General features: G+C 45.2%; 1 protein-coding gene across 1 annotated transcript; it reads right to left on the bottom strand.

Annotated features, from left to right (window-relative positions):
• Nucleotides 1–110,075: 110,075 nt before the first annotated feature.
• Nucleotides 110,076–230,206, bottom strand: CLCF1 (cardiotrophin like cytokine factor 1). Its single transcript, XM_077250838.1, has 3 exons — nucleotides 230,094–230,206; nucleotides 226,851–227,014; nucleotides 110,076–111,492 (listed from the first exon to the last, which is right to left on the bottom strand). The coding sequence occupies exons 1-3, from the start codon at nucleotides 230,107–230,109 to the stop codon at nucleotides 111,001–111,003; spliced, it is 672 nt and encodes a 223-aa protein (XP_077106953.1). The 5' UTR covers nucleotides 230,110–230,206; the 3' UTR covers nucleotides 110,076–111,000.
• Between the last annotated feature and the right edge of the window lie 58,152 nt (nucleotides 230,207–288,358).

The following is a 288,358-nucleotide window of genomic DNA, read 5'->3' as shown; positions in this document are numbered from 1 at the left end:
ACCAGCAGGCGTGGGGAACCCCACCATAACATCCTTAAGGGCTTCAGAAAGACCCTTTCTGAAAATTGCTGCCAGGGCACACTCATTCCACTGAGTAAGCACAGACGACTTTCTGAACTTCTGGCAATATACCTCCGCTTCATCCTGACCCTGACACAAAGCCAGCAAAATTTTCTCTGCCTGATCCACAGAATTCGGTTCATCATAAAGCAAACCCAGCGCCAGAAAAAACGCATCTACATTACACAATGCAGGATCTCCTGGCGCCAGGGCGAATGCCCAGTCTTGAGGGTCGCCACGCAACAAAGAAATAATGATTTTTACTTGCTGAATAGGGTCACCAGAAGAGCGGGGTTTCAGAGCAAGAAACAGTTTACAATTGTTTTTGAAATTCTGAAATTTAGATCTATCCCCAGAAAACAAATCAGGAATTGGAATTCTAGGCTCCAACATAGGATTCTGAAGTACATAATCTTGAATGTTTTGTACCCTTGCAGCGAGTTGATCTACACTAGAGGACAGACCTTGAATGTCCATATCCACACCTAAGTTCTGAACCACCCAGAGTTTAAGGGGAAAAGAAAGGCAAAACACACTGCAAAGAGAAAAAAAAAAATGGTCTCAGAACTTCTCTTTTCCCTCTATTGAGATGCATTAACACTTTGTGGGCCAGCTGTACTATATGGACCTGGTGGTTAGGTGCACCGGGAATGACCTGATAGTTAAACACGGAATCAGGACGAGCTCTGGGGAAATGGGAACTCTGCTGACCGCAAATCCTACTCCTATCAACACAACTAGAAATAGCCGTGGAGCGTGCCTGACTCTGCCTAGACGCCTTTTCACAGCCTAAGAGCTAACTACCCCTAAAGAAAGGAAACAAAGCCTCACTTGCCTCAGAGAAATTTCCCCAAAGGTAAAAGCAGCCCCCCACAAGTATTGACTGTGAGATAAGAGGAAATCACAAACACAGGATGAAATAGCTTTTAGCAAAGAGAGGCCAGACTAACTAAACAGATTGAGGATAGAAAAGGGATCTTTGCGGTCAACACAAAAAGCTACAAAAACCACGCAGAGTGTGCAAAAAATACCCCCGCACCGACTCACGATGCGGTGGTGCCACTCTGCACCCCCAGAGCTTCCAGCTAGCCAGGTAGTTTCATGATGGCAAGCTGGACTAGGACTTAGCAAGAAAACCATATGAAACAATTGAACAAGCAGGAACTTAGCTTGTGCTGAAGTAGACAGGTCCTCAGAAAGATCCAGGAGAGAACTGAACCAGTACTAGAACATTGACAGCTGGCAAGGAATAACGATCTGAGTGGAGTTAAATAGAGAATCCAGCCTAGCCCTAAGCGAGGGCAGCTGGAGAAGGAATCTTAGAACCAGCAGCTCCACTCACAGCCACCAGAGGGAGTCCACGGACAGAACTCACCGAAGTATCATTCATGACCACAGGAGGGAGTTCGAGAACGGAATTCACAACAGGTATCCAGAGAAATTGGACCGCAAAAGTTGTTGTGCAATTTGTCCTGAGTACGCTGATATCCCATGTGTGTGGGGGACCCATCTTCTGGGTGCATGGCAGAGCTCGGAAGGGAAGGAGCGCTGTTTTGGAATGCCGACTTTGATGGAATGGTCTGCGGGTGTCACATTGCGTTTGCAGAGCTCCTGACGTACCTAAACAGTTGAAACCCACCACAAGTGACCCCATATTGGAAACTAGACCCTCAAAGGAACTTATCTAGATGTGTTGTGGCTACTTTGAACCCCCAAGTGCTTCACTAAAATGTATAATGCAGAGCCGTGAAAATAAAAAATCTTTTTTTTCCACAAAAATGATTTTTAGCCCCCAAATCAAATTTTTATTTTCACAAGGGTAACAGGAGAAATTGGACTGCAAAAGTTGTCCAATTAGTCCTGAGTATGCTAATACCCCATATGTGGGGGTAAACCACCGTTTGGGTGAACAGCAGAGCTCGGGAGGGAAGGAGCACCGTTTTACTTTTCAATGCAGAATTGGTTAGAATTGAGATCGAGCACCATGTCACGTTTGGAGCGCCCCTGATGTGCCTAAACAGTGGAAATGCCCCAATTCTAACTCCAACCCTAACCCCAACACACCCCTAACCCTAATGCCAACCCTAACCATAACCATAACCCTAACCACACCCCTAACCTGAACACACCCTTAACCCTAATCCCAACCCTAACCACACCCCTAACTCCATCACACACCAACCTCAGCACACCCCTAACCCTTATCCCAACCATAACTATAACCCTAACCACACCCCTAACCCTGACACACCCCTAACCCTAACCCAACCCTATTCTCATCCGTAAACGTAATCCAAACCCTTACCCCAACTCTAGCCCCAACCCTAACTCTAACTTTAGCCCCAACCCTAACCCTAACTTTAGCCCCAATCCTAACCCTAACTTTAGCCCCAACCCTAACCCTAACTTCAGCCCCAACCCTAACTTTAGCCCCAACCTTAACCCTAACCCTAATGGGAAAATGAAAATAAAAATAAAAAAATTATTTTATTATTTTTCCTTAACTAAGGGGGTGATAAAGGGGGGTTTGATTTACTATTTATAGTAGGTTTTTATAGCAGATATTTATGATTGGCTGCTGTTAAACACTAAAAGATGCTTTTAATTGCAAAAAATAGTTTTGCATCACCACATTTTGATAGCTATAATTTATCCATATTTTGACCCACAGAGTCATGTGAGGTCTTGTTTTTTGCGGGACGAGTTGACATTTTTATTGGTACCATTTTCAGGCAAATGACATTTTTTGATCGCTTTTTCTTCCAATTTTTGGGAGGCAGAATGAACAAAAACCAGCAGTTCCTGCATTTGTTTTTGGGGGAAGGGGGCGCGTTTATACTGTGGTAAAATTGATAAGGCAGTTTTATTCTTCGGGTCAGTACGATTACAGCAATACCTCATTTATATTTTTTTTATGTTTTTGCGCTTTTACACAATAAAAACTATTTTATATAAAAAATAATTGCTTTTGCATCACTTTATTCCAAGAGCTATAACTTTTTTATTTTTCTGCTGATGGAGCTGTATTGCAGCTTGTTTTTTACGGGACAAGATGACCATTTTTGCACTTTTTGTTCGGTGATATGATGATAAAGCATTGTTTTTTGCCTCGCTTTTTATTTTATTTTTTTACAGTGTTCACTGAAGGGGTTAACTAGTGGGATAGTTTTATTGAGCAGGGTGTTATGGACGCGGTGATACCAAATATGTGTACTTTTATTGTTTTTTTTTTACTTACATAAATAAATGGATTTATTGGAAAAATATATATATATTTTTTTTCTTTGTTTGGGGATTTAAAAAAAACATTTTTATACATTCTAATTTTTTTTTTTTTTAACTTTATAACATTGTCCCGGGTTGGGATATCACTATATAAAGACAATTTGCATAGCACTGTGTCAGATCAGCAATCTGACAGGCAGTGTAGGAGACTTGCCGCCGCCTGCTCTCAGCAGGCGCTGACAAGCCACCTCACTGAAGGACCCAGAAGGACCTCCGCGGCCATTTTGCATACGGAGTCTCCACAGCTCCACGGCTCTCTCGGACTTCAACAATGGGGTGTTGCCAATAGCGACGACGACATCTTCTCTGTCTTTCTCTTCTTCTTTCTGCTTCACAAGCCACAGCAAAGGCAAAAGCCAATTTCAGTGACAAATCAAGATTAAAATTGAAGCTATCCACGCTAAAATTCATCTTGAAGCTGTACATTTTGGATGTATCCTTCCCGTCTTTTAACCAGCTGTTTCACAACCCTAGGACCAGACGTGTCAGTCACCTGCCACTAAATTAACAATCCGTATTTATTTGCTGAGATTGTGTAGTGTGGCTGGATCACACAATTAGCACAGACGATTTAGATGCGATTTAGATGCTGAAATGTGGACTGGTGGCTGGACCACACAATTAGCACAAAGGACTTATATGCTGAAGTGGTGACTGGTCGCTGTACCACAGAATCAGCAGCACTATGGATTAATACAGGGGCGGTCACAAACAGCTTGGGGCCCATGTGCAGGAAATGTGTCTGGGCCCCCCTCCGTTTAAGGTGACAAAGCTAAGGACTATGCTATACATAAGTGAGTACACTTTATACTAAGGGACTTTGTTACACATAATAATCGATAATTACGTCCTCCTCCACCTCCCCGTTCTTAAATCCATTATAAATCCCCTGCATCCCATTATTGCCCCCTTACCCACCCCCATGATTGCTTTCTTCACCACCTCCATTATTGCTTTCTCCCCACCACCCCATTATTGCCCATTCCACACCTCCATCATTGCCTCCTCCCCACAACCCCTATCATTGCCCTCTCCGTCAACCCAATAATTGCCTTTGGCCCCATCACCCCCATCATTGCCCTCTCCTCCACCTACACACACACAGACACACACAGCACCATTCACCTCTCTGCACACACACACCTTACCTCACCTCTGTGCACGGTATCCTGAAGCCACACCATCACCGGCAGCTTCCTGTCTCGCACAGCCATGGAGCTGAATGAAGATGTCATTCAGCCGCTGCTGTGTGACAGGAAGAGCGGGCAGAAAGCAGGATGGATCCATTCCCTGCAGCTCCGCTCCACTGCCTTTTTCTCTTGCAGGCAGCGGAGCTGCAGGGATTGCTACCCGCCTGCTGCACATGAGGGCAATCATTGCCCTCATTTTTAGCCGCCCTGCAGTCAGGGCTGGTTTTAGGCAAAGTGGGGCCCTAGGCAAAGTTTAAAATGGGGCCCCAAATGCTAACATATTGCACATCACACAGAAGCATTTTGGTTATATTTACATGCACTGAGTTCAGGCCATTAAATGAGTGTGATCGACAATACTGAAATCATTCAACGCTTGTTTCCCGTCCTCTTTCCACCATCTGAGAAAGAATGATGGGAACAGAATGATCACTAATAGATCACTAACAGATCACCATACAGTATCATGTTATCAGCAGCACATCTGCAGTTTACACTGGTGATGTGCTGCTGAGAACAATGATTTCTGTTCTGGCATAAACAATCCAATCACTCGATGAATATGCAACATTTTGATTGTTTAGTATAATACACCCCATAGTCCTCCACATAGTATAATGTGCACCACAGTCCTCCATATTGTAAAATGCACACCCCATAGTCCTCCATATAATATAATATGCCCCATAGTCCTCCATATAGTATAATATACTCCCCAGTCTTCCATATAGTATTATACACTTCCCATAGTCCTCCACATAGTATAATACACTTTTCATAGTACTCCATATAGTATAATCCACCGCCATAGTCATCCATGTAGTACAATTCACTTCCCATAGTATAATGCACCACATAGTTCTTCATATAGTATAATGTATTCCCCATTGTCCTCGATATAGTATAATGCAGCCCACATATAGTATAATGCAGCCACCCCACAGAGTATAATGCAACCACCCCACAGAGCATAATGTAACCCCCCATAGAATATAATGCAGCCCCCCTCATATAGTATAATGTAGCCCCCTCATAGAGTATGATGCAATCAACCTTCATAGAATATAAATATAATACAGCCCCCATAGAATATAATGTAGCCCCGAATAGAATATAATACATCCCACCTCTCCATAGTATATAATGTAGCCCCCATGGAATATAATGCAGCCCCCCATAGTATATAACACAGCCTCCCCCATAGAATATAATGTACCCCCATAGTATATAACACAGCCTCCCCATAGAATATAATGTATAATGTACCCCCATATTATATACAGCCACATAGTATATAACACAGCCTCCCCCATAGAATATAATATACCCCCCATAGTATATAACACAGCCACATAGTATATAACACAGCCTCCCCCATAGAATATAATATACCCCAATAGTATATAAGACAGCTTCCCCCATAGAATATAATATACCCCCAATAGTATATAGCCCTCATAGTATATAGCACAGCCCGCATAGTATATAGCACAGCCCGCAGAGAATATAACACAGCCTCATAGTATATAGCACAACCCGCATTGTATATAACACAGCCCACATATTATAAAGCACAGCCTGCATAGTATATAACACAGCCCGCATAGTATATAGCACAGCCCACATAGTATACAGCACAGCCCACGTAGTATACAGCACAGACCTCATAGTATATAGCATAGCCCTCATAGTATATAGCACAGCCCGCATAGTATACAACACAGCCCGCGTAGTATACAGCACAGCCCTCATAGTATACAGCACGGCCCGTGTAGTATACAGCACAGCCCGCATAGTATACAGCACAGCCCTCATAGTATACAGCACGGCCCGTGTAGTATACAGCACAGCCCGCGTAGTATACAGCACAGCCCTCATAGTATACAGCACGGCCCGTGTAGTATATAGCACAGAAACTGGTTATAAATTAATAAATAAAATACACTGGCGCTATAACAGAAGTAAAAGCCACACAAGTGCTGCCGGTATATCAGACAGATACTGTGCTGTCATGAATCCCCAATGGCTAGGGATAGCACAGGACAAGCAAAGTAAAACAAAATATCGGACGAACTCTAGGGTGATGGAACCTGGGCTGACCGCTGCCCTACGCCTGACAAACGCAACTAGAGATAGCCAGGGAGCGTGCCTACGTTGGTTCTAGACGCCACGCACCAGCCTAAGAGCTAACTAGTACTGCAGAGAAAACAAGACCTCACTTGCCTCCAGAGGAATTAACCCCAAAGGTATAGTTGCCCCCCACATGTATTGACGGTGAAATGAGAGGAAGGCACACACATAGAGATGATGTATATAGCATTAGCAAATAGAGGCCCGCTAAAAACTAGAAAGCAGAATGATACAAAAGGGGACTGAGCGGTCAGCAAAAAACCCTAATCAAAAAAACCATCCTGAGATTACAAGAACCCATGTGCCAACTCATGGCACATGGGGAGAACCTCAGTCCACTAGAGCAACCAGCTAGCATAGAGACATTCTAAGCAAGCTGGACCAAAAACCAAACAACTGAAAATCAGCACTTAGCTTATCCTGAAAGATCTGGGAGCAGGTAGGCAGGAACCGAACAGAGCACATCTGAACACATTGATAGCCGGCAAGGGAAATGACAGAAAGGCCAGGTAAAATAGGAAACACCCAGCCTCTGATGGACAGGTGGAAACCAAAGGCCGCAACCCACCAAAGTCACCCAGTACCAGCAGTAACCACCAGAGGGAGCCCACCAACAGAATCCACAACAGTACCCCCCCCTTGAGGAGGGGTCACCGAACCCTCACGAGAACCCCCAGGGCGATCAGGGTGAGCTCTATGGAAGGCGCGGACCAAATCAGTCGCGTGAACATCGGAGGCGACCACCCAGGAATTATCCTCCTGACCATAACCCTTCCACTTAACCAAATACTGGAGTTTGCGTCTGGAAACACGAGAATCCAAGATCTTTTCAACAACATACTCCAATTCTCCCTCCACCAGCACCGGAGCAGGAGGCTCGACCGAAGGAACAACGGGTACCTCATACCTCCGCAACAACGACCGATGGAACACATTATGAATAGCAAACGATGCTGGGAGATCCAAACGAAAAGATACAGGGTTAAGAATCTCCGAGATCCTATAAGGACCGATGAACCGAGGCTTGAACTTAGGAGAAGAGACCTTCATAGGGACAAAACGAGAAGACAACCACACCAAGTCCCCAACAAGAAGTCGGGGACCCACGCGGCGACGGCGATTAGCAAACTGCTGAGTCTTCTCCTGAGATAACTTCAAATTGTCCACCACCTGATTCCAAATCTGATGTAGCCTGTCCACCACCACGTCTACTCCAGGACAATCCGAAGATTCCCCCTGACCAGAGGAAAAACGAGGATGAAACCCCGAATTACAAAAAAAAGGAGAGACCAACGTGGCAGAACTAGCCCGATTATTAAGAGCAAATTCGGCCAGTGGCAAAAAAGCAACCCAGTCATCCTGATCAGCAGAAACAAAACACCTCAAATAAGTTTCCAAGGTCTGATTAGTTCGCTCCGTCTGGCCATTCGTCTGAGGATGGAATGCAGACGAGAAAGACAAATCAATGCCCATTTTGGCACAAAACGTCCGCCAAAATCTAGACACAAACTGGGATCCCCTGTCAGAAACGATATTCTCCGGAATCCCATGCAAACGAACCACGTTCTGAAAAAACAAAGGAACCAACTCAGAGGAGGAGGGTAACTTAGGCAAGGGCACCAAATGAACCATCTTAGAAAAGCGGTCACACACAACCCAGATAACGGACATTTTCTGTGAAACCGGGAGATCAGAAATAAAATCCATGGAAATGTGCGTCCAAGGCCTCTTCGGGATGGGCAAAGATAACAACAACCCACTAGCCCGTGAACAGCAAGGCTTAGCTCGAGCACACACTTCACAAGACTGCACAAAGGTACGCACATCCCTAGACAAGGAAGGCCACCAAAAAGACCTGGCCACCAAATCTCTTGTACCAAATATTCCAGGATGACCAGCCAACACAGAAGAATGGACCTCGGAGATGACTCTACTGGTCCAATCATCCGGAACAAACAGTCTTTCTGGTGGACATCGATCCGGTTTATCCACCTGAAACTCCTGCAATGCACGTCGCAAGTCTGGGGATACGGCGGACAATATTACCCCATCCCTAAGGATACCAGCAGGCCCAGTGTCTCCAGGAGAATCAGGCACAAAACTCCTGGAAAGAGCATCTGCCTTCACATTCTTTGAACCTGGCAGGTATGAAACCACGAAATTGAAACGAGAAAAAAATAATGACCAACGAGCCTGTCTAGGATTCAAATGCCTGGCAGACTCAAGGTAAATGAGATTCTTGTGATCAGTCAAGACCACCACGCGATGTTTAGCACCCTCAAGCCAATGACGCCACTCCTCAATTGCCCACTTCATGGCCAAAAGCTCCCGATTACCCACATCATAATTGCGCTCGGCGGGCGAGAATTTTCTAGAGAAGAAAGCACATGGCTTCGTCACCGAGCCATTAGAACTTCTCTGTGACAAAACCGCCCCCGCTCCAATGTCGGAAGCATCAACCTCCACCTGAAAAGGAAGTGACACATCTGGTTGACACAACACAGGAGCAGAAGAAAACCGGCGCTTAAGTTCCCGAAAGGCCTCCACGGCCGCAGGAGACCAATCAGCAACATCAGCACCCTTTTTAGTCAAATCAGTCAAAGGTTTAACAATACTGGAAAAATTAGCAATGAACCGACGATAAAAATTAGCAAACCCCAAGAACTTCTGAAGGCTCTTAACAGATGTAGGTTGTGTCCAGTCACAAATAGCCTGAACCTTAACGGGATCCATCTCAATAGTAGAAGGAGAAAAAATGTACCCCAAAAAAGAAATCTTCTGAACTCCGAAGAGACACTTTGAGCCCTTCACAAACAGAGAATTGGCCCGCAAAACCTGAAACACCTTCCTGACCTGTAGAACATGAGACTCCCAGTCATCAGAAAACACCAAAATATCATCCAAATACACAATCATAAACTTATCCAGATATTCACGGAAAATATTGTGCATAAAGGACTGAAAGACTGACGGAGCATTGGAGAGTCCAAAAGGCATTACCAAATACTCAAAATGGCCCTCAGGCGTATTAAATGCGGTTTTCCACTCATCACCCTGTTTTATCCGCACCAGATTATACGCACCACGAAGATCTATTTTAGTGAACCACCTAGCCCCAGTGGCGTAGGAAGGGGGGTGCGGGGGGGGCGGGCCGCCCCGGGCGGCACAATGCGGGGGGGCGGCACAATGCGGGGGTGAGTCAGTGGCGTATCTAGGGGGGGAGCAGCCGGCAGGGGGGCGCAGTCGGGCTGCCTAAAGCGGCGGTCCGCAGTGTCTCCCCCGGCGGCTGCATTCTGTCACCCCCCGCGCTGGGAGTCAGCTGTTCTCTGTGCCGACTGTCAAGCTGACAGCCGGCACAGAGAAGCTGCAGCGTGCCGGCTCCCAGTGTTCAATTGTACTCGTATCTGTGATGCGAGTACAATTGAAGCTCTGACTGCCGGGTCAGAGCGATGCCAGCAGTGTGATCAGGTCATGTGATCACGCTGCTGACGTCACTCACCTGCGCGGCAGAGCAGGAGATGCAGAGCGGTGGTAAGTGCTCCAGTGGAGCTGAAGACACCGAAAGTGCAGGGGGGGAATTTACTGTGTGGGGAAGGGGGGCATATATTGTGGGGGGGATTTACTGTGAGTGGAGGCTGGAGCTGAAGACACCGAAGGTGCAGGGGGGGATTTACTGTGAGTGGGGATGGGGGAAAATATTGTGGGGGGGATTTACTGTGAGTGGGGATGGGGGCATTTATTGTGGGGGGGATTTACTGTGAGTGGAGCTGAAGACACCGAAGGTGCAGGGGGGGATTTACTGTGAGTGGGCATGGGGGAAAATATTGTGGGGGGGATTTAATGTGAGTGGGCATGGGGGAAAATATTGTGGGGGGGATTTAATGTGAGTGGGGATGGGGGGCATATATTCTGGGGGGGATTTACTGTGAGTGGGGATGGGGGGGATTTCATGTGAGTGGGGATAGTGGGATATATTATTGGATTGGGGATATTTAATATGAGTGGAGATGGGGGGATTTATTGTGGGGGGAGATTTAATGTGAGTGGAGATGGGGTATTTATTGTGTGTGGGGGGAGATTTGTCATGGGGATGGGGGGATTTAATGTGTGGGGGAGATCTGAGGACACAAAATGAGCAAAGGGGGAGATGTGGGGGCATATATGAGGAAACAGTATGGGGGATGGGTGCAGACAGCTTGGGGTCAAACAGGGGAATGTATGCGGACACAGTATGAGTAGCGATGTGAAAAACGTATGTGGACAGAGTACGGGGAGTGAGGGTGTTGGGATGTGTGCATGCATAGCATGGGGGACAGTGTAAGGGCACAGCCAGGAGGGGATAGTATACAAAGGAGGGGGAGTGTGATGAGAGAGTACAGTATAAATACTGGGCCCTATAGGGGGGACACAGTGTGAGAGGTCAGTGTGAAGAGGGGTCCGGTATAGAAAGGGGAGGTCAGTGTGAAGAGCAAGTACCATAAGACACAGTGTGGGGGTCATATTTTATGCAGACAATATAGTGCGGGGAAATTTTTTATTCAGGAGCATTATAATGACACTTGTATCTTTAAGGGCGTCATGTGGAGACTTTCTGCAAAAGAATGGAGAAGATGGAAGTCTGCAGAGATGGCTGTGGATGAGAAAACTCATCATGGGATCTGGACAAGATGAAGAAAAGAAGAACGGCTCCAGAGGCGACGTCATCTATAAGGTACCTGGATGTAAATGTTATTTGTGATACTGACTAACTCTCATGTTTTTATTTATGTTAGGAGCATTAAAGGGGATGTCCAGGTTTGTAATGAGTCTGCAGTCATTCTTTGTGACTGCAGACTTCTGACTTCTCACAGTGCACCCTGCACACTGTCAGGATTCTCTGGTGCTGGCGATTTACATACATGCGGTCACGTGCTGACTAGACATGTGTGGCCTCACTCTATGAAAATGAACTGAGCGAGGCCAGGCACGTCTAGTCGGAATGTGGTCGGAAGTATACAAATCGCATGCTTGTGCTGACATGACTGTCCACCGGCCAGGGAGAATCCTAAAAGTGTGCAATGCATTAGTTGTGAGAATTCAGAAGCTGCGATGTCAGGATTCAGCTCTGCAGGTTCCAGTCGTCGACACATGGACACGTCACTCATATGCGATTTTCATACTCATGGTCCTGTAACAACGAGCTTCTCTTCTGCTTCTCTCAGTTTTTCACTGAACATTGGGAGCTTAAGGGAGAGGAGCTCGTCGGTACATGACTAAGTGTGAAAATCGCATACGTTCTAGGGGGGGGGGGGCGCCAAACTCGGGAACAGCCCCGGGCGGCAAAAGCTCTAGCTACGCCCCTGCCTAGCCCCCTTAATGCGAGCAAACAAATCAGTAAATAATGGCAATGGATACTGGTATTTGACTGTAATCTTATTCAGAAGGCGATAATCTATACAAGGCCTCAGGGAACCATCTTTTTTTGCCACGAAAAAAAACCCTGCTCCCAGAGGGGACGAAGATGGACGAATATGTCCCTTTTCCAAGGACTCCTTAATATAATTCCGCATAGCAGTATGCTCTGGCAGTGACAGATTAAATAAACGACCCTTAGGGAACTTACTGCCAGGAATCAATTCTATAGCACAGTCACACTCTCTATGAGGAGGGAGCGAATTGAGCTTAGGCTCCTCAAAAACATCCTTATAATCTGACAAAAACGCAGGGATCTCCGAAGGAGTCGATGAAGCGATTGAAATCGGAGGTGCATCATCATGAACCCCCTGACATCCCCAGCTTAGCACAGACATTGTTTTCCAGTCCAGGACAGGATTATGAGTTTGTAACCATGGCAGACCAAGCACTAGTACATCATGTAAATTATACAGTACAAGGAAGCGAATCACCTCCTGATGAACGGGAGTCATGCGCATGGTCACTTGTGTCCAATACTGCGGTTTATTCATAGCCAATGGTGTAGAATCAATTTCCTTCAGAGGAATAGGAACTTCCAGAGGCTCTAGACTAAAACCGCAGCGTTTAGCAAATGACCAATCCATAAGACTCAGGGCAGCGCCTGAATCCACATAGGCATCGACGGAAATGGAAGACAGTGAAAAAATCAGAGTCACAGACAAAATGAACTTAGACTGCAGAGTATCAATGGCAAAAGATTTATCAACCCTTTTTGTGCGTTTAGAGCATGCTGATATAACATGAGCTGAATCACCACAATAAAAACACAAACCATTTTTCCGCCTATAATTTTGCCGTTCACTTCTGGACTGAATTCTATCACATTGCATAGTCTCAGGTGCCTGTTCAGAAGACACCGCCAACTGGTGCACGGGTTTGCGCTCCCGTAAACTCCGATCAATCTGAATGGCCATAGCCATAGACTCATTCAGACCTGTAGGCGCAGGGAACCCCACCATAATATCCTTAATGGCCTCAGAAAGACCATTTCTGAAGTTTGCAGCCAGGGCGCACTCATTCCACTGAGTAAGCACCGACCATTTCCGAAATTTCTGACAATATATTTCCGCTTCATCATGCCCCTGAGAGAGGGCTAATAAAGCCTTTTCAGCCTGAATCTCTAAGTTAGGTTCCTCATAGAGCAATCCCAATGCCAGAAAAAACGCATCCACACTGAGCAACGCAGGATCCCCTGGTGCCAATGCAAATGCCCAATTCTGAGGGTCGCCCCGTAGGAACGATATAACAATCTTGACCTGTTGAGCAGGGTCTCCAGAGGAGCGAGATTTCAAAGAGAGAAACAATTTACAATTGTTCCTGAAATTCAGGAAGGTAGATCTATCTCCAGAAAAAAACTCTGGAATAGGAATTCTAGGTTCAGACATGGGAGTGTGAACAACGAAATCCTGTATGTTTTGAACCTTTGCCGCGAGATTACTCAGGCTGGAAGCCAAACTCTGGACATCCATGATAAACAGCTAAGATCAGAGCCATTCAAGGGTTAAGAGGAGGTAAGAAGCAGCTAGACAGCAATTAAGGGCTAGGCAGCAAAACTCTGAAGGAAAAAAATAAATAAATAAATAAATAAATTTTCCTTGAACACTTCTTTTCCTCCTGCTTCAGCCCAAACAATTAACACTCATTGGCCGGCTATACTGTCATGAATCCCCAATGGCTAGGGATAGCACAGGACAAGCAAAGTAAAACAAAATATCGGACGAGCTCATATAGTATAATGTAGCCCCCTCAAAGAGTATGATGCAATCAACCTTCATAGAATATAAATATAATACAGCCCCCATAGAATATAATGTAGCCCCGAATAGAATATAATACATCCCACCTCTCCATAGTATATAATGTAGCCCCCATGGAATATAATGCAGCCCCCCATAGTATATAACACAGCCTCCCCCATAGAATATAATGTACCCCCATAGTATATAACACAGCCTCCCCATAGAATATAATGTATAATGTACCCCCATATTATATACAGCCACATAGTATACACTCACCGGCCACTTTATTAGGTACACCTGTCCAACTTCTTGTTAACACTTAATTTCTAATCAGCCAATCACATGGCGGCAACTCAGTGCATTTAGGCATGTAGACATGGTCAAGACAATCTCCTGCAGTTCAAACCGAGCATCAGTATGGGGAAGAAAGGTGATTTGAGTGCCTTTGAACGTGGCATGGTTGTTGGTGCCAGAAGGGCTGGTCTGAGTATTTCAGAAACTGCTGATCTACTGGGATTTTCACGCACAACCATCTCTAGGGTTTACAGAGAATGGTCCGAAAAAGAAAAAAAATCCAGTGAGCGGCAGTTCTGTGGGCGGAAATGCCTTGTTGATGCCAGAGGTCAGAGGAGAATGGGCAGACTGGTTCGAGCTGATAGAAAGGCATCAGTGACTCAAATCGCCACCCGTTACAACCAAGGTAGGCCTAAGGGCATCTCTGAACGCACAGTGCGTCGAACTTTGAGGCAGATGGGCTACAGCAGCAGAAGACCACACCGGGTACCACTCCTTTCAGCTAAGAACAGGAAACTGAGGCTACAATTTGTACAAGCTCATCGAAATTGGACAGTAGAAGATTGGAAAAACGTTGCTTGGTCTGATGAGTCTCGATTTCTGCTGCGACATTCGGATGGTAGGGTCAGAATTTGGCGTAAACAACATGAAAGCATGGATCCATCCTGCCTTGTATAGAGCATCTTTGGGATGTGCAGCCGACAAATCTGCGGCAACTGTGTGATGCCATCATGTCAATATGGACCAAAATCTCTGAGGAATGCTTCCAGCACCTTGTTGAATCTATGCCACGAAGAATTGAGGCAGTTCTGAAGGCAAAAGGGGGTCCAACCCGTTACTAGCATGGTGTACCTAATAAAGTGGCCGGTGAGTGTATAACACAGCCTCCCCCATAGAATATAATATACCCCCCATAGTATATAACACAGCCACATAGTATATAACACAGCCTCCCCCATAGAATATAATATACCCCAATAGTATATAAGACAGCTTCCCCCCATAGAATATAATATACCCCCAATAGTATATAGCCCTCATAGTATATAGCACAGCCCGCATAGTATATAGCACAGCCCGCAGAGAATATAACACAGCCTCATAGTATATAGCACAACCCGCATTGTATATAACACAGCCCACATATTATAAAGCACAGCCTGCATAGTATATAACACAGCCCGCATAGTATATAGCACAGCCCACATAGTATACAGCACAGCCCACGTAGTATACAGCACAGACCTCATAGTATATAGCATAGCCCTCATAGTATATAGCACAGCCCGCATAGTATACAACACAGCCCGTGTAGTATACAGCACAGCCCTCATAGTATACAGCACGGCCCGTGTAGTATACAGCACAGCCCGCATAGTATACAGCACAGCCCTCATAGTATACAGCACGGCCCGTGTAGTATACAGCACAGCCCGCGTAGTATACAGCACAGCCCTCATAGTATACAGCACGGCCCGTGTAGTATATAGCACAGAAACTGGTTATAAATTAATAAATAAAATACACTGGCGCTATAACAGAAGTAAAAGCCACACAAGTGCTGCCGGTATATCAGACAGATACTGTGCTGTCATGAATCCCCAATGGCTAGGGATAGCACAGGACAAGCAAAGTAAAACAAAATATCGGACGAGCTCTAGGGTGATGGAACCTGGGCTGACCGCTGCCCTACGCCTGACAAACGCAACTAGAGATAGCCAGGGAGCGTGCCTACGTTGGTTCTAGACGCCACGCACCAGCCTAAGAGCTAACTAGTACTGCAGAGAAAACAAGACCTCACTTGCCTCCAGAAGAATTAACCCCAAAGGTATAGTTGCCCCCCACATGTATTGACGGTGAAATGAGAGGAAGGCACACGCATAGAGATGATGTATATAGCATTAGCAAATAGAGGCCCGCTAAAAACTAGAAAGCAGAATGATACAAAAGGGGACTGAGCGGTCAGCAAAAAACCCTAATCAAAAAAAACATCCTGAGATTACAAGAACCCATGTGCCAACTCATGGCACATGGGGAGAACCTCAGTCCACTAGAGCAACCAGCTAGCATAGAGACATTCTAAGCAAGCTGGACCAAAAACCAAACAACTGAAAATCAGCACTTAGCTTATCCTGAAAGATCTGGGAGCAGGTAGGCAGGAACCGAACAGAGCACATCTGAACACATTGATAGCCGGCAAGGGAAATGACAGAAAGGCCAGGTAAAATAGGAAACACCCAGCCTCTGATGGACAGGTGGAAACCAAAGGCCGCAACCCACCAAAGTCACCCAGTACCAGCAGTAACCACCAGAGGGAGCCCACCAACAGAATCCACAACACTGTGCCCAATCTGTCAATAGAACAAAGAACAATTAAACAGTGTGAAATACCGCGCTACAAGTGTCCAAGACCAAACCTAGAACAAATCCGTAGTTGTTTAATATATAAAACCATAACAGAACTTCCCGTCCACGCAGGTTGCAAACACCACCTACTACACAGTGTTATTATTGTGCAGCGCCCCAGAGTCCTGGTCGTTGCAGTACTGACGCTCCGCCACTAAGGGGAGTGATGGTACGTCTGATGGCACTAAAGGAGTTCACCTGACCAGGTATCACAGTCACACATTACACTTCACACTCTGGCCTCCAGGGGGAGCAAAGGGTTCTATGTATTAGGCCACTCCTCACAATCTGGTAAAACTGGGGGTTAGATAGGAAGTTAGGCAGAAGCTGACTGGGTTTGATCCAGGCAACATCCTGTGGCAGAGGGTGTTGCGGGGAAGATTCAGGGGGGTCCCTGTCAGGGGTGGGATCCTGACAGTGGCCTAGCGAAAAGAACAGAACGTTACGGAGCCGCGCCTGCACCCATTGCGGTGGCATCCTAAGAAATGACACGAAGCGAGGTTTATTGTGGAGAAGTGAGAAACAAGATCGCAGCACAAAGGAGAATAGAACCAGTAGGAGTCGTGCCTTAAGATCGTGGCAACATCCTACAGTGGCGCGTAGCCGATGGCCGGAACGCCGAGGAAGTATTGGGCTCCAAGCATTACTTCAAACAGCGGCAGGACAGTTAATTATAGGTTGGCTGTCTCACCTAAATCACCTAAGCAGACATAGGAGGCAATTGTGGGAGAGGGGCGTCTCTAGGGTCCCAGAATAACTCTAGGCCTACCCGTCATACGGGTGCGTCCTAGCCAAATCATCTGGGGGAAGGAGAAGAACATCAGAACAGAAACGAGAGGTGTGAGAAAGAACATCAGAAACAGACACAACAGTTGTGAGGACTATCCCGTGGTGCTCAGCAGGGAGGTACTACAACACACAGGCGCTAGAAGGTAGGCACTGATTTCCACCTGCAAAGGAAAATCTGTATGTGCCTTCGGACCGGCCGGTCTCAGCCAGCCCTGTTAGCAGTGCTCTGGAAAGCGGATCCTGAAGCCTTCAGTAAAGAGGTAAAGAGACTGCAACCCTGTGTCCTCGTTATTCATCGCACCTTGCACCACGCACCATCATCACATCTTTCATTGGACGCCCCTTAGCAGGGTCACGGACCAGGTCTAGCCACCGTGACAACCCCAGGACCGAGACAGAGAGGCCCGGTACCGAGTACCCCGAAGCCCTGCGTCTGGGGGCGCTCCAACTTGGCGTCACGAACAGGATCTACTTAAGCCTGAAGAATCAGGTCATGTGTGCCTTGGAACTGTGATTGAATTGTCACTTGAACTGTGACGAGAAGCGCCGAGGAAGAAGAAGGGCGTGCCATGGGAGGAGACTAGCAAAGCGGCGCCAAAAGTGGCGACCGCCCCCTCCAACTATTGCTGCAAGATGATGACCTGCCCCGAAGTGGAGGCGAACCGCCCCCTAGATTGCAAAGGTGGGAACCAAGACAAGAAGGAGCCCCACCTCGGAGAAATGGCGGAGCCAGGTGCATGTGCAGCTACCGACCTCGAGACCGCGAAGGTGACCAGCGAGTACCTGAACGACGACGGAGTGATCCCGGATTATCCCCACCGGCCAGAAGCGGGTCCGAACTCACCACAGCTAAAGGACCTGAACTTCTCGGAGCCGCAGGAGGGGGAGCTGAGTCAACCTATCCCGGACATGGAGCCAGCCGATGCGAAGCAATGGAAGTCGGAGTTGTGCCAGGAGGACGCCTTGGAAGAGCCGCGGTCCGAGCCGCAGCCGATTCCAGTGTTCTCGTCAGTGGAACAGATCGGCATCGGTGGAACCACATCAGACGCAGGTATGGAAAGCGCCCCTGCTCTCCCGACCGATCCTGCTCCCATGACTGCTCCCTGTCCCGACAATGACCGATTCTTCTCCCCCGAGCTGGTAGTGATAACTCCCGATACTATGGAGAAGCTGGTGCCTCCGTTACCAACAACTATGGGAGAACCGCTAGATGTGAGCTCGGAGGGGGTGATCTTCCAATGGGATACCCCGAGGATTGGGCCAGACGGGGCCAGGCAGGAGGGCCTCAACATTGCTGTGCTCACCTGGGAACAGTATAAACAATGCTTAATTCTGCACTGGAAGAACCGAAAAGAGACTGAACAAAGTGACCCACCGAAAGTACAAAACCCAAAGACTGCACGCGGTAAGAAGGACTTGGTAAAACGGGGGACTGTACTAGCCTTTCACCTGAAACGGGGTTGGGGCTCTATACAAGAACCGGGACTGCTGACTGAAATCTTCTTTACCAGCTACAATGTGAAGACCCCGTTCCGCAATAGATGTGACAATCAGCTACTATGTAGAGGGGACCAGTTGACCTACACTCACCACTGGAGTGCGCAGGGGTGGTGCGCTCAAGACGTCCAACGATGCGAGCCGGCAGTAGCGCCACCTACTGTCCCAACTACGACTAACCCTGATTTGACAAATTCTACCACTATCACTACAGTGTGCATTATCGCCGCTACTGAACTTGCAACCAAAGCTGACATTCGAATCCAGACGCCGGGCGACCTGACCGCACCTGGGAGACCAACCAATGACACCGACCCCGCATCAGCTGAGAACAAAGAACTGCAGCCCTACTGGTCAGGAGGTGTTTGCCACCAGCTGCTTTGGTGTAACTTACTGTAAGAATAGACCTCGGAGCTATGAGGATGTAAATAGTTCTTTGTTTGTCTTCTACTGTTTTGCTGCTTTAATCCCGACCAGGGTTATTCTTAAAGGGATCCCTTTGTTTACCTGGGATCTCTATTGTTTTTGCTTTTTGTTTTTGTTTTTGTTCGTCATTGTTTACAAAGACTGCCGAATCATGGACGGTGAATGGTTCACAAACTGTGTTGTAAATAGTTTGCACCTTCTTAAAGATGCCCCCTACTGGTTTTACAAAAAGGAGAGCTTTTTGAAGAGACTGTTCTTGAATACAGCGCAGAAGTTCTTGCCTTTAAACGGACTTGCAGATAGAGAGTCTGCACTACCTCAAAGAGACTTGAGTCCCTCTTAAAGGGAATGTTCACGTGTTGCACTTAAGTATAATGTTGCCTTAAGAAAAAGTTGGATTGTAATAATGTTTACATGGAAGTAGTATGTAGTTAGTTAGATAGCAATAGGAATTGTTTAATTATGTTACTAGAGATTGAGGACAGGGAAGAGTTGAAAGCCGAATTTCAATAAAGTGAACAAGTAGGGGTTAGTGAGTCCTCCAGGAAACCATAGAGAGATGGTTGATTGATCTTGTATTGTGAATAAAAATTGAGCTAATAGAAAAAAAGAGGCAGTAGGCCCGGACGAGTAGCCAGGCGGTCCTGCATGTTCAAAGTAAAAGTGTTATATTTAGAAAATAAAGACAAAGTTAATTTATATCTTAGAGTTTTATAGTAGGCCTTTAGTGGGTTCAGCTTATACGCCCTTAAAGGAAAAGTTAAAATATTGTTCAAAAATTTGCACTTAGTAGATAGAATACCCGGCTGGGTAATGATGGTTATTTATAGTTGAGTTAGTCACAAGTGTTATTTATAACCTTGAGTAAAAATGTAAATATGTTTCTGTTTGTAACGTTGGCGGGGACTAGTGGAGCTACGTGCAGCGCCAGAGACGTCCCTTCCGGGGGCGTCCCTGGATGCACGAGGAAAAAAATGGCCGATGCTGACAAGCAGCGTGTGACGTCACTGGCCTATGGAGCCTTGGCAGGGCCAATTCTAACAGTTAGTATCAGCTAGAAGAGTGTAACCCATATATTAAAACATAACTTTTACTCATAATATTAAAATAGGACAAACAATTCAAAACACATAAGTGCTCTCGCCGAAATCCGTGCAGAAGATAAAAAACTGGTTGAGTCTCACCAATTGCAGACTGGGGGTACCCACATAGATGAATGGGGGTCCCAGGGAGGGTCCAGATGAAGTAGAGCAATATGTAAAGGGGATGGGGACCTAAATGCTACTCCCCTGTCGTGCCCCGGCAGTGACTCCTGTCCTTACAAGGACAGGCCCAGATGAGCCCTACACTGGACACCCCCCACCAGATGTGTTGTAATAAGCGCCTCCCAACGCGTTTCTTCCCCGATCATGGAGATTCATCAGGGGAGTTCCAGAAGTCCATGAGCTAAATTCTGCTCAAGTAGACAAAGATGAGGATATCAGCAGTGGCTGTATATCATATGGTGATGAGGATATTTCTGTGTGGCTGTCTGCCACAACCGGTGAGTGAACCAGACATGGCACCCGCTGCCTGTTTATAAAGATAAGGGGCACCACCCCCCAGGACGCTAAGATGAAACGCCCTCCCTGTGTCATACCCTGATATCGTACAACTCACTGTGCCTCGCTGCGCTCCACGGTTTTGGAACGCACGCCGGCTCCTACAGATGACTGGTATCCGGCCGCCGCTTTAACATAGCGTGCCAATTCTAACCAACGCATTTCAGAGTGTAACGCACTCCTTCGTCAGGGTTACCGCCCATTGTTCAGTGCTTCCTCGAGGCAGTGCGGGGAATGATGGGAGAGGGAGCATCAGCTGACGCTCTCTCCTCCATCATTGCTTTGAACTGTATCGGCAGATGCCGGTATAGTTTAATGTGGCGAGGGAGTCTGTTCTGGCGGCAGGTGGGCCCCCTGCCTTACAGGGGTCCCATAGGGGCTGTGTGATGTGCCGCTAGCTAGGGCCCCTGGGGGAGCGGGGGCCCTAGGCAGCCGCCTGCCTGCAGGGACCCCCCTGAGCCTCCAGGCCCCAGTATAGCCGCACCGGTTGAACCAGCGGTATGTCTGCCCATGGATTTATACGATGAAGTGGGAGCACCCCCAGGTAACGGGTTGCTGCAGTGATGTTGCCTTCCCTTCAGGGAGAGTGATGTCATGCTTGCAGGCAAAGGGAATCCTATCTATCTGGTAAGGCACTCGCATTCAACACAGTCTGAATCTAGGCCAGGAGGGGGAGCTCAGGACACGGATTCCGGGGAGCTCCCTTACACTTTATGTATCCAGGTCTGGAGGAGGAGCCAGTCAGTCTCAGGGAGTCTGAGAGACACAGTGGAGAGAGACAGTTGGTCTTCAGTAGCTGAAGCATGTCTGGAGCAGACGTGGGGGCCGAGCAGCCACGAGGGAGCTGTTACCCCTGAAAAGAGAAGCAGAAGGAGAGTTGAATTGTGGAGGAGCTTAGAGGAAAGAAACATAGATGAGGAAAGGGCACAGGAGGGGAACAGTGGACGGACACCCTCAGAGTCAGAGCGCAGAAGCCGGGTACCAGGAGCCCAAGGTCGTGTTCTTCTCCAGGACGCGTGACAGAACCGGAGGGCAAAGCACTATATGTAAATTGCCCGTAACAAGTCTGAGGTGAAGCAGTGACCGTGAGAGCTGGGTCATCTAAGATATCCTATAAACAGGCTCAAACTGCCGATCGTACAGACAACTGTCTTAGGACAGGAGAGAGGGGACTTGCACTGAGCTTCAAGCAGCAGGGACCTAATTAACTAAACGGCGCTAGCAGGAAAGGCTTACTGACCTCACCTGGTAAAGGGATCTCTTATTGCCTCCAAGCCGGCCGGACCACAGCTACCCTGCACTTGGTACCCTGGACTGATGACTACTACTACCATCAGTAAACCAGGTAAAGACTTGAAAACCTGGGTCTTCGTTCCTTGTGTATTTATCGGCTTACACCATCTGGCCATACACCTGGGAAGCCCTGGGGACCCTGCTTCACCTGTGAGAAGCGTTACCATCTTGCTGCAACAACATCACCCCAGAGGCCCCCTTTAAGCAGCATCGGTCCCTACTGACCGAGCACCACAGGTGGCATCATGAACATGGACATTACAAATCCCCTTAAAAACCTTTCCCTTTAATTGGGCACCCAGGGCCACGGACCGGGTTGCAGCCACCTTGACATCCCCTTTAAGACCGGACCCGGTACCGAGTACCCCGCTGCCCTGATGGGGCGCTCCAAAGCTTGGCGTCATGAACAGGATGGACGGAACCTGAGATTCGGGTCATGGGCTCCTAAGAGACTGTGCCTAACTGTGTGACTTGTGAGCTGCGAATTGCCACTAAAACTGTCACCATTACAGCGTCATGAGGAGCGCAGGAGAAGAAAAGTACGCCATCGGGATTAGCTGTGGCTAATGGCTGCCCACTGCAAATACTTTTGCACCCTGAGGACATGCCCATCAGCCAGCGAGATCCACCTCCTGATCCTGAATGGCAGTAAAGGAGGAAGAAGCTCCGCCCCCGAGAGCAGGAACGGGACCGAGACACCGAGAGGAAGATAGCGAGTGGCCAGGACCTGGAGTGTGGGGCGGAACCGAGGACTCCCCCAGCTACCAGAATGGAAGCCACAGTGAGCCGTCACCAGAGGTCCTGGAGTTCCTGAAGGCGGAGGTGGAAGAGCTCAGCGACCAACTCCTGCGGATGCAACTGAACACTGTGACTGGGTGGAAGTAGGCCTTCATCGTGATCCTTACCGGATGTCTGTCGGCAGCCTCGTCTGTTATGACCCCAATGGCGAGGGTCTCAGAGGAACGTGGAAGTCTGCAGAATACAAAAATCCAGCTCATAGGGCAGTGGTAACTGGGTTGACCATATATCTACTCCTAACGCCAACACTAGAAGTAGCCGGGGATCATACCTACGTTGATTCTAGATGACACGCGCCAGCCGGAGAATCTAGCTACCCCTAGTAGAGGAAAACAAAGACCTTTCTTGCCTCCAGAGAAGGGGACCCCAAAGCTGGATAGAAGCCCCCCACAAATAATGACGGTGAGGTAAGAGGAAATGACAAACACAGAAATGAACCAGGTTTAGCACAGAGAGGCCCGCTTACTGATAGCAGAATAAAGAAAGGTAACTTATATGGTCAACAAAAACCCTATCAAAATCCACACTGGAAATTCAAGAACCCCCGAACCGTCTAACGGTCCGGGGGGAGAACACCAGCCCCCTAGAGCTTCCAGCAAAGGTCAGGATATAGATTTGGAACAAGCTGGACAAAAATACAAAACCAAAACAAATAGCAAAAAGCAAAAGGCAGACTTAGCTGATATAACTGGAACCAGGATCAGTAGACAAGAGCACAGCAGACTAGCTCTGATAACTACGTTGCCAGGCATTGAACTGAAGGTCCAGGGAGCTTATATAGCAACACCCCTAATTAACGACCCAGGTGCGGATAAAAGGAATGACAGAAAAACCAGAGTCAAAAAACTAGTAACCACTAGAGGGAGCAAAAAGCAAATTCACAACAGTACCCCCCCCTTAGTGAGGGGTCACTGAACCCTCACCACGACCACCAGGGCGATCAGGATGAGCGGCATGAAAGGCACGAACTAAATCGGCCGCATGAACATCAGAGGCGACCACCCAGGAATTATCCTCCTGACCATAGCCCTTCCACTTGACCAGGTACTGAAGCCTCCGCCTGGAGAGGCGAGAATCCAAGATCTTCTCCACCACGTACTCCAACTCGCCCTCAACCAACACCGGAGCAGGAGGCTCAGCAGAAGGAACTACAGGCACAATGTACCGCCGCAACAAGGACCTATGAAATACATTGTGAATAGCAAACGACACAGGAAGATCCAGACGAAAAGATACAGGATTAAGGATTTCCAATATCTTGTAAGGCCCAATAAAACGAGGTTTAAATTTGGGAGAGGAGACCTTCATAGGAACAAAGCGGGAAGAAAGCCATACCAAATCCCCAACGCGTAGTCGGGGACCCACACCGCGGCGGCGGTTGGCAAAGCGCTGAGCCTTCTCCTGTGACAACTTCAAGTTGTCCACCACATGATTCCAGATCTGCTGCAACCTATCCACCACAGAATCCACCCCAGGACAGTCAGAAGGCTCCAAATGACCCGAAGAAAAGCGAGGATGGAAACCAGAGTTGCAGAAAAAAGGCGAAACCAAGGTGGCGGAACTAGCCCGATTATTAAGGGCAAACTCAGCCAACGGCAAGAATGTCACCCAATCGTCCTGATCAGCAGAGACAAAACACCTCAAATAAGCCTCCAAAGTCTGATTGGTTCGCTCCGTCTGTCCATTAGTCTGAGGATGGAAAGCAGACGAAAACGACAAATCAATGCCCATCCTACTACAAAAGGATCGCCAGAATCTGGAAACGAACTGGGATCCTCTGTCTGACACAATATTCTCAGGGATGCCGTGCAAACGAACCACGTTCTGGAAAAACACAGGAACCAGATCGGAAGAGGAAGGCAGCTTAGGCAAAGGAACCAAATGGACCATCTTGGAGAAGCGATCACATATCACCCAGATAACGGACATGCCCTGAGATAGCGGAAGATCAGAAATGAAATCCATGGAGATATGTGTCCAAGGTCTCTTCGGGACAGGCAAGGGCAAGAGCAAACCGCTGGCACGAGAACAGCAAGGCTTAGCTCGAGCACAAGTCCCACAGGACTGCACAAATGACCGCACATCCCTTGACAAGGAAGGCCACCAAAAGGACCTGGCCACCAGATCTCTGGTGCCAAAAATTCCCGGGTGACCTGCCAACACCGAGGAATGAACCTCGGAAATGACTCTGCTGGTCCACTTATCCGGGACAAACAGTCTGTCAGGTGGACAAGACTCAGGCCTATCAGCCTGAAATCTCTGCAACACACGTCGCAGATCCGGAGAAATAGCTGACAAGATAACTCCATCTTTAAGAATACCAACAGGATCAGCGACTCCAGGAGCATCAGGCACAAAGCTCCTAGAAAGAGCATCGGCCTTCACATTCTTTGAACCTGGTAAATACGAGACAACAAAATCAAAGCGGGAGAAAAACAATGACCAGCGGGCCTGTCTCGGATTAAGGCGTTTAGCAGACTCGAGATACATCAGATTTTTGTGATCAGTCAAGACCACCACACGATGCTTAGCACCCTCGAGCCAATGACGCCACTCCTCAAATGCCCATTTCATGGCCAACAACTCCCGATTGCCCACATCATAATTTCGCTCGGCAGGCGAAAACTTCCTAGAGAAAAAGGCACAAGGTTTCATAACAGAGCAACCAGGGCCTCTCTGCGACAAAACGGCCCCTGCCCCAATCTCCGAAGCATCCACCTCAACCTGAAAGGGAAGTGAGACGTCAGGCTGGCACAAAACAGGCGCCGAAGTAAACCGGCGTTTCAACTCCTGGAAAGCCTCCACGGCAGCAGGAGCCCAGTTAGCTACATCGGAGCCCTTCTTGGTCATATCCGTCAAAGGTTTCACAATGCTAGAAAAATTAGCGATAAAACGACGGTAGAAGTTAGCGAAGCCCAAGAACTTCTGAAGACTCTTAACTGACGAGGGCTGAGTCCAATCAAGAATAGCTCGGACCTTGACTGGGTCCATCTCCACAGCAGAAGGGGAAAAAATGAACCCCAAAAAGGGAACCTTCTGCACACCAAAGAGACACTTTGAGCCCTTGACAAACAAAGAATTTTCACGCAAAATTTTAAAGACCAACCTGACCTGCTCCACATGCGAATCCCAATTATCAGAAAAAACCAAAATATCATCCAGATAAACAATCAAAAATTTATCCAGATACTTCCGGAAAATGTCATGCATAAAGGACTGAAAAACTGAAGGCGCATTGGAGAGCCCAAAAGGCATCACCAAGTACTCAAAATGACCTTCGGGCGTATTGAATGCGGTTTTCCATTCATCACCTTGCTTAATGCGCACAAGGTTGTACGCACCACGAAGGTCTATCTTGGTGAACCACTTGGCACCTTTAATCCGGGCAAACAAGTCAGACAACAGCGGTAAAGGATACTGAAATTTGACAGTGATCTTATTTAAAAGCCGATAATCAATACAAGGTCTCAAAGATCCGTCCTTTTTTGCCACAAAAAAGAATCCCGCACCAAGAGGGGAAGAAGACGGACGAATATGTCCTTTCTCCAGAGACTCCTTGATATATGAACGCATAGCGGTATGTTCAGGTACCGACAGATTAAACAGTCTTCCCTTAGGAAATTTACTGCCTGGGATCAAATCTATAGCACAGTCACAGTCCCTATGAGGAGGCAGTGCACTGGACTCAGACTCACTGAAGACATCCTGATAATCAGACAAATACTCCGGAACTTCCGAAGGCGTAGAAGAAGCAATAGACACAGGCAGGGAATCCCCATGAATACCACGACAGCCCCAACTTGAGACCGACATAGCCTTCCAGTCCAGGACTGGATTATGGGTCTGTAACCATGGCAGCCCTAAAACAACCAAATCATGCATTTTATGTAAAACCAGGAAACGTATCACCTCGCGGTGTTCAGGAGTCATGCACATGGTAACCTGTGTCCAATACTGCGGTTTATTTGCTGCCAATGGTGTAGCATCAATACCCCTAAGAGGAATAGGATTTTCTAATGGTTCAAGAGTAAAACCACAGCGCTTAGCAAATGAGAGATCCATGAGACTCAGGGCAGCACCTGAATCTACAAACGCCATGACAGGATAAGATGACAGTGAGCAAATCAAAGTTACAGACAGAATAAATTTAGGTTGCAAATTACCAACGGTGACAGGACTAACAACCTTAGCTATACGTTTAGAGCATGCTGAGATAACATGTGTAGAATCACCACAGTAGTAGCACAAGCCATTCCGGCGTCTATGAATTTTCCGCTCATTTCTAGTCAGGATTCTATCACATTGCATTAAATCAGGTGTCTGTTCAGACAACACCATGAGGGAATTTGCGGTTTTTCTACCACATTGCACCGAATTAGGTGTCTGTTCAGACAACACCATGAGGGAATTTGCGGTTTTGCGCTCCCGCAACCGCCGGTCAATTTGAATAGCCAGTGCCATAGTATCATTCAGACCTGTGGGAATGGGAAAACCCACCATAACATTCTTAATGGCTTCAGAAAGGCCATTTCTAAAATTAGCGGCCAGTGCACACTCGTTCCAATGTGTCAGCACGGACCATTTCCGAAATTTTTGGCAATACACTTCAGCCTCGTCCTGCCCCTGAGACATAGCCAGCAAGGCCTTTTCTGCCTGAATCTCAAGATTGGGTTCCTCATAAAGTAAACCGAGCGCCAGAAAAAACGCATCAAGATCAGCCAATGCCGGATCTCCTGGCGCCAGCGAAAAAGCCCAATCCTGAGGGTCGCCCCGTAAGAACGAAATAACAATTTTTACTTGCTGAGCAGAATCTCCAGATGAACAGGGTCTCAGGGACAAAAACAATTTACAATTATTCACGAAATTCCTAAACTTAAACCTGTCTCCGGAAAACAGTTCAGGAATCGGTATTTTAGGTTCTGACCTAGGATTTCTGATAACATAGTCTTGTATGCCCTGCACACGAGTAGCCAGCTGGTCCACACTTGTAATCAAGGTCTGGACATTCATGTCTGCAGCAAGCATAGCCACTCTGAGGTAAAGGGGAAGAAGAAAAAAAAAAAAAAAAACTCAGAATCTTCTTTCTTATAATCCCTCTTCTGCAATGCATTAAACATTTAATACGGGCCTGGCAAACTGTTATGACCCCAATGGCGAGGGTCTCAGAGGAACGTGGAAGTCTGCAGAATACAAAAATCCAGCTCATAGGGCAGTGGTAACTGGGTTGACCATATATCTACTCCTAACGCCAACACTAGAAGTAGCCGGGGATCATACCTACGTTGATTCTAGATGACACGCGCCAGCCGGAGAATCTAGCTACCCCTAGTAGAGGAAAACAAAGACCTTTCTTGCCTCCAGAGAAGGGGACCCCAAAGCTGGATAGAAGCCCCCCACAAATAATGACGGTGAGGTAAGAGGAAATGACAAACACAGAAATGAACCAGGTTTAGCACAGAGAGGCCCGCTTACTGATAGCAGAATAAAGAAAGGTAACTTATATGGTCAACAAAAACCCTATCAAAATCCACACTGGAAATTCAAGAACCCCCGAACCGTCTAACGGTCCGGGGGGAGAACACCAGCCCCCTAGAGCTTCCAGCAAAGGTCAGGATATAGATTTGGAACAAGCTGGACAAAAATACAAAACCAAAACAAATAGCAAAAAGCAAAAGGCAGACTTAGCTGATATAACTGGAACCAGGATCAGTAGACAAGAGCACAGCAGACTAGCTCTGATAACTACGTTGCCAGGCATTGAACTGAAGGTCCAGGGAGCTTATATAGCAACACCCCTAATTAACGACCCAGGTGCGGATAAAAGGAATGACAGAAAAACCAGAGTCAAAAAACTAGTAACCACTAGAGGGAGCAAAAAGCAAATTCACAACACTCGTCTGTTCCAGAGTGGGAAAGAAGATCCGGCGCTCCGGAAGAGAAGGTAAGGGGCATGACCCTGACCCCGTGAGCGGAAGGCCCGACAGCTAGGCCCGATACACCACCACCGCGGTACAACCCCAATCAGGCCGTCAGCCCCGCAGCAATCCCTGGCCTAGATGACACCCTGCTGGGCCCCTTACCGACCCCGCCAACGCTGAGGCCTGGAGGAGCAGACCAGCAACTGTATGGGGATTGAGAGGACAGCAGCCTGGGTAAGATGGCAGCCCCACTTATCTCAACCTGTGGGCCCCAGATTAGCTCCCCGGAATCCATGATATTCGTAGAGGAACCTGAGGAGGAGGACATGATTGCGCTGCAAAGCGAAATCCCTATGATAACCTGGAAAGAGCATTGCAGACGTCGGGAGGAACAGGAGAGACAGCAATTCCTGGCCCAGCAAGCATAAGAGATAGTAAAGAGCTAAATAACTGTTGCTGAGAGTTTAAAATGATTGTTATAATTGTTGAAGTTTGAAAGTTTGTTTAACCTGACCAGATTTCCATTTAAAGGGATCATTTGTTTAAAGACATTGCGGCCATGGGCAGTTAATGGTCCATAAACTCTTTTGTATATAGTTGGCACCCTCAAGGTGCACCCTGGTTCTACCCACATTGCCAGCATGGGTAGGGCCTTGCTTGCTTGTTTATAGACCTGAAGAAAAACCCGCATGACGCCGCAGAACCTCGGGTCTGGATATACGCCTTGTAGCCCACCCAAGACCCACGTTGGGGGATCATGATGGGTCCCTCGCTTGTTGCTGTTTTACTGATTGACTTGAATATTAATTGCACCCTTAAAGGGAATGTTGACTTGTTTCACTTTATTGAAGTGATAATGTTTGTTAGTATTCAAGATAGTATTGTATGCAGAAAATACTAGTGAGAGATAGTGACTAAAAATAAAGCTAATGATCAGCTTTGCACTTTGAATAAAGAGAAATATAGATAGTATATCCATAGGGGTAGTTGCTGTTCCATAGTATAATATAGCAAAAGTTCTATATTTTTGAAGAAATGTATACCATGTAAATATGTTTAGTAACGTTAAAGAAATTAATTCCTCCCAAATAGGGAAGCCACAGTTACTATTAATTTGTTTTATAACTGTTATTAAGCATTCAAAAATGTACTGCATGTCTTTTAATGCCTGTTTGTTTATGTTTTCCTTTCCCAGTCTGGGAGTACTGGAGTTAATAGGGGGGAGAACAGCACCCCCAGGTAACCAGTTGCTGCAGTGATGTTGCCTTCCCTTCGGGAAGGGTGATGTCACGCTTGGAGGCAAAGGGGATCCTATCTATCAGGTAAGGCACTCGCATTCAAAACAATCTACTACTGACCGAACACCACAGGTGGCGTCACAAACATAGACATTACAAATCCTCTTAAAGACCTTTCCCTTTAATTGGGTGCCCAGGGCCATGGACCGGGTCGCAGCCACCTTGACATCCTCTTTAAGACCAGACTCTGTACCGAGTACCCCGCTGCCCTGGTGGGGCGCTTCAGGTGACTGGTCACTGCACCAGAAAATCAGCAGCACTATGGATTTATATGAAGAAATGGCGACTTGTGGCTGCACCACAAAATTAGCGCTCCAGATTTATATGCTGGAAGGTCGATTTGACACAGGATCCCATTTATCTGAGCTAGCTGCGAATACACTGCCTAGCTAACTATCTGACTACTTGCAGCATCACTGCGCTGTTACACTTACAAAATGGTGCCGAAGCCACATGTCCGCTTTTTATATGGAGAGGGACATGTGACTTCGACAGCCAATGACACAAGCCCTTGGGTCTGGACGTTGTGGATAGTTTGTGAGCCCTGATTGGCTGCTGGAATCTCCACACAATAGTTAATTAAAAAAAATAGAAAGACAGTCAGCCGCTCCTCTGGAATCTCCCCACCCCCTGCCTTCATCAAATACGTCCCCACTACTCATACAGCACCACTATCCTAGCCAAAGATCTAACAAAAGCATTAGTGGAAACTCAACCATTTACCGAACTTTGGCTGAATTTCACCGATTTTGAGGAAAATGCTCAGGAATCCGAACGCGAATCTTAATGTGCAAGGTCTGTGCTGAATTTGAGGTAGGCAAACCTTTTCCGAACAAATTCGCTCATCTCTTCTTAGATTACAATTGTTATGTCTTGGTCAAAGTGGAGAGTGGATGAGGATGCTATGTGCTCTGAATATTGTTAAAGCGGTTGAGTAGTGCCTATCATTTCTATACCAAGCAATAATAGACACTTTTGCACATTAGCAGCTAGTGGCATAGTTACAGAGACCATTGCCAGATACTTTCTAGGTATCATTCTATTAATTAGAATAGGATGCAATACATGCCAGACATTAGATGGTTGCCTCAACAACTGTTCCAGCATGCAGGAGTGTCTCTTATTGCCGAACAAGGAATTATTAGTGCTGCACAACCACTTTTTGATATTTTTCCAGAAGAGAGCATTGTCCAAAGCAAGGAACCCCTGCCACCCCCTACTACTGGTCCTCAATGATTCCTAAACTAAAAAAAAAAAAAGAAAACCTTTATGTTACTCAGTTTGGAGTGCCTGATTCAATTACATTTCTAAAATTCATGGGCACTCTTGGAATTTGAAGATAATTAGGATTTATCCTGCAGGCCTGGCTGGTCTAAATTAAAGACCATACTGTCTGGGTCTAAGGTTAATGAGTAAAATGCAAAATCTTAGTATTGGAGAACATCAGTGATTACATGTTTGTAAAATGCAGGTTGGAAGTTTAAGACTATTGCTTACTCAGTGTTGAACAGAATGACAGCATGGAAGAGATCTTAGTAGAACCAGATGTCAGCTCAGGGAAGTTGACCTCAAGGATCCAAAAATGGTCCAGTGCCTCAGCTCACGAAGAACATCTTGTCCTCTATAAATTACAGTACAGCACACTTTCTGGTTAATTGCAGATTTCCACACTCATTTGCTCTTATTTAAAGCACTGCTTGAAATGTGTCTTCTTTCACCTGCATGCCAACGTATTTTGCAGGTATATCAGTAGATCAGGTTGTCGGACCACATGACTTACTGTTTTGGATTATCCCCAACTACATGTACCTAGAAGTATCAGGAACTACTTAGTACAGTGCAATGAACTTACCATTCATTGTGCAGAGGTCTGTTTTGTTTCATTTAACAAGAGGAGATAAAATGAAATTAAAAAAACCAAAAAAGACAAGTTATGTCCTGTGTGACTGCACATCACTTGACAGCTCACCATCTTACATTATGAAACTAATTGTCTGGATAAAATGGTTCTGTAAAAACCTTTTTATAGCTTACTTATCCATAGAAGAGATCATCAATATCAGATGGTTAGGGGTCAGACATGCCACATACCCACTAATCAGCTGTTAGGCTACGTTCACATTAGCGGCGGGCGCCGCAGCGGCGGGCGCCGCAGCGGCGCCGCATGCGTCATGCGCCCCTATATTTAACATGGGGGCGCATGGACATGCGTCGCACTTGCGTTTTGCGCCGCATGCGTCGCTGCGGCGCCCGCGTCCGGCCGCAGAGGACGCAGCAAGTTGCATTTTTGCTGCGTCCAACTTTCGGCCAAAAAGGACGCATGCGGCGCAAAACGCAGCGTTTTAGCGTGCGTTTTGCCGCGTTTTTGTTTGCGTTGTGCGCTGCGGCGCCGACGCTGTGGCGCACAACGCAAATGTGAACGTAGCCTTAGCTGTTCCCCCATGGGCTGTATAGAGCAGTACAACACAACTCTGTACTTTGTACAGAGAGTGATCTTGGGTGCTCCAGCTTAGCTCATGTTGAAGTAAATGCCCACAATGTTGCTACCAAAGTCCAAGTTTAGTAGCTTTTGAATTGGAAAACAAACACCAGAACTTATTATGTAGTTTATCCTCTTTGTATTCTGCAATTCCGTCTACACTTGAGAGGCCTTACCATATTGGTTAGTATCAATAAACTTAGATTCTTGTGTTCTACTCATCCATCCTTTGAAGTCTACACTTCACCATATTTTAGCTGACATCAGTGACTGTGCCCTGGTGTGTAAACGGAGGAGCCTTTGCTCATAACTGACAGCCTAAACTATGGCTGACATCATGTTCAGATGAGTTCAACAAGAAATCCTTTGCCATGTCCCACCATTGGCATGATACTATAGATAAGGATGTTACACACCTGTGCCAGCTTCCTTTAATCCTGGTAATCAGATGCACACCTGTAAAGGAAGGGGTGATGGAACCACTGTGTCATGGTCTGAGGAGAGCCTGGAGGGGCATAACTAAGTGAACACCTGACTCTTCGCTAGAGCCCCTGATGGTCGAGTTAGACTTGGCTCCAGATGGACACCAGGTGCTACTCTAGGACAGGCGTCAGACAGATGGCAGCTGACCCCCAAAGGCATAGAGCTGGAGTGTGTTACGTCATTGCCACTGCCGCTCCCCTCACCCTGTCATACTCACGTGTCCTCGGCATCCCGGTGCTCTTCCACCAGTCAGTTCACCTGACCAGGTATCACAGTCACACACTACACTTCACACTCTACTCCACCAGGGGGAGCAAAGGTTCTATGTACTAGGCCACTCCTCACAGATGGGTAAAAACTGGTGGGTTGGGTAGGAAGTTAGTCAGAAAGCTACCTGGGTTTGACCCAGAGAAGACCTGTCAGACAGACAGGGGGAGAAGGAGGAACATCTGAGCTGCAGACAGAGGGTCTCTGTCAGGGGTGGGATCCTGACAGAGGCCAAGCACGAGATAGAACGTTACGGAACTGCGCCTGCACTTCATTGCGGCAGCATCCTAAGAAAGGACATGAAGTGAAGTATATTGTGGAGAGTGAGAAACGAGATCACAGCACAAGGAGATAACACCGGGAGGAGTCCTGCCTTAAGACCGGCCACATCCTTCCGAGGCGCGTAGCTGGTGGCCGGAACACTGAGGGAGTAATAGGCTCTACGCATTACTTCAGAGACCGGCAGGATAGTTAATTCCAAGTTGGCTGCCCGACCTTAATACCTATGAAGACAATGGAGGCAAATTGTGGGAGAGGGGTGACTCTAGCTCCAGGCCTACCCCGTCATACGGGTTGTCCTATCCATATCATCTGGGGGACAGAGAGAGAGAGAGAACATCAGAAACATCCACGAAAGTTGTGAGGACTATCCGTGGTACTCAGCAGGGAGGTACTACAACATACAGGTGCTAGTAGGAAGGCTACTGATTTCCACCTGCAAAGGGAACTCTGGATGTGCCTTCGGACCGACCGGATTCAGCCAGCCCTGTGAACAGTACTCTGGACTGTGGATGCTGAATGTTGTGAATTCTGCTTTTGGGTTCCCTCCGGTGGTAGTAGGTGGTAATGCAGTTGTCCCTGGGTTGCAGTCCTGGTCAGGTGTGTCTGCTGATTGCAGTTCTGACTGGGGTATTTAGGTGTGCAGGATTCATTAGTCCTTGCCAGTTGTCAATTGTTGTTGGGAGGTGTAGGACCTCTGCCTGGTTCCTCCTGCCTTTCTGCCAAATCAGCAAAGATAAGTGTCTGGGTTTTTTTTCCTGTGGCACACATGCGGTGTGCTTCACAATTCAGTGCTATTCTTTGTGTTTTCTTGTCCAGCTTAGATTGTGTCAGTATTTTCTCAGTCTTGTTGGATTCTCTGGAGTGGCAGATATACATTCCATGTCTTTAGTTAGATTGTGGAACTTTTTGTATTATCTGCTGTGGATATTTTTGGAAGGGTTTTAATACTGACCGCCTAGTAATCTGTCCTATCCTTTCCTATTTTGCTAGAGTGGCCTCTTTTGCTAAATCCTGTTTTCTACCTGCGTGTGTCTATTCTTCTCCTACTCACAGTCATTATTCGTGGGGGGCTGCCTATCCTTTGGGGGTCTGCTCTGAGGCAAGGTAGCATTCCTATTTCCATCTTTAGGGGTATTTAGTCCTTCGGCTGTGTCGAGGTGTCTAGGGTATGTTAGGCACACCCCACGGCTACTTCTAGTTGCGGTGTTAGTTCAGGATTTGCGGTCAGTACAGGTTCCACAGACTCCAGAGAAAGTTTCATGCTGCTCCAAGGTCACCAGATCATAACAGCTGAAATCTTCAGTAAAAGGTAAAGAGACTGCAACCTTTGTGTCCTCATTATTCATTGCGCCTTATGACATCCACCATCACCACCTATACATCTGGGAAGCCCTGGGGATATACTTCACCTGTGGGAAGGTACACCATCTAGCTGCCATTCCATCACCCCAGCGGACCCCTAGCAGCGTCGGTCACCCTGACCGAATACCACAGGTGGCGTCACGAACACCGTACAAACCACTACACCTTTAATTGGGCGCCCCTTAGAAGGGCCATGGACCGGGTCAGGCCACCGTGACATCCCTAGAACCGAGAGAGACAGACCTGGTACCGAGTATCCCGCTGCCTTTCGCCTGGGGGCGATCCAACTTGGCGTCATGAACAGGATCTACTTAAGCCCGAGAATCGGGTCATGTGTTCCTAAGAACTGTGTCAGAATTGTATTGGAACTGTGATTTGCTTAAGGACTGTGTATTGCCATTTGCCGCCAAAATTCCCACCAAAACCGCCTCCATTACAGCGCCACGAGGAGCGCAGGAGAAGAAGAAGGGCGGAAACTACCGAAGCGGCGCCAGAAGTAACGACCGCCCCCTCGGACTACTGTTGCAAGATGACGACGTGCCCCGAAGCAGAGGAGAACCGCCCCCTGATTTTCAACAGCGGGAACGAGAGGAAGAAGGAGCTCCACCCCGAGAAATTGGAGGAGCAGTGTGCATGTGCAGCCGTCGACCTCGAGGCAGTGAACGACGACGGAGTGATCCAGGACTGTACCCGCCGACCGGAGGTGGACTTGAACCTGCCGCAGCTGGAGAATCCGGACTCCTTGGATCCGCCGGTGGAGGAGCCGAGTCCCCCACTCTGGGACGTGGAGCTGAAAGCAGCGAGGAAATGGATGTCGGAACTATGCCAGAAGACCGCATGGGAAGAACCGCGGTCTGAGCCGCAGCTGATTCCAGCGTCCTCATCAATGGAACAGATCAGCATCAGTGGAACCACATCAGACGCAGGTATGGAAAGCGCCCCTGCTCTACCGACCGATCCTGCTCCCGTGACCGCTCCCCGTCCCGGCAGTAACCGATCCACCGCCTCTGAGATCGTTGTAGTAGCCCCTGACACCATGGAGAAGATAGTGCCTCTGTTACCGACAACTATGGGAGAACCACTAGACGTGAGCTCTGAGGGGGTGATCTTCAGATGGGACGCTCCAAAGACTAGACCGGACGGGTCCAAACAAGAAGGTACCTATATTGCTGCGCTCACCTGGGAGCAGTATAAACAGTGCCTAATTTCGCACTAGAAAAACAGAAAAGAGACAGAACAAAATGACCCACCTAGAGTACAAAAGCCAAAGACCGAATGTGGTAATAAGAACCCGGTGAAACAAGGAACCGTACTAGCCTTTCACCCGAAAAGGGGTTGGGGCTTAATACAGGAGCCGGGACTACCGTCTGAGGTCTTTGTTGCCAGCTATGACGTAGAAGTTCAATTCCGCAACGGTCATCGGAACCGCATCTTACGCCGAGGGGACCAGGTGACCTACAATCGCCATCGGGGTGCACAAGGTTGGTGCGCATGGAACGTTAAGCGATGTGAACCTACTGTAGCGCCACCTGCCGTCCTGACTGCGACTAACTCTGAACTGACAAATCCTAACACTACCACCACTGTGTGCATTATTGCCGCTACTGAACTGGCTACCAAAACTAACATTCGAATCCAGACTCCTAGTGACTTGACCGTACCTGAGAGATGAACCAATGACATGGACACCGCATCAGCCGAGAACAAGGGGCCAAAGCTTTCCCGGTCAGGAAGTGTTCATTACCGACTGATGCCTTGCAGCTTACTATGAGAATAAACCTCGGAGAACTGAAAACTGTAAATAGTTAACTGTTTGTTTTTCTGTTTTGCTGCTTTAAACCCGTTTAGGGTCATTTCTCTTAAAGGGATCCCTTTTTTGACCCGGGTTCCCTATTGTTTCTAAGTTTTGCACAAGTTTTCTACGTTTATCAAAGGACTGCCAAATCAGGGACGGTGAATGGTTCACAAACTGTCGCTGTACATAGTTTGCACCTTCTTAAGGGTGCTCTCTACTGGTTTTACAAAGAAGAGCTTTTTGAAGAGACTGTTCCTGATTACAGCGTGAAAGCTCTTGCTTTAAACTGACTTGTTGATTGTTTGCACTACCTCAGAAGAGACTTAGTTTCCTCTTAAAGGGAATGTTAGTTGTTGCACTTCGCCTAAAAGTGATAATGTTGCCTTAAATAGTTAGATAGTAATAATGTTCTTACATAGTGATAGTATGTAGTTAGAAGTAGAAATGTTAATGATGTTCTTTGAATAAAATCGAAGTTAAAGTAATTATTAGAATTGATGAGAGGAAGCTAAAGAAAGATGCAGTAGGCCCGTAGGGGTAGACACATAGTCCTGTATACGTGAAAGTGAAAGAGAAATAAAGAGAATGTGGATTTGCACTTTTGAATTTTATGGTATACCTTTAGTGGGTACATGCCCTTAAAGGAAAAGTACTGTTTTCGTAGATAGTATACCCGTATGGGTAATAACGGTTATTCATAGTTAGTTAATTAATAGGTGTTATTTAAAATCATAAGCACAATGTAAATATGTTCTTGTTTGTAATGTTCAAGTGTTCTCACCTCCCATAAAGGGAAGCATTGTTATACTTACTTGTTTACAGCATTCCAAAAATTTTGTATGTCTTTTGCTAACATGTATCGTTGTTCTTCTTTTCCCAGCCCGCGAGTGCTGGATTTAACGTGGGGGGAGTGCAGCGCCCTAGAGTCCTGGTCGTTGCAGTAATGTCGCTCTTCCACCAGGGGGAGTGATGTTACATCTGATTGTACTAAGGGAGTTCACCTGACCAGGTATCACAGTCACACACTACAGTTCACACTCTAGTCCACCAGGGGGAGCAAAAGTTCTATGTTCTAGGCCACTCCTCACAGATGGGTAAAACTGGTGGGTTGGATAGGAAGTTAGTCAGAAAGCTACCTGGGTTTGACCCAGAGAAGACCTGTCAGGCAGACAGGGGGAGAAGGAGGAACATCTGAGCTGCAGACAGAGGGTCTCTGTCAGGGGTGGGATCCTGACAGAGGCCAAGCACGAGATAGAACGTTACGGAACTGCGCCTGCACTTCATTGCGGCAGCATCCTAAGAAAGTACACGAAGCAAAGTATATTGTGGAGAGTGAGAAACGAGATCACAGCACAAGGAGATAACACTGGGAGGAGTCCTGCCTTAAGACCGGCAACATCCTTCCGAGGCACGTAGCCGGTTCCCGGAACACCGAGGGAGTAATAGGCTCTACGCATTATTTCAGAGACCGGCAGGACAGTTAATTCCAAGTTGGCTGCCCGACCTTAATACCTATGAAGACAACGGAGGCAAATTGTGGGAGAGGGGCGTCTCTAGGGTCCCTATAAAATAGCTCCAGGCCTACCCCGTCATATGGGTAGTCCTATCCATATCATCTGGGGGACAGAGAGAGAACATCAGAAACATCCACAAAAGTTGTGAGGACTATCCGTGGTGCTCAGCAGGGAGGTACTACAACACACAGGCGCTAGTAGGAAGGCTACTGATTTCCACCTGCAAAGGGAACTCTGGATGTGCCTTCGGACCAACCGGATTCAGCCAGCCCTGTGAACGGTACTCTGGACTGTGGACGCTGAAGTCTTCAGTAAAAGGTAAAGAGACTGCAACCTTTGTGTCCTCGTTATTCATTGCGCCTTATGACATCCACCATCACCACCTACACATCTGGGAAGCCCTGGGGAAATACTTCACCTGTGGGAAGGTACACCATCTAGCTGCCATTCCATCACTCCAGCGGACCCCTAGCAGCGTCGGTCACCCTGACCGAATACCACAGGTGGCGTCACGAACACCATAAAAACCACTACACCTTTAATTGGGCACCCCTTAGAAGGGCCACGGACCGGGTCGGGCCACCGTTGCATCCCTAGAACCGAGAGAGACAGACCCGGTACCGAGAATCCCGCTGCCCTTCGCCTGGGAGTGATCCATCTCCACTGCTGCAGCGTCTTCCTCTCAGCATCGCTCCCAGTTCCTGCTGCTCGTCGGGTGCGCACGCACGCTAGGCTCAGCGCTGCACTCGCACATTTCTGAACTCCGTTCTGGTACCGCCTTCCTGTCCTCTCTATTACCTTGGAGGACTCCTAAACTGGAAGTGCTGCACAGCGCCGCTTTATTACCCTGCCTCTTCCTTTCCCCTGTGCATGATGCTCATTTGTTATTACAAGTGGTCTTGGCCGCATGCCTTTCTGTGTACTTTGTTTCCTGACTTGATTCTGCAGCGCCCCAGAGTCCTGGTTGTTGCAGTAATGTCGTTCTTCCACCAGGGGGAGTGATGTTACGTCTGAAGGCAATAAAGGAGATCTCTTTACCAGGTATCACAAACCACACAACACACTTCACACTCCAGCCCACCAGGGGGAGCTACGCTCCTATCTATTAGGGCACTCCTCACAATTAGGTAAAACTGGTGGTCTGGATAGGAAGTTAGATAGAAGCTGACTGGGCTTCACCCAGGCAGCACCCTGTCAGGCAGCCAGAGGGGAAGGAGGAACATCAAAGAGCTGCAGACAGAGGGGTCCCTGACAGGGGTGGGATCCTGTCAGAGGCCTAGAAAGAAGGCCATGGAGCTGCGCCTGCCCCACGTGCGGCAGCATCCTAAGAAAGGACACGAAAGAGAATTGTATTGCGGAGGGTTGAGAAACGAAGTCATAGCACAAGGAGAGGAAACCAGAAGGAGTTCTGCCCTGTAAAAGGCTGCCCCCTTCTGAGGAGCAAGAATCCGGTAGCCAGAATACCGTGGGAGTAATTGTCTCCAAGCCTTGCTCCAGAGACCGGCAGGACAGGTAATTCCACGTTATACAAGCAGGTGCAGGCAGGTATGGCTGGTATATAGGTAAGCATGGCAGGTGCAGGCAGGTACGGCTGGTATACAGGTGGGCACTGGCAAGTGCAGCAAGCTACAGCTGGTATATAGGCAGGTACAGCTATCATACAGGCAGGTTCTGGCAGGTGTAGGCAAGTACAGCTGGTATATAGATGGGCACAGCAGGTGCAGGCAGGTACAGTTTGTATACAGGCAGGCACAGGTAGATACAGGCAGACACTGGCAGGTACAGGCAGGTACTGGAAGATGAACTAAAACAGGGACCTGAGATCTAGCAAGCATGCAAACAGGCAGAGTATACACGTTGCTAAGGCACCTCCCAACAGGCAGAGGTGCATAAAATAGTAAGTATCTCTCAGCCATTGACTGGGGACACTTTAGGATGGTGGGAACTGTCCTTTTAAGAGACTGAGAGCATGCATGTGCTTGACCTAAGCACAGTACCCGGGGGCAGCAGCAGGAAAAGGAAGAGGGAGTGTGGGACAGGGGCCATGGTAGTGAGTAAGTTGGCATCGCAACTGGAGAAGAGGAGGATTGGAAGTGTGCGTGGACACCAGCGCTACACTCATGCTTTTCATGTTAGGTTATAGGTTGAACATGATGAACTTGTATTGTCTTTCAACCTTAAAACTATGAAAGTTCTCTGCCTGGTTCAATTGCATTAGTCTTCTTGAGAATCTCCTTATTGTCTAGTCGGTCACCTGAAAAATCCAGCTATGTAATGCAACTGTAATTCTCTTCCCTCTCCTCTCCAGCTGCACAATCCCCACTCCACAAACCTGCACATCCTAGCAGAAATCCCAAACACCTCAAACTATACTCACTCTTTGAATCCCTTCACCCTCTTACACACATAAGCTCCTTAACCCCTTCCTGACATGCGCCGTACTAGTACTGCTCTGAGGGAGGTGCGTACTAGTACGGTGCACCGATCACGCGGCCTCACGCTGAATGCTGTAGCGATTGGGTGCGGGTGTCAGTTGTATGTGCTAGCTGACACCCCACAGCAATGCCCTAGATCGGTGCTAGCACTGATCACAGGCATTTGAACCCTCTGATGCCGCTGTCAGTAGTGAGGAGTAGTGGAGCGCCTCCATGGGGCCATGGGGTACTCGGTACCAGGTCCTTCGGTTCACAGGGGGGATGTCACGATGGCTGACCCGGTCCGTGGCCCTGGGATGTCCATGTAAAAGGGAAAGGTCTTTAAAGGGGGAATGTTCGTGACGCCACCTGTGGTATTCGGTCAGGGTGACCGACGCTGCTTTAAGGGGTCCGCTGGGGTGATGTTATGGCAGCTAGATGGTATATCTTCCCACAGGTGAAGGGCTTCCCAGTGTGTAGATGGTGAATGAAGAATGGCGCAGTGAAGAACGAGGACACAAGGTTGCAGTCTCTTTACCTTTTGTGAAGACTTCAGCATCCACAGTCCAGGGCACCAGATCACAGGGCTGGCAGAGTCCGGCCGGTTTGGAGGCAAGTCTAGAGCCCCCTTGTCCAGGTGGAAATCAGTAGCCTTGCTCTAGCGCTGCAGTGTTGTAGTCCCTTACTGCTAAGCTTCTCATAAGGTCCTCACTGATGTTGTAGATGTTATGTCTCTCTCTCTCTCTGTCCCCCGGATAGGACAAACCCGTATGACCAGTGACTTGAGGCGGTTTATAGGGACTCTATCATGTCCCAGCCTCTAAGGGGTGCCACCTTGCCTCCTGGGTGTAGGGCGGACAGGTAACGTGAAATTAGCTGTCCTGACGGTCTCTGGAGCAAGGCATAAAGGATCGTTGCTCCCTCGGTATTCCGGCTACCGGGATCCTGCGCCTCAGAAGGAGGCTGATCCCCTCCTGGTGTCCACTCCTTTGCTACGACTTCTTCCACCCTCTCTGCAATACAGTTCTCCTTCAGTGTCTCTTTCTAGAAGCTGCAGCTCTCAGGGCATGCACAACTCCATGTCCTTCTTCCTCGATCTCTGACAGGATCCCACCCCTGTCAGGGACCAACTACCTGAGCGAAGCTCAGCCAGCAACTAACTTTCCCTACAGGTCACCAGTTTTACCAAAGTGTGGGGAGTGACCTAATAAATAGGAGCAGAGCTCCCCCTAGTGGCCTGGAGTGTGAAATGTGTTGCATGTTTGTGATACCTGGATGCAGCTGTCCTTCTTTGCCTCCAAACATAACATCACTCTCCCCTAGAGGAGAATGACATTACTGCAACGACCAGGACCCTGGGGCGCTGCAACAGCGGCACAGAGAAGCATCGCACAGGGAGTGGGCTCCCTGCACGCCTTCATCAGGCCAAGTCGATGTGATCGCGTTGGCCTGATGGTCTCCATGGAGACCCCTGACACCAAGATTGGCGTGGGGTCCTTCCGGGTCATGCCTCCTTCCCTGCCTGTCAGATCTCTGATCTGATATCTGACATTATATAGTGATGTCCCATACTGGGACATTTAAAAAAAGTTAAAAAAATATATATTATAATGTGCAAAAATAATTTTTTTAAAATTCCTAAATAAAGAAAAAAAATACATATTTTTCCAATAAATACATTTATTTATGTAATAAAAAAAAACAAACAATAAAAGTACACATATTTGGTATCGCTGCGTCTGTAACGACACACTCTATAAAACTTTACAACTAGTCAACCCCTTCAGTGAACACCATAAAAATAAAAAAAACGAGGCAAAAAATGCTTTATTATCATACCGCCGAACAAAAAGTGCAATAAAACGTGATAAAAAAGACAGATGTAAATCGAAATCATACCACTGAAAATGACATCGTGTCCAGCTCAAAACAAGCCTTACACAGCTCCATCAGCAGAAAAATAAAAAAAGATATAGGTCTCAGAATATGCAAAAATATTTTTTCTATAAAATAGTTTTTATTGTGTAAAAACGCCAAAACATAAAAAAATATAAATGAGGTATCGCTGTAATCGTACTGATCCAAAGAATAAAGCTGTCTTACCAATTTTACTACACGTGGAATGGTATAAAAACAAAAAGCAATTCCTGAATTGCTGTTTTTTTGTTAATTCTGTTCCCCGAAAATCAGAATAGAAAGCGATCAAAAAAATGTCATGTCCCTGAAAATAGTACCAATAAAAATGTCAGCTTGTCCGACAAAAACCAAGCCATAACATGACTCTGATGGCCGAATTATGAAAAAATTATAGTTCTCAAAATATGATGATGCAAAAACTAGTTTTCGCAATAAAAAGCGTCTTTTAGTGTGTGACAGCTGCCAAACATAAAAACCCAATATAAATTTGTATCGCTGTAATCGCACCGACCCAAAGAATAAAGTTGCCTGATCACTTATACCACACAAGGAATGGTGTAGAAAATAAATAAAACCAATTCTTAACCCTCTGTTGATTTTTTTCATTCTGCCTCCCAAAGATCGCAGTAAAGCTCGGCACTAGTGATGAGCGAATATACTCGTTACTCAAGATTTCTCGAGCATGCTCGGGGGTCCTCCGAGTATTTTTTAGTGCTCGGAGTTTTAGTTTTTCTTGCCGCAGCTGAATGATTTACATCTGTTAGGCCGGCCTCACACTCAGCGTATGTAAATACGGTCCGTTTTTTACGGCCGTAATACGCAGAAAAGTCCCCAAAATAGTGATCCGTATGTCATCCGTAGGCAGGGTGTGTCAGCGTATTTTGCGCATGGCATCCTCCGTATGTAATCCGTATGGCGTCCGTACTGCGATATTTTCTCGCAGGCTTGCAAAACCGACATCTAATGGATTTATGTGCTCAAATGTTCGTTAAAACATATATACAGTATATACACTCACCGGCCACTTTATTAGGTACACCATGCTAGTAACGGGTTGGACCCCCTTTTGCCTTCAGAACTGCCTCAATTCTTCGTGGCATAGATTCAACAAGGTGCTGGAAGCATTCCTCAGAGATTTTGGTCCATATTGACATGATGGCATCACACAGTTGCCGAAAATTTGTCGGCTGCACATCCCAAAGATGCTCCATACAAGGCAGGATGGATCCATGCTTTCATGTTGTTTACGCCAAATTCTGACCCTACCATCCGAATGTCGCAGCAGAAATCGAGACTCATCAGACCAAGCAACGTTTTTCCAATCTTCTACTGTCCAATTTCGATGAGCTTGTACAAATTGTAGCCTCAGTTTCCTGTTCTTAGCTGAAAGGAGTGGTACCCGGTGTGGTCTTCTGCTGCTGTAGCCCATCTGCCTCAAAGTTCGACACACTGTGCGTTCAGAGATGCTCTTAGGCCTACCTTGGTTGTAACGGGTGGCGATTTGAGTCACTGTTGCCTTTCTATCAGCTCGAACCAGTCTGCCCATTCTCCTCTGACCTCTGGCATCAACAAGGCATTTCCGCCCACAGAACTGCCGCTCACTGGATTTTTTTTCTTTTTCGGACCATTCTCTGTAAACCCTAGAGATGGTTGTGCGTGAAAATCCCAGTAGATCAGCAGTTTCTGAAATACTCAGACCAGCCCTTCTGGCACCAACAACCATGCCACGTTCAAAGGCACTCAAATCACCTTTCTTCCCCATACTGATGCTCGGTTTGAACTGCAGGAGATTGTCTTGACCATGTCTACATGCCTAAATGCACTGAGTTGCCGCCATGTGATTGGCTGATTAGAAATTAAGTGTTAACAAGAAGTTGGACAGGTGTACCTAATAAAGTGGCCAGTGAGTGTATATATATATATATATATATATATATATATATATATATATATATATATATGTCATTGAGACACATATATATATATATTCTGTATTTATATTTAATTCAGCGCGATATATGTGAAAAGCCGGTAATTCCACTGCCAGCTTTTCATTTCTCCTTCACAAACCCGACATGTTATGAGACATGGTTTACATACAGTAAACCATCTCATATCCCTTTTTTTTTGCATATTCCACACTACTAATGTTAGTAGTGTGTATGTGCAAAATTTGGGCGCTGTAGCTGCTAAAATAAAGGGTTAAATGGCGGAAAAAATTGGCGTGGGCTCCAGCGCAATTTTCTCCGCCAGAGTGGTAAAGCCAGTGACTGAGGGCAGATATTAATAGCCTAGAGAGGGTCCATGGTTATTGCCCCCCCCTGGCTACAAACATCTGCCCCCAGCCACCCCAGAAAAGGCACATCTGGAAGATGCGCCTATTCTGGCACTTGGCCTCTCTCTTCCCACTCCCGTGTAGCGGTGGGATATGGGGTAATGAAGGGTTAATGTCACCTTGCTATTGTAAGGTGACATTAAGCCAGGTTAATAATGGAGAGGCGTCAATTATGACACCTATCCATTATTAATCCAATTGTATGAAAGGGTTAAAAAAATACACACATTATTAAAAAGTATTTTAATTAAATAAACACACAGGTTGTTTTAATATTTTATTGCTCTCTCAATCCACCTGAAGACCCTCGCTCTGAAAAATAATAAACCAACAATATACATACCTTCAGATGATCTGTCACGTCCCACGAAGTAAATCCATCTGAAGAGGTTAAATCATTTTACAGCCAGGAGCTGTGCTAAAGCACTCGCTCGTGCCTGTAAACCCCCGGGTACTGAAAGGAAAGCAGGATGATCTGTACTTACCTTGAGTTGCGGTGATGCGCCCTCTGCTGGATGTCCTCATGAACTGGAGCCTTGGAAAAGTTCCCACTTTGATGTACTTATGATGGCTAACAGATGTAAATCATTCAGCTGCGGCAAGAAAAACTAAAACTCCGAGCACTAAAAAATACTCGGAGGACCCCCGAGCATGCTCGAGAAGTCTGGAGTAACGAGTATATTCGCTCATCACTACTCGGCACACATTTATTCTGCGCTCTGCACTGAGCGTTTACACCGTGTTTTTGTGTAAATCTCTGAAATACTTGATTCAGACAGAACCCCCAGCGGAAGATTCCCTATAATGAGGCAGATGGAGGCACTGTGGGTGCCATAGGACCTATGATCCGGCGGTGTCCGTCTTTTTAGAATTGCATAAAAGTGCCGTCGGCCACAGTTTTGTGCACTTCTGAAAAGGACACCGCTGAACAGAGGACAGACAGAGTCCAGAGTAAATCTGCTGCCTCATTATAGTGAATGGATCCCTCAGGGGTTTCATCTGTCACGTGACTCAGAAATTTAGATGGAAACCCCAAAGAGCTCAGCTTAGAGCGACGGTAAATGTGATCCCTAATGTTATGTAAAGTGTTCCCAATAAAAGCTTCAACTCAATCCACAAAAAAAGAAAGTCCCCACTCAGGTACGTCATCTGTTAATGGAAATATGGAAGGCTTCCACCTTACTGGTATCACAAAGGCTCTGGAAAAGCTAAATGGCTTCATGCTCCCCAAAAGAAATTCAGCAAATTCTGCGCTCCCAAATCCAAATGCCCCCCCTCCCTTCTGAGCCCCAGTGTGCCTAAACAACATTTAGTGCTCACATGTTTGGCATTTCTGTAGTGATGAGAGCCCGCCTAACTTACAGGTGTGTGTCTCTAGAAACATGAACTGGGCATAATGTACTGGTGACTGCAACATACTGGTCACTACAGCGTACTGGAAACTACAGCGGCAGTTTGCAATTTTCACTCAGCAACTTCCGCTGCTGCTTGCTTCTGGAAAACACCCATGGAGTCAAAATCTTCACTACATCTGTATATAAATTCCCTAAGGGTATGTGCACATGCTGCGGAATGGTGTGCGGATTTTTCCACACTGATTTTGATAAATTCGCAGGGCAAAAGCACTGCTTTTATCCTGTGGATTTATTGCAGATTTACAGCGGATTACCGCGGTTTTTGTGCGGATTCCACTGCGGTTTTACACCTGCGGTTTTCTATTATGGAGCAGGTGTAAAACCGCTGAGGATTCCGCACAAAGAATTGACATGCTGCGGAATGTAAACCGCTGCGTTTCCACACGTTTTTTTTCCGCAGCATGTGCACTGCGGATTGCGGTTCCCATAGGTTTACATTGTACTGTAAACGCATGGGAAACCGCTGCGGACCCGTAGCTGCGGAAACTCTGCGGATCCGCAGCAAAATCCACAGCATGTGCACATGGCCTAAAAGGGTTATAATTTCCAAAATGTGGTCACTTGAGGGGGGTTTCCACTGTTTAGGCACATCAGGGGCTCTCCAAATGGTACATGGCATCCACTAATTATTCCAGTAAATTTTACATTCAAAAAGTCAAATGGCGCTCCTTCCCTTTAAAGCTCTGCCGTGCACCCAAACAGTAGTATTTCCCCATATATAGGGTATCAATGTACTCAGGAGTAATTGCACAACAAATTGTATGGAGCAATTTCACCTGTTATCCTTAGGCCGGGGTCACACTAGAGAGGAATACGGACGTATGAGAGGCGCAAAAAAGACACATTGTACACTGACCAATGTTTCTCTACTGGGCAGCTCCTATTATTTCTCGTCTGTATTTTACAGTCTGAGAAAATCGCAGCATGCTGCGTTTGTCAGCGTATTGCACAAAATTTCCACCATTGAAAGTCTATGGGTGCGAGAAAAATACGGATTACACACGGACCATGCATGTGACTTGCGAGAAATGCGCACCAGTGTTCTATAGAAAAGCTGGCAATTCAGTGTGGCGTACAGTAAAATCACACTGACAGGTTAGAATAGAATAGCTAAAATAAATGTCTACACATAGTATAGGTATATATATATATATATATATATATATATATATATTTACAGTATATATATATATATATATATATATATATACACTGTATATGTAAGTGAGACACACGTATATGTAAGTGAGACACACATATATATATATTTATATTTAATACAGAGCTAGATAGCAGAAAAGCCGGTAATTCAATTGCTGGCTTTTGCTATCTCCTTATCAAACCCGACAGGATATGAGACATGGTTTACATACAGTAAACCATTTCATACCCATTATATTTTTACATATTTCTCACTAATAATGTTAGTAGTGTGTGTGCAACATTTGGGAGCTCTAGATGTTAAAATAAAGGGTTAAATCTTGGAAAAAACTGGCATGGGCTCCCGCGCAATTTTCTCCGCCAGAGTGGGAAAGCCAGTGACTGAGTGCAGATATTAATAGCCTAGAGAAGAACCATGGTTATTGGCCCCCCTGGCTAAAAACATCTGCCCCCAGCCACCCCAGAAAAGGGTGGGAATTTTTCAGAATATTTTCCCACGCTAGAGTTCATATGAGGTTATGCCAGCAGGGGGCGCAGCACCGCAAGTCTAGGTAGCTGAGGGCAGCTAGATGGCAGATATTAATAGCCTAGAGAGGGACCATGGTTATTGCCCCCCCTGGCTAAAAACATCTGCCCCCAGCCACCCCAGAAAAGGGTGGGAATTTTTCAGAATATTTTCCCACGCTAGAGTTCATATGAGGTTATGCCAGCAGGGGGCGCAGCACCGCAAGTCTAGGTAGCTACGTTCCCCTGCATTCCATTCATTCCCCAGTTTTTACAGCCAGGGGCAGCTGCATTAGCAGGCTCCTGGTTGTAAAATTATTTAACCCCCTTCAGATGGATTTATATCGTGGGACATGACTGTACGGCAGACAGGTATGAGATATTGTTGTTTTTTTATTTTAACTTTTTTTAATGACAAGGGTCGTCATTTGGATTGAGAGTATAATAAAGCTATTACAACACCATGTGTATTGTGTATTTATTTCTTCATTAAAATACTTTTTTCCTAATGTGTGTTTTTTAACCCTTTTTTAATATTGGATTAATAATGGATAGGTGTCTTATTGACACCTCTCCATTATTAACCAGGCTTAATGTCATCTTACATTAACCCTTTATTACCCCATATCCCACAGCTACTCGGAAGTGGAAAGAGAGAGGCTAAGTGCCAAAATAGGCATCTTACAGATGCTCCTTTTCTGGGGTGGATGGGGGCAGGTGTTTTTAGCCGGGGGGGCCAATAACTATGGTCCCTCTCTAGGCTATTAATATCTGCGGTCAGTCACTGGCTTTCCCACTCTGGTGGAGAAAATTGCGCGGGAGCCCACACCAGTTTTTTCTGTGATTTAATCCTTTATTTTAACACCTAGAGCTCCCAAAGTTTGCACACACACACTACTAACATTATTAGTGAGGAATATGTAAAAATATAAGGGATATGAAATAGTTTACTGTATGTAAACCATGTCTCATATCCTGTCGGATTTGATAAAGAGATAGCAAAAGCCGGCAATTGAATTACCGACTTTTCTGCTATCTAGCTCTGTATTAAATATAAATATATGTATATATATATATATATATATATATATATATATATATATATATACAGTCTATCTATACACTGTACATATGTTTTCACGAATATTTGAGCCCATGGATCCATTCTATGTCCATTTTGCAAGCCGGCGAGATTTTCGTACGGATGCCGTATGGATGTCATACGGATGACACAAGGATAATTTTTTGAGAAAATATCGCATCCTTGCGTTGAATCACTGTTCAGGAACTTTTCTGCATTTCTCGGCCGTAAAAAAAAGGACCTTATTTTCCTAGGCTAGGTGTGACACCAGCCTTATGAAGATGCAAAATATGGAGCTAAAAAAGATTTATTTTGGAAAAATTTGATTTTTTTTTATTTCCAGGGCTCTACGTTATAAACTTCTGTGAAGCACCTATGGGTTCAAGGTGCTCAATATACATCTAGATAAATTCCCTAAGGGGGTATATGTTATGAACTGGTGGCCTAGGAGCAGCATGGATGAGCTCTGGAGTAGGTAGCCTCTATACTGACCGCAGACCCTGAACTTAACACATCAACTAGAAGTAGCCGTGGAATGTTCCTGTCACTCCCTAGACACCTCGTCACGGCCGGAGGACTAATTACACCTAAAGAAAGAAACAGGAATACTATCTTGCCTCAGAGAAAATTCCCAAAGGAAAGGCAGCCCCCCACAAATATTGACTGTGAGAGGAGAGGGAAATTACAAACGCAGACTGAAAACAGAATTTAGCAAAGGAGGCCAAGCTACCTAGAAAGAAAAGACAGGAAAGAGTACTGTGCGGTCAGTATAAAAAAATACTACAAAATCCACCACAGAGAATACAAAAATCTCCACACCTAATTAAAGGCATGGAGGGTAACTCTGTGACTCCAGAGCTTCCAACTTGGCTGAGTAAATCTTAACACAGACAAAGCTGGACAAGAAAAAACATAGCAATTCACAGAACTATTAAGTCCACCGCATGTGGACTGCAAAAACAGAGCCAGGACTTATCTTTGATGATTTGGACAATCCAGAAGGAGAAACCAAGCAGAGATGTGGATCCCTAGAAAACAATGGACAACTGGCACTCACTAAAGGAAGGAGCCAGACTAAATAGCCCCATCCAAAGTGGAAGCAGCTGATGACTGTTGTGAAGGACAAACAGCAGCACTACCACTTATAACCACCGGAGGGAGCCTGAGAGCAGAACCCACAACAGAATTCACAACAGGTATAGTTGTCACTTCAGGACTGGCGTATAGCAAATGTGGTGCCAATATTCAAAAAGGGGACAAAAACTGAACTCGGAAACTATAGGCCAGTAAGCTTAACCTCTACTGTGGGTAAAATCCTGGAGGGTATTCTAAGAGATGCTATGCTGGAGTATCTGAAGAGGAATAACCTCATGACCCAATATCAGCATGGGTTTACTAGGGACCGTTCCTGTCAGACTAATCTGATCAATTTCTATGAAGAGGTAAGTTTCGGACTGGACCAAGGGAACCCAGTGGACGTAGTGTATATGGACTTTTCAAAAGCTTTTGATACGGTGCCACACAAAAGGTTGATACATAGAATGAGAATAATGGGGATAGGGGAAAATATGTGTAAGTGGGTAAGGAGCTGGCTCAGGGATTGTAAACAAAGGGTGGTTATTAATGGAGCACACTCGGACTGGGTTGCGGTTAGCAGTGGGGTACCACAGGGGTCAGTATTGGGCCCTCTTCTTTTCAACATATTTATTAATGACCTTGTAGAGGGCATACAGAGCAGAATTTCAATATTTGCAGATGACACTAAACTCTGCAGGGTAATCTATACAGAGGAGGACAATTTTATATTACAGGATGATCTATGTAAACTAGAAGCTTGGGCTGATAAATGGCAAATGAGCTTTAATGGGGATAAATGTAAGGTCATGCACTTGGGTAGAAGTAATAAGATGTATAACTATGTGCTTAATTCTAAAACTCTGGGCACAACCGTCAATGAAAAAGACCTGGGAGTATGGGTGGATGACAAACTCATATTTAGTGGCCAGTGTCAGGCAGCTGCTACAAAGGCAAATAAAATAATGGGATGCATTAAAAGAGGCATAGATGCTCATGAGGAGAACATAATTTTACCTCTTTACAAGTCACTACTTCGACCACACTTAGAATACTGTGTACAGTTCTGGTCTCCGGTGTATAAGAAAGACATAGCTGAACTAGAGTGGGTGCAGAGAAGAGCGACCAAGGTTGTTAGAGGACTGGGGGGTCTGCAATACCAAGATAGATTATTACACTTGGGGCTATTTAGTTTGGAAAAACGAAGGCTAAGGGGTGATCTTATTTTAATGTATACATATATGAGGAGACAGTACAGAGACCTTTCTAATGACCTTTTTTCTCATAGACCTGAGATGGGCACAAGGGGGCATCCTCTACGTCTGGAGGAAAGAAGGTTTAAGCATAATAACAGGCGCGGGTTCTTTACTGTAAGAGCAGTGAGACTATGGAACTCTCTGCCGAATGATGTTGTAATGAGTGATTCATTATTTAAATTTAAGAGGGGACTGGATGCCTTTCTTGAAAAGTATAATGTTACAGGTTATATACTGTACACAAGTTTCCTTGATAGGGCGTTGATCCAGGGAACTAGTCTGATTGCCGTATGTGGAGTCGGGAAGGATTTTTTTCCCCAATGTGGAGCTTACTCTTTGCCACATAGATTTTTTTTTTTTTTTTTGCCTTCCTCTGGATCAACATGTTAGGGCATGTTAGGTTAGGCTATGGGTTGAACTAGATGGACTTAAAGTCTTCCTTCAACCTTAATAACTATGTTACTATGTTACTTTTTTTTGCCTTTCTCTGGATCAACATGTTAGGGCATGTTAGGTTAGGCTATGGGTTGAACTAGATGGACTTAAAGTCTTCTTTCAACCTTAAAAAACTATGTTACTATGTAAAAAAAACTATGTTATTTCTACCCTATCCCTCAAAACTACTGGAACAACATGTCCATTTTGAACTGTCCTCCCACCTCTCCTCCTACTCCTTCCTTGACTGCCTACAATCTGACTGCACCATTCTACTGAAACTGCCCTGACAAAAGTCACCAATGAACAACTAACTGCCAATTCCAAGCAACTCTACTCTGTTCTCTTCCTCCTTGACTTGTCATCTGCCTTCAACACAGTGGACCAATCCCTCTTACTACAGATTCCCTAATCTCTTGGCATCACAGACTTGGCCCTATTTTGGATATCCTCATACCTAACAGACAGGACATTTAGCGTTTCCCAGTCACACACCACCTCCTTACCTCGTCCCCTATCTGTCAGTGTCTCCCAAGGTTCAGTTCTAGAACCCCTCCTCTTCTCCATCTACACTTTCGGCCTGGGACAGCTCATTGAGTCCCACGGCTTTCAGTGATGACACGCAAATCTACCTCTCTGGACCCGATATCATCTCCTTACTAACCAGAATCCCACAATGTCTATCCACTATTTCATCTTCATTCTCTGCTAGATTTCTTAAATGTAACATGGATAAAACAGAATTCATCATCTTTCCCCTGTCTCACTCAACCCCCCAACAGACCTATCCATCAAAACCAATGGCTGCCCACTCTCCCCAGTCCTGCAAGCTTGCTGTCTCGGGGTAACCCTTAACTCTGATCTCTCCTTCAAACCACATATCCAAGCCCTTTTCACTTCCTGTCGACTCCAACTCAAAAATATCTCCAGGACATTCTTCAACCAAGAATCTGCAAAAGCACTAGTGCATGCCCTCATCATCTCCCGCCTCAACTACTGCAACCTCCTGCATTGTGGCCTTCCCTCTAACACTCTTATACCCTTCCAATATATCCTAAACTCTTTTGCCCGACTAATCCACCTGTCTCCTCGCTATTCCCTGGCCTTTCCACACTGTCAATCGATTCACTGGCTTCCCATTGTCCAGAGACTCAAGTTCAAAACCCTAACATTGGCATACAAAGCCATCCACATCATGTCTGCTCCATACATGTGTGACCTAATCTGCCTAGTGTGTGCATGCCATGTCACATTGGAAAAGACCCTGAGATTCCAGAATAAAAGAAACCAGGCAGCGCAACATCAGTAATGGCACCGCTAGTCTCTTCATTCACCAGTGGTTTTCAGTGAGAGCAGTCGCAACCCCAGACCTACTGTCTCCCTCCCCATAATCCTGTTGCATATAAGCCCGCAAGGGGGCAAGGTCCTCTTCCATCTGTATCAGTCTGTCATTGTTAGGGTACGTTCACACAGGACTTTTTTGCTGCTTTTTTTTATGCTAATTTAGGTGCGTTATTTTGGTGCGTTTTTGGTGTGTTTTTTGGGTACGTTCACACAGGACTTTTTTGCTGCAGATTTTTGCTGCTTTTTTTATGCCAATTTTCAGCTGCTAGGACACCTCACAATGGCTCTTCACACCTCACAATGGCTCTTCACACCTTACTACCAGGAACTCCCTCACAATAGATCACAATCAGGACACCTCACAATGGCTCTTCACACCTCACAATGGCTCACAATGGCTCTTCACACCTCACTAACCACACCCCTAAGCTCTTGGCTGTGAGATCCCTTCCTGCTGGCCATGATTTTCTGCACAAAAAACGCAGCAAATAATGCTACATGCGTTTTTTCAGCGTTTTTGCAGCGTTTTTTTCATCACCCATTTAAGTCAATGGGTGAAAAAACGCTGCAAAAACGCAGCAAAAACGCTGAAAGAAGTGACATGCCCTATGTCCAAAAAAAGCAGCAAAGCAGAAAATACTGATCAAACAAAAAACCAACGTGTGTGCATGAGATTTCTGAAATCTCATAGGCTTTAGGGTATGTGCACACGTTGCGGATTTCTTGCAGAAATTTCCTGAAGAAAACCGGAAATTTTCTGCAAGAAATCCGCATTTTTTTTTTGCGTTTTTTTTCCGTTTTTTTCGCGTTTTTTTAGCATTCTGCAAGCGTAATTAGCTTGCAGAATGCTAAAGTTTTCCAAGCGATCTGTAGCATCGCTTGGAAAACTGACTGACAGGTTGGTCACACTTGTCAAACATAGTGTTTGACAAGTGTGACCAACTTTTTACTATAGATGCAGCTTATGCAGCATCTATAGTAAAAGATAGAATGTTTAAAAATAATAAAAAAAATAAAAAAATGCTTATACTCACCCAGACATCTCATCAGCGGCGTCCGTTCGTCTTCCTATAGCTGGTCTGTGCGCACAGGACCTTCCGTGACGTCACGGTCACGTGAGCGGTCACATGACCGCTCACGACCAATCACAGGACAGTGACGTCATCGGCAAGGTCCTTCGCCGCACATCAGCTACAGGAACCGAAGCGACAGCGTGCAGTGGAGGCGGGAAGACATCGAGGGTGAGTATATCGCTATTTTTTATTTTAATTCTTATTTTTTGACCACTTATATGGTGCCCAGTCCGTGGAGGAGAGTCTCCTCTCCTCCACCCTGGGTACCAACCGCACATAATCTGCTTACTTCCCGCATGGTGGGCACAGCCCCGTGCGGGAAGTAAGCAGATCAATGGACCCCTAGGTGTGCGGAATCCCCTGCAATTCCGCATTTTAATGAACATGTTGCTTTTTTTTCCGCGATGCGATTTTTTCGCGGAAAAAAAGGCTACATTTGCACAAAAAATGCGGAATACACTTAAAATAATGGGAGGCATATGTAAGCGTTTTTTTCGCGTTTTTATCACGTTTTTATAGCGATAAAACGCGAAAAAAACGCGAAAAATACTTAACGTGTGCACATGGCCTTACTGGTACTGTAAAAAGCAGCTGAAAATTAGCATAAAAAAAAGCAGCAAAAAAGTCCTGTGTGAACGTACCCTTAGTTTGTTTACTGTAAGGGATACAGTATTTGTATTTTGATGTAACCGGTAGTGAGCCCGCATCAAAGCCGGGACATGTCAGCTGTTTTGGACAGCTGACATGTGCCCGCAATAGCGGCAGGTGGAATCGCAATTCACCCGCCACTATTAACTAGTTAAATGCCGCTGTAAAAGGCTGACAGCGGCATTTAACTAGCGCTTCTGGCCGTAGGGTCAGAAATGCGTGCATCGCTGACCCCCGTCATGTGATCGGGGGTAAATGATGCGTCGGCATGACAACTATGGGTCTATTGAAGACCTCTATGGTTGTTGATGCCGGCTTACTGTGAGCGCCACCCTGTGGTCGGCGCTCATAGCAATGCAGCAATTCTACTACATAGGAGCGATCTGAGCTTCGCTCCTATGTAGCAGAGCCAATCAGGCTAGGCCAGCTTCTAGCCTCCCATGGAGGCTATTGAAGCATGGCAAAAGTAAAAAAAAAATGTTTTAAAAAATCTGAAAAAAAAATAAGAAAAATATAAAAGTTTAAATCACCCCCCTTTCTCCCCATTCACAATAAAACAAAATAAAAAAAGGATTAACCTGAACGACGTAGCGAGAAAAAAATTTGAAACACCAGAATTAAGTTTTTTGGGTCTCGGCGACATTGCATTAAAATGAAATAACAGGCGATCAAAAGATCTTATCTGCACAAAATAGGTATCATTAAAAACGATAGCTCGGCTCGCTAAAAATAAGCCCTCCCCCAATCCGAGATCATGAAAAATGGAGACGCTACGGGTATCGGAAAATTGCAAAAAATTTTTTTTTTTAGCAATGTTTGGAATCTTTTTTCACCACTTAGATAAAAGAGAACCTAGACATGTTTGGTGTCCATGAACTCATAATGACTTGGAGAATCATAATGACTGGTCAGTTTTAGCATTTAGTGAACCTAGCAAAAAATCCAATCAGAAAACCAGTGTGGCATTGCACTTTTTTGGCAATTTGACCTCACTTGGAATTTTTTTCCCATTTTCTAGTACATGACATGCTAAAACCAATGATGTCGTTCAAAAGTACAACTCGTCTCGCAAAAAATAAGCCCTCACATGGCCATATTGACAGAAAAATAAAAAAAGTTATGGCTCTGGGAAGGAGGGGAGCGAAAAACGAAAATGAAAAAACAAAAATACCCAGGGTCATGAAGGGGTTAATGGTGCTATATAAATAAATAATAATAGTAATAATAATAATAATAATAATAATAATAAACTGTATATACCCCAGATATGGATTGCGGCATGAGACAAAACGATGGACAGGTATGGTATATTGTTGGTTTACTATTTTATTGGTATTACAGGAGATCAAGGGTGTTGCATGGATTAGCTGGATAATAAAGATGGCAAACTGTGTTTAGTTTTATTTTTCATTAAAATACTTTATTCTGGCTGTGTTTTTATTTAACCTATAACAACTACAGGATTAGTAATGGATAGGTGTCTTATTGACACCACTCCATTACTAAGCCGGGCTTGATGTCTCCTTACAATATAAAGGTGACATCAACCCCACAACTATTACCTCACTTGCCACTGCTACAGGGAAAGTGGGAAGAGCAAGTCTAAGTGCCGGAATTGGTGCATCTTAGAGATGTGCCTTTTCTGGGGCGGCTGAGTGCTGATGTTTTTAACCATGGGGGGTGTGAGGCAGTGACCCCTGTTACAGCTAGGGGGCGCTGTTTGTGCTCTCTGGATTGTGCATGGAAGCGTAGTGAGGCCATGAGGGCATACTGCAGACACAGGTGTGGCTGTAATTAGAATAGTGAAGCAGTGACTGATTAAAAGCCCTGTAGTAGAGGGGGACGTGTGTCAGTGTTGGTTTGGAAGGAGACAGAGAAGTTGTCTTCAGAGCTCTTTGTGTGTGGAGCAACACAGGAGCAAAAGGAACTGACACCCTGCATCCCGGGCTGTCTTGTGTTGCCAGGCTAGCTTGATGTGCACGGCATGAGTAGAGACTTGGTATTTGTGGGTGGTTGCCCCAGGGAACCTGGACAAAAGGAAGTCTGGCCTGTGTAGGGACTGCAAAGGTATAGCCGGTTACTGTGTATTTCTGATGGACTATGTGAAGAAGCTGTGTACTGTATATTTTCCTTTGGCCTGGATGAAGTAGCCATTTACTATGTATTGCTAAAAGACTGTGTGAAGTAACGCAATAAAGAAATGTTTTGTTTGAACTTGCTTGGGTCAGTGGGTCAGTGCCGTTTCACTGCGTATGGTCCTACCGCTGCATCTGCACTGTAGATAGTTATGCAAGTCTGCTTGTGAAATGGAGGAGTTTTTGGAGCAGGTTGCGCTCAATCAGCAAAGGCTTCAGCAAGAGATGCTGCAGTTTCAGCATTCGCAGCAAGAAGTTCTGCAGCAGCAAGAGCTGAAGTGGCAGCAACAGCAAAAGGTGCTACAGTGGAAGCTAGCAGAGCTTCAGCATCTTAAAATGGAGATCACTAAAGTGAGGGGTGAACAGCAGAGTCTGGAAGAGACCCCAATGGTAATCATTGGATGTACCAGTGGTCCTATGTAGAGACTCGGTCTGCCAGGTTTCAAGCAAATGACTTATTGCAATTGGTGGAGGAGTGACTCTAGCCTGAGTTCTGTTCTCCATATGAGATGATGGAAAGAATCGTGGCTGACCGGATGGCGAGGGCTCTGCCAGCCGCCATGCAGCGTTGGGTCAGGCTGAGGGACCTAGGCCACCTGGAACTGCTGATAAAATTGATTGAGTGGTATAAATCCACTCAGGACGTGGCACCAGAGCCCGGGCATGGAGCTAGTAACTGTTCGGTGACATCTAAGCCCATGGACTGTGGGAACACTGGTCAGGAGTCTATGTGTGCCGTGCCTGTCTGAATTACCACTACGGGCACAGCCAGCAGCGAACCAGAATTGTGCCAGGTACTTGTGAATGGGTGCCGAACAGAGGCTCTCCTGGACACGGGGAGTAAAGTGACTCTGGTCCATCGGTGCCTTGTTGCCGGGGACAACCCCAAAGGACCAAAAGTAGAGGTGATGGGTACCCACGGGGAAATCCGGGAGTACCCGACCGTGGAGGCTAATTTTTCCACACTATATGGGGACATTAAGCATGTGGTGGGAGAGGCAAAGACCCTTCCATATGGGGCTGTGTTTGGGAGAGATTTGCCCCTGTTTTGGTCCCTGTGGGAGATGTGGTTCAACCCTCCCAAGGAAAGTGTTGCACCAGGTGCAGAGCCCAAAGATATTGAGATACCGGCCATAGGGGTCGCCAACCTAGGGACAGAGTGTAATCCCGATAGGCTCCCCCTAGAGGTAATGGCAGGAGAAACTAAAGATGTTGTTTCGGGCGTAGAACCCAAATATCCTAAGATGTATGCCACAGGGGTCGCCAATTTAGGGTTAGAGAGTAATCCGATAGGCTCCCTCTAGAGGTTGTGGCAGTAGAGGTTGTGGGGACCCTATTGAACCCTGAGCTGGAGGTGTTCCCTGGTAAGGGGACAGCTCGGATCCAGGGTCCCACACGGAGACGCAGATATAAAAGATGCAGGTATGAGAAGAGCCGGGAGTGTATCCAGGAGTGTATGGTCGCGGAGGCGACTGGGGACATGCGCATGAGGAACCCTCTGGCACCGGTCAAGGATGGGTCCGGGGGTCAGGGTAAAATAGATAGAGTGCTTGCTAGACAGCAGTGTTGGGAGGCTCAGGTTCGGGTGCGGCGTAGTACAGATATATGCTCGGAGTTGCCAGCGCTGTCCACGGCGTTTCAGCGTGATATAGTCACTGAGGCACAGGTAAGGGTACAGAGGAAACGGTAGCAGGGGTCCGAAAGCAGATAGTTAGGTGACAGGATGACCCGTGGGGTTAGTGTGCCCAAAATAAACAAGGTTGAGACCACCCAAAACTGGGCCAAATCTGCAGATAATCAGAAAAGAGGGCTTGGCTTCTGTAATGGAGAACGAGGGGGGTGGTCCCATAATGAAGTGTGGAGGAGAAATGCAAAGGAGAGGGACTCATGCGCCGATTGATAGTTCCAGTCCCTACTTTGGTTTCTTAGTATAGTGTTGGATAGTGGGGATGTCACAGGGGCATACTGATGCCGAGTCTCGTGCCCTTATGGGGTAACAAATGTTCAACCCCACAGGTATAAACAGGGGGGGATATGTGAGGCAGTGACCCCTGTTACAGCTAGGGGGCGCTATTTGTGCTCTCCGGAAAGTGCATAGAAGTGTAATGAGGCCATGAGGGTGTACTGCAGACACAGGTGTGGCTGTAATTAGAATAGTGAAGCAGTGACTGATTAAAAGCCCTGTAAAAATCAAACAAATAACCCCAGAATGGAAGGATGCTTAAAGGTGATAAATAAATATGAAACCACTAGTTATAGTAACATATAGCATCCATACCAATAATTAGTAAGCACCTGTTCTACGCTAAATAGATAGAATCATATGGAAACTGAAGCGTAAATTGAACAAGAAATATAGAAACTGAAGCGTATATTAAAAGCCCTGTAGTAGAGGGGGGGTGTGTCAGTGTAGGTTTGGAAGCAGACAGAGAAGTGGTCTGCAGAGCTCTTTGTGTGTGGAGCAACACAGGGGCAAAAGTAACTGACACCCTGCGCCCTGGCTGTTGCCAGGCTGCAATCCAGAGGATAGCGTGATGTGCACGGCGTGAGTAGAGACTTGGTATCGGCAGGCGTTCGCCTCAGGGAAACTGGACAAAGGGAAGTCTGGCCTGTGTAGGGACTGCAAAGGTAAAGCCAGTTACTAAGTATTTCTTATGGACTATGTGAAGCAGTGTACTGTATATTTTCCTTTGGCCTGGATGAAGAAGTTATTTACTATGTGTTGCTAAGAGACTGTGTGAAGTAACGCAATAAAGAAACGTTTTGTTTGAACTTGCTTGGGTCACTGCCATTTCACTGCATATGGTCCTACCGCTGCATCACAGGGGGGACAATATCCATGGCCCCTTCCTAGGCTATTAATATCAGCCCACAGCTGTCTGCACAGCCTTTGCTGTTATTAATTATGGGGAACCCCACGTAATTTTTTTGGGGTTCCCCCATTTTAATATCCAGTAAAGGCTAAGTATACAGCTGTGAACTGATATTAATAGTCTGGGAAGTTCCATATGTATTACCCCCTTCCCAGGCTAAAAACATCTTCCCCTAGTCGCTGGCTTTCCCTCTGCTGGTTGCAAAAATTGCACAGGAGCCAATGCCATTATTTTCCGTAAAATAATCTTTTATTAGTTAGATACATGTCTAGTAATTTGCACACACAATGTACTAATTGTATTTGTCACTGACATCTATATATCTACCTATTCTATATGTATTTACTGTATGTAATCCATCTCTTCTATCCTGTCGGCTCCTGCAGTGATTTTACAGATGCCGTCAGATGAATTACCGGCTTTTCTTCTATCTTTCTGTTCAATATAAATACATATATATATAAGTGTGTGTTACTGACATATATATAAGTCTGCAAGGACAGGGTTCTCTCCCCTCTGTACCAGTCTGTCATTGTAAATTTGTTTACTGTAAACGATATCTATAACTCTGTATGTAACCCCTTCCTCATGTACAGCACCACAGAATTAATGGTGCTAAATAAATAATAATAATAATATATATGTATTCTATGTGTATATATCTATTCTAACCTGTCAGTGTGATTTTACAGTACCCGCATATGAATTGCCAGCTTTTCAAAGGACACATGGTCCGAGTGCTGTGCGATTTTATTTTTTATTTTTTTTCTAGCACCCATTGACTTCTATTGTGGGATACGATCCAATTTCTGATTATAATCGCAGCATGGTGTGATTTTTTTTCCAGTACGATCATGATATAATACAAGCTGGAAAAAAAAAATCGCAGATGAAGACACGATCATAGAATAACATTGGTCCGAATTCAATGCGATTTTTTTTATTTTTATCTGATTGCATGCATCCGATTTCATCGCAAGTGGGCATAAGCCCTTTCAGTGAAGAAATCAATAGCCTGGTTTTTATGAAATCATCATCAGAGGTTTTAGTCTCCGTGCATTGGGGTGGGACTGTGGGTAGGGTCTTTGGCTCTGCCATGGCTCCTCTGGTGTCTTTCTGCTTTCTTATTTTAATTATGCGCCAGCTCCTTCAGAGCCGCTGGTGGCATTGCGCAGATTGATTTCTCGATGGGCTTTAATAAAATGGTGCCAGTAAGTGATCTTCTTCTATGAGTCTTCGGGAAAATGATGGCCGTGGCAGCGCATGAACAGATCTCGGCTCGTCAAAAAACTGTAAAAAGCTGCCTAAAATCTGCATCCAACATGCATCAAATAAAGGGAAGAGGCATAAAAAATACAGCAAAAATGCAATAATCAGAGAAGATTGTTACTGTGTCATGTGGTGTGAACATCTGCAGAAAAGGAAAAAACAGCAGAAAAATTGCAGCATTGATGCTGCTTGTGAACACAAAGTCAGAGTTACATTTTTAATTAGATAAGAGGGTATCCTATTCATATACAGTAGGTGGTCTTTTGGATATGTTTCCTAAACCTTTTTAATCAAAACCTATACCTTTTTAATTTTAATTGTAAAATTATTATTTTATTTTACCAGTCCTTTATTATTATTATTATTATTATTATTATTATTATATGCCTGACAATAATCTTCAGTTTCTGACCTTTACTGATCTTTGCTGTATACAGTCTTCCCAAGCTATCTCAGGCCGGTTTCACACGTCAGTGGCTCCGGTACGTGTGGTGACAGTTTTCTCACGTACCAGAGACACTGACTCACGTAGACACATTAAAATCAATGTGTCTCTGCACATGTCAGCGTGTTTTCACGGACCGTGTGTCCGTTTGAAAAACACGGAGACATGTCAGTGTTCGTGGGAAAGTCAATGGGTCCATGTAAAACATGTACCGCACACGTATGCTGTCCGTGTGCAGTCCGTGTGCCGTGCAGGAGACAGCGCTACAGTAAGCGCTGTCCCCCCAGCGTGCTGCTGAAGCCACTATTCATTTCTTCTCTCCAGCAGCGTTCGCTGGAGAGAAGGAATGAAAAATCATGTTTTTTTCCCTATGGGAGGTGGAGCCGCATATTCATCACTGTAATGAGCTGCACCACGTGACCGCTCATACAGGACAAGCTGCGGCGCTGAGAAGAAGCATCGAGGGAGCCGGGTGAGTATTTTATTTCCAGCGGGCGGGCGCACAGGGGGTGGGAGGGGGGTGGTGACAAGGATCTTTATTTAAAAAAAACAAACAAAAAAACCCCATGATTTTTCATTCCTTCTCTCCAGCGAACGCTGCTGGGGAGAAGGAATGAATTCCGGCTTCAGCACCAGATGCAGGGGACAGCGCTTATCTCTAGCGCTGTCTCCTGCACGGTCCGTGTGGTACCCAGTTGGCACATGAGCGGCACACGGCTGCCACACGTGTGCCACACTGATGTGCCACGTGAGCACACGGACACACGGACACGGATAACTCCGGTACCGATTTTTCCGGTACCGGAATTATCTGGACGTGTGAGACTGGCCTCATGGTGTATGAGTGTAGAGAATGCACTGTGTGTTTCGCAAGCCTTTAAATAACACGTTATGCAATGTGTAAAAACAAATCCTCCATACAACATTTTTTTACAAGATGCAGGTGCTACACAACAAGCAGCTCATAGATCATTTCCCAGAAGCAATTTCATTTGTTTCCTTGTTCTGAAAACAATTAGGATAGTAACAATTACTCTTTTCAATTGAACCGAGTTTAGCTGAACCCATAATGATTGCTAATTCACGTATATGATACACACTGACTGACTAGTGCTGGGCTTCAGCCTTTAGTAGCTGAAGTTAAATAAGATTGTTGTAGATGTACAAATATCAGACACATTTTCACACATACCGCAATTTAAAGGGAACTGGTCAGATTATGTTAAAGAGCTGGACCATCTGAAGAGATTGATAAGAATGTTAGTGCGATAAGATTCAGTATCATTTGCATTTCATTCATTTAGATCTCTGCTCTTTCTATACTTTTCAGTCTAGTGGATTGTTCTATTCAGTTGAAAGGGGTTTTTCAGTGCAGTTTGCCGTAACGCACTCACCACATGCGCTCTACTGCAGGTAGTGCATTCCTACAAACCACAATACATATACGGCTCCGCTTTTTCCAGTCACCGCACTGCCTTTGACAGCAGGCCTTCTCTACAGGTTGCCCTGTGAGGCTGTACTGCCCTCCCCACGTCAGATATCGGTATGATTGGCTGATCAATTCTGACCAGCCAATCACAACAATGTGACAATAAAGTGGTTGAAAAAAAATCACTGTGACACTCTCTTTCCGAGACCTGAGAGAGAGAAAATCATTGGTGGCCATTGCGATCCTCCTGTGATCTGCATGCTGGCAGCTGTGTGACCGGTCTGTAATCACAGCAGCAGCAGTTTCCAAATTCCTTTTCCAACTTGTTAGCTAGTGCATTAGGGGAGCGTACTTCAGTGTTACTGACCTCTGTTTTTATTCAGCAAAAAAAAAAATTGCATTGGGTAGCTTCTTAGCTAGCCCATTAGGGGAGAAAACATTGCAGTGTTAGTGCCATCCGCTTCTCACCCGCAAAAAAAGAATAGTTAGCACCGAGTAACTTTATAAATCGGGCATTAGTGTAGTGAACGTTGCTGTAATTTTTTTTTTTTATACAAGCTTTTTTAACTTCTACTGATTTTTCTTTTCATTTTTTTCTTCAAAGTGTTTCTTCTAATTGTTTCCTGTTTACTTTTTTCCCCTACATTTTTCTCTCTCTTTTTCTTTCTATTCTCTATTTCTCTTCCTCCTTCTCATCTAGTGAGGAGGGACTCCCAGCAAGGTGCCCTAGAACCAAGGCAACCCCTACAGCAATCAATCCCATATGGACTCCACTCCCCGAAAATTATCTATCTGCCTGCTATTCCTGATTTCATGGGCAGCTTAGGAATCCAATTTGATACTACAGGCCTCACTGAAATTGACTTTTTCAAATACTTTTTCAGTGAGGATACAATGAATATTATGGTGGCCAAGACAAAATTATATACCCATAAATAGCGTAGTGCATAAAAATAATATATGGTACTAGTTAACATGTTTTTTGATAAAAAAAATGCGAAAGCCATCCCACCACTCTACGGTGACTGTAATTGGGACAGTTCTAACTCTAAGACTGGGATCACACTTGCGAGAAATACGTCCGAGTCTCACATGGTAACACTCGGCATTGCCGCTGTCTCTCTGGAGCGGAGCGTGCGGCTGCATGTATTGCTATGCGGCCGCACTCTCCGCTCCTGAGTGATGGCGGCAATGCCGGGTATTACCATGTGAGACTCGGACATATTTCTCGCAAGTGTGATCCCGGCCTTATACTAAAAACCTTACAGTTTGCCAAGTGTCAATCATGTGGATAAGGGCTGAGAAGGACTGAACCCAGCTAGTGGACACACAGCCATGGGAGACCACATCGATATAATATCCAGCTCAAGGAAAGGCAGGCTACAACTTTATATGCACGTGGTGCAAACAGACTGAAAAAATCCCAAAAGTATGAACTGGGATACAGACTGGTGTGTAAGCACATGTTCACACTAGCCACTGAACAGAAAAAAAAAGATAGAAACATGATGATTAAATACCCTACAGTAAATAAATAAAAATCATAGTGCATGAAAATAACATACGGTACTTAACATATTTTTTTATAAAAAAAAATCTGAAAGCCATCCCACCTCTTCACGGTGACCTTAATTGGGACAGTCCTAACTCTAATATTAAAAGCCTTACCGTTTGCCAAGTGATAAGCATGTGGATAAGGGCTGAGAAGGACTGAGCGCAACTAGTGGACACACAGCTATGGAAGACCACATCAATATATTGTCCAGCTCAAGGAAAGGCAGGCTACACCTTTATATGCACATGGTGCAAACAGAATGAAAAAACCCAAAGGTATGAACTGGGATATAAACTAGTGTGCATGCAGCATGTAAGTTGGGCTGAGCCGTGAAAATAAAAATTCTTTTTTTTCCACCAAAATTATATTTTAGCCCCCATTTTTGTATTTTCCCAAAGGTAACAGGAGAAATTGGACCCCAAAGGTTGTTGTCCAATTTGTTCTGAGTATGCTGATACCCCATATGTGGGGGGAACCACAGTTTGGGGGCATGGCAGAGCTCAGAAAGGAAGGAGCACCGTTTGGAATGCAGACTTAGATGGATTGATCTGCAGGCGTTACGTTGCATTTGCAGAGCCCCTGATATACCTAAACAGTAGAAACTCCCCCACAAGTGACCCCATACTGGAAACTAGACCCCCCAAGAAACTTATCTAGATGTGTTGTGAGAACTTTGAACCCCCAAGTGTTTCACTACAGTTTATAACGCTGAGCCGTGAAAATCAAAAATAATTTTTGTGGAAAAAAAAGATTTTTTTTAGCCCCCAGGTTTGTATTTTCCCAAGGGTACCAAGAGAAATTGGACCCCAAAAGTTGTTGTCCAATTTGTCCTGAGTACGCTGATACCCCATATGTTGGGGTAAACCCCTGTTTGGGAGCACGGGAGAGCTCGGAAGGGAAGGAGCACTGTTTTACTTTTTCAACGCAGAATTGGCTGGAATTGAGATCGGATGCCATGTCGCGTTTGTAGAGTAATTGATGTGCCTAAACAGTGGAAACCCCTCAATTCTAACTCCAACCCTAACCCGAACACACCCCGAGCCCTAATCCCAACCTTAACCATAACCCTAACCACACCCCTAACCTGAACACACCCAAAACCCTAATCCCAACCCTAAACACACCCCTAATCCTAATCCCACCCATAACCCTATCCATACCCCTAACCCTGACACACCCCTAACCATAATCCCAACCGTAAATGTAATCCAAACCCTAACCCTAATTTTATCTCCAACCCTAACCCTAACTTTAGCCCCAACCCTAACCCTAATGGGAAAATGGAAATAAATACATTTTTTTATTTTATTATTTTTCCTTAACTAAGGGGATGATGAAGGGTGGTTTGATTTACTATTTATAGCGCGTTTTTTAGCGGATTTTTATGATTGGCAGCTGTCACACACTAAAAGACGCTTTTTATTGCAAAAACTAGTTTTTGCGTCTCCACATTTTGAGAGCTATAATTTTTCCATATTTTGGCCCACAGAGTCAAGTGAGGTCTTACTTTTTGGGGGACGAGTTGATGTTTGTATTGGTACTATTCTTGGGCACGTGACTTTTTTTGATCGCTTTTTATTCCGATTTTTGTGAGGCAGAATGACCAAAAGGCAGCAATTCATGAATTTCTTTTTTTAAATCTGTTAGCCAGCATAAGTACATGTGGGGGTTGACTGGTTGCTAGGGAATCCCCACATGTACTTATGCTGGCTAACAGATATAAATCATTCAGCTGTCGCAAGAAAAACTAAATCTCCGAGCACTAAAAAATACTCGGAGGACCCCAGAGCATGCTCAAGAAATCTCGAGTAACGAGTATATTTGCTCAACACTAGCGTCAACACTACATTTAGGAGCCTGGTCTCAGCTGTCTCTTGGCTATTTCATTCCTGAAGGTATTTATAGCACATATCACTGCATAATTGCTATTGCCCCTGATGAAGCCAGGTCACCTGGCGACATGCGTTTGGCACATCCTGTGCCCTTGTCTGCTCCACTGCATCATTTGCAGCACAGCTTCCTTCGCCTCCAAGACTTTATTTCCTTTTGCCGGGTCCATTCTGGCCTAATCTTAGGCAGCAGTATGGTTTGGGACCCATTCTTGGGTACTGTTATGTTTGTGTCTAATCCCTTTTCATATAGGCAATACTATTGCGGATGCTTTAATTATTTGTACTATTATAGATATTTGTTACAGTTGGCTTTTATTGGTTATTTGCCAATATATACCCTAGGTACTTTAATTGCTAGTGAAATTGATTTGATTTGTGTGGGGGGGACAAGGGCGTAGCCCTATTATGGGCTGTTCTGTTAGTGCTTATTGTTTTTAACTAGGGTTTTTCTCAGTGTTGTTACTATAATAAAGTGTTATTTTGTAATATTTTGGTGATCCCTGTTTTTTGCTTGCTACTTTTTCTTTTTTTTCCCATCTAGACTGAAAAAAACTGAAATGTAGCAATTTTTGCAAACTTAATAAAAAAAGAAAACTGAAATATTAAATGGTCATAAGTATTCAGATCCTTTACTCAGACACTCATATTTAACCCTGCTGTTCTGTTTAATTTTCACATACACTTGTACTGTTCTGTCATTTTTAACAAAAATTAAAAAAAAAAAAAATTCCCACAGAGAGTACCCCCCTAATGACGAAAAGTCAGGGAGCCTCAAGTCTCAGAATCACACGCTGAATTTTTATAACATTATAGAATTTCAAAAACGGTCATTTTTGACCTAACAGAACAGCAGGGTTAAGTCACATGCTGTCCATTTCCTTGTGATCCTCCTTGAGATGGTTCTACTCCTTCATTGGAGTCCAGCTGTGTTTAATTAAACTGATAGGATTTGATCTGGAAAGGCACAACCTGTCTATATAAGACCTCACAGTGCATGTCAGACCAAATGAGGTCATGAGGTCAAAGGAGCTGGTCAAGGAGCTCAGAGACAGAACTGTGGCAAGGCACAGATCTGCAACAGAATTTTTGCAGTACTCCAGGTTCCTAAGAGCACAGTGGCCTCCATAATCCTTAAATGGAAGAAGTTTGGGACCACCAGAAGTCTTTCTAGACCTGGCCATCCAGCCAAATTGATCAATCGTAGGAGAAGAGCCTTGGTGAGATAGGTAAAGTAGAACGCCAAGATCACTGTGGCTGAGTTCCAGAGATGCAGTAGGGAGATGGGAGAAAGTTTGACAAAGTCAACTATCACTGCAGCCCTCCACCAGTTGGGCCTTTATGGCAGAGTGACCCGATGGAAGCCTCTCCTCAGTGCAAGACATATGAAAGCCTGCATAGTTTGCTAAAAAACACATGACGGACTCCCAGACTATGAGAAATAAGATTCTCTGGTCTGATGAAATGAAGATAGACCTTTTTGGTGATAATTCTAAGTGGTATGTGTGGAGAAAACCAGGCACTGCTCATCACCTGCCCAATACAATCCCAACAGTGAAACATGGTGGCAGCATCATGCTATGGGGGTGTTTTTCAGCAGCAGGGATCAGGACAACTGGTTGTCATTGAAGGAAACATGAATGTGGCCAAGTACAGGGATATCCTGGATGGAAACCTCTTCCAGAGTGCTTTGGACCTCACGCTTGGCCGAAGGTTCACCTTCCAACAAGACAATGATCCTAAGCACACAGCTAAAATAACAAAGGAGTGGCTTTAGAACAACTCTGTGGCCATTAATAATAATAATAATAATAATAATAATAATTTTTATTTATATAGCGCCAACATATTTTGCAGCACTTTACAATTAAGCGGGGACATATACAGACAAATTCAATGCAAGTTAAGACAATTTAAACAGTGACATTAGGAGTGAGGTCCCTGCTTGCCAGCTTACAATGGGGGGGACACAATAGGTGAAAAGTGCTTGTTATTTCAGGTCTGGCAATTATAATAAATATGGATTTTCATATAAAGCTGCATGATCCGGTCATCAGCCCGTGTGTTTAAGTGCAATAGTCAAGTATCAAGTGCAGTTATCATGTGCATGGAGGGTGTGGAGACAGATGAATAGTAGGGTGCAATAATATTTGGAAGGAGGGAACAGGGCAAAGTTAGTTTACTGAGTAGTTGATGTGGTAGGCTTGTTTGAAGAGATGGGTTTTTAGAGTGCGCTTGAGTAGGTCAGGGCTAGGTATCAGTCTGATCGTCTGGGGAAGTGCATTCCAGAGAGCTGGCACAGCACGAGAGAAGTCTTGGAGACAGAGGTGCGAGGTTCGGATTACGGGGGATGTTAGCCTTAGGTCATTTGTAGAACGGAGGGCTTTGTGGGTGAGAGAGATGAGTTTATACTGGACCCTGTAGCGAAACCCCTTTTGAAGAAGCAGACCGCGAAATGTGCGTCAGGGGGTGGCGTGTGGAGCTAGGAGGGACATCCAGACTAAGATGGGTAAGCCTCTATATATGGCAATATCTGAATAGCTTAGTTACCACTATGGCATTTCATCTGCTGACTTAGTTTGCATTGTTGCACTTTAATAGCTGATTCTGCCAGGCGATTTGAGTCACTGCCATAAGTGTCCTTATATTATATTATGGATCTTACATTATGGACCTTATAGTGGCAGCCCTTGTGATGTGATAAGTTCCCTGCCTGCTCCGCCACTATCATTTGTTTCCTCCTCCACTTATCCTGTGATACATGTATTATATTATTGTTGTTAACTCATTTAATATATATTATTGAAATAATAAAATTATATACATTTTTAATAAAATGTGTTTTGGGATTTATATACTCCGTTCTTTGGTTTTATACCTGTAGCGAATGGGTAGCCAGTGTAATGACTGGCACAAGATGGAGGCATCGGTGAAGCGGGTGGACAGAAATATGACCCTGGCTGCCGCATTCAAGATGGATTGGAGAGGAGAAAGTTTGGTAAGAGGGAGACCGATCAGAAGAGAGTTGCAGTAGTCCAGACGGGAATGAATAAGAGCGACAGTAAGAGTCTTAGCAGTTTCAAAGGTGAGAAAAGGTCGGATTCTGGAGATGTTTTTAAGATGCAGGTGACAAGAGCGAGTGAGTGATCGGATATAGGGAGTAAAGGAAAGATCGGTGTCGAATATGACCCCAAGACAGCGGGCATGCTGCTTGGGAGTTATGGTTGAACCCTCCAGGGTAATTTCGATGTTGGGAAGAGTGAGGTTAGTAGAAGGGAGAAACACAAGAAGTTCCGTTTTGGAGAGATTTAGTTTCAGATAGAGGGAGGACATGATGTTAGAGACAGCAGACAGACAATCCTTGGTATTTTGAATTAGGGTAGGGGTGATGACAGGGGAAGAAGTGTATAATTGGGTGTCATCAGCATAGAGATGATACTGGAACCCAAATCTGCTGCTTGTTTGTCCAATAGGGGCCGTGTATAGAGAGAAGAGGAGGGGGCCTAGGACTGAGCCCTGCGGAACCCCGATAGTAAGGGGATGAGGAGAGGAAGAGGAGTCGGCAAAGGATACAGTGAAGGAGCGGTCAGAGAGGTAGGAGGAGAACCAGGAGAGGACTGTGTCCTTGAGGCCTATGGAGCGGAGCATAGTGAGAAGGAGCTGGTGATCCACAGTGTCAAATGTGGCAGAGTGATCCAGGAGAATCAGCAGAGAGCAATGACCTTTGGATTTAGCTGTTATTAGATCATTAGAGACTTTAGTGAGGGCAGTTTCAGTGGAGTGTAAAGAGCGGAAACCAGATTGTAAGGGGTCGAGAAGAGAGTTATCCGAGAGATAGCGGATTAGACGGGAGTGGACCAAGCGTTCCAGGAGTTTAGAGATGAAGGAAAGGTTAGAGACTTGTCTGTAGTTAGCAGTGCAGTTCTGGTCCAGGGATGGCTTTTTAAGTAAAGGGGTTATGATGGCATGTTTAAATGAGGAGGGAAAGATACCTGAAGAAAGAGAGAGGTTAAATATTTTAGTCAGGTGAGTGGTGACCACTGGTGAGAGAGACTGCAGGAGAGGTCAAGGAATGGGGTCACTGTTGCAGGTTGTAGGCCGAGCAGAAGCGAGGAGCTTGGAAACTTCTTCTTCTGAGACAGGCTCAAAGATGTCTAGTGAGCTTGATGTGTGGCAGGGAAGGGGATCCAGGCACTGAGGAGATTGGGCTGAGATATCCTGATGGATGTGGTTGATTTTTTCTAGGAAGTAAGTGGCCAGATCCTCACCACTGAGATTGGTGATGGGGGCCTGTACTTTAGGTTTCAGGAGGGAGTTTAAGGTTTCAAAAAGACGTTTTGGGTTGTTGGATAGTGAGGTGATGAGGGTGGTGAAGTAGGATTGTTTGGCCAGATAAAGGGCAGAGTTATAGGTTTTGAGCATGAACTTATAGTGGATGAAGTCTTCTGCTAAGAGAGACTTTCTCCACTGCCGCTCTGCACACCTTGAACAACGCTGAAGAAAGTGTGTTTGCATAATGTGCCAGGGCTGCCGTTGTCTGTGTCGGGTCTTTCTGCATGTAGAAGGTGCTGCTTCATCTAGGGCATTCTTCAGTGTATTATTGAAGCTAAGTCTTGACAGGAGAGGGAGGAGATGGGGGATAAAGATGTGTGGAGATTTGTTATGGACCTGGTGGTTAGGAGCACCCGGAATGACCTGATGAGTAAACTAGTAATCGGAACAAGCTCTGGGAAAGTGGGAACTCTGCTGACCGCAAACCCTACTCCTATCACACAAACTAGAAATAGCCGTGGAGCGTACCTAACTCTCCCTAGACGCCTCTACACAGCCTAAGAGCTAACTACCCCTAAAGATAGAAATAGAAGCCTAACCTTGCCTCAGAGAAATTCCCCAAAGGTAAAGGCAGCCCCCCACATATATACATATATTGACTGTGAGTTAAGAGGAAAGTCACAAACACAGGAATGAAACAGGTATTAGCAAAGGAGGCCAGACTTCACTAAAATAGTCAGAGGATAGAAAAGGGAACTATGCGGTCAGCACAAAAGACTACAAAAAAACCACGCAGAGTAAGCAAAAAGACTCCCCACACCGACTCACGGTGTGGAGGTGCCACTCTGCACCCCAAAGGTTCCAGCTAGCAAGGGAATATGGATGGAAACTGTCCCATTTAAGGTATGTTGGACGGTCAATTGGCTTCTGATACAGGGATGTCTCTATTTTATTGTTCTGCAGCTTAATGATGGTGTCCAAAAAGTTAATTTCAGTACAGGACTAGTTGAGTGTCAAGTTGATGGTAGGATGAAATTGATTAAACTGTTCATGGAACGTCTTTAGTTGTGGCTCAGACTCTGTCCAGATGATTAAATGTCATCAATGTAGCGGTAGTACGCCAGAGGCCTGATGGGACATCAGGACAAAAAGTCGCTTTCAAGCTTCGCCATGAAAAGATTTGCATACTGTGGGGCAATTTTACTTCCCATTGCTGTGCCAGTCTCCTGTAGATAGATCTTCTCAAATTCAAAGTAATTGTGGGTGAGGATGAATTTTATAAGTTTCACTACAGAATTTTCATCAGTCCCTGTGTTTTCCAGGAAGAATATGCAGGCATTTAATCCATCCTGGTGTGGGATATTGGAGTACAAAGATTCCACATCCATGGTGGCCAGGATGGTTCCTTCTGGTAGATGACCTATTGCTGATAGTTTATTCAATAGGTCAGTTGTGTCCTGAATTAAGCTGGGTGTATCCTTTACCAGGGGTTTAAGAATACCTTCTACCCATCCAGATACCTGCTCAGTAAGGGTGCCCACACATGAAATAATTGGTCTTCCTGGATTTCCAGATTTGTGGATTTTGGAAAGCATGTAGAATGTCCCTGTTCTTGGACTTTCTGGTATCAGGTCATTGGCTCTTATGGATTTGTCGGGCAGACAAGATACCAACTTGTTTAGTTCCTTGTAATAGTCCTGTGTAGGATCCGACTCCAATTTTTTGTAGTAGCGTGTGTCCATAAGTTGTCTGTTTGCTTCCTTCATATAGTCTGATGTGTTAATCATGACTATTGCACAGAGGTGTATCTAGCGTTTCTGGCACCCGGGGCAAGAATTCATTTTGGCGCCCCCCCCAAGGACATATGCCCCCCGTCAGCCCCATCATTGCCCTCTCCTCCCCCCACACGCACACCATTCACTTCTCTGCACATTCCCCTGCAGCACAATACACACACACACACACCCAATACTGAGCCACACACACACACACATACACACACACACACACACACACACACACACACACACACACACACACACACACATACACACACACTCACATATACACACACTCACACTCACACACACACACACATTCACACACACACACACATTCACACACACACATACACACACACACACACATTCACACACACACACACATTCACACACACACACATACACATACACACATTCACACACACATTCACACACACACACACACACACACTCACACACACACACATTCACACACACCTCTTACCTCTCCTGGCGCTCTGCCGCAGCATCTCATCGCCTTCCTCTGACACAGCCGGCCGCTGAATGATGACGTCATCCAGCGGCGCGTCTGTGTGAGAGGAAGCAAGAGGAAGCAGGAAGACAGATCGCTGGGCAGCAGAGCTGCAGGGATTTGTCCCTGCCCACCGCAGCCACTCTGCAGGGGCTCCTGTTGTGAACTGTGTTTCTGGGCTCCCTCTGGTGGTCACTAACGGTATTGTGTTAGGTATGTATTGTTGCAGGCCTGAGCTCCAGCTGTGTCGTTAAGCAGCGGGTGTTTCCTATTTGAGTCTCCTCTGGACTCAGTCTCTTGCCTGGCATCGTTGTATCCAGACCTATTTGGTCTCCTCCGGATTCCTTTCAGTCTGCCTCATGCAAGAAAAGCTAAGTCTGTTTTGTACAATTTGTATCGTTTGCATTATTCAGTGTTTTTGTCCAGCTTGCTTTACATTTGATTTTTGACTCGCTGGAAGCTCTAGGGGGCTGATATTCTCCCTCCACACCGTCAGTCGGTGTGGGGGTTCTTGAATGTTCAGCGTGGATGTTTTGTAGGGTTTTCTGCTAACCGCATAGTCCACTATCTATTTTCTGCTATCTAGACTATTGGGCCTCACTTTGCTGAATCTAGTTCATCTCTACGTTTGTGTTTTCCTCTTGCCTCACCGTTATTATTTGTTGGGGGCTTTCTATATCTTTGGGGTTCAATTTCTCTGGAGGCAAGCGAGGTCTTATTTTTTCCCTCTAGGGGTAGTCAGTTCTCCGGCTGGCTCGAGACGTCTAGAACCAATGTAGGCACGTTCACCGGCTACTTTTAGTTGTTTGTGTCAGGATCAGGTATGCGGTTAGCCCAGTTTCCACCTCCCTAGAGCAGTATTTATATTTTTGCTATCTTGACGGAATATCAGAGATCCTCTGCCATTGGGATCATAACAGAATGCCAGGCCAAAAGAAAATGTTTAATGCATCGCAGAAGCGGGATTAAAAAGAAGTTCTGAGGGTTTTTTTTTTTTTTTTTGTTGTTGCTGCAGTTTGCCTAGCTTCTTCCATCCCCTTTTTCTCTGAGTGGCTGAAACTCTGCTGCAGATATGAATGTCCAGACTCTGACTTCTAGTGTGGATCAGCTTGCTGCTAGGGTGCAAAGCATTCAGGATTTTGTTATCCATAGCCCTATGTCTGAACCAAAAATACCTATTCCTGAGCCGTTTTTTGGAGATAGATCTAAATTCCTGAATTTTAGGAATAATTGTAAATTGTTTCTGTCTCTGAAACCTCGTTCCTCTGGTGATTCCGCTCAGCAAGTTAAGATTGTTATTTCCTTCTTGCGCGGCGACCCTCAGGATTGGGCCTTCTCTCTGGCGCCAGGAGATCCTGCATTGGTGAATGTTGATGCGTTTTTTCTGGCACTTGGTTTGCTTTATGAGGAGCCTAATCTTGAAAATCAGGCTGAAAAAATGTTGCTGGTTATCTCTCAGGGTCAGGACGAAGCTGAGGTATATTGCCAAAAATTTCGGAAATGGTCCGTGCTTACTCAATGGAATGAGTGTGCACTGGCCGCAAATTTCAGAAATGGTCTTTCTGACGCAATTAAAGATGTGATGGTGGGGTTTCCTATCCCTACAGGTCTAAATGATTCAATGGCTCTAGCCATTCAAATTGATCGACGTTTGCGGGAGCGCAAATCTGATAATCCTTTGGCGGTGCTGTCTGAACGGTCACCTGATTCTATGCAATGTGACAGAATTCTGACCAGAGCCGAGCGACAAAATCATAGACGTCAAAATGGGTTGTGTTTCTACTGTGGTGATTCAACACATGTTATCTCAGCATGCTCTAAACGTTTAAAGAAAAAAGTTAATCCTGTCGCCATTGGTACTTTTCAGCCTAAGTTTATTTTGTCTGTGACTTTAATTTGTTCATTATCTTCTTACTCAGTTATGGCTTTTGTGGATTCTGGTGCTGCTTTAAGTCTGATGGATTTTTCGTTTGCCAAGCGCTGCGGTTTTGTCCTGGAGCCTTTGGAAAATCCTATTCCTCTTAGAGGAATTGATTCTACGCCATTGGCAGAGAATAAACCTCAGTATTGGACGCAGGTGACCATGTGCATGACTCCTGTACATCAGGAGGTGATTCGTTTTCTGGTACTGCATAAAATGCATGATGTTGTCGTTTTGGGTCTGCCATGGTTACAGGCCCATAATCCAGTTTTAGATTGGAAAGCTATGACTGTGTCTAGTTGGGGGTGTCAGGGGATTCATGGCGATTCTCCATTGGTGTCTATTGCTTCTTCTACTCCTTCTGAGATCCCTGAGTTTTTGTCAGACTTTCAGGATGTATTTAATGAGGCCAGGTCCAGTGCCCTTCCTCCTCATAGGGACTGTGATTGTGCTATAGATTTGATTCCTGGTAGTAAGTTTCCTAAGGGACGACTCTTTAATTTGTCTGTGCCAGAGCATGCCGCGATGCGGAGTTATATAAAGGAGTCTTTGGAGAAGGGACATATTCGCCAATCCTCGTCCCCTCTTGGTGCAGGATTCTTTTTTGTGGGCAAGAAAGACGGGTCTCTGAGACCTTGTATTGATTATCGTCTTCTGAATAAGATCACTGTTAAATTTCAGTATCCTTTGCCATTGTTGTCTGATTTGTTTGCTCGGATTAAGGGATCCAGTTGGTTCACCAAGATAGATCTTCGTGGTGCGTATAACCTTGTGCGCATAAAGCAGGGAGATGAATGGAAAACGGCATTTAATACGCCTGAGGGTCATTTTGAGTACCTGGTGATGCCTTTCGCATTATCTAATGCTCCTTCTGTGTTTCAGTCCTTCATGCATGACATCTTCCGGAAATATCTGGATAAATTTATGATTATTTATCTGGATGATATTTTGTTTTTTTCTGATGATTGGGAGTCCCATGTGAACCAGGTCAGGATGGTGTTTCAGGTTTTGCGGGAGAATGCTCTATTTGTGAAGGGCTCAAAATGTATCTTTGGGGTACAGAAGGTTTCTTTTTTGGGTTTTATTTTTTCCCCTTCTACTGTGGAGATGGACCCAGTTAAGGTCCGTGCCATTCATGACTGGACTCAGCCCACGTCTGTTAAGAGCCTGCAGAAGTTCTTGGGCTTTGCTAATTTTTACCGTCGTTTTATCGCTAATTTCTCCAGCGTGGTTAAACCTTTGACGGATATGACCAAGAAGGGTTCTGATGTTGCGTATTGGTCTCCTGCGGCCGTGGAGGCCTTTCGGGAGCTGAAGCGTCGGTTTACTTCAGCGCCAGTCTTGTGCCAGCCGGATGTCTCTCTTCCCTTCCAGGTTGAAGTTGATGCTTCTGAAATTGGTGCAGGGGCTGTTTTGTCGCAAAAAAGTTCTGATGGCTCCGTGATGAAGCCATGCGCCTTCTTTTCAAGGAAATTTTCGCCTGCTGAGCGGAACTACGATGTTGGTAATCGGGAGTTGTTGGCCATGAAGTGGGCATTTGAGGAGTGGCGACATTGGCTCGAGGGAGCTAGTCATCGTGTGGTGGTCTTGACTGATCATAAAAATCTGATTTACCTCGAGTCTGCCAAGCGCCTGAATCCTAGACAGGCCCGTTGGTCGTTGTTTTTCTCCCGTTTTGACTTTGTGGTCTCGTACCTGCCTGGTTCGAAGAACGTGAAGGCTGATGCACTTTCTAGGAGTTTTTTGCCTGATTCTCCGGGAGTCTCTGAGCCGGCTGGTATTCTCAGAGAGGGAGTAATTTTGTCTGCCATTTCCCCAGATTTGCGACGAGGGCTGCAAAAATTTCAGGCTGATAGGCCTGATCGTTGTCCACCAGAGAGATTGTTTGTCCCTGATGGATGGACCAACAGAGTTATTTCTGAGGTTCATTCTTCGGTGTTGGCGGGACATCCTGGGATTTTTGGTACCAGAGATTTGGTGGCCAGGTCCTTTTGGTGGCCTTCCTTGTCGCGGGATGTGCGTTCTTTTGTGCAGTCCTGTGGGACTTGTGCTCGGGCTAAGCCTTGCTGTTCTCGTGCCAGCGGGTTGCTTTTGCCCTTGCCTATCCCAAAGAGGCCTTGGACGCACATTTCCATGGATTTCATTTCGGATCTTCCGGTGTCTCGGAGGATGTCTGTCATCTGGGTGGTGTGCGAACGTTTTTCTAAAATGGTCCATTTGGTGCCCTTGCCTAAGTTGCCTTCCTCCTCTGATTTGGTTCCTTTGTTCTTTCAGAATGTGGTTCGTTTGCATGGCATCCCTGAGAATATTGTATCTGACAGAGGATCCCAGTTTGTGTCCAGATTCTGGCGATCCTTTTGTGCTAAGATGGGTATTGATTTGTCTTTTTCGTCGGCTTTTCATCCTCAGACTAATGGCCAGACCGAGCGAACTAATCAGACGTTAGAGACTTATTTGAGATGTTTTGTTTCTGCTGATCAGGACGACTGGGTTACCTTTTTGCCACTGGCCGAGTTTGCCCTTAATAATCGGGCTAGTTCTGCCACCTTGGTTTCACCCTTTTTCTGCAACTCTGGTTTTCATCCTCGTTTCTCCTCGGGTCAGGTTGAACCTTCTGACTGTCCTGGGGTTGATTCTGTGGTGGATAGGTTGCAGCGGATTTGGAACCATGTGGTGGACAATTTGAAATTGTCACAAGACAAGGCCCAGCGGTTTGCCAACCGCCGCCGCGGTGTGGGTCCCCGACTTCGTGTTGGGGATTTGGTTTGGTTGTCTTCTCGGCATGTTCCTTTGAAAGTCTCCTCTCCTAAGTTCAAGCCTCGCTTTATCGGTCCTTATAAGATTTTGGAAATCCTTAACCCGGTGTCTTTTCGCTTGGACCTTCCAGCGTCTTTTGCTATTCATAATGTGTTCCATAGGTCCTTGTTGCGGCGGTACGTGGTGCCTATGGTTCCTGCTGTTGAGCCTCCTGCCCCGGTTTTGGTTGAGGGTGAGTTGGAGTACGTGGTGGAGAAGATTCTGGATTCTCGTATCTCTAGATGGAAACTCCAATATTTAGTTAAGTGGAAAGGCTATGGTCAGGAGGATAATTCCTGGGTTGTCGCCTCTGATGGTCATGCGGCTGATTTGGTTCATGCCTTTCACGCTGCTCATCCTGATCGCCCTGGGGGTCTTGGTGAGGGTTCGGTGACCCCTCCTCAAGGGGGGGGTACTGTTGTGAACTGTGTTTCTGGGCTCCCTCTGGTGGTCACTAACGGTATTGTGTTAGGTATGTCTTGTTGCAGGCCTGAGCTCCAGCTGTGTCGTTAAGCAGCGGGTGTTTCCTATTTGAGTCTCCTCTGGACTCAGTCTCTTGCCTGGCATCGTTGTATCCAGACCTATTTGGTCTCCTCCGGATTCCTTCCAGTCTGCCTCATGCAAGAAAAGCTAAGTCTGTTTTGTACAATTTGGATCGTTTGCATTATTCAGTGTTTTTGTCCAGCTTGCTTTACATTTGATTTTTGACTCGCTGAAAGCTCTAGGGGGCTGATATTCTCCCTCCACACCGTCAGTCGGTGTGGGGGTTCTTGAATGTTCAGTGTGGATGTTTTGTAGGGTTTTCTGCTAACCGCATAGTCCACTATCTATTTTCTGCTATCTAGACTATTGGGCCTCACTTTGCTGAATCTAGTTCATCTCTACATTTGTGTTTTCCTCTTGCCTCACTGTTATTATTTGTTGGGGGCTTTCTATATCTTTGGGGTTCAATTTCTCTGGAGGCAAGCGAGGTCTTATTTTTTCCCTCTAGGGGTAGTCAGTTCTCCGGCTGGCTCGAGACGTCTAGAACCAACGTAGGCACGTTCACCGGCTACTTTTAGTTGTTTGTGTCAGGATCAGGTATGCGGTTAGCCCAGTTTCCACCTCCCTAGAGCAGTATTTATATTTTTGCTATCTTGCCGGAATATCAGAGATCCTCTGCCATTGGGATCATAACAGGCTCCCCTCCACCTCTGCACACATTGGGAGCCGGCACTCTGCAGCTTCTCTGTGCCGGCTGTCAGCTTGACAGTCGGCACAGAGAACAGCTGACTCCCAGACGGGGGGCGGCAGAATGCAGCCGCCGGGGGAGACACTGCGGACCGCCGAATTAGGCGGCCCGACTGCGACCCCCTGCCGGCTGCACCCGGGGCACATGCCCCGGCTGCCCCCCCCTAGATACGCCACTGCTATTGCACCTCCCTTGTCAGCAGTTTTGATGATCATTTCTTTGTTGGTTTTCAGAGACTGTATGGCCTTTCTCTCCTGGGCACTGATGTTGGATGCTTGTCTCCTGTTAGTACCTATGATGGTGGATTTTATCAAATGTCTGAAGGAGTCTATATATTTATCCAACTGAGGGTTGCGTCCAGGTGGAGGTATCCAGTCTGACCTCTTCTTTGTTGTTAGGATCCCTTTTCCTTCAGTCTAGGTGGGTTCTTAATCTTCTGTATCATTGAAATATTCCCTCAGGCGCAGTCTCCTGAAAAAATGTTCCATATCACTGCAGAGTTCAGTTTTATCCAGAGCCTTAAAATACCTGGGTTTATCCCCCATGATAATCTATCTCGGGAGGAGAGGATTAGGCTTACAGCCTTGCGTGAACTGCCAAATGTGGTGGTCAAGCCGGCGGATAAAGGTGGCAATGTCGTTCTGTGGCCCACAGATATGTATGAGAGGGAGGCTTTTCGGCATTTAAACAACTCTACATGTTATAAGAAACTGACATACAACCCCCTCTCTGCATACTGTGCTCAGCTGGATACTATCATTAAGCGGGCCTTACGGAGCGACATTGTCACCAAGGAGCTGGCTTCCACACTGATGGTGTCTGAACCCACCATTGCCACTCTATATCTCCTCCCGAAAATACATAAGAGTTCCACATCACCGCCCGGTAGGCTGATTGTTTCGGGTAGGGGAGGCTTTCTGGAGAATGTGAACAGATGGATCGATTTCCACCTTCAACCCCTGGTCTCCAATCTTCCCTCCTTTCTTAAAGACACTGGGGAGTTATTGCGCAGGGTCGACGGTTTGTGTTTTGGCAGTGAAACTCTACTGGTTTCAGCAGATGTTGAGTCCCTCTATACGAATATTAGACATTGTGACGGCATTACTGCCGTGAAATACTATCTTGAAACCTCCACATTATCTCGTGGATTGAGGGACCTTCTGCTGGAGCTACTAGAGTTCACTCTTACTCACAATTTTTTTGTGTTTAAGGGGTCTTTCTACCTGCAGCTCCAGGGAACAGCGATGGGGGCGTCCTTTGCGCCTTCATACGCCTATCTGTTCCTGGGGCTGTGGGAGAAGGACCTCTTCCTGTCTGACGAACAGGGGTCGGTGGACCGTGTCCCCCTTTGGACACATTACATCGACGATATCTTCTTCGTCTGGCAGGGCACATCCGTCGATCTTGCGCAATTTATTTCTACACTTAACAGCAACGACCGTAACATCCATTTGACATTTGTATGGAGCTCAGATAGTATAGATTTCTTGGATGTTACCATCTCCAGAGATGGTTCAGATATGGCTCAGACAGATGTTTTCAGGAAGAGTACTGCTACTAACACACTTCTCCACGCTTCATCCGGGCATCCACCTCACATGATTAGATCTGTCCCTACTGGGCAGTTTTTGATATTACGTCGCATCTGTTCTACAGATGTAGATTTTGAGAAGAGAGCTTCGGATCTGAGGGAACGTTTTCTAGCAAGGGGATACAGTGGTAGAGTAATCAAAAAAGCATATCATCGTGCTAAGTATACCTCTCGCCAGCAATTGCTGTATGGGACTAGATTGGATGCTAGACGTCAGGGTGATCAAGTGAGATTCATTACCACCTTTAACTCACAGTCGAGTAGGGTTAGGTCGGCACTTGAAAAAGGATGGCCCATCCTTAAAGTGGATCCCATAGTTAGCAGGTTTCTTCCGGATAAACCATTGATTACCTTTCGCCGTTCTAGAAACCTTAGAGATTTTTTGACACAGAGCCATTATGTGGGACCACGTCCATCTACGTTTTTGAATGTTGGCCCTGTTGGGGGTGGTTGCGTCCCCTGCGGTAGATGCATCGCCTGTACCAACATCGACCGATGTGCTACCTTCACGGACTCCAGTGGCAGAAAAACTTTTGATATCAGACAGCGTATCACGTGCACTACAAGATATGTAGTATATTATGCTTCTTGCCCTTGTGGCTTGATATACGTGGGTCTGACAACTCGCCAGCTGAAGGTCCGTGTTCGTGAGCACGTCTTAGGCATTCAGGCGGCATCTACGCAGGTGGACGCTTCCACCCTTAAGACATTGCCCAGGCATTTTAAGTCGTTTCATGCTTGCGACGGCTCGTTATTGCGGGTACGCGGCATTGATGCCCTCCGGATCAATATCCGGGGTGGCCAACTGTCTAAACGGCTGGGTATGATGGAGTCACACTGGATATGGATGTTAAAGACAGTCCACCCACATGGATTAAACGAGAATCTTCCCTTTGCTCCCTTTCTCTAGTCGCCCTGCCCCTGCGCACTTATCATGTTTGTAATGCTGCATTGCATTTTTTGTGTGGTTTTAATACATGTTTTTAATTGTAGTATCCATATGTTCTATGTGGGTTCATGATTGGAGGTATACTCTTTGCAAGGATGATGTTATCGGATATGTGAAGGACCATCTGAATCCATTGGAGTTGTTTTTTCATCTGGATCAATTACTGCTATGCCGGCTGGAATTGGTTCTCTTTGGACATTTTTCTATACATATAGTGATGCTGTTATATAATAGTTTTATTCATTTCCTTTTTGGATATATGCAGTATTGGTCCGACGACCCATGGATTATTATCTATATTGTTCTCCATATTTTGTGCATATCTGTATGTATATGTCTAGTTTTGTTGTCTGCCCTTTTTTATTTTTATTTCCAATGTTGATTGTTTGTATATGTGTATTTTGTCTTGATTTGGGATTAGTTATATATCTACATAGTTATTTGTGATACTACATTACAAGTTGATTATGTTTTTCCATCTTTTTCTTATTTTACATCCGTCTTATGTTTACCTGTTTGCTTCTGTCATGAGGCTTCCGTATGTGTTGGCGCTGGTACTCCGCCCCTTGTTGTCTGTCTGCTGCTTGGTCACATGGGGCCCCATGTGTTCCGGCACCAGCTGACTGGGGAATGGTATTCCAGGATTCTGCGGCCGTTTCTATGGCGACACTCTAACGCTTCCGGTTTATCTATGTCACGGGGTTATTTGATTTCTTCCCTGTTAATGCTATAACAGTGTGTTGGTAATTTTACTGCTACGGTGACGCCTTGTGTCTGGTGACACCCCAGCAATGTTTTGCTGACTTTTGCTTTAAGTTTTTTTAAAATTTATTACGGCACTACTGTTACTATAGCGACGATTGTAGCGACGCCTCACTACTTCCGGTCCTGCGCCATTGTAGCCTGATGGTGAATTATATCAGCAGGCGACTTCCGGTTTTGCTTTGTGACACTCAAACTATATAAGATGGCATTTTTAGTTCCTTGTTATGCCCCATGAGGAAGGTTTCTTAACCGAAACGCGCGTCGGGGACAGCGTTGGACGGCGTGATAACGGATACTGGACTCTGGTATGTTTCTACTTTAAGCGTGGATATTCTGCTGCCTTATGAACTGCACAAAATTAATACCGGGGCAGCGAAATATAACGGTATATATGGTTATGCCATGATATATCCTGATCTACCATTGCACTTTATATAACATTACTGCCGTCCATAGTTTGCTTTGGGCATTTGCTGTGCTGTGTTCTTACATGTGCTCCCTTGTTTTCCATTTACCTGTTTGTCTATTTTAATGATAAATAAAGTTATTTTGTTATTTTGGATAAATTAACTGCTTGTGGTGCTTTTTTCCCATTTTGATACAGGAAAGATATATGTCTTGGTACCGTGTTAGCCAGTAGATAGAAAAATGTTTAGTATTGAGAGTCCTCATGGTTGATACCTTTTAACGGCTAACTGAAAAGATGGTAACAAATTGCAAGCTTTCGAGACTACACGGGTCTCTTCATCAGGCTAAGACTAAAATAATTTCTGAAGAATCACATATTTATGCACAACACAGCACAGAAAAAAATAATAAAAAAACCATGGATAAGACAGGTGACATGGAGCAGAATTACCATGAGTGATAAACACTTATGTCCATAAATATTGGGCCAGTTCTTAGATAAGGAATGTTTTATTGTCCTCTGATTGGGGTCTGGTTCTGTTGTGATGACCCCTCATAGTCTGAGGGGCAAGTTCCTTAGTTGATGTAAAAAGACATAAATACATGCGACACATTCATTCCTCCAGTGAGACTGTCAAAGGTCGTCATCAGTTTATATTCCCATATTCTTCTGTCTCTCTTAGATTTGAAGCTACCTTTTAACACAAGTAATTTCATGTCCATAATGTTATGATTTGGGAGACAAAAATGTATTGCCACAGGTAGAGCCATTCTTTTTTTCTCTTAGGCTATGTGCACACGTTGAGGATTTCCTGCGGATCCGCAGCATTTTTTACTGTGCAGAAACGCTGCAGATCCACAAGCGATTTACAGTACAATGTAAGTCAATGGAAGAAAAAAATGCTGTGCTAATGGTGTGGAAAACTCTGCACTGAAAACACTGCGGGTTAAAAGAGAAGGAGCATGTCATTTATTTGTGCGGATCTGCAGTGTTTCTGCACCCATTGACTTGCATTGAGTCGGGCACATCCACAGCAAAACCGCAGATCTAAAAAAGATCTGCGGTTTTGCTGTGAGAAACGCTGCAGATCGGGAGGGTGGAAGAGTGCATGGGCGGTGCGTGGGCGGAGACTTGTGTGTGCGGGAAAGATGTGCATGTCTGTGTGTGGCGATCGCAAGGGTCTGCGTGGATCACGGGGCTGTCGGGGGTCTGCGGCGGGCTGTCGGGGGGTCTGCGGTGGGCTGTCGGGGCTCTGCAACGGGCTGTCAGGGGTCTGCGGGTCTGTGGCGGCCTGTCGGGGGTCTGTGGCGAGCTGTTGGGGGTCTGTGCCGGGCTGTTGGGGGTCTGTGCCGGGCTGTCGGGGGTCTGCGGTGGCTGTCGGGGGTCTGATGTGGGCTGTCGGGGGTCTGTGCCGGGCTGTGGGGGGTACTTGGGGGTGCATGTGTGTGCAGGCATCGTCCGATGGGACTACAAGACCCATCAGGCTATGCCTGCTACAGTGACAGTGATTGACACATTAGCCAATGATGGGACAGTAGTAGTCCCATCATCCAGCTAATGTGTTGATTGTAAAAAAAAAAAAAAAAAAAACCACGAACATACAACAGAACATACAACATTCAACATATGACAGTACATACAACATTCAACATATGACAGTACATACAACATATGACAGAACATACAACATATAACATACTGTACATACATATAGACATACAATACGTCCATACAGTACATTCATACATTACATACAATACATACATATAACATACAGTACATATAACATAGATTACATACTCACCATCACTTGTCACTTTGTTCCCCGAAGCCAGTGTCACCTGTAAAAAATATTAAAATAACAAACAAACAATATACTCCCTGATCCGCAGAAATCCACGAGTGTCACACGACGATCTCCCGTGGAGAGCATCAGCATCAGCTGAGGCAACTGCTCTCTAGGGACTCCATAAATACAATGACGGGAGGAAGGTATCCTTCTGCACTGTATTCCTCCGCCACTGTAAAAAATAGTCCCTAGTCTCACTTTTGGCATTGCTGTGTGAGAAAGTTCCCACGCAGCAATTGAATAAAGTGAGACCAGACACTCGTTATTAATTGGACTGCGTCGGACAGGGAGTATACGGTTTATTATTTTACGATTTTTGCAGGTGCTGAAGTATGGTTAAATTAAGAATAATAAAATACTTATTTCTGGCTGTGTCTTTATTTATTTTTAACTCTTTTACTACTCTAGGATTAATAATGGATAGGCATCTTATTGACGCCTCTCCATTATTAACCCGGCTTAATGTCACCTTACAATAGCAAGGTGACATTAACCTCTTATTACCCCATATCCCACCGCTACTCAGGAGTGGGAAGAAAGGGGCTAAGTGCCGGAATTGGCGCATCTTACAGATGCGCCATTTCTGGGGCGGCTGCTGACTGGTATTTGTAGCCGGGGGGCCAATACACATGGCCCCTCTCTAGGCTATGAATATCAGCCCACAACTGTCTGCGTAGCCTTTCTGACCATAAAATATAGGGGGACCCCACGTCATTTTCTTTTCGGGTCCCCCTATTTTAGTAGCCAGTAAAGGCTACGCAGACACCTGTGGGCTGATATTCATAGCCTGGGAGGGGCCATGGGTATTAACCCCTTCCCAGGCTACAAATATTAGCCCCCGGCCGTCGGCTTTCCCCCTCTGGTGCAGAAAATTGCGCGGGAGCCCACACTGTTTTTTTTCCCGTTTTTTTTTTATGTTCATTAATCAACATCGGCCTATCTATGGATATATCTATCTATAGATATATCTATAGATGCATAGATGTTTCTATCCATATATCTATCTGGCTAATTTCACACATCAGGTTTTTGCCGTCAGGCACAATCCGGAGAGTTTTGAAAAAAAACAATCCGTTTTTTTCTGCTGGATCCGTTTTTTCTCATAGAGTTGTATTAGCACCAGATTGCGCCTGAAGGAGACATGTTTCATCCGTTTTTTGCCGGATCCGTCAAAAAAGCTGTTTCTGCCCGATGGAGAAAACATACAGAGAAACGGATTTTCTGTCCGGCGAAAAAACGCACAGCGATGGATCCGGCAAAAAACGTATGAAACTGAGATGTGAAATGATGATTCCGCCTCCGAATCCCTTTATCATGCATGTTTCCATTCAAATCATGCACATTTTCCGTTCGCTCTCTTTTAAAAAAAACAAAAAAAAACCGATTCAGTTGCATCAGTTTTTCACTATTTGCAACGGATCCGTTTTTCAAAAATTTTCCGGATCCTGCCTGACGAAAACAAACTGATGTGTGAAAGTAGCCATAGGCTACTTTCACACTTGCGTAATTTGGCATCCGTCGCAATGTGTCACTTTGGGAAAAAAACGCATCCTGCAAATGTGCCTGCAGGATGCATTTTTTTCCCATAGACTTGTATTGCCGATGGATCGCGACGTATGGCCATACGTCGCATCCGTCGTGCACTGGATGCGTCGTGTTTTGGTGGACTGCCGTCACGAAAAAACGTTCAATGTAAAGTTTTTTTGCACGTCGCATCCGCCATTTCCTACCGTGCATGCACGGCCGGAACTCCGCCCCCTCCTCCCCGGGACTTTAGAATGGGCAGCGGATGCGTTGAAAAACTGCATCCGCTGCCCACGTTGTGCCGAATTGTCACATCCGTCGGTACTTCGCGCCGACGCAAGTGTGAAAGAAGCCTAACTATCCATATATCTATCTACATCTATCCATCTCATTCCTTGTATCTATCATCTATCTATCAATCTATCTATCTCAGGCTGGCGTCACACTTGGCGTAGGAAAATACGGTCTGTTTTTTACGGGCGCAATACGCAGAAATGTTTCCAAAACAGTGTTCTGTATGTAATCCCTTGGCAAGGTTGGCAAGACTTTCATTGGCGGAATTTTTGTGCAATACGCTGACAATAGCAGCATGCTGCGATTTTCTACGCCCGTGAAATGCGTTTGCGAAATATACGGCAGATAGAAGCTGCCCCATAGAGAAACATTGGTCCGTGTGCAATGCGTTGCTTTTGCGCCTCTCATAGGTCCATAAAACTCTCTAGTGTGATGCCGGCCTCATTCTATCTATCTATCTATCTATCTATCTATCTATCTATCTATCTATCTATCTATCTATCTATCTATCTATCTATCTATCTCATTCCTTCTATCTGTCTATCTGTGTGTAATGGAGTGTGGGTTGGACAAATGTAAAAGAGGAGGTTGGACAAGAAATGACATCACAAATCATTTTTTTTTTTTGTCAATAATAGATCTTTATTTAGCTTTCAAAAACGCATACAAATCCGCATCAAAAAACGCAGCAAAAATGCAACAAAACCGCACCTGCGTTTTCTGGCAAGAGAGGGAAGAATCTGCAGCAGAAATTCCTAAGGCTAATCCGCAACGTGTGCACATACCCTTATTGTGTGGCGGTGAGAATTTATTCTTGTCCTAAGCTTTTGCCCTGTCTCCCCCACATACAGACCCCCAGTTGGACATTTAGTACAAATGATTAGGTACACCACATTAGAAGTGACGCAGCTGAAAGTACCTGGTATCTTGTAGTTCTGATGTGAATTGGGGATCTTTATCTTGTCCGTGGTCATTATAAATGGACAGGTTTTACATTTTTTCTGATCACAAGGAAAGGTACCTGCAGCTGTTGGAGAGGACAGGGAGCTCTTGACAATGATGCTTCTTAGATTTGGGGGCTGCCTAAAACACAATAGGGGGGTCTGGAAAAATGGATTGTAATCGGGCATCTTTTTGTAGTAAAGGTTGTAATTTCCGTGCAGCTCCCCTTAGCACCTCCAGATTTGGATTGTAGGTGACTATTAGAGGTACCCGGTTAGTTTCTACTTTAGCTTTGTAATGTAGCAGGTGATTCCTTGATATTCTGGTGGCTCTTGTAATCTGGTTTTCAATTGTTCTTGGATGGTAGCCTTGATTTTAAAAGGTCTTTCTGAGGCGACCAAGAAGAAGAAGAAGAAGAAGATCGCTGTGTATAGAGGCCTGAAAGAAGTAATATATTGCAAGATGAGGCTGTATGTACATGTTTGTATAGAGGGGCTAAGAGGATTGATATTCTGTAGGATGGGGCTATTTATAGAGGGGGTGAGAAGAGTAATATATTGCAGGAAGCAAACCAAAGGACAGCAGATAATCCAGCACTTCATTAAGGCTGGTTTCACACTTGCGTAGGGCATAGCTGTGGAGGGATGCGTACCTCTTCCATTCAGCTCCGCCTATGTTGGCATGCGTCCTGCTGTACCTATCTTTAACATTGGGTACGCAGGCCATGCGAATGTATGCGGATGCCTCCGCATGCGTCGTTATGACGCTGCGCTGACCGCAACAAAATACAACATGTTGCGTTCGGTGCAGCATCATAACGACGCATGCGGAGGCATCCGCATACATTCGCATGGCCTGCGCCCCCAATGCTAAAGGTAGGTACAGCAGGACGCATGCCAACGTAGGCGGAGCTGAATGGAAGAGGTGAGGCAGTGGGCGGGGCTTAATGGAGGAAGTACGCATCCCTCCACAGCTATGCCCTATGCAAATGTGAAACCAGCCTAGAAAAGGTTTTTATTTAAATCCATTAAAAACATGATGGCAAGATCAAAGACAGAGGAAAAAACATCCCAGAGGAGAACTTTTATGGTTGACGAAACACGTCAACTATAACAGTTTTCTTGCGGGACATTTTTTTCCTCTGTGTTTGATCTTGCCATCATGTTTTTAATGGATTCAAATAAAAACTTTTTTTTAATGAAGTGTTTTAATGAAGTGCTCTATTACCAGCTGTCCTTTTGGATTGGTTCTGGATTGCATTTGCAGTGGAGCCTGGATCCATGCACACAAGTGGATGAGTAAGCTGGTTGTATTATTTTTATTGGCTGTATATAAAGCGCTGAAATGAGTGATAAACTGAAAGAGTCTGTATATAGAGAGGTGTGATATACAGGAGAATGGAGTTATGTACTGGGGCTTAACAGAGTGATATACTGTATGATGGGTCTGCATATAAAAACTGAAAGCAATGATGTTATGCTGCAAGATGTGATGCATATAAAGGGGATGATAGTTGTGGCATACTGCCGGATGTGTCTGAAAGGAGTGATATGCTGCAGGACAAGGCTGTATGTAGAGTTGCTGAGAGCAGTTGTGCACTGTATAATGGGGCTGTATATTGAGGGGATGAGAGGAATGATTTACTGCAGGATGGGGCAATATATAGGGGGATGAGAGGAGTGATATACTGCAGAATGGAGATGTGTATAGAAGGCTGAGAGGAGTGATATACTTGCAGGATGGGGTGTATATTGAGGGGCTAAGAGGAGTGATAAGCTGCAGGATGGAGCTGCTTATAAGGGGACTCGCATAAGTGATAGACCGCTGGATGAGGCTGTATATAGGGGACTGAAAAGAGTGATGTAATGCAAGATGGGTCTATCTATAGAGAGGAATTGAGCAGTTTGTTGCCTGCTGCTGAGAGATAAGTGGTGTGAAACTCCCAATGCTATCATGTTGATACATATGACAGAAGTTAATCCACTTGAGTAGCATTTGCACTTTCACATCACTGTCAGAAGTAAACAAACTCAGGGCTGCTCTGCAATGAATATTATTACAATCTCCATTATGGAGGAATGCAGGAGGGTTGAGTTCTGAAAGAAACAGCTTACAATGATGCAAAACCCCACAGGCCGCTATACTGATGTAGATGGCAGAAGGTAAAATTGGTCAGGCGGGGTATTGAAGAGGAGCAGAGAGTGCACAGAAGCATAAAGTGAATTCTAGACTTTCTGTAGATTAGCTTTATGATAACTCATAGAGATGGGGCTTGTCAGGAGCACACAGGAGAGGGTGAAAGGGGTCAGCAATGAGGAGAGGCAAGTGCTACTGTGAAATGTAGTTTTAGCCTATAAGAATAGATAGAAACACCCCTTCACTTTGTGAAGCTGGATGCATAGAGTGGCAGATAGAAAAGGAAATAGAGACAAAGGTACAAGAATCACTATCAAAAAAGAGACCTGGGAGGTAACAACCAATTATCCTATAGCCATATTGCTGCTTAGTTCTAATGCGTAACAAAATAACAAAAATTAAGACTTTGTTTATAGAAACCATCAAACTTTATTAATGCAAGAAAAAAAAATATCAAAGGCTTGTGAGATATGCATGAATATGCTTCACATGGCTAGACCATACATGGGTGATACATTTTGATGTTTTTTGCTTTTGTTTTGCATTAATAAAGTTTGATAGTTTTTATAAACAAAGTTTCCATTTTTGTTAGCTTGTTCTGTTGATGATTTAAGAGATCTTTGTATTATTTGGGCCCATTTATCTGTTGTTTAGTTCTAATGTGGTTATTCATTTTGAGGAACAGCAAGTCCAAATTGTGCTAATTACTGTAGAACCATGGTTGCTTGGAAGCACAAGCCGTGAAAAGACACGTGTCTTGGCAATCAGCAAGTCTGATAAGTAAAACCCCAATCAGAGGAAAAGAAGGGCTGATTAATAACATATGGGCAGATTTCATTGCATTAAGTTTTGAGAGGCTAACTTGTTGTAAGGTGCTCAGTAGTGATGAGCGAGTATACTCATTGCTCGGGTTTTCCAGAGCACGCTCAGGTGGTCTCTGAGTATTTGTGAGTGCTCGGAGATTTAGTTTTTGTCAACAGCTGCATGATTTACGGCTGCTAGCCTACTGTACTTGTGGGGGTTGCCTGGTTGTTAGGGAATCCCCACAAGTGTTCAAGCTGTCTAGCAGCCACAAATCATGCAGCTGCGTCAACAAAAACTAAATCTCCGAGCACTCACAAATACTCAGAGACTACCTGAGCATGCTCGGGAAAACTCGAGCAACGAGTATACTCGCTCATCACTAGTGCTCAGCAGAAATGAGTAAATCCACTTTGAATAATAAGATTTTAATCTCATTGAAGAAATGGACAATTTCCAAAATTTTAACAAGATTGAATTTCACAGAACATTTTTAAACCCATAACATGAAAGTAAGGTTTATACTATAAGTTTCATTCATTCTAGGAATAAATTGGCAAAGCTGGCGACATACTGCAACATCTATCTTTTTCCATTCTTCAAGAATGACCTCTTTTAGAGCCTGGATGCTTGTTGGAGAGTGATGTAGGCGTATCCCTTCAGAATTTCCCATAGGTGTTCGATTGGGTTCAGATCAGGAGATATACTTGGCCTCTGAATCACTTTCACCCTGTTCTTTTTCAGAAATGCAACAGATCTGTTTTTTTAGATAATTGTCATTTTGGAAAAGTGTATGGAGTGACGGTAGCATCTTTTATCTTTCAATATAGAACAGTGGATCTGTGAATTCATTATACCATCAATTAAATGAAGTATCCCAACACCAGGAGCACTCATGTCACCCCACAAAAGGACACTGTCACCACCATGTTTCACTGTAGGCACCATGCATTTTTCTAAATTCATGGTGCTTACAATGAAGCATGGTAGTGATAGTGTTCTTATGCTCCGTGAATTTCCTAATGAGTTAAATTAAATAAAGCTTCTTTGTTAGCAACACTGGTTATGACATCCAGCTCTTCTTTCATATGTCTAAACCTGCTGTTATTGTTGCTATCTACAGGCCATACGTTGGTGCAAATCACAACTATTAACATTTATGTATAATTTTCACTTTTTTTTATACATAACCTGGTACCGTGCTTGAGCTGTAATGGTCAAATACAGTATGCATCTTTAATACTCTCTCTTGACTCTGTCTGGATCAATATGTTACTGTACAGATTACCCCTAAGGCTATTTGCACACGTAGAAAAAGTGGTGCAGAATTTTCTGCACAAAATCCGCATCTCCTGGCAGAATCTGCAGCTGTGGATTTGCCATGGTTTTTATGAGGATTTTGTGCGGTTTTTATGCGGAATTTATGTGGATTTTGTGCGGATTTTCTGCAGTTTTTGCCACTGCGGATTTTTAACATGGAGGGGTGCAGAAACGCTGCAGATCCGCACAAAAGAAGTGACATGCACTTCTTTAAAATCCGGAGCAATTCCGCACTGATTTTTCCGCACCATCTGCACAGCTATTTTTTTTATCCCATTGATTTACATTGTACTGTACATCACAGTGCGGATCTGCAGCGTTTCTGAGCAGAAAAATCTGCTGCAGATCCGCAGCAAATCCGCATCGTGTGCACACAGCCTAAAACTTGGTGGTTTACTACTTCTTATTGCTGTATCAAACCTCTTTGAAAAGTCCAGATACAAAACATCCATGGCCTTGACCTAGACCTGGGACTTACCTCTTCGTAGAAGCTGATCAGATTAGTTTGACATTACCGATCTCATGTAAATCCATGTCGATGCTGGGTTATGAGTTTTTTTTACACTAAGATACTACAGAATGCCATTTCTTAGAAAATATTCACATATTTTACTCCCAGGTTAAACCTACATGTTTATACTTTTTGTGCTTTTTTTTTGCACCACATTTGCTAAGATTCTGTGATTATGGAATCATTAAATATTAGAAATAATGGTCTGGGGTCACTGGAAATATGACATTGTGTCCACAACTTATTCCAGCCAAAATTGTGCTACAAAGTTCAAATAGCGCTTCTTCGCTTCCAAATCATGCCATATGCCAAAACAGTAAATTCCAACCACATACGGTTATCAGTAGTGTTGAGCATTCCGATATCGCAAGTATCGGGTATCGGCCGATATTTGCGGTATCTGAATTCCGATACCGAGTTCCGATATTTTTGCGATATCGGGAATCGGGATCGGAATGCATATTCATGTGTAAAATAAAGAATAAAAATAAAAAATAGGGATATACTCACCCTCTGACGCGCCCTGGTAGTAACCGCTGCAACCGGCAGCCTCCGTTCCTAAGAATGAGCGAGTGAAGGACCTGCGATGACGTCGCGGTCTTGTGATTGGTCACAATCACCAATCCGGATGGAGGAGGGTCACCAAACCCTCACCAGAGCCCCCAGGCTGATCAGGACGAGCCGAATGAAAGGCACGAACCAAATCAGCCGCATGGACATCAGAGGCGACAACCCAGGAATTATCCTCCTGACCATAGCCCTTCCATTTAACTAAGTACTGAAGCCTTCGTCTCGAAACACGAGAATCCAACATCTTCTCCACCACATACTCCAATTCTCCCTCGACCAAGACCGGAGCAGGAGGATCAACAGAAGGAACCACAGGCACCACATATCTCCGCAACAATGACCTATGGAACACATTGTGAATGGCAAATGATGCTGGGAGGTCCAAACGAAATGACACAGGGTTGAGGATTTCCAAAATCTTATAAGGACCGATGAAACGAGGCTTGAACTTAGGAGAGGAAACCTTCATCGGAACATAACGAGAAGACAACCACACCAAATCCCCCACACGAAGTCGGGGACCCACACAGCGATGGCGGTTAGCAAAGCGCTGAGCCTTCTCTTGTGACAACGTCAAATTGTCCACCACGTGGTTCCAAATCTGCTGCAACCTATCCACCACAGAATCCACCCCAGGACAGTCAGAAGGCTCAACCTGACCTGAGGAAAAACGAGGATGAAAACCAGAATTGCAAAAAAAAGGCGAAACCAAAGTAGCAGAACTAGCCCGATTATTGAGGGCGAACTCAGCCAATGGCAAAAAAGTCACCCAGTCATCCTGATCAGCAGAAACAAAACATCTCAGATAAGTCTCCAAGGTCTGATTAGTACGTTCGGTTTGGCCATTTGTCCGAGGATGGAAGGCCGATGAAAAAGATAATTCAATGCCCATCTTAGCACAAAAGGACCGCCAAAATCTGGACACAAACTGGGATTCTCTATCAGACACAATATTCTCAGGAATACCATGCAAACGAACCACATTCTGAAAAAACAGTGGAACCAAATCAGAGGAGGAAGGCAGCTTAGGCAAGGGCACCAAATGGACCATTTTAGAAAAACGATCACAAACCACCCAGATAACAGACATCTTCTGAGAGACTGGAAGATCCGAAATAAAATCCATGGAAATATGCGTCCAGGGCCTCTTCGGGACAGGCAAAGGCAAAAGCAAACCACTGGCACGAGAACAGCAAGGCTTAGCCCGAGCACAAATCCCACAGGACTGCACAAAGGAACGCACATCCCGCGACAAGGAAGGCCACCAAAAGGACCTAGCCACCAAATCCCTGGTACCAAAAATCCCAGGGTGACCTGCCAACACCGAAGAATGAACCTCGGAAATGACTCTACTGGTCCATCTATCCGGGACAAACAGTCTCTCCGGTGGACAACGATCAGGTCTATTTGTCCTGAAATTCCTGCAGTACCCGTCGTAAATCAGGGGAGATGGCAGACAAAATCACCCCTTCTCTGAGGACACCAGCCGGTTCAGAAACTCCCGGAGAGTCAGGCACAAAGCTTCTAGAAAGAGCATCAGCCTTCACGTTCTTCGAACCCGGAAGGTACGAAACCACGAAATTGAAACGGGAGAAAAACAGCGACCATCGAGCCTGTCTAGGATTTAGCCGTTTAGCAGACTCGAGATAAGTCAAATTCTTGTGATCAGTCAAGACCACCACACGATGTTTGGCTCCCTCAAGCCAATGTCGCCACTCCTCAAATGCCCACTTCATTGCCAACAACTCCCGATTACCAACATCATAATTCCGCTCGGCAGGCGAAAACTTTCTTGAAAAGAAAGCATATGGCCTCATCACAGAGCAATCAGAGTTTCTCTGTGACAAGACAGCCCCTGCTCCAATCTCAGAAGCATCAACCTCGACCTGGAAAGGTAGAGAGACATCCGGCTGACGCAAGACAGGAGCCGAAGAGAACCGACGTTTGAGCTCCTGAAAGGCCTCCACGGCCGCAGGAGACCAATTCGTCACATCAGAACCCTTCTTAGTCAAATCCGTCAAAGGCTTAACCACACTGGAAAAATTAGTGATGAAGTGACGGTAAAAATTAGCAAAACCCAAGAACTTCTGAAGACTTTTTACCGATGTAGGTTGAGTCCAGTCATGAATAGCCTGGACCTTGACTGGATCCATCTCAATGGTAGAAGGAGAAAAAATAAAGCCCAAAAAGGAAACCTTCTGAACTCCGAAGAGACATTTAGAGCCCTTCACAAACAAGGCATTGGCTCGCAGGACCCGAAATACCATCCTGACCTGCTTCAGATGAGATTCCCAATCATCAGAAAAGACCAAAATATCATCCAGGTACACAATCATAAACGTATCCAGATACTCTCGTAAAATGTCGTGCATGAAGGACTGGAACACAGAAGGGGCATTAGAAAGCCCAAAAGGCATCACCAAGTACTCAAAATGGCCTTCGGGCGTATTAAATGCTGTTTTCCATTCATCGCCCTGCTTTATACGCACAAGATTATACGCTCCACGAAGATCTATCTTGGTGAACCAACTGGCCCCCCTAATCCGAGCAAACAGATCGGACAACAGTGGCAAAGGATACTGAAATTTGACCGTGATGTTATTTAGAAGGCGATAATCTATACAGGGTCTTAGAGAACCATCCTTCTTGGCCAAAAAAAAGAACCCCGCACCCAAAGGGGACGAGGACGGGCGAATATGCCCCTTCTCCAAAGACTCCTTGATATAACTCCACATAGCGGCATGTTCTGGTACAGACAAATTAAAAAGTCGTCCCTTAGGGAACTTACTACCAGGAATCAAATTTATGGCGCAATCACAATCCCTATGAGGAGGTAGGGCACTGGACTTGGGCTCATCAAATACATCCTGGTAGTCCGACAAAAATTCAGGGACTTCAGAAGGAGTAGAAGAAGCAATTGACACCAAAGGAGCATCGCCATGAATCCCCTGGCAACCCCCAACTTGACACAGACATAGCTTTCCAATCCAGGACTGGATTATGAGTCTGCAGCCATGGCAGACTCAACACGACAACATCATGCAAATTATGTAACACAAGAAAGCGAATCACCTCCTGATGTGCAGGAGTCATGCACATAGTCATTTGAGCCCAGTACTGAGGTTTATTCTTGGCCAATGGCGTGGCATCAATTCCCTTTAGTGGAATAGGGAATTGCAAAGGCTCCAAAACAAAACCACAGCGCCTGGCAAAAGACAAATCCATCAAATTCAGGGCGGCATCTGAATCCACAAAAGCCATAACTGAGTAGGATGAAAGAGAGCAAATTAAAGTAACAGACAAAATGAATTTAGGTTGTACAGTACCAATGGTGACAGACCTAGCGAAGTTTTTTGTGCGCTTAGAACAATCTGAGATAACATGAGCAGAATCACCACAGTAAAAGCACAACCCATTCTGACGTCTGTGATTTTGCCGTTCAATTCTGGTCAGAATCCTGTCACATTGCATAGACTCAGGCTTCTGCTCAGAAAATACCGCCAGATGGTGCACTGGTTTGCGCTCCCGCAAACACCGATCAATCTGAATGGCCAAAGACATTGACTCACTCAGACCCGCAGGCGTGGGGAACCCCACCATAACATCCTTAATGGCTTCAGAAAGACCCTTTCTGAAAATCGCTGCCAGGGCACACTCATTCCATTGAGTGAGCACAGACCATTTCCTAAACTTCTGACAGTAAACCTCTGCTTCATCCTGACCCTGACACAAAGCCAGCAAGATTTTCTCTGCCTGATCCACAGAATTAGGTTCATCATAAAGCAAACCCAGCGCCAGAAAAAACGCATCTACATTACGCAATGCAGGATCTCCTGGCGCCAGGGCGAATGCCCAATCTTGAGGGTCGCCACGCAACAAAGAAATAACAATTTTAACTTGCTGAACCGGATCACCAGAGGAACGAGGTCTCAGAGAAAGAAATAATTTGCAATTATTTTTAAAGTTCAAAAACCTAGATCTGTCTCCGGAGAACAACTCAGGAATAGGTATCTTAGGCTCTGACATAGGACTGCGAACTACATAATCCTGAATGTCTTGTACTCTAGCAGTGAGATGATCCACACTAGAAGACAGACTCTGAAGGTCCATAGCTGCAGCTGAATTCTGAACCACCCAGAGATTAAGGGGAGGAGAGAGGCAAGACACACTGCAGAAAAAAAAAAATGAACTCAGGATTTCTCTTATCCCTCTTTTGCGATGCATTAACTCTTTACGGGCCTGCTGTACTGTTATGATCCGGTGGTAGGATCACCAAACTGACCTGATAGGTAAACCAAAATATTAGGACGAGCTCTGGGGATGTGGAAACTATACTGACCGCAACACTGAACCTATCCAATACACACTAAAGGCAGCCGTGGAGCGTTACCTAAAAACCTAGACACCTCGTCACAGCCTGAGGAACTAACTACCCCTAGAGAGAAAGCCAAGCCTCACTTGCCTCAGAGAAATGACCCCAAAGTTTAGACAGCCCCCACAAATAATAACAGTGAGTTAAGGGGAAAATACAAACGTAGTAATGAAAAACAGGTTTAAGCAAATGAGGCCCACTAAAGCTAAATAGACTGAAGATAGCAAGGGATCTGTGCGGTCAATACAAAAACTATCAAAAACTATCCACGCAGAAAATACAAGAACCCCCACACCGACTCACGATGTGAGGGGCGCACTCTGCACCCCAGAACTTCTAGCAAGCAAAAAATCACATATAAGCAAGATGGACTGAACTCATCATATAATGAAACATATTTTCAAGAGAAAAATGAGCAAACATGAACTAGCAAGACTTAGCTTCTCCGGATGGAGACAGGTCACAAGGAAGTCCAGAGAGATCAGAACCAGTACTGAATACAACGACAGCAGGCAACAAACAAAGGTGCAGGTGGAGTTAAATAGGAACCAGCAAAGCAGGAAATGAGGCAGCTGAGCCCATCTCCAGACCCGCAGTATCGCTAAAGGCCACCAGAGGGAGCCCAGACGGAATTCACAACAGCCGGCACTCAGTCAGTGCAGGAAGCGGACGCCGGGGGACGCGAAGGTGAGTATGTACTGTTTGTTATTTTACATTTTACACTGGTAACCAGGGTAAACATCGGGTTACTAAGCGCGGCCCTGCGCTTAGCAACCCGATGTTTACCCTGTTTACCCAGGGACCTCGGCATCGTTGGTCGCTGGAGAGCGGTCTGTGTGACAGCTCTCCAGCGACCAAACAGCGATGCTGCAGCGATCGGCATCGTTGTCTGTATCGCTGCAGCGTCGCTTAGTGTGACGGTACCTTAAGTGCCAGAATAGGCTCATCTTACAGATGTGCCTTTTCTGGGGTGGCTGGGGGCAGATGTTTTTAGCCAGGGGGGGCCAATAACCATGGTCCCTCTCTAGGCTAGTAATATCTGCCCTCAGTCACTGGCTTTCCCTCTCTGGCAGAGAAAATTGCGCGGGAGCCCACGCCAATTTTGTCCTGGATTTAACCCTTTAATTTAATAGCTAGAGACCCCAAATTTAACACAAAGACACTTCTTACATTAGTAAAGAGGAATATGTAATAAAAGAAGGGATATGAGATGGTTTACTGTATGTAAACCTTGTCTCATATCCTGTCAGGTTTGTGAAGGAGATAGGAAAAGCCGGCAATTGAATTACCGGCTTTTCTGCTATCTAGCGCTGAATTAAATATAAATATATATATATGTGTCTCACTGACATATATATATATATATATATATATATATATATATATATATATAGACTGTATATATGTTTTTAAGAATATTTGAGCCGATGGATCCATGATATGTCCATTTTGCAAGCCTGCGAGAAAAAAATCGCCGTACGGAAGCCATACGGATGCCATACGGATGACACACGGATAAATTTGTGCGTAAAAATTGCATCCTCGCATAGAATACGGAACAGTGTTTTGGGGCAATTACTGCGTATTACGGCCGTAAAAAACGGACCGTATTTACTTACGCCTAGTGTGACGCCGGCCTAATAGTGGTGGGATTCCTGCGGTTGGGGCAATGGAAATGCAATATGGCATTCACAATCTATTCCAGCCAAAATTGCACTCCAAAAGTTAAGTAGGGCTGACTTTACTTCTGAGACATATGGCATATCAACATACTTTGGAACATTTGCTTTACAAATTGTGTTGTCCATTGTAGGCTTTCTTTCCTAAGTCATGCACCAAAGCTCTGATAAAGGGTTGATATTGTCTTTTAGGATTGCTACCTTCAATAGTGGCACATGAATTCCAGTTGTCTTCCTCTCTGAAGAGGCTATTTGCATATTTAAATTCCTATTGGAGCATTGCATAGCCTATAAGTCTCCCTACACCAATATGGTGCTGTGCACAAGGAAAATCACTACACTTTAAACTGCATACCTCCATTTTGTGTTTTGAATACCTTTAAGAATGGTGATACACTGCCCCTATAATGTTTATGAACTGTAATGTTATTGCAAAGCATGTGAATCACTAACTACAGTTGCATTCATACAGTCAAATAAGCCATGTATGCATACAGTTTCTAAGTCCTCACTTTCTTGCCCTAATACTCATGCTTGCCTATCACAAATTGAGTAAGTGGCTGGGAACTTGTTAAAAGGTTGCCTGTAATTAGAATCATGCTGCCTGAACTACAAGCATCATTATTCAGACACTAGTCAGTTATGTTTTACTCTGAAAAACTGTAGTGTTTCAGAGAAAAAAAATAGTTGGCTGGGGACTATAGCCAGAGACCTAAGTAGTACAATACAATCCTTGGCTGACTTCGTCCGTTCCTGCTGCAGTTGATTGGCAGGTCTCTCACTATATACACACTAGGAAGACAGATGTCAGTCACCTAGTGCGAAGCTGGAAAAATCAGCCAGGGAACACACAGGACTAATCAGGTCTCTCCACAGAGTCCCACATGGTTTTTCAAAATATGTTTTCTCTGAAATATTGCAGTGTTTCAGAACGAAACAACCCAGTCTACAATTGCGTAGCCAGGCTTTGATCCAAGTAAAGTTTATGATGAATGAATTGTTTGATTTTGCTCACACTCATTTTTCAACAAGATGGTGTGTAGAATATTGGATATATAATTTAATGTATCCTAATTTAATGTATTTTAATTTAATGTATCCATTTGTATCCTATTTGGCATGGGATTATAACCCCCCTTTATTTGTGCAGCAGGGACAGGAAACCTGGCTCAGCATTTCATCCAGCATTCTCAAAGCCTCAAGGAGGCACCTAGCTCAGCTGAGCTCAGCTGGTGGTCAAGGCTCAAAAGGATATGAGTGATAGATCTCACACCTTTTGCCAGCTAAGCTCAGGATAAAGGCTTGATTGCAATATAGAGTCATGCTGAATCAAAGCTACCAAAGAAAGCTTCTAGAAAATTCTAAAAACATACTTCCATAATGAGTTATGGAGATGGTATACGTTCTAGCCGTACATCGTGTATATGTCCAAGATCCTCGAAATATGGCTAACGTCTTCCAGGGTGTCATCCCATTCTTGCACCCCAGGGTGGCGAGATACATAGAATGGCTAGTAGGAGCCACGTAGCAAAGCCATGTTTGGTTTCAATGCGTAGCAGGGGCCTGGCCAGATGTGATGGGACCAAAAGCACCTCCCCAGGACTGTCCATTAAGGAGTTATGACCATTCTTAGATTTTTGAGCTCTTAACTGCTGGATGCAAGGTGAGGGGATTTAGGTCCAGCCCAGAGGGGCAGGATGTGAGAGACCCCCAAGGGATTAAATGCTAGTGTAAAGCATGGCCTATTGCTTTTCTCTGGGGAGGTCACAATGACATATTGTGTGGGAGAAGTCAATAAACAGAGGGGATAACCAGCCTCCCATGTAGCAGCCCTTCCCCCACAAGCCACGTCTTTCATCTAACTGGTAACTTACTCTTCTGCATACTTTGTGCTACCACTATTTGTATTTGCATATCTGACCATTGTATTTGTATAACCATTGTGTATATAGTGTTTTGTCTAGTGTGCCCTTAAGGTGATTAAATACATAATTTAACCATGGGCTGCTCTTTTATCATGATCCACAAAGCCACATGTACGTGTTCTCAGCTTAACTATCCATGCTGCCGGGGCTGGTTGCTGGCCCATTATAATCGATATTAATGGACTTATATCTAATGAGGAACTGGTGGCATTCCTACTCAGCTGACCAGGTACTGCTTCACTGGTGCTAGTGTAAGGGGTCTCTTGGCTTGTTAGGGTTGTGAGCGAGTGTGAAGCCATGTCAGTGACTGTGTGAGCCACATCCTCTCACTCCCCATGCCTCCCTGAGCCCATATGGACAGGGGGTTCCTGTGTAAAACTGTGCCAAGCTGACTTTACGTGTCCCCAGGGGGTGCGGGACTTCACATTGGCAAAAGTAAGGATAGCGCACTGCGTGAACCCTCAGAAGTAATAGGGACATCAGGCGGGTTGGCAAGCTGCGGATCCTTCACATATGGTGGCAGCGGTGTAATTCTGCGTGATCTCTCTGGTGTCATCCTTTACAGATGGATAATTCATGTGTAATGAAATCAAGATTTGCCAAGGATTCTGATGATTCTAAAGATGAGCAAATATCTAAAAGTGTGCATGGGCAGTTGTAGGGGCAAACTGGTTCACATTTATCTTATTTCCATCTAAAGTGTTTTTCAGCATGTGTAGACAACACATACAGTGCCTTGACTACAGTCTCTATGGTACGGTTTACAGAACCACCCTGATTGCTGCTTTGTCATTGCAGCTCCAGGCTGTTGTCGTAACAGGTCAATCACCAAACATCAAGGTTGCTGTTCTATCAATTACATCATGGGCTTGATTTCGTCTGTTTTAAGGGAATTTGGCTGGATTAAAGGAACCTGACACTGGGTGGAGATTCTGTTAAGGAATGAGAAGGGCATGATTTCCTTTTCTGCTTCAGATATTTGCACGGTTTAATCCACACAGGTGTATAAATTACAAGACAGAAAAAAATACTGCCAGTCTTACACAAGCACAAAGGTGAAGAATAATCAGTTTATTAAACACTCAGCCTGAGACACATGGCGTGCCTGTATTCATATCACTAGTACTGGTGTGTTGAGTACATTATTTATACATTTGGAAACATATGTATAACTCTAGGACTTACCTCTATAATGTATGGTATGTTCTCATGTGACACAAACTTTTGGATACCAATATAGCAGATAATGAGAATGTACCATTTTAGATATATATATACAGTCCGACCTCCCTATAGGCATATGGGGGTGCTGTAAAGGTGCCATCATTGTGTGCACCCCCTTTACATATGTACCAAAGGCAAAGTCATTAAGGAGCAGTCTTTGTATACCTGTAAGTATAGTATCACTTTGGATACCTCAATAAATACGAGAAAATAAATAACATTTCAAATGTAATAAATAAATATGTACACACACATATATATATATAAGAAAAAGAGGGCTCGTACACAACACTGATATACAATAACCCAAGTGGCATATAGATAGAAAATCCGATGTCTCCGACTACACATGCTCTGAATCTGCGGAGCCGAACACACAATGATTCTTTGGGGTAGCTACACAAATAAGTGACCAAAATCTCACACTCATGTAATAGATTAGGCTTTACTTTACCCTCTTTTTATTTTACTCTCTACCTTTTACAATATGATTGATAGTATTCCTCCCTGCATTATGAATGTCATTACAAAACATAGATATATTAGGATCTACAAGTGAAAGGTCATGGGTCACCTTGAAGCTGGTAACTGCATTTAATAGTAAATTAGGCTCTATTCACCCCTGCATTTTTGAGTTTTGTTTTTCTGTTCCGTGAAAAGAGAAACAAAATTCATGTTAAAAAAGAAATTGTTACAAAATTGACTAATTGGGTCCATCTGGTTTGTGTTTGTGTTTTTTTATCAGAAGATCAAAACCTTTTTGCTCAGAATGGAGCTTAAAATGCAGGTGTGAACAGCGACTAACAAGTGAACACTCGAATTGGATTCAAGATTGAATAGCCTAATGCACTAGTTGGAAAAGAAAACATATAACTAATCATCTTTGTAATGTAGAATTATCTGCAATTGTTCATTTTAAACCTTCAAACCAATCATTTTTTGCAATGGTTTCAATGAGATTTTTGGATTAACCTTATTATGGTTTGCTGTTAATACATAAAAAATAAAAAAAATCTATTAAAAATGAGATTCCAGTAGAAAGGTGGGCCAATAGATGAGATGATTAAAGTGCTGAGCATTGCTGATCGTGCCGCAGTGGTGAATATTGCAATCTTGTCCCATAACATCTTTAGTGAAAACAGAAGAGATGACACAGGTCCAAGTGCATTGCAGGCGGAATGTATCCAGTCTGGTGGTTTACACATATGGCCTAAAGGTACCTTCACACGAAACGACATCGCTAGCGATCCGTGACGTTGCAGCGTCCTGGCTAGCGATATCGTTTCGTTTGACACGCAGCAGCGATCAGGATCCTGCTGTGATGTCGCTGGTCGCTGAATAAAGTCCAGAACTTTATTTGGTCGTCCGATCGCTGTGTATCGTTGTGTTTGAAAGCAAAAGCAACGATACCAGCGATGTTTTACACTGGTAACCAGGGTAAACATCGGGTTACCAAGCGCAGGGCCGCGCTTAGTAACCCGATGTTTACCCTGGTTACCAGCGTAAAAGTAAAAAAAACAAACAGTACATGCTCACCTCCGCGTCCCCCAGCGTCTGCTTCCTGACACTTACTGAGCGCCGGCCCTAAAGTGAAAGTGAAAGCACAGCGGTGACGTCACCGCTGTGCTGTTAGGGCCGGAGCTCAGTCAGTGTCAGGAAGCAGACGCTGGGGAGCGCGCAGGTGAGCATGTACTGTTTGTTTTTTTTACTTTTACGCTGGTAACCAGGGTAAACATCGGGTTACTAAGCGCGGCCCTGCGCTTAGCAACCCGATGTTTACCCTGGTTACCCGGGGACCTCGGCATCTTTGGTCGCTGGAGAACTGTCTGTGTGACAGCTCCCCAGCGATCAAACAGCGACGCTGCAGCGATCGGCATCGTTGTCGCTATTGCTGCAGCATCGCTTCGTGTGAAGGTACCTTAAATGTTCAGCTCTCAAAGTTCAAAAATGTGGCAAATGACCATACTAGACCCAGATAAGGTCATGAAATGAACAATGTGCAGATAATCTCACAAACAAGAATATTTGTAATACATACAACTATGTACACACATACTGTATATCATACATATGACGCTTCAAGATGGCTGCAAATTTTCAGCGACAGCTAAGACAGTATAGGCAGTACTGCTTTCAGGAGCCTGGGCAAGTAATAGATCTAAATGCACCTGTTGGTGTGGCCACCCTGCTACCCACTAGTCACTGGCTGTGAGCTTTACGTTGTTACCTAACAATGGTCAGTCCAGGAGCCCAACATGCTGCTCTTTTTTTCATGCAAAATTAAGTGTATAGGGACGAATTATTATTATTATTATTATTATTTATTTATATAGCACCATTAATTCCATGGTGCTGTACATGAGAATTAGAATCCTATTGATGGAATTTATAGGAAGTCTCGAGGCCCTGACCATTTGGCACAGATATTTTACATAGATGCCATTGTGACAAAAGGTAAGTAGTTTGATTTGCTCCAAAAATGAGTTATTGGGTCTAATTTTCTGTGTGCTACCCTGTATTAAATAATCACGAAATAGCTAGTAACCAGAAAGTATGAGACTCAATACTTTCTACTAAAGTAACTGTCCCATCACGCATAGTGGATCCACCTGGACCATGTTTGGCATTGTGTTGTTGGGACCTAGTTTGCCAGATCAGTGTGGGGCGCATGGATTCCGGATGGTTTATCACTGAGGGCATGATATCCTTTGTACTGTGCTGTTTGCTACCAGAATTACCTGGTTAGAAAATCTCTTTCAAAGAAGTGTGATGAGATATTTAAAAGGAGAGAATTCATGTTCAAACAAGGATTACACTTCTTGCAGAGAAGATCACGGTCTGCTCAGTAATTACTACGGCAATTAGGGAAGATCACATAGCAACAAAAACAATAAATTAACAATTTACAGGTAAGAAAAAAATTGGATAAATTAAAAGTACAAACTTAATTTACTGTAGAAAATAAAAATGGCTTAGCTTTGCATACATATTGTATACCAATTATTAGTCTGTTAGATCATAATCCTCCTCTTCTGTCATCATGTGTTTGAATGTAATCTGACAGCAGCATGAGACGGAGACCCTGAATCCAGCGAGGTATCACTTAATTTACTGGGAGCAGCAGTTTTAATAGAGTCACAGATCTAGCATAGTTGAGATGTTGAGTTGTGCATAAACCTGCCCACACTACATCTTTCTGCGCATAGTAACAGAAAGCTACTAATTAGTGCTGAGAGCATGGTTGGACTAGGAGGCACGAGGCCAGTTGTCCGGTAGTGATAATCTCCTGCTGATATAACACTGATTGTAGTATTAAAACAGCAAAACACAGCCAAGTAAGTGACACATAGCTGGAATTATGATCTCTGCTCCTACATTATGGTGCTCTCAGATTACTCTGAAAAAAACTGGGGACAGATTCCCTTTAAAATAGTATTGGTCCAATACATATGTAATGTTTCAACTATTTTATTATTTTATATTCTTTTTTTGTTAATAATATGTTTTGAAAAGTACAGTTGTACTCAAAAGTTTACATACCCCATATAATTTTTGCTTTCTTGGCCTTTTTTCAGAGAATATGAATGATAACACCAAAACTTTTTCTCCACTCATGGTTAGTGGTTGGGTGAAGCCATTTATTGTCATACTACTGTGTTTTCTCTTTTTGAATCACAATGACAACCCAAAACATCCAAATGACCCTGATCAAAAGTTCACATACCCCATTTCTTAATACCATGTATTTCCCCCTCTTACATCAATGACAGCTTGAAGTTTTTTGTGGTCGTTGTGGATTAGGTTATTCATTTTCTCAGATTGTAGAGCTGTCCACTCTTCTTGGCAAAAAGCCTCCAGTTCCTGTAAATTCCTGGGCTGTCTAGCATGAACTGCACTCTTGAGATTTCCCCAGAGTGGTTCAATGATATTGAGGTCAGGAGACTGAGATGGCCATAAAAAATTCTGCTGGGGTATGTAAACTTTTGAGCACAACTGTAGTTAAACCAATGCATTAGTTTTTGTAAATATTTTGCACGGAGACCATCTGTATAGGAATCTGAATAGTAGTACACAGATGTGTACTACATACATAGGAGATAGAATCGTATGGTGCGACCGCCTATGATAAGATGAGAAGATTGTGGAGGGTCCACGCTGCATCCTGAACAAATACTTTTACTTTCCTACTGGGTAGCCGCAAGAATATGGGAAATTGCATATCAACTAAAAGGGCCAGGCCAAACTTACAGGGACCGTTTGACAAGTTACTTGGCCACTTTTTCAGCCAATCCTGGGAAATATGGAAAATTAATAATTTTTCCTTTTTCCTTACTAATGGAGAAAATACATTCCCCAAAATTTTTTTACTATTTTAATTCATTATAAAATAAATGACGTTTTTCTGAAGAGAAAATTTTGAGCGTTTCGAGCCGCTATTACTATTAGGCTGGAGTCACACTAGCATATGGCATCAGTTGTGATATGCTAATGACACTCTGCTCCAGCTCTCCTGCGAGTGTGAGCCGAGTGCCAGTTCACTGTGCTGCGATCCTTTTGCTTCAGAGAATTGGAGCACAGATGCGGAGGAGACGGAGAAAGTAATTTCTCCATCTCCTCCATTGCCGGCGTTCGCTTTAAACGCACTGCACTGGGGTGACATGCGAGTGCAGTCCAATGTTTCCCACGCTTCCATAGACTGGTATGGGTGCGTGTGATCTGGTTCTCGCAGCATGCTGCAATTGCTTTGGTATGCTGAATCGCCATGAGGAAATAATCGCAGATGTGCGCTATCCCATTTTATCGGATTGCACTTGTCCAATTTATTCACTCGTCTGAGAGAGCCCTTAGTGTTACTTTGTGTCTTTAGCTCTCCTGCTAAAAAATCAGTTTGTAAGGTTGAGTTTAGACATATTACACCAGGGCCAGACTGGCCATCTGGCAATTCTGGCAAATACCAGAAGGGTCTGTTTGGTCGTAGGCTGCCTTGTCTGCTACGTTGTTAACAGAATCGGTGTTCTCAAGACACCCATACTGTTAAGAGTTGTGATGGAGCACAAAGTTGCTGACTTCATCACCTACACCAGCAGGCCACGGGTAACTTTAGAAATATTGGTCTTGTAGTAAATCTTGCTTTCTTCCATCCAGGGTAATTTTAGTAATATGTCCCCATCTTGTGCTTGGGGACGAGGACAGCATGGGCCTGTGTGATTTCAAATGCCAGGGCTGAATTTCAGTCCCAGTCTGTAGCAGTGACACCATGGGTCAATGCTGCATTCAAATTACAGATGATTGTGCTGTGGATTAATTTCAGATTTTGCATCCTATACAGTAAAGCAGTGAAACCCATGGTGAGACCCCTCAACAACAGAATGATCATGTTGCAAACGTGCAGCACGCTCGTTATGCAACACAGAATTTCTGAAATATTTGGATGATATTTTTAAATCTACATTGCAATGTAATTTGCTCCAGACTTGTTGCATTACATATCTGCAGCAAATCTGTCATGTCTGAGCTTAATCTGGAGGTGAATTGTGCAGTCAAATCAGGCTGACAATGATCCGACGAATGAGCATAACGCTCGTTTATCAGATTAAGTGATCATTTGGTTTGCACAAAAGATCATCATCGTTCTCAGCAGCACATTGTCCTGTGTAAACAGGACCTGCACTACCAAGAACAAGGCTGCTTATTAACGATCGATTCCAAATTTACAGATCATTCAGTGCGTAGATGAAGAGGCCAGGCTGTGTAAAAAGGCTATAAAACAACCGCTGACAAGTGACCACATTGCCTGTCGTTGGTCGGTTAGCGCTGTGCATGCAGTGTGAATGTACCCTTATTCTACCATAAAAAATACTGCAATGGTATGGTTTCACCTGCTCCATCAAGAGATGATGAGAATACAGGAATCCAAAGATCAATTATTGCGGTTTATTGGCCAACATGTTTAGAATTTTCAAACTTCTTCATCAGCACAAAACCAAGATGGAGGCAATTCTGCCAATAGAGGAAACGTAGACCCAAGACCACCAACACCCATCGAACTGGACGGTGCTGATTAGCATACGGATTATACGACATATGATTTATAAAAGGTATTTTTTGGGGATGTACAGGGGAAGTGGGGGGCTTATATACTGAATGATGGACTCCTGTAATTGACCAGTTAAAGGTGGTGGCTTTAATTTATATTGGGAAAAACATGTCTTCTTACATAAGAGTGGAGTGCTTTTCTGGTTTTCGCCCACCATTTCTATCTCTGGCATGCATATGGAGCAAATAGACATCCAACCATATTTAATCGGTGCTATGTTATGTTTATTTTAGAATATTCATAGCACCTATTGTAACAGGCAACACTTAGTGTCCACTTAAAAAAATCAGTACTTGTTTGAAGGATCACCTTTAATTTAAGCTGATCACAAATTGTCACCCAGATTGAACCCCTAATGATGAACTGTTCAGTGTAGGGAATTATGGCATTAAGAATTCAATTCTATTACAGTGCCATCACAAGCAAAATTAGGTATTACACAATACGCATTCAAATCAGTGGTTTTCGTAAAGCAGAAAAAGACTGGTCTTCCGAGGTGAGAGAGATGCTCTTTGTAACCAATCTCCATTCTCAACGAGAAAGGAGGGTTAAAACAGAGGACTCATTTAACTCAGAATCCATTGCTAAAGAAGCCCTCCCATGAATAGTTTTTCCATGAAATGTGTATATGTGCAATGTAGTGTGAGTGTATTAATATAGTCACCTACTGCTGCTCTGTCCTGTTTCGAGCGTCATTTTACTCAATTTCTCATCTCAGTGATATCACTGCTCTGCAGACTCTTTGGGTCACACTGCGCTCTCCATGACCTGGAAGTGGCGTTTACAATGGAGCATCAGTAAGAGGCTTCGTAGAGTTACATTGTAAAAGAGACTTCCAGCTCACATATAGAACATAGAGGAAGCCGGCTAGTCTCAAGTGCGGTGACGTCACTGGTCAGAACAGTGCTGAATCCCAGAGAAAGTGGTGGTACATGAGTATATTAATACACACACTACATTACATGCATGTACACCCATTTAATGAAGATAATGAAGAAAAATATTCATGGGAGGGCTTCTTTAAAGTAAAACGGACAATCCAATTAAGAAGGCACTTCATAACATAGTGAAATAGGAGGTGCCATATAATATGTGAAATGTGTCTAAATCCGTAATTTAGCCCATGAGGGTTCAGTGGAGGTGCCATGACATCACAATTAGCACCATGACCTTGCGTGTGCAGAACTGCCCCAGGCCTCATCAGAGCCAGAAGTCTCGGCTCAGCGTGAGAGGCTCAAGGATTTTAGCATAAGCGGCGGGGAACAGAAGATAAGATGAGGACTGGACAGGTAACGGTGAGGAGCAGAGGGGCTGGAGAGTTGAGCAAAAGAGTGAGTATAAAGATTTTTATATTTTTTAACCTTTTGATGGCCCTTCATGATCCAAAAAAAAGGCAGCCAGTGGCCGTCATATTGCTGAATCTGTGCGGAAGCAAATGTCAAAATCCTCATTTTGGTGAATGCAGATTTTTTTGTAAAATTTGAGTAGAATTCAATTTGACTCAAATTTATTTGCTCATTTCTACTGTCAATGCTTCTTCTTATGTGTAAAGGTACCTTCACACTAAACGATTTACCAACGATCACGACCAGCGATACGACCTGGCCGTGATCGTTGGTAAGTCGTTGTGTGGTCGCTGGGGAGCTGTCACACAGACAGCTCTCCAGCGACCAACGATGCCGAGGTCCCCGGGTAACCAGGGTAAACATCGGGTTACTAAGCGCAGGGCCGCGCTTAGTAACCCGATGTTTACCCTGGTTACCATTGTAAAAGTAAAAAAAACAAACACTACATACTCACCTTCTGCTGTCTGTCACACGTCCCTTGGCGTCTGCTTCCTGCACTGACTGTGATTGCCGGCCGTAAGGCACACCACAGCGGTGACGTCACTGCTGTGCTCTGCTTTCACTTTACAGCCGGCGCTCACAGTCAGTGCGGGAAGCAGACGGCGAGGGACGTGTGACAGACATCAGAGGGTGAGTATGTACTGTTTGTTTTTTTTACTTTTACAATGGTAACCAGGGTAAACATTGGGTTACTAAGCACGGCCCTGCGCTTAGTAACCCGATATTTACCCTGGTTACCACTGTAAAACATCGCTGGCATCATTGCTTTGGCTGTCAAACACGACGATACACGCCGATCTGACGACCAAATAAAGTTCTGAACTTTCAGCAACGACCAGCGATATCACAGCAGGATCCTGATCGCTGCTGCCTGTCAAACACAACGATATCGCTAGCCAGGACGCTGCAATGTCACGGATCGCTAGCGATATCGTTTAGTGTGAAGGTACCTTTAGAAACAGAAGGTGCATTATTTTGCTTTGTCTGAAATAGCCTGTAATGGAGAAGCTTCTTATGTTATGGAGGGCCATGTTTGCTTACTGATTGAGTCGTATTTTTCTTATAAAACCTTGCCTTACACATTTTCAAAAATATACTAAGGATACTAATCCCAACATCTGTCTAAATCATAAAGCTATCTCATTAAAGAGTGTTTGTTAAAGCTCTTTAACCATAAATAATCTAAAAATGTGCACAGGTGCATGACTCCACCATCTATCTTCAGTGCCTTTGTTTCTCTAAGTTGGGTCTTGGATAAGGCTTCCATCATTTTGATGAACATCTTTTCCCTTCTGCCTCTTTTATCCATTTTTAATTGTTGAAAAAAAATGTAGGCTCTTATGAGTTGAAGCTTCCATCTTTGCATAGTTATCACTTCATTTTCTGCCACTTGATGTGTTTGGTGGATTTTAAAACCTTTTGTCTTTTTGACAAGGAAGCTACTGTAACTATCCAAGGACTATATTACTGAAATTATCAGAAAGTACATTATTGTGGATTACACCTCCCTTGTGTCATAGAATAAAACCATAAATTCATTCTATGATTATTTTCACCAGTCCCATATCTTCAAAAGCCATGGGAATCCATTCGGAAGGCCACAACTGCTGGTACTTTCCTTTTTAATCTATTAAAGTCTTTTGCTGATCTCCAAAGCCAAATCTGCAGCTCTTTGAGTAGCCAAAAGTCCTCCATCTTGCGTAGAAAGTCATTACCCTTCCCAAAGCCTAAACCTGGAGGAGCAGAAGAAGTGGCAAATTCAGGTGGGGGATTGTAGCCAAGTGAAGACATTACCCCAGCTATGCTAACAACTAGGCCCTGTAAACTGGTACAGAAGCGGCCCAAGCTCCTTCGTAGCTCAGTTCGCGCCACTTCACTATCGATGGATCGCAAATAGCAAAGTAAAACACTGTATGCTCGGTGGTTTTCTGCCAATCGCAGACTGTCATTCAGATTCCGCCACATGTGAAGGTCTACTGAAGCACTAGGAATCGTTTCTGGTCCTATAGCACGTGGAGGGTTAAAATCAGGATCGTTGAAAGGCGGGCCCAGGTAATTTAGCTGAAGAAAGAAGAAAAAAAACTGTATAAAATATATAAAACCAACATCACATGCTGAATTCTAATTGTGTACTTTTGAAAATTCTTAAAATACATCTTAAATCAGTTTTGATTTTTCTTTTTTTTCACTTACCTTGCCAACTAAAGTGGATATAAAAATTCTACACACCCATATTAACATGCCAAGTCCTGAATCAAGAAGAATCATTTCAGAACTTTTTTTTAACCTGTAAAGTCACCCATAATTGGGGATGTGGTTGTGTTCAAAATTAACCAATCACTTTTAAACTCATATTACATAGTAGTCAGTAAACAGCTACCATCATTGACAGTGATTTTTCATTAACGTCATATAAAGTTTAACTGTTCCAGTAGGATTTTCCTGACATTTTTGTTGTTGCGTTTTATAGCAAAATTACAGCTTACAAAACAGCAAAGGGATCTCATTGTTGAAAGTTATGTCAGGAGAAGGGTACAAAAAAAATTCCAAGGCATTAGAAGTGCCTTAAATTTGGCACAACAACAACATTAAATAATAACAATGGATGTTCCTAAAAATGCATGAAAACTGAAAAGACAAGAATTTTTCCAGGGTGCTGCAAAGAAGCATAGAGAAACATTACAGGAGCTGCAGGAATATCTGGCAAGTACTGGTTGTGCAATGAATGTGACAACAATCTCCCTTATTCTTCACATGTTTAACCAGTTGGGTAGGATAGTAGAACAGAAGACTTTTTTGTACAAAAAAAACCCATCCAAGTATATCTACATTTTGCCAAAATCTACAACAAGTCTTCAAATAAATGTGGAAAAAAGTGTTATGATCTGATGAGACAAAGATTGCAATTTTTGGCTATAAATTGGCATGTTTGGCGGAAAGCCAACAATGTGCATCAACAAACGAACACCATGCCCACACTAAAACATGGTGTAGGCAGCATTATGCTTTAGGGATGTTTTTCAGCAGCGAATTATAAACAGTTCCAAATATCAGTCAATATTGCAACAAAACCTTCAGGCCTCTGCTAAAAAGATGAAGATGAATTTCACCTTTCAGCACAACAATGAAAACCCTAGGTATACCTCCAGATCAACTAAAGAATGGCTTTGCCTGAAGATTAAAGATGAATCCAATTGAACCTCTGTTCTAGGGACCAGTGGGGGTTACAAAAGTGAAGGCTGCAGTAATCGTACATGTATCACCTATACTGTGCATCGTTAATACATTTGTCATAGGATAACAACTTTAAAATGGAACCTGAGAGCATATTTGACACCCATACCCCACCACCTCCACTACATAAGGGCTAATTAGAGCTTTCTTAACAAATCCAACTTTTCCAACAGTAAAACCTTGTTAGAAAAAGCATTATGAACACCTCCTATGCCACATTAGGTCCACCATACATAGCTGATGCCAGGGGTATCAGATATTCAATCCTAGATAGGAGGGTTTGCCACTAAAATAGCAGGACATTTGCCCATCAAAGGAAGATCTGATGGCACTTGGAGATTATTTTCCATTTGGTGAGGTAGTTGCCCAAGGTAATTTTTCTGCAGTGTGTGGCATAACTCATGGCAAACATGGAGATGTTTAGAAGGATCTCCATATTCCATACATAATGCTGACAGCGCTTTAGGTGGATCAAAACTGTTGATAGGTTCTTATTGCTAGGTACCATGTTCTGCTGAGCTGGTGTTAGATCTGATACTATCTCCGAGAGAATGGCAGCCATGTTCCGCATATATACATTGCTATTAATCTGGAAGGTACAACATGTCTTGTTCTGTCTGCTTATGTAACATACTGCTGTTGGCTTGTTTATTTGCGTGTTATATAAGTAGTTGGCAATGTATATATCACTCTGAGCCACTAATTCCCCAATCAGGCCTCAGGGGAGTCATGGTCCGATGCAAAGGAGGAGAGGAAAATGAGTAGGAGCACAGGAGGGGAAGCGACCTTGAAGATATAATTATTTGTGAATGTGTGTGTATATGCAGAAGTAAGTGTTTATATCAGCATGTGAATAGATACATGGATCCAATGACACCTTGTGCCTACCTTGTATATACATAACGGCTGATTGTTGCCTCGGGGGAGTGTGTAGCTGTGTAAGGGTATCTATGTGTACACACAAAGTGTATGTAGATCTACACAATTAGCATTCATGTTTATGCATTCACATTCCTGAAACACATAAACTCCAGGATCAGTCTCATCACGCAGACCGCACTGATACACCGGGAGTACAAATAGGAGTCTTGTGCTGGCAAACTCACTTGTGGTTTCAGGAGAACATCAAGGCTCTTCTAGGCCTCAGGCATGGTACCATTTATGGGCCCCAACATTTGCTTTCCATTCTGAGACTAACTTGTAAGCAACATCTGACAACAGGTCTTAAAATAGGTCCATGATCCAAAACAAAACTACATTTATGTCAAAGCTCCAGTGTATTTTTAAGATTTAGGCTACGTTCACACGATCCGGATTTTGATCCGGATCCGTAGCGGATTTTCAGCTGCGGATCCGGATCAGTTTTCCATGTTGGTTACAGTACAATGTAACCCAATGGAAAACCAAAACCGCTGTGCTAACGATCCGTTTTTCCGCTGGAAAATCCGCGCGGATTTTCCAGCGGAAAAAAGAAGTAGCATGTCAATTCTTTCAGCGGATTCCGCACCGGTTTTCCAGCAGCTCCAATAGGAAACTGCTATTGGAAACCCGCAGTGGAAAACGCTGAAGAAAAAGGATCAGAAAACGCAGCTCAAATTCACTGCGGAATTTAGCTGCCGTTTGCCAAAAACGGGCAGGAAAAAAAAAGGATGGAAATCCTGATCGTGTGAACGTAGCCTTTCTGTTTTACTCAGGTTTCGGCAAACCCCTGTAGATTTCAGATAACGGGGGATTATGACACAAGAAGTCATTTGTTATTGTAATGGGTATTAGGAGGGATAGAAGTATCAGATTAAAATTTGAAGTAGAACTTCAAAAACTATTTCTCCTTTTATGATGGAACATAATTTCAATGGAAGAGCTCTTTTGAGTATGCATTATGTGTTTGGACAATTTTTACTCCCTTAAGCCTCTGGTATCATAGTCCTGGGACGGAGACTCAATGTCCTTCCAAGGTGAGAGGCATGGCTAAAGGTAGTTACTGTCTGCAATGCAACCATTATTGCATCATACAACTGTCTATCTTTTACCTTTAATCTCCAAGCAATGTCCAAAAAATATCAAGTTCAATGGCACTTCACATCATTAACAAATATTTCTACCTCTCCCTACTATTACTAAAAAAAAGTCATAACTACGTAATAAAATGGTTGTTGCTTCAGTCCATTACTGCAAGTTTAGAGTTCTCCATTAAGTTTTTATTGTGGAAATTACATGGATGGATGTAGTATTATGGTCAATAGCTTTATGACAATGTTATAGGTTAAATTGATCCCAAATCAGGATCTACAACAGTGGTGCCCAAACTGTTTAACCTTGAGAACAACATTGAACTCTGAAAAAAGTTTGTGAATGACATCTAGATTTGCACACTTGCTGTCATGTGCTGTCTAAATTTCTGTGCTTCTCTCAAAATTATTTTATTGAGAGAAGTCGGGTAAGACTACAAGGGAGTCATGACAATGTGCACCCCTTAGACTGTCACGATTCAGCAGTCTGTCGTCACATACAATGACAGCAAACTTTTCTTCTAAGACCAGACAACCCTTATAAGGCCTCATTCAGATGTTCAGTTTTCTCACATATGAGAAAAATGGACCAATTGTTTTGATCAGACTTTGATCAGTGTTTGATCGGAGTGTGGTCCGAGTGTTACCAGATTTTCTTATAAATGGAGAAAGAAAGAAAAAAGTCTCCCCACCTCTTCTAATTTCCTGACAGTCTGTAAAAATCCAAGTGGGGGATGATTGTAAATACTGAACGGAGCTGCACTGTCTATCTCCATTCAATGTTTAATGGCCACCGGTGGGTACTACAGGTCAACTCCTGTTTTCTGTACAAGGCCCTTATTAATGAGAAGAGTTGTAATTGTAAGGTTATGTTCCCACAAAGAGTTTTTGGTGAGTTTTGTTAAGCTGCATATTTTTTTAAAAAATGCAAGTGACCTATTTTACTTAATGGGTGCATAAATATTGCAGAAAATCTGCAACTGCAAAAACTCACCAAAAGCTCATGATTGGAAAATAGCCTTGGTGTCACCATTTTGAGATAAATATAACATGCTTATAAATATTTAGGAACTCTTTAAATGGAATAGAAACATAGTGTAGAAAAAAATAGCAATTCTGTCACTGAGTATCTACATTTTTTTCACAGGTTGGCACAAATAGTGCTTTAACTGTATTCTGTTTGTCAGTACCATTGTGTTGATATGAAATTTATGTAGTCTTATTTACGGTATGTTTTATTATTTTTGTACATTGAATAATTTAAAAAATCTGTAAAATCAAATTTTTTTAGTTTTCCATCAAAGGAGGTATTTGAGGGCCACTTTTTTGCAGGACGAGCTGTAGGTTTCATTATTACCACCTTGTGGTACATACAGCATTTTAATAAGTTATTTTCAATTTTGGGGGATATGGTAAAAATAACAGCTATTTAGAGTTTTATTTCAGTGTTCACCATGTGCTATCATTCACATGAAGTGTTGACGTTTTTTATTTGTTATCAGTTTTGTACAAAAATAATTTTAAAAAAATCCTGTTTTTGTTTGCCATATCCTGAGGCCCATAAGATTTTTTTCTTCCAAAGGCAAAGCTGTGTGAGGAGTTGTAGTTATACTGATGCCAGTTTGGATTCAACTTGACTTCATTTTTTTTTATAATTTTTCCTTGCAGAATAACTAAATAACTAGCTTTACAGCATAATAATTATGAATGCTTTGATTCTAATGACTTTTTATTCCATTTTTGTAAGTTGGGATAAGCAAATGCAGCAATTCTGGTATTGTTTTTATGATGTTCACGGTGCAGGATGAATAATTATTTCTTTCCTAAAATCATTCTATAAAACTATGTGCAATCTTTTTTTGTTTTTCTCCATATGTCCTATTTTCTGTTGTTAAAGGAAACCTTTCACGTCATTTCAAGCATCTATACCTTCCCTAGTGCTTTGTTAGTGATGCAACACTTTTTTTTTCTTCATTAAAAACGGCACTGTAATGATGTCCAAAAAGCACTTGACCGTGTATGGCCAATATGGCTACTTATTACCCATAACATCCACCACCCACTAACCCGTGCACACAAAACATCATACTTTAAATAAAAACAAGACACAATAATTCTTTTTCGATAATTTTGGCCACAGCGGCCAGTTTATTAACAAAACAACAACAAACATTTACTGTAAGCATTAATATGCATTTATGCAAAATTCGAGGGGAGGGTTCTTGGAGCCCACCGGGAAAAAATTCTGGCTTAAAATATTTTGGCAAACCCAAAAAGAACTTAAACACCTCAATTTACCCTCAGCCGTACCACCAGCTCGAGGGCACCATAAATCCCACCAGCTCCCAGGGTAAAAACCCCGTCCAGAGCCCATAACCAAAATGCCAGATCAACAAACACCATTTTAACTGTCCGGAATTTTACTTAAAAATTCCTTCCCAGCTGAATCAGCATCAACTCCAAGAACCCCACCCCCTGCCAAAACACTCACAGCCCTGAACACCTCAGGCTTGTGAGTGCCCCAACGCCACCACTGCTCTCTCAATTCCTTCTTGTATTGAAAGGGCCCACAAGTCAATGCCAATCTCATTCAAGTGAACCCCGTCTTCCCGCCAAAAATTACCAACACCCGATTCCAACTCAAAATGCCTAACACTTATACCCCCGTTCCTGGATACAAACTTAGCAACTGCCCTGTTCAACTTCACCCTAGCCCTATTTATCCCTTTAAATGATCATGCGAACTTCCACTTCTGTCGAGGAACAATATCCGACCAGACCGTTAACATCCCTGGGAATGATGTCCACAACCGGAGAAAGTCAAAACGAATGTCCCTTATCAATTCTCTAACTGGTTTGGAGCCTAAATCGTTCCCCCCCAAATGAACCACCGAGATATTGGGTGTTCTGCCCAAACGAGAAGCTCGTGAAAAATAAGAAATCGCCCTGCTCCAAACCATTCCCCGAAAACCGAGCCACCGAACAACAACCTGCTCCCTACTAAAACCTAACTGCCTACCGTCTGCCTGGCATCTGCCCGGAGCGCCCCCAATAGACAAATGAATGTCTGAAAATCCAGGCCAGGTATGGGTCCCGACCTGAAATATATAACAACAGTAATCGTTAAATAACGACCCAACATACAACAAAGCTACCGCAATTAATGCCGTACATAAGACAAATAACGGCCCGAGCTCCAGCGTCCGATGCGCTTGATCACTTCTGACCCCAGGCCGAGGCTATCGGCCGTTGACGCTGCCCCGATCCTGAATGAATGCGACCCAAACGCATCCAGCGAAAAACCCAACTCCCTTAAACCTTTATGAAGAATCGCAATAAACTGAAAACGAGACAGAAAAGCCCCATCCTGATGGCACAACAATGGACCCGCTCGACTGGACCACAGACTCCAATATGCCTTTAAACACTGTTCGGGGCACATCAACGACCCAGCAACTCTGCCCAACACTACCCGTTTTCCCGCACCAGCCTGATCCATCTTAGAATGCCGGATCCAAAAACAGTGCCGCCAATCCAAAAGTCGACGTCCTGTGCCAATAAGCCACCCGCACTAACTCTGCTACGAGACACCAATTCACCTATTCGTAGAGCCCCGAAAAAGCCAAACGAAACAATACCGTTTCAAAATGAGAGCAGCAAATACCATCCAATATTCTGCCTAAACGTTCAAGCACACTGAACGATATAGGCCGGCGCCCATCGATGCTCCTATTACCTCTCCAAAAACCTTTTAGCGCTTGCCTCACCAAAAAATTCTTTGTCAAATCCGCCGAACCCTCCAGATTGAAACCAAAAGCTAGACCGGCCACAAATTTGTTCACCTTAGAAATAGACCAACCTAAATCTGCCGCCCTGCCGACCAAACACAAAACAGCCAACAACTTGTCTTCCTCCGACCCCAACGTACCCCACTGTAACACCAAACTCTGCCAAATATTCCATGATGCTTCATATGACGCCCAGGTCTGACTCGTAACTGAGGCCCGAATTAACCGTCCCGCTCCTCCGCAAGAATTAGCCACAAGTGTGAAGGGCATACTGCTCCTGATGCTTCCGCTTCTGGTGCCAGCTCCCGGAAACGCTCCCACTGTAAACGAGATAAGGCATCTGCTATAGAACTTTGCACGCCAAGTACATGCACCACTGAAATCTATGCATTGATCTCCAGACATTGTAAAACAAGTTCTCTCACCAATTTTATCACTCTGACAGAGTGTTGATCACTGACACCACACTCATATTGTCGCAATGAAACCTAACTCTGTGATTCGCAAACACCTCACCCCAAATTAAAACTGCCACCACAATGGGAAATAATTCAAACAAAGCAAGATTTTTTGTGAGACCCTTCTTATGCCACCAGTCAGGCCACGTTCCGACGCTCCACCGCCCTGCACAATAGGCCCCGTAACCAACGCTGCCTGCTGCGTCCGTGTAAATCTCACAATCAAAGTTATTCATCATCTGCTGTTGTATCAGAGAGCGACCATTGTACTGCACCAAAAAACGCTGCCACACCAACAAATCATCCTTATGCTCTTGTCGCAATCGAATAAAATAGTGCGCAGACTGCACCCCCGCCATCGCACTGGACAACCTTCAGCAAAAAATTCGACCCATGGGCATGATCCTACACGCAAAATTCAAGCGGCCGAGCAAAGACTGCAACTCTTTCAAAGTCACCTTTTTAAGCCTGACAACCTCCTGTTTTAGGGACAACACTTTATCCTCTGGCAACCGACATTCCATTTTCTCCGAGTTTATCAGTATTCCCAGAAAACTTAAAACAGTGCAAGGGCCCTCAGTTTTTTCCTTAGCCAAGGGTACACCAAAAAGCCCCGCCACCCATTCCATGGTGGCCAAAATATTTCTACACACACTAGAATCTGGAGGACCTATAAACAAAAAATCATCCAAGTAATGAATGACGGACGGGACACCAGCCACATCCCTGACCACCCATTCTAAAAAGGTACTGAACGTCTCGAACAAGGAACATGAAATGGCACAACCCATCGGCAAACATCTATCTAAATAATAACCACCATTCCAAAAACATCCCAACATCGGAATACTGTCCGGGTGAATCGGAAGTAATCTAAAAGCCAAGTAGTGAAAAATAATTTGAACCACTGCGCTACCCAAGAAAAGAGCAACAAAAACTTACTTACTCGTTAAGAAGTCAGTTTTTGTATATGAGAGCCACTTGTTCCTTTAGTAGAGAGGTTGAACCTGATTGTAGTAAGTTACTGCAGGGATATCATAAAGTCAGTGAAAATGATGTTGACAGAATAGTACAGATGGGTAATCGTGAATATTGTATATATACACTTACTTTTTGTGTGAAGCTGTTATGTGCTACACTGTAAGGTGTTCCTATGTGGATTCTGATATTAATCCTTCCACAGGTTTAGGAAATAATTTGCTTGTGTTAAGCTCTGACGGCTGCACCTGGAGTGCTTGCTTGCCGCAGTCTGGTGAACCGATACATATACTTGCTGGAGTAAGCGCTGATTCTGATGTACCTGTATTGTTAGTAGCGCTGATTCCGTCCGGCAATTGGTGGTGCGGGCAGTACCAGGGGTTTCCTGAAGAGTAGCGTACTGACGAGAGCGCAGGAGCATGGGAGAACACCAGCGCCTCGCGTGCCCCGGCCGGAAGCAACGCTGAGGACGCGGTGATGAATTGGGGGCTGAGCTGATGTGACGTCACACAGAGTAAGGACGGGAGCGTGGTGGAGACAAGCTGCCTACGCGTTTCGAGGGTTAGCTTCCCTCTTCGTCAGGGCTATGTCTCCACTATGGGAATCCGTCCTTAATAGTCGCCTGATTGCCAGTTAAGCGCCCTTTGGAACCCCTGATTGATAATTGGCACCATAATTAGAGCCAATTGCTCACATTTAGTGATCCCTGGTTATCAATTAGCATAATAGTTTGAATTAAATTGCCGAATGGTGGATTATTGCATCTATTGCTGTCAATTCAGAGCTATACGATAAAATGGTGAAAGGAACTTGGAGCTCTGTATAATAAAAACGATAAATACTCCTACATGTACCATTAGATATTTTAGTAGATAATAAAAAAACCTTTTATTGATTTATAGATTAAAAACTGCTACGCTTGGAGTAATATGAATTAAATGTAAGTTAAAATTAATTTTTTAATTTTAAAATAGTAAAAACAAACCAGAAATATATATAAATATAATATAATAAAAAAATAGAGAATAGAAATAACCGAATATCCCATCTATGCAATTCCCTATATTTATTAAAGCCTAAAGGGATTAGCAAGATTTAAAAAGGATAAAAATAGTATTTTGTAGTCATAACGATAATAGTGTAAATGGTAGATAAAACGAAATTCTAATGTTTGACTAAAAATGTATAATAGTAATAATCTCCAAACACACATCCTGCTTACATATCTCCGCTAGTGTGTGTAATAAGGTTATAAGGAGGGTGGGGGGGACGTTTTAAAAGGCATATAGTTCTATTTCTTGATTTAAGCCAGTCGGAGCCAGACTGTCTAAGGTGAATATCCACCTGGACTCCACCCGGGACATGGCTTTGATATAGTCCCCCCCTCGAGAATTGTGTGGATCCACTTGGATACCCTTTTGGGGTATCCATGTGGTTCCACGCAATTCTCGAGGGGGGAAGTTCCACAGATGGAGTGATTATGTTGTTCCAAATAATGTCGGGATAATGGATGTCCTATGAACCCCTTACTAATGTTATTAAGGTGTTCATTAATCCTATCCATCAATCTTCTTTTTGTACGGCCTACATAGATCTTTCCACACGGACATTTTAGTATATAAATGACCCCTGTGGTTTGACAAGTAATATAATCATGGATGGGATATTCATTCACTTCATTGGCATCCTTGAAGCTGGTGCGAATCTCTTTTTTACTAGACACTCGTCTACAGCATGTGCATTTGCCACATGGCATGAAACCTTGTAGTTTCACTTTGGGATCAGTAAGGCTACGTTCACACTAGCGTTGTGCGCCGTTGCGTCGGCGACGCAACGCACAACGCATGCAAAAACGCGTCAAAACGCACGCAAAAACGCTGCGTTTTGCGACGCATGCGTCGGTTTTTGCCGAAAATCGGACGCAAGAAAAATGCAACTTGTTGCGTTTTCTTGGTCCGACGCTTGCGGCAAAAAAGACGCATGTGTCGCACAACGCAACAAAAAAAAACGCATGCGTCCCCCATGTTAAGTATAGGGGCGCATGACGCATGCGTCGCCGCTGCGTCGCCGACGCAAACCCGACGCACATTAGCTTAACGCTAATGTGAACGTAGCCTAACATATGTCTGTTTTTTGTTATTAGGATTTTTTGTGGGATGGGATATTCGGTTATTTCTATTCTCTATTTTTTTATTATATTATATTTATATATATTTCTGGTTTGTTTTTACTATTTTAAAACTAAAAAATTAATTTTAACTTACATTTAATTCATATTACTCCAAGCGTAGCAGTTTTTAATCTATAAATCAATAAAAGGTTTTTTTATTATCTACTAAAATATCTAATGGTACATGTAGGAGTATTTATCGTTTTTATTATACAGAGCTCCAAGTTCCTTTCACCATTTTATCGTATAGCTCTGAATTGACAGCAATAGATGCAATAATCCACCATTCGGCAATTTTAGTTCAAACTATTATGCTAATTGATAACCAGGGATCACTAAATGTGAGCAATTGGCTCTAATTATGGTGCCAATTATCAATCAGGGGTTCCAAAGGGCGATTAACTGGCAATCAGGCGACTACTTAAGGACGGATTCCCATAGTGGAGACATAGCCCTGACGAAGAGGGAAGCTAACCCTCGAAACGCGTAGGCAGCTTGTCTCCACCATGCTCCCGTCCTTACTCTGTGTGACGTCACATCAGCTCCGCCCCCAATTCATCACCGCATCCTCAGCGTTGCTTCCTGCCGGGGCACGCGAGGCGCTGGTGTTCTCCCGCGCTCCTGCGCTCTCGCCAGTACGCGTCTCTTCAGGAAACCCCTGGCACTGCCCGCACCACCAATTGCCGGACGTAATCAGCGCTGCTAACAATACAGGTACATCAGAATCAGCGCTTACTCCAGCAAGTATATGTATCGGTTCACCAGACTGCGGCAAGCAAGCACTCCAGGTGCAGCCGTCAGAGCTTAACACAAGCAAATTATTTCCTAAACCTGTGGAAGGATTAATATCAGAATCCACATAGGAACACCTTACAGTGTAGCACATAACAGCTTCACACAAAAAGTAAGTGTATATATACAATATTCACGATTACCCATCTGTACTATTCTGTCAACATCATTTTCACTGACTTTATGATATCCCTGCAGTAACTTACTACAATCAGGTTCAACCTCTCTACTAAAGGAACAAGTGGCTCTCATATACAAAAACTGACTTCTTAACGAGTAAGTAAGTTTTTGTTGCTTTTTTCTTGGGTAGCGCAGTTCAAATTATTTTTCACTACTTGGTTGTTCTTTTTAACAGGGTTGGCACAGAACCTGTTGCAACCACTTGCAGCTCCCGCAGCACTCCACTCTACCCTTTCAGGTGAATAGGCGCCAGTGTACATATTCTGTATTAATCTAAAAGCCGATTCAACATCCGTCTTTGCCAACAAAGCTCCCGTGCCGTAACTGCGCACCCAGTGCACCGCCATGTCGAATGACGTATAGACCACAGAACATAACTCTTGGGAAATGCCGTCACTAACAGACAATCCCTTCGGGTACGACAAATGCTGAATTAAACAAAATTTATTCGGTTCCTTTTTTGGGACCACCCCCAGCGGGGAAACAATCATCCTTTCAACAGGTAAACACAAAAACCGGACCAGACATTCTCCCTAATTCCACCTCCCTTTTTCAACTTGTCACTGACTACAGCTGCATTTAACGCAGCCGACCTCAAATTCTTAACCAAAAATGGAACCACGTAGTTAGCGGCGGGGGGGGGGGGGGGGGTGTTATGAAAACCTTCGGCAAAACCCCTACTAATGACTCCAGCCTTCTCCTGATCAGGGTACCTACTTAGAAAGGGGGCCATCTTTTGAAGCCTCATCGGCATCTCCCCCTTGACCGGCACCCACTGCCGGCTTCCCTCTTGCTTTCTTAAAACATTTGGAGGCCCCATGTGAACTTCCATTGCAGTGGGAGCACACGTGCTTAAACTTGCAGGTATTCCCATATTTGCACTGGCCCTCGTTGAATTGCCAGCACGTTCCTGACTTCTCCTTTGCTCCCTGTGACCCCTGACCACTACTCCCATGGCCTGCCTGCTGGGTGCCGCTGTCTCCGCCCCCGTGAAAGGACTGCCCGTACCTGACTGGTGCCATTACTTTTAACCAAAGTCCGATGTCTTTTTGGTCTGACCGCCTTCCTCTGCCTAAACTGTTCATCATAGCGCATCCAGGCCTGCCCACCATAGGTACGGTGTGCTTCACCAATCGCATCAAGATAACAAAATAAACCAAAACAATTCTCTGGCGACTTCTCCCCTATTACACTCGCTAAGATTGCAAATGCTTGTAACCAATTGACAAACGTCTGCGGAATCAGCCTCCACCTCCTCTTTTCTTCATCCTCCTTCTTACTATCATCTTTTTTCCCTTTATCCAGATTGAACTTCTCCAAGGGAAGCAGGGAAAAAATCTCTACATATTCATCCCGCCAAATCTTTTCTTTAACCTCCTTCTTTAAATGTGCCCCTAACGGCCCTTCAAAGCATACATATACCTCACCCTTAGCCCTATCATCCAACTTCAATGCGTCCACTTTATCCTTTTCCGTTTGCACGGATATGGATACTCTGGACGATGATGGCGACTGCCCGCTCCCCACTGATCTAAATGGTTCAGGCACCAATTGTGACCCAAACCCCAACCTCTGGAGCCATGCCCCCACAGGTGATGCCGCCGCCCTGCTCGCCACCCCACTGTCCAATCTACTCAAAAGTTGTGACACTCTAAGTAAAACATCACGCAACCCAGGCTCAACCGACCCACTCAAACCCCCTAACTCCATCGCCATCCCGCTGAACGCCTGCGTACCTCTAAACTCTGTGGACCCAACCCCCCTAGGCAACATACTAGACATAGATTCACACTCACCGAGCTGCGCAGGTGCTGTGTCCCTGCCAGCCGTACGTCCTGAATCTAGATGGTCCCTGTCGCCATCTCGCTCGTTGTAAAAAACCAAGTCTTCAGCGCGGCTGCGCTGCTCCCGGCCCGCGCCCCTGGACTCCTCGTCACCAGGGGGGAACGGAGCGTCTGCTACGCTTCACACCACCAACCTCATCCTGGATCTGGACCGTGCCTGCTCCCCCGATCGTCCATTCTTGTCAGGCTACCGACCTTTGGGCCTGCCAGGCAGTGTGTCCCCACTGCCTGCTGCACCTCCCATCCTTTGCTGGTTGTCAGGGCCCTGCTGCCGACTCATCCCCCACAGCACTGCACCCGCTGACATCCTTTGGCGCGCACTTCTGGTAGCAAGCCTGGGGCCTCGCTAACGGGACCCACCGCACTGCTGCCATCCTGGGCAGTGCCCGACGCTCCAGGCCTGTGCAGCGCCCCAGAGTCCTGGTCGTTGCAGTAACGTCGCTCTGCCACTAGGGGAGTGATGTTACGTCTGATTGCACTAAAGGAGTTCACCTGACCAGGTAACACCCACTACACTTCACACTCCGGCCACCAGGGGGAGTGGTTCTATCTAGTAGGCCACTCCTCACACTCTGGTAAAACTGGGGGTTGGACAGGAAGACAGGGAGAAGTAACTGGGAAGAGCTAGAGAGAGGACCTGTCAGGGATGGGATCCTGACAGATTCCTAAGAAAGGACAAAAAGTGAGAAAACAGGAATACAGCAAAGAGGCAATAGGACCAGAAGGAGTCGTGCTGTAAGATCGAGGCAACATCCTTCTGAGGCGCAAACAGTCGGTGGCCGGAACGCTGAGCAAGTAAGAGACTCTAAGCATTACTCCAAACCACGGCAGGATAGCCAATTATAGGTTGGCTGTCTCACCTAAATCACCTAAGCAGACAATGGAGGCAACTGTGGGAGAGGGGCGACTCTAGGGTCCCGGAAGAACTCCAGGCCTACCCCGTCATACGGGTGCGTCCTACCATATCATCTGGGGGACGGAGAGAACGAACATCAGAGACAGACAGAATCAGTTGTGAGGACTATCCCGGGGTGCTCAGCAGGGAAGGACTACAACACACAGGCGCTAGAAGGTAGACACTGATTCCCACCTGTTAAGGGAACTCCTGATGTGCCTTCGGACCGGCCGGTCTCAGACAGCCCTGTTAACAGTGCTCTGGATTGAATACCTCGAGACTTTCAGTAAAGAGGTAAAGTGACTGCAACCTGGTGTCCTCGTTATTCACCGCGACCTGCACCACACCAAAACATCATCGCATTCTCAACTTTCACTGGACGCCCCTCAGCAGGGTCACGGACCGGGTCTAGCCACCGTTACAACCCCAGAACCGAGACACAGAGGCCCAGTACCGGGTGCCCCTTGGCCCTGCGGCAGTGGGGGCGCTCCAACTTGGCGTCACGAACAGGATCTACTTAAGCCTGAAGAATCAGGTCATGTGTGCCTTGGAACTGTGATTTATTGTGCTTGGACTGTGACTTATTGCAAAGACTGTGCATTGCTAATTGCCGCCAAGAGTTCCCGCCACAATTCGCCATTGCCGCGCACGGAGGGAGGAGCCTTGGCTTCGTGGGTGGAACGAGAAAGCGCGGTAAAGTGCAAACTCCGGAAGAGGAACTCCGACCCCCAGCAGGTTAGTGAGAGGAAGGGACAGCCATGTCCGACTCGGGAGGAGCGGAGGTGGCGGTCGCAGCCATGGACACAGGGGCAGCTCCGGTCCCCGCAGCGGACGTAGCCGCGGCCCTAATACCACCACCGGTTGCCGCAGAACCCGCTGCCCCCATCAGCCAGTCGGACACTGCCGCTACCACAAAGGCCATAATGCACTTCTCTATGCCGTACCTGCCCGGAGCGGCCTGGCTCCCACGATACTCCAGGGAGTCGCATACGTTCACTGACTTTAAAGAAGGGATCTGCAGCCTGCTTGAGTTCTATCCCCTGACAGAGCCTCAGAAGGTTCAAATGATAATCGGCCAACTCTTTGGGGCGGCTCTGAGAGAAGTGAAGCCCTGGCCCGCCGCAGATAAGGGAACGGCACAGCAGGTTTTTGCAAAGCTTAAAGCCACCTTCGATACCCGTTCTGCTACAGAAATTAAACTGACTTTCTATGGATGCAAACAGAGACCGCAGGATAGCTTACGGGACTATGCCCTTAATCTCCAGGAGGCGCTGCGGGCCATTAAGCAGAGTGACCCCGGCAGCATGCAAGATGAGGATAAACTCCTGAAAGAGCGGTTCATTGAGGGGCTCCTGTGCAGTCACCAAAGGGGCCAATTACACTTCTTGGCCATGCAGAATCCAGACTTGACTTTTGCGCAATTCAAGGATAAAGCTATCCAGGCGCTGCAGGAGCGGCAGCCCAGCCGTGCAATACCACCCAGGCGTCCCGCTCTCATATACCACCAGGAGGTGGCGCCGGATGCCCCAGTCGCCGCCGAGGCCGACGCCCAGAGTCTAGAGGACGACTCCCCTGCAGGACTCCGCCTCCAGATGCAGGAGCTGACCAAGAGCGTTGCTGCCCTAGCCCGGACGGTGCAGTCCCTACAGGAGGCCCCCAAGGAGAAGATCCAGCTGGCCTCCAGACCAGAAGATGTCCCCTGGATGCGACAGAGGAGGACTCCGCCGACCAGAGGCCGGGACGACGATCGCTTCCATCGGGACGGACGACCCATCTGCCGCCGCTGTCACCAGGTGGGCCACCTGGCAAGGTACTGTCCTTTAAACGAGCAACCCCTGGGGCAAAGGGCCAACCCCCAGGAGTAGGACGATCAGGCCCGCAGCATTGGAGAGCCAAATACGTTGGAGGGCGACCAGTTCTTCCTGTTGTGATCAATGGTATCCCCATGAACGCCCTGCTGGACACCGGTTCTCAGGTGACGACAATGCCTTACGTGCTTTATAAACGGTATTGGGAGGACACCGATATTACTCGTGGCCCCGATGACGATTTCACCATCATAGCCAGTAATGGTCAGCCGTTGCCACAAGTGGGGTATAAAGAGGTCACCATCAAGGTGGGGCGAGTGGAATTGAAGGCCCAAGGGATTGTAATTGTTGATCTTGACCGCCGTGAATGTAATCCCATGATGACTATCGGTACCAATGTTATAGAAAATTGTCTTGCAGAAGTTATTGTCTTGTTACAACAGGTAGCAGAAACCGCTGGCTACAGTGAACAACGCGCCCTGCAAAAGGAAATCAGAGCTCTGATGCAGAGACAACAGGTAGAGCTGACTGGTGGTGAAATTGGTCGTGTCACTGTGAGTGATTCAAACCCTATCGCGACACCCCTCAGGAGTGAGATGTTGATATGGTGTCGGGCAGCCATAGGCCTCAGGGGTAAGGACTACCAGGCCCTGGTAGAACCCGTGTATTCAGACAATAGGCCTACTCTCCTGACAGCCAGGGGGGTGGTCGACGTCCGCCAGGGGAGGGTGCCCGTACGTGTCCTTAATTGTGGGGAGGAAGAGGTCCATCTCACCAAGTATGCCACGCTTGCCAAACTGTTCGCTGTCAATAATAGTGTGATACAGACACCTGGACCCTTGCAGTTCTGCATAAACCTACTATTCGGCAACCACAAGACAGTGCTAACAAACAGAAAGGGTTGCAGGGGGCCCAGTCATACAGGTGCATTTCACAAAATTAGAATATCATCAAAAAGTTAATTTATTTCCGTTCTTAAATACAAAAAGTGAAACTGATATATTAGATATAGTCATTACAAACAGAGTGATCTATTTCAAGTGTTTATTTCTGTTAATGTTGATGATTATGGCTTACAGCCAATGAAAACCCAAAAGTCATTATCTCAGTAAATTAAAACACTTTATAACACCAGTTTGAAAAAATGATTTTAAAATCCGAAATGTTGCCTACTGAAATGTACCGTATTTTTTGCTTTATAAGACGCACCTGATTATAAGGCCTCTTTCACACTTAAGTCTTTTTGTATCCATCAAAATCCATCGTTTTGTGAAAAAAACGGATCCAGCAAATGTTGCTGCTGGATCTGTTTTTTTCTCATAGACTTGTATTAGCGATGGATGGCCTTTCGTCTGGAGACAACGGACATAGTAACGTTTTTTGTGTACATCGAAAAATCGGACAGCGAGGGATCCTGCGCTGTCCATCGTTGGCTATAATGGAAGCCTATGGACGCAGGATCCGTCGCTGTCCATCAAAAGACGGAATCCAGCAACGGATTCCGTTTTTTGAAACTGAGCATACCTGGAACCCATTTTTCCATTCAGGGGAGAAAATCTCTCTCCTCTCACCTCTGCAGAATTTTGTTCCTTTAAATTCCGGCAGCAGCTGCTTCAGCGGATCTGTCAAAAAAATGGATCCAGTGCATCAGATTTTTACAATTTGCACAGGATCCGTCTTTTCAACACTTTGACAGATTGTGACTGATTCTAAAAAACTGATGTGTGAAACAAGCCTAAGATGCACCTAGATTTTAGAGGAAAATAAGAAAAAAAATATTTTGAACCAAATACTGTGCAAAAAACTTGCAGATGACGCACTTTTATGGGGGATCTGTGGTGACACACTGTTATAGGGGATCTGTGGATGACACTATTATGGGGGATCTGTGGTGATGCACTGTTATGGGGGATCTGCGGATGACACACTATACATTGTGCAGGGACAGATATCTGATTGTTGGAGGCAGCTCAGCAACAGTTCCCTCCACCAATCAATATCTATCCCTGCAGAGGAGAATCATGCTTCTCTCCCTCCTCTGCTTTAGGGCTCCGTGTGCAGTGGAGCCCAGAATTCACCCTGCTGCCAGCTAGTATTTGCCAAAAACTATTGCAGTGCATGCGCAGATCGAGAGCTCAGTGACCAAGAGCTCCATCTGCGCATGCACTGGTTCGGCGGCCATTTTCTTGAAGGTCTGTAGGCACAGGCGCTTATTCCAGAAACCAGAAACTCCAGGCCCGCTGCTCTGCCCCACTGATAAGAGATTCCTTCACTTTTTCCCTATTTTTTTTACTATTCCGATTGTAAGACGCACCCCCATTTCCCCCCCAATTTAGGGGAAATAAAAGTGCGCCTTACAAAGCGGAAAATACGGTATATTCAGTAAATGCACTCAATACTTGGTCAGGGCTCCTATGGCATCAATTGCTGCATCAATGCAGCGTGGCATGGAGGTGATCAGCCTGTGGCACTGCTAAGGTGTTAGGGAAGCCCAGGTTGCTTTGATAGCAGCATTCAGCTTGTCTGCATTATTGGGTCTGGTGTCTCATCTTCTTCTTGACAATACCGGATAGATTCTCTATGGGGTTAAGGTCAGGTGAGTTTGCTGGCCAATCAAGCAAAGTGATACTGTTGTTTATTAACCAGATATTGGTACTTTTGGCAGTGTGGACAGGTGCCAAGTCCTGCTGGAGAATGAAATTTCCATCTCCAAAAAGCTTGTCGGCAGAGGGAAGCATGAAGTGAAATTTCCTGGTAGACGGCTGCGCTGACTTTGGTCTTGGTAAAACACAGTGGACCTACACCAGCAGATGACATGGCTCCCTAAACCATCACTGATTGTGGAAACTTCACACTAGACCTTGGAAATCAAGGTCCCCAGAGTCTGGAGGAAGAATGGAGAGACAGACAATCCAAGCTGCTTAAGGTCTAGTGTGAAGTTTCCACAATCAGTGATGCCTTTTTGGATTGCTTTCTATTCCAATTTTTGGGAGACAAAATGAACAAAAACCAGCAATTCAGGATTTTTTTTAATGCCTTTCCGATGTGGTAAATTTGATAAGGCAGCTTTATTCTTTGGGTCTGCACGATTGCAGCGATACTACATTTATTTTTTTTTGTTTTGGCGCTTTTACACAATAAAAAATATTTTTTTATAGAAAAAATAATTATTTTTGCATCACTTTATTCTGAGAGCTATAACTTTTCTAATTTTCGGCTGATGGAGCTGTGTGGCAGCTTGTTTTTTAGCGGGAGAAGATGACGTTTTCAGTATTTATATTCGTCTTTTTTATTTTGTTTTAGTCCAGCAGTATGATAATAAAGCATCACGTTTTGCCATTTTTTTTTCATATGGTGTTTTCTGAAGGGGTTAACTAGTGGGACAGTTTTATAGGTCGGGTCATTCCTGACACGGTGATACCAAACATGTGTACCTTTATTTTTTTCCATAAAACTATTTATTTATGGGTAATATAAATATGAAATTTTGTGAATTAAAAAAAATATATTTTTACAACTTTTTTTTTTACTTAGTCCCACTATGGGACTTTCACTTTTAGCAGTTTGATCCCTGTTATAAAGCATTGCAATGCACAAACTGTTGTCAATAAAACCAACACATTTATACAGACGGGATACAGAAAACACACACTGTAACCCTATAGACAATTCATATAGTATCGCAAGTAGAATTATATAATATGATAGGGGCCATAAGTATTGGCAATATTATAACATGTATACATATAACTCGTGGCCAATCTTAGTCGGAAAACCTGCCAGAATGAAATGAATTGAAAAATGCATGTATTATAATAATAAAATTATCACTCTAATACCATCCAAATTGATACATGAATCCTTCACCCCAATATTGCCATATAAATTAACATGCCGCTAAACAAAACTAGTAGGCTATGTGCGCACGATGCGGATTCGTGTGCTGATTTTTCCGCACCATTTTTGCAAAATCCGTAGGTAAAACGCGCTGCGGATTACCTGTGGATTTACCACAGATTTCCTGCGTTTTTTGTGCGGATTCCACCTGCGGTTTACACCTGCGGATTCCTATTGAGGAGCAGGTGTAAACCGCGGCAGAATCCGCACAAAGAATTGACGTTCTGCGGAAAATACAACTCAGCGTTTCCATGCGGTATTTTCCAAACCATGGACACTGCAGATTTCTTTTTCCATACGTTTACATGGTACTGTACAATGCATGGAAAACTGCTGCGAATCCGCAGCGGCCCATCCGCTGCAGATCTGCAGCAAAATCCGCAACGTGTGCACATAGCCGTAAGGATCAGTATCTCAATAGATAAATATTACCTGTGGCCATATTGAAGAAGAAAAAAACTACTGTGCTGCGACATCAGTAAGGAGGTGTCTGAGTAATTGTTTGGACCAGAATCATTAGGAGGGAACTTGTAGGCCCTGTTAGGGTTCCTGGACGTGTGAAAATGACCTTGGCAATATACAGTATATAGATTTTCTGAGTTACCACTTTCTTCCATGGTAAAAAAAGAAGAACCATGCCACCCATAGCATAATAATCTTCATGCATGACAATGAAGTCATTGGCTGCAATGGGCATAAAATGAGAGAAACTCATGGTATGGCCACCATCTTCCCCTGACCTTAAACTTATTGAGAACCTTTGGCATATCCTCAAGCAAAAGAACTATGAGGGTGGGAGGCACTTCACATCAAAACACCAGCTCTGGGAGGCTATCACTGACCCGGAGAACACAGCATCCGGCTGGCGTTTGTGGACTGGAGAACTTTGAGTAAAAGTGGAAACTGCACCTTGCCATGTGCTTGCGGTATTCTTACAACACCTGCCCAGCATAACAACCACCATCATCTTGTATACAGCACTACATCTGCCCTGGGGTTAGTTCTACTCGTGGAGAGCTGCACCAACTCTGCTGCATCACCATCTGCCCCAGAAGATCTGAACTGCAGCGTCGGCCACCATCTCATTGCTGAATATCACGGGTGGCGTCACAAACAATTCCCCTTTTTCCATAAACTTTATTATTTCCCTTTTAATTACCATTTCACTTCTATTGGACGCCCAGGGCCTCGGACCGGGTCACTGCTGCTGTGACACATCCCCTTTAAAGAACTGTCGGATTCGGCCCGAGTACCCCACGGTCCTAGCTGGTGCTCCCAATGTATGCCACCAAAACAAAATAATAATGCTAAAATAATATGCTTAAGAATACGCCAGTGTGAAAATGTCCTATAGCCTGCCTTTGGAAGTGGCTGATTTTGTATTGTTCTTAAAGTGCACGTGTATACCCTGTATATACCCTGTGTAGATCTGACTGCATTTTCAGGCAAATGGAAAAAACAAGCAAGGAAAGAGCCAGAGACAAATGATACATATAAGGCCGGTTTCACACGTCAGTGGCTCCGGTACGTGAGGTGACAGTTTCCTCACGTACCGGAGACACTGACACACGTAGACCCATAAAAATCAATGCATCTGTGCAGATGTGACATGTCAGTGTTCGTGGGAGCGCACGTTTTACACGGACCCAATAGAGTCAATGGGTCCGCGTAAAACACGGACCTCACACGGACATTCTCCGTCTGGGGTCCGTGTGCGTGCAGGAGACAGCGCTACAGTAAGCGCTGTCCCCCCCACATGGTGCTGAAGCCGGTATTCATATCTTCCCTGTAGCAGCGTTTGCTATAGAGAAAATATGAAGAATAGTGTTAAAAATAAAGATCCATGTGTCCGCCGCCCCCCCACCCCCTGTGCGCCCCCCCGCTGGTCAGAAAATACTTACCCGCTCCCTCGCTCCTTCCTGGTCTGGCCGCGCCTCCTACTGTATGCGGTCACGTGGGGCCGATCATTTACAATCATGAATAGTCGGCTCCGCCCCTATGGGAGGTGGAGCCACATATTCATGACTGTAAATGATCGGGCCCACGTGACCGCATGCAGGAGAAGCCGCGGCCAGACCAGGAAGCAGCGAGGGAGGCGGGTAAGTATTTTCTGACCAGCGGGGGGGGGCGCCGGACACATGGATCTTTATTTTAAACACTATTCTTCATATTTTCTCTACAGCAAACGTTGCTGCAGGGATGATATGAATCGCAGCTTCAGCACCATGCAGAGTGGGTACCACACGCTCCGTGTGGTACCCACTCGCCATACGGGCGGCACACGTGTGCCGCACGTATGGCCTCCGTGAGTTCCCAGGCACACGGACACGGATAACTCCGGTACCGATTTATTCCGGTACCGGAATTATCTGGACGTGTGGGACAGCCCTAACACAGGTACTCTGATGTGGTTTACCATTTACCAGAAGGTTTCTGCAGACATACATAACATTTCTAAACATTCATAATAGACCAGATGTATGTATACGCCTTCTGTGAGTAACACTGGTTGAGTTTCACCAGTGGTGCTAAAACTTTCCATTAATTTCCATGTAACATTCCAGCGACTAGGATCCCGTAAGTAAAGATAAAATATGCATTACGGATATGGAATAATTTTAGAAATAATTTTAGAATTACAAAAAAAAATTTGGAGATGATCAGTAGTGGAATTTCAAGTCTCTCCAGATCTATAGTTTATTGATTTGATGAAACCTTTCACCGTTGGCGTGCCTTATGTTTTAGGAAAATAGGAATAAAAGTAAAAATACCTATTAAAGGGGTTGTCACATCAGACTAACTCCTGTCTGTATCTTCATTAGACTTTACCAGCCATAGCCATTTTTATGTGATCACCACTGATATCAGTAGTCACCTTGCAATACTACATTAACATCATGTACAAACTAGCAGATTCCCATAACTTCCCATCAAAACACAGGGAAAGATGTTTAGATAAGGAGAGCTCTCCTAATGACCACCTCTGAGGGATGAGGGAGACTCCATTTTGGATTTATTAATTCAGGCCTGATAGATTATCCAGAGATGTCCCTTCCCACTCCTGAAGTAGTCCCACCCTTGGGATAAGTTCACAAATCCCCAAAAGAACAAAACTTTTGCCAAATGGCCAGCGAATTAGAGTCCACATGCTAATGAAGGCAAGGAGGAGCAGAGCTGGGACCTCCTGCTGTCTTTTGTGCAAGGCGGCCCACATCAAGAGAAAGCTCTAGACACTTGGGCACTGACATCTAGAGATGAATTATGAGAGTTCCGTGAATCTCAGGGTTAGGTAGAACATACCACCAGAACCTTGCGTCTTATATTTCTCTAGATGTTCTGGATACCAAGCTATCGAGACTGGCTCTCCAGAACCTCTTAGCTGACCCAAGTTTGGACTCTCTGTATCGGTCTAGCCCCAACTAACCCATTGAGATGTCAGTTGTCCCATTTGGACCTCCCACTAGGAACTTATGACCCATCCTAGATATTGGGAATTATTTCAGCTAGGAAGTCAAGGGAGGAGAATTCAGTCCAATCCAGAGGGGTGGTGGCGAATATGGGAGGGGGCGAGCTAGGGGTTAAAAGCTAGCTACACACCTTTAGCCTTTGTCATTGTTGTGCCAAGGAAGCCACATCACATTGTGTGTGGGGATGGACCAGAAACTAAGAAGGTGCCTGTGGATACGAGAGCTTTCCTTCATCAACACGTGCTAAGAAACGGTAATGTGACACATACAGCTAACTGCTATCCCCAACCTGTACCCTACTTATATCTGTACTTCTGGCTGTAATCTCTGTATATTCCTCTGTATATATTTGTAATATCTAGTGCGACTTTCGGCAATTAAAATATCAATTAATTTTGGGCTGTTCTTTTATCTCGAAACCTGATTTCCCATGTCCGTGAGTTTGGCTAGTACTTATACGCTACCTGGGGGTGGTTTCTGACCCAATATAAGTTGTTAACGGACGGGGCTTATATCTAATGAGGAACTGGTGACAGCATACGGTTCTGGTGTAATTGGGGAATCCTGGCAGCGATGTACCAGAGGTTTATATATATATAACAACCTATATAGAAAGAAACACCAGAGATAATAATTTTTATAAACTGAGGAAAAACACTATAGAAATGAACCCTTAAAAAATTCCATCAGACCAGATTATATTAAATAAAATATATTTTTTTATTAAAAATAAATTGCAATCACAAAAAACATCACCAAAACGTATGGAAATTTTTATTATTACTAAAATTGTATAATCTACAACAGATATTTATTTATTAAGAATATAAAACATACAACTATAGATAATATGTATCTCCTCCAATCGAGGTTTACTTAGGGATAGATAACAAAAAATATATATAAAAATCCCGTATGTGCAAGACAGGGAAAGTCCAAACTGATCAGTATAATAAACATAAAAATATATATAATGCAGCAAATAATAATTTAATAATATAATATGTGATAAAAATCAGTCAAATAAATTTGTGAATAATATGTGTGTATATCCATATATACACACACACACCTATTGTGTGCAGCAAAATAAATCAATTCATAATAAAGTGCAATAGTGCAATAAAAAATAAATTGCATACAAAACAACCAGTGTGTCCACAAAAGTTGTGAGCCAAAAACAAAAAACAAATAATTATATTACCCAGTAAAAGCGCTGCCAAATGTGCCAAAATATATTATGAATACTGACCAGTTAGGAGTACCACTGCCCTGCACACACCACTCCCATCCCATCACCGCTGTGATCTGCTTTCACTTTACGGCAGCACTCAGTCAGAGCGGGAAGCAGACTGCAAGGGACCTGACGGACACCGGAATGTGAGTATGTACGGTTTTTTTTTGTTTTACTTTTACGCTGCTAACCACGGTAAACATCGGGTTACTAAGCGCGGCCCTGCGCTTAGTAACCCGATGTTTACCCTGGTTACCCGGGACCTCGGCATCGTTGGTCGCTGGAGAGCGGTCTGTGTGACAGCTCTCCAGCGACCACACAACGACTTTCCAACGATCACGGCCAGGTCGTATCGCTGGTCGTGATCGTTGGAAAGTTGCAGAGTGTGACAGTACCCTATGGCATCAATATATTTACTGGACAGCCCCTTTCATGATTAATATGTATGTATTTATATTGTGCCATCAGCTTTCTTAGTGTTTTACATACCACAGTATTGTGGATAACATACTGTATCAATTATAAGATAATGTAGAACAGAGAAATTATAGCATTGTTCACAAAATAGAACATGTATGAATTCTACCCATAAGAGCTTGTAATTTAGAAAGGAAAGGTAAACTACATAGAGGATGGAAACAAATGACCATCAAACTACTAAGCAGCTGTAGATATGTCAAGTGCAGGGGAGATAGTGTTAAAAGAATTGCTCAGAAAATGGGAGATGTAGTAATTACAAGGTCAGTCGTACCTATCGGTACCCACCTAGATCCAGCACAGGCTGCTCCGTGATGTGTGGAGAGATAGGAAGCTTTTATGTCAAGATTCCAACAGCTACAATCTGTAGTTGGTGACTCTGAGCAGCATGTCATCATAAAAAATCTGATGATTTGCTGCTGAAGCCACCTGACCACTGCTGACAATCATAGGCTGCAGTTGCCGGTGGCTGGTGTGAGGGTAACAGCCCTGCTTCCTATATCTATGTAGACCAACAAGCAGTCTGTGCTTGATCCAAGTGGCTGCTGGTATGCGAGTATGTTATTTTTTACATATCACATTCCCTGGCAAAAATTATATTTTACGTGGACAATCCATTTAAAGAGCCCATACACCTTAGAAAAATTTGAGAGAAATGGAAGAGAAAGTGGTAGGCACAGAAGTAATAAGGCTGGTTTCACACTTGCGTTTTTGTCTGCAGCGTTTTTTGCACAAAAAACGCATGCGTTTTTTTCCCCTATATTTAACATTGAAAACGCATGCGTTTTTTGCACATGCGTTTGTTTGCGTTTTCAAACGCATGCGTTTTTTGTCTGCATGCGTTCATTTTCAAAAATGCTACCTGCAGTATTTTCTTGCGCGTTTTTTTGCCGCGAAAAAACGCATGCGGTTTTTCGCGGTAAAAAAATGCATTGCTGTCTATGTAAACGCATGCGTTTTTAAGCACATGCGTTTGTTTGCGTTAAAAACGCATGCGTTTTTATAGAAAAAAAAACAGAAAACACACTGAAAAACCACCCACCACCATCAAGGTGATAAAGGGATCCAAACCCTAACCCTAACTCTACCCCTAACCTCACCCCTAACCGTTTAATGAACATTTTCTGACAGTCATAGTGCCACGTATTTAAGTGCCACGTATCATGTATTTCAGTGCCACGTATTTCAGTGCCACGTATGTAAGTGCCACGTGCCACGTATGTAAGTGCCACGTGCCACGTATGTAAGTGCCACGTGCCACGTATGTAAGTGCCACGTATATAAGTGCCACGTGCCACGTATGTAAGTGCCACGTATATAAGTGCCATGTGCCACGTATGTAAGTGCCACGTGCCACGTATGTAAGTGCCACGTATATAAGTGCCACGTGCCACGTCTATAAGTGCCACGTGCCACGTATATAAGTGCCACGTATGTAAGTGCCACGTGCCACGTATGTAAGTGCCACGTGCCACGTATGTAAGTGCCACGTATGTAAGTGCCACGTATTTCAGTCACATTTAGGGTTAGGGGTAGGGTTAGGGTTTTCTTGTTTTTTCTGGTGTTTTCTTGTGTTTTCTTGTGTTTTTCTATAAAAACGCATGCGTCTAAAAAACGCATGCGTTTTACCGCGTTTAGGCTACGTTCACATTTGCGTTGTGCGCCGCAGCGTCGGCGCCGCAGCGCACAACGCAAACGAAAACGCGGCAAAACGCACGCTAAAACGCTGCGTTTTGCGCCGCATGCGTCGTTTTTGGCCGCAAGTTGGACGCAAAAAAAATGCAACTTGATGCGTTTCTTGCGTCCAACGCTTGCGGCCATGCGGCGCTAAACGCAGCACAACGCATGTCCATGCGCCCCCATGTTAAATATAGGGGCGCATGACGCATGCGGCGCCGCTGCGGCGCCCGACGCTGCGGCGCTGACCGCAAATGTGAACGTAGCCTTACATGCGTTTTTTCACACATGCGTTTTTTTAAAAAACGCATGCAGATAAAAACGCAAGTGTGAAAGCAGCCTAAGCTGCAGAAGTGTAGAAATAGCAGAATTCTAATAGGGAGTACATACTGTTAGGGTTCCGTGTACTGGAGACCATCTCAAATCATACAGATGTCTCAGAAAACCCTTTTATGAATTGATTTTAATGATAACTGGTATAGTCTCATTGGTATAAGTAAAAAAAAAAGTGTATTTATTTTTCAGGCAGTTTGGATAAGAATAGCAGTAGTGATATAAGATAGTAGCTGAAGAAGCCTTATGAAACCTGTTTAGCTATTTGAGGTGTGAAATTGTATAGTAAGAAAGAAAAAACAGTAGAAATACACTGAGAGCTTTTAAAACATTTATTACTCCATATACTCAGAAACTGAAGAAATAATAATCTGAGCTTTTTCTCACCCTCTCGGGTCCTGATATGTCACTACACTGCTCTGGTCAATGTTGATGTGTTGCAGCAGTGACCTCAGATTGACAGCACTGTGACCAATCACTGCGCTAAGTGAGTTGTGCCATCTTCAATGTGAAGTGACCTCTGCAGCTGATCAAGAAAGACTAGTGCAGCAATGGTGTGGCATCTCTGGTTCTGGTGAGGATTAGAAAAAGCTCAGTTTGTTATTTTATCAAAACCCAAAGAAAAAATGGACACTAGAGCTGAGTAAAAAGTACTATAGATTTTTATTATAAATTATTAAAAAGCAAGTTGACAAAAATTACTAAAGATAGACACAATAAAAATGACAGACGACATCCTAATACCATGTACAGGGAAGAGGTATTGCAGGGATAATAAGAATGGCCATTTAATAATTAAGGTCAAATACACAATAAATCTGATATTAAATTATCTCATCAAATCTCTCAATACTACTTGTCTATTGAACCTCTTAGTTAAAAGTAGAATATATATGTATAAATAAATTTAACGCATCCAGGATACCATGGAAAGGCCTTGGACTATGTTCACACCATGTTTAAGTCCTCTGTTTAATGCATATGCCAGGAAAAGCTTTCAATGTGTTAAGGCTCTGATAGTTCCCTAAGAATGGCATCTGTCAGCCACAAGTTTCCATGTTATATAATGTATCTGCATAACAGATAAAGTACGTTCCAAAAGACTCCTCAAAACAATCTGTGTGCACATACCCTAAGGGTATGTTTCCATGGTCAGGAACCGGTAGCGCTTTGGACGCAGCACATGTCCGCTCCGTCCAAAGCGCTGCTGGCTTTTGAACACAGGTGATTCTGCATGTGTTCATTGAACTGTGTGGAATTACCGCATCCAATACATTGTACAGGAAATTTATCTTGCAAGATAAATTGATATGCTGCGGTCTGGAAAGACACGCTACATGTCCGTCTCAGCAGGTAAGCCAGAGGTGTCTCTGTGTAAGGGGTTACAAGGACTGATGCGCATCCCTATCCCTTTAAATGTGTTCCAGCTAAATGTGATGAATTTATAATTTATGTCTCTTCATCTACTACTGTGTATATTATAGTATATGTGATAAGTGTATATAATTCTAGCTGCTTTTGCACATTGTAGGATTGTTTCATTATAGGGAAAGCGCAGTGCCCATTTCTGGCCACTAGATGGTGGCATTATAGTGTACATACTATGGGATGGGAGTTCTATGTAGTAAATAGTGAATATAGGAGGGGCCACTGTGGGATAAGATAGAGAGCTTCCTGTTTTTAGTTCAGTGAAGCCTGGGAGCTGAACAGCTCAGGAAACCCTGAGTGCCCAGACAGTCCCGACGGGCTTAATGCCTGGGACCACACAGTGACCACGTAACTTTCCCAATGGAGAAGCCCAGCCATCCAGGGCCAGCAGGCCAGATTAGCAGTAGAACAGCAGCAGTGACAGCGTTAGTAGGAATTGGAGATGCAGGAGAAGTCACAGCAGTAACGAAGGGCAGGTCACTCACCATGTGGCAGATCATCGCATGGGCCGATGCCCTCAGATCCGGTGTGAAAGGACTGAGCAAACCCCCAAGTGCAGAGAGTCTGAACAGGGAGGATGCTGAAGAACCGTATGATACGGTCCGTCCCGGGCACATGCTGTGTGACAAGGAGAGGAGTACAGGGAAAGAGGAAGAAATGTGTAATGTGGAATCTGTTGTTGATGAGAGTAAAGTTTTGCCTTTGAAGTTTGAAACAGACTCTGTGTCTTTAAATGGAACAACGGCAGCAGTGGAACTTTAGCCAGCCTGATGGGACCCTGACTTTTGCAGAAAGTGAAGCGGAAGGTATGCTGCAGTGGGGACACTATATTTATGTGATGGAAGACCAGGGCACGCTAACGTACAGTGCCTAAAAGTAGTATTCAACCCCCTGCAGATTTAGCAGGTTTAATAAGATGCAAATAAGTTAGAGCCTTCAAACTTCAAACAAGAGCAGGATTTATTAACAGATGCATAAATCTTACAAACCAAAAAGTTTTGTTGCTCAGTTAAATTTTTATAAATTTTAAACATAAAAGTGTGGGTCAATTATTATTCAACCCCTAGGTTTAATATTTTGTGGAATAACCTTTGTTTGCAATTACAGCTAATAATCGTCTTTTATAAGACCTGATCAGGCCGGCACAGGTCTCTGGAGTTATCTTGGCCCACTCCTCCATGCAGATCTTCTCCAAGTTATCTAGGTTCTTTGGGTGTCTCATGTGGACTTTAATCTTGAGCTCCTTCCACAAGTTTTCAATTGTGTTAAGGTCAGGAGACTGACTAGGCCACTGCAACACCTTGATTTTTTGCCTCTTGAACCAGGCCTTGGTTTTCTTGGCTGTGTGCTTTGGGTCGTTGTCTTGTTGGAAGATGAAATGATGACCCATCTTAAGATCCTTGATGGAGGAGCGGAGGTTCTTGGCCAAAATCTCCAGGTAGGCCGTGCTATCCATCTTCCCATGGATGCGGACCAGATGGCCAGGCCCCTTGGCTGAGAAACAGCCCCACAGCATGATGCTGCCACCACCATGCTTGACTGTAGGGATGGTATTCTTGGGGTCGTATGCAGTGCCATCCAGTCTCCAAACGTCACGTGTGTGGTTGGCACCAAAGATGTCTATCTTGGTCTCATCAGACCAGAGAACCTTGAACCAGTCAGTCTCAGAGTCCTCCAAGTGATCATGAGCAAACTGTAGACAAGCCTTGACATGACGCTTTGAAAGTAAAGGTACCTTACGGGCTCGTCTGGAACGGAGACCATTGCGGTGGAGTACGTTACTTATGGTATTGACTGAAACCAATGTCCCCACTGCCATGAGATCTTCCCGGAGCTCCTTCCTTGTTGTCCTTGGGTTAGCCTTGACTCTTCGGACAAGCCTGGCCTCGGCACGGGAGGAAACTTTCAAAGGCTGTCCAGGCCGTGGAAGGCTAACAGTAGTTCCATAAGCCTTCCACTTCCGGATGATGCTCCCAACAGTGGAGACAGGTAGGCCCAACTCCTTGGAAAGCGTTTTGTACCCCTTGCCAGCCTTGTGACCCTCCACGATCTTGTCTCTGATGGCCTTGGAATGCTCCTTTGTCTTTCCCATGTTGACCATGTTTGAGTGCTGTTCACAAGTTTGGGGAGGGTCTTAAATAGTCAAAAAAGGCTGGAAAAAGAGATAATTAATCCAAACATGTGAAGCTCATTGTTCTTTGTGCCTGAACTACTTCTTAATACTTTAGGGGAACCAAACAGAATTCTGGTGGGTTGAGGGGTTGAATAATAAATGACCCTCTGAAACAACTTTTCACAATTTAAAAAAAAAAAAATAAACAAAGAAATAACATTCTTTTTTGCTGCAGTGCATTTCACAACTCCAGGCTGATCTACAGTCCAAATGTCACAATGCCAAGTTAATTCCAAATGTGTAAACCTGCTAAATCTGCAGGGGGTTGAATACTACTTGTAGGCACTGTATATGCTCTTGGCCATGACTACGGCCCTGGCCCTCCCTCACACCTGCACTCATAATGGAGACGGGATTTCATGAAATCCCCTCCGCTATGCTGTGACATCTGGCAGCTGCGGGTTTGATGCTGCGGATGAACACAGCACCAAACCCGCAGCGTTTACTGACCGTGGAAACATACCCTAAAAAGCTGGATTAGTGTTAGCAAGGCAATTATTGAATACAAGGGGAGGAGAGTGTAGATTAGATATGAACTGAAACTTAAATACTGACACTGGAGATGGACCAGATGGATGGGTTATAGTACGAGATATATTGAAAAACACGGAAAGTACTAATGTCAGAAGCCTAAAGATAACTGACTTATTGCCTGCTGGTCTTTCTGTATTTTTTTAGGGGAAGCATGGGTATATATAATGTGATTGGTTTGGACAGCAGTATGGGGCCTAAGGCTACTTTCACACTAGCGTCGGGAACAACCCGTCGCTGTGCGTCGGGCCGCCGTTCCCGACGCTAGCGTGGTCTCCGCCGCACAACGGGGGCAGCGGATGCATTTTTCCCATGCATCCGCTGCCCCATTGTGATGTGCGGGGAAGTGCGGGGAGGTGGGGGCGGAGTTCCGGCCGCGCATGCGCGGTCGGAAAAAGCGGACCGTCGGGAGCAAAAAACGTTACATGTAACGTTTTTTTCTCCCGACGGTCCGCTACCACACGCCCAAGCGTCGCAAAACGGACGCGACGTTTTGCAATGCGTCGCAAATGCGTCGCTAATGTTAGTCTATGACGAAAAAACGTATCCAGCAAGAACTTTTGCTGGATGCGTATTTTCGGCAAAACGACGCATTTGCGACGTATTGCAGTTAACGCTAGTGTGAAACTAGCCTAAGACTCCTAGCGAACATATGGTCACCCAAACTGCTCACCATCTTAAAGGAAGTCTGTCAGCCCAAACTGATATTATCAACTAAAGTATGAAAACATAATGCTTGGTAGGAAATCTAGGCCTTATAAAATTTGCACATTCAGGCCAGTTTCACACTTCTGTGAAACAGAGACCATTTTCTCCTAAGTCAGAATCCGACGTGGGCTAGCTGCTTTATAGACATACATAAATCTGTTAGCGCAGGTTGTGGTCTTCTGAGGCAAGGACAGTCCGTGTTGTCTAGAAGAGAATAGCACCCAACCATCCTGGATTCACCAGGACTGTCCGGATTTGAGAAGGCAGTCCCACTGTCCTGGCAGATCAGGGCTTTGTCTTGACTTCCAGTACTCACTTCTCTCTGCCTGCAAAGTCAGCATCTCCATTGCTCTGTAGCTCCTCCTCCTAGGGGGAGGGGCCAGCATCTCTGCTCTGCACACATATTAATTAAATAAACAATTCTCTCCTTTCCTTGTGATCTGGTCTCATAGGGAGTCAAACCCCCGCTTTGTATCATTGCAGGCACCAGCTAAAGCAATAAGCCATAGCCACCCCTGACATCACTGGGAGCATTGTGTGTACTTGAATCTACATTTCAGGCTATTAACCCACAGGCAGTTTGTACAGATACATAGAGATACATTGTACATAGTAGTATATTTCTATGTACCTGTATTCTGGAGGGAAAATAATTGCAAAGTTTTTTCCTTCCTATAAAACAATGATGTTGAATCTTATAGAGATCGAGTGCCCAAACTGCAACCCAAAGCCTACTTATTTAGCGCCAAGTGCCAATACGACAATTTAACCTGAATTATATAAGGTATTTGTATTATAGACTAAATAACAGCATATAATGTCAACCAGCAGCTTTTAAGGCCAGCAGGATATTGTCATGTATTAAAAAAGCATGGACTCGCGGAACAAAGCATTAGTGTGATCCCATCTGGAATATTCAGTGCAGCTATGGGCACCAGTTCATAGAAAAAATGCCCTGGAGTTAAAAAAAATATAAAGAAGAGCCAAAAAGCTGATAAGGAAAATGGAGGACTTTTGTTATGAGGAAAGACTAAAATAATTAATTTTGAGAAGAGACATCTAAGGCTATGTTCACATGTTGCTTTTTTGCTGCTTTTTTTTTCTGGAGCTTTTTTTCATTTTTTTTTTTTTTGCTGTATTTTTTGCTGCTTTTTTTTCAGTATCTCAAACCTTAGTTTTGCTTTCACCTTGCAAGCATGAACAATTCAAGGTGTTAGGCCTCCAATGCAAAACGTATGTGAAACCACAAAACATTTGTAGAAAAAAGGGCAATTTGATAAAAATGTTTAGTAGAAAAAGTCTGAAAAAAATTGTGACTATTCTAAACAAAAAAGTTTATAAGAGTTCATGAAAAAATACACAATTGCACATGTAAAACAGCAGAGGGGAGTTGAATTGGTAGAGAATTGATTCCTTTCCCACATAATCAAACTGTAGGGCAGCACAGTGGCTCAGTGGTTTGCACTGTTACTTTGCAGCGCTGGGGTCCTGTGTTCAAATCCAACCTAGGACAATGTCTGCATTGAGTTTGTATGTTCTCTCCATGTTTGTGTGGATTTCCTGACACTCCAAAGACATAGGGAATTTAGATTATGAGCCCCAATGAGGAGAGTGAGTGTAAAGTGCTGTGGAATATGATGGTGCTATATAACCAAAGCTTAAATAAATAATTTGTGCAAATACTATCATCCATGCTCATGTGAGGACACCAAGACATTTTAGTTTAAACTTGGGAACAAAATCACAAAAATAAATGGGTTTCACATCCTGCTCTACCTTTGTTTTTTTGTTCAGCAAAAACTGCTAGCAGTGTTTTTACAGCTCTTTTGAGTAAGTACCCATTGTCTTTGATGGGTGAAAAAATGCTGTAAAAGCACTGAAAGAATTGACATGTTGCAAAGGCTCTGGACTGAGGTTTAAGGGCTAACATTTCTTGTTGTGGAGAGGAACATACCGGCTCTGGCATGCCAAGGTAAGGAGACTTATTTACCATGCAATGCTCCTCTGGGAAAATTAATAATTTAAATTATTATATACATCACTTTCCACAAGGAGAAACGTTAGCCCCTAGACCTCAGTTCAGAGCCTCTCACTTAACCAAATCAGTTCTCATTCCTTGCATTGATGAGGGGCAATACCCTGAAACATGGTGTCTGCAAATTGAGATTATTGGCTTAAATATGTCCTAAGTCATATTTAAAGGTTTGTTAAAGGGTCAATAGTGACTTGCAGGATTGCTGCTTCCTACAGGTGGCGTTATAGAGTTCAAGTCATCTTTCTCCCTGAAGAGGCAATTTGCATATTAAATTTCCCAGAGGTGCATTGCACGGTGAATAAGCCTCTTTACCTTGGCATGCCAGAGTCGATATGTCACTCTCCTCATGGAGAAACGTTAGCCTTTAGACCTTGGTAAAGTGATGCATTTATTCAAAAATACAATTTGTCCTGCATATGCAAAAATCCCCAGTTACACCCTTAGGCATACTATCAATTAGGTTATCAATGATTGTCTGATGAATGCTCTGCAAAGCTAAATACACTTGGGCAAATCATCAGGATCCCGCTGCTGGCAATTCCCTTTGCAATTGCAGACCAAAGACCTCCCAGATCTCTGCGATGGGAGGAAAGTCAGGAGATGCTGCAGGTCATGATAGCATGATTAGTCTATGCAGGCTGGCAGTAGCACGGGTAATGTGGTCTTGTGTTATCATGTTTAAAAACAGCTTCTGGGTCTCTTTGAAGAAAGGGCTGTACCGCTGGCTCCACAATCAAATCAATGGAACGCCAGCCTGTTAGTACACAAGGAATAAAAACTAGAGGGGTCAGGCTACCATACAGTATGTCACTCCACACCATAACAAACCATTGCCTTGATGTTCCCAGTTTTTGTGCAGATCTTAAAGAGGTTGTCCACCCCTAAAGAAATTTTCAGCAAGTCCTACAGTTTGATGAATCACTGTGCACCTCAATGACCACACTCTGTAACATTACCTGGTCTACATGGCTGAGTCGCTGTTGTTCCTGAACTTCTCAATAATACCACCAATACCTCACTTAAGCTCTGTTAACTCTTTATAACTACCTATTCTTTAACAAATTAGGGTTCATTCAGATGTCCGTGAGCAGGCCGCGGGGGCCCAGTGCCAGGAGTGGGAACCCGCCCGTCACCGCACTGATGAGGGAAGGAGTACTGCGCTCCTTCTCCCATCATCCCCCTGTCAGCATCTGGCGTCACTGATGCCAACGCTGACAGTGGGCGCGATGACATCACCACCCGGCGCCAGCTGTCAGAAGATGAGTGGGAGTTCGGAGCACCGCTGGAACAAGGAGGAAGAGAAGTCAGTATTTATTTATTGTTTTTTTATGGGGGCTGCCTTATACTTCAGAATCTGCCTATAAGGGTGCTGCCTTAAACTTCAGGATCTGTCTATATGGGGACTGCCTTATACTTCAGGATCTGCCTATAGGGGGGCTGCCTTATACTTCAGGATCTGCCTCTAGGTGGGCTGCCTTATACTTCAGGATATGCCTATAGTCTGGCTGCCTTATACTTTAGGATCTGCCTATAGGGGGGCTGCCTTATACTTCAGGATCTGCCTATAGGGGTGCTGCCTTATACTTCAGGATCTGCCTATAGGGGGCTGCCTTATACTGCAGGGTCTGCCTATGGGGTGCTGTCTTATACTACAGGGTCTACCTGTGGGGTGCTGTCTTATACTACAGGGTCTGCCTAAGAGGGTGCTGTCTTGTGTAATAGAGTCTGCCTATGAGTATTACCTTGTGCTATAGAGTAGGCTTATGAGGAGTGCATTATACTATATGGAGTCCTATGGGGAGTGCCTTATACTATATGGAGGCTTATGGGGAGTGCATTATACTATATAGAGACCTGTGGGGAGTCCATTATACTATATTTAGGATGATCTGGTGCATTATACTATATGGAGGCCATCTAGTGGGCCATCATACAGTGTGGAGATTACAGTGAAGGGGCCATCATACAGTACTGGAGCCATCAAACAGTTTGGGGGCTACTAAGGGGTCAGTATACTGTGTGGATGGTACTATACAGTGAGGGGCATTATACTGTATAGGGGAGCTGTACAGGGGGGCAGACTCGGGACATTATTAAATGTAAAGTGGGCACTTCTTGTTATAGGGGATCTCAGGATACTGTGACTATCAAAGGGGCAAACATGGCAATATTACTTTCTAGGGAGCAAAATGTGGGCACTGTTTTCTAGGGCACTACTATATTCTAGAGGGTTGCTTTAGAATTTAGAAGACACAGAGAACCGCACAGCAGGAGCAGTAATTGGGTCACATACGGCAGCAGCGGCTCAGTATTGGGGTGTCACGTGCAGTAATAGGGACACATACCCCAATACTGAACCGCTGCTGCCGTATCAGGTGCAGTAATAGGGACACATATGGCAGCAGCAGCTCAGTATTGGGATATCAGCAGGATAAGGAGTTTGTGCAGGTTGGGAATAGATGGTGATGGGCTGGAATATGAGAAGTGAAATGTGTCTTCATTGTATTCTCTGCAGACAAGTCCTGGCTGGAAGAAGTTGTCATGTCGGTCTGTGCCAGATAGAAAAGACAGGAAAAGTGAACGATTCCATCAGAGAACATCAGCGGTAAGACATGATCTGTAACTGTGCTGTGATCTATGTTCTGTAGGGCTGGTATTTACCACTGACCATATGGCGGTAATATCCATGTTGGTCGTTATATAGAGGTTATCTTCAGTAACAGCGCGGTCATCTGCTGAAGTTCTCCTCCACTATTAGGGCACGTCACCGAATTGTAATGAAGGTTACATGGTTAGGGGCCCACTTAGAAGCTTCGCCCCCCCGAACCAAAACCCTAGCTACGCCTCTGACCTGTGGCATTGGAAATGAATTAAAAGCCTCAATTCAAGTGTATTGGGACACTTCAGTGTGCCTCAATACTTTTGTTCTTATCGTGCAAGTGGAGCATACAAAGGTCTATGAGTAAAACTTACAATGCATGGTAATAAGAGGTGTTAGGGAATATCAGAGAAAAGAAGGATTGAGTATATGTGTTGCAATATGCCTAATCCCTTGTTCTCACAGTAGGCATCTGACTGATGCTTAAGGCCCCGTCACACATAGCGAGATCGCTAGCGAGATCGCTGCTGAGTCACAAGTTTTGTGACGCAACAGCGACCTCAGTAGCGATCTCGCTATGTGTGACACGTACCAGCGACCAGGCCCCTGCTGCGAGATCGCTGGTCGTGTCGGAATGGCCTGGACCGTTTTTTGGTCTTTGAGGTCCCGCTGACATAGCTGAATCGGTGTGTGTGACACCGATCCAGCGATGTCTTCACTGGTAACCAGGGTAAACATCGGGTTACTAAGCGCAGGGCCGCGCTTAGTAACCCTATGTTTACCCTGGTTACCAGCGTAAATGTAAAAAAAAACAAACAGTACATACTCACCATCTGATGTCCGTCAGGTCCCTTGCCGTCTGCTTCCTGCTCTGACTGACTGCCGGCCGTACAGTGAGAGCACAGCACAGCAGTGACGTCACCGCTGCGCTCTGCTCTCACTGTACGGCCGGCAGTCAGTCAGAGCAGGAAGCGGACGGCAAGGGACCTGACGGACATCAGATGGTGAGTATGTACTGTTTGTTTTTTTTGGTAACCAGGGTAAACATCGGGTTACTAAGCGCGGCCCTGCACTTAGTAACCCGATGTTTACCCTGGTTACCCGGGTGCTGCAGGGGGACTTCGGCATCGTTGAAGACAGTTTCAACGATGCCGAAGTCGTTCCCCTGATCGTTGGTCGCTGGAGAGAGCTGTCTGTGTGACAGCTCCCCAGCGACCACACAACGACTTACCAACGATCACGGCCAGGTCGTATCGCTGGTCGTGATCGTTGGTAAATCGCTATGTGAGACGGGGCCTTTACTCTCCCTGTTGAGAATGCATATGTGCTTGGTAAAGCTGAGCTTTTCTATGAATGGGGGGCTCCATAGAAATAACTTGGGAGGTCAATCTATTTAAAAATGACTACATAAATAAGAAACCAGGTGGGATTTGCCTATATGTGAAATTGCATTCAAAGCCTATCCCGTATGATGATATTTGAAAGGAAAAAGCAGGGCCGGACTGGCCATTTGACAATTCAGGTAAATGTCAGATGGAATGCATCGGATCTCAATACTTGTAACACTTTTAACAGTATCACAATTCTCGGGATGCCAATACTGTTTAAATTCTTTCTAAAAAATAAAGCTGCATATATATTATTTTTTAGAAAAAGTTTGATATGAACTTTAAAAGTGTAAAATTAAGCTATTTAACAGACTACCACAGCATGGAACTACTATTCTGCAGCAGCATTGTCAACTAAAAACGTCCATCTGCCTTTACTTCTCAATGTGAGTTACATTCAGCAATGATGAGTAATGGATGGAAGAAGAGGTCATAGTGGTCTGGGCCAGATCGAAAAGGTAAAGTGAATTATTACAATCAGAAAGAACCTCACCAGTGAGTCACTGATATTTATCACTACATAGTATAGTAGTGATATCAGTCTTAGTACAGTAATTCTGGTTAATGATTGGTATGCTGTTATTATCATTATAGTGTATGCTGGTAATATCTTATTTATGGTAATATTTGTCTTGGTAGTCATATTTGGTAATCATCAGCATGGTGGCATTGTAGTAAAATTATTTACCCTTATATAGCGGTATTATTGGTCCTATTAGTCATGCAGTAAATCTTGATTTCATCCAGCTTCAGTCAGAGTCATAGTTCTAATAGAGACCCTCATCTGGTGTGACATGTATGTGGAGGATGAATTGCCCTGTGAGGTTTGAAATACCAGGGTTGAAGTTTAGTCCTAGTCTGACCCTGGGAAAAAGAACAAGTGGAGTCCCTTATAAGGAAAACCCTTCGAGTTATTAGTTTACAAATATAATTGAATCAGCAGAAAATCTACTATTAATAAAACGGCAAGTCATAAGAAAATATATATGGATTAATTCAAAAACTACCAAATAATTCAGAAACCTGCAGGTCTAAATAAAGAAACTTAGTTTTTCGTAGTAATAAAACACAAATATAAACAGCAAAGATTGAAACTGAGAGAATCATTGCATAAGAAAGTACATTTTTACACTACATAAAGAATAAAAAACTTAAACAGAAAGCAGTGCCACTCTCAGAAACATTCTAAATTAAAGAGAGGAGGAAGATGAAAATCCTTTCCATCAAATGGCTTCTTTTCTACTGTATATATGTGAGCATGTTGTGGGATGCAGTAATGGACAGGAGGAAGAGCAAGGGTTAAAGTTAATTTTGCTAAGCCAGGGATATGCTCCATGCAGGAAGGGGAAAGTAGAGGCAGGGATATGGCAGGTGATATGAGCACAGTTGGTGTGCTGAGGGAGGTAATGAGGGCAAAAGTATAACAACTGTTCATTAAGGGTAAGTGTGGCGCCCCATGGTCCTGGTCATCACAGTGACATTGCTTTCCTCATGGGGAGAGTGATGTTAAGCTTGGAAGCGATGAAGGATGTCTCTTTATCAGGTAATCACAATGCACACAACATGTTCACACTCCAGACCAGAAGGGGGAGCCCACACCCTGTTTATGGGTGGCTTCCCTATAAAAATTCTGATTTGGAGGGAAAAGGGTCAGAAAGTGAGTTACAGAGAAGAGTGCAGACCAACATAGAGTGTCAGAAGGTCTGAAGGGGCAAAGTAGTCTGAAATACTACAACCCCTGGAGAAAGAGACATACAGAAGGAAAGAACATCATTCAGTGAGCGTGCAGGAGAGCGAAGCACAGGAGAGTGAATCAGGGGAGGACAGCTGCAAATGAACTATCTCCCTCTGAAGCGCAGATCATTGGTAGCCGGTACACCGAGGTTGTAAGGGACTCTAAGACTTACAGCAGAGACTGGCAGGACAGCTGAACTGCAAGTTACCTGTCTGCCCTAATACCCAGCAGACACAGAGCCCGGGTCATGATAGAGATCCTGTAAAAAGGCTTGAGTCACCTGTCATACGGGTTTGTGTCCTATCCTATATGGGGGACAGAGAAGAACTGTGAGGACCTTATCAGAAGCCATAGGCAGTAAGGGACTACAACACCACCGCACTAGATGAAGGCTTTCATCTCCACCTGGTAAAGGGGAACTCTGGATTTGCTTCCAAGCCGGCCGGACCCTGCCTGTCCCTGTGATCTGGTACCCTGGACTGTGGCTGCCTGAAGTCTTCAGTAAACCAGGTAAAGAGACTGAAAACCTGGGTCCTCGCTCTTTACTGTGCCATTCACCATCTTCCATCTACACATCGGGAGCCCTGGGGATATACTTCACCTGTGGGACGTCATACCATCTAGCTGCCATAACATCACCCCAGAGGACCCCTTAAAGCAGCGTCGGTCCCCACTGACTGAATACCACAGGTGGCATCACAAATATAAACTTTATTCAATACCCCTTTTACATGGGCGCCCAGGGCCATGGACCGAGTTGCCACTGTGACATCCCCCTGTGAACACGGGACCCAGTGCCGGGTACCCCACGGCCCTGGTGGGCGACTCATCTTGGCATCACGAACAGGATAGACCGACCCTGAGAATCAGGTCATGTGTGCCTAAAAGACTGTTGTGCTGAGGGATTGTGTAATGTGAATTGCCACCAAAACTGCCACCATTATAGCACCACGAGGAGCGCTGGAAAAGAAAAGTGCGCCATCGTGGGCAGGGACTAGTTGCATGGCGCAAAAATAATGGCCGCCCACTCCAAATACTTTTGTACCATGTGGATATGCCCATCAGCAACTGAGATCCACCTCCCTATTCTGAATGGTGGGAGAAAGAGAAAGAAGAGACGAGGACGCAGCAAGGAACGTGGAGGACGACATGGCGAGCAGCCCGGACCCGGAGCATGGGGTGGAAGCCGAGGACGCCACCAGGTTGGAAGCCGCGGCGAGCCGTTACCAGCAGTCCCGGAGTTCCTGCAAGCAGGATGCAGCTGAGCGCTGAAATCAGGTAGAAGGCAGGACTGGGAGTGAAACTGCAGGAGCAGCAATCCATCCGGCGGCCCCTGATTCCAACGGAGGAGATCGGCACCGGAGACACTGCAGCGGCAGGTAAGGAAACTGATCCTGCCCCGGTAGCCGAGGAACTCCTAGTGGACCTGCTAGCTGCACCACCACGCTATGGATCTGAACGGATTCAGATCCTGGGAGAATGGGACCAGGCCTCGGGGATGGAGAGGCACATGAGAGCCCCGAACCAGCCCACCAGTATGCCCGGTGAAATATACGCCGAAAAGACTGTATACCGCTGGGTGAACCCTGGGACAGAGCTGATGGGGTTCCCCGGGATGGAAAGGAAAGAAGGAGAGGTCATGGAGGTCCTTAGCTGGGAGGAGTACCAACAGCAGCTCACCTATAAGTGGGAGGACAAGGACAAGGAGTACCAGGCTGGGCGCAAAGCCTTTGATGAAAGGGATCTATGCGCTAAGGCTCAGGCCTGCAAGGACAAACAAATATACCAGGCCCCGCTGAGGCAGGGCACTGTAGTGGCCTTCAAGCTAAAAAAAAGGCTGGGGGTTTCTTAAGAAGCCAGGCCTATACGCTGAGGTATTCATCAATAGGAGAGACGTAGAATCTCATCTCAGAGAAGGACACCCGGATAGGGACCTGTATCCAGGGGATACTGTGACTTACACCAGGCGTTTTGGTGACAAAGGGTGGTACGCCTTAAACATCAGAAAACTCAGAGACACTGTTTCAAAAGTAAAGGAAACCAGACCAAAGACGCCAGCAGCGCCACCTAGTGCCAAAGTAGCCACAACCACTACTACTCCTACTGTGACACCAGCCTCTAAAGCCATCACCAAGACCACTGTGTGTACAATAACCACCACTGAAACAGCAGTGGCAACCTCACAAATCATTACGCGTACCCAGGCTACGCAAACCCTTATTGCAGGACATGACTTGACTGTGCACAAGGATCAAACACATGATGTTTACTTGGCAGCAGGCGTGACCTTAATCCAGGATCTTCCCAGGCCAGGAAGCAGTGAACTGCAAGTGTTAACATGGACACTGCCCAAGTAAACTAAAACAAGAAAATAACTGAGAATAGTTACAAGTTAAATGACTGTTGAAATTTTAAAGTTGATACACCTGACCAGGTTTTCATTAAAGGGATCATTTGTTTAAAGACAGTGAGATCATGGACAGTGAGTGATCCAAAATTTTTCTATTTTATATAGTTGGCACCTATTTAGGTGCTTCCTACTGGTTTTACAAAGAAGCTTTGAAGAAACTGTTTCTAATGTTGCTGTGAAAGTTGCCTTGTTTTACAGAGACCTGAAGAAAAACCCGTTTGGCGCGGCAGGATTCCAGGTCTGGATACATGCATTGAAGCCCGCCCAAGCCTACGTTGGGTGTTTATAACCAGTCCCTCGCATCATTGTTGCTGTTTAAAATGATTGACTTGAATGATAAAATTGCACCTTTAAATATGCTACCTCAGTATAAAAAGTTAAATGTGTTGCACTTTAGGGTAGTGGTAATGTTTACTCTAGTTAGAGAAAGTGAGAAAAATGCTGAAAGACTTGGAAAATATTTGCACCCTTAAAGGGAATGTTGATTTGCTGCACTTTATTAAAGTGATATTTGATAGTGTCAAAGAAGCTAGTTAGAACAGTATTTTATATGCCAGATAGTGTTTTGGGCAGAAAGTATTGAAGATTATAGTATGCCTAATGTTGCACTTTTGAACTAAGCGGACCTGATGCAGTATACCCGTAGGGGTAGTCGCCGTTGTAAGAAAAGCTCTGCAATTTGAAGAAAATAAAGATAATGTTTGTTTTGCACTTAGAAGCCTTAAAGATAGCATACCCTTAAGGTACCTTCACACGAAGCGACGCTGCAGCGATAGCGACAACGATGTCGATCGCTGCAGCGTCGCTGTTTGGTCGCTGGAGAGCTGTCACACAGACCGCTCTCCAGCGATCAACTATGCCGAGGTCCCCTGGTAACCAGGGTAAACATCGGGTAACTAAGCGCAGGGCCGCGCTTAGTAACCCGATGTTTACCCTGGTTACCAGCGTAAAATCTAAAAAAAACAAACAGCACATACTTACATTCACGTCCCCCTGCGTCCACTTCCTGACTGACTGAGCGCCGTACAGTGAGAGCAGAGCGGTGACGTCACCGCTGTGCTGCTTTCACTTTCACTTTGCGGCGCTGAGTCAGAGGAGGAAGCAGACTGCAGGGGACGCAATGTAAGTATGTGCTGTTTGTTTTTTTTACATTTTACGCTAGTAACCAGGGTAAACATCGGGTAACTAAGCGCGGCCCTGCGCTTAGTAACCCGATGTTTACCCTGGTTACCAGTGTAAAATATCGCTGGTATCGTTGCTTTTGCTTTCAAACACAACGATACACAGCGATCGGACGACCAAATAAAGTTCTGGACTTTATTCAGCGACCAGCGACATCACAGCAGGATCCTGATCGCTGCTGCGTGTCAAACGAAACGATATCGCTAGCGAGGACGCTGCAACGTCACGGATTGCTAGCGATATCGTTATAATGTCGTTTCGTGTGAAGGTACCTTTAGAGGGTAATTGCATTTCATAGTCAGTTGTAATAGGTGTGCATACCATGTAAATATGTTCTGTAATGTTCAAGCATCAATTCCTCCCATAAAGGGAAGCCCGGGGAAGGGGGGGGGGACCCCAGGGTCCTGGTCATCACAGTGACATTGCTTTCCTCATGGGGAGAGTGATGTTACGCTTGGAAGCCTTGAAGGATATCTCTTTATCAGGTAATCACAATGCACACAACATGTTCACACTCCAGACCAGAAGGGGGAGCCCACACCCTGTTTATGGGTGGCTTCCCTATATAAATTCTGATTTGGAGGGAAAAGGGTCAGAAAGTGAGTTACGGAGAAGAGTGCAGACCGACATAGAGTGTCAGAAGGTCTGAAGGGGCCCTGTAGTCTGAAGTACTACAACCCCTGGAGAAAGAGACATAGAGAAGGAAAGAACATTATTGAGTGAGCGTGCAGGAGAGCGAAGCACAGGAGAGTGACATCAGGGGAGGACAGCTGTGAATGAACTATCGCCCTCTGAAGCGCAGATCACCGGTAGCCGGAACACCGAGGTTGTAAGGGACTCTAAGACTTACAGCAGACACTGGCAGGACAGCTGAACTGCAAGTTACCTGTCTGCCCTAATACCCAGCAGACAGAGTGACACATAGAGCCCGGGTCATGAAAGAGATCCTGTAAAAATGCTCGAGTCACCTGTCATATGGTTTTGTGTCCTATCCTATATGGCGGACAGAGAAGAACTGTGAGGACCTTATCAGAAGCCATAGGCAGTAAGGGACTACAACATCACCGTGCTAGAGGAAGGCTTTCATCTCCACCTGGTAAAGGGGAACTCTGGATTCGCTTCCAAGCGGGCCGGACCCTGCCTGTCCCTGTGATCTGGTACCCTGGACTGTGGCTGCCTGAAGTTTTCAGTAAACCAGGTAAAGAGACTGCAAACCTGGGTCCTCGTTCTTTACTGCACCATTCACCATCTTCCATCTACACATCGGGAGCCCTGGGGATATACTTCGACTATGGGATATTATACCATCTAGCTGCCATAACATCACCCCAGAGGACCCCTTAAAGCAGCGTCGGTCCCCACTGACTGAATACCACAGGTGGCATCACAAATATAAACTTTATTCAATACCCCTTTTACATGGGCGCCCAGGGCCATGGACCGAGTTGCCACTGTGACATCCCCCTGTGAACACGGGACCCGGTGCCGGGTACCCCACGGCCCTGGTGGGCGACTCATCTTGGCATCACGAACAGGATAGACCGACCCTGAGAATCAGGTCATGTGTGCCTAAAAGACTGTTGTGCTGAGGGATTGTGTAATGTGAATTGCCACCAAAACTGCCACCATTATAGCACCACGAGGAGCGCTGGAAAAGAAAAGTGCGCCATCGTGGGCAGGGACTAGTTGCATGGCGCAAAAATAATGGCCGCCCACTCCGAATACTTTTGTACCATGTGGATATGCCCATCAGCAACTGAGATCCACCTCCCTATTCTGAATGGTGGGAGAAAGAGAAAGAAGAGACGAGGACGCAGCAAGGAACGTGGAGGACGACATGGCGAGCAGCCCGGACCCGGAGCATGGGGTGGAAGCCGAGGACGCCACCAGGTTGGAAGCCGCGGCGAGCCGTTACCAGCAGTCCCGGAGTTCCTGCAAGCAGGATGCAGCTGAGCGCTGAAATCAGGTAGAAGGCAGGACTGGGAGTGAAACTGCAGGAGCAGCGTTCCATCCGGCGGCCCCTGATTCCAACGGAGGAGATCGGCACCGGAGACACTGCAGCGGCAGGTAAGGAAACTGATCCTGCCCCGGTAGCCGAGGAACTCCTAGTGGACCTGCTAGCTGCACCACCACGCTATGGATCTGAACGGATTCAGATCCTGGGAGATTGGGACCAGGCCTCGGGGATGGAGAGGCACATGAGAGCCCCAAACCAGCCCACCAGTATGCCCGGTGAAATATACGCCGAAAAGACTGTATACCGCTGGGTGAACCCTGGGACAGAGCTGATGGGGTTCCCCGGGATGGAAAGGAAAGAAGGAGAGGTCATGGAGGTCCTTAGCTGGGAGGAGTACCAACAGCAGCTCACCTATAAGTGGGAGGACAAGGACAAGGAGTACCAGGCTGGGCGCAAAGCCTTTGATGAAAGGGATCTATGCGCTAAGGCTCAGGCCTGCAAGGACAAACAAATATACCAGGCCCCGCTGAGGCAGGGCACTGTAGTGGCCTTCAAGCTAAAAAAAAGGCTGGGGGTTTCTTAAGAAGCCAGGCCTATACGCTGAGGTATTCATCAATAGGAGAGACGTAGAATCTCATCTCAGAGAAGGACACCCGGATAGGGACCTGTATCCAGGGGATACTGTGACTTACACCAGGCGTTTTGGTGACAAAGGGTGGTACGCCTTAAACATCAGAAAACTCAGAGACACTGTTTCAAAAGTAAAGGATACCAGACCAAAGACGCCAGCAGCGCCACCTAGTGCCAAAGTAGCCACAACCACTACTACTCCTACTGTGACACCAGCCTCTAAAGCCATCACCAAGACCACTGTGTGTACAATAACCACCACTGAAACAGCAGTGGCAACCTCACAAATCATTACGCGTACCCAGGCTACGCAAACCCTTATTGCAGGACATGACTTGACTGTGCACAAGGATCAAACACATGATGTTTACTTGGCAGCAGGCGTGACCTTAATCCAGGATCTTCCCAGGCCAGGAAGCAGTGAACTGCAAGTGTTAACATGGACACTGCCCAAGTAAACTAAAACAAGAAAATAACTGAGAATAGTTACAAGTTAAATGACTGTTGAAATTTTAAAGTTGATACACCTGACCAGGTTTTCATTAAAGGGATCATTTGTTTAAAGACAGTGAGATCATGGACAGTGAGTGATCCAAAATTTTTCTATTTTATATAGTTGGCACCTATTTAGGTGCTTCCTACTGGTTTTACAAAGAAGCTTTGAAGAAACTGTTTCTAATGTTGCTGTGAAAGTTGCCTTGTTTTACAGAGACCTGAAGAAAAACCCGTTTGGCGCGGCAGGATTCCAGGTCTGGATACATGCATTGAAGCCCGCCCAAGCCTACGTTGGGTGTTTATAACCAGTCCCTCGCATCGTTGTTGCTGTTTAAAATGATTGACTTGAATGATAAAATTGCACCTTTAAATATGCTACCTCAGTATAAAAAGTTAAATATGTTGCACTTTAGGGTAGTGGTAATGTTTACTCTAGTTAGAGAAAGTGAGAAAAATGCTGAAAGACTTGGAAAATATTTGCACCCTTAAAGGGAATGTTGATTTGCTGCACTTTATTAAAGTGATATTTGATAGTGTCAAAGAAGCTAGTTAGAACAGTATTTTATATGCCAGATAGTGTTTTGGGCAGAAAGTATTGAAGATTATAGTATGCCTAATGTTGCACTTTTGAACTAAGCGGACCTGATGCAGTATACCTGTAGGGGTAGTCGCCGCTGTAAGAAAAGCTCTGCAATTTGAAGAAAATAAAGATAATGTTTGTTTTGCACTTAGAAGCCTTAAAGATAGCATACCCTTAGAGGGTAATTGCATTTCATAGTCAGTTGTAATAGGTGTGCATACCATGTAAATATGTTCTGTAATGTTCAAGCATCAATTCCTCCCATAAAGGGAAGCCCGGGGAAGGGGGGGGGGGGACCCCAGGGTCCTGGTCATCACAGTGACATTGCTTTCCTCATGGGGAGAGTGATGTTACGCTTGGAAGCCTTGAAGGATATCTCTTTATCAGGTAATCACAATGCACACAACATGTTCACACTCCAGACCAGAAGGGGGAGCCCACACCCTGTTTATGGGTGGCTTCCCTATATAAATTCTGATTTGGAGGGAAAAGGGTCAGAAAGTGAGTTACGGAGAAGAGTGCAGACCGACATAGAGTGTCAGAAGGTCTGAAGGGGCCCTGTAGTCTGAAGTACTACAACCCCTGGAGAAAGAGACATAGAGAAGGAAAGAACATCATTGAGTGAGCGTGCAGGAGAGCGAAGCACAGGAGAGTGACATCAGGGGAGGACAGCTGCGAATGAACTATCGCCCTCTGAAGCGCAGATCACCGGTAGCCGGAACACCGAGGTTGTAAGGGACTCTAAGACTTACAGCAGACACTGGCAGGACAGCTGAACTGCAAGTTACCTGTCTGCCCTAATACCCAGCAGACAGAGTGACACATAGAGCCCGGGTCATGAAAGAGATCCTGTAAAAAGGCTCGAGTCACCTGTCATATTGTTTTGTGTCCTATCCTATATGGCGGACAGAGAAGAACTGTGAGGACCTTATCAGAAGCCATAGGCAGTAAGGGACTACAACATCACCGTGCTAGAGGAAGGCTTTCATCTCCACCTGGTAAAGGGGAACTCTGGATTCGCTTCCAAGCGGGCCGGACCCTGCCTGTCCCTGTGATCTGGTACCCTGGACTGTGGCTGCCTGAAGTTTTCAGTAAACCAGGTAAAGAGACTTCAAACCTGGGTCCTCGTTCTTTACTGCACCATTCACCATCTTCCATCTACACATCGGGAGCCCTGGGGATATACTTCGACTATGGGATGTTATACCATCTAGCTGCCATAACATCACCCCAGAGGACCCCTTAAAGCAGCGTCGGTCCCCACTGACTGAATACCACAGGTGGCGTCACGAATATAAACTTTATTCAATACCCCTTTTACATGGGCGCCCAGGGCCATGGACCGGGTCGCCACCATGATATCCCCCTGTGTACATCCGGACATGGTGCCGGGTACCCCACAGCACTGGCGGGTGACTCATAAACTTATCAGTCTGAGACTACGATCACACTCTCAGTATTTGGTCAGTATTTCACATCAGTATTTGTAAACCAAAACCAGGAGTGGAACAATCAGAGGAAAAGTATAATAGAAACACGTCACTACTTCTGTATTTATCACCCACTCGTGGTTTTGGCTTACAAATACTAATGTGAAATACTGACCAAATACTGAGAGTGTGATCGTAGCCTTACGGCTTCCTGACTGCAGAGTCTTAGGTTCTAACAGTGGTGCCTATGCAGTCAGCACGTGATGAATCCAGTGTCGTCCCACAGGCATGGATGATCCGATTCCTGGCGGTGACGATGAGTCCTTAACATCTTGCACTGGGTCCTGGGTCGACAATGCCGGGGCTTGACGAGGCTCGGCAGATGTATGCGGGTGAGAGAGGGAACAGTTCTTCGTAAGTCACCCGGTGTTTCATAGGCAGCACACGCACGTTATTTACTGATCTGTAGCGTTCGGTACCTTGAGCAGTGGGAGGCAATGGGCAAATACAGTTCTCCGGTCACAGTCTTTGTAAGTGGCAGCAGGGACAATATAGCGCGGACCTGCGCTGTCACGGTGCTCAAATGACGGAGCACTATTCTTCTCCTGCTGCATGCTGCGTGCTCCCGCCAAGTCTGACTGCCTTTTTGCGCGCTTTGCCCTTTTTAACCTAGCTACGCCCCCCGCTGTCAATTGCAAAGGATTGTCCGGGTCTCTAAGCTTTCCCCAGACAACAAAGGTGAAAGTCCCGACAGTTCCGGAACTGGCGCAAGAAAGGAGCATGAGCATATCATTAACTCAAAACTGAAAATAAAGATTAAACAACAACCACAAGATGAATTTCATCAACCAAGGTATCATTTTAAGGATGGGATCACACTTGCGAGAAACTTGCACGAGTCTCTCATCTCAATACCCGGCACTCAGACCGGAGTGTGCGGCTGCATGTATTTCTATGCAGCTGAGTGCTCCGGTCCGAGTGCTCGTGGCAGTGCCGGGTATTGAGATGCGAGACTCGTACGAGTTTCTCACAAGTGTGATCCCGGCCTTATCAGTATAAGGGTATGTGTCCACATTCAGGAAACGCTGCGTTTTTGATGCAGCATTGAGCAGCATGCATAAAAAACGCAGCATCCAGATGTTACAGCATAGTGGAGGGGATTTCATGAAATCCTGTCTCCACTATGCAGTAAAAGACGCATGCGGCACACCCGAGAAAACTCACATGCGGCGCGTCTTTTAAGAATGCAGCATGTCCTTACATAGCAGAAAAAACTCAAGGACAACGCAGGTGACCTGCCAGTGACCTCAGGTGCAGATTTGGTCAGGATTTTACCTGCATAAAATCCTGACCAAATCCTGAAGCAATCCTGAACGTGGACACATACCCTAAGGGTATGTGTCCACGTTCAGGAAACGCTGCGTTTTTGATGCAGCGCTGAGCCGCAGCGTCAAAAACGCAGCGTCCAGATGTTACAGCATAGTGGAGGGGATTTAATGAAATCCCGTCTCCACTGTGCATTAAAAAACACATGCGTTTTTCCCGCAAAAACGCACATGCGTTGCGTTTTTTCAGAACGCAGCATGTTGCTACAATGAGCAAAACACGCAGGAACATCGCAGGTGACCTGCCAGTGACCTCAGGTGCATTTGTGGTCAGGATTTTACCTGCATAAAATCCTGACCAAAGCCTGAAGCAATCCTGAACGTGGACACATACCCTTACGGTTCCAACCTGACACTGTCTGTAGGTTACTTGCACAATCCTGCTGACAGGTTCCCTTTAAAGAGTAAGCATCATTTTAATTTTTATTCCCTAAATCAATAGTACACATGAAAATAAGAACCTTTGTAATACACTGTATTTTATCAGAGAAATCAGCTTTCTTCTTGTCCTGAGTAATTCACTGAAAAAAGGGACTAAAAAAAAATCAATAAAAGACATCACTGAAAAATCAAAAAATATATATGAACCCTACTTACAATACCATGTCCAGACACAAATGCACAACTGGATGCAGCAGGTCCCCCATGATAAAAGTGCGGGCAGCACAGGTGCAAAATACTAATGCACCTCTGTCCATATAACAGCCTATTACCAACACCCCTACTATTACATCAGGTGGGCCGTATATACCATGAGTACACCCATAGGCCAGACACCCACATTACCTAGCCACCACCGGAAAGACCCGGACTGCACCATGCATAAGGCTGGTTTCACACGTCAGTGGCTCCGGTACGTGAGGTGACAGTTTCCTCACGTACCGGAGACACTGACACACGTAGACCCATAAAAATCAATGCATCTGTGCAGATGTCATTGATTTTTTGCGGACCGTGTCTCCGTGTGCCAAACACGGAGACATGTCAGTGTTCGTGGGAGCGCACGTATTACACGGACCCATTAAAGTCAATGGGTCCGTGTAAAACACGGACCGCACACGGACATTCTCCGTGTGCAGTCCCTATGGCGTGCAGGAGACAGCGCTACACTAAGCGCTGTCCCCCCCACATTGTGCTGAAGCCGCCATTCATATCTTCCCTGCAGCAGCGTTTGCTGCATAGAAGATATGAATAATAGTGTTTAAAAGAAAGATCTATCTGTCCCCCGCCCTCCCACCCCCTGTGCGCCCCCCCGCTGTTGTGAAAATAATCACCCGCGTCCCTCGCAGTGTCCTGTGCTGGCCGCCCCTTCTACTGTATGCGGTCACGTGGGGCCGCCGATTAGAGTCATGAATATGTGGCTCCACCTCCAATAGGGGTGGAGCCGCCTATTCATGACTGTAAATGAGCAGCCCCACGTGACCGCATACAGTAGAAGGCGCGGCCAGACCAGGAAGCATCGACAGCCAACGAGGGAAGCGGGTGAGTATTTTCAGAACAGCGGGGGGGTGCACAGGGGGTGGGAGGGCGGCGGACAGATAGATCTTTCTTTTAAACACTATTATTCATATCTTCTATGCAGCAAACGCTGCTGCACAGAAGATATGAATCGCGGCTTCAGCACGATGCAGTGTACCACACGCGTGGGTACCACACGCTCCGTGTGGTACCCACTCGGCACACGTGTGCCGCACGTATGGCCTACGTGAGCTCACGGGCACACGGACACGGATAACTCTGGTACCGATTTTTTCCGGTACCGGAATTATCTGGACGTGTGGGACAGCCCTAAGAAAGTGTGAAAAAGATGTATATGGTGCAAGAGGTATTGGACAATATTTTGGTCAAAATATACAAGTTCACAACTCACATCAAGGGTCCTCGTTATCTTGCGAGTCCCTACATTACCGTCAATTAAAAAATAATTCACTGAAAAAAAAGTGTGTCTGGACATGGAATTGAAAGTATGGCTGTTATTTTTTTTCTTTTTCAATGATGTCCTTCTCCTCCTGGACTGATCATTATTTTTCAAAATTCTCATTTATTGGTAAAATCTGTATTCAGTGAAGACAGACTTTCCCATTACTGATATAGGAGATGGCAGCTGCTACGTGCACAATTCTGTCGCTAGTTTCTCCACCCTCCTCGCTACATAGAATCCTAGCAGTAGCAACTGCCATCTCGGCTCTCAGTAACAATTTGTCTTCCCTGAATACAGATTTTACCTGGAAATTAAGAATTTTGATAATGACTGATCAATCCTGGCAGAGAAAGAAGCAGATTTGTCTGATAAGATATATTGCAAAGTTGTTTGTTTTAATATGTACTATATATTTATTAACCCCTTCACGACCGTGGGATTTTTCGTTTTTCCGTGTTTGTTTTCCACTCCCCTCCTTCCCAGAGCCATAACTTTTTTATTTTTCCATCAATTTGGCCATGTGAGGGCTTATTTTTTGTGGGACAAGTTGTACTTTTGAACGACATCATTGGTTTTACCATGTCGTGTACTAGAAAACGGGAAAAAAATTCCAAGTGCGGTGAAATTGCAAAAAAGTGCAATCCCACACTTGTTTTTTGGTTGGCTTTTTTGCTAGGTTTACTAAATGCTAAAACTGACCTGCCATTATGATTGTCCAGGTCATTACGAGTTAATAGACACCTAACATGACTAGGTTATTTTTTACCTAAGTGGTGAAAAAAAATTCCAAACTTTGCTAAAAAAAAAAAAAAAATTGCGCCATTTTCCAATACTCGTAGCGTCTCCATTTTACATGATCTGGAGTCGGTTGAGGGCTTATTTTTTGCGTGCTGAGCTGGTGTTTTTAATGATTCCAATTCGGTGCAGATATGTTCTTTTGATCGCCCGTTATTGCATTTTAATGCAATGTCGCGGCGACCAAAAAAACGTAATTCTGGCGTTTCGATTTTTTTCTCGTTACGCCGTTTAGCGATCAGGTTAATGCTTTTTTTTTATTGATAGATCGGGCGATTCTGAACGTGGCGATACCAAATATGTGCAGATTTGATTTTTTTATTGATTTATTTTGATTGGGGCGAAAGGGGGGTGATTTAAACTTTTATATTTTTTTTATTTTTTTCACATTTTTTTAACTTTTTTTAAAAACTTTTGCCATGCTTCAATAGCCTCCATGGGAGGCTAGAAGCAGGCACAGCACGATCGCCTCTGCTACATAGCAGCGATCTGCTGTTCGCTGCTATGTAGTGGAATTGCAGGTGTGCTGTGAGCGCCGACCACAGGGTGGCGCTCACAGCTACCGGCGATCAGTAACCATAGAGGTCTCAAGGACCTCCATGGTTACTGTCCTGACACATCGCCGACCCCCGATCATGTGACGGGGGTCGGCGATGACGTCATTTCCGGCCGCCCGGACGGATGCGGTAGTTAAATGCCGCTGTCTGCGTTTGACAGCGGCATTTAACTAGTTAATAGCGGTTCACCCGCCGCTATTGCGGGCACATGTCTGCTGTTCAAAACAGCTGACATGTCCCGGCTTTGATGCGGGCTCACTGCGGAGCCCTGCATCAAAGCAGGGGAGCTGACATCGGACGTACTATACCGTCCGATGTCAGTAACTGTTGTTTCCATTTTTAACCCCTTCACCCGAAGCCTGTTTTCACCTTCCTGACCAGGCCAATTTTTACAATTCTGACCAGTCACTTTATGAGGTAATAACTTTGTAAAGCTTCAATGGATCCCACTGATTCTGAGACATTTTCTCATGACATATTGTACTTCATGATAGTTGTAAAATGTCTTGGATATGACTTGCGTTTATTTGTGAAAAAATGGAAATTTGGCGAAAATTTAGCAATTTTCAAACTTTTAATTTTAATGCGTTTAAATCAGAGAGTCATATCACACAAAATAGTTCATAAATAACATTTCCCACATGTCTACTTTACATCAGCACAATTTTTGAATCATATTTTTTTTGCTAAGAAGTTATAAGTGTTAAAATTTGACCAGCGGTTTATCATTTTTACAACAAAATTTGCAAAGCTAACTTTTTTTTAGGGACCACCTCACATTTGAAGTGACTTTAAGGGGCCTGTTATGGTTACCCCAATGACCAGGGGAATAAAAATACAAAACGGACTAGCTCTCGGGTGATGGAAACTAAGGTCGACCGTGACCTGAACCTGACCCAACACTTACAGTAGCCGGGGGATGTACCTACGATGCCCTAGACACCACGCGCCAGCCGGAGATCTAACTACCCCTATAAGAGGAATATACAGGCCTGCCTTACCTCCAGTGAGGAACCCCAAAAGATGATAGTAGGCCCCCACAGATATTGACGGTGAGTTCAGAGGAAATGACATACGTAGGATGAACAGCAGATTTAGCACAGTGAGGTCCGCTTACTAGATAGCAGAAGGACAGGAAAGTGTTACTTCACGGTCGACCTAAAAATCACTATTCAAAAACACCATCCAGAAATTACTTTAAACTCCAGTGACAACTCATGCCACTGGAGTAGTAATTTTCTGTCCACAAGAGCTTCCAGCACTGAAGAGTCACATTGCAGATAGCTGGACAAAAATAGCAAAAACAAGAAACAAAATTCAACTTAGCTGAACTGGAACTTGAGGCAGGTGAATGCAACAGAATGCTACTAGCACATTGTTGGCCGGCATATGACTAACAGCCAAGCAGCCTTAAATAGGAAACTCCCCTAGAGGGTGGCGACAGGTAATCAGAGATGGAGGAAGGCACATAAGAGGCACTACCATAACAGACCACCGGGGGAGCCCACAAACCGAATTCACAACAGTACCCCCCCCTTAAGGAGGGGGCACCGAACCCTCACCAGAACCACCAGGGCGATCTGGATGAGCACTATGAAATGCACGAACCAAATCAGGAGCATGAACATCGGATGCTGTCACCCAAGAATTATCCTCCTGGCCATAACCTTTCCACTTAACCAGATACTGAAGTTTCCGTCTGGAAACACGGGAGTCCAAGATCTTTTCCACCACATACTCCAATTCACCCTCAACCAACACAGGAGCAGGTGGATCAGCAGAAGGAACAACCGGTACCTCATACCTCCGCAATAATGACCGATGGAAAACATTATGGATATTAAAAGATGCTGGGAGGTCCAAACGAAAGGACACAGGATTAAGAACCTCCAGAATCCTATAAGGGCCGATAAACCGAGGCTTAAACTTAGGAGACGAGACCTTCATAGGAACAAATCGAGAAGACAGCCACACCAGGTCCCCAACACAAAGACGAGGACCAATACGCCGATGACGATTAGTGAACTGTTGAGTCTTCTCCTGGGACAACTTCAGATTGTCCACAACCTGTCCCCAAATCCGATGCATCCTATCAACCACAGCATCCACTCCAGGACAATCCGAAGACTCCAATTGACCGGACGAAAACCGAGGGTGAAACCCTGAATTACAAAAAAATGGAGAAACCAAAGTGGCAGAACTGGCCCGATTGTTAAGGGCAAACTCTGCCAATGGCAAAAAGTCAAGCCAATCATCCTGATCAGCGGACACAAAACACCTCAAGTAAGTCTCCAAGGTCTGATTAGTACGCTCAGTCTGGCCATTAGTCTGAGGATGGAATGCAGACGAAAAAGACAAATCGATACCCATCCTGGCACAGAACGTCCGCCAAAATCTAGACACAAACTGAGTACCCCTGTCAGACACTATATTCTCAGGAATACCATGCAAACGCACCACATTCTGAAAAAATAGAGGAACCAACTCAGAGGAGGAGGGCAATTTGGGTAAAGGTACCAAATGAACCATCTTGGAAAAACGGTCACAAATCACCCAGATGACAGACATCCTACGAGAAACCGGAAGGTCAGAAATAAAGTCCATAGAGATGTGCGTCCAAGGCCTCTTAGGAATAGGCAAGGGCAACAACAACCCACTGGCCCTAGAACAGCAGGGCTTGGCCCGAGCACAAACATCACAAGACTGCACAAACATGCGCACATCTCGAGACAAAGAAGGCCACCAGAAGGACCTAGACACCAAATCCCTGGTGCCAAAAATTCCAGGATGACCTGTCAACGCGGAAGAATGAACCTCCGAGATAACTCTACTGGTCCAATCATCAGGGACAAACAGTCTACCAGGCGGACAGCGATCAGGCCTATCCACCTGAAACTCCTGCAAAGAACGCCGCAGGTCTGGGGAGACAGCTGACAATATCACCCCATCCTTCAGGATGCCAGTAGGTTCGGAATCACCAGGCGAGTCAGGCTCAAAACTCCTAGAGAGGGCATCCGCCTTCACATTCTTGGACCCAGGCAGATATGACACCACAAAGTTAAATCGGGAGAAAAACAACGACCAGCGCGCCTGTCTAGGATTCAGACGCCTGGCCGACTCAAGATAAATTAGATTCTTGTGGTCAGTGAGGACCACCACCTGGTGTCTAGCACCCTCAAGCCAATGACGCCACTCCTCAAACGCCCACTTCATGGCCAGAAGTTCCCGATTTCCCACATCATAATTTCGCTCAGCGGGCGAAAACTTTCGGGAGAAAAACGCACATGGTCTCATTACTGAGCAGTCAGGATCTTTCTGCGACAAAACTGCACCTGCTCCGATCTCCGAAGCATCCACCTCAACCTGGAACGGAAGTAACACATCAGGTTGGCGCAACACAGGAGCGGAAGAAAAGCGGCGCTTAAGCTCTTGAAAGGCCTCCACAGCCGCAGAGGACCAATTAGCAACATCAGCACCCTTTTTGGTCAAATCAGTCAAAGGTTTAGCAATGGCAGAAAAACCCGCTATAAATCGGCGATAGAAATTAGCAAAACCCAAGAACTTTTGCAGACTCTTCAAAGAAGTAGGTTGCATCCAATCACAAATGGCCTGGACCTTGACAGGGTCCATCTCCATAGATGAAGGGGAAAAAATATATCCCAAAAAGGAAATTCTCTGAACTCCAAAACTACACTTTGAGCCCTTTACAAAAAGAGAATTAGCTCGCAAAACCTGAAAAACTCTCCTGACCTGTTGAACGTGAGATTCCCAGTCCTCCGAAAAAACAAGAATATCATCCAAATACACAATCATAAACTTATCCAGATATTCACGGAAAATATCGTGCATAAAGGACTGAAAAACGGAAGGGGCATTTGCGAGACCGAAAGGCATTACCAAATACTCAAAATGGCCTTCAGGCGTATTAAATGCGGTCTTCCACTCATCCCCCTGCTTAATCCGCACCAAATTATACGCACCACGTAGATCGATCTTAGTGAACCACTTAGCCCCCTTTATACGAGCAAACAGATCAGTCAGTAAAGGTAACGGGTACTGGTATTTAACTGTAATCTTATTCAAAAGTCGATAGTCGATACAAGGTCTCAATGAACCATCCTTTTTACCTACAAAGAAAAATCCTGCCCCTAGTGGAGACAACGAGGGGCGAATATGACCCTTTTCCAAGGATTCTCTGATATACTCCCGCATAGCAGTATGTTCGGGCACAGACAAATTAAACAAGCGACCCTTAGGAAACTTACTACCGGGGATCAATTCAATAGCGCAGTCACACTCTCTGTGAGGAGGGAGAGAATCAACTTTAGGCTCTTGAAAGACATCATAAAAATCTGACAGAAATGCTGGGATCTCAGAGGGAGTAGATGAAGAAATAGGAACCAAATGTGCATCCCCATGAATACCCCGACATCCCCAGCTCAACACAGACATAGATTTCCAGTCCAAGACGGGATTATGAATCTGTAACCATGGTAATCCAAGCACTAAGACATCATGTAGGTTATATAATACAAGGAAACGAATAATCTCCTGATGGTCTGGGGTAAGACGCATAGTCACTTGTGTCCAATATTGTGGTTTATTGCTAGCCAAAGGTGTAGAATCAATACCCTTCAGGGGAATAGAAACTTCCAATGGCTCCAAATCAAACCCACAACGCTTGGCAAAGGACCAATCCATGAGACTCAGAGCGGCGCCAGAATCCACATAAGCATTCACAGTCACAGATGATAAGGTACAAATCAATGTCACGGACAAAAGAAATTTTGACTGCAAGGTACCTGTAGAAAAAGATTTATCAACCTTTTTATCAACCTTATTTATACGTTTAGAGCATGCTGATATAACATGAGCTGGATCTCCACAGTAGAAGCACAATCCATTTTTGCGCCTGTAATTTTGACGTTCGCCTCTAGACAAAACACGATCGCATTGCATATGCTCTAATGCCTTTTCAGAGGTCACCGCCAAATGGTGCACAGGTCTTTGCTCAGAAGACACCGCCATATGGTGCACAGGTTTTTGCTCAGAAGATACCGCCATATGGTGCACAGATTTTTCCTCAGAAGACCCCGCCATATGGTGCACAGATTTGCGCTCCCGCAAACGCCGATCAATCTGGATAGCCAATTTCATGGCATCATTCAGACCTGCAGGCACAGGGAACCCCACCATGACATCCTTCACGGCATCAGAGAGACCTTCTCTGAAATTAGCTGCTAAAGCGCACTCATTCCATCTAGTAAGCACCGACCATTTACGGAATTTCTGGCAGTATATCTCAGCTTCATCTTGCCCTTGGGAAAGAGCTATCAAGGCTTTCTCAGCCAAAATCTCCAAATTAGGCTCTTCATAAAGCAACCCCAAAGCCTGAAAAAACGCATCTACATTTAACAACGCAGGATCCCTTGGCGATAATGCAAATGCCCAACTTTGTGGGTCGCCGTGCAATAGAGAGATAACAATTTTAACTTGTTGAGTATGATCACCAGCAGAGTGAGATCTCAGAGACAAAAACAATTTGCAATTTTCTCTGAAACTCAAAAACCGGGATCTGTCTCCGGTAAAGTATTCAGGCAGAGGAATCTTAGGTTCAGACATTGGAGCACGTATAACAAAATCTTGTAGGTTCTGTACTTTTGTCGCAAGGTTATTCAAACCTGCAACTAAACTCTGTGGATCCATATTCAAATGGGTGAAACCCAAGCATTCAGAGGTTAAGAGGAGAGGAGAAAAAAAAAAGGCTGAAGACTGCAGTTTAAGCAAGGAATACAAATGATCAAACTAAGGTGCACTTTCAAACACAAAAAAAAAAACCTTTTCTCCTCCTTCCTGCTTTAGTGCATATTTTAACACATAGATTTTTTACGGGCCGGCCAAACTGTTATGGTTACCCCAATGACCAGGGGAATAAAAATACAAAACGGACTAGCTCTCGGGTGATGGAAACTAAGGTCGACCGTGACCTGAACCTGACCCAACACTTACAGTAGCCGGGGGATGTACCTACGATGCCCTAGACACCACGCGCCAGCCGGAGATCTAACTACCCCTATAAGAGGAATATACAGGCCTGCCTTACCTCCAGTGAGGAACCCCAAAAGATGATAGTAGGCCCCCACAGATATTGACGGTGAGTTCAGAGGAAATGACATACGTAGGATGAACAGCAGATTTAGCACAGTGAGGTCCGCTTACTAGATAGCAGAAGGACAGGAAAGTGTTACTTCACGGTCGACCTAAAAATCACTATTCAAAAACACCATCCAGAAATTACTTTAAACTCCAGTGACAACTCATGCCACTGGAGTAGTAATTTTCTGTCCACAAGAGCTTCCAGCACTGAAGAGTCACATTGCAGATAGCTGGACAAAAATAGCAAAAACAAGAAACAAAATTCAACTTAGCTGAACTGGAACTTGAGGCAGGTGAATGCAACAGAATGCTACTAGCACATTGTTGGCCGGCATATGACTAACAGCCAAGCAGCCTTAAATAGGAAACTCCCCTAGAGGGTGGCGACAGGTAATCAGAGATGGAGGAAGGCACATAAGAGGCACTACCATAACAGACCACCGGGGGAGCCCACAAACCGAATTCACAACAGGGGCCTATATGATAGAAAATACCCCAAAGTGACACCATTCTAAACACTGCACCCATCAAGGTACTCAAAATCATATTTATGAAGTTTATGAAACCTTCAGGTGCTTCACAGGATTGTTTAGAATGTCGCAGGAAAAAATAAACATTTACTTTTCTTTCACATATATTTTCCTTTAGACCTTTTTTTTTTTTATACTTACTCAAGGGTAACAAGGAAAATTGCTCCATAAAATTTGTTGTGCAATTTCTCCTGAGTAAGCCGATACCCCATATGTGGGGGAAATCTACTCTTCAGGCGCACAGCAGGGCTCATAAGGGAAGGAGCGCCATTTGACTTTTTGAATGTAAAATTTGCTGGCATAATTAATGCACACTATGTCATGTTTGGAGAGCCCCTGATGGGCCTAAACACTGGAAACCCCCAACAAATGACACCATTTTGGAAACTAAACCACGTATGATGGGGTCACACTTGTGACTGCAATGCGACAAACTTGCACATCAATACCAGGCACTGCCGCCAGCACTCGGGACCGGAGAGTGCGGCTGCATGTGCTTCTATGCAGCTGAACGCTCTGGTCCAAACTGCCGGCAGCAGTGCCGGGTATTGATGTACAAGTTTCTCGCATTGCAGTCACAAGTGTGACCCCTTAGGGAACTTACCTAGATGTGTATTGTGCACCTTGAACCCACAGGTGCTTCTCAGAAGTTTATAACGTAGAGTCATGAAAAAAGAAAAATCACATTCTTCCCAGATAAATCTTTTTTAGCTCCACATTTTGTATTTTCACAAGGGTAACAGGAGAAAATGGACCCTAAAATTTGTTGTGTAATTTCTCCTGTGTTCACCAATACCCCAGATGTCGACGAAAACTACTTTTGAGGCACAGTGCAAAGCTCAGAAGGGAAGAAATGCCATATTACAGTGCAGATTTTGCTGCACTTGTTTGAGGGTGCCATATTACATTGGCAGAGCCCCTGAGGTGCCAAAACAGCAGAACCCCACATAAGTGACCCCATTTTACAAACTTAACCTCTCAATGAATTCATCTAGGGGTGCAGTGATTATACTGACACCAAAGGTGTGTCATAGACTTTTATACCATTGAGCAGTGAAGTTAAAATAATTTACATTTTTAACACCAAGATTGTGTGTTAGCTCCAAGTTTTACATTTTCATACTGGGAAATGGGTAAAAATGGCACCAAAATTTGTCCCACAATTTCCACTGAACGTGGCAATACCCCATATGTGGCTGTACAGTACTGCTTATGTAACACCCCAGGTTTCTGGTTGTTACAGTGGCATTGCTTTCCTCATGTCACACTTGGAAGCGAGGAAGGATCCCTTTGACAGGTATTCAGCACATACAACACTGTTTTGATTCCAGGCCAGAATGGGAAGCTCTACACCCGACTTCAAGGGAGCTGCTCTCTCTGGTCGGGAGGAGAAGTCAGTTGCTAGGCAGTTGGAGTTAGATAGTTAGTGAGAGGAGAGTGAAGAGAGAGGAAGGAAAGCTGGGGCCGTGGAGACGAGTGATTCTGCGGCTCCTGGGAAGGAAAGAGAAAGCAGAGTAGTCTGTAGGAGACTGAGAGGGAAAAGAAGTGAAGGAGAGAAAAGTGCTGGAGAGAAGCTGCGACTGGGCTTCCTCCATGCTGAGCGCAGATACCGGTAGCCAGAAGACCGAGGTTGTGGAGGTAACTTCATGCCCCACAGCAGAAACCGGCGGACAGCTGATTGCAAGTTACCTGCCCACCATTAACACCAGAGGACACAGTAGCAAATAGAGCCCGGGTCGTGAAAGCGATCCTGCAAAAAGGCTCAAATTACCTGTCGTACATGTAGTGTCCTACCTAAAGGGGGACAGAGGGAAACGTGAGGACCTTGTGTGAGGACTAAGGCAGCTAAGCTAAGGGACTACAACACCACAGCACTAGAAGGAAGGCTTCCAACCCCACCTGGTTAGAGGGATTCTGAATTCGCTTCCAAGCCGACTGGACCACATCAGCACCTGTGATCCGGTACCCTGGACTGTGGCTGTCTTGAACCAAATAAAGAGGTAAAGAGACTGCAACCCTGTGTTTTCTGTTTCTTTCTACACCACCTACCACCTGTCCCTACTACAACGGGAGCCCTGGGGACCCAGCTTCACCTGTGGGAAGCCATATCATTCCTGCTGCCATAACATCACCCCAGAGAACCCCTTCAAGCAGCGTCAGTCACCCCTGACTGAATACCACAGGTGGCGTCACGAACAAACTTTATTTCACAAACCCCTTTAAAGACTTTTCACTTAACAAGGGCACCCAGGGCCATGGACCAGGTCACCGCCGCCATGACACATCTCTTTAAGCACCAGACCCAGTAAAGAGGACCCCACGGCCCTGGCGGGCGTTCCACTTAGCCATACGGCGAGACTCTGGATGGACAGAGCGCTATTTGCCTCCTGGAGCGCAGATTTTCCTAGAATAATTTCTGGATTCCACATAAAGAGCCCCTAAATGCTAGAAAAGAAGAATCCCCTTTCAAGTGATCCCATTTTGGAAATTATACCCCTTTGGGAATTTATCTACAGATGTAGTGACGATTTTGACTCCATGGGTGTTTTCCAGAAACAAGCAGCAGTGGATGTACTGAGTGAAAATTGCAAACTGCCGTTGTATTGACCAGTACATTATGCCCAGCTCATTCTTCTGGAGACATGCACCTGTAAATTAGCTGGACTCTCATCACTACAGTATTGTCAAACATGTGGGCGCTAAATGTGGTGTAGGCACACGGGCTCAGAAAGGAGGGAGGCATTTGGATTTGGAGAGGAGAATTTGCTGAATTTCTTTGTGCTACTAGTAACGTGGAAGCCACCTATATTTCCATTAACAGATGACAGATCTGAGTAGGGATTTGCTTTTTTTGGGGATTGAGTTGAAGCTTTTATTGGGAACATTTTACATAACATTTAAGATCACATCCGGCCAGGGCCGGACTGGGACTAAAATTCAGCCCTGGCATTTGAAGTTACACAGGCCCACTTGTCACATGGTGACTGTATAATATCTTTGTACACTTGTAGGCAGGGCCGGTTTTAGGCAAAGTGGGGCCCTAGGCAAAGTTTAAAATGGGTCCCCAAATGCTAACATATTGCACATCACACAGAAGCCTTTCTGTTGTATTTACGTGCGCTGAGTTCAGGCCGCTAAACGAGTTTGATCGACAATACTGAAGTTGTTCAACGCTTGTTTCCCGGCCTCTTTCCACCAGCTGAGGAATAATGATGAGACAGAACGATCACTAATAGATCACCATACAGTATCATGTTTTCAGCAGCACATCTACAGTTTACACTGGCAAAGTGCTGCTGACAACAAGGCTTTTTGTTCCAGCAAAAACAATCCGAATATGCAGCATTTTACTTGTTTAGTAAAATACACCCCATAGTCCTCCATATATTATAATGTGCTCCATAGTCCTCCATATAGTATAATACACTCCCTATAGTCCTCCATATATTAAAATACACTGCTCAGTCCTCCACATAGTATAATACACTCCTCATAGTCCTCCATATAGCATAATACAATCCTCATAGTCCTCCATATAGCATAATACAATCCTCATAGTGCTCCATATAGTATAATGCACCGCCACAGTCATCCATGTAGTACAATTCACTTCCCATAGTATAATGCACCCCATAGTTCTTCATATAGTATAACGTATTCCCCATAGTCCTCGATACAGTATAATGCAGCCCACATATAGTATAATGCAGCCACCCCAGAGTATAATGCAGCCACCCCAGAGTATAATGCAGCCACCCCAGAGTATAATGCAGCCACCCCAGAGTATAATGCAGCCACCCCACAGAGTATAATGCAGCCACCCCACAGAGTATAATGCAGCCACCCCAGAGTATGTAACCCCCATAGAATATAATACAGCCCACCTCCCCATAATATATAATGCAGCCCCCCATAGTATATAACGCAGCCTCCCCCATAGAATATAATATACCCCCACAATAGTATATAACACAGCCACATAGTACATAACATGGCCTCCCCCATAGAATATAATATACTCCCCATAGTATATAGCAAAGCCCGCATATTATATAGCACAAACCGCATAGTATACAGCACAGCCTGCATACTATAGCACAGCTCGCGTAGTAGATAACACAGCCCACACAGCAGTATTCAGCACAGACCACACAGTAGTATACAGCACAGACCACACAGTAGTATACAGCACAGCCCACGTAGTATACAGCACAGTCCACACAGTAGTATACAGCACAGCCCACAGAGTAATATATACAGCACAGCCCACAGAGTAATATATACAGCACAGCCCACAAAGTAATATATACAGCACAGCCCACAGAGAACTATATACAGCACAGCCCACAGAGAACTATATACAGCACAGCCCACAGAGAACTATATAAAGCACAGCCCAGAGTACTATATACAGCACAGCCCAGAGTACTATATAAAGCACAGCCCAGAGAGTACTATATACAGCACAGCCCAGAGAGTACTATATACAGCACAGCCCAGAGAGTACTATATACAGCACAGCCCACAGAGTACTATATACAGCACAGCCCACAGAGTACTATATACAGCACAGCCCACAGAGTACTATACACAGCACAGCCCACAGAGTACTATATACAGCACAGCCCACAGAGTACTATATACAGCACAGCCCACAGAGTACTATATACAGCACAGCCCACAGAGTACTATATACAGCACAGCCCACAGAGTACTATATACAGCACAGCCCACAGAGAACTATATACAGCACACAGTAGTATACAGCACAGAGCACAGCCCACAGAGAACTATATACAGCCCACAGTAGTATACAGCACAGAGCACAGCCCACAGAGAACTATATACAGCACAGAGCACAGCCCACAGAGAACTATATACAGCCCACAGTAGCATACAGCACAGAGCACAGCCCACAGATAACTATATACAGCCCACAGTAGTATACAGCACAGAGCACAGCCCACAGAGAACTATATACAGCACAGAGCACAGCCCACAGAGAACTATATACAGCCCACAGTAGCATACAGCACAGAGCACAGCCCACAGATAACTATATACAGCCCACAGTAGTATACAGCACAGAGCACAGCCCACAGAGAACTATATACAGCACAGAGCACAGCCCACAGAGAACTATATACAGCCCACAGTAGCATACAGCACAGAGCACAGCCCACAGATAACTATATACAGCCCACAGTAGTATACAGCACAGAGCACAGCCCACAGAGAGCTATATACAGCCCACAGTAGTATACAGCACAGAGCACAGCCCACAGAGAACTATATACAGCCCACAGCAGTATACAGCACAGAGCACAGCCCACAGAGAACTATATACAGCCCACAGCAGTATACAGCACAGAGCACAGCCCACAGAGAACTATATATAGCACAGAGCACACAGTAGTATACAGCACAGAGCACTGCCCACAGAGAGCTATATACAGCCCACAGCAGTATACAGCACAGAGCACAGCCCACAGAGAACTATATACAGCCCACAGTAGTATACAGCACAGAGCACAGCCCACAGAGAACTATATATAGCACAGAGCACACAGTAGTATACAGCACAGAGCACAGCCCACAGAGAGCTATATACAGCCCACAGCAGTATACAGCACAGAGCACAGCCCACAGAGAACTATATACAGCCCACAGTAGTATACAGCACAGAGCACAGCCCACAGAGAACTATATACAGCCCACAGCAGTATACAGCACAGAGCACAGCCCACAGAGAACTATATACAGCCCACAGCAGTATACAGCACAGAGCACAGCCCACAGAGAACTATATACAGCCCACAGCAGTATACAGCACAGAGCACAGCCCACAGAGAGCTATATACAGCCCACAGCAGTATACAGCACAGAGCACAGCCCACAGAGAACTATATACAGCCCACAGTAGTATACAGCACAGAGCACAGCCCACAGAGAGCTATATACAGCCCACAGTAGTATACAGCACAGAGCACAGCCCACAGAGAACTATATACAGCCCACAGCAGTATACAGCACAGAGCACAGCCCACAGAGAACTATATACAGCCCACAGCAGTATACAGCACAGAGCACAGCCCACAGAGAACTATATATAGCACAGAGCACACAGTAGTATACAGCACAGAGCACAGCCCACAGAGAGCTATATACAGCCCACAGCAGTATACAGCACAGAGCACAGCCCACAGAGAACTATATACAGCCCACAGTAGTATACAGCACAGAGCACAGCCCACAGAGAACTATATACAGCCCACAGCAGTATACAGCACAGAGCACAGCCCACAGAGAACTATATACAGCCCACAGCAGTATACAGCACAGAGCACAGGCCACAGAGAACTATATATAGCACAGAGCACACAGTAGTATACAGCACAGAGCACAGCCCACAGAGAGCTATATACAGCCCACAGCAGTATACAGCACAGAGCACAGCCCACAGAGAACTATATACAGCCCACAGCAGTATACAGCACAGAGCACAGGCCACAGAGAACTATATATAGCACAGAGCACACAGTAGTATACAGCACAGAGCACAGCCCACAGAGAGCTATATACAGCCCACAGCAGTATACAGCACAGAGCACAGCCCACAGAGAACTATATACAGCCCACAGCAGTATACAGCACAGAGCACAGCCCACAGAGAACTATATACAGCCCACAGCAGTATAGAGCACAGCCCACAGAGAACTATATACAGCCCACAGCAGTATACAGCACAGAGCACAGCCCACAGAGAACTATATATAGCACAGAGCACACAGTAGTATACAGCACAGAGCACAGCCCACAGAGAACTATATACAGCCCACAGCAGTATACAGCACAGAGCACAGCCCACAGAGAACTATATACAGCCCACAGCAGTATACAGCACAGAGCACAGCCCACAGAGAACTATATATAGCACAGAGCACACAGTAGTATACAGCACAGAGCACAGCCCACAGAGAGCTATATACAGCCCACAGCAGTATACAGCACAGAGCACAGCCCACAGAGAACTATATACAGCCCACAGTAGTATACAGCACAGAGCACAGCCCACAGAGAACTATATACAGCCCACAGCAGTATACAGCACAGAGCACAGCCCACAGAGAACTATATACAGCCCACAGCAGTATACAGCACAGAGCACAGCCCACAGAGAACTATATACAGCCCACAGTAGTATACAGCACAGAGCACAGCCCAGAGAACTATATACAGCCCACAGCAGTATACAGCACAGAGCACAGCCCACAGAGAGCTATATACAGCCCACAGTAGTATACAGCACAGAGCACAGCCCACAGAGAACTATATACAGCCCACAGCAGTATACAGCACAGAGCACAGCCCACAGAGAACTATATACAGCCCACATCTCTTCTCTTCCTCCCCTCACCTCCTCCGAGAATGGCCCCACAGTCCAGAAAAAAAAAACAACTCTCCTCACCTCTCCTCGTGCCCAGCGTTGCTTCCTGGTTCCTGCTCCTGTCTCAGCAGCTGCAGTCTGCCCGGGACACAGCAGGTGCGCGATGATATGACATCATCGCGCACCCGCAGTGTCAGAGGCAGAGCGGGGAATGATGGGAGAGGAGCGTCTGTAGACGCTCTCTCCTCCATCATTGCATTCAACTGTACCGGCGTCTATACGCCGGTATAGTTGAATGCGACGGCGGGGGCGGCGGATTGAGCGGCCCACCACTGGCACCGGCCCTTCTGGCATTTGCCAGAAGTGCCCTATGGCCAGTCCGGCCCTGCATCCGGCGCTCTACGCTGAGCACTTTGGGGTTTCCATCTAAATCTCCGAGTGATGTGACAGATAAAACTCCCTATGGATCCATTCAATATGATGAGGCAGCAGAGTTACTCTGGACTCCATCTGGTCTCTGTTCAGTGGTTTCCTTCTTTTCAGAAGTGCTCAAAGCTGTGGCTGACAGCACTTTTGTACTATCCTAAAAAGATGGGCACCGCCGGAACACAGCTCAGTCCATGTCCACAGTGCCTCCATCTGCCTCATTATAGGGAATCTTCCGCCAGAGGTTCCTTCTGAATCACGTATTTCAGAGATTTACACGGAAACCCCAATATAAGCACTCGGTGCAGAGCCCAGGATTATTGTGCGGCGAGCCTTACTGCGATCATTGGGAGGCAGAATGAAAAAAATCAACAGCATGTGAAGAATTAGTTTTATTTTTTCCGCAGTTCCTCGTGCAGTATAAGTGATTAGGCGACGTTATTCTTCAGGTAGGTGCGATTACAGTGGTTCCAGATTTATATCGGGTTTTTATGTTTGGCAGCTGTCACACACTAAAAGATGCTTTTTGTTCCGAAACGAAGTTTTTGCATCACCATATTTTGAGAGCTATAATTTTTCCATTTTTTGTCCAACAGAGTCATGTTAGGGCATGTTAGGTTAGGCTATGGGTTGAACTAGATGGACTTAAAGTCTTCCTTCAACCTTAAAAGAGACTCTGTCACCTGAATTTGGAGGGAACAATTTTCAGCCATAGAGGCGGGGTTTTCGGGTGTTTGATTCACCCTTTCCTTACCCGCTGGCTGCATGCTGGATGCAATATTGGATTGAAGTTCATTCTCTGTCCTCCGTAGTACATGCCTGCACAAGGCAATTCCCTCCAAATTCAGGTGACAGAGTCCCTTTAACCCCTTCCCGACATGCGCCGTACTAGTACTGCGCTGCCGGCACTGCATTAGTGCCAGCCGCAGTACTAGTACGGCGCCCCGATCACCGCGGTCTCAGGCTGAGCGCCGCGGTGATCGGGTGCGGGTGTCAGCTGTATATGACAGCTGACACCCCGCAGCAATGCCCACGATCGGCGCTATCGCCGATCGCGGGCATTTAACCCCTCTGATGCTGCTGTCAATAGTGACAGCGGCATAGAGGGGGGTCGCGCAGGGACGGGGGCTCTCCCACCCTCCCTGCGCTGCTCCGGTGACCTGGAAGGAGTCCCCGGATCCAAGATGGCCACGGGACTCCTTCCGGGTCATGAGATGACCCTGCTTGCCGGTGTCTGCTGAGAATTCCTCATAGCAGGCGCCGGCAAGCCTCTGCAATGTGCCTGTCAGATCGGTGATCTGACAGAGTGCTGTGCACACTGTCAGATCACCGATCTGTGATGTCCCCCCCTGGGACAAAGTAAAAAAGTTTTAAAAAAAATTTCCACATGTGTAAAAAAAAAAAGAAAAAAAAATTCCTAAATAAAGAAAAAAAAACCCAATATATTCCCATAAATACATTTCTTTATCTAAATAAAAAAAAAATCACACAATAAAAGTACACATATTTGGTATCGCCGCGTCCGTAACGACCCCACCTATAAAACTATATCACTAGTTAACCCCTTCAGTGAACACCGTAAAAAAAAAAAACGAGGCAAAAAACAACGCTTTATTCTCATACCGCCAAACAAAAAGTGGAATAACACGCGATCAAAAAGACGGATATAAATAACCATGGTACCGCTGAAAACGTCATCTTGTCCCGCCAAAAAAAAGCTGCCATACAGCATCATCAGCAGAAAAATAAAAAAGTTATAGCTCTCAGAATAAAGCGATGCAAAAACAATTATTTTATTATATAAAATAGTTTTTATTGTGTAAAAGCGCCAAAACATAAAAAAATTACATAAATGAGGTATCGCTGTAATCGTACTGACCCGAAGAATAAAACTGCTTTATCCTTTTTACCAAACGCGGAACGGTATAAACGCCCCCCCTGAAAGAATTTCAGGAATTGCTGTTTTTTGTTCATTCCACCTCCCAAAAATCGGAATAAAAAGCGATCAAAAAGTCTTAGTTACTCACCGGTTAACGGTGTTTTTCGGAGTCCATGACAGCACTACGGAGAGAGGGGATCCGCCCTTCAGGAACAGGAAACCTACAGATACATAAGGGCGGCACCTCTCCCACGCATCAGTTGGTTTACAGAGCACAAGAGGACCACCAAGGTTAATAGCATACATATTAAACAATGATACAATAACTAACTATTCACTACCCGTGAATTATATAAATAAAGGAAGAGGTGTACACCCAGAACTTAAGAAGACGGGAGGGTATGTACAGGTGCTGTCATGGACTCCGAAAAACACCGTTAACCGGTGAGTAACTAAGACTTTATCGGTCGTCCATGACAGCACTACGGAGAGAATTACAGAGAGTAACTAACTAGGGAGGGACTACAGCTTGCAGCACCCTTACACCAAAGGAAAGGTCAGAAGAGGCACCCAAGTTCAATCTATAGTGGTTATAGAATGTGTTTGGGGAAGACCAAGTAGCAGCCTTACAAATTTGGACGATCGAAACCTCCAATCTTTCCACCCACGAAGCCGTCATAGCTCTAGTGGAATGCGCTTTCAGACCTTCAGGCGCCGGCTTGCCCTTTGAGATGTATGCCAGCGAGATAGCCTCCCTGATCCATCTAGCTAAAGTAGATTTTGATGCCCTGTGACCCTTCCTACTACCCTGATAGGACACGAATAGGGCGTTATCTATCTTCCAGGGATCAGTTACTGCCAGATATTCCAGGATACATCTTTTTACATCTAAAGTGTGTAGCTTCCTTTCCTTATCGTTAGTAGGATTGGGGAGGAAGGATGGAAGAACTATTTCCTGTGTTCTGTGGAACCTGGACACTACTTTAGGAAGATATGCTGGATCAGGGGATAGTATCACTCTATCATCCCTAAGCTGCATGTAAGGGGGAACCCTGGATAATGCTTGGATGTCGCCTATCCTACGCGCTGATGTTAGGGCCACCAGGAAGGCTACTTTAAGGGATACATTTTTAATAGAGGCTGATGCAATTGGCTTAAATGGGGCCTCTGTCATGGCTGAGAGGACTAGGTTCAGGTCCCATGGCATGACCCTATTCTTAACCATTGGCCTAGACCGTTTTGTCGCTCTGATGAATCTGCTGACCCAGTGATTCTCAGCAATGTTGCAGCCAAAGAGGGCCCCTAAGGCTGATACCTGCACTTTAAGTGTATTTGGGGATAACCCCATATCCAACCCCTTCTGTAAGAATTCTAAAATCTGGTCTATTGGTATTGACTGACCAGCTATTACCCCCGAGTTTTGAAGGAACTTCTTCCAGATCCTAACATAAATCTTTGTGGTGATTATTTTTCTGCTCTTCAGCAGAGTGTTAATGAGGCCCGGAGAGAACCCCCTATCCTTTAACAGCGCCCGCTCAAAATCCACGCCGTCAGATGAAGGCCAACCGCCCGAGGATGGTAGACTGGGCCCTGGGATAGGAGATCCGGGATGTCTGGCAAGACCCATGGGTCGGATATCGACATAGCCCTCAGGCATGGAAACCACGTCCTTCTGGGCCAGAAGGGGGCAATTATTATTACTGTGGCTTTGTCCTTCCTGATTTTCCTCACCACCAGAGGAAGTAGAGACAGGGGAGGAAAGGCGTAGGCTAGCCTGAAGTTCCAGTCTATGAGGAGGGCGTCTACTGACAGAGGATTTTCTCTGGGGTTGAGAGAGCAGAATTGTGCCACTTTCCTGTTTTCTTTTGTGGCAAACAGGTCTACCTCTGGTTGACCCCATCTTTCCACGATGAGGTTGAAGATGGAGTCGTTCAGGGACCACTCTCCCTGCCTCAATGTGTTGCGGCTTAAGAAATCCGCCGTAGTGTTTTCTGCCCCTCTTATGTGAAGAGCCGTCAATGAGAGATGTTGCTCTGCTAGATGGAATAGACGATCTGCTACGCACATTAGGGATTTGGAACGAGTCCCGCCTTGGTGATTTATGTATGCCACGGCGACCCGATTGTCCGAGAATACCCGCACGTGGTGGCCCTGTAGATAGACAAGGAGTGATTTAACTGCCTGTTCCACAGCCGTTAACTCCTTTAGGTTGGAAGACATTTCTATCTGATCCCGATCCCAAAGCCCCTGGACCAACGTATGCCCCATGTGAGCCCCCCACCCAGAAGGGCTAGCGTCCGAGGTGAGTATACGAGTTACATTATATTCCCAGGGGACCCCTGTGGACAGGTTCTCTTGGTCTAGCCACCATCCGAGGGACATAATAGCGTCTTGGGATAGGGTCATCAGGCTCTCCAGACATCCCCCCAACCTTTTTTGTTGTAACAGCACCTCGCCCTGAAGTATCCTCGTATGATACTGGGCCCATCGGACCGCTGGAATACACGACGAGAGAGAGCCTAACAGAGACATGGCTCTTCTAAGGGACATGGTGGGGTTTTTAGAGGCATTCAGCACCTGAAGGTGCACGCGATCAATTTTCTCTTGAGGCAAACGGCATTCCTGAACCTGGGAATCCAGGGTCAGGCCTAAAAATCGCTGCACCGTCATGGGCTGTAAGCGTGATTTTTTAACATTTAGCATCCACCCCAGACGCTCCAGAGCAGACATCACTTTATGTAACTGTTCCAGACAGTGATCCGCCGTTTTACCTACGATAAGGAGATCGTCCAGGTAGGGGATTATTAGAATGTTGGACTCATGCAGGTGTGCCATAACTTCCGCCATAACTTTGGTAAACACTCGAGGGGCGACCGATATACCAAAGGGGAGGGCCCTATACTGGAAGTGTCTGATTACCCCATCCAACCTTACCGCCACCCTCAGGTATCGTTGGTGACCTGCATAAATAGGGATATGGTAATAGGCGTCCTTCAAATCCAATACTACCATAAAGCAGTTTTTAAACAGCAGCTTTATTGCGGTGTTAATAGTTTCCATCTTAAATGATTGGACGGTCAGGAAATTATTAAGAGCCCTAAGGTTAATAATTGTTCTGAAGGAGCCATCAGGTTTACTTATTAGGAATAGAGGAGAGTAGAATCCTCTACCCCGTTCTCCTTCCGGAACCTCTGACAGGACATTCTTATTGAGCAGGTCATGAACTTCTGCTTCCAGGGCCGCCTGTTCTGCTGGAGAGGACCTGAGTGGGGTAACTCTGAAGAAGTTCTGAGGGATGGAAGAGAACTCTAGCCGCAGACCCGTAGCTATTAACCCCAAAATCCAATCACTACTGGAGATTTTGGACCAGGCCGGGTAGAAGGCAGATAGTCTACCTCCCACCGGGGCGACTAGTCATTGGGGTGGTTTTTTGACCTCACGGGATGGCTCCTGACGTCCTCCACCTCCAAACATAAATCCAGTACCTTTCTTCTTTTTCTCATCCCATCTGCTCTGGTCTCTGGCTGGTCTCCTCCGAAAGAATCTCTTCCCTGCGAAGGGACGCCTGTAAGAGGTAGTTGGTAGATTGGGAAACTTTTTCTTCTCGTCTCCAGCTTTCTCCAGTAGTTCGTCTAGGACTGGACCAAACAGGTATTCCCCTTCGCATGGGATAGAGCACAGACGGGATCTGGATTGAAGGTCACCCGGCCAACATTTCAGCCATAGGGCCCTGCGTGCTGCGTTTGATAGTCCGGCCGCCCTAGCCGCCATTCTTGCCGAATCCGCAGATGCGTCCGCGAGAAAGGCAGCGGCATTCTGAATTGTTGGCAGGAATTTCAACATAGAATCTCTGGAAACACCGCCTTCCAACTTAGACCCTAGCTGATCCAGCCAGACCATCATCGATCTGGCTGCACATGTTGCGGCCACAGCAGGTCTCAGGGCACCCGCCGACATCTCCCATGTCCCTTTAAGGAATGAGTCAGCCTTCTTATCGAGAGGATCCTTTAGGGAAGCCATGTCGTCGAAGGGGATAGATGATTTTTTAGACGCCTTAGACACCGCTGCGTCCAATTTCGGCGCCTTATCCCATGTATTCACCATGGGGTCCTCAAAGGGATATCTGCGTTTAAAGGCAGGTGGAAAAGAGCCTTTCTTCTCTGGTTTTTTCCATTCCCTTTTGATGAGGTTCTGGACCTTGTCATTGAGCGGAAAAGACCTACGTTTTTTAGGGTCTAGACCGCCAAACATTAGGTCCTGTGTAGAGAGTTCTGGCCTTTCATCAGCCACACCCATGGTGGATCTAACTGATTTAATTAGTTTGTCCATTTGGTCCAATGGGAAACAGAACCGGTTAGACTCTTCTTCCGAAGAGGACGCTGAGGAGACAGAGGCGTCTGACTCATTCTCCCTACTAGGGCCAGCAGACGAATCCGAATCTGAGGCGCTAGGCTCCCTTCTTCTTTTGGAAGGCTCCCGGGACAGGGATTTCAGGGAATCTTTCACCTCCTTCCTGATAATCTCCCTAAGGTTTGATGTGAAATCAGGAGACTCTTCCGCCACCTATGGGAGCGGAGAAAAAGGCTATGTAATTTATCTGGCGCTACCGCTATCAGAGTCCCCATCAATTTATTTCCTACCGTCTGCCGTACACACGACTGACAAAGTCTCTTAGGGTAGGCGTCTGGCAAAGGGCAAGCGCATAGCGCGCACTCCTTGTTTTTTGTTTTACCAGCGCTTTTTTTCCCCTACGGAAATAAACATAGGAAAAGACTGCATCAGGGTACATTCACGAAGATCTCTTACCCAGGCAGTAGCGGTAGGTACCGGATTACTGGGGGGTCGGTCCAGATCCTTCTGTTTATATCTGCGACCGGGCTGGTTACTGCGTCCGCGGGCCTTCGGCTGGGGGTTCGCATGGGACTTCTCCGAGGATCTGTCCTGCTCCTGCTCCAGCAGACCGACGGCAGCTTCCGGCTCATCCATAGCTGCAGATGGGCTCACAAGCAGCCCTGCAGCGTTATGCTCGGCTATATATAGCCCACCCCCGAATCCGGAACATGAGCAGGTGTGTGGCCAGAATCTTTTCCTCCACCTGCAAATCCGTGCTCCACCCCCCCGCCTCCAACCCCCCCCCCCCCCCCGCCCCCGCCGCATGCAGGACAGTGGTGATTTTTGCAAAAAAACCGGCCGGCGTCCAACTTCCGGTTTTAGCCCCGCCCCCTGTGCGTCACTTCCGGTACCGGCCTGAGGGCTCAGGAACGGACAGCGTTGCCGGACCCCCTAGCCGCCCGCCGCTACACCACCGCCGCCTGTGGCGGTGAAAGCGGCAGAAGCCGGCGCCCGACCCCCGGCCTGCCGACCAAAAAGGAGCGCACAGGGCGCCGCACCACACCACACTGCACCGACGGGGACCAGAGGCGGGGAAGACCGAGGCCCAGGAGGGTGAGCGGACCCCGGGGGGCATACTCACCTCGCTGACCACTGGGGATGGACCTCCTCCGGATGTCGCTCCACCCTGCACCGCTCACTGTCGTGGAGTCCTACCCGGACCCACCGTGGCGCTTCCAGGGACCCGCACTGCCCGAGGTAGGAGACCCCCTCGCTACCTGGGTCGGACAGCCGGCCTGGGTATTGATAGGAGAAACAAAGTCTTATCTGCAGGGAATCCTGTCCTCCAGGAACAGGAAACCAACTGATGCGTGGGAGAGGTGCCGCCCTTATGTATCTGTAGGTTTCCTGTTCCTGAAGGGCGGATCCCCTCTCTCCGTAGTGCTGTCATGGACGACCGATAAAATGTCATGTGCCCGAAAATGGTACCAATAAAAACGTCAACTCGTCCCGCAAAAAACAAGATCTCACATGACTCTGTGGACCAAAATATGGAAAAATTATAGCTCTCAAAATGTGGTGATGCAAAAACTATTTTTTGCAATAAAAAGCGTCTTTTAGTGTGTGACGGCTGCCAACCATAAAAATCCGCTAAAAAACACTATAAAAGTAAATCAAATCCCCCTTCATCACCCCCTTAGTTAGGGAAAAATAATAAAATTTTAAAAAATATATTTATTTCCATTTTCCTGTTAGGCTACTTTCACACTAGCGTCGGTACGGGGCCGTCGCGCTGCGTCGGCCCGACATACCGACGCATACTGTGCAAGCGCCGCACAACGGGGGCAGCGGATGCTGTTTTTCCATGCATACGCTGCCCCATTGTGAGGTGCGGGAAGGTGGGGGCGGAGTTTCAGCCGCGCATGCGCGGTCGGAAATGGTGGACCGTCGGCACAAAAAAAGTTACATGTAACGTTTTTTGCTGCCGGCGGTCCGCCACAACACGACGCAACCGTCGCACGACGGTTGCGACGTGTGTCAATACGACGCAATGCGTCGCTAATGTTAGTCTATGGGGAAAAAACGCATCCTGCAGATGACTTTGCAGGATGCGTTTTTTCGCCAAAACGACGCATTGCGACGTATGCAAAAAAACGCTAGTGTGAAAGTAGCGCTAGGGTTAGGACTAGGGTTAGGGCTAGGGTTGGGGTTAGGGCTAGGGTTAGGGCTGGGGTTAGGGTTGGGGTTAGGGTTTCAGTTAGAATTGGGGAGTTTTCACTGTTTAGGCACATCAGGGGCTCTCCAAACGCGACATGGCGTCCGATCTCAATTCCAGCCAATTCTGCTTTGAAAAACTAAAACAGTGCTCCTTCCCTTCCGAGTTCTCCTGTGCGCCCAAACAGTGGTTCCCCCCAACATATGTGGTATCAGCGTTCTCAGGACAAGTTGGACAACAACTTTTGGGGTCCAATTTGTCCTGTTACCCTTGAGAAAATAAAAACGTGGGGGCTAAAATATCATTTTCGTGGAAAAAAAAGGTTTTTTTACTTTCGCGGCTCTGCGAGATAAACTGTAGTGAAACACTTGTTGGTTCAAAGTTCTCACAACACATCTAGATAAGTTCCCTAGGTGGTCTAGTTTCCAATATGGGGTCACTTGTGGGGGGTTTCTACTGTTTGGGTACATCAGGGGCTTTGCAAATGCAACATGACACCTGCAGACCAATCCATCTAAGTCTGCAATTCAAACGGCGCTCCTTCCCTTCCGAGCTCTGCCGTGCGCCCAAACAGTGGTTTCCCCCCATATATGGGGTATCAGTGTACTCAGGACAAATTGGACAATAACTTTTGTTGTCCAATTTCTCCTGTTACCCTTGGGAAAATAAAAACGTGGAGGCTAAAATATCATTTTTGTGGAAAAAAAAAATATTTTTTATTTTCGCGGCTCTGCGTGATAAACTGTAGTGAAACACTAGTTGGTTCAAAGTTCTCACAACACATCTAGATAAGTTCCTCGGGGGGTCTAGTTTCCAATATGGGGTCACTTGTGGGGGGTTTCTACTGTTTAGGTACATCAGGGGCTCTGCAAATGCAACATGACACCTGCAGACCAATCCATCTAAGTCTGCATTTCAAACGGCGCTCCTTCCCTTCCGAGCTCTGCCGTGCGCCCAAACAGTGGTTCCCCCCAATGTATGGGGTATCAGCGTACTCAGGATAAATTGGACAATAACTTTTGTGGTCCAATTTCTCCTGTTACCCTTGGGAAAAAAAATTGCGGGCTAAAATATCATTTTGTGGAAAGAACAAGTGATTTTTTAATTTTCACAGCGCTACATTCTAAACTTTAGTGAAACAATTGGGGGTTAAAAGTGCTCACCACACATCTAGATAAGTTCCTTAGGGGGTCTTCTTTCCAAAATGGTGTCACTTGTGGGGGTTTCCACTGTTTAGGCACGTCAGGGGCTCTCCAAACACGACATGGGTTCCGATCTCAATTCCAGCCAGTTTTGCATTGAAAAGTCAAATGGCGCTCCTTCCCTTCTGAGCTCTGCCATGCGCCCAAACAGTGGTTTATCCCCATATATGAAATATCAGCGTACTCAGGACAAATTGCACAACAACTTTTGGGGTCCAATTTATCCTGTTACCCTTGGGAAAATAAAAAATTTGGGGCAAAAAGATCATTTTTTGTGAAAATTAATATGAATTTTTTTTTACGGCTCTACATTATAAACTTCTGTGAAGCACTTGTAAGTTCAAAGTGCTCACCACACATCTAGATTAGTTCCTTAGAGGGTCTACTTTCCAAAATGGTGTCACTTGTGGGGGTTTCCACTGCTTAGGCACATCAGGAGCTCTCCAATTGCGACATGGGTTCCAATCTCAATTCCAGCCAATTTTGCATTGAAAAGTCAAATGGCGCTCCTTCCCTTCCGAGCTCTGCCATGCGCCCAAACAGTGGTTTATCCCCATATATGAAATATCAGCGTACTCAGGACAAATTGCACAACAACTTTTGGGGTCCAATTTATCCTGTTACCCTTGGGAAAATAAAAAATTTGGGGCAAAAAGATCATTTTTTGTGAAAATTAATATGAAATTTATTTTACAGCTCTACATTATAAACTTCTGTGAAGCACTTGGAGGTTCAAAGTGCTCACCACACATCTAGATTAGTTCCTTAGAGGGTCTACTTTCCAAAATGGTGTCACTTGTGGGGGTTTCCACTGTTTAGGCACATCAGGGGCTCTCCAATTGCGACATGGGTTCCGATCTCAATTCCAGCCAATTTTGCATTGAAAAGTCAAATGGCGCTCCTTCCCTTCCGAGCTCTGCCATGCGCCCAAACAGTAATTTATCCCCATATATGAAATATCAGCGTACTCAGGACAAATTGCACAACAACTTTTGGGGTCCAATTTATCCTGTTACCCTTGGGAAAATAAAAAATTTGGGGCAAAAAGATCATTTTTTGTGAAAATTAATATGAAATTTTTTTTACAGCTCTACATTATAAACTTCTGTGAAGCACTTGGAGGTTCAAAGTGCTCACCACACATCTAGATTAGTTCCTTAGAGGGTCTACTTTCCAAAATGGTGTCACTTGTGGGGGTTTCCACTGTTTAGGCACATCAGGGGCTCTCCAATTGCGACATGGGTTCCGATCTCAATTCCAGCAAATCTTGCATTGAAAAGTCAAATGGCGCTCCTTCCCTTCTGAGGTCTGCCATGTGCCCAATCAATGGTTTACCCCAACATGTGGGGTATCGGCGTACTCAGGACAAATTGTACAACGACTTTTTTGGTCCAATTTCTCCTGTTACCCTTGGTAAAATAAAACAAATTGGATCTGAAGTAAAAATTTTGTGAAAAAAAAGTTGAATGTTCAATTTTTTTTAAACATTCCAAAAATTCCTGTGAAGCACCCGAAGGGTTAATAAACTTTTTGAATATGGTTTTGAGTACCTTGAGGGGTGCAGTTTTTAGAATGGTGTCACTTTTGGGCATTTTCTGTCATATAGACCCCTCAAAGTCACTTCAAGTGTGAGGTGGTCCGTAAAAAAAATGGTTTTGCAAATTTTGTTGCAAAAATGAGAAATCACTGGTCAACTTTTAACCCTTATAACTCCCTAACAAAAAAAAATTATGTTTCCAAAATTGTGCTGATGTAAAGCAGACATGTGGGAAATGTTGTTTATTAACTATATTATGAGATATAACTCTCTAATTTAAGGGCATAAAAACTAAAAGTTTGAAAATTGCTAAATTTTCATAATTTTCGACAAATTTTTTTTTTTTTCACAAATAAATGCAAGTCATATCGAAGAAGTTTTACCACTATCATGAAGTACAATATGTCACGAGAAAACAATGTCAGAATCACCAGGATCCGTTGTAGCGTTTTAGAGTTATGACCTCATAAAGTGATAGTGGTCAGAATTCTAAAAATTGGCCGTGTCACTTAGGTGAAAACAGGCTTTGGGGTGAAGGGGTTAATAACTATGTTAACTATGTGATGGCTTGTTTTTTGCGGGACAAGCTGACATTTTTATTGGTACCATTTTCTGGCACATGCCATTTTTTGATCGCTTTCCGATTTTTGGGAGACAGAATGAACAATAACCAGCAATTCAGGAATTGCTTTTGTTTTTTTTTAATATACCGTTCTGTGTGTGGTAAAGTTGATAAGGCAGCTTTATTCTTCGGGTCAGTACAATTACAGCAATACCCAAGTTATATATTTTTTTTATGTTTTGGCGCTTTAACACAATAAAACTATTTATTCTGAGAGCCATAACTTTTTTATTTTTCTGCTGATGTAGCTCTTTGGTGGCTTGTTTTTTGTGGGACAAGATGACGTTTTCAGCGGTACCATTTTTATTTACATTCATCATTTTCATTGTGTTTTACTGCACTTTTTGTTCTGCGGTATGATGATAAAGCATTGTTTTTTGCCTCTTTTTTTTTCTTTTACGGTGTTCACTGAAGGGGTTAACTAGTGAGACAGTTTTATAGAGTGGGTTGTTACAGATGCGATGATACCAAATATGTGTACTTTTATTGTTTATTTTTTTCATTTACATAAATAAAAGTATTTATTGGAAAAATATTTGTTTCCTTTTTGTTATTTATTTTTATTTATTTGGGTATTTAGAAAAATATATTTTTACATTTTTAAATTTTTTAAAAAACTTTTTTACATTGTCCCATCCTGGGACATCACTGTATAGTGTCAGATCACTGATCTGATACTCTGCAATGCATCTGCATTGCAGGACATCAGACCAGCATCTGACGGGCAGGTAAGGAGGCGTCCCAGGTCCTGCTTTGAGCAGGCACTGACACTCCACCTTCCCTGAAGAACCCTCTGGCCATCTTGCAGCCGGGGGTCTCCATGGAGACCATCAGGACAATGCGATCGCATCGCGTTGTTCTGATGGAAGTGTGGCATCCCAGGAGTCTGGTTGTCACAGTGGCATTGCCTCCCTCATAGGGGGTGATGACATGCCTGGAAGAAAGGAGGGTTTCCCTGATTAGATAGCACTTACATCCAACATCCTTCCTACTCCAGACCAGAAGGGGGAGCTCTAACACCTGATTTCAGGGGAGCTCACTGATATAAGTTCTGGCCTGGAGGCAGAGTTAGTCTAAGGAAGACAGAGAGGAAAGAGGAAGTCAAGGAAGAACCTGAGGGATTTGAGCTGCGAATGAGCTCACCCCAGGACTGAGCCCTAGAGACTGGACACTGGAGTCCGTGGTTGTGTGAGAACTGCAGGTTCCGCAACTAAATCCGGAGGGCAGGGGACTGCAGGTCTCCTGGCCCAACACAACACCTGAAGGCACAGCAGCAGATAAGAGCAGTCATACAAATGTACTGATGTAAAATATATCACATGTGTAGATACTGTATACATAACACTCCATTGACCTGCAAGTACTGGGAGGAAGAAGAATCCTCTTAGGTACAGTTAGCAGTGTAGGAGGAGAGAGAGAGCAGTTCTCCATTTTTAGCTGGACAACACAAAGAGAATGAACTTGTGTTCCACTTGGTCAAATAAATATTATTGGATGTTTGACAAAAGCAAATACACAGGGAGGCAGTATATGGACTCCTGAAAGAGACCGTATATCAATTGTAGTTGCTTCAACCAATATGGGCACCAGCAGAAAGCACTAGCACAAATTAAAAGTGACTTATCCCTTATGGGAAACCTCATAGAGTAAAAGATTACAAAAATATATATCCATTCTCACATATACAGTATATAATTATGAATATTAATAAAATATCATTAGTAAGTTAGAGATAAAAGCTGTGGCCCTTTAAGAAACAGAGACTGAAATCAGCTCTCTTCTGGCAGCAGTGATGTGTGGCTATATTGGCAGACCTGTGATTCTTCCTGATTGTGAGCTGGGACGCCACTGTGAGGAGGAAACTATAAATGTGCAGCATGTAAAAAGGAGACATTACTGCGTCTGCCCTACTTCATGGTGGATATCATTTTATCATTTTATTAACAATAATGTAAGATGGATTACTGTGTATAATGGAGCAGCAGAAAGAGGAGGCAGCAGCTACAGGAGTAAACTTTGTAGTAGCCCTCAACTCAATGTGGAGAGGATGCCAATGTCTCTGTGCATGGATTTTACAAGCAGCTGACTCTTCCTCCATGTGCAGATTAACCATTCAGAAGCAGGGTGAATTTGTTTCCCTCCTGAATCCTGCACTATGTGCACACGCTGCGGATTTTGCTGCGGATCCGCAGCGGATTGGGCGCTCTACATTCACAGCAGTTTTCCATGCGTTTACAGTACCATGTAAACCTATGGAAAACAAAATCCGCAGTGCACATAATGTGGAAAATACCACGTGGAAATGTAGCGTTGTTTATTACGCAGCATGTCAATTCTTTGTGGGGATTCCGCAGCTGTTTACACCTGCTCCATAATAGACCTGCAGCAGTAATTGCAGCGAAAGGTGGTCCTACAAAGCATTGACTCGGGGGCTGAAAACAAATGCACTTCACAATTTTCAAATTTACATTTTTAAAATATTTAGAAAACCATGTATCACTTCCGTTACACTTCACAAATACTCGCTACTTTGTGTTAGTATATCACATAAAATACCAATGAAATACATTTAAGTTTGTTCGTGTAAAATGAAAAATACATGAACTAACATATATATTAAACTGTGTTTATCGTGTGACCTTTAAGAATAGAAAACCAATAGTGTGAAACACGATTCAAAATTAATTAAATATTTATTAATATTACTTAGCATGAAAAAGAAAAATAACAAGGAAAAAACAGTGGGAGCCTGGAGGTAACAATATAATGCAGGGTATTCATAAATAATGGGCAGCATGATGAAAAAAGATATAAAATTACCCACCGTAAATGTAGGGACATACTGATTCAAAACATGATAAATAATGAAAACTTAATTGTGAAATGAAATACCATATTGAAAGATGTATGAATCCAGAGTGGACACTGACACCAGGCGAATGTATTACATAGCAAGTGTTTGTATCATGAAAGTATAAATTCAGTGTCAGAGTCCACAACGGAAAAACACATTACACAGATGAGGGCAATGATAACAAGACACCAGGCAACATGAGGTAGTGGCTGTGAGTTAGGCCGGTTTCACAAGTCAGTGCCTCTGGTACGCGTAGTGACAGTTTTCTTACGTACCGAAGACACTGACACACGTAGACCCATTCAAATGAATGGGTCTATATGTGACGCCCCAGGGTCCTGGTCGTCACAGTGGCATTGCATTCCTCATGGGGAGAGTGATGTCACACTTGAAGGCAAGGAAGGATAAATTTCACCAGGTAAACAGAAACATGCAACATGTTCACACTCCAGGCCACAAGGGGGAGCTTTTGATCCTATTACTAGGTGACTCCCCTATATATAGTGGTTTGGAGGGAAAGTTAGTCAGAAAGTGCCAGAGAGCAGACTGGAGCAGTCTGCGGCAGGAAGAACGTATGAGGAGCCCTGCAGGCATGAGAAAGTGTTGCAGCTCATGGACAGAGATAATACCGAAAGCTGAACAGATTGTAGTGAGCGTGTAGGAGAGAAAAGCACCGGACACCAGGGGAGGACAGCAGCGAACAGACTGTCTCCCTGGCAAAGCGCAGACACCAGTAGCCGGAAGACCGAGGCTTTCATGGAACTCTAAGACATATAGCAGAAACCGACAGGACAGCTGGATTATATATCACCTGCTCGCCCTAACACCCAGGAGGCACAGTGACACATAGAGCCCGGGTCATGATAGAGACCCTGAAAAAAGGCTTGAGTCACCTGTCATACAGGTTTGTGTCCTAACCTATATGGAGGACAGAGAGAACTGTGAGGACCTTATCAGAAGCCATAGGCAGTAAGGGACTACATTACCACCGCGCTAGAAGGAAGGCTTTAATCCCCACCTGGAAAAGGGGACTTCCAATTTGCCTCCAAGCCAGCCGGACCCTGCCTATCCTGTGATCGGGTACCCTGGACTGCGGTTGCCTGAAGTCTTCAGTAAACAAGGTAAAGAGACTGCAAACCTGTGTTCTCGTTCCTTACTGCATCATTCACCATCATCTTCCATCTACATATCGGGAGCCCTGGGAATATACTTCACCTGTGGGAAGTTATACCATCTAGCTGCCATAACATCACCCCTAAGGACCCCTTAAAGCAGCGTCGGTCCCCACTGACCGAATACCACAGGTGGCGTCACGAACATAAAGTTTATTCAATTTCCATTTTACATGGGCACCCAGGGCCACGGACCAGGTTGCCACCGTGACATCTCCCTGTGAACACTGGACCCGGTACCCGGTACCCCAAGGCCCTGGCGTGCGTTCCATATACACATGTCAGCGTGTCTTGACAGACTATGTGTCCGTGTGCAAAACACGCAGACATGTCCGTTTTTACCTGGACACATGGCCCGCCAAATGTCCGACACGTGCACACAGAGAACAGTGTACAATGTCCTCCGTGAGCACAGATGGCCACGGGGGAGGCAGCGTTACAGTAAGCCATTGTTCCTCTGCGTGTGGTGCTGAAGCCGGCTTTCATCCATTGTCCCCTGCTCTGGCGGCAGCAGCGCGAGCAGGGGACAATGAATGAAAGAAATGACGTGGGGTCCCCCCTATATTTTACAACCAACACGGCAAAACTCACAGGTATGGGCAGCTATTCTCAGGCAGGGGGACAGCGCTTACTATAGCACTGCTTCCCGATGGCTGTCAGTGTGGTACTGATGTGGCACACGGGCGGCACACGGCATGTGCTAATAAGTTGTAAAAAAAAAAGTGGGACTGTCACTTTATAACTCATAGCCACTACCTCATGTTGCCTGGGTGACTTTACACCAGAGCTTCTATTTTTAGGCTGGAGGGGCCTATATCAGTGACCCCTTACCAGCCTGAGAATACCAGCCCCCAGCTGTCAACTTTAGCAAGGCTGGTTGTCAAGAATGGGGTGGACCCCATGCCGTTTTTTAAAATTATTTTTAATTATTTATTTAAATAATTAAAAAAACAGCGTGGGGACCCCTCTCTTGATAACCAGCCTTGCTGAAGCTGACAGCTGAGGGTTTAAGACCCTAGTTGTGAGTTTTGCCTGGCTGGTTATGGAAAATACAGGTGAACCCACGCTGTTTTTTTCCTTTATTTATTTACAGCGCTGGCGGCGGGTGAGGAATACTCTCATCAGCCGCTCCTGCTGTCACTGTTATTAGCGGCAGCAGGTCTAGGCTGATGGGAGTAATAGTCCCAACAGTCACCCCCAGCCGGGACAGCGCTTCCATCGATTTGCCCTACATGTGAAACAGTTATCTCACTGAAGAACGCCACTCCACTGTAAGAATGGGAGAGCTCATTGACTCCAAGGAGGGGCTCCCCTCCTCATGATCTACAAGGTACTGTTCCCCAGGGAAAAGTGTATCTCTATGTGACAAACTAGGGACTTTAAGGATGGTATCCCACTACTGACTGGGACATGCTGCCTATTTAACTGACTGATATTTATTCAGAACTTCTATGACAAAGAACCTCACATTGATAACCACTATTATATCATTTCATTTTCATGTGGATTAATTGGGACTGACTACTAATTAGTACTTTTATCTGTTTATTCCTTATTGTATAAACGCTATTTAAATAGCATTTTTTCTCTTAATCCTGTGATATAGGGACGAGTTTCTATTAATAGTTTGACTATTATTAGTATTATCCCATTCTTACTAACTAGATGTTTCGAGCGCAAATTCCTTTTGTTACTATATTTTGATTTTTACTCACAGTTTGGTGGCTATTGTCTTGTATTTACTGCTTTAACTCTCCTGCACTCTAGCGCCACTGTATTATTTATTATACTATTTAATGGCAACTGTCTACCTCACAATTTGTGCATGTCATAAAAATTTTTAATAGTCAAATTTTACATCAGTAAAGGCCAAGTTCACACGTTCAGTATTTGATGAGTTTTTTTACCTCAGTATTTGTAAGCCAATGCCAGAAGAGGAACAATGAGAGGAAAAGTACACTGCTCAAAAAAATAAAGGGAACAGTAAAATCCCACATCCTAGATATCACTGAATGAAATATTCCAGTTGTAAATCTTTATTCATTACATAGTGAAATGTGTTGAGAACAATAAATCTTAAAAATTATCAACGTAAATCACAACCACGGAGGTCTGGATTTGGAATGATGCTCAAAATCAAAGTTGAAAATGAAGTTACAGGCTGATTCAACTTCAGTGGAAATGCCTCAAGACAAGGAAATGATGCTCAGTAGTGTGTGTGGCCTCCATGTGCCTGTATGACCTCCCACAACACCTGGGCATGCTCCTGATGAGGCGGCGGATGGTCTCCTGATCTCCTCCCAGACATGGACTAAGGCTACGTTCACACGATCCGTTTTTCACTGCGGATTTTTCCGGTCCTTTTTCGGGGAAATCCGCAGTGGAAAACGGCGGTGCTTCTCTCGGCGGATTTGTGTCCTTTTTCTTCTGCGGATTCCACTGCGGGTTTCCAACTGCAGTTTCCTATTGGTGCTGTTGGAAACCCGCAGCGGAATCCGCTGAAAGAATTGACATGGTACTTCTTTTTTCCGTTGGCAAATCCGCGCGGATTTTCCAGCGAAAAAAAGGATCGTCGGCACAGCGGGTTTTGTTTTCCATAGGGTAACATTGTACTGTACCCTGCATGGAAAACGGCTGCGGATCCGTAGCTGCAATTCCGCTACGGATCCGCAGCAAAAAACGGATCGTGTGAACGTAGCCTAAAGCATCCGCCAACTTCTGGACAGTCTGTGATGCAACGTGGCATTGGTGGATGGTGCGAGACATGATGTCTCAGATGTGTTCAATCGGATTCAAGTCTGGGGAAAGGGCGGGGAAGTCCATAGCTTCAATGCCTTCATCTTTCAGGAACTGCTAACACACTTCAGCCACATGAGGTCTGGCATTGTCGTGCATTAGGAGAAACCAGGGCCAACCGCACCAGTATATGGTCTCAAAAGGGGTCTGAGGATCTCATCTCCGTACCTAATGGCAGTCAGGCTACCTTTGGTGAGCACATGGAGGGCTGTGGTGCCCTCTCAAGAAATGCCACCCTACACCATTACTGACCCATTGCCAAACCGGTCATGCTGAAGGCTGTTGCAGGCAGAAGATCACTCTCCACAGTGTCTCAAGACTCTGTCACGTCTGTTACATGTGCTCAGTGTGAACCTGCTTTCATCTGTGAAGAGCACAGGGCGCCAGTGGCGAATTTGCCAATCCTGGTGTTCTGTGGCAAATGCCAAGCGTTCTGCACGGTGTCAGGCTGTGAGTACAACCCTCATCTGCGGATGTCCAGCACTCAGACCATCCTCATGGAGTCGGTTTCTAACTGTTTGTGCAGACAGATGCACATTTGTCGCCTGCTGGAGGTCATTTTGCAGGGCTCTGGCAGTGCTCCTCCTGTTCCTCCTTGCACAAAGGCTGAGGTAGGAGTCGTGCTGCAGGGTTGTTGCCCTCCTTCGGCCCCCTCCACATCTTCTGGTGTACTGGCCTGTCTCCTGGTAGCGCCTCAAGCCTCTGGACACTACGCTGACAGACACAGCAAACCTTCTTGCCACAGCTCGCATTGATGTGCCATCCTGGATGAGTTGCACTACCTTTGCCACTTGTGTGGGTTGTAGAGTCAGTCTCATGCTACCACGAGTGTGAAAGCACAACCAACATTCAAAAGTGACCAAAACATCAGTCAGAAAGCAACAGTGGTGGAGAAGAGGCCACAACAGTATGGGGGTGCAGGTGGCTCGATAATGTGGCAGCTTACTGCATGGGCAGATGCCCTCAGATCTGGGTCTAAACGGACAAGGGAACTCCTGAGCGTAGTGAGTCTGAACACGAGGACGCTGCATTACCACAAGAGACAGTAGGACCCGGGCATGTACTGAAGACCGTAGGAAGAGGTGCAGGGAAAGTGGAGAATGAGGACTATATGGAATGTTATGCTGTTGTATCCAATAAGGATGTGCTGTGAATAGAAACAAGTGAAGTTTTGCAGTTTAAGTTACAACTAGTGTTGAGTGATACCTTCCGATACTCAAAGGTATCGGTATCGGATGGTATCGGCCGATATCCAAAAAATATCGGATATTGCCGATACCGATACCAATGCAAGTCAATGGGACACAAGTATCGGAAGGTATCCTGGATGGTTCCCAGGGTCTGAAGGAGAGGAAACTCTCCTTCAGGCCCTGGGATCCATATTCATGTAAAAAATAAAGAATTAAAATAAAAAATATAGATATACTCACCCGTCCGGCGGCCCCTGAACCTTACCGACGTAACCGTTCCTAAGAATGAGGAGCTTAGGACCTTCGATGACGTCGCGGCTTGTGATTGGTCGCGTGACCGCTCATGTGACCGCTCACGCGACCAATCACAAGCCGCGACGTCATCGCAGGTCCTGAACTCCTCATTCTTAGGAACGGAGGCTGTCGGTTACATCGGTAAGGTCCAGGGGCCGCCGGACAGGTGAGTATATCCATATTTTTTATTTGAATTCTTTAATTTTTACATGAATATGGATCCCAGGGCCTGAAGGAGAGTCTCCTCTCCTCCAGACCCTAGGAACCATACACTGGGAACTTCCGATTCCGATTTCCGATATCACAAAAATATCGGAACTCGGTATCGGAATTCCGATACAGCAAATATCGGACGATACCCGATACTTGCGGTATCGGAATGCTCAACACTAGTTACAACTGGACTGTGTCTCTGTTTGTGCACAAACATATGAAGAAGACCTCCAGCAACCTGGAGGAGAACGGAGAGGCAGGTACACTGATTAAAGGACAGTCCTGTTGAAGGTGCAATTTTTTTTGAATGTGTACCTACATAGCATTTCTATTTACATTTTTGGGGGTTAAAAGATGGTTGAGTTTTGTAAAATCTTTTCAAATTGGTAAAACAAACCTCTACATATTAACATTTTGAAATGACTCAAAAACTCTTAATAAAAACCTACCTAGTGAGACCACACTCAGAATTTGTATCTGGGGTCCTTTACCTTCAGCAAATGTATTAGTGGGAAGGAAGTGGAGGGTGTAATGGAATATGTAGCACTTCATTAATCTCAGTCACAGCAGGATTATGTTACCCACAACCGCAATACTCTCTGTTTGAATCAGTGTTATGGACAGTCCACCTTCTTTGCTGCCATAACACTTAAACTTTTACATTTCAGATTTTCAATTGCGTCAATCACAACTCTATTCACTCAGCTCCTAAATCCCATAATCCAAATAACCTTGGGGACCACTGTGGATAAGGTGAACCATCAAAATTTGTACTTGGATGAGATGAAGCCAAAGAAGACATAATTCAAATGACTAGCAGCCTTGCTGGCTGTGTCAGGCTATTATGGTAGTGGCCCTCTGAGTAAGGGCAAATCTAGAGCTTGTAATCAGGCTGTGGGGCAGTGAGCTAAACACATTCCCCACACTAATAGAATGGTCAGCAATAGTCATAGGTGATGATGACATTAATGATGAATGTGTAGTAGACAAGACCTGGAAACCAGATCAACGTGCTGGGAAGTAATTCCATCGGAAATAAGATGGTGATATTACTAACAAAGAGCTGAGCCAACATCTGCTAAAAGATCTTCCAGAGCAAAATCTTTTTTGGTTGACTTGGGAGCAAGTAATGAATCATGTGCTGTTAGTGAAAAAGACTCAATATCATCTGAAAGATCTGGATGTTATAATGGTGGTGATGGTGGTGGCAAGTCCTACGGGCGACCGTCTCAAGTGTGGATGTTCTTTTCCACAATGCAACAAGACAAATCTTTGGCAGACTGCAGGAGAATTATAGGCCATGGACACCCAGACTTGAATAGACTAGGAACAACAGCTGTCCATCAACACAAGAAGCAAAATCACCTGATTATTTGGGAAAAAGACATTGGGCAGCAAACTAAGCAAAGCTCAAGTTTTCCTACTACCCCATTTAATTACATTTGTCTTTATAATAGTCAGGCTGCACCCCAAGTAGTACCTTATTGGTGTCATCATCACCATCATCATCATTTTCATGCAAAATTAATGCTTGTCATACTCCAGCTACTCCTAGTCCTCCATCGCACTGCAAGATATCCATCCCTCATTATATGTCACAGAAACAGGCATAGGCTTCCAGTCATGCGCTTGTGTATCAAATCAACTTCCAAATGTTCAAATTGCTGCTGCTGTAGTCGCTGCCAATCCACTCTGCTATTTGAGAAATAATGGCATGAGCTTATCTTCATTGAAAGATATCTAGCCACCATTAGGGTACCGTCACACATTGAAATTTTCATCGCTGCGACGGCACGATCCGTGACGTCGCAGCGATCGTATGAATATCGCTCCAGCGTCGTAGACTGCGGTCACACGTTGCAATCACGGCGCTGGAGCGATGCCGAAGTCCCCGGGTAACCAGGGTAAACATCGGGTAACTAAGCGCAGGGCCGCGCTTAGTAACCCGATGTTTACCCTGGTTACCAGCGTAAACGTAAAAAAACAAACAGTACATACTCACCCGTCGGTGTCCTTCAGGTCCCTTGCCGTCTGCTTCCTGCTCTGAGTGAAGCCGTACAGTGAGCAGAGCGCAGCACCGCTGTGATCTGCTCTCACTTTCCGGCCGGCACTCAGAGCAGGAAGCAGACGGCAAGGGACCTGAAGGACACCGACGGGTGAGCATGTACGGTTTGTTTTTTTACGTTTACGCTTGTAACCAGGGTAAACATCGGGTTACTAAGCGCGGCCCTGCGCTTAGTTACCCGATGTTTACCCTGGTTACAAGCGAAGACATCGCTGGATCGCTGTCACACACAACGATCCAGCGATGTCAGCGGGTGATCAAGCGACGAAAGAAAGTTCCATACGATCTGCTACGACGTACGATTCTCAGCAGGATCCCTGATCGCTGCTGCGTGTCAGACACTGCGATATCGTAACGACATCGCTAGAACGTCACGAATCGTAACGTCGTAGCGATGGAAATTTCAATGTGTGACGGTACCCTTACTTCTTATGCTATCTTTGGACAATATTGGCCACTCTCTCAGCTCTATTTTTAACTCAAAAGTGCATTGCACCATAGACACCTAGACCAACAACCATGGACAGGAAGAGTACAAGTTTCTCACAGCACGCTGGGTGACTGTTTTGAACAGCATGATGCACCACTGAAATCAGGAATGGTGGTGAAGCCTCCATGGCTGGAAGCTACGTCTAGTTATACTGCTAGGTGAAAGTTATCCGTCTCTTACACCTCCACCATATCCCCCTCAACAGACATACTTCCATCCTCATTCATGCAAGGTAAAGCACTGCCAAGCAGTTTTACAGCTTTAGAGCATGGGCGGAAAATGAATTGATGCTACGCATCAAGTGGCAGATTTCAACAGGATGGCTCCCCATTAACTGCAACTCGACATTGTCATGAGAGACAATGCCTTCAACATTCTGGCTGTCTAATGTTTGGGCAAAGTAACACAATCATGGTGCACGTACTGAAATTAATCATGCAAAATTTTCTAAAGTAATATACCGACTTGAGGAAGGTGGTGTCCAGGGAAAGAGTGGTCTGTTTTTTTCAACTGTTATTATATGGCAAAATACGCCCTCCAGTCTCTGCAAAAATCATTAGTCTGCCTCAATACCATTTGATTTGTGACATTGTAATCCACTCCAATTCGATGCTGCATATGTTGGAGGGTCTACATGAGCAATGGAAAGTGGTAATGGATCATATCATGTAGCAGACAAAATGGACTTTGGGTTCATTTGAACTCTGACATTGGTGGCTGATGAGGGATGCATATCAAGCAACTGAAGCCCTTTGAAGGGGCTACTGAATTTGTGACTATGCAAGTATGGAACAGGAGATGGAGGAAGAACAGCAACTCGCGCTTGTTCATCTCTGCTCTGTGGCTGTATGGGACTTTCAAGATCAAGGTTACATGCAGCAAGATAAGGAGGAGGAGCAACAGCAGATGGATGTGGATGGGGACTTTAAGTTATCACATGTACAAGGCTAACAGTCAGAGTGAAACTGATGATGACAATGGTCACCTTGCTATAGCTTTTTCAAAGTCACAATGGGGTATAGTGAGCATTGCAACCTATATGCTAAATTGCTTGTGGTATGACATGCGTATTGTAAGCATCAAACAAACTGATGACTATTGGATAACCATGCTTTTAGAGCATTGTCATAAAAGCAAACTGTGTGAATTATTCTGGCTTCCAAAAAGGAGTCAACATTACTAGGGAAGGCTGTGTTCCTTGCTTGTAAAATTTTCATGAAGCAGATGTTGCTAATAACAAAACGGACCAAGAGACCCCTTCTCCACTTCCTGTAGAGCCAACACTTATCTTCCTGTTTCAACTCTAGCGCTACAACAAACAAGTAGCTGAGGCAGCAGCAATTACAGTTTATTTGACATGATGCACCATATATTTTACCTGTGCCAACTGATGTACTTTAGCAAAGAGAGCCACACCTCATCAATAGCCAGGTTTAGTTGTAACTGGACTGAGTCGTCTCTCTAGCAGATATCCTGAGGCCCGACCCAATGGACTTCTGGGTCAGCAGATTGGACCAATGACAAGAATTGTCCCAGCTTGCCACAGGAGTACTATCCTGTTCAACCTCCAGTGTACTATCAGAGAGAATATTCAGTGCAGCACATGGCTTTGTCATGCCTAACGAGGCCATTTTGTCTTCTGCAATCATAGGAAACCTTACATTTGTCAAAATGAATCAAGCATGTGTAAGGGATTGTGCCAGGACTGTCTCATACCCCTTCCCTTTTACTAGTTAATGTAATGTAAATATTGTCATTTTTTCCTGAGTGCTGCTAGGTGTAATGTGATGTGTATATATATATATATATATATATATATATATATATATATATATATATATATATATATTTGTAGGGCATCTGCCTAGGGAAAGTATAGTGAGCTAACAGGTCCACTAGAGGGAGCACCTTATAGTTTAGTAGCCAGTACCCCGTTAGTGGTTTTGCACACTGAATATAGTTAACATAGGAGGGGCCACTGTGGGATAAGAGGAAAAGTATTTCCTGTTTTTACGGAGAGAAGCCTGGGAGCTGAATAGCTGAGGAGGGCCTGAGTGCCCAGATAGTCCTGACGGGCTTAATGCCCGGCACCGCACAGTGACCACGTAACGTTAAGAGGGAAGCCCAGCCATCCAGGGCCAGCTGGTCAGAATAGCAGCAGAATAACAGCAGAACAGAAGCAGTCACAGCGTTAGCAAGAATTGGAGCTGCAGGATAAGACACAGCAGTACGAAGGGCAGATCGCTCATCTTGTGGCAGTTCATCGCTTGGGCTCATGCGTCAGGAGGACGCTGAGGAACCGTATGATATGGTGTGTCCCGGGGACGTGCTGCATGGAGAGGAGAGAATTACAGGGAAAGAGAAAGGAATGTGTATTGTGGAATCTGCTGTAGAAACTGTAACGGAAATGGATGTGCTGCGAAAGCAAGAGAGTAAAGTTTTGCATTAGAAGAGTGAAATGGACTCTGTGTCTTTTTATGTGTCAATGGCAGCAGTGGATCCTCAGCTAGCCCGATGGGACTCTGACGGTGCAGAAGGCGAAGTGAAAGGTATGCTGCAGAAGGAACACTATATTCCTGTAAGGGAAAACCAGGGCACGCTAATGCTTATGTTCTCAGCCATGACTACGGCCCTCTCTCTGCCTCTCACACATGGATCACTGCTGATTTGTATTCACCTACCGCTGATTGTCCATACTATCTGCATATCTGTCCATTGTGTTCTACATTACTCTGCTGTCGCCAGTGCTGATGATCCATTCCCAGCTGGACAACTACTCTCTATCCATCATGTCATTTATACTGTGTTGCTGCTGACAGTACTGATCACACAGAGCAGGATATTTCCTTGCCTACTCCATCCTATTCTACACTTTGCACTTTGTGCCGCTAAACAACCACGCCAGCCACATATCTCATGCCTGTCCAATGTGTTTTATAGCTATACTATACTGCTGCAGGGGCTGCCAGTGCTTCTCTGTATACTGCTAGACATTTTCATGCCTGTCTCGTCAGATTCTATACTGTGAAATTGCTGCTGTTGTCACTTCTGCTGCCACTGTCAATAGAAACCCACACACACCTCCTGCTTGAAATTGCTGCCACAAAAGAAATTTTTTTTAGTTTTTGCACAATTTGTTATGAAGTCATTGCTTCTTCACTTTCAAAACAGCAAACCTAATTCCTGCTCCATAAATAGAGATACCTTTTGCACAACTTGATAAAAAAAAACATTGTTTCTTCATTCTGCAAACAGCAAACCCGTTGCTGATCCCAAAACAAGGATAATTTTTGAAAAGAATGCAGAAAAGCTATGGCTTCTTCATTTAACAAATAACAAACTACTCCTCAAACAGGGATAATTATTGCTGTACTTCTTTTAAAAAGTCATGACTTGTCCCACAAAAAACAAGCCATCATATGACTCTGTGGGCCAAAATCTGGAAAAATTATAGTTCTCAAAATATGGTGATGAAAAAACTATGTTTTGCAATAAAAAGAGTCTTTCAGTGAGTGACAGCAGCCAAACATAAAAAACAGATATAAGTCTGGTATCTCTTTAATTGCACCAACCCGAAGAATAAAGTCGCCTAATCACTTCTACAGCACGAGGAACGGCGTAATAAATAAATAAAACCAATTCTTCACCTATTGTTCATTTTTTCATTCTGTCTCCCAATGATCGCAGTAAGGCTCAGCGCACATTTATCTGCAGCGCCCCAGAGTCCTGGTCGTTGCAGTACTGTGGCTCCGCCACTAAGGGGAGCTATGGTACGTCTGATGGCACTGAAGGAGTTCATCTGACCAGGTATCACAGACACCAATACATTTCACAGTCGGGCCTCCAGGGGGAGCTAAGGGTTCTATTCACTAGGCCACTCCCCACCATTGTGGGTAAACTGGGGGTCAGGCAGGAAGTTAGGACAGAAAGCTGACTAGGTTGGAACCAGGCAACACCTTGTGGCAGAGGGTGTTGTGGGGGGAAGATGCAGTAGGGTCTCTGTCAGGGGTGGGATCCTGACAGAGGCTTGGCAACTTGAGCGAACGTAACGGGACTGTGCCTGCTCAGGATAGCGGCGGTGCCCAAGGAAGGATGAGAAGCGAGATAGATTGTGCTGAGTGAGAAACGAGATCAAAGCAATAAGGAGAATACCAGTAGGGGTCGTGCTGTAAGACCGAGGCAACATCCTACTGAGGCGCACAACCGGCGGCCGGAACGCCGAGGGAGTATTACAATATTCAGCTTCAAGCAATACTCTAAACAGCGGCAGGACAGTTAGTCTAAGGCGGGCTGTCTCACCTAAATCACCTATGCAGTCTTGGGGGGCAACTTGTGGAGAGGGGCGACTCTAGGGTCCCGGAAGAGCTCCGAGCCTACCCGTCAAACGGGTGCCGTCCCAACCGTAACATCAGGGAGGGACGGAGGATTAGCAGAACATCATCTAATCGAGTTGTGAGGGAACTTAAGAAACGGACACAACAGTTGTGGGGACTTTCCGTAAGCACAGCAGGGAAGGACCGCAACACATAGCGCTAGAAGGAAGGCACAGATTTCCACCTGTTAAGAGAACTCTGGAGGTGCCATTGGACCGGCCGGACTTGCGCAGCCTGGTGGACCGTATTCCGGACTGAGGACTCAGAGATCTTCAGTAAAGAGGTAAAGAGACTGCAACCTGGTGTCCTCATTATTTACTGCAACCTACACTGCACCGCAACACCACCATCATCATTATCTATCCACATCATTCCTATCCGATTCACTGTGCGCCCCACGGCAGGGTCACGGACCGGGCCTAGCCACCGTGACAACCCCAGGGCAGAGACTCAGAGGCCCGGTACCGGGTACCCCTCGGCCCTGCGGCGGTGGGGGCGCTACAACTTGGCGTCACGAACAGGATCTACTGAAGCCTGAAGAGTCAGGTCATGTGTGCCTTAGAACTGTGATTTACTGTGCTTGGACTGTACTTTATTGTAAAGACTGTGCTGCGCCATTTACCGCCAAAAGTTCCCGCCAAAAGTCGCCGCCATTGCAGCGCCACAGGGAGCGCAGAGGAAGAAGGGCGTGTCATGGGAGGAGACTACCAAAGCGGCGCCAGAAGTAGCGACCACCCCCTCCGATTCCTGCTGCGAGAGGACGACCTACCTAGCAGCAGAGGAGAACCGCCCCCTGACTTGCAACGGCGGGAACGAGGTGAAGAAGGAGCCAGACCTCGGAGAAATGGCGGAGCCAGGTGCATGCGTTGCCGCCGAATGCCCGACAGCGACGATGAGCAGCAAGTGCCCGAGCCGCAGCGAGGTGATCCTGGCCGGCCCCTGCCCATCAGAGACGGACTTGCGTCCACCGCTGGCGAAGGACCTGAACTCCTTGGAGCCGCCAGTGGAGGAGCCGAGCGTACCTATCCCAGCCACGGAGCCATGGAGGGCGGAGCCACATCCAGAGACCACTCCGGAAGAGCCGCGGTCTGGGCTGCAGCCGATTCCAGTGTCCTTGTCAACGGACCGGAGCGACATCGGTGGAATCACAACAGACGCAGGTATGGACGGCACCCCTACTCCCCCGGCCGATTCTGCTCTCCCGACCGATCCGGCTCCCCTGACCGATCCCGCTCCTGTGACCGCTCCTCACCCCAGCAACAATAACCGCTTCTTCTCAGTGGAGCGGGTAGTCCTCACCCCCGACGCGATGGGGAAGCTGTTACCTCCACTACCGACCAAGATGGGGGAACCCATAGATGTAGGCCCGGACGGGGTGATCCTCCGGTGGGACACCCCCTGGAATGAGCCGTATGGAGCTCCGGGGGAGAGCCTCACCCTTGCGGTACTTACCTGGGAACAGTATAAGCAGTGCCTGATCCAACACTGGAAAAATCGAGATGAGACTGAACAACATAAGACACAACGTAAAAAGTCTGCGCATGGCAGGAAAGACGTGGTAAAGCGGGGCACTGTATTGGCATATCATCCGAAGAGGGGATGGGGCTCCATACAGGAACCGGGGCTACCCACTGATGTCTTTGTTACTAGCTACAACGTAAAAACTCCCTGCTGCAGTCGAGACGGGGACCCATTACAAAGAGGGGACCAGGTGACCTACACTCGCCACCGGAATGCACAAGGATGGTGCGCTCGGAACGTACACCGGTGTGAGCCTGAGGGAGCGTCGCCTGTTGCCCCAATCACGATTGATCCAGATTTGCCAGATCTTGTTACTGTCACCACCGTATGCCTTGTAGCGGCTACTGAACTTGCAAGCAGGGTTAGTCTTCAAATCCAGACACCGGCTGATCTGATGGCACCTGAGAGACCAACTACCAGCATGGGTGCTGCCTCAGCCAGGGGTGGGGAACCACCTTCTGTACCGAAAGATGAGTAAGATAATACTACTCTTGAACATGTAAATAGTTTCTTTACTGTTTGTTCGTTTCCTGATTTTTGCTGCTAAACCCGTTCAGGGTTAACTTTTAAAGGGGATCCCTTTGTTGACCCGGCATCCCTATTGTTTCTGCTTCTTTTTGGTTTGTTTTCTAAGTTTTTGCACAAGTTTCCAGAACTGCCGCAATCATGAACAGTGCATGATACAAACTTTTTGTAAATAGTTTGCACCTTATTAAAAGGTGCTCCCTACTGGTTTTACTTCAAAAAGGACTCTTTGTGAAGATACCACACTGGAACCTTTGCTGAGTACGGACTGGTAGCTTGAGAAGATATGCTGCCTCATAGAGACTTGGTCCCCTCTTAAAGGGGATGTTCATTTGTTGCACTTAAAGAATGGTATTGCTTTAAGACTAAGAGATAGCAATAATGTTTTGATAAAGAGAAAGTGATGATAATGTTTACGTGAGAAAGTTATATGTATCCAACTAGTTAATTGTAGAGAAATACTGATGATGTTCCCTGAAAGAAAGTGAAAGCTAGAGGAGGGATGCAGTGGGTCCGTAGGGGTAGACGTAGTGACCAGCATACATGTCAGTAAGAAAATAATGAGAAGGTTTGATGTTCTATAGAAAATGTTTGATAATGTTGATAGACAACGAGGATAGAAGGTGAACCCTGAGTCCTCCTAGGAGCCATGTAGAGATGGCTCGGTGCTCTTAAACTGAAAGTGATGTTATGTTCTATACTGTGTATAGTAGTTGAAAAGACAGAAGGCTCGGGCTGAAAGGAGCAGTCCTGTAAGAAAGGAGAGGCAGTAGGTCTGGTGCCGTTAGGACAGGCGGTCCTGCAGATTTAAAGAAGGAGAATGTAAAAGTTAAATTGCCTTATAATGTGATTATAAGAAGGTCTTTAGCGGATTTAGAGTGTACATCCTTAAAGGCGATGTTAAGTTATTGTTCAAAAGTTTGTACTAGCAGAATACCCGGTTGGGTAAGGAAAGTTATTTATAGCATGTTGCTATGATATTTAACCACGTTTGTAACGTTCAAGTGTCCTCACCTCCCATAAAGGGAAGCTTTGTTCAAATATACTTATTGTTATTGCACTCAACAAAACTGTATGTCTTTTTGCTAACTTGTATTGTTGTTTTCTTCCCAGTCCCGGAGTACTGTGTTTAACCAGGGGGGAGTGCAGCGCCCCAGAGTCCTGGTCGTTGCAGTACTGTGGCTCCGCCACTAAGGGGAGCTATGGTACGTCTGATGGCACTGAAGGAGTTCATCTGACCAGGTATCACAGACACCAATACATTTCACAGTCGGGCCTCCAGGGGGAGCTAAGGGTTCTATTCACTAGGCCACTCCCCACCATTGTGGGTAAACTGGGGGTCAGGCAGGAAGTTACGACAGAAAGCTGACTGGGTTGGAACCAGGCAACACCTTGTGGCAGAGGGTGTTGTGGGGGGAAGATGCAGTAGGGTCTCTGTCAGGGGTGGGATCCTGACAGAGGCTTGGCAACTTGAGCGAACGTAACGGGACCGTGCCTGCTCAGGATAGCGGCGGTGCCCAAGGAAGGATGAGAAGCGAGATAGATTGTGCTGAGTGAGAAACGAGATCAAAGCAATAAGGAGAATACCAGTAGGGGTCGTGCTGTAAGACCGAGGCAACATCCTACTGAGGCGCACAACCGGCGGCCGGAACGCCGAGGGAGTATTACAATATTCAGCTTCAAGCAATACTCTAAACAGCGGCAGGACAGTCAGTCTAAGGCGGGCTGTCTCACCTAAATCACCTATGCAGTCTTGGGGGGCAACTTGTGGAGAGGGGCGACTCTAGGGTCCCGGAAGAGCTCCGAGCCTACCCGTCAAACGGGTGCCGTCCCAACCGTAACATCAGGGAGGGACGGAGGATTAGCAGAACATCATCTAATCGAGTTGTGAGGGAACTTAAGAAACGGACACAACAGTTGTGGGGACTTTCCGTAAGCACAGGAGGGAAGGACCGCAACACATAGCGCTAGAAGGAAGGCACAGATTTCCACCTGTTAAGAGAACTCTGGAGGTGCCATTGGACCAGCCGGACTTGCGCAGCCTGGTGGACCGTATTCCGGACTGAGGACTAAGAGATCTTCAGTAAAGAGGTAAAGAGACTGCAACCTGGTGTCCTCATTATTTACTGCAACCTACACTGCACCGCAACACCACCATCATCATTATCTATCCACATCATTCCTATCCGATTCACTGTGCGCCCCACGGCAGGGTCACGGACCGGGCCTAGCCACCGTGACAACCCCAGGGCAGAGACTCAGAGGCCCGGTACCGGGTACCCCTCGGCCCTGCGGCGGTGGGGGCGCTACATATCCTGGGCTCTGCGCTGAGCGCTTACAACGGGGTTTACGTGTAACTCTCTAAAATACGTGATTCAGACAGAACCTCTGGCAGAAGATTCCCTATGATAAGGCAGATGGAGGCATTTTGGACACCGTCTGGCGGTGTCCATCTTTTTAGGATTGCATAAAAGTGCCGTTGGCCACAGTTTTGTGCACTTCTGAAAAGGATACCGCTGAACAGAGGTTAGACTGAGTCCAGAGTAACTCTGTTGCCTCATTATAGTGAATGGATCCATTGGGGGTTTCATCTGAATCACGTTACTCAGAGATTTAGATGGAAACCCCAAAGTAAGTGCTCAGCGTAGAGCGATGGTAAATGTGATCCCAAATGTTATGTAAAATGTTCCCAATAAATGCTTCAACTCAACCCACAAAAAAGCAAGTTCCCACTCAGGTCCACCATCTGTTAACGGAAATATAGGGGGCTTCCAAGTTACTGGTAGTACAAAGGCTCTGGAAAAGAGAAAAGGCTCCTCACCCACCAAAAGAAATTCAGCACATACTGTGCTCCCAAATCCAAATACCCCCCTTCTGAGCCCCACAGTGTACCTCAACCACATATAGCATCCACATTTGGCATTTCTGAAGCAATGAGAGCCCGTATAACTTACGGGTGCACACCTCCAGAAGCACGGTCTGGGCATAATGTACTGGTGGCTGCAATGTACTGGTCACTACAGCGTACTGGTCACTATGGCGGAAGTTTGCAATTTTCACTTGGCAACATTCATTGCTGCTTGTTTCTGCAAAATACCCATGGAGTCAAAATCAGCAATACACCTGTAGATAAATTCCTAAAGGGGTATAATTTTCAATATGGGGTCACTTGAGGGGGGATTCTGCTCTTCTAGCAATTAGGGGCTCTGCCCCCCAGGAGGCAAATATCGCGCCGCTAGTCACGAGTCTCTCCGTATGGCTAAGTAGTACTGTACAGCCACATATGGGGTATTGCCACGTTCAATAGAATTTGTGGGACAAATTTGGGTGCCATTTTTACCCACTTCTTGTGTGAAAATGTAAAATCTGGGGCTAAAACTAAATTTTGATGGTAAAAATGTAGTTATTTTTTCTTCACTGTTCAGTGGTCTAAAATTCTGTGACACCCATGGTGTCAGTATGATCACTGCACCCCTAGATTAATTTATTAAGAGGTGTAATTTGTAAAATGGGGTCACTTATGGGGAGTTCTGCTGTTCTGGCTCCTCATGGGCTCTCCCAGTGGGGCACCTGCAAACCATAACAGTAAAATCTGGCTCTCCTTGCCTTCTGAGCTTTGCACTGTACCTGAAAAATATTTCCCAATTACATGTAGGGTATTGGCGAACTCAGGAAAAAATGGACCTCAGTTTGTTGTAAAAAAATTTCTTATTATCCTATAGAAAAATTAAAAACTTGGGGCTAAAACAACATTTTTGTGAGGAAAATGTGATTTTATTATTTTCCAATTTTTTTCACAAATAAACGCAAGTTATATCAAATAAATATTACCACTATCATGAAGTACAATATGTCACGAGAAAACAACCTCAGAATCAGTGGGATCCATGGAAGGGTTCCAGAGTTATTACCTCACAAAGGGACAGTGGTCAGAATTGTAAAAATTGGTCTGGTCATTAACGTGCAAACCAACCTCTAGGTAAGGGCTCATTTCCACTTGCGAGAAAAAAAACAGTCCATAATCTGGACCGAAAAAAGGGATGAAAAGTATGCGTTTGTCATGCGAGTTCAATGCGATTTTTTAATCGCACCATCCGTATGACATCCGTATGCAATCCGTTTTTTTTCTCTGCAACTATTTTCATACAGTCATTTACAGGACCATTTACAGTGTTCTATGCCACAGAATGGTAAGGTATCCATAAAAAACGGACGGAATACGGATGGTCCGCATTCCATGCGTTTTTTTCTCGCAACCATTGACTTGCATTGGCGAGTCTCATCCGAGAATCGCAGCAATACGCAGCATGCTGCGATTTTTTTCTCAGTCCGATTTCGGCTGATAAAAAAATCGCAAATGAAAAGACACCTATTGAATAACATTTGTCCGAGTGCAATCCGATTTTTTATCGGATTGCACTCGTCCGTTTTCCTCGCAAGTGGAAATGAGCCCTAAAGGGGTTAAAAGTATGAATTTAAAAAAAAAAAACACACAAGTTCAAATCAACCACCTTTTGCCCCATTTAAAATAAAACAATAACCTCCCTCCCCACATACAGTTCTGGCAAAAATTAAGAGACCACTGCAAAATGTTCAGTTTGTCTGATTTTTCTCTTTATAGGTATATTTTTGAGTAAAATGTAAATTGTTCTTTTATTCTATACACTACTGACAACATGTCTCCGAAGTTCCAAGCAGTACATTTTGTATTTTTTTCTGACAAAGAAAAATGGTCAAAATTAAAAAAAAAAACAGTGCTTTCAGATCTCAAATAATGCAAAGATAACAAGTTCATAATCATTTAGAAACAACAATACTAATGTTTTAACTCAGGAAGAGTTCAGGAATCAATATATTGTGGAATAACCATGAGTTTTATTCACTACTTTCATGTATGCTTTCCACCAGTCTTTCACACTGCTTCTGGTACAAAAATGTAAGCAGTTCTTTGATGGCTTGTGACTATCCATCATCCTTCTTGATTACATTCCAGAGGTTTTCAATGGGGTTCAGGTCTGGAGAATGGGCTGCCTATGACAGGGTTTTCATGTGGTGGTCTCTTAATTTTTGCCAGAGCTGTATTTGTTATTGCTGCTTTCGTAAAATTCCGATCTATTAGTCCCATTAGTAATTTGTGTAACGAGAAAAAAAATTGAAACGCTGTTTTTTGGCCACTGTAACATTGCAATAAAATGCAATAAGAGGCAATCAAAACATCCTATAAACTCCACAATGATGTCAGTAAATACGTCAGCTCAGGGTGCAATAAATAAGCCCTCACACAACCCAATATTCCAAAAATTCAAAGCGTTACAGGTCTCTGTGTGTTTGATATCCGAGTAACCGTAATTACCTGTAGAATCATATTGGCAGGTCAGTCAGGGCCGGCGTTAAGCACAGGCAGACCAGGCAGCTGCCTGGGGCCCCCGCTCCTCCAAGGGCCCCCTGCTGGTTCCATGACCACAATGGAGCTTGCTTACAATTAAAATAGGACAAGGCAGTGCTTTGCTTTGCAGAAGAGGCAGACATAAGTGCATCTGTCTCTTATCTGTTCTGCAATTGTGAGTTGTTTCCTGGCGGCGCTGGCTGCACTGCCTTGTCTGGGTTATCTATGTCGGCTCAGCGGCTGCAATCCCAGAGGCTGAAGCAGTCAGGCGTGTTATACTGACCTGACCTGCGCTCTGCATGTTCTCCTGTTCTTCCTCTGTGGCCGTCCATCCTCACTCTGCAGCAGGCTCCAGGTTATAATTTATACTGGGTCCTGGGCTGGCAGCTGCTGTTCAGCGGCAGCCGGCAGGACCTTCCTATGTGACACGGTCACCTGACCAGTGACCACCGACGTTGTCCTAACGCTGCACAGCAGTCAGCAGCCCCTGTTAGGGACACAATGCAGGAGCTGTGCTGCCACCCAGAAGACAAGTGTTCCCATATAGAAGACACTTCACTGCTTAGGTGCTTACTGGTGAGTTTTTTTCAACTGCACACTGCACTACCACACCAGTCACACAGTCTGCGCAGTCAGCAACCAAAACTCCAATGTAATTAACGTAAAAAAGAAATGAAAAAAAAAGTGATAAAAAAATGAATGATACCTCCTACTGTCTGTCACTCGTTAGCATCCTGCACAGGCCGCTCTGCAGTGTGCGCTGGCACCAGGAGTGATGATGTTACTGATCGCTAGCCACGGGACCACTTTGTTCTGTGAGGCTATATGTGCACACTTTGCGGATTCCACTGCGGATTTTTCCGCGTGGATTCTGAAGAATCGGCAGGTAAAACCCTTGCGTTTTACCTGCAGATTCACCGTGGATTATCTGCGGATTTTATGCAGATTTTGTTCGGATTCCACCTGCGTTTTTACACCTTTGTATTCCTATTATGGAATACGTGTAAAACGCTGCAGAATCCGCACAAAGAATTGACATGCTGCGGAAAATAAACCGCAGCGTTTCCGTGTGGAATTTTCCACAGCATGGGCACAGCGGATTTGGTTTTCCCTGGGTTTACATAGTACTGTACACCACATGGAAAACTGCTGCGAATCCGCAGGGCCAAGTCCGCTGCAGATCCGCAGCCAAATCCACAACGTGTGCATATATCCTTATAGGGGTCGCTCACACTAGTGTATATTCTCTCATGCAAGATAATTGCGATGATTATCCTAATGACACCACATTGAGCCCCATCTCTTCTGCTCCCGGCCCCAGTGGGACACAGGTTCAGTTACTCTATCGCTGTGCGGGCCCGCACGGCAATAAAGCGCCAGCCAATTGGAGGCTGACAGCTGACGTCAGCACGCACGCCACCGGCGTATTACAACATTGTCATTGGCCGGCGAGTGCGAGCTTGAAACGCTTGGAGGGGTCATCGCCACAGGAGCGCAGCCAGGTAAGGAGAAAGTTTTTTTTTTTTAATTATATTTATTGAAAGCAGCAAGATGCAATATGTTTCGCCGGCAGGATGGAGACACATAGACCATATGTCTCCATTCTGCCCAGGGTCCTGGCACTAGCGATCAGTGACATCATCACTCTTGGTGACAGTGCACACCACAGAGCAGCCTGTGCAGGATCCTGATCAGTGACCGCAGGTATCATTCATTTAGTTATTTCTAGTGAATTAACGCTGCCATGCAATATTATATTTAGCTCAGACATCACTGTTCAAGGGGGTTCTCAAGGTTAGAAGATGTCACTCATCCACGGGATAATTTTCAGATCCCTGCGGTCTGACTGCCAAGACCCCCCATTATTCCCAAGAATCAGGGCTTCAGAGCCCCAGCTGAATGGTGGAGCAGAGATTGATCAGGTGCAAAACAACTCTATCCATTCTTAGGGCTCATACTCATTTGCGAGAAATAAGTGATAAATAAACCTAGAATGCAAATTTCAATGGTGTAATAATATTGTTTAATTTACATATTTTCCACATATCCATTTTCTTGTACTGAATTTAAAACATATTACAAAGCTGTGTTCTTTGTAGGATACAACTAGAGTGAGGATACCCGAGAAAATGTGTTTTTAGTGACTTAACTAGTTGTAGTCAACAAAGAACAAACCCAACCTTGTGATATGTTTTACTCCTTGGACAGAAATTTTGTCTTTGTTATTTAGTGGCTTCTTGGGGGTTAAATATGTTGCTACTAGTTAAAAATTCACTTTAATGCACTGAATTGACTGTAGTGCGGTTGTTAGTGCAATGTTTCAGAATTTGGAGCCCCACTTTGAATTTTGCCTAGGGCCCCACTTTGTCTAAAACCGGCCCTGAGGTCAGTTTTAACATATCGTGAACATAGTAAATAAAAAATCCTAAAAACTGTTGTGAAATTGCATTTTTTTTTGCTATTTCAAAGTACTTAAATTTTTTTTCCCGACTACCAGTGTATCACATAGTAAAATGAAGGGTATCATTCAAAAGTATACCTCTGCAAAAAACAAGCCCTCATACGTTTATATGGACGGAAAAATAAAAAAAGTTATGGCTCTTGGTAGAAGGGGCGAAGGACTTACCTCAGCTAGAGCAGATTCATAGATGAGTTACCAAGGTTATTAACCCTTGACATGTCAGATCTTTTGAACAGCTGACATGTGCCCGGAATATCTGCGGGTGGAATCACGATACACCCGTGGATATTAACCCCTTAAATGCTGCTGTCAAAAGCTGACAGCGGCATTTAGCAAGCACTTCCGGATGGAAATACGCACACCGGTGACCCCCGTCACGTGATTGCGGGTCACCGATGTGTTGGCATGACAACCCAGCACATGTCAGCTGCTTTGAACAGCTTACATGTGCCCGGATCCACCTGTGGCTATTAACCTGTTAAATGCCACTGTCAAACTCTGACAGCTGCATTTAACATGCGCTTCCAGCAATCGCCCTGGAAATCCGCCCATCGGTGACCCCTATCACCTGATTGCGGGTCACCGATGGGTTAGTCTGACAATTAGAGGTCTCCTGCAGATCAGAAACATCAGATAGGCACGCAAAAAAATAAGCCCTCACCTAACCCGAGATAAAAAAAAATGGAGATGCTACAGGTATCGGAAAATGGCGCATTTTTTTTCTTTTTAAGCAAAGTTTGGAATTTTTTTTCACCACTTATATAAGAAAGGACCCAGACATGTTTGGTATCTATGAACTCGTAATGATCTGGAGAATTATATTGACAGATCAGTTTTAACATTTAGTGAACCTAGCAAAAAAGCCAAACAAAAAACAAGTGTGGGATTGCACTTTTTTTTGCAATTTCACTGCACTTGGAATTTTTTTTCCCATTTTCTAGTACATGACATGGTAAAAGCAATGGTGTCACTCAAAAGTACAACTTGTCCCGCAAAAACAAGCCCTCACATATTGATGGGAAAATCAAAACGTTATGGCTCTGGGAAGAAGGGGAGCGAAAAACGAAAACGCAAAACCGAAAAAAGCTAAGGGGTTAAGGGAATGGGTGGACTGCAGAGCTAAGACAGGTTATCAGACTTGGAGTTATTCAATTTGGTAAAATGAAGGCTTATTTTACATGAATGCACAGAAAACAATGAGTGTATGGAGGAGTCTAAAATAAGGTTGTAATAGTCCAACAGCTACTGATGATTATGACCACCATCTATTTATATAATTGCCTTGAAATGTTTTCATTTCCTATTCTGTCCAGATGTCACCATATCACAGAATTCCAAGCGGAGGAAGTTCACCGACCGCCGTATTGGGACACCCAAGTGATGGTTGTCTCTATATGGAAACTGCTGCTTGTACCAACCTATTGCGCGGTACTACCAGCGAAACACCGTCGCACCACACACACACTCACACACACTTACCCTCACACACTTAGGGCAGTCTCACACGTCCAGATAATTCCAGTACCGGAAAAAATCGGTACCGGAGTTATCCGTGTCCGTGTGCCCGTGAGCTCACGTAGGCCATACGTGCGGCACACATGTGCCGCCCGTGTGCCGAGTGGGTACCACACGGAGCGTGCAGGAGACAGCGCTAAAGTTTAGCGCTGTCCCCTGCATCGTGCTGAAGCCGCGATTCATATCTTCTGTGCAGCAGCGTTTGCTGCATAGAAGATATGAATAATAGTGTTTAAAAGAAAGATCTATCTGTCTGCCGCCCTCCCACCCCCTGTGCGCCCCCCCACCCCCTGTGCGCCCCCCCGCTGTTCTGAAAATACTCACCCTCTTCCCTCGTTGGCTGTCGCTGCTTCCTATGCTGACCGCACCTTCTACTGTATGCGGTCACGTGGGGCCGCCGATTGCAGTCATGAATATGCGGCTCCACCCCTATGAGAGGTGGAGCCGCATATTCATGACTGTAATCGTCGGCCCCACGTGAATGGTAGATAGATATTTCTTTTAAACACTATTATTCATATCTTCTATGCAGCAAACGCTGCTGCACAGAAGATATGAATCGCGGCTTCAGCACCATGTGGGGGGGACAGCGCTTACTGTAGCGCTGTCTCCTGCACGCCACACGGAGAACGTCCGTGTGAGGTACATGTTTTACACGGACCCATTGACTTTAATGGGTCCGTGTAATACATGCGCTCCCACGAACACTGACATGTCTCCGTGTTTGGCACACGGAGACACGGTCTGCAAAAAATCAATGACATCATGAGATGCATTGATTTTAATGTGTCTACGTGTGTCAGTGGCTACGTGTGTCAGGAAACTGTCACCTCACGTACCGGAGCCACTGAGGTGTGAAACCGGCCTTACACATACTCATACACTCACTCACACACTCACCCTCGCTCACACACTCATTCACACTCACACACTCACACACTCATGCAGCCTCTTGCCCGATACCACCAGCCGAACACCGTTGCGAACACGCCGCCAGGATCGGCCGAATGATTCACTGACCGCCGCCATCTTTGTACAGGAGGTGCGCATGCACAGTTTTCATGTGACCGCTGCTATCTGCACAAAGATGGCAGCAGTCTGATTTACTGCGCCTGTGCGAATTACGCGCAGATGCAGTGAATCATTCGGCTGATCCCGACGGAGCATACCACATCTCCTGGGCAGGGGAGGAAGCAAAAGACAATATTGACATTACAGCAGGGGATCACAGAGGATTCATTTTGTGAGGTAAATAATTTCACTGACTGTTTTTAAAAAATATTTTACCTCACAAAAAGTATCCTCTGCTTTCTCCTGCTGTAATGTCAGTATTGTCTTTTGCTTCCTCTCCTGCCCAGGAGCTGTGGTATGTTCGGTACACGGTCAGACACAGACAATTTTTAAAATGAACTTTTGTTCATGGGAAAACCCCTTTAAAAAGCAAATATCAAAGCCATCATGGCTCCTCATAAAAAGTACGCCAATAACAATGAAAGGAAAGCAGCAAAGGCACAGCGTTGAAGACAACAAATGGCAAATGAGACTCTTGAAGAGCAACAGCATCGCTGGGACAAAAACAATGCATATAAGCGTAGGCGTCAAGCACATGAGTCCCCTGATGCAAAAGTCATTAGATTATCACAGGATGCCATTAGGAAACAACAGCGCCACCTGCCTGCCCCCATTGTGACATTACTGCCCTCCTGATGCGATCTAGTGTTACATAACCAGGGAGCCAAACTTACTTTGAAGTGGAATTGATCATTTACATCGTTCAAAAAATTGTGGAGACCTTCAAGACAAGGGGAACATGAACTGCTGGATCCCAGAGAGACAGACTCTTCCATAATTATAGTAATCTATGAACATCAGTCATATTTTCTCACACTAAATACACATATGTTTCAGCCATCTACTTATATTCTTCTGTCGAATGTAAAGGTCCATTTGGATGAGATGATAATCTGGAATGATTCATCAGAATGCTTGTTCACCGAATATTGGCTTGTGGACATATGCTGGCAAGCATTGTAGGCCATGGTTGGTGGGTGTAAATGCAACTTTAGTGAACTATGAAGGTAGGACATCTTGACAAACATCCCCTTGGCACATCAAAATTGGTGTCAACTACATAGATTAGGCTTTGATCCAATCTGCACAGTAGTTTCTGTTAGTATTGCAGTGTGGGACCCATCAAATATAGAGATACCACCAGTGGCAAACAATTACTGACTTTTATTGGTGTTCTTGAGTTCTCTTATATTGTCCATCTTCTTGACAGGATAAAGCACTGTTGTTCCCATCAAATTTGAGCTTTAATTATGAATGCTTAACCATGAACGCGTACAAGTACTAAACATCAACCAGTTTAGAAGTCAGTGATCAGAAACTCCTTTTTTTAAGAAGGGTTTTTATCTAAATTGTAATATTTTTACTTTAGAATAATTTCATAATCATAACATAAAAACAATGTAAATGATTACCTGCTACAACATATAGTTGGAATTGGTCTTTGATTTTGTAACAATAATGTGTTTTTATTAAAGGGAATCTGTCAGCAGTTTCTAGCTATTTAATTTGTGAGCAGCAGAATGTAGAGGCAGAGATCCTGATTCCAATGATGTGACACTTATTGGGTTGTGTGTTTCAATGCAATCAGTGTTTTATCAGTAGGGGATTATTACTGCCTGACTAGGTCTCACCTGCAGGCTAGTCAGGTTAATCTGTGTAACCCCACCGCACCACTGATTCGCATCTTGTTGAATGTATTATACACAGCTCAGCATTCTGCCTATTGCTACATCTGCAACAGAGAAAACAGGGATTCTACCAAACCTACACCAGTCAGTCCAGTAAGGGACACATTGCTGGAATAAATTCCATTTAACATGTAGCTAGGGTCATTATATAATCTGCACAGGGGTGTATAGTCCTTATTACCAGTATATAAAATGCCTCATTTTATGAAGAATACTGTTTTTTAGGTCAACACATCCTTTTAACAGAAAAGCAGGTGTGTCCAGCGAGTGGTGAAGGTAAAAAATAACTTTTAATGAAAATAAATTAAAAACATATCCGTATATATGGTATCCAGCACTCAGTACACACTGGCTATAGAACCTAATGATGATCTACAAGTTTTGACCTTTTACTTTAAATTAATTTCCATCGTGTGGTTTTTCAGGTAGAAGTGTCTTAGATTATTCCTAAAAGCTTGTAATAATTATAGTCTAATAACTATGAGTTGTGCTTATGACTTTCAGGATGAGAAATTTCTTTTAATGTAAAGCTTATCACTAATGCACAATTAATAGGAACTCTAATATGTTCTAGGGTCAAACAGAGGTCTGTAAACCTACATCTACAGTACCTGAAACCATTGGATTTGGTGTTTTTTTTTGTCCCCGTTCACTTAGAATTTGCATTTTTTGTTCTGTTGTTTTTCCCTTACAAGATATATAAACCTCCTTTTTTCATGCCATTTTTCTACATTGACTTCACTGGCTGCAAGGTAAATGGCAAAAAAATACAGAGGTGTTATTATCTCCCAAAAAGTAGCAAAGTGTTGGTGACTGTGAAAAAAAGGCATACGAATTTGTTTTAGTTGTGATCTTGTGAGTCTAGATTTATTTGGCTCCTCCAGGCCGTGCCCCCAGCAAGGAGACTGAGACCCCATAAAGCAGGATGTTACTGTAATTTGTACCAAAGCCCAAGGCAGGCCAGATATAATTACATGACAGGAAAGAGCGGAGCAGTGTGACAGGACTACGCAGGGGAAAAGAAATTGTGAGAAAAGACAAGAAGAAGACAACAAAGTAAGGAACAGAAGAAGCAGGCGGTGGGGGGAGAATGGAAAGAGAGAGAGCCAAGTTAGAGAGGTCCGTGAAGAGAGACAGACAGGGAGCGCTGCCTTTAATCACACAAAGTTTACACAGTGTGTAGAAAGCGAGACCGCTGCCATTTCTCCTATTTTAATCAGGCTTTCTCCAAGCCAAAACACAATTGTCTCCTCCTTCAGTCAAGTCCTCAAGACTCCAGCGAGTTTGGGTTTTCCTGACATTGTTACTTTACCTTAGGCTTTTGCTTTTCTACGCTGACTTTGTATCTCTGTGCACGTCCTGGATTTTGACTGCATTTTGCTATGTACATCTGTCTCTCTTTTTCGCACCCTCTTTTGGCTCAGTGTAACGGAAGCGGTCTCATTTTAGACCGCACCGAGCCAAACATCTTGAGAACTGGAGAGAGTGAAAAGCGTGGAGACGAGAGGGTCTTATAAAGCAATGTGTACTGATCTGCACCTGTGTTTATGTGTACACACCACTAAGGACATGTATGCTGCAGGGTTTATGTGCCTCTAGCTCCACCCATCCCTTTATATAACCGACTCGCACATTTCCTGGTATTTTCCAATAAAACCTCTTTTACGTATATCTGTCTAATTCTCCAAATAGCTTTTCCATCTATAATCCCTGGTAGTGTTTAAAAAGATTTAACTATATCCAGCCTATCTGGATTAAAACAGTGGGTTTCTTTTCCATTTATTTTTTAGTGTATTACCGCCCAAGCTACGAATCTGTTAAGTTGATCCACTGCTTTTTTGTACAAAGACTGTAAATAGGCTCCAATAGTATCTACAGGACAGAATATTATTTTTGTACCATATGTCACTTCTCCCTATAAGAAAATCATTACCCGTAATGAGTTGGACCCATTTCCTATATCCCATCATAGGCCCTTTAGAATTTCCATTATATGACATAAAAGCTCACTTGTACAAGACATATCTCAATTTATGGCCTCTAGTAACCTTTTTCTTAGATTTACTCTGAATGCTTCATATTTATATGTTTGTTGTGATCAGAGGAGAACATTTGGCTTATTTTTAATTATATGTAAGATTAAACCCACAGGAAAAAACCTAAGGGAATATAAAGTTAGTTCTTCACTTATTGGGGCTTTCCATGCTTTAACTAAATTTTTTCAGTCATTTACTGGATGTTACTGCAGATTGCCGAATCCTGAAGATGTGCAACTTGCACAGTGTCAGGGTTGCACTCTGTCACCAGCTTGGCTCGGTTGTCACGTGATTGCCAGTATGTGATTTACATAGTTACGATCATGTGCTGACTAGCTTCTTGTCTGCTTCTTTAAAAACAACACTGCATAGTAGGAAACAGGAAAAATTGCTTGTTGACACATGATCACAACTATGCAAATTGTATATTTGCAGTCACATGATGACCACTCAAGCAGGCAACAGAGTGGAATCCTGACAGTGTGCATGTTGCATACTGTCAGGATTCAGCAATCAGCAGTCACATACATAAAGTGACAGCAGACATTTAGCAGAAGCCCAGAAAACCCTTTTAACGTTAACTAAGTGCTCTTTGGTTTATCAGTCAGCACTGGGACATTCTGAAAATGTGTTCACAGAGGAAGTTGACGGTGAAGCGTTCTCACAGCAACAGGAGTAGCAGTAGTATGAGGCCTGGATCACACATGCAAGAAATACGGACAAGTCTCGCATGTCAATACCCGGCATTGCCGCCGTCACTCAGGAGAGGAGTGTGCGGCCGCATAGCAATACATGCAGCCGCATGCCCCGCTCCTGAGTGACGGCGGCAATGCCGGGTATTAACATGCGAGATTCGGCCTTATTTCTCGCATGTGTGATCCCAGCCTAAAAGGTAATTTACCACTCCTTTATCTCTTGAAAACTAAATATATGAGATGATCAGATGTTTTGAGTCAATAAGATTACTGAGAATGTAATCATATATACAAGTCCAGATTTATAGAGAATAGGGCCAAAGCAACCGGCAAAGTAGCCCACCATGCAGCTTATGGTTTTAAGGCAGATTTTCTGTTACTTCAAAATTGTAATGCTGTAAAATTCCTAAATGATACCACCAACAGCATCCAAATAACACTACAGTATAATGCCCCCAAAATGAGAGACCTTATGCATGTCTTGTTTTCTACCCCTTTAATTCAGCCATGGAAATATACCAAACACAGTGTGCTTAATGGGAATCTGTCAGCAGGTTTTTGCTACCTCATCGGAGAGCAGCGTAATGCAGACAAAGAGAAGCTGAATCCAACGATGTATCACTTAGATTACTGGGTGCAGCAGTTCTGACACAATCAGAGCTTTTAGATTTAAAGGAAGCAGAGCTGAGAAAGCTGCCCCCACCCACACCAGGCTCTCCAAGTCCATAGACAGTGAGCTGCTTATCACAGGAGGGGGCACATGCTGCTGTGTCCCAGCAATGATAAGCTCCTAAAGCTGAAACACTCATAGCAAGTAAACAAAACCATGGAGCTTAATAAGAGAGGCATCACAGAAATCTGCATTTTAAATCCTACAGATTATATAGCAAAAACCTGTTGAAAGATTCCCTTTAAATATTAATATGACAGTATTATATTATATATATATTTTATAAAATTACAGATTCCTACACTGGAGTTTATCTGGCAAGAAATATTGTCTAGTTAGATTTAGAGAGTAATGGCCATTTTGATTCTTTTTTTTTCTTTCTATAAATCGATATTATATTTGAAAAAAATCTTTGTAATAAATCTTATCAGAGAAATCTGATTTTTATTTCCTTTTGGACTGAACATCTATTTTGAATTCATGGGTACAGTCTGTATTCTGTGACACTTGCTGTTTATAAAAATCTATGGAGAGGGGAGGAGCTAGAGATATTCGGCTGCAAGTTCGCTTGAAATCACAGCGTCACTTTTATTTGGCTGTATTTCTCTTCAGGTTTCATTGTCCAAATTTCTACAAGCATGCTAATGCAGGAGTAAATTCTGAGAAGTTCTGAAGTCTATATATAAAGCTTATACTATTGCTTAATTAAGGTTGCTTGTGACCCTTTGATCTTTAAAGTTGCTAAACAGTAAATGTGAGATCACATGATTGCCTAATAAAAATTTGACACCGTTTTAACTTGACAGGTAGGAATAAAAGGTGGAGCTATTTCTATTTCACTTGCCATGACCATTTTTTTTCATGATTTGGAGGGTGTTGTTACCAAAATATTCCCTATACATTTTGTGAAATCATTCTGTAACATATGAGGCACCGTAACACCAATTTGATGTGAATCTGCAGCTTATACACAGCGGCCATTATGTAATCCTATAAAATGTTATTATGAGTCACATTGCGGATTAGCGCACATGAAAAAGTCTTTGGATGGATATTAATATTACATGACATTGCGCAAATTGTTGTAAAACCTTAAAGTCTACACTGAGGTTGAGCCCACCTTCATGAGCTCATCCTTCATAATTACTTGTGTGATTTTTCAGAAGATCCAGTTTCAAGATGGATACGTCACTAAAAGGGCTGAGAACACTCCTGTGTCATTGAGAATTGAAATTTGGCTGAATACTAATAACTAATGTTATTTGATATGAGATATGGAATGTTTTTACCAACATTACGAATTTGGACACCGCTACAGCACTCCTGCCACCCACTCGTTACAACATAAGCTACAGCGCAGCACAAAAAGAAGGGAAGATGGTCAAAATCTGAGACATTTTGGCCATAGTTTCCTGTCGAGAATAAGTGGTTTTATGACAGTAAATGCTGATATATAGATTTGGAGGAGGACCAGAAATAAAAAATATAGCTTACATTGAAGATTGAAAAGCAAACCATAAGATGAGGCCTTGTCCTGGCGCCACTTCATCCCTCACGTCATGACAGCAAGGTCCAAAGTTTGAAAGCCTCTGTTTCAGGCGCATGTAATGTAGGCTGGTTCCTACCTCTCTTTTCAGGATAGGGTTCCTGACCAACCCTTTTCCATAGCTTCACCGGAGCGATAGGCGGTACAACTATGCAATATATGACCTTGATTTTTACTTATTGCACATGACATGGGAAATATCTATGGGTTCATATGTGTGGGATACTGATATAAATACTGATATTAGTTAAGTTCCGAGAACCAAGACAACTAATTTACAAAGTAATATATAATGTAAAAAAAATCTCGAAGTGTGGACCCAATGTTTTCATGGCCAGTATAAATGGCTAGTGTAGCTACACTTGTGTTCTAGGCTAAAAAATAAATCCTGTGAGTGTGCAGGCATGATTGCTTATGTCCATGAAGGGTTTTCTCATCAAAGTGACAGCACTGACAATGCTGCCAGATTGAGCTGTCATGGTTTTATGAGAAAAAACAGTTGTTATAAACAAATCTACACTTTTAAACAAACTCGTTAAAGGGGTTGTCCAGTACTGGCTTCTTAGTAGCTTTGCAGTACAGGACAAATGCCGAAAAAACACCTTGAGACCTCTCTGAAAACATACTAAAAGGCTACAGTCGATCAACACCTGCTGATTGGCTGCAGCAGTCACATAAAAATGTCACATGACTGGCGGGAGACACAACGCCCACACCACAGGAATGGTGCTGATCTTGAAGATAAGTATTATATTTTTTATTTTATATTCTGTGTTATGGACAACCTCTTTAAAGTTGAAGACTATGACCTTTGTGTGAACACGATAACCTAAAGTCATAGAGCCACCCGGTTAAGCCACAGGTATGCACCCTACCCCACTATAAAGCTCTGCACACCCCTGAAATGGATGGGCACTGTCCATCATAGCCTGTGTGGGAGAGTGTGTGATTGCACACCGTAGAATGGAGGTTTGAAGAATAGTGGTTGTCCTATAGTCAACTTGATTTCAACCAAGAACCTCTTTAACATGTAATGCCAAACCTTTCTAATATTTAAAAAAATTATAACTATTTTTTTTATAAATTTTCAATAGTATAATTATTTATTTTTTAATTATGTTTTATTTGTATTTGATCTATTAATTTTTATCAAGCTGTATTTATTAACAATGAAAAAAATCACCACTCTTCAGCTTGAAAGTAGTGTTGAATGCAGCAAGTAAGTAGAGCAAGTCTTTCCATATTGAGATACTATTTCATTTGCTCTATACAACTATCAACGGAGTTTGAACATGAAGTCAGATTAGATGAAAACTCTTTCCATACCAGATTTCATTCACCCCTAGGTGGAAAATAACTGAGAACAAACTGGTAAGAGAAGATGGTACTCACATACGGCCCAGCCAGAGAACGTAGTTGGTGTTCCAGATATTTTGTGAGGTCGTAGCTTTTTTGAATTGAAGTTCGAGCAAGAGGATCTGTTACGTTTAGAGCATCAATTGAAACAGCATGCAAGAGGGACAAAAGTATAGCACATAGGACTCTTTGGGAGCCCTCTTGAGATGCAGATGGTTACAACAAAGAATTAGTTAAAGGAGTGGCAGGTGCAGGTAGTAGAAAAAAGGAAGTGATAAGTGTGAAACACGCAGGAATGACAGTAAAGGAACAAAAAACAAAAAAACATAAAAAAGAAAATTAATATCACTATACAAATGGCTAGTAAATGTCTAGTATGAAATGTAACATATACTAGAATACATATTAATATATATGGAAATTATATGATATGTCATAAGAACAAAACATATAAGCAATTCTAAATTAATAATTGTGCTTATTATTGTGAAAATTAGCATTTCTTAGACCTCGACATCTTTAACAGTGACTGTTAAACTCAACAAATATCAAAATTGTTTTAGGTACAATTTTCTCCAGCATGAATTTTAATTTCCGTTTCTTAGCGAGACACATGATGAATTTTTATAACATGTATCTCCCATTATTTCCTTTACAATTTTTATTTCCAGGGCCGGAAAGTCACATTGGAATAGAAATGTATATGACTGCCAAGTATGGGCCTATTATTTAGTAATTATCAATTCAGTTCCATTAATACAGAATTGATGCTGAAATGTTATGTAGGTTACTCATTTATTAACCCTTAACTATTGCAATATTTTGCATGCAGCGTTTGAATATTAAAAATAGATTGTTAGAATGAAAAAAATGGCTTGCTTTTAAATGCAATTTAAAGACCCTAAAATTTGTGGACATTCTTTTCATATTCTGTTCTATCCTCTTCTGAAAGAATAGACTGATGGCTGTTTTTGACTAATCTTCTTTAGAAAAGAAAATGTCATACTGCATTTTTATCCATGAATATCAGCGCACACTGTTGTTTCTTGTACTCATGAGTCCAACATGGAGTATTTAATTGTACATTTAAATGTCAGTTATATAGACGTAAGTTATGTTTGTGAACCAAATGGTATTTTTGCCTAATAATAGTCTAATCAGATGCAATCTTGAATTCTAGCTCAACCATGCACATCTAGTCTATGTAGCAAGGGTGCTTGGCTAAAAGTGAAAAAAATCAGTGTAAAAACAACTACAGTTCAATGAAGTCACTGAGAAGGAATTTTGAAAATAATTTAAAATAAATAAATCCTGTTGTTGACCTGTTTTCTCATTACGTATTCTTTCTTTTGACACCTCTATCTTACTATTTTGGTTCCTCATTCTCTGTTTTTACTTTTAATAGGAAGCACATGTGAGCTTTGTAGAAATGAGAGGAAACAGGCTAAAGTAGGGACAAGTGAAAAAGCAACAACATATAGAAAACCTTCAACAAATGACAACAGTGACAACCAAGGAGAAAAAAAATCCAAAAGGTCTATAGAACAGGATAAAAGTCAGCCAGAGTAAAAAGCAAGTATGCAGATGACACTGAATTATGCACAGCCAAAAATATAAAATAGTCTCAAAATATTTATTCTTCAATTATAGAAAAATTAAGGAGTCTTTGCATGAATGACAAGTCAATTTTAGATGACTTCAAAGAAAATCTCATATGAGTTGAGCAAAAGGTCAAAACAAATACACAGCCAAATGCATCACTGAACTATTAGTTTTAAAGGTACCGCGTTAAAGCCTGTTTCAATTTTAAGGGTTTCTGACAAACATTGGACTAGTATGTTTCTATTAACTTTTTATTGTTCTCACAGTTCTCCTCTGGAACATCTCCAGAATTTTTCACACATTGAAAGACATAAGAAAACATTTAACCTAAGGTTCAAAGAAGCAAACCAAGGATAGAAAAATGAAATGTAAGGGTCCTTGTATTAAAAAGTAAAAATCACTTAAAAAGAGACACAAAGGAAACCAAGGATGGAAATAAAATAGGTTAGGCGAATGCTGAAAAATGGGAAATTACAGACATATGTGACAATGGTGACAACATATAATTATAGAATAATGTCCAAATTAATGATAAATGCATAGAATTATCTCAAAAGAATAAAGGAGAAGAAACTTCGAAAAGGTAAAATGACTTCACAGCAAGTGACAGAAGAGGCATATCAGAAAAGGCAGATACAAACTTAGAGAAGTCGGATATCCCAGGTATAAAAGAAAGCAAAAAAATCTAACAGAAGGCTAAACAAGGATAAGAAGAAGAGTGCCAAAGAATAAAGGGTGACCAAAAGATACAGGGAGATAGTCAGATGGGAAGTACTACAGTGGAAAATAATTTAAGGTACACTACGAGTAGACTGAAAGACGCATACAATCAGGATAAGACGGGGGGGTGGTGAGCCCAGCAAGTCAGACGAGCTGCGTGCTAGAGTGTTGTCTGTCAATGCTCTGGGTGGGGAACTAAGAGATGTCACAATCTGTCTTTGATATTGACACTTTTCTACAAGTGTCTGTCTCTAGGGCTCCTCTCATGTTTCACCCTCAAATGACACAGTTGAAGTTGTTACTCATTTCTTAGACAGACCTTTTCTTTTAGTCCTTTTCAGACACTTAGACACTTTTGAATCCTCAAGTATTTGTTTTTTGTGTTTATCATGTCTTGGTTTGCTTAATATTCAACCATGTGTATTATCACTACATATGATCTATACATGCCCAGTAATAGTTCACTGAAGGCGAGTGTAAAATGATTATTATGGAAGTCACCACATTTTAGTTTTGGTAACATAGTGCTTAGAAATGGGAATAATGCAAGAATAAAGAGCAGTACAATAGATGGTAAGCACAAGTGGGTTGGGATCTCTGTATAATTTCATTGCAGTACATGTTGTCAATATTGTATCCTGACCCCCCTAACTGTAAAACACTGTAGAATAAAAAATGATAGCTGATTAACAAGAATGAGCACAAACCTTATATAAGTTAGGAAAACCAAAGGACTTACTCCAAATGCAATGAATAAAATAATCAACAGGTTCGAACAGCAAATGTAAGACATGGTCGGAGAACATTGATGAAGGGGGAAGAGATGGGTGTGAAAGACAGGTCTACAAGAGAGGAAGAGGCAATGAGTGAGCAAGTTGGAGGTGTAGATTGAGGCGGCCCAGCCAGATGCACAGCAAGGAAGAAAGATGTATAGAAAAGTTTCAGGAAGTTGGGTACCTGTGATAAGCAGCATGTCGAGGCCCAGGAAAGTTATTGGCTGTTGGTTGCCGGTAGCCCAGCTCTCTGTTTTCTAGCCAGGACAGAGTGCCATTTCTTGCTCCTACCTTCCTTTAAAGCCAGACTGGGTGATCTGTGGGAGGGGGGAGGGAGAGGAGGAGAGAGCGAATGGAAGAGAAAGGAGGGGGAGCAGGAATTTTTGGGAGGGAGAGAGAATTGGAGCCTCTCCCCTGACGTCATATAAGTAACCACAGAGAAAAAGAGAGTGAGAGGAAGTGAAAGGCAGAAAGGGAGGGAGAGACATAGAAAAAGTTATCAGTTTATAGGAGGCTAAGAGGTGAAAGGAAGGGAGAAGGTGACACGGGCTTATTGCCACCTAGGAACATGCTTTCTTACATTGTCTACAATTCACAAAAACTTGTTGAAACCTGATGATAGATAGGTCTTTTAAAACCTCAATGCCATGATAGGAAGACATGAAAATATGGATTTCTCCTTCCAGTGGCTAGTCGTGGGTTGCCAGTGCTCAGGGCAAGGCAAGTATTTTGCGTCTCCTAACGCATGAACCATTAGCACTCCTTGAGTCCCTTTCACAAGTCCATTATTTGAACCACTTACTGCCCAAGCACAGAAAATGCTGATGCAACTAAAGTAAGGCTAAGTTCACATTTCCATGCAATCCGTTTCTCTGTTCTGTTTAAACGAACGCAAAATTTCTGTACAAATGTATCCCATTGATCATTATGAGGTTCATCTGGGTTCTTTTTTGTGCATTGCAGGACATTTTTTTCTGTTGTAAGAATGGAACGCACACAAGCACTGTTAGGCTGGGGTCACACATGGCGTAAGACAATACGCCACGTATTATACGTCCGTACTACGGCCGTAATATGGAGAAATGTTCCCAAAATATTGATCCGTAGTCAGGGTGTGTCAGCGTATTTTGCGCATGGCATCCTCCGTATGTAATCCGTATGGCATCCGTACTGCGAGATTTTCGCGCAGGCTTGCAAAACCGACATCTAATGGATTTATGTGCTCAAATGTTAGGGAAAGCATATATACAGTATATATATATATATATGTCATTGAGACACATATATATATATTCTGTATTTATATTTCATTCAGCGCGATATCTGTGAACAGCCGGTAATTCAATTGCCGGCTTTGCATTTCTCCTTCACAAACCCGACATGATATGAGACATGATTACATACAGTAAACCATCTCATATCCCCTTTTTTTGGGCATATTCCACACTACTAATGTTAGTAGTGTGTATGTGCAAAATTTCAGCGCTGTAGCTGCTGAAATAAAGGGTTAAATGGCGGAAAAAATTGGCGTGGGCTCCCGCGCAATTTTCTCCGCCAGAGTGGTAAAGCCAGTGACTGAGGGCAGATATTAATAGCCAGGAGAGGGTCCATGGTTATTGGCCCCCCCGTGGCTACAAACATCTGCCCCCAGCCACCCCAGAAAAGGCACATCTGGAAGATGCGCCTATTCTGGCACTTGGCCACTCTCTTCCCACTCCCTGTAGCGGTGGGATATGGGGTAATGAAGGGTTAATGCCACCTTGCTATTGTAAGGTGACATTAAGCCAGATTAATAATGGAGAGGCGTCAATTATGACACCTATCCATTATTAATCCAATTGTAGGAAAGGGTTAAAAAACACACACACACACATGATTAAAAAGTATTTTAATGAAATAAACACAGTGGTTGTTGTAATAATTTATTGTTCTCGCAATCCATTTGCAAACCCTCGCTTGGCAAAATAATAAACGCACAATATACATACCTTCTGATGTCAGATCATGTCCCACGAAGTAATCCATATGAAGGGGTTTACTAATATTACAGGCAGAGCTGCGATAATCCACTCGCTCGTGCCTGTAATCCCCGGGTGCTGAAAGGAAAGCAGTGATCTATACTTACATTCAGTCGCGGTGAGGCGCCCTCTGGTGGATGTTCTCATGAACTGCAGCCTGGGAACTTTTTCCCACGCTCCAGGTCATATGAGGACATCCACCAGGGGGCGCATCACCGCGACTGAAGGAAATGTAGGTCAATGACCTACATTTCATTCATTCGCTGGGGATTACAGGCACGGAGCACCGCTGCATTAGCAGGGCTCCTGCCTGTAATATTAGTTAACCCCTTCAGATGGATTACATCGTTGGACGTGATCTGACATCAGAAGGTATGTATTTTGTGCGTTTATTATTTTGCCAAGCGAGGGTTTGCAAATGGATTGCGAGAACAATAAATTATTACAACAACCGCTGTGTTTATTTCATTAAAATCCTTTTTAATCATGTGTGTGTGTGTTTTTTAACCCTTTCCTACAATTGGATTAATAATGGATAGGTGTCATAATTGACGCCTCTCCATTATTAATCTGGCTTAATGTCACCTTACAATAGCAAGGTGGCATTAACCCTTCATTACCCCATATCCCACCGCTACAGGGAGTGGGAAGAGAGTGGCCAAGTGCCAGAATAGGCGCATCTTCCAGATGTGCCTTTTCTGGGGTGGCTGGGGGCAGATGTTTTTAGCCACGGGGGGGCCAATAACCATGGACCCTCTCCTGGCTATTAATATCTGCCCTCAGTCACTGGCTTTACCACTCTGGCGGAGAAAATTGCGCGGGAGCCCACGCCAATTTTTTCCGCCATTTAACCCTTTATTTTAGCAGCTACAGCGCTGAAATTTTGCACATACACACTACTAACATTAGTAGTGTGGAATATGCAAAAAAAAGGGGGATATGAGATGGTTTACTGTATGTAAACCATGTCTCATATCCTGTCGGGTTTGTGCAGGAGAAGGAAAAAGCCGGCAATTGAATTTCCGACTTTTCACTAACACCGCTGCGTATTTCTCGCAAGTCACACTGCTGGTCCGTGTGGAATCCGTATTTTTCTCGCCCCCATAGACTTTCATTGGCGTATTATTTGCGCAGTACGCTGACAAACGCAGCATGCTGCGATTTTGTACGGCCGTAGAAAGCCGTATAATACTGAAACGTAATATACGGCTGATAGGAGCAGCCCCATTGAGAAGCATTGTGCCGTATGTAATGCGAGTTTTACGGACGTAGTTTATGCGCTCTTACGTACGTAAAACACGCATGTGTGACCCCAGCCTTATACTAAGTGCTTTAACGTCTTGATCGTTGCCTATGCTGAGCGCAGCAGCCCATAGCTAAGGCTGGTTTCAGACTTGCGTTGCTTTGCGCTGCTGATAGCAGCGTACTTCCTGCTTGCTTCCTCCGCGAAGCTCCGTCCAGGCTCCGCTTACTGTCACCTGCGTCCTCCGTTTCCCTGCATACCTATCTTTAACATTGGGTACACAGGGACATGCCTTGTATGCGGATGTGTCTGCATGCAGCGATTTGAGGTGTGCAGCGACCGCACGGAAATGCAAAACACTGATGAAACTCAGATGGATTTTCTTGTACAAGAAAACCAATGACATGTGAATGAGACATGAGGTTTCAGAATAGAACGGATCTCTATTAAAATACTGGCATATATTAACAGCTGCACTTTAGAACTGGACCTATGTTGCATTGTCAGGATAAACATCAGTACATTTATCATTGTCTACTGTGAAACCTGCACATAACTTCTCATGCAGCTGTTATGGATCCCAGAAAATGTTTATTTTGACAGACAATTTACAATTTTTATTTCAGTGATAAGCAATGGAAATTTGTGCAAAAAAGCATGTCACATAAAGCAATTAGATGAGTTTCAGCTAATTTCTAATGTTTGTACTAGTTTTCATAAATTGTGTCAATGGCTCTCAGGAGAAATAAAGTGTGATGGTGCCTAGTGCAACTCATCGAATGTTCGATGCTGCGTTGTGACCCGTTAATTCTATTTATGTGCCTGAAACAGACCTTCAACTTCACACTTGTTATCCGAGTATCTTCAGCGTGCTCGAATAATATGTTCAAGACCCCGCGGCTGCATGATTCGGGACTGTTAGACAGCAGCAACACATGCAGGGATTGCCTGTTTGTTAGGCTATAAGCGGCATATGTTGCGGCTTCCTAACAGCCCCGAATCCTGCACCCACGGGGACTTGAACACAGTATTCGAGCATGTCGAACATACTCGTATAACACCCAAGCAATGCATGCTCAGAAAGGGTACTTTCACACTAGTGTTTTTTGCAATACGTCGCAATGCGTCGTTTTGGCGAAAAAACGCATCCTGCAAAGTTGTCTGCAGGATGCGTTTTTTCCCCATTGACTAACATTAGCGACGCATTGCGACGCATTGACACACGTCGCAACCGTCATGCGACGAATGCATCGTGCTTTGGCGGACCGTCGGCACAAAAAGACGCTACATGTAACTTTTTTGTGCGACGTGTCCACTTTTTCCGACCGCGCATGCGCGCCCGGAACTCCGCCCCCTCCTCCCCGCACCTCACAATGGGGCAGCGGATGTGCAGCGCAAACAACGCTAGCGTCGGTACGTCGTTCCGACGCACTGCAACGGGCCGAGTATGACGCTAGTGTGAAAGTAGCCAAAGCAAGCTATCCGAGCACGTTTGCTCATCAGGAACTCCTTCCAATACAAATATAAACCTGTTGCAGTGCGTGCAGCAGTATTTTCTACAGGTCCTTCTCAAAAAATTAGCATATAGTGTTAAATTTCATTATTTACCATAATGTAATGATTACAATTAAACTTTCATATATTATAGATTCATTATCCACCAACTGAAATTTGTCAGGTCTTTTATTGTTTTAATACTGATGATTTTGGCCTACAACTCCTGATAACCCAAAAAACCTGTCTCAATAAATTAGCATATTTCACCCGTCCAATCAAATAAAAGTGTTTTTTAATAACAAACAAAAAAACCATCAAATAATAATGTTCAGTTATGCACTCAATACTTGGTCGGGAATCCTTTGGCAGAAATGACTGCTTCAATGCGGCGTGGCATGGAGGCAATCAGCCTGTGACACTGCTGAGATGTTATGGAGGCCCAGGATGCTTCAATAGCGGCCTTAAGCTCATCCAGAGTGTTGGGTCTTGCGTCTCTCAACTTTCTCTTCACAATATCCCACAGATTCTCTATGGGGTTCAGGTCAGGAGAGTTGGCAGGCCAATTGAGCACAGTAATACCATGGTCAGTAAACCATTTACCAGTGGTTTTGGCACTGTGAGCAGGTGCCAGGAAGCATGAAGTGCTCCAAAATCTCCTGATAGCTAGCTGCATTGACCCTGCCCTTGATGAAACACAGTGGACCAACACCAGCAGCTGACATGGCACCCCACACCATCACTGACTGGGTTCTTGACACTGGACTTCAGGCATTTTGGCATTTCCTTCTCCCCAGTCTTCCTCCAGACTCTGGCACCTTGATTTCCGAATGACATGCAAAATTTGCTTTCATCAGAAAAAAGTACTTGGGACCACTTAGCAACAGTCCAGTGCTGCTTCTCTGTAGCCCAGGTCAGGCGCTTCTGCCGCTGTTTATGGTTCAAAAGTGGCTTTACCTGGGGAATGCGGCACCTGTAGCCCATTTCCTGCACACGCCTGTGCACGGTGGCTCTGGATGTTTCCACACCAGACTCAGTCCACTGCTTCCTCAGGTTCCCCAAGGTCTGGAATCGGTCCTTCTCCACAATCTTCCTCAGGGTCCGGTCACCTCTTCTCGTTGTACAGCGTTTTCTGCCACATTGTTTCCTTCCAACAGACTTACCATTGAGGTGCCTTGATACAGCACTCTGGGAACAGCCTATTTGTTGAGAAATTTCTTTCTGGGTCTTACCCTCTTGCTTGAGGGTGTCAATGATGGCCTTCTTGACATCTGTCAGGTCGCTAGTCTTACCCATGATGGGGGTTTTGAGTAATGAACCAGGCAGGGAGTTTTTAAAAGCCTCAGGTATCTTTTGCATGTGTTTAGAGTTAATTAGTTGATTCAGAAGATTAGGGTAATAGGTCGTTTAGAGAACCTTTTCTTGATATGCTAATTTATTGAGACAGGTTTTTTGGGTTATCAGGAGTTGTAGGCCAAAATCATCAGTATTAAAACAATAAAAGACCTGACAAATTTCAGTTGGTGGATAATGAATCTATAATATATGAAAGTTTAATTGTAATCATTACATTATGGTAAATAATGAAATTTAACACTATATGCTAATTTTTTGAGAAGGACCTGTATATAAACTAATATACTGAGAGGTAAAAGAACATGATAATCTCATGCAAGATGAATAGTATCAAAACAAAGCATAAGTAAGTAAAATGAAAGGTTAATAAGGGCAATACCAAAACCAAGGAGTAATGAAAAAAAGACAGGTGTAGACAAGTAAGGGTATGTGTCCACGTTCAGGATTGCATCAGGATTTGGTCAGGATTTTTCATCAGTTTTTGTAAGCCAAAACCAGGAGTGGAACAATTAGAGGAAAAGTATAACAGAAACATATGCACCACTTCTGCATTTATCACCCACTCCTGGTTTTGGCTTACAAATACTGATGGAAAATCCTGACCAAATCCTGATGCAATCCTGAACGTGGACACATACCCTTTCAAACATGAAGCGCACAGCTATACGAAGAAATACAAGAGTAAGGGTATGTTTCCACGGTCAGGAAACACTGCTTGTTTGACGCTGCGCAGAGCTGCAGCGTCAAACACGCAGCGTCCAGATGTTCCAGCATAGTGGAGGGGATTTTATGAAATCCCGTCTCCACTTTGCGTGGAAACCCGCACGCGGCGGCCCTGCGACTCCGGACATGCTGCGCGTCTTTTCAGATCGCAGCATGTCCGTACACCTTGCGGGGACGCAGCGTCCCCGCAAGGCATATCACAGGGCCCTATGGGACAGAGCGATCATCCCGGATGTGAAGAGTTAACACATCCGGCATGATCGCGTCCCAGAAAGGGGGCGGGGCTTAGCGCCGAGCGGCTTCGCCGCTGCGGCGATACCGCCGGCCATCCTGAACGTGGAGACATAGCCTAAGGGTGTGTGTCCACAGTCAGTAAACGCTGCTTGTTTGACGCTGCGCAGAGCTGCAGCGTCAAACACGCAGCGTCCAGATGTTCCAGCATAGTGGAGGGGATTTTTTGAAATCCCGTGTCCACTATGCGTGGAAACCCGCACGCGGCGGGCCTGCGACTCCGGACATGCTGCGCGTCTTTTCAGATCGCAGCATGTCCTTTCACCTTGCGGGGACGCAGCGTCCCTGCAAGGCATAACACAGGGCCCTATGCGAGGGGTGCGATGATCCCGGATGTGTACAGTAAACACATCCGGCATCATCGCGTCCCAGAAGGGGGCGGGGCTTAGCGCCAAGTGGCTTCGCCGCTCCGGCGATACCGCCGGCCATCCTGAACGTGGACACGCAGCCTAAGGGTATGTGTCCACGTTCAGGAAACGCTGCGTTTTTGACGCTGCGTTTTTCCGCAGCGTCAAAAACGCAGCGTCCAGATGTTACAGCATAGTGGAGGGGATTTCATGAAATCCCGACTCCACTATGCGTTAAAAAACGCATGCGTTTTTGCCACGAAAACGCACATGCGGTGCGTTTTTTCAAAACGCAGCATGTTGCTACAATGAGCAAAACACGCAGGCACACCGCAGGTGACCTGCCAGTGACCTCAGGTGCAGTTTTGGTCAGGATTTTACTTGCATAAAATCCTGACCAAAGCCTGAAGCAAGCCTGAACGTGGACACATACCCTAAGGGTATGTGTCCACGTTCAGGATTGCATCAGGATTTGGTCAGGATTTTTCATCAGTATTTGTAAGCCAAAACCAGGAGTGGAACAATTAGAGGAAAAGTATAATAGAGACATATGCTCCACTTTTGCATTTATCACCCACTCCTGGTTTTGGCTTACAAATACTGATGGAAAATCCTGACCAAATCCTGATGCAATCCTGAACGTGGACACATACCCTAAGGTTTCCACAGTGAGTTTTTCTTGAGTTTTTACCATTCCAGCATAGCAGATGGGATTTATAGAAATCTCATGCCCACTTCATTTTTTTTATGATACAAAAACTGACCTGCAGTGTGTTTTTGACATCCACAACATGGCAAATACCAAGAAGTTTAAAAAACAAAGAGGCTTTATGTAAAACATGATAAAGCAACAAGAGATTCAAATTGCAGATCCAAAAACTCTATAAAAACACAAGCAAAAAAACAATAAAAAATGCTATGAAAAAAAATTAATTTACCTAATAGTTGCCGAAGAACTGCAGAAAATCTTCAACATCAAAAACTAACTAGAACTAGCCTCATCATGGGAACTTAACCTAAGGGCTTGCTCACACTTGCGAATAAATCAGATGAATGCAATCCAATTAAAAACTCGGATTGCATTCAGATCAAAGTTATTCTATGATTTTGTGCTCATCTGCGTTTTTTTTAGCTAGGAGTGGATCGAGATATTTTTGAGAGAAAATGCAGCATGCTCAATTGCATGCGAAATTTGGATCGCATGCACCCATAAGAGTCTATGGGTGCATGTCAAACATTCCACTGCACTCGGATGTCACCCGAGTGCAGTGTGATTCCCGAGGATGCCAGCAACAAAGGAGATGGAGAAATTACTTTTTGTCCATCTCCTCTGAAATTGTGCTCCGATATTCTCATTCGAGAGGATCGGAGCACAGCCTATTGACACTCGGCTCCCGCTTTATTCTCTTGCATCGGATGCCATACGCTAATATGACTCTGGTCTAGAGTACCTTCCCATGGAACGTAATTGCTGTGGACTGAAGGGTGAAACTCGCACATACAATATATCTGAAGCATAAATTGACATGATGTGGATCTGAAATCTGCAATTTGACACTGTGTATATATTTTTTAGCATGTGTGTAAGATTTCTTAAGAGCGCATGCGCTTTTCATGAATAAGTGAATATGCAGGGGAAAATTCACTGTTTTCGCAGTGTGGTAATTTAGTCATGCCCCCGGAAGAAGCAATTTTGCGAAACGGTGCTCATCGTGCGAGGGGTTAGAACACAGCAACTTGGCAGACTCTGCACTGTCCCATGGTAATATCCCTCTGAGCAGGGAATAACCTTTCTGACACCTTTTAAATTAAATTTACCTGCCCGTGAGTAGCTATGTTGGTTATTGAGAAGAAGTGGAGAACATACAGCAGGGTATATATACAACAAGCTTTATATATTTTTTCCAGGCTCTATTTCTCCTGTATACATCTATCTATTTCTGCACTCGGTTTTGAAAGCAACCCTCAGTGCCTATCAAGTCTTTTATCAATGTGTTCACTTTTTCCATATAGGAGATAATGAATACCTAGATTCCTTATTTATATTTTTGCTCCCTATCCTCTACCTTAACTGTGCACTTTATTGTTAACGATTGTTGCTTTCTTCCCTATCATTGGAGGTTTTCTTTTGCCCTGTCTTTTTAAACTGGTTTTATACTTTTGTTACTCAATAAATATAATTTTATTCTGCTTTGCTCCTTAATCACTTCTTATCTTTATGGCACCGTACCATAATAGATCATGTTAATTGTGGGAATTTAGTGTAAAGAAGGAAAAAGAATTGGGAATTACCAATCTTCCTCATTTAATCCTAATTTTTGCAACCATTGTCACTTTTCTTTATTTTGTGTTCCAGATTTTTACCTTTTTTCCTGGTTTCTTTTTCTCGTTTAATTTTGCTATTTTTTTTCCTTTTTCCGTTTGTTTTTTTTTTCTTTAAACCTTTTACCTCTTTTTTCCTGCTACCATTTTCCTCTATTTTCTTTCACCTCCCTCTTTTTTTGTTCCTGTTATTTTTCTACATTTTCATGTTTTCTTTCATTTATCCATTCTTACTGTCTCTTCCTTGTTAATTCCGGTAATATATAACACTGGTCTATAGGTGATCTTATACAAAGAGTAGATAAAGAAATTGGTTTCATGTCAAAGGAGCAAGCAGTTAAATTCTGTAAATCAACCAAAAAAGCCGTGTGATACACAAGAGGGCAACCAGATGACAGATGATCATAGGGGAGACAATGGATGGCTAATGACTAACAAGGCAATAATTATAGTGTCCTCTATGTGTATGCTGAGAAAGATCGTGTTTCCTGGATTTGCATTCAGCCCTTGGCTGGGTAACCTGTTAGTCATTTGGCCCAGAGGGTGGCTATGGCGGCCGCGGGTGTGAGAGCCATTCATAAATATCTGGCCAGCCAGCCTGACTCAGAAGAGAGCCGGGAACTGGCAGACTTTCCATGTGGTGATGCTGTTGCATTGTGTGTCACTCAAGCACTGTAACGCGTGAAATGAATTCACAGGCAAGTGAGTTTCATGAACTGATTTGGGTATGTTTAGGATGAAAGTAATATAACTAAAGAGTTAAAAACTGTTTAAGTGTTAAAAACTCTACACATAGTCACTGATTTTGAGTGGGACCTTAGATTAAAACATGTTCTAGGGTTCATCAGAGAAGGATATAAATATCAATTTCCTAATATTATCAAAATCTTCCTTTTACCTCTTGAGTACAAGCAGGGGCTGGCTGGCAAATTTTAGCCTGGGGGGCAAGCACACAGCAGTGGCCCATGAGTCGCGGCCCATCCTTAAAGGGGTTGTCGGATCTTAAGCTACATGTCTACAGTCACTATGTGTGAATCCTCATATCGTGCGCACTGAGGATTCTCTGGTGCCGGCACCGGGAACAGGCGGTCTTGTTACTGCAAGCATGCGAATATATATTTATTTATTGACACACACAGTCCTACTCTATAGTGACAGTCACACACACAACCCCACTGTATAATGACAGGCACAGCCCCACTGTATAATGACACACACGCACAACCCTACTGTATAATTAATGACACACACACTGCCTCACTGTATAATGACACGCACAGCCTCACTGTATAATGACACGCACACACACTGTATAATGACACGCACAGCCTCACTGTATAATGACACGCACACACACTGTATAATGACACGCACAGCCTCACTGTATAATGACACGCACAGCCCCACTGTATAATGACAGGCCCAGCCGCACTGTATAATGACACGCACAGCCCCACTGTATAATGACACGCACAGCCCCACTGTATAATGACACACACAGCCCCACTGTATAATCACACACAGACAGGGCCGGAATGGGACAAAAAAAACAGCCCTGCCACACAAATCCCACCAGCCCACATACTATAACACTCCCCATCCCCAATCAGTGAATTTTGCTATGCTTTGTCCTGCCCCTCAACACTCCTCTTAAAGGCGTTATTTGAAGAGCCACATGTGAATGGCGCCGCAGTGCGCATGATCGACCACAGGTCCATGTACATGGTGCTCATTACACCGCAGGCAGGCGCCGGGGACACCCTGGGGACGAGGAGCCCAGAGGATGGTAGAGGACTGAGGAGGACAGCGCCCAGTGACCACTCTGCAGAGGAGTCACAGCAGAGGTGGCATCTCCCTCACAGGGGACCAGCGCTCCTCCTGCCGCCCAGCAGTCTCTGCTCCGGAGCCGGGCGCCACCTCCTCTTCCTTCATTAGCATCCCCGGCGCCTGCGCTGTATGTTTGAAGGGCAGCACAAACTGCACATGCCCGAAAAAAACTTACAGCGCAGGCGCCAGGGACGCTAATGAAGGAAGAGGAGGTGGTGCCCGGCACGCAGAGTACTGAGTGATGGCTGGAAGGCGTTTGTGTCAGGGGGGAAAGGACATGCCCCCCTGACAAACTACAGGTATGACAGGCAAATTCTAAAAACGATTACGGTATTTCAGCGTTGGAAGGGACCCGAACGAAAAGAGCCACCTTCACGGAATGCAGCAGTAGAGCTGCACAAGTGGCTCTTTTAATTAAAAACACCTGGGGGGGTTACAGGTTCCCTTTAATACAGGTGCTCATTAGGGTGGAATCACAGCAGCATATGGCATCCGATGTGATCTGCCAATGATACTTGGCTCTTGCTCTGCTGTGAGTGTGAGCCAAGTGTCCGTGCTCCAATGCTCTCGCAGCACAGGTGTGGAGGAGACGGAGAAATTAATTTCTCCATCTCCTCAATGGTCTGACTCGCCGTGTATCAGACTGCAACATCTGCTGATAAAAAAAAAACTACTGCACACGGACAGCAAGTGAGAAGAGAATCAGACCACTTTTGTGGAAGAAAATGGAACAGTTTTTTTTTTATACTCTTTATTAGTCCATGTGGCAACATTTCACTTCCATATCAGAGAAATGTGCAGTTATGGATCCGAAATGTTGCCACATGGGCCAATAAAGAGTACGCTACTTTTCTCACAATTAATCAGAGTGATAGATAGACAGATACACACATACATAATAAGAATAGATACTGAGAATTACACCATTTATGCAGGACAGTAGAAGCATACACAGCTCCACAATATACCGTATATACTTGAGTATAAGTCGACCCAAGTATATGCCGAGGCACCTAATTTTGCCTTAAAAAACTGGGAAAGCTTATTGAGTCGAGTATAAGCCAGGTATGCATTGTCCCCACATCCCCGTCCTTGTATGCATGGCTCCTTATCCCCATCCTTGTATGCATGGCTCCCCCGTCCCTGTCCTTGTATGCATGGCTCCTTATCCCCGTCCTTGTATGCATAGCTCCTCATCCCCATCCTTGTCTGCATGGCTCCCTCGCCTCTTATTCCGATTTTTGTATGCATGGCTCCTTATCCCCGTCCTTGTATGCATGGGCCTCTTATTCCCATTCTTGTATGCATGGCTCCTTATCTCCGTCCTTGTATGCATGGCTCCTTATCCTCGTCCTTGTATGCATGGCTCCTTCATTGTTCATGTATGCATGGTTCCGATAAAAAAAAACAAAACACATCCTACTTACCTTCCCTGCATGCCCTCGCGCAGCATCTCGTTCTGGTGCCAGCAGCTCCTGTAGCCGGGTGATCACGTGTCCCCCACTCATTAAGGTAATAAATATTTACCCATGCCTATGGGAGTGGAGAGGGGTGAATACTCATTACCTTAATGAGCGGAAGACACGTGATCGCTCGGCCTGAAGAACTGCTGGCGCCGGAATGAGATGCAGCGAGGGTGCGCAGGGAAGGTAAGTGGGATGTGTGCTGGAAGGCTGTGGCTGTGAACGCTATAAGAGAAATGAATATTCACTGCCAGCGCAGTGAATATTCATTTCTCCTTAGCAGCGGCCCAGGCTTTAGCCACAGCCCCCACCGTTTTTTTGGGACAACGACTCGTATATAAGCCGAGGGGGGTGTTTTCACACAAAAAAAATATGCTGAAAAACTCGGCTTATACACGAGTTTATACGGTATACTACAATCTATTAAATACACAGCGGCATATTATATACCGTGTTAAGGAATATAGAGCAGTATATATATTATATAGTGTAGAGATGTGGCAGCAGTGTATATATAGTGTGAATTCCACACTATATACATAGCGCCATACTATATAAACATCTCTACACTATACAAACATCTCTACACTCTCTCTCTCTCTCTATATATATATAAACTCACTGGCCACTTTATTAGGTACACCTGTCCAACTTCTTGTTAACACTTAATTTCTAATCAGCCAATCACATGGCGGCAACTGAGTGCATTTAGGCATGTAGACATGGTCAAGACAATCTCCTGCAGTTCAAACCGAGCATCAGTATGGGGAAGAAAGGTGATTTGAGTGCCTTTGAACGTGGCATGGTTGTTGGTGCCAGAAGGGCTGGTCTGAGTATTTCAGAAACTGCTGATCTACTGGGATTTTCACGCACAACCATCTCTAGGGTTTACAGAGAATGGTCCGAAAAAGAAAAAAAATCCAGTGAGCGGCAGTTCTGTGGGCGGAAATGCCTTGTTGATGCCAGAGGTCAGAGGAGAATGGGCAGACTGGTTCGAGCTGATAGAAAGGCAACAGTGACTCAAATCGCCACCCGTTACAACCAAGGTAGGCCTAAGAGCATCTCTGAACGCACAGTGCGTCGAACTTTGAGGGAGATGGGCTACAGCAGCAGAAGACCACACCGGGTACCACTCCTTTCAGCTAAGAACAGGAAACTGAGGCTACAATTTGTACAAGCTCATCGAAATTGGACAGTAGAAGATTGGAAAAACGTTGCTTGGTCTGATGAGTCTCGATTTCTGCTGCGACATTCGGATGGTAGGGTCAGAATTTGGCGTAAACAACATGAAAGCATGGATCCATCCTGCCTTGTATGGAGCATCTTTGGGATGTGCAGCCGACAAATCTGCGGCAACTGTGTGATGCCATCATGTCAATATGGACCAAAATCTCTGAGGAATGCTTCCAGCACCTTGTTGAATCTATGCCACGAAGAATTGAGGCAGTTCTGAAGGCAAAAGGGGGTCCAACCCGTTACTAGCATGGTGTACCTAATAAAGTGGCCAGTGAGTGTATATATATATATACACACACATCTCTACAATATACGGTAATTAGGACAGCATTATACTATACTAGATGGTGGCCCGATTCTAACGTATCTGGTATTCTAGAATATGTAGGTAGTATATAGCACAGCCCACGTACTATATTGCACAGTCATGTAGTATATAACACAACCGGCGAAGTATATAACATAGCTGCGTAGTATATAACAGAGCCAAGTAGAATATAACACAGCACAGCGCACGCAGTATATAGCACAGCCACGTAGTATATAACACAGCCACGTAGTATATTGCACAGCCACGTAGTATATTGCACAGCCACGTAGTATATTGCACAGCCACGTAGTATATTGCACAGCCACGTAGTATATTGCACAGCCACGTAGTATATTGCACAGCCACGTAGTATATTGCACAGCCACGTAGTATATTGCACAGAGCACGTAGTATATTGCACAGCCATGTAGTATATTGCACAGTCACGTTGTATATTGCACAGTCACGTTGTATATTGCACAGCCACGTAGTATATAACACATAGAAGTAGTATATAACACTTCGCATAGAGTATATAACACAGGTTACGTAGTATAAAGCATAGCGATTTAGTGTATTGCCCGGCTACATAGTGTATAGCACAGAGATGTAGTATATAACAGAGCCCACGCAGTATGTAACACAGCCCACGGAGTATATAGCAATGTGGGCACTATATGCGTGGTAAAAAAAAAAGAATTAAAATAAAAAATAAACATATACTCATGTTCCAAAGGCCCCTTTAAGTCCTGGCGCCTCTGCGGTGCACACGGCGGCTTCCGGTCCCAGGGTTGCTATGCCCTTAGGACCTGGGATGACGTCACGGTCACATGACGTCATTCCAGGTCCTGCGTGCATAGCATCCTTGGCATCCGCTTGCACTGCCATGGACAGCGGGCGACGTCGGAAGGTGAGAATAACCATTTTTTTTTTTATATTATTATTGTTATTTTTAACATTAGATCTTTTTACTATTGATGCTGCATGGGCAGCATCAATAGTAAAAAGTTGTTCAGACATGGTTAATAGCTGCGTTAACGGAGTGCGTTACACCGTGGCATAACGCGGTCCGTTAACGCTGCCATTAACCCTGTGTGAGGGCTGACTGGAGGGGAGTATGGACGGGACACTGAGTGCAGGGCAGTAAGCAGCGGCCATTTCGCTGCTGGACTGTGCCCGTCGCTGATTGATCGTGGGCGTTTTGCCAGGACCAATCAGCGACTTGGATTTCCGTGACAGACAGAGGCTGCGACCAATGAATATCCATGACAGATAGACAGACAGACAGAAAGACGGAAGTAACCCTAAGACAATTATATATATATAGATTATGATGCACACATCACATAGGAGACACCACGACTGCTGAATATTTATTACATTGAAACTACTGTATATACAATATATAGCTGATACTGCGACCGATGTGTATAGTTGTAGTATCACCTATATATTGTATGTGATACTGTGACTGGTGTACACACATTATATAGATGAAACTGAAAAAAAAAAATATATATATATATATATATATATATATATATATTAGACACAGATAGATAGTGCGACTATACACAGCAGTATCACCTATACAAAGTATATGCAGTAGTCTATACATTATACAGGTGATACTGCAAATGTTGGATACACATTATATAGGCGATACTGCTACTGCTGTATAATGATAGTATCACCTATATATCATGTATACAGCAGTCTATACTGTATATATATATATACATTATATACATTATATAGGCAATACTGCTACCAATGGGTATATACGTTATATATAGGTGATACTGTTGTGTATATATGTACGTGTTTGTGTGTATATACACACCAGTATCGCCTATATAACGACATATATACACAGCAGTATCACCTATATACACATCAGTGTACACATCAGTAGCGGTATTGCCTATATCATGTGTATAGACTGCTATATATACATTATATAGGTGATACTGATGTATATAATCACTATACCACCTATGTAATGTATGTATAGCAGTCTACATCTTATATAGGTGACACTGCTACTGATGTGTACATACGTTATATAGGTGATACTGCTGTGCATACATGTACATATATGTGTATACATACGTGTGTGTGTGTATATACACACACACTGTAGTATCACCTATATAACGTATATACGCATCAGTAGCAGTGTCATCTATATAAGATATAGACTGCTATACATACATAATATAGGTTGTATAGTGATTATATACAGCAGCATCACCTATATAATGTATATATAGCAGTCTATACACATTATATAAGTGCAACTGCTGTACATACATTAAAAAAATCATCTTGGGGCTCACCCAGGTCCCTGAGATGGGGGGGGGGAGGTCGGGAGGATGAAGAGCTGAGGTGGGTCGGGTCCTGTCCAGAGTCGGCGGTGAAGACGATCCCAGGCATTGGTGAGCAGCAGTCTTCTCTGACGCTGGTGCAGGCGGGCCAGCGTCAGACAGTCAGGTGGAGGCGCCCTATGCGCGCCGGACTTTTCAAATATCTCCATGTGCGCGCATGGTCTCCTGCTTGCCCGCGCTGACACTGGCAGCAGACGAGCACGCGCAGGACTCAGGACCGCGGCCGTGCTCGCGCACTAGCGAGGGCCGCCGCGGCACTTATCAGCTCGGGCAATGCGCGCACACAGGACCTGGCTGAGTTTTAAAGGGCCGGCTGGAGGGATTCGGAGCGCTATGTATTAAAATCGCTGCCGGTCCTCTAGCGGCCGTGTGCACCTGCTCAGGCACCGGCCCGGGGGGCATATGCATTCCTGCAACCCGGGCCAGTCCGCCCCTGAGTACAAGTTGTGTGGGGAATTTTCAATTCCCTGTGGCTTCCTATTTGACAAAGCTACAACTGCAGAAGTATGCTGTCTCCCAGGTGCGAAGATCAAGGATGTGACAGATAGGATACCAAAGCTCATAAGTTGCAAGGAAGTCCACCCATTTCTTCTGATACAATGATACGGCAAAGAAGGACCTACTGACAATCTGCAAGGACTTTGAAGAGTTGGGGAAGAAATTAACCCCTTAACCTCCAAGGGTGGTTTGCACGTTAATGACCGGGCCAATTTTTCCAATTCTGACCACTGTCCCTTTATGAGGTTATAAAACTGGAACGCTTCAATGGATCCTGATGATTCAGAGTTTGTTTTCTCGTGACACATTGTACTTCATGATAGTGGTAAAATTTCTTTGATATTACCTGCGCTTATTTGTGAAAAAAACAGAAATTTGGTGAAACTTTTGAAAATTTCGCAATTTTCCAACTTTGAATTTTTATGGCCTGAAATCACAGAGATATGTCACACAAAATACTTAAGAAAGTAACATTTCCCACATGTCTACTTTACATCAGAACAATTTTGGAACCAAATTTTTTTTTGTTAGAGAGTTATAAGGGTTAAAAGTTGACCAGCAATTTCTCATTTTTAGAACACCATTTTTTTTTTTAGGGACTACATCACATTTGAAGTCACTTTGAGGGGCCTATATGATAGAAAATACCCAAGTGTGACACCATTCTAAAAACTGCACATCTCAAGGTACTCAAAACCACATTCAAGACATTTATTAACCCTTCAGGTGTTTCACAGGAATTTTTGGAATGTTTAACCCCTTCATGACCCAGCCTATTTTGGCCTTAATGACCTGGCCGTTTTTTGCAATTCTGACCAGTGTCCCTTTATGAGGTAATAACTCAGGAACGCTTCAACGGATCCTAGCGATTCTGATTTTGTTTTTTCGTGACATATTGGGCTTCATGATAGAGGTAAATTTAGGTGGATAATTTCTGAGTTTATTTGTGAAAAAAGCGGAAATTTGGCGAAAATTTTGAAAATTTCGCAATTTTCACATTTTGAATTTTTATTCTGTTAAACCAGAGAGTTATGTGACACAAAATAGTTAATAAATAACATTTCCCACATGTCTACTTTACATCAACACAATTTTGGAACCAAATTTTTTTTTTGCTAGGAAGTTATAAGGGTTAAAATTTGACCAGTGATTTCTCATTTTTACAACAAAATTTACAAAACCATTTTTTTTAGGGACCACCTCATATTTGAAGTCAATTTGAGGGTTCTATATGGCTGAAAATACCCAAAACTGACACCATTCTAAAAACTGCACCCCTCAAGGTGCTCAAAACCACATTCAATAAGTTTATTAACCCTTCAGGTGTTTCACAGCAGCAGAAGCAACATGGAAGTAAAAAATGAACATTTAACTTTTTAGTCACAAAAATGATCTTTTAGCAACAATTTTTTTATTTTCCCAAGGGTAAAGGGAGAAACTGAACCACGGCCGTTGTTGTCCAGTTTGTCCTGAGTACGATGATACCCCATATGTGGGGGTAAACCACTGTTTGGGCGCCCGGCAGGGCTCGGAAGGGAAGGAGCGCCATTTGACTTTTTGAATGAAAAATTGGCTCCAATCTTTAGCGGACACCATGTCGCGTTTGGAGAGCCCCCGTGTGCCTAAACATTGGAGCTCCCCCACAAGTGACCCCATTTTGGAAACTAAACCCCCCAAGGAACTTATCTAGAAGCATAGTGAGCACTTTAAACCCCCAGGTGCTTCACAAATTGATCCGTAAAAATGAAAAAGTACTTTTTTTTCACAAAAAAATTATTTTAGCCTCAATTTTTTCATTTTCACAAGGGCAACAGGATAAAATGGATCCTAAAATTTGTTGGACAATTTCTCCTGAGTACACCGATACGTCACATGTGGGGGTAAACCACTGTTTGGGCACATTGTAAGGCTCGGAAGGGAAGGAGCGCCATTTGACTTTTTGAATGAAAAATTATCTCCATCGCTAGCGGACACCATGTCACGTTTGGAGAGCCCCTGTGTGCCTAAACATCCCCCACAAGAGACCCCATTTTGGAAACTAGACCCCCCAAGGAACTTATCTGGAAGCATAGTGAGCACTTTAAACCCTCAGGTGCTTCACAAATTGATCCGTAAAAATGAAAAAGTACTTTTTTTTCACACAAAATTTCTTTTAGCCTCAATTTTTTCATTTTCACATGGGCAACAGGATAAAATGGATGCTAAAATTTGTTGGGCAATTTCTCCTGAGTACGCCGATACCTCATATGTGGGGGTAAACCACTGTTTGGGTGCACGGCAAGGCTCGGAAGGGGAGGCGCGCCATTTGACTTTTTGAATGGAAAATTAGCTCCAATCGTTAGCGGACACCATGTCGCGTTTGGAGAGCCCCTGTGTGCCTAAACATTGGAGCTCCCCTACAAGTGACCCCATTTTGGAAACTAGACCCCCCAAGGAACTTATCTAGATGCATAGTGAGCACTTAAAACCCCCAGATGCTTCACAGAAGTTTATAACGCAGAGCCATGAAAATAAAAAATAATTTTTCTTTCCTCAAAAATGATTTTTGGCCCGGAATTTTTTATTTTCCCAAGGGTAATAGGAGAAATTGGACCCCAAATTTTGTTGTCCAGTTTGTCCTGAGTACGATGATACCCCATATGTGGGGGTAAACCACTGTTTGGGCGCACGGCAGGGCTCGGAAGGGAAGGTACGCCATTTGGCTTTTTGAATGGAAAATTAGCTCCAATCATTAGCGGACACCATGTCGCGTTTGGAGAGCCCCTGTGTGCCTAAACATTGGAGCTCCCCCACAAGTGACCCCATTTTGGAAACTAGACCTCCCAAGGAACTAATCTAGATGTGTGGTGAGCACTTTGAACCCCTAAGTGCTTCACAGAAGTTTATAACGCAGAGCCATGAAAATAAAAAATAATTTTTCTTTTCTCAAAAATGATTTTTTAGCCCACAATTTTTTATTTTCCCAAGGGTAACAGGAGAAATTGGACCCCAAAAGTTGTTGTCCAGTTTCTCCTGAGTACGCTGATACCCCATATGTGGGGGTAAACCACTGTTTTGGCACACGTCGGGGTTCGGAAGGGAAGTAGTGACGTTTTGAAATGCAGACTTTGATGGAATGCTCTGCGGGCGTCAGGTTACATTTGCAGAGCCCCTGATGTGCCTAAACAGTAGGAACTCCCCACAAGTGACCCCATTTTGGAAACTAGACCCCCAAGGGAACTTATCTAGATGTGTGGTGAGCACTTTGAACCCCCAAGTGCTTCACAGAAGTTTATAACGCAGAGCCGTGAAAATAATAAGTGTTTCCTTTCCTCCAAAATATTTTTTTAGCCCAGAATTTTTTAATTTTCCCAAGGGTAACAGGAGAAATTTGACCCCAAAAGTTGTTTACCAGTTCTCCTGAGTATGCTGATACCCCATATGTGGGGGTAAACCACTGTTTGGGCACATGCCGGGGCTCGGAAGGGAAGTAGTGACGTTTTGGAATGCAGACTTTGATGGAATGGTCTGCGGGCATCATGTTACATTTGCAGAGCCCCTGATGTGCCTAAACAGTAGAAACCCCCCACAAGTGACCCCATTTTGGAAACTAGACCCCCGAAGGAACTTATTTAGATGTGTGGTGAGCACGTTCAACCCCCAAGTGCTTCACAGAAGTTTACAACGCAGAGCCGTGAAAATAAAAAAATAATTTTTCTTTCCTCAAAAAAGATGTTTTAGCAAGCAATTTTTTATTTTCTCAAGGGTAACAGGAGAAATTGGACCCCAGTATTTGTTGCCCAGTTTGTTGTGAGTACGCTGATACCCCATATGTGGGGGTAAACCACTGTTTGGGCGCACGTCAGGGCTCGGAAGGGAAGTAGTGACATTTGAAATGCAGACTTTGATGGAATGGTCTGCGGGCGTCACGTTGCATTTGCAGAGCCCCTGATGTGCCTAAACAGTAGAAACACCCCACAAGTGACCACATTTTGGAAACTAGACCCCCCAAGGAACTTATCTAGATGTGTGGTGAGCACGTTCAACCCCCAAGTGCTTCACAGAAGTTTACAACGCAGAGCCGTGAAAATAAAAAATAATTGTTCTTTCCTCAAAAATTATGTTTTAGCAAATAATTTTTTATTTTTGCAAGGGTAACAGGAGAAATTGGACCCCAACAGTTGTTGCCCAGTTTGTCCTGAGTACGCTGATACCCCATATGTGGGGGTAAACCACTGTTTGGGTGCACGTCGGGGCTTGGAAGGGAGGGAGGGAGCACCATTTGACTTTTTGAACGCAAGATTGGCTGGAATCAATGGTGGTGCCATGTTGCGTTTGGAGACCCCTGATGTGCCCAAACAGTGGAAACCCCTCAATTCTAACTTCAACACTAACCCCAACACACCCCTAACCCTAATCCCAACTGTAGCCATAACCCTAATCACAACACTAACCCCAACACACCCCTAACCACAACCCTAACCCCAACACACTCGTAACCCTAATCCCAACCCTAACCCTAATCCTAACCCTAATCCCAACCCTAACCCTAATCCCAACCCTAACCACAACTGTAACCCCAACACACTCCTAACCCTATCCGTAACCCTAACCACAAGCCTAATCTTAACCCTATTTCCAACCCTAGCCCTAATTCCAAACCTAACTCTAATTCCAACCCTAACCCTAAGGCTATGTGCCCACGTTGCGGATTCGTGTGAGATTTTTCCGCACGATTTTTGAAAACTCTGCAGGTAAAAGGCACTGCGTTTTACCTGCGGATTTACAGCGGATTTCCAGTGTTTTTTTGTGCGGATTTCACCTGCGGATTCCTATTGAGGAACAGGTGTAAAACGCTGTGGAATCCGCACAAAGAATTGACATGCTGCGGAAAATACAACGCAGAGTTTCCGCACGGAATTTTCCGCACCATGGGCACAGCGGATTTGGTTTTCCATAGGTGTACATGGTACTGTAAACCTGATGGAAAACTGCTACGAATTCGCAGCGGCCAATCCGCTGCGGATCCGCGGCCAATCTGCTGCGGATCCGCGGCCAAATCCGCACTGTGTGCACATGCCCTAACCCTAACCCTACCCCTAACCCTAACCCTACCCCTAACCCTACCCCTAACCCTAACCCTACCCGTAGTTCTAACCCTAGTTCTAACCCTAACCCTAGTGGAAAAAGAAAAAAATATATTTTCTTTTTTTTATTATTGTCCCTACCTATGGGGGTGATAAAGGGGGGGGTCATTTACTTTTTTTTATTTTGATGACTGTGATAGGTTATATCACAGTGATCAAACTATACCTGGAACGAATCTGCCGGCCGGCAGATTCGGCGGGCGCACTGCGCATGCGCCCGCCATTTTGGAAGATGGCGGCGCCCATGGAGAAGACGGATGGACACCGGGAGCCTCGGTAAGTATAAGGGGATGGAGATCGGGGCACGGGGGGGCGTCGGAGCATGGGGGGTAGCATAGGAGCACGGGGGGAGCGGACAGGAGGACGGGGGAGCGGAGCACAAGACGGAGGGGAGCGGACCACAGATCGGTGGCTTGGGGGGGCGATCGGTGGGGTGGAGGGGGGGTCACATCAGTGTTTCCAGCCATGGCCGATGATATTGCAGCATCGGCCATGGCTGGATTGTAATATTTCACCAGTTTTTTAGGTGAAATATTACAAATCGCTCTGATTGGCAGTTTCACTTTCAACAGCCAATCAGAGCGATCGTAGCCACGGGGGGGTGAAGCCACCCCCCCTTGGCTGAAGTACCACTCCCCCTGTCCCTGCAGATCGGGTGAAATTGGAGTTAACCCTTTCACACGCTCTGCAGGGACGCTATCATTCCATGATGCAACATAGGCGTCATGGGTCGGATTGGCACGCCTTTTCATGACGCTCTCCAAACGCGTCATGGGTCGGGAAGGGGTTAAAAAAAATGAACATTTAACTTTTTTTCACAAAAAAATTTACTTCAGCTCCAATTTGTCTTATTTTACCAAGGGTAACAGGAGAGATTGGTCCCCAAACAAAAGTTGTTGTAAAATTTGTCCTGAGTAAGCTGATACCCCTTATGTGGGGGTAAACCACTGTTTGGGTGCATGGCAGAGCTCGGAAGGGAAGGAGCGCCGTTTGACTTTTCAATGCAAAATTGACTGGAATTGAGATAGGACACCATGTCGCGTTTGGAGAGCTCCTGATGTGCCTAAACAGTAGAAACCCCCCACAAGTGACACCATTTTGGAATGAAGACCCCCTAAGGAACTTATCTAGATGTTTAGTGAAAACTTTGAACCTCCAAGTGTTTCACTACAGTTTATAACACAGAGCCGTGAAAATAAAAATTCTTTTTTTTGCACAAAAATTATTTTTTAGCCCCCAGTTTTGTATTTTCCCAAAGGTAACAGGAGAAATTGGACCCCAAAGGTTGTTGTACAATTTGTCCTGAGTACCCTGATACCCCATATGTAGGGGGGAACCACCGTTTGGGCGCATGACAGAGCTCGGAAGGGATTATTATTATTAATCATATGAACATATATTTAAACATCATATAAGAATACATAAATGATAAACAGTGATTGAAAAGAACAAAGGAGCAGAAATCAGAGTCGGATATCGAGATTTTCTATGTATGCAATAACATTGTCATTTCCAGTATAGAAATCATTCTTGTCACCAGTATAAGCTCTGAGGGGACATTCCTCGACAATGTGCTGAATTGTTTGATGGTCAGCTCCACAGTCACAGGCAGGAGAGTCAGATTTTCCCCACTTATGCATAAGATCTGCACAGACAGCAAAGTTTGTTCTGATACGATTCAAAGTGACCCAGGTTTTCCTTGGCAGATTGAAGCCTGGTGGTGGATTTTGAAAGTGAGGAAACGCTTGAGGCTCACCGTCTACTGCACTGACCCAAAGTTCACGCCATTTCTCTTCTAAATTGAAATCATGATCATACAGGGTAATTGCGGTTCGGATGGGTGGATGTCTTGATTTCAGTCGCTGTATTTGAACATCTTGGATATTTTGATGTATTGGGAGATTTTCATTATTCAATACTTTGGTGTATTCTTTAAGTAGGAGCTTTTGTCTTCTCAGATTTGCAGGTGCGATATGGGTCAAGACAGGTAACCAGTGGATGGGAAGGAGGGAGGGAAGGAGCTCCGTTTGGAATGCAGACTTAGATGGAATGGTCTGCAGGCATCATATTGCGTTTGCAGAGCCCCTGATGTACCTAAACAGTAGAAACCCCCAAAGTGACCCCGTATGGGAAACTAGATCCCCCAAGGAACTTATCTAGATGTGTTGTGGTAACTTTGAACCCCCAAGTGTTTCACTACAGTTTATATAACGCAGAGCCGTGAAAATAAAAAATCATTTTTTTCCACTCAAATTATATTTTAGCCCCCAGTTTTGTATTTTCCAAAGGGTAACAGGAGAAATTGGACTCCAAAAGTTGTTGTAAAATTTGTCCTGAGTACGCTGATAGCCAATATGTTGGGGTAAACCTATGGTTTGGCACACAGGAGAGCTCGGAAAGGAAGGAGCACTGTTTTACTTTTTCAACGCAGAATTGGCTGGAATTGAGATCGGACGCCATGTTGTGTTTAGAGAGCCCCTGATGTACCTAAACAGTGGAAATCCCCCAATTATAACTGAAACCTTAACTCAAACACACCCCTAAACCTAATCCCAACCCTAACCATAACCCTAACCACACCCCTAACCCGAACATGCCCCTAACCCTAATCGCAACCACACCCCTAACCCCAACACACCCCTAACCCTAATCCAAACCCTAAACACACCCCTAACTCAAACACACCCCTAACCCTAATCCCAACCATAACCCTAACCACACCCCTAACCCTGACACACCCAACCTTATTCCCAACTTTAAATGTAATGTTAGAATCTGTTTTGTTTTTTACCATCTGCCAACTTGTTGTGGTTTTCTGGCTGCTGGTCTTTTCCCCCTGGTTGTCTTAGGTCAGGTGATTGTATCACCCTTTATTACCCAGCACCTGCCTCCCATTCCTTGCTGGACAACAGTGTTATCTGCTAGAGTTCTGGCTAGGTGTTTTGATAGCTTTCTGTGTTTGATATTGTGCAGTTCTGGGATCTCTGGTTCTGCTATCCTTAGTTTCTGTTTTCAGTTGGTTTCTGCAGCCTTCTCTTTGTTTTCTATTAGGTGGTGACCTGTTTTTTATACCCAGTCCTTAGATCTTTTAGGGACCTCCATCCCCCTATCTATAGGTCTTCACTTAGATTAACCTAGGATCGTCGGTGGGTCTATTCACAAGGAATGGGTCACCTACTCTATCGTAGGGTATCAGGCTAGTCTCAGACCAGGGTCAGTTTTCCCCCTTCTATCCTAGTTCTGTGTTTTATAGTTCCGTAACAGTTTGTCCAGCCACACATATAAAAAAAAACTTCTCTCCCGGACTCCTTCAATATGTTCAGCGTCCAAGAACTTGCTCACCGCTTGCAAGGGTTAACTTTGGAAGTAGCCAACCGGCAACAGCACGTGCGTAATTACTCTGGAGTACACTCTGAAGAACCTAAGGTAGGATTACCTGAGTTTTTGTCTGGTAAACGGCAGGAATTTTTTACGTTTGCATTTGCATGTTTGATGTTCGTCCTTCGTAGTCGAAGATGACCATGACTTCAGGGTTAGAAGAGAATTAGTAGTTATGGGTCCAGAGGTGGCTGATGAGTCCAATCCGGGCCCTGAAGGTTCGCCCACATACTTGACATAAGGAAGTAGATGTGGTCAGTACACCAGATTCTACTTGTGCCTTTCAGACAGTGAGCTTTTTTTTTGCATCAAAGATTTTCCTATCTTCAGCTGCATGTGCTCCTGAGGTGATCCTGCCCCGCCAACCTGAATGATCCAGGGCAAGCTTTTCCCATTCATTATTGTTGAATTCCAGGTATTTGAGAGACACCTTAAGGCAGTCTTTATAGCACTTCTTCTGCCTCCCAACTGCTCACTTACCTTGGCACAGTTCTCTGTACAGCAGTTGTTTCGGTAGTTGGCTGTCAGGCATTCTAACCACGTGTCCAGCCCACCTGGCTTGGACTTTCAGCAGGAGAGTGTAAATGCTGCAGAGCCCAGTTTGTTCCAGAATTGCCGTGTTCAGGACATTGTCTTGCCACCTGATGTGGAGGAGTCTGCGGAGGCAACTCATGTGGAAATGATTAAGCTGTTTAGAATGCCGGCTGTAGACTGTCCAGGCCTCAGCCTGTCCTGGTCTCGCTAGCAAAGTGAATTGTGGCGAGGACAACTGCGCAGTAGACCTTCAGCTTGGTGGTAAGGCTGAGTCCCCTTCATTCCCAAACGTTCTTATGCAGTCTCCCGAAGGCGGCACTGGCTTTGGCAATTCTGTTATTAACCTCAGCGTCTATGGTTACTTCACGGGAAAGTGTGCTGCCTAAGTAGGTGAAGTTATCGACTGCTTTGAGGTTTTGCTCCTTCACCGTGATACGTGGCTCCTTGTATAGTTTTCCTGGAACAGGTTGATACATGACTTTGGTTTGTCTAATGTTGATCTCGAGATCAAAACTGTCGCTATCTTGTGAAAAACAGTCCATTTCATGCTGCATCTGCTGTTTCGTGCTAGCGTTAAGTGCACAGTCATCAGCAAATAATAATTCACAGATAACAGTCTCATGCACTTTCGTAACCGCCTTCAGGTGTTTTGGGTTGAATAGCTTGCCATCAGTCCTGTACCTAACCTGGATTCCATCTTCACAGTTGTTAAAGGCATCACTTAACATTGCAGAGAATAGCATACTGAACAGGATTGGAGCAAGCACACAGCCTTGTTTTACGCCGATTGTTACTGGGAAAGCCTCAGATTCATCTCCATTGTTCAGAACCTTCACCATCATGCCATCATGGAACTGCCGGACGATTGAGATGAACTTGCTTCGGCAGCCGAATTTTGCCATGATCTTCTACAGGCCGTCTCTACTGACTGTGTCGAAAGCCTTGGTCAAATCAACAAAAGTTACATAAAAGGTCAGGTGTTGATCCTGGCACTTTTCCTGAAGTTGACGTGCTGAAAAGACCATATCTACTGTTCCACGTTTAGCACGGAAACCACACTGGCTTTCGGGTAATAGGCCTTGCTCAAGGTGATGTAAAAGGCAGTTGAGCAAGAGACGATAATATATCTGGCCAATATATTGCCTGCAGTGGATAGAAAGGAGATGCCTCGATGGTTGTCACAAGATTGGGGATTACCTTTCCTCTTGTATATGTGAATTATGCTGGCATCTTTCATCTGTTGCGGAACCTGTTCCTTTTTCCACATATACTGGAATAGTTTGGTCACAGTTTGCATCAGAGCCGGGCAGCCAGCTTTATATACCTCAGCAGGTATATCATCATTTCCGGGTGCTTTTCCACAAGAAAGCTGTTTTACTGCTTTCCTGACTTCATCTCCACTTGGAAGAACATCAAGGTCCTTGTTGATTTCTACCTGGGTCAGGCGAGCAATAGCCTCATCATTAGTGTTGAGCATTCCGATGCTGCAAGTATCGGGTATCGGCCGATACTTGCTGTATCGGAATTCCGATACCGGGATTCCGATACTCTTGTGGTATCGGGTATCGGGTATCGCAACAACATTAATGTTAAAATGTGTAAAAGAGAGAATTAAAATAAAAAATATCGCTATCCTCACCTCTCCGACGCAGCCGGGACTTCAGCGAGGGAACCGGCAGCGTTGTTTGTTTAAAATTCGCACTATTACTTGGTTACGTGAATTCCCGGCTTGTGATTGGTCAGGTCGGCCACGTTGCCGGGACGCGGACCAATCACAGCAAGCCGTGACGAAATTACGTCACGGCTTGCTGTGATTGGTCCGCGTCCCGGCAATATGGCCGCCCTGACCAATCACAAGCCGTGACGTCACGGGAGGCTGGACACGCGCCCATTTTAAAATGAGCGCGTCCAGCCTCCCGGCTTGTGATTGGTTGACCGCGGCGCAACCAATCACAAGCCGTGACGTCACGGGAGGCTGGACACGCGCCCATTTTAAAATGAGCGCGTCCAGCCTCCCGGCTTGTGATTGGTTGACCGCGGCGCAACCAATCACAAGCCGTGACGTCACGGGAGGCTGGACACGCGCCCATTTTAAAATGAGCGCGTCCAGCCTCCCGGCTTGTGATTGGTTGACCGCGGCGCAACCAATCACAAGCCGTGACGTCACGGGAGGCTGGACACGCGCCCATTTTAAAATGAGCGCGTGTCCAGCCTCCCGTGACGTCACGGCTTGTGATTGGTCAGGGCGGCCATATTGCCGGGACGCGGACCAATCACAGCAAGCCGTGACGTAATTTCGTCACGGCTTGCTGTGATTGGTCCGCGTCCCGGCAACATGGCCGACCTGACCAATCACAAGCCGGGAATTCACGTAACCAAGTAATAGCGCGAATTTTAAACAAACAACGCTGCCGGTTCCCTCGCTGAAGTCCCGGCTGCGTCGGAGAGGTGAGTATAGCGATATTTTTTATTTTAATTCTTTCTTTTACACATTTATATGGTTCCCAGGGCCTGAAGGAGAGTTTCCTTTCCTTCAGACCCTGGGAACCATCAGGAATACCGTCCGATACATGAGTCCCATTGACTTGTATTGGTATCGGGTATCGGTATCGGATTGGATCCGATATTTTGCCGGTATCGGCCGATACTTTCCGATACCGATACTTTCAAGTATCGGACGGTATCGCTCAACACTACTCATCATTGATATTGGCAGGACGATTAAGAATATTATTAAAGTGCTCAGCCCACTGTTCCAGAATTTGTTTCTTTTCTGTCAGCAGCTTAGTTCCATCTGCGTCAAGCAGAGTTGAAGAGCTTGATGACTGGGGTCCATATACAGCTTTGAGCGCATTGTAGAACTGTTTCTGGTCATGGGTATCTGCATAGCCCTGAATTTCATCTGCCTTCTTGCTAAACCAGTTATCCTGCATCTCACGTAGCTTGATCTGTACCTTTCTTTTTATGCTGGTAAAGGCACCTTTCTTAGCTAACGACGTGGGGTCATTTTGATACACCTTGTACCGCTGATGTTTCTCTTCTAGGAGTGTCTTTATTTCCTCGTCGTTTTCATCGAACCAGTCTTGATTATTTCTGGCTGCTGATCCAAGATGCTCCAGAGCAGTATTATAAACAGCAGAATTGTCTACTGTTCCTCAACGCCGGTCTCCTCTGCCTGCAGTGTATATAACAGTCTGCCATCAAGGTCATTGGCATATTTCCCTGCAATTCTTTTATTTTGCAGCTTATAGACATTCAGCCTCTTTGTAGTTTTTTGCCCTTGGGGTCTCCTCGCAGGCAGGATGCGGAGCCTGCACTTAGACACAATGAGACGATGGTCAGTCCAGCAGTCTGCACCGCACATGGCCCTCGTCACTCTAAAGTCCATCTCATCCCTTTTCCTGGCAATGATGTAATCAATGAGATGCCAATGCCTCGAGTGTGGGAGCATCCATGATGTCTTCTTGCATGTGGGTAAGTGGAATAAAGTATTGGTGATGACAAGGTCATGTGTGGCAGCATGAGCAGCAGGCCATTACTGTTACACTTGCCAGTGCCGTGTCTCCCAATGACCCCTTTCCAGTTTTGATGGTCTGTTCCCACTCTGGCATTAAAGTCTCCAAGTGTAATGAGCTTGTCTGCCTGTGGGATTGCTGAAATAAGTGTGTCAATTTCATTTTAGAACTTATCTTTAATGTCATCTGGATTAGTCATTGTGGGAGCATAGGCACTGATCAGAGTCATGTGTTTCTTGTTTGTAAGTGGGAGCTGAAATGTCATCAGACGGTCGTTGATGCCCTCCGGAAGCCTGGTAAGTTTACAAGCAAGATGAGTTTTGATAGCAAATCCCACGCCTGCTTCTCGTTTTTCAGTGCTGCCTCGACCACTCCAGAAGAATGTATATCCACCACTATGCTGAGCTGCTATATCAACCTTGTAACAAGCTAGTTCCCGAGCATTCAATGCCGTTCTTCTCTCTGGTCTGTCTGCCTTAGTATTATCCAGCAAAGTAGGGTTGAGCGAAACGGATCGGTCATTTTCAAAAGTCGCCGACTTTTGGCAAAGTCGGGTTTCATGAAACCCGATCCGATCCCAGCGTGGGATCGGCCATGCGGTACACAATCTTCGCGTCAAAGTCGCGTTTCCTATGACGCTTAAGGCGCCATTTCTCAGCCAATGAAGGTGCACGCAGTGTGGGCAGCGTGATGACATAGGTCCTGGTCCCCACCATCTTAGAGAAGGGCATGGCAGTGATTGGCTTGCTTTCTGCGGCGTCACAGGGGCTATAAAGGGGCGTTCCCGCCGACCGCCATCTTATTGCTGCTGATCTGAGCGTAGGGAGAGGATGCTGCCGCTTCGTCAGAAGCAGGGATAGCGTTAGGCAGGGTAAATTAACCCCAAAACCGCTTGTGCTGTAGCGATTTCCACTGTCCAACACCACCTTTTCTTTGCAGGGACAGTGGAGGCTAGATTTCTGTGCAACAGCTCTGTAGGTTATAAGGCTCCCTGATAGCTGCGTTGCTGTGTGTACGCCGCTGTACAAACCAACTGCTTTTTTCAAAGCACAAATCCTGTTGCTCCTTCCTTTCTGCACAGCTATCTTGCTTGTTTGTCCACACTCTTGACTTTTGTGTGCAGCAGTCCTTTTTATTGCTGCCTGCCATACTTTTCTGAGATTACTGTAGGGAGATAGTAATTGTAGTACAGTCCCTTTTTTTTTGTTTTGTTATATCTCTTCAAGCCACTTTCTGCCACAGAAAATATACTCTAATACAGTGGCCCAGATTTATTCACTAGTCTCCCTGAAAAAAAAAAAAAGGGGCAGATTAAAATTGGCAAATCTGCATCAGTGCCAGTCCTGTCTGTGGCATCTGTCTTTCATTTTCTGCCACAGAAAACCTACTGTATAACAGTGGGCCTGATTTCTTCACAATTCTCCCATAAAAAATAAAACAAGTGGGAGATTAAGATTGGCAAATCTGCATCAGTGCCAGTCCTGTGTGTGGCATCTGTCTTTGTTTTTCTGCCACAGAAAACCTACTGTATAACAGTGGGCCTGATTTCTTCACAATTCTCCCAGAAAAAATAAAAAAAGTGGGAGATTAAGATTGGCAAATCTGCATCAGTGCCAGTCCTGGGTGTGGCATCTGTCTTTGTTTTTCTGCCACAGAAAACCTACTGTATAACAGTGGGCCTGATTTCTTCACAATTCTCCCATAAAAAATAAAACAAGTGGGAGATTAAGATTGGCAAATCTGCATCAGTGCCAGTCCTGTGTGTGGCATCTGTCTTTCTTTTTCTGCCACAGAAAACCTACTGTATAACAGTGGGCCTGATTTCTTCACAATTCTCCCAGAAAAAAAAAAACAAGTGGGAGATTAAGATTGGCAAATCTGCATCAGTGCCAGTCCTGTGTGTAGCATCTGTCTTTGTTTTTCTGCCACAGAAAACCTACTGTATAACAGTGGGCCTGATTTTTTCACAATTCTCCCAGAAAAAAAAAACAAGTGGAAGATTAAGATTGGCAAATCTGCATCAGTGCCAGTCCTGTGTGTGGCATCTGTCTTTCTTTTTCTGCCACAGAAAACCTACAGTATAACAGTGGGCCTGATTAAATCACTTGTCTCCCATATCCAAAAAAAAAATTAAAATAAAGGGAGAATAATCTTGCCAAATCTGTGCATCTGTGCGAGTGCTGTCTGTGGTATCTGTCAGTCATTTTGTGCCACAGGAACTATACCGTGATATAGTGGGCCTGATTAAATCCCTTGTCTCCCATATCCAAAAAAAGAGGGATATTTCTATTGCCAGTGTGTGCATTTGCGTCAGTCCTGTTAGTGTCATATCAGCCAGCCTCTTTCTGCCAATCAAACTGTGTAGTGTAATACAGTGGGCCTGATTTTTCCCTGCATTCTCCCACACATAAAGAGGGACATTTCTATTGCCATTGTGTGCATCTGCGTCAGTCCTGTTAGTGCCATATCTGCCAGCCTCTTTCTGCCAATCAAACTGTGTAGTGTAATACAGTGGGCCTGATTTTTCCCTGCATTCTCCCACACATAAAGAGGGACATTTCTATTGCCAGTGTGTGCATTTGTGTCAGTCCTGTTAGTGCCATATCTGCCAGCCTCTTTCTGCCAATCAAACTGTGTAGTGTAATACAGTGGGCCTGATTTTTCCCTGCATTCTCCCACACATAAAGAGGGACATTTCTATTGCCATTGTGTGCATCTGCGTCAGTCCTGTTAGTGCCATATCTGCCAGCCTCTTTCTACCAATCAAACTGTGTAGTGTAATACAGTGGTCCTGATTTTTCCCTGCATTCTCCCACACATAAAGAGGGACATTTCTATTGCCAGTGTGTGCATCTGCGTCAGTCCTGTTAGTGCCATATCTGCCAGCCCCTTTCTGCCAATCAAACTGTGTAGTGTAATACAGTGGGCCTGATTTTTCCCTGCATTCTCCCACACATAAAGAGGGACATTTCTATTGCCAGTGTGTGCATCTGCGTCAGTCCTGTTAGAGCCATATCTGCCAGCCTCTTTCTGCCAATCAAACTGTGTAGTGTAATACAGTGGGCCTGATTTTTCCCTGCATTCTCCCACACATAAAGAGGGACATTTCTATTGCCAGTGTGTGCATCTGCGTCAGTCCTGTTAGTGCCATATCTGCCAGCCCCTTTCTGCCAATCAAACTGTGTAGTGTAATACAGTGGGCCTGATTTTTCCCTGCATTCTCCCACACATAAAGAGGGACATTTCTATTGCCAGTGTGTGCATCTGCGTCAGTCCTGTTAGTGCCATATCTGCCAGCCCCTTTCTGCCAATCAAACTGTGTAGTGTAATACAGTGGGCCTGATTTTTCCCTGCATTCTCCCACACATAAAGAGGGACATTTCTATTGCCAGTGTGTGCATCTGCGTCAGTTCTGTTAGTGCCATATATGCCAGCCTCTTTCTGCCAATCAAACTGTGTAGTGTAATACAGTGGGCCTGATTTTTTCCTGCATTCTCCCACACATAAAAAAGGGAGATTCAAATTCACAATAAGTTCACGTACACCTTCTACCTGGTTTTACAGGACCACATAACGGTTGTTAGTTTGATTACATTTTTCCAATAATGAGGAAGTCTGGTGGAAGAGGTCGTGGCCGTGGGCGTTCATTGCCAGCTGGTAATGATGTTAGTGGTGGTGGTCGTGGAGCATCAGGTGGTCGTGGGAAAAGCAATATAGCCCCTAAGTCTCGAGTTGTTGAGCCAGCGTCATCGTCTGGCTACACAAGGCCTCGAAGGCTCCCTTTTCTGGGAGTAGGAAAACCGCTTTTGAAGCCGGAACAGGAGGAACAAGTATTGGCTTTCATTGCTGACTCTGCCTCTAGCTCTTTCGCCTCCTCCTCGGAAAGTGCCAAATGTCAGAGCAGTGCGTCGTCAGTGGATGCTCCCGGTCAGGAACAAGTCGCTTCCTTGTGTCCTTCACCCAGAACAACAGTAAAGGATGCATCAGGCGACACAACAGGTTACTCCATGGAGCTCTTTACACATACCGTGCCTGGGTTAGAAAGGGAAATTGTTAACAGGCCGTGCCCATTACAAGATGAATCGGACATGGAGTGCACAGATGCACAGCCACAGCCAGATTATTATGCTGTTCCTTTGACTCAGATCAGAACATTGCCCTCGCAGTGTACTGATCCAGAATCTGACCCCGATGAGACTATGGAGCCCCGTCACCAATGCTATAGCACCGGCTTACACGGTGACCCAGAGGAAGGTGCACAGGACATAGAAGAGGAGGTGATAGATGACCCAGTTGTTGACCCCGATTGGCAGCCATTGGGGGAACAGGGTGCAGGCGGCAGTAGCTCTGAAGCGGAGGAGGAGGAGCCGCAGTAGGCATCAACATTGCAACAGGTTACATCTGGTAGGCCCGTATCTGGCCAAAAACGTGAGGCAAAACCAAAACCCGTTGTAGGACAGCGTGGCCATCCGGTTAAAGTAGCTCAGTGTGCAATGCCTGAAAAGGTATCCGATAGTAGGAAGAGTGCAGTCTGGAATTTTTTTAACCAAGATCCCAATGATCAGCGCAAAGTCATCTGTAGGAAATGCTCAAGGACCTTCAGCAGAGGTCAGAATGTTAAAAATCTAAATACAAGTTGCATGCATAGACATTTAACCACCATGCACTTGCAAGCCTGGACAAACTACCAAACGTCCCTTAACGTTGTAGCACCCTCTCACAATGAAGCTAGTCAGCAATGCGACATCCCTTCCTTCACTGTAAGCCCACCGTTTACCACACCACCTACAGGTAATGTGGTGGTTTCGTCGCAAGGCCAAAGCAGTCAGGGAATCACCAGTTTCGTGGTAGGAAAAACTGTATGTAGGGCAACAGCAAGAATACCATCACCAACCCTCTCTCAGTCACCCATGTCCACCGGCACCCCCGCTAGTTCCACCCTATGCAGCTCTCCAGTCCAGCTCACCCTACATGAGACTCTCGTTAGGAAAAGGAAGTACTCATCCTCGCATCCGCGTACACAGGGTTTGAACGCCCACATTGCTAGACTAATCTCGTTAGAGATGATGCCCTACCGCTTAGTTGAAAGCGAAGCTTTCAAAGCCCTGATGGACTACGCTGCACCACGCTACGAGCTACCCAGTCGACACTTTTTTTCCAGAAAAGCCATCCCAGCCCTCCACCAGCATGTAAAAGACCGCATTGTCCATGCACTCAGGCAATCTGTGAGTAGAAAGGTGCACCTGACAACAGATGCATGGACCAGTAGACATGGCCAGGGGCGTTACGTCTCCATCACAGCACACTGGGTTAATGTGGTGGATGCAGGGTCCACAGGGGACAGTAATCTTGGGACAGTTCTGCCTAGCCCACGGTCTAGGAAACAGTTGGCTGTAGGCGTTCGTCACCCCACCTCCTCCTCGTCCTCCAGCAGAAGCGAGAGCTCGTCCACAGACCGCAGTTGCACGTCCACTCCATCCGCAGCTGCCACTGTTGCACACGAGGTGTCCAATTACGGAACAGCTAGTGGCAAGCGTCAGCAGGCTGTATTGGCAATGAAGTGTTTGGGCGACAACAGACACACCGCGGAAGTTCTGTCTGAGTTCTTGCAGCAAAAAACTCAGTCATGGCTGGGCACTGTACATCTTGAGGCAGGCAAGGTAGTCAGTGATAACGGAAGGAATTTTATGGCTGCCATAGCCCTTTCACAACTGAAACGCATTCCTTACCTGGCTCACACCTTAAACCTGGTGGTGCAGTGCTTCCTGAAAAGTTATCCGGGGTTACCCGACCTGCTGCTGAAAGTGCGCAGACTTTGCTCTCACATCCGCCGTTCGCCCGTACACTCCAGCCGTATGCAGAACCATCAGCGGTCTTTGAACCTTCCCCAGCATCGCCTAATCATCGTTGCAACAAGGTGGAACTCCACACTGCACATGCTTCATAGACTGTGCGAACAGAGGCGTGCTGTTATGTATTTGTGGGAGGATACACATACACGGGCAGGCAGTTGGATGGCAGACATGGAGTTGTCAGCTGTGCAGTGGTCGAAGCTCCAAGACCTGTGTCAAGTCCTTCAGTGTTTTGAGGAATGTACACGGCTGGTTAGTGCAGACAACGCCGTAATAAGCATGAGCATCCCCCTAATGCGTCTGCTGATGCAAAGTTTGACGCACATAAAGGAGCAGGCGTCTGCAGCCGAGGACGAGGGAAGCCTTGATGACAGCCATTGTCTGCTCAGGGAAGCCTACAGGACGAGGTGGCAGGCAAAGAGGAGGAGGACGAGGAGGATGATGGGGATGAGTATTTTTTGGATGAGGAAGCTTCTCAGGGGGCAATAGAAACTGCTGGCGGTGCAAGGCCGGGTTCAGGTTTTTTGAGGGAGACAAGTGACATTGATTTGCCAGAAACTGCTCCTCAACCCAGCATATGCATTGACTTGACAACTGGAACATTGGCGGATTATGCCTTGCGTATCCTCAAAAGGGACCCACGCATTATAAAAATGATGACTGATGACGATTACTGGTTGGCCTGCCTCCTTGATCCTCGCTATAAAGGCAAATTGCAAAATATCATGCCACATGAGAACCTCGAACAAATATTGGCAACCAAACAAGCTACTCTTGTAGACCGTTTGATTCAGGCATTCCCAGCACACAGCGCCGGTGATGGTTCTCACACGAGCTGCAGGGGGCAACAGGGCAGAGGTGTTAGAGGTGCACAAATCAGAAGTGGCGTAGGACAGAGGGGTTTTCTGACCAGGTTGTGGAGTGATTTCGCAATGACCGCAGACACGACAGGTACAGCAGCATCAATTCAAAGTGACAGGAGACAACATTTGTCCAGTATGGTTACTAACTATTTTTCCTCCATTACCGATGTTCTCCCTCAACCGTCATTCCCCTTTTATTACTGGGCATCCAAAATAGACACCTGGCCTGAATTGGCCGAATATGCATTGCAGGAGCTTGCTTGCCCAGCAGCTAATGTGCTATCAGAAAGAGTATTCAGTGCTGCTGGTTCAATACTGACCGAAAAAAGGACTCGTCTGGCTACCCAAAATGTTGATGATCTAACCTTCATTAAAATGAACCACTCATGATGAATTTCAAATTATTTTGCCCCACCTTTCCTGGCTGACACCTAGCTTTCCTGTAAAAAGGTCTTGCTTTGGGACTGGTGTTACTGACTGTTCCAATCTCTTAATTTGCAGCTGCTGTTTGTCCTGCATACAACATGTTTACACCTCCCAAAATGGCCTAACTCCCCCCACGGGGCCGTGGTCTCGCCACTTGGTGCAAGCACCCGTCAGAGTGCCGTTTTTCTGAAGAGGTGGGTGTGCCCACTTTTGGTCGATGGCACTGGGTCCCTCATAGTACAATGAAGTGTCTCTGGCGGTGGTGGCGCGCACCCAATGTCAGACACACCGTTGTAACATGAGGGGCCCTGGGCTTGTACCGCCGGCCAGGAGAGAGTGTCCCCCCCAGTTCAAACAGTGCTCTACCACTTGCAAATTTATCTGTCGCTGATCCACCACTGTTTAGTCTATGCGCTGAAATCCTTCAATGGCTGGCACAGACAATAACAATTTGTTGACATGTATGATGCTAGTTAAAATAGTCAGGGGCCCTGTCCTACATTTACACCAGTAAATACTTTGCGCAACATTACAATGTCTGAAAGTCAGCATAGGAGCACACCCCTGTACCTAAGTATGCCACCCTTTTTTTTTTTTTGGGTTTTGTTATTTTTTGGGATACATTAACATCAATTTAGTTTTTCGGAGTACTTACTGTGTCAGACACTCCTTCCAATTGTCCTCCGCTGACCACACCAATGCTGCCTGTGTACCCCTGTAGCCAAATTTAAGCTGCATAGAGCCTATTTTATTATTTTAGGCCTAGGAAGTCTGTCTGTGGTCCCTCCTTCCATCTGTCCTCCGCTGACCACACCAATGCTGCCTGTGTACCCCTGTAGCCAAATTTAAGCTGCATAGAGCCTATTTTATTATTCTGGGCCTAGAAAGTCTGTCTGCAGTCCTTCCTTCCAATTGTCCTCCGCTGACCACACCAATGCTGCCTGTGTACCCCTGTAGCCAAATTTAAGCTGCATAGAGCCTATTTTATTATTTTGGGCCTAGGAAGTCTGTCTGCGGTCCCTCCTCGCAATTGTCCTCCGCTGACCACACCAATGCTGCCTGTGTACCCCTGCCACATAATGGAAGCTGCATAGAGCCTATTTTATTATTTTAGGCCTAGGAAGTCTGTCTGCGGTCCCTCCTTCCAATTGTCCTCCGCTGACCACACCAATGCTGCCTGTGTACCCCTGTAGCCAAATTTAAGCTGCATAGAGCCTATTTTATTATTTTGGGCCTAGGAAGTCTGTCTGCGGTCCCTCCTTCCAATTGTCCTCTGCTGACCACACCAATGCTGCCTGTGTACCCCTGTAGCCAAATTTAAGCTGCATAGAGCCTATTTTATTATTTTAGGCCTAGGAAGTCTGTCTGCGGTCCCTCCTTCCAATTGTCCTCCGCTGACCACACCAATGTTGCCTGTGTACCCCTGTAACCAATTTAAAACTGCATAGAGCCAACTTTTTGAGTTAACACATACTACCTTTGTCTGTCTGCGCCACTCAATCACGCGGTCCCCCACTGAAAAAGGTGAGCTTCAACCTTCAGGCTCTCATTAAGTAGTTTTTAATGTAACACTGCAGTTGCCCTACTACTTTGGTTGGGGCCTAGTAACGGTGTCTGCCGCTCCTTGGTGTTCTCCTCCTCCTTGGTGTTCTCCTCCAGGTTTCCATGTCTGAGCTTCAACCTTCAGGCTCTCATTAAGTAGTTGTTTATATAAGACAGCAGTTGCCCTACTACTTTGGTTGGGGCCTAGTAACGGTGTCTGCCGCTCCTTGGTGTTATCCTCCAGGTTTCCTTGTCTGAGCTTCAACCTTCAGGCTCTCATTAAGTAGTTGTTTATATTAGACAGCAGTTGCCCTACTACTTTGGTTGGGGCCTAGTAACGGTGTCTGCCGCTCCTTGGTGTTCTCCTCCTCCTTGGTGTTCTCCTCCAGGTTTCCTTGTCTGAGCGTCAACCTTCAGGCTCTCATTAAGTAGTTGTTTATATAAGACTGCAGTTGCCCTACTACTTTGGTTGTGGCCTAGTAACGGTGTCTGCCGCTCCTTGGTGTTCTCCTCCAGGTTTCCTTGTCTGAGCTTCAACCTTCAGGCTCTCATAAGTAGTTGTTTATATTAGACAGCAGTTGCCCTACTACTTTGGTTGGGGCCTAGTAACAGTGTCTGTCGCTCCTTGGTGTTTTCCTCCTCCTTGGTGTTCTCCTCCAGGTTTCCTTGTCTGAGCTTCAACCTTCAGGCTCTCATTAAGTAGTTGTTTATATAAGACTGCAGTTGCCCTACTACTTTGGTTGGGGCCTAGTAACGGTGTCTGCCGCTCCTTGGTGTTCTCCTCCAGGTTTCCTTGTCTGAGCTTCAACCTTCAGGCTCTCATTAAGTAGGTGTTTATATAAGACAGCAGTTGCCCTACTACTTTGGTTGGGGCCTAGTAACGGTGTCTACCGCTCCTTGGTGTTCTCCTCCTCCTTGGTGTTCTCCAGGTTTCCTTGTCTGAGCTTCAACCTTCAGGCTCTCATTAAGTAGTTTTTTAATGTAACACTGCTGTTGCCCTACTACTTTGGTTAGGGCCTAGTAACGGTGTCTGCCGCTCCTTGGTGTTCTCCTCCTCCTTGGTGTTCTCCTCCAGGTTTCCTTGTCTGAGCTTCAACCTTCAGGCTCTCATTAAGTAGTTAATAATAATAATAATAATTTTTATTTATATAGCGCCAACATATTCCGCAGCGCTTTACAACTTATAGAGGGGACTTGTACAGACAATAGACATTACAGCATAACAGAAATCACAGTTCAAAATAGATTCCAGGAGGAATGAGGGCCCTGCTCGCAAGCTTACAAACTATGAGGAAAAGGGGAGACACGAGAGGTGGATGGTAACAATTGCTTTAGTTATTTGGACCAGCCATAGTGTAAGGCTCGGGTGTTCATGTAAAGCTGCATGAACCAGTTAACAGCCTAAGTATGTAGCAGTACAGACACAGAGGGCTATTAACTGCATAAAGTGTTGTTGTTTATATAAGACAGCAGTTGCCCTACTACTTTGGTTGGGGCCTAGTAACGGTGTCTGCCGCTCCTTGGTGTTCTCCTCCTCCTTGGTGTTCTCCTCCAGGTTTCCTTGTCTGAGCTTCAACCTTCAGGCTCTCATTAAGTAGTTTTTAATGTAACACTACAGTTGCCCTACTACTTTGGTTGGGGCCTAGTAACGGTGTCTGCCGCTCCTTGGTGTTCTCCAAGTTTCCTTGTCTGAGCTTCAACCTTCAGGCTCTCATTAAGTAGTTGTTTAGATAACACTGCATCAGGCCTACTAGTTTGGTTGGGGCCTTCTAACAGTGTCTGCCGCTCCTGGGTTTCCTCCTGTTTGTTTTTCTTGAGCTTCAACCTTCAGGCTCTCATTAGGTAGTTGTTAATGTAACACTGCCGTTGGCCTACTAGTTTGGTTGGGGCCTAGTAATGGTGTCTGCCGCTGCTTGGTGTTCTCCTCCACTGAACAAAGCAGTGCCGCCTGTTTCCTACTGTTACCAATTTAGAACTGCATTTAGCCTAGTTACTTATTTGGCCCTACTCACTGTGTCAGCCTCTCATTACAGTTGTCCTCCACTGAACAAAGCAATGCCGCCTGGTTAGTCCTGTTACCAATTTTGAAGTGCATTTAGACCACTTTATTATTTGGGCCTAGATCTGTGTTTCCTCCTCATCCTGCCCATTGCCCAGCCACTGCTAGATGAGTCCGCTGGTACATTGACCCAGACCACTACATTCCCCTTGCACTCTACACAGCCAGAATCTGACCCTGCTGAAAGTCAGGTTCCTCTTCCTGCTTACTATACCACCTTACACGGGGACAAAGAGGAAGGTGCAGGTGAAAGTGCAGGTTCCTTCATCAGGTGGGGGGCATACTCGTTGGTGACGTCACTGGCACAGGGCCCCTCATAGTATGCAAAAGTGTCGCTGCCGGTGGGAGGCGCCCCCGCCATGCAAACACACCGCCGTACTGTGAGGGGCCCTGTGCCAGTGCCAATGCGAACGAGTGGGCCCCCCCTGCTTGCTCAGGATCACAGCACTTGCAACGTTGAAATACTTACCTCTCCCTGCTCCACCGCCGTGACGTAGTCCACGTTTTCTGGGCCCACTAAAAACTTTAACCAGCCCTACCCCCCACAACTTTAGCCAAATGACCCCCAATTTCCAATGCCTAACTATTATTATAAAGTAAATTATTATTGACAAGCTTCAGTAACAAGAATGGATGTTTTTGCCATTAAAATGGGCACTGTAGGTGTTTTCCTGGCCTCCACTCACTGCCGACTATGCTTCCCCATTGACTTGCACTGGGTTTCATGTTTCGGTCGATCCCCGACTTTTCGCGATAATCGGCCGACTTCACTCGACTCGACTTTTGACAAAGTCGGGTTTCGCAAAACCCATCTCGACCCCAAAAATGTAAAAGTCGCTCAACCCTACAGCAAAGTTCTCACATTCCATGTGCCAAGGTTGAGTACCATAATTTTCTTTTTCTTTATTGTGTGTCGACCGCTGTATGGGTAACCCGCCAGCTGCAGAAGGCTGGCCAGGTGAAATGAAGCAGACTATGTTTGAGGCACCTTTTCTAGTCCCGTTCTCGATTGAGGTGAGCAGAGTGATCCTGAACAGGACAGACACCCAGGAGATTGCCGAACTCCACTGCTGCTTTGGTCCAGTGGGGAGCGACCATATGGCCTGGGCTGCCTGCATGCAGGTTCGTAACTACAGCTTCCAGTGACTCCACACCTGCTGCTTTGCCACTCTCCCATCGCCACAGGACTTTAGATAGGCAGTGGTTGGAGTCATGACTTGCGCTTGACTTGGATTGAAGTGAGGAAGAATTGCGCAGTCATCAACCTCACTCTCTCGCCCATACCTATCGAGCCCCAGTGGCAAGAACTAGGCGAAACAACTGGAGATAGGTCAGGGTGCAGTGGATGACCAGCAGTGTCCTGTATGTGCCTTGCTGCGCCCTCTCAGCGCTCCACAACGCTGTGTTGGGAATCGCTTGTCTGTCCGTTGAATCTTGGTTTCTTCCGCACAGTCTGCCATATCCATTTTTCACATGCAAGGGTGGGCAAATCCTTGAAAATCACCGTAGGTCTCAAAGAAACCCAACAGCTACCCTCACCTGGTTTGGCCCGCCTGCCGAGGTGGTGCTCTGGGGTGTACCTGCTGCCGCATGATAGCAGCTACTTGGAGGTACAGGTGAGAGCTGAGCATCAGATGAGGACCAAAGATGGAAGAGAGGTCCAGAAAGGACACGGCAAGCCCTCCACCAGAGGTGCTACCTCTATCTAGATACCCCATATACCCCATGTTTACTATATTTTCGGCTTAGATCCAGATCCTCAGGGAGTGAATTACAGCGTGTGGGGATTATTATGCCTTTATTGCGAAATGAACCCCAAATCTGGGCATTTTCATTACATCCTGATGATCTTTGTTTGACATCAGTAGAAGCTGTTTTTTTCTGCTATGGGGTTGGTATATGATGAGCCTGATCGGGTCACATCAGCTGAGGCAGAGCTCAGACGGCTTAAATGGGGTTCTGTTGATGCTGAGAGGTATTGCACCCAGTTTAGACGATGGTCCGCAGAGGTCAGGTGGAATGATCCAGTGCTCAAGAGTCAGTTTTTAGCAGGTTTGATTGAAAGAGTTTAATATTTGTTCACTGCATTTCCTGCACCTGATACTTTGGAAACTGCTATGCAGTTAGCTATCTGTGTGGATAGAAGATTGAGAGGCAGACAGAATGAAGAGAAGGCTCTTATATTGCTGAACCCCATCTCTCAGGATAGCTCCGTTGACTGGACTGCGGAGAACCGATACAACTTGGGGCAATGTCCTCTCGATCCCAGGAGAGGGAGAAGAGGTTTTCTGAAGGGCTATGCTTGTATTGTGGTAAGGCTGACCATTTTATTAAGCAATGTGAGGTTCGCATAAGGAAAGAAAAACAAAAGGTCAGTAGGAGTAACACTCCAGTTCGTATTGCGTTTTTACAGTCGGCAGGAGTTTATTTTCTGGTAATACCACATGTCATGGTCATTCCATTGATTTTCAGGTAATGGTGGATTGTGGTTCTGCACTTAATTTGATTGATCAACAATTCCTTGACAAATATAAGTTTGATTCTGAACCATTGTCATCTCCTATTCTTGTTGTGGCTATTGATACACCCATGTTCCAGAGGAGTGTTATTTCCCGTAAGGTTACCGCGTTCCCACTTATTATGAATATGGAACATCAGGAGTGTATATACTTGTTTGTCCTTGCTAAATTACCTTGCCTAGTCGTCCTGGGTTTACCCTGGTTAAAAATGCACAATCCTTTGCTGGACTGGTCGTCTAGTACTATAAGGTCCTGGGGTCAGGGGTGTTATGGTAATTGTTGTAATGTTCACATTGCTGCTGTTGTGAAGAAGGAGCTACCTGAAGCCATTCAGGATTTCTGGAGGTTATTTTCGGAGGTTGAGTTGCAAGCTCTACCATCCCATAGAGATTACGACTGCGCTATTGAGTTCGTCCCAGGTGCCACACTTCCTAAGAGTCATTTATTTAATCTGACGATTCCCGAGAGGGAGGCCTTAAAGGAATACCTACAGACTAGTTTAGTTGCAGGTCATATAAGACCCTCTAAGTCCCCTGTGGCTGTAGGATTCTTTTTTATCAAAAAGAAGCATGGGGGCCTTAGGCCGTGTCTGGATTTTCGGGAGATTAATAAGATCACTGTGCACAATCCTTACCCGTTGCTGCTGATTCTGGATTTGTTTAACCAACTAACCAGAGCAAAGTGGTTCTCTAAGATTGACCTTCATGGGGCATATAATTTGCTGCGGGTGAAGGAGGGCGATGAATGGAAGACAGCTTTTAATATCCCGGAAGGTCATTTTGAGTGTCTGGTGATGCCTTTTTGGCCTTACTAATGAACCTGCGTTTTTTCAAAATTTCATTAATGACATTCTGAGGTCATTGATCGGTAGCAGTGTTATTGTTTATTTGGATGATATTTTGATCTATTCACCTGATCTGGAGTCGCATTGGCAGAGAGTCCGCGAAGTTCTACAGATTTTGAGCGAAAAATCACTTTTTGCTAAATTGGAGAAGTGCGAGTTTGCGGTACAGAAAATGAGTTTTTTGGGGTACCTTATCTCCAGTGATCGGTTTGAGATAGACCTGGTGAAGGTTCAGGCAATACTGGAGTGGCCTAGACCTGAATGTTTGAAGTCGGTTCAGAGATTTTTAGGGTTTGCTAATTATTGCAGAAAATTCATAAAGAATTTTTCTGTGATCACTAAACCTATAACTGATCTCACCAAGAAGGGTTCCAATACTGTCCAATGGTCCTCTGAGGCTGTTAAGGCTTTTGAGCATTTCAAAGAGAGGTTTAGCTCTGCTCCTGTTTTGATCCAGACAGATGAGACCAAGCCATTTCTGGTAGAGGTTGATACATCTTCAGTAGGGGTGGGGGCAGTTCTGTCCCAAGAGGGAGAGGATGGGGTGCATCCCTGTGCCCTCTTTTCTAAAAAAATTTCGGAGACTGAGGTCAACTATGATGTTGGTAACAGAAGAGTTGCAGACTATTAAACTCGCGTTTGAGCATTGGTGACATTTTTTGGAGGGGGCTAGACATCTGATACAGGTTTTTACTGATCATAAGAATCTGATATATCTGGATGCTGCTAAACGTTTGAATGCTCGTCAAGCTAGGTGGGCATTGTTTTTTGCCCTGTTTCATTTCTCCATAACATATATCCCTGGGATGAAGAATGTTAAAGCGGATGCTTTGTCTTGTAGTCTCTCTCTAGCAGTTAATACTGAGAAAGAGGAATGTATTTTGCAGAGAGGGGTGGTGGTGGCAGCATTGGGTTCTGAGTTGGAGAGTAGCATCCTAGAGGCCCAGAATGCTGCACCAACTAACACTCCGTATGGTAAATTATTTGTGCCTAGAGCCTTGCGGAGAGCTTTGTTTGCTGAATGTCATGAGTCTTGGTTGGTTGGTCATCCAGGGATTTCGGAAACTAGAAAGTCGATCGGTCGAAGTTTCTGGTGGCCAGGGTGGCAAAGGGAAATCATCAAGTGGGTGCGTCAGTGTACTGTGTACGCTAGGTCGAAGGCCTCACGTGCCCCAGCCGCAGGGTTGCTGTGCCCTTTGGAGGTTCCTAGTTCGCCATGGTCACATCTTGCTATGGATTTTATCACCGTTCTGCCAGTCTCTGAGGGTTTTTCTGTCATCTGGGTTGTTGTGTCCCGGTTTATTAAGATGTGTCGTCTGGTCCCGTTCAATAAATTACCCTGTGCCAAGACTCTAGCTAAGGTATTTGTGAAAGAGATTGTCAGGCTCCATGGGTTTCCCAAGGACATTGTCTCCGATAGAGGACCACAGTTTGTGGCTCGCTTTTGACATGCTTTTTGTGACAGATTAAAGGTTCATTTGTCATTTTTGTCAGGTTATCATCCGGAGTCCAATGGACAGACCGAAAGGAAGAACCAGGATGTCGAGCAGTTTTTGAGATGTTTTGTAGCAGACAATCAGGAGATGTGGTCGGAATATCTACCACTAGCTGAGTTTGCTCTTAATAGTCATACGTCTTCCTGGGCTGGGTGCTCTCCTTTTTTTCGCTGTATAGGGAGGCATCCATTTTTCGGTCCATTTTCAAAGATTAGGGCAGCGGTGCCTGAGGAGCAGAGTTTTTCTGGAATTTTGGACAGGGGTTGGACCAATGTGCACCATAATCTGAAAGAGGCAAATAGGAGGTCAAAGAAATATTTTGACAAGAATAGAAGGGAGACGTTGTTTGCAGTTGGGGACATGGCCTGGTTGTCCTCTAGGAATCTGCGTTTGAAGATCCCTTCTAAAAAACTGGGGCCTAAGTTTGTAGGAGCCTTCAAAGTGGTTCAGGTTGTCAACTCAGCAGCGGTGAGATTAGACATCCCCACATCCTGGAGAATTAATTCAGTTTTTCATGTATCTTTACTGAAGAAAGTTGACACACCAGATAAGGAGGCGATGCCGACTGTTCCTCCAGTTGGTGAGGACGGCGAGTTTCATATTTCACGCATTTTAGATTCCAGGTGACAAAGAGGAAGGTTGCAGTATCTCGTGTCCTGGAAGGGTCCCGAGGATTATTCCTGGGTGAAAGCTGAGGATGTCTCGGCCTCAAGGCTGATTAAGGCTTTTCACAGGAGATTTCCGAATAAGCCTCGGCCAAGAGAATCTGGAGGATCCTTGTAAAAGGGTAGGTACTGTTAGAATCTGTTTTGTTTTTTACCATCTGCCATCTTGTTGTGGTTTTCTGGCTGCTGGTCTTTTTCCCCTGGTGCTGGGTTGTCTTAGGTCAGGTGATTGTATCACCCTTTATTACTCAGCACCTGCCTCCCATTCCTTGCTGGACAACAGTGTTAATCCGCTAGAGTTCTGGCTAGGTGCTTTGATAGTTTTCTGTGTTTGATATTATGCAGTTCTGGGATCTCTGGTTCTGCTATCCTTAGTTTCTGTTTTCAGTTGGTTTCTGCAGCCTTCTCTTTGTTTTCTATTAGGTGGTGACCTGTTATTTATACCCAGTCCTTAGATCTTTTAGGGACCTCCTTCCCCCTATCTATAGGTCTTCGTTTAGATTATCAGGGAATCAGGCTAGTCTCTGTGCAGGGTTAGTTTTTCCCCTTCTATCCTAGTTCTGTGTTGCAGTTCTGTAACATGTAATCCAAACCCTAACTGTAGCCCCATCCCTAACCCTAACTGTAGCCTCAACCCTAACTTTAGCCCCAACCCTAACTGTAGCCCTAACCTTAACTTTAGCCCCAACACTAACCCTAATGGGAAAATGGAAATAAATACATTTTTTAAAATTTTATTATTTTTTCCTAACTAAGAGGGTGATGAAGGGGTGTTTGATTTACTATTTATAGTGTTTTTTTAGTGGATTTTTATGATTGGCAGCTGTCACACACTAAAAGATGCTTCTTATTGCAAAAAATAGTTTTTGCGTGTCCATATTTTGAGAGCTATAATTTTTCCATATTTTGGTCCACAGAGTCATGTGAGGTCTTGTTTTTTGCAGGACGAGTTGACGTTTTTATTGGTCGCATTTTCGGGCACGAGACATTTTATGATCGCTTTTTATTCCAATTTTTATGAGGCAGAATGACCAAAAACCAGCTATTCATGAATTTCTTTTGGGGGGGCGTTTATAACGTTCCACGTTTGATAAAATCGATAAAGCAGTTTTATTCTTCGGGTCAGTACGATTACAGTGATACTTCATTTATATCATTTTTTTATGTTTTGGCGCTTTTATACGATAAAAACTATTTTATGTAAAAAATAATTATTTTTGCATCGCTTTATTCTGAGGACTATAACTTTTTTATTTTTCCGCTGATGCTGCTGTATGGTGGCTCATTTTTTGCGGGACAAGATGACATTTTCAGCAGTACCATGGTTATTTATATCCATCTTATTGATCGCGTGTTATTCCACTTTTAGTTAGTCGGCATGATAATAAAATGTTTTTTGCCTCTTTTTTTTTACGGTGTTCACTGAAGGGGTTAACTAGTGGGACTGTTTTTTTTCTTTATTTAGATAAAGAAATGTATTTATTGGAACAATAAATATATATATATATATATATATTATTATTTTTTTTCATTATTTAGGATTTTTTTATTTATTTTTTTACACATGTAAATATATATATATATATATATATATTTTTACTTTTTTTACTTTGTCTCAGTGTGGGACATCACAGTATAGTGTCAGATCGCTGCTCTGACACTTTGCAAAGCACTGTGTCAGAACAGGGATCTGACAGGAAGTGCTGCAGGCTTGCCGGAAGGAGCCCTGCGGCCATTTTGGATCCGCAGGGAGTCCCTTCCATGCGCGATGCTTCCCTATGCCGCTGGAATGCTGCAATCATGTTTGATAGCAGTGTACCGGGGATTAATGTGCCAGGAGCGGTCCGTGCCGGATGTCAGCTGTAATAATCAGCTGAGATCGGCGGTGCTCCCCCCCGTGAGCGCGGCCGATCGCCTATGACGAACTTTCCCGTCCCTGGGAATTAAGTCCCAGGTCAGCTTGATGGGATAGTACGTCATATGGGATAAAGGGGTTAAAGGAACTGGATGCACAGGTAGCTTTTTCTTCTATCCTTCCAGTAGATGGTTATGGCACCAGGAGATGGAGCAGGATCTTTGATATGAACTGGCTAAGACGATGGTGCAGACAAGGATTCGGATTCCTAGACCACAGTGTGAATTACCTGTACAACGGACTCCTCGCCAGAGATGGACTACACCTCAACAAACCTGGGAAACACATATTCGCCAGAAGACTCACTAAGCTCATCAGAAGGACGTTATACTAGAAGAAGAGGGGACGGGAAGAAAAACATTAGACTTGAACATGAAGCCCGAAAATATACTGATGAGGGATATGAGGTGCGGCAAAGAAGACCCAAAACATCATGCTCAGAAGGGAGGTAAGAAAATTTGTAAAACAATCCACAGGGAGGAGATTAACACAAGACAAAATCCTCTAAACTGCATACTCGCAAATGCCAGAAGCCTGACAAACAAGATGGAAGAACTAGAAGCAGAAATATCTAGAGGTAACTATGACATAGTGGGAACAACCGGGACATGGTTAGATGAAAGCTGACTGGGCAGTTAACTTACTGGGCTATGGTCTGTTTAGAAAGGATCGTAAAAATCGTAGAGGAGGAGGGGTTTGTCTTTATGTAAAGTCTTGTTTAAAGTCCACTTTAAGGGAGGATATTAGCAAAGGGAATGAGGATGTCGAGTCCATATGGGTCGAAATACATGGAGGGAAAAATAGTAACAAAATTCTCATTGGGGTCTGTTACAAACCCCCAAATATAACAGAAATCATTGAAAGTCTACTACTAAGGCAGATAGATGAAGCTGCAACCCATAATGAGGTCCTTGTGATGGGGGACTTTAACTACCTGGATATTAACTGGGAAGCAGAGAAGTGCGAAACCCATAAAGGCAACAGGTTTCTGCTAATAACCAAGAAAAATTATCTTTCACAATTGATGCAGAATCCAACCAGAGGAGCAGCACTTCTAGACCTAATACTATCTAATAGACCTGACAGAATAACAAATCTGCAGGTTGTCAGGCATCTAGGAAATAGCGACCACAATATTGTACTGTTTCACTTGTCTTTCGCTAGGGGGACTGGTCAGGGAGTCACGAAAACACGAATTTTAGGAAGGCAAAGTTTGACCAGCTTAGAGATGCCCTTAATCTGGTGGACTGGAACAATGTCTTCAGAAATAAGAATACAGATAATAAATGGGAAATGTTTAAGAACATCCTAAATAGGCACTGTAGCAGTTTATACCTTGTGGGAATAAAAGGACAAAAAATAGGAAAAACTCAATGTGGCTAAACAAAGAAGTAAGAGGGGCAATTAACAGTAAAAAAGTAGTGTTGAGCATTCCGATACCGCAAGTATCGGGTATCGGCCGATACTTGCGGTATCGGAATTCCGATACCGGGATTCCGATACTTGCCGCGTATCGGATACCGGAATCGGAAGTTCCAAGATTCAAAATGCAGAAATTCAGCCAATGAGAATGATTCCAAGTGTGGGCACATCCTGTTTAGCATGGAGGGCATGAAACTACTGGCAAGGCTGTGATTGGCTGCTGAAATGATGTCATGATGCAGTTTAAAAGTCGCTGGCGCCATTTTGCGATCACTCTGCTGTGAATTCAGTTAGTGACAGGACGCTGTTTGCTGACTGAGGGACAGTTTAGAGATAGCGATTTGCTTCTTTGTGCTTTCCAAAGGCTAATTTAGCAACCGCTGTGTTCACCTACTATTCACCTTGCTTTTGCCTTGTAGCGCTGTTTTCACAGCGATCTGCAAGGTCTGTGTGTGTGTGTGTGTGAGTGCAGCCCACTCTCTAGTCTGAGTGCAGCCACATAGGCCATCCATAGCTGGTTGTATTCAGTTCAGGGAGGGTGGTTCATTGCCTCATACTGTTCTTTTTTTTTTTTTTTTTTTTCCAAGTAGTGTAGTCTGCTGCTAATTTATTCAAAAAAATCCTATTAGTGTCTTTCCACCCGTCTCCAGCTAATTTGTGGAAAAACACTACATAGGATAACGTAGAGGAGGGTTTTTGGGCCTTGCAGCGCCGTTTACGGCTGTCTGCACGGTCTCCGTGTGACTGCAGCTCGCCCTGTAGTCTGTGAGCAGCCGTAGCCTGGTTGTCTCCAGCTCAGGGTTGTTCACTGCGTCATACCGCCAAATCAATTTTCATTTTGTTTTAAGTAGTGCAGGCTGCTGCACATTTTTTCAAAAAATTCCTATTAGTGTCTTTCCACCCGTCTCCAGCTAATTTGTGGAAAAACACTACATAGGATAACGTAGAGGAGGGTTTTTGGGCCTTGCAGCGCCGTTTACGGCTGTCTGCACGGTCTCCGTGTGACTGCAGCTCGCCCTGTAGTCTGTGAGCAGCCGTAGCCTGGTTGTCTCCAGCTCAGGGTTGTTCACTGCGTCATACCGCCAAATCAATTTTCATTTTGTTTTAAGTAGTGCAGGCTGCTGCACATTTTTTCAAAAAATTCCTATTAGTGTCTTTCCACCCGTCGCCAGCTAACTTGTGGAAAAACACTACATAGGATAACGTAGAGGAGGGTTTTTGGGCCTTGCAGCGCCGTTTACGTCTGTCTGCACGGTCTCCGTGTGACTGCAGCTCTATCCGTTGTCAGTTCAGCCCCAAAAAAATAAATAAATAATAAAGTTCACCAAACACACCAGTTACACCACTTTACATTTGTGTAGGCCACATTAGCTCATATTAAAGTCTAGTCCACACTTTAGAAAATTAGTGTTTCTTATACCTGTTAGGAGGAGTTGCTCAGGAATAAGCACACAAAGCCGTTAGTACTTTTCTGCTTATCTTTATCAGTCAACCAAGATGAAGAAGGCAGTGAGTAAGGCACGTGGGCGTGGGCGTGGAGCAGGGAGGGGACGTGGGGATTCTGTGCCTGCTGCGGGCACCGGTGACTCATCAGCACCCACATTCACCAGGCAACAGTCGTTCATGCGCAGCTTTGTGTCAGAGCGCCGTACACCGCTGCTGCGTGAAGTACAAATTGAAGCCGTTGTCAGATGGATGGCAGCTAATGCATCAACTTCAATTAGTGCCACATCCTCTCAGACACAGAGCACTGGAGAGCAGCCATCTGTCTCTTCACCACCTGCCAAATTGCCCAGGCAGACAGAGAGCCCAGGACAGGAGCCGTCTCTACTTCTGTTCTCTGAATCTCTTGGCTTGGAAACAGGGGGCCAGCCAAGCAGCATTGGAGAAATGGAAGAAGAGGCAGGGTGCAGTGATGCCCAACAGCTTTTTCTCTCTTCCTCTGAAGAGGCGGGTGGGCCAGTGGCTCCGGTCACCACATCGCAGGCCGCATCAGCTGATGATGACACTCAGGTGCCACTTACTGGTGCGTGCTCTGCTGCTGAGACTACCCAGGAGGAGCAGTTGGGGGCAGAGGGTAGTGTAGATGATGAGGTCCTTGACCCATCTTGGCGTGAGGGACAGGAAGGTGGTGGGAGCAGCTCTGAGGAAGAGATTCCCCGTACGGCCCAAAGAGGGAGAGGGAGGGGGAAGACTGCGGATCCTGCAGCCTCCGCTTTGGCACCCGTTAGGAGCATGTCTCTTCCAAAAGCCAAAAAGGGCGCTCCCAAGACTTGCAGTGCCTGGTCCTTTTTTGACACAGTTGCAGATGACATTTGCTATGTCAGATGCAAGGTGTGTCATCAAAAAGTCAAAAGAGGGAAAAATGTCAGCAACCTCAATACCTCCAACATGTGGAAACATGTGCGCAACAGGCACCCAGCGGAGTTAGAAAAACACACTGAAGAGCTAGGCCAACCAACAGCGGCAGCTACCACCTCTTCAGCTCGTGTTGCCTCTTCCTCTAGCTCACACGCAGCTGGTTCGGCTTCCTCCCAGGATCGCCGTGGAAGAACCTCTGGCCCTGTTGTCCAGAGACCCGCTGTAATTCCACCCGCAGCACCACTTTCCCAGTCATCCACACACTCCCAGCCCACTCTACAGCCATCGGTAGTACAGGCATGGGAGAAAAGGCGGCCTTTCTCGTCAAACCACCCACGAGCACAGGCTCTGACTGCAGGCATTGCCAAACTTCTTTCACTGGAAATGCTGTCATTCAGGCTGGTGGAGACTGACAGCTTCCGTGACTTGATGTCATTGGCAGTCCCACAGTACAATGTGCCCAGCCGCTTTTACTTCAGCAGGCAAGCCGTCCCTGCCCTGCACAAGCATGTGGAGGGACACATAAAACACGCGCTACTGAACGCCGTCAGTAGCAAGGTCCACCTCACCACCGATGCATGGACCAGTCAACATGGACAGGGGCGATACCTTTCCCTCACTGCCCATTGGGTTAATGTCATTGAGCCGGGTACAGACCGTGCGAGTGGCGCAGGACGTGTCCTGCCCACTCCAAGGATTGCAGGAATCCATTCTGAACGCATTGACTCCTCCTCTTACACCAGTTCCTCAGAATCATCGCTGCAGGAGCCGTCACAGTCCACCTCCACATGGACCCGTGATGAACGTGTACCTGTTACGACCGACATGAGCACAGCCGTGGCCAAACGTCAACAGGCCGTGTTGAAATTAATTTTTTTGGGGAATCGTAGCCACACAGCGCAGGAGCTCTGGAATGCCATCAAGCAGGAGAGCGATGTGTGGTTTGTGCCAGCGAATCTCCAGCCAGGCATGGTAGTGTGTGATAATGGCCGAAATCTGGTGGCAGCTCTGGGCCTCGGCAACCTCACTCACATCCCATGTCTGGCACATGTGCTCAATTTGGTCGTGCAGAGCTTTTTGAGGGACTATCCGGATCTTGATGCACTGCTGCACAAGGTCCGCCTAGAGTGTGCTCACTTGCGGCGTTCCAGCACGGCAAAAGCGCGCATTGCGGCTCTGCAGCGCCGACACCGCCTGCTGGAACATCGCATCATATGTGACCTACCTACCAGGTGGAATTCCACTTTACATATGTTGGAGCGGTTGTGTGAGCAGCAGCAAGCTGTAATGGAGTACCAGCTGCTTCAGGCGCAAAGAAGTCGCAGTCAGCGCCGTACAGACTTCACAACCACAGAGTGGGCCACTATGAATGACGTCTGCCAGGTTTTGCGTCCCTTTGATTATTCCACGCGGATGGCGAGTGCAGATGATGCACTAGTCAGCATGACTGTCCCCCTTATCTGCCTGCTTGAAAAATCACTGCAAGCGCTAAGGGATGATGTTGTGGAAGAGGTGGAGGATGAGGATTCACCATTTCCATCATCTTCTGGACAGTCAGCGCCACGTGGTTCCTCACAAACGCGTAGGCAGGGGACAGTTTGTGAGGAGGATGAGGAGGAGTCAATGGAGGAGGAAGACATCCGTCCAGAGGAGGGAGTTACCGAATTGTCCAGTACTCAGTGTGTACAGCGAGGGTGGGGTGATGACGAGCGGGCAGAGACCACGCCTCCAGCAGGGGACAGCGTTTCTTGGGCAGTTGGCAGTCTGCAGCACATGGTGGATTACATGCTGCAGTGCCTGAGAAACGACCGCCGCATCGCCCACATTCTCAACATGTCTGATTATTGGGTGTTCACCCTCCTCGATCCTCGCTACCGGGACAACGTAGAAAGCCTCATCACACCGTTGAACCGGGAGCGAAAAATGCGGGAGTACCAAGACACACTGGTCAATTCCATCATCTTCTCCATTCCAACTGAGAGAAGTGCTGCTAGTGCATTCCAAAGCAGCTCAGTGCGTCCAGGCAGTGGTGGAGGCTCTGCACAAAGAGGGAGCAGAAGCAGTGCCTCTGCCCAAGGCAAGACCAGTATGGCCCAACTGTGGCACAGTTTTCTGTGCCCCCCACAAAAGTCTACACCATCACAGACGGCTCCAGTCAGCAGGAGGCAACGGTTCCGTCAGATGGTGACAGACTACATGTCTTGCCCTCTTGCTGTACTCCCAGACGGCTCTTCCCCTTTCAAGTTTTGGGTCTCAAAGCTGGATACATGGCCAGAGCTAAGCCAGTATGCATTGGAGGTGCTGTCTTGCCCTGCGGCCAGTGTATTATCGGAACGTGTCTTTAGTGCTGCAGGTGGTGTACTAACTGACCGTCGCATGCGACTATCCTCCGATAACGTTGACCGGCTTACTTTCCTGAAAATGAACAAGGCCTGGATCTCGCAGGAATTTGCCACTCCTCCTCCTGATTAAATAATTAGGTCACTGTATACGTTATCCAGGTCTCCTGTTGTGTTCATCTTTCTACCACCTGAACTTAAATTCCTGGGCTCCAACACCGCCAGTTGAGGCTCAGAAGTGCCGTCTGCACAGTCAAAACATACGACCCAGTGTTATTGGGTTTCAGTAACGTCAGCTGATCCCCAGCTGTGTAGCCGGCAATGTGTCATGCGACCGCCACGCTGACACAACAACTGAAATGTAAGGGAATCTGTCCCCCCCCCCCCAAGGCGTTTGTTACTGAAAGAGCCACCTTGTGCAGCAGTAATGCTGCACAAGGAAAAGGTAGCTATTTTGGTTTAGCTCCTTGCACACGCAGAACTTAACACTTATAAAATGTGTCCACTGATACCGTAAAACCGTCCCGGAGGTGGGACTTTCCTTCGTAATATGACGCAGCACAGCCGTCATTCCTACCCCCCCGGCGCTGCGCCCCGGCTTCTCAGCGTTGTTTGATTCCGTCCCGGAGCCTGCGCTGTTATGTTATCCCGTGGCCAGGCACACTTAGCGCTGCCCGTCTTCTGGCATCATTTGGTGTCAGGATGGCTGCGCCTGTGCGGCCGCGCTGGCCGAGAGCCCGCCTCGCAGTGTCTTCTGATTTAATCCCACTGGGGGCCTGGGATCCATGGACATGCGCATTGCATATCTGAACCTCCACCTCTCACTCATCTCCCTATGGCTTCTTCAGACTGTTCGGTGTCAGCTGGTCCCTAATAGCATGCCACGGTCGTGACACCACACAGTTTTAAGAAGCCGTAGGGAGGGGAGTGAGAGGCGAGGATATGCACTGCGCATGGCCATGGATCCCAGGCCCCCAGTGGGATAAAATCAGAAGACACTGCGAGGCGGGCTCTCGTCCAGCGCGGCCGCACAGGCGCAGCCAGCCTGACACCAAATGATGTCAGAAGATGGGCAGCGCTAAGTGTGCCTGGCCAAGGGATAACTTAACAGCGCAGGCTCCGGGATGGAATCAAACAACGCTGAGGAGCCGGGGCACGGCGCCGGGGGGGTAGGAATGACGGCTGTGCTGCGTCATATTACGAAGGAAAGTCCCACCTCCGGGACGGTTTCACGGTTTCAGGGGACACATTTTATAAGTGTTTAGTTCTGTGTTTGCAAGGAGCGTGATGAAAAGAGCCACCTTTTCCTTTTGCATCTTTTGTGCTGCACAAGCTGGCTCTTTCAGCTACAAACGCCTTGGGGGGGGGTTAAAGGTTCCCTTTTGACTTTCTCAGGCTTCGGCCTACATTGTGTTCCTCTGCTTTTCCACCTGTCCCTGGGCTCCAACACCGCTAGTTGCCGTCCAGAAGTGCTGTCCGCACAGTCCCAACAGTCGCTCCTCTGTTATTGGGGTTCAGTAACGTCAGCTGTTCCCCTGCTGTGTGTGTGGCAATCCCTCCTACCTCCTCCTACCTCCTCCTCCTCCACCTGTCCCTGGGCTCCAACACCGCCAGTTGCCGTCCAGAAGTGCTGTACGCACAGTCAACAGTCCCTCCTCTGTTATTGGGGTTCAGTAACGTCAGCTGTTCCCCTGCTGTGTGTGTGGCAATCCCTCCTACCTCCTCCTACCTCCTCCTCCTCCACCTGTCCCTGGGCTCCAACACCGCCAGTTGCCGTCCAGAAGTGCTGTACGCACAGTCAACAGTCCCTCCTCTGTTATTGGGGTTCAGTAACGTCAGCTGTTCCCCTGCTGTGTGTGTGGCAATCCCTTCTACCTCCTCCTACCTCCTCCTCCTCCACCTGTCCCTGGGCTCCAACACCGCCAGTTGCCGTCCAGAAGTGCTGTACGCACAGTCAACAGTCCCTCCTCTGTTATTGGGGTTCAGTAACGTCAGCTGTTCCCCTGCTGTGTGTGTGGCAATCCCTCCTACCTCCTCCACCTCCTCCTCCTCCACCTGACCCTGGGCTCCAACACCGCCAGTTGCCGTCCAGAAGTGCTGTACGCACAGTCAACAGTCCCTCCTCTGTTATTGGGGTTCAGTAACGTCAGCTGTTCCCCTGCTGTGTGTGTGGCAATCCCTCCTACCTCCTCCTACCTCCTCCTCCTCCACCTGTCCCTGGGCTCCAACACCGCCAGTTGCCGTCCAGAAGTGCTGTACGCACAGTCAACAGTCCCTCCTCTGTTATTGGGGTTCAGTAACGTCAGCTGTTCCCCTGCTGTGTGTGTGGCAATCCCTCCTACCTCCTCCTACCTCCTCCTCCTCCACCTGTCCCTGGGCTCCAACACCGCCAGTTGCCGTCCAGAAGTGCTGTACGCACAGTCAACAGTCCCTCCTCTGTTATTGGGGTTCAGTAACGTCAGCTGTTCCCCTGCTGTGTGTGTGGCAATCCCTCCTACCTCCTCCTCCTCCACCTGTCCCTGGGCTCCAACACCGCCAGTTGCCGTCCAGAAGTGCTGTACGCACAGTCAACAGTCCCTCCTCTGTTATTGGGGTTCAGTAACGTCAGCTGTTCCCCTGCTGTGTGTGTGGCAATTCCTCCTACCTCCTCCTACCTCCTCCTCCTCCACCTGTCCCTGGGCTCCAACACCGCCAGTTGCCGTCCAGAAGTGCTGTACGCACAGTCAACAGTCCCTCCTCTGTTATTGGGGTTCAGTAACGTCAGCTGTTCCCCTGCTGTGTGTGTGGCAATCCCTCCTACCTCCTCCTACCTCCTCCTCCTCCACCTGTCCCTGGGCTCCAACACCGCCAGTTGCCGTCCAGAAGTGCTGTACGCACAGTCAACAGTCCCTCCTCTGTTATTGGGGTTCAGTAACGTCAGCTGTTCCCCTGCTGTGTGTGTGGCAATCCCTCCTACCTCCTCCTACCTCCTCCTCCTCCACCTGTCCCTGGGCTCCAACACCGCCAGTTGCCGTCCAGAAGTGCTGTCCGCACAGAGCCAAACACCTCGCCAATGTGTTAGTGGGGTTCAGCACCACCAGCTGTTCCCCTGCTGTGCAGCCGGCAACGTGTACTGCGACCGCCACGCAGGCACAACAAGTTAAATTTAAGGGAACCTGTCCCCTCCCCCAGGCGTTTGTTACTGAAGGAGCCACCTTGTGCAGCAGTAATGATGCAAAGGTAAAAAGTGCCTTTTTTCGTGGTGCTCCTTGCACATGCTGATCCTAACACTTATGAAAAGTGTCCCCTCCTACCGTGATACCGTCCGGTAGGTGGAACTTTCCTTTGTGATGTGACGCAGCACAGCCGTCATTCTTACCCCCTTGGCGCCGTGCGCCGCCTCCTCAGCGTTGTTTGCATCAGTCCCAGAGCCTGCGCTGTTAGGTTAGCCCTTGGCCATGCACACATTTTGCGCTGCCCGTCTTCTGACATCATTTGGTGTCAGGCTGGCTGCGCCTGTGCGGCCGCGCTGGCCGAGACCCCGCCTCGTACTGTCTTCTGATTTAATCCCACTGGGGGCCAGAGATCCATGGACATGCGCAGTGCATATCTGAACCTCCACCTCTCACTCATCTCCCTACGGCTTATTCAAACTGTGCGGTGTCAGCTGGTCCCTAATAGCATGCCACGGCCGTGACACCGCACAGTCAGAAGAAGCCATAGGGAGATGAGTGAGAGGTGGAGGTTCAGATATGCACTGCGCATGTCCATGGATCTCTGGCCCCCAGTGGGATTAAATCAGAAGACAGTACGAGGCGGGCTCTCGGCCAGCGTGGCCGCACAGGCGCAGCCAGCCTGACACCAAATTATGTCAGAAGACGGGCAGCGCAAAATGTGTGCATGGCCAAGGGCTAACCTAACAGCGCAGGCTCCGGGACTGATTCAAACAACGCTGAGGAGGCGGCGCACGGCGCCAAGGGGGTAAGAATGACGGCTGTGCTGCGTCACATCACAAAGGAAAGTTCCACCTACCGGACGGTATCACGGTAGGAGGGGACACTTTTTATAAGTGTTAGGTTCAGCATGTGCAAGGACCATA

The sequence above is a fragment of the Ranitomeya variabilis genome, chromosome 4 (assembly GCF_051348905.1).
Source record: "Ranitomeya variabilis isolate aRanVar5 chromosome 4, aRanVar5.hap1, whole genome shotgun sequence".
Classification (NCBI taxonomy): Eukaryota; Metazoa; Chordata; class Amphibia; order Anura; family Dendrobatidae; genus Ranitomeya; species Ranitomeya variabilis.
The sequence above is the reverse complement of the archived record's forward strand: the minus strand, read 5'-3'. Positions and strand labels throughout refer to the sequence as shown.

Excerpts from the sequence above, each read along its gene's own strand:
- CLCF1 (XM_077250838.1), bottom strand. Across the intron at positions 111,493-226,850 it reads GTTCTCTGGCTGGGCCGTAT|CTAAATTACCTGGGCCCGCC; the intron begins GTGAGTACCATC and ends TTCTTTCTTCAG.